Source organism: Mercurialis annua, linkage group LG5 (genome assembly GCF_937616625.2).
Source record: "Mercurialis annua linkage group LG5, ddMerAnnu1.2, whole genome shotgun sequence".
Classification (NCBI taxonomy): Eukaryota; Viridiplantae; Streptophyta; class Magnoliopsida; order Malpighiales; family Euphorbiaceae; genus Mercurialis; species Mercurialis annua.
The window spans coordinates 25,337,653-25,626,010 of NC_065574.1; positions in this window are offsets into that span (position 1 = coordinate 25,337,653).

Below are 288,358 nucleotides of genomic sequence, written 5' to 3' on the forward strand. Positions count from 1 at the left end.
TGCATAAAATGAACATCGTATAGTCCGATTCAACAGACACTTAAACTTAGACATTTATAGTTAACATCCTAATGTTTCTGTATCAACAAATGGAACTTGATTTGGACTTATAGAACCCGGGATATTGCTCACGCAACATCGCTGTTCTGCAGAGACAGTTTCTGCAAAAACGTCTAACTAGTTTCCGTCGAACTAACCCCTATTATAACTAACTAAACAAAATTCGATTCGGTGCTGACTTAACATCGAAAACACGAATTCCCCAAGGTCCGAGAGAAGCGAAAACAGACCTTAAAGGGCTGTTTAGCTCGGCTCATTATGAGCAACTCCAAAACAGAATTTTGCCTACGGTAGAATTTCGTTTGGCCGAGCCCGAGCAGAATTCTGCTCCTACGGAGCAAAATTCATGGCTCACATGGTCAAGGGAGGGGATGGACAGAGCATAAACGGGGCCTAAGACAATAACACACACAAATTCACGATAACAATTCTCAAACTCACCAACAATCACACATACTCAAAAACAATCATCAAACTATCAATATCAAAACTTCACACCAAAACCGAACCCTAAGGTCACCAATTTTATTCAATTTTACCAATTCAAGACCTAATAAAATCATAATATTACCTTATCTTGGAGACACCTCATGGCCGAAGCCTCAAGTGCTCAAAAGCACCATTAAAATACTCCAATTCAAGCTTATAAACACCTAACAATATCAATTAAACACTAACTTCATTAAACCTAAAAATTCCGAAATTCACAGCTTAAACCTCGACCATATTTTGATTTTCTTACCTAAAATTGAAGCTATATATCTGTAGATAATTGTTTCCTCGTTCCGTGACCGCTTAATCACTAATTTTCGTCAAGAAACAAAGAAGTTATGGCATTTGTAAGATTTGGGTTAAAAATGGAGAAGAGTTTCGGGATTCTTCTCTTCTTTGCTGAAAATCCTCTTTTGAAAGAATGATTATTCATTCAGAAATGATGATAATAAGTGGATTAAAATTCCACTTAGGTCCTTGAAGTTTCCACCTCCTTAACCTTCACTTTCTAACTTTTCATTCGTCCGATTTAGTCCACTAATCTTTTAATCATTCGATTCTCGATAAATTCCGTATTATTTATTTCCTAAATAAATAAAATTAGTCTCATACCTTATAATATCACTTTCCAATAATGTATTTTGGCAGTTTTGGCCAAAAACGCTCAAATTTCCATTTTGTGCTAGCTTGCACTTTTTCTCACTTTTTCGTCAAATTTTCATTTTAATGACTATCGATAGCAACTTTATCGGTATTATTTTCTTATCTTGAGAAAATAGAGTAAAACGCAACTTCCTCCGAAAGTTTGTGGTTAAAAGTCCACTTTAGTCCTTAAAGTGGCTAATTTGTATTTAACTCAACTTCTCTATTAATTGACATGCTTAACTAAACAATGTCCGAAAGTTATAAAACTTTTTCCATAAGTTCTTAAAAATATTTCACGGATCTTGGCGTGAATATAATTAGTTCGGGCTTTCCGACTTATTTTATTTTATTCCCTTCAGTCCCGATTAAATCCAGTTTATCACATAATAATTTTACATTTGAATTATTATTCTACGATAATTCTAATAGACCCGCTTCGGTCTAAGTTCTTATTATTCAATCCTAATCTGATTTTTTCGTTCTTAATCCTTACGATTATACCTCGTGGCACTACACGTAATTCCTCATAAATTTAGGTTATTACAATCTTCCCCCCTTACAAAAATTCGTCCTCGAATTTTCATAATCTTCTGATATCACTTAACCAATCCTTAATCAAACCTTATCATTCTTTTCCTTCCACACTTCTGTTGTGGTACTCTGATTAGTTATTCACTAACTGTTGACTTTACAGTTAGGTTTATACAGTCTTTCATCTAATACTATTCTTGGGTGGAAATACCTCGATATACTTATCGAGTAACTTCTTATGCTGACAATCCTAACCATCTTATTACTGCTTGATTCATAATCATTATCAATCAATTTCTTTTCTTCGATCTTCTCGAATAATATTTGTTTGTACATAGGGTTTATATCCCAAGACGTAACTAACTCCGATGTTCTACTTCCTCATTCTAGAGGGAAAACATTATTGTAGTTTAAAATTAGTCGCTATTACTTTAAAACATGTAAAGTAGCGTTGTTGATCTTTTATTTAATCATATAAGACTACTTTAGAGATTTGCAATTCAAATCTCGATACGTTTCATATCGCTTTGTACTATTTGTCGTTCTATATATGTATGTTCTTATATAGGCCTAACAAGATGATCAGTCTTGTTCTATGCCTCCATTTACAGAGTCCCTGTCTGAGCTTCCTTACGTTTGAAAACTTCTCTGTTTAAAACCACGATACTTTTCATTTCTCAAATCATGTCATAATTGTGCACCAGTGTGATGACTTCTCTCATCACAAGAGTTGCAATGACACTCCTCTTTTGTTTTTAGACATACACAATGTATATGATGCATGTCCTATTAGTGAATGCAATATGGGTGTAGTGATGCAATTCTACTCGTGTCAATGCGATGTTGTAATGAATCGTGTCCGGGCACAATTATGTCTTTTCAAAACATTTCGTTTCGATTAAATACTTTTATTTTTATAAAACGGGTTTTACATAAGTTTCTTTCGACATCGGACTCTGTATTTCTACTCGTTCTTATCGTTTGTCGTTCTTCCGTTCGCAATCTATATACATATTTTGCACATGAAAAGATGTGGTACTACTCGTCTCGTTCAAACGTCGTTTGAAGAGTACGTTCTAAATGTTCGTGTCTATACTAGACTAGCTCAAAAGGTCTGGTTGCTATTGAGCTTCTTATGTTCGGACTTCATGATGTTTGCTTCGACTACACAGTCTATCTGGTTGTATTTAACCAGAACACTTCGCGAGAACTATGTCTTTTAGGAGATAGTTGATTCGTGTCATCTATGGTATTCCAAACACGGAATGCGAGTATTATTTATCATAGTGACCTTGTTGTCCACACCAACTGTATACATCTATTATAGCTTGACCTTTACCTAAGTGACTTCTGCCGCATTGCGGGCATATGAGATTTGCAAGGTTGGAAATTCTTTGTTCCAAAGACGGACGAATAGTTTCTAGCATCCTTGGCTACTTTCCCTTGTCTATCGTTCTTATGAGTCCGGCTGCATCGCCTTTCGGTCTTTTCACTTTTATTGTTATTTTCGATTATCTCCTATTATATTCCTCGTATTAACCTTCATCATATCTTCTGGTCTATGTGATACACTTTGTTTATTCATTCCCGATGAGTTTCTCGATTTACTCAACCTTTCTTACCATATGCTGCCTTTAGCAGTTTCATTACTTCCATTCCTGTTACTTATCTCGCTTATCGACTTTCGGGTATGTTAACCTACTCACTTCAATTGATTCGAGTCTATCTCCTTATCCTTGCGGGGAGCTTTGTTAATTCCTATGGAACTTGTTAACCTCCCTTGCAATCTTTACGATATCCTGATCCTTGGGATCACTATCGCGCTTGAATTTTCCTTGCCACCATATTGGCACCTCATAACCTTTTTGCATAAGTCTTCTTTAAACTTTGCTTCCCTTCTCACAACTATGATTCTACTTCTCTTCTTGTATCGACTCCAATTCCTGTCATCAGGTCTAGGGCAATCTATTTAATTAATCAGACTTGACGATTTATCGTTGAACCGATTTGTCTCTTCGGTCTAATTGCCTTGATCTTTCTCGATTATTTGACCCATCACTACTATAATTTCTTTCCAAAACCAATCATGGGTTGGACCTTTCATCGACATCTTGATCAACAATACCGTTTGTCCTTCATTCGCTAGACGTGTACGAGCATCTTACTTTACTTCTCCTAAAGGATCTAGCATACCGCTTGATCCGTCAAACTCTTTTAGTCTTAACTTATGTATGCCAATATCAAACCTCTATATGTGTTCCTTTCTTCACGTTGATACTGTCTTTGTATTCATCGTCATATTATTGGCATACAATTCCTTATATCAGTTACTTCTACTGCTAACTGATTCATATTGACGTTGGGTTGTTGTGGCACTCCCGGTGCCTGTACATTCCCATTTTGTCTTGCTAGGTTCCCATTGACCTTCATTTCGTTCATGGCCTCTACTAGCCAAATGGTTTGGGTTGCGTTCGCCGTCGTTACTTCGATCTTCTTCTCGCGCCTCAGGCACTTGCTGTGCAACGGAACGCATTCGAGTAGTCCTTTGTTCATAGTATGGCGAGTATATAAAGGAATCCTGATGAATTCCTTAAAATATAGCACATACTAGTCATAACAACTAACAATTATCCACGTAAATTGGACCTTAGGAACATCTCCTTCCTTTAGGCCTTCTACGATTACGTCTCGTGTTGCAAGTCTTCTGAGTGTTCTTACTCATTGTGGACTTAGCAAATCATGAAAACATATACTCGTGTTGTATATGTTCTACCCATATTACTATCGTGGCTATAAGCATTTATGTTGACCGAGTTCAAAAAAAATCCATGTCTCCTAGACTTTCCTTGGTTACGCATCGTATCTTAAGTCCTGCGAGCATTCGGCTCACATAGACTTAACCAAACATCAAGAATATCTAAGCATAACGTACATGTCCTATTCGTATTCTATGCATATCTATAAACAATCCATGTTAATCAAATCCAAAGAAAATCGGTGTCCCCTAGATTTTCTTCGGCTATGTCGCATATCTTAACTCTTGCGAGCATTTCGCTCAACATAGACTTAGCAAACTTTGCAACGTTTAATCATAAGGCATAATTCCTATTCATAACAATCAATCACAATATATACATTTCATATATCGTATAAATTATCACAGGCTTACATACCTGTGAGCATATCACTCTCATGAGTGATCGCGTTTTACAGCGCATCACATATCTAATTGATCATATACTTTCCAATCAATCAATTCAATCATAGTCCATAACAATATTCTTTTATCATATGAGTCTCGAGAATATATAACTCTTCGCAGATTATAGATACTCGAAAGCGTATTGCTTACTCGAGTAAACACAAAACATAATTTTTGCTCATGCACACTCCTAACTCGACTCTTAATAGCACATATAGGAGGGGACATCTTTGTAAAACTTTTGTATAATCGATGAAAAAGATGTAACATTCAAAAGACATGACTTGAAATTCCTATAATCCGCAGTAGTTCCTAGGAAGTAAGTGACTCTTTCATATACTCGAATCACAAGAGAACAATGGCCTAGGAACACTAAACCATTGCTCTGATACCACCTTTGTCACGATCCAAATTTATGAGTCGCGACCGGCGCTAGGGAATGGGAGTGGTAGCTCCGAAACCCGTAGCAAGCCTAAAACCCTGTGTAAATTTTTCGCAAATCAAATCATGTTTCATATATCAAAATACATGTGACCTCATTTTATAAAAAACATCAGAGTTAAAATGCGTTATACAAATACATAGACAAAAATATCTAGACTAATGCGAACCGCTAGAATGAAAACCTTCTTTCACTTCTTATGAAAATAACTTCCGAGAATTAAAACTTCGGAAGCTTGACTTTCCAAATCATATCATGCTATTCCTGAAAATGGGAGAAGCAACGGGGTCAGTATAAAACTGAGTGAGATCACCAAAATTACACGCAATATCACATAAAGGGTTACAACCATTGAAAACTCGTCTTTATATAGAAAATATTCTTTTCAAATCCTACTATGTATATTCTTAATTTAATTTCATTCTTTATAAATGTTTCATAGTATCTCTATCTTTGTTTTTTTATTATAATTTGATGTTTTTCTTTTCTCGTTTTATTGCATTAGTTTTCGACCTAATCTTAAATTTTAGTTTATATCATCATGATTCTAAGTCGAATTAAATCATTGGAAAGTCTCTTGTGACTTGATCCTTATGGTTGGATCTCGAGATAGTTCAACCGAGTTACCCATAACCATGTGGCACAATCCCAAGATAGTTCGACTGAGTTACTCATGCCACTGCTTAATCCCAAGTTGTGAGTCCCGAGATAGTTCAACCGAGTTACTCACCAGACACAGGTCCCGAGATAGTTCAACCGAGTTCAACCTCGTGTTTGTATTCAGACTCTGCACCCTGCAAGTCTTTTGAACTTAACTGTTGATTCATATAATTCCTATTGACATTTAATAGGAATGTTTGTTCCCATTGTGTCTCAATCTTGTTTCGTATTGATTCTCGATGTATCATACTTACTTTTTATTTCGTATGAGTCCCGAGGACTATCATGGAGAATGGATGAGATACAGGTCCTTGGATAATTCTACCAAATTCCACCTTGTATCTCAGTTCTTATTATTGAATATGTTACAGTACACTTTTCTTATCTCATGTATTTATCATGTTGATGATTTCTGTTGGGTTTTCTTGATCCTTTATGGACCATGACATGCACAATACAATCTAAGAGCATACATTTATAACACACGCACAATAGGGTATTGATTATGTTTAATAGTACGTATAGGAACATACTATGTTCTTTTATAAATATTCGAATAATAGTACAAATAGGAATGTACTATATTTTGCTTATTCGTATTTGGTTCAATACTTGTATTTTATTCAATATTCGATTCATATAACATTACTTTATACCCTTTCCCGGTCTTTAAGCATATATATTCTTTTCATTTATTCATGTTATTGTCAAAATAGCACAGTACGATAAAACATCATTTTCGAAACATACATACGTATACATTTTAAAAACATACATTTCAAATATATAAATATTCATATAGCCTTTCGTATTAAAATACGTGGCTTTATGAATATTGACGAGTAATTTAAAGTGTACTCACCACTTGCTATCCAAATTCTTCAAATAAGCATGACGATATCTCGATCCATTCGCCTCAAATCTTGTCGATAATCGCTCGTCCGATCTACGCAAATATAATAATAGCAAGAATTAATAAAATTCTAGCTATTATTAACATAACCAACATTATATTTCTAGCAAACTTCGGCTATCGAAACTACTTATTTAAAATAGTCTGACCCCTAAAAAAAATTGATATTCTTAAATTTTAGAACGTCTCCTAGGTCTCGGACCATAAAACGCACCCGAACGTGTCGAAAACTAGCTTGGAAGTTAAGACCTTGAGCTGTCCCAAAACAGCAGGGCAGATTACGCACCAAAATATTCTGCATAAAATGAACATCATAGAGTCCGATTCAACAGAAACACAAACTTAGACAATTATAGTTAACATCCTAAAGTTTCCGTATCAACAAACGGAACTTGATTTGGAGTAATAGAACCCGGGATATTACTCATGCAACATCGCTGTTCTGCAGAGATAGTTTCTGCAAAAATGTCTATCTAGTTTCCGTCGAACTAACGCCTATTATAACTAACTAAACAAATTCGATTAGGGGCTGACTTAACATCGAAAACACGATTGTCCGAGGTCTGAGAGCAGCCAAAACAGACCTCAAAAGGCTGTTTAGCTCGGCTCATTACGAGCAACTCCAAAACAGAATTTTGCCTACGGCAGAATTCCGTTTGGCCGAGCCCGAGCAGAATTCTGCTCTTATGGAGAAACATTCATGGCTCACAGGGTCAAGAGAGGGGCTGGACAGAGCCTAAACGGGGCCTAAGACTATAACACAAACAAATTCACAATCACAACTCTCAAACTCACCAACAATCACACATACTCAACTACAATCATCAAACTATCAATATCAAAACTTCACACCAAAGCCGAACCCTAAGGTCACCAATTTAATTCAATTTTACCAATTCAAGACCTAATCAAATCAGAATATTACCTTATCTTGGAGATACCTCATGGGCGAAGCCTCAGGTCCACAAAATCACCATCAAAATACTCCAATTCAAGCTTATAAACACCTAACAACATCAATTAAACACTAACTTCATTAAACCTAAAAATTTCGAAATTCACAGCTTAAACCTCGACCATATTTTGATTTTCGTACCTCAAATTGAATCCATATTAGTTTCCTCATTTCGTGGCCGCAAGAATCGCTAAATTTCGTTGACAAACGAAGAAGTTATGGCATTTGCAAGATTTGGGTTAAAAATGGAGAAGAGTTTCGGGATTCTTCTGTTCTTTGCTGAAAATCCTCTTTTTAATGAATGATTATTCATTCATAAATGATGATAATAAGTGGGTTAAAAGTCCACTTAGGTCCTTGAAGTTTTCACCTCCTTAACCTTCACTTTATAACTTTTCTTTCGTCCGATTTAGTCAACTAATCCTTTAATCATTCGATTCTCGATAAATTCCGTAATTTTTATTTTCCAAATAAATAACATTAGTCTCATACCTTATAATATCATTTTCCAATAATGTATTTTGGAAGTTTTGGCCAAAAACGCTCAAATTTCCATGTTGAGCTGACTTGCACTATTTCTCGCTTTTTCGTCAAATTTTCATTTTAATGACTATCGATAACAAATTTATCGATATTATTTTCTTATCTTGAGAAAATAGAGTAAAATGCAACTTCCTCCGGAAGTTTGTGGTTAAAAGTTCACTTCAACTTCTCTATTAATTGACATGCTTAACTAAACAATGTCTGAAAGTTATATAACTTTTTCCATAAGTTCTTAAAAATATTTCACGGATCTTGGCGTGAATATTATTAGTTCGGGCTTTCCGACTTATTTTATTTTATTCCCTTTAGTCCGGCTTAAATCCAATTTATCGCATAATAATTTTTTATTTAAATTATTATTCTACGATAATTCCAATACACCCGGTTCAGTCTAAGTTCTTATTATTCAATCCAAATCTTATATTCTTGTTCTTAATCTTTACAATTATGCCTCGTGGCACTACACATAATTCCTCATAAATTCAGGTTATTACAATAATGTTACAAAATAAATCCAAATGTTTCCCCTTTTTAGCGATTTAAGCCAAACGTTTACAAACATTACGAAAAAAATCAAAACATTTCACCTTATTAACAATTTAAACAAAATATTTAAAACTTTACGAAACCGATTTCAAAATCTCAAATTTTCATCGGAGGCAGTAGCATTTCGCTGGCGTGACATGCATGAATCACGGGCGCGATTCATGTATTGCGGGCGCGAAGGAAGTGTAGCGGGCGCGACGCATGCACTGTTCAGTTCGCTGATTTCTATTTAAACTCACCTAATTCGACCTAATTTGATTTTACACTTTATCTAAAACCCTAAAACGGTTGTAGCATTTATCTTAGTCATTTTCTATCATTCCTAAGCCTATTTCCATCGATTGTAAGTATTTCTAATCCTCTCCTTATGGTTTAATCCATTATTTATCATTGCTATCGATTATAAATTCATTAGCAATCGTATGGGTTGATTGTAGGCTGATTTTGGATCTATATTTTCTGAGTTTCTCTTGATTGTTTTTCTTAATCCATCTCAAGAGGTTAGTGGCTTAAATCCCTTGTTTTGATTTGTAGAGATTGTTATATACTAAATTGTTTCGATACCTTGGGTGATTTAATTATATTTTCTGTTTTGTATTAATCTAAAATCTGTAAACAATCTTGCTATGTCATTTTTAGTTTGTGTTTGGTGTTTGTTTCTTGGGTGGATGGGCGTAATCGTTATAATTAAAAGACTAATCAAATTATGGGATTTGTGATGGAGTATTATGTTTTTATGATTAAACTAAAATCTGGAAATTTCAAATATATGGATCATAGGGTATTAGATGATAAACAATACATTGGGTGGCGTTGGGAAATTGTTTAAATGGAATAGTGTATAGTTTGGTTAACATTTTTGAATCTAAATTCTGTTTTGAACTTATTACTAAAAGCTGGAATTGTTCTTTGATAGTAAAAAGGGTTGTTAGGTAACAACTCCTACCTTAGGTGATTTGAGATAAATTGACCAAACCTAAATCATAGATTAATTAAGGTTTTACAAAGGTTAAATTAGCTGTTTTGAATAAGTAACTTTGCTGGAAACTATTTTTAAAATGGTTTAAAAGTTGTTAAAGGAATGCTAATTCATATTAGGTTGTGGTTTAATGTAAATTGAGTAATATAAGACATACAAGGTGTTATATGTCATGTAGGGTTTCGGTTGAAATATTTGAGCTTCAAGTTAATACTTGAAAGGTGTTGAATCTTATTGATTCTATTTGAGGTGACATAATTAAATGTACTTGGGGTGCTACTTGCCAAGTGTTAGAAATCTTAATTGTTTATGGAATTATCAAGTTACGGTGTGAGTTCTTATTTTAAATAACTTTAATTTCATTTAAGGTTTGATTAAAGACTTTGGTTTTAAACTTGGTTATGGATGGGTCGGGTTAGACGTGGTCTCCCGACATGTTGTATTGAGCTATACTGCAGTAAGGCTAACACACTACTTTAGGAACTGTAACTGTTTTGTAAAGACTATTTAAGTATTTAAGTACTTTGGTTTCGTTTTATAAGATAAGAACTCACCTAAGCTTAACTTGCCTTATTTGTAAATTAGTTGTATGGATACTTGGTGGTATTTTAATTACCTTGTTTGAATCTTTGGTTGTGTTGTGAAATGCTAGTCCTATGTGGAGTCTAGAATTCTTAGAGTTAGGGGTTGTTCGGATTTTGACTTATATAATGTTTTAGACCCGTCGACTTCTCGTGCTTCGGAGTCTACCCAGGGTTAGCTATTTGCCAAGATTCATGTGGACAAGCAAGCAGTGAGTTTATAGTGTTATTTACTGCTTTATTAAGTACCGCAAGTTATTTTAGTATATCAAATGTTTGTGAACTGTTTTAAGGATTATGGATTTGGATTGAAATGAGCTACTCGATAGGCTTGTATCGAGACTGTGTGCACCGGTAAGTACTTTGGGATTGGCTGACCAATGTCTGGCCTACTTTGGGAATCGATGTGGATTTGTTCCGATCTACTTTGGGTTAAATACTTTGGGATTTCATTTCAATACTGTTTTCCATAATTAAGTATATATATTAGTACAAAGTATTTGTTTTAAGGGTTTTAAACTTAATAAATGTAAATAACATTATGAACTCATCTCAGTATATCTGACCTCGTTGTTTTCCAAACTTTCCAGGTTTATGATTTTGAGAGCGTTGGTCATCTCCTATCTTTTGATTCCTCGGAGGTCTTTTTATGTTATCAGACTAGTTTACTGTTTTACTTCTTAGACCGCAGTAGAACTAGTTGTCTCTATTATTGTACTTTGGTTTGTCGTAGTGGTACGACTTTTATATTATTATACATTGGGATGTTACATTGAATTATTTATAAATGAGGTATGTTTCATAGTTTCGAATTTCTATCAAGTAATTATATTAGAACTGCTGTATAAGTTGTTAGACTTAGGCTGAAGTCTCGGTTGCCCCAGAGCATTGGTTTTCTTGCAGGTTTATATTGAATATAAGGTTTTCCGCGAGGCTTGCTACGGGTTTTGGTACGACCATACCCATACCCTAGCGCCGGTCGGGATCCACAAAATTGGGTCGTGACAAAGTTGGTATCAGAGCTTTAGTTTCGAACTAAGGCCAAATTTTTGCATGTTATGTGTTTATCGCTTTAAGGCATGTTAAGTGTTACTGTTGTGTTATAGGATCTACTGCAGAATTAGGATTCAAGTCTTGTTTTTTGAAACGTCATCATTTGTTTTCAAAACTTTCTACCTTCACCTTTAGGGATGTTAGAGTTGGTCTTATGTGTTACTAATGTTTACTTTGCGAAGTTTATGCTTACTTTGGAATGTGATTGTTGTTACGTTGGTTAAATTGTGGATTTTTTAGCTATCTAAATTTACTTTGGGTTTTGCCTTGAGGGCTTTGTTTTGAGAATCATTTGTTTCATTCTTAGGAATGAATACTCGTAGGGGTGCTGCAGCTCAGGCTGAGGCTGAAGCTGTTGACGCTATGTCGATTGAGGTTGACCAACATGAACCAGGGGTTCAAGTTGGCAGGGGACGTGCAGGCGGAGTTCAGGCTGGTAGAGGCCGAGCTGGCAGAGGACGGGGTGGTAGAGGACAGGCTGCTGGAGGCAGAGGTAGGAGACGTGGTGGTGCAGGCTTTCAGGCACCAGGTGTACCACAAGCTCCTATAGATCCATTTGACTTCACGACGTTTCTAGCCGGGATCACTGCACTCCAGAACAATCAAGTGCAACTGCAGGCAGGACAGATCGCCATGTAGAACCAGTATTCTATGCTGCGACAGATTGTACAACAACAGGTGCCACAGGCTGGTGGTGTTGCAGTTGGTGGTGGCAGAACCACTGAAAAAGATTTGGTGTTGGCTTATGCAAGACTAAAGTCGACTGAGTTTTCGGGCGACGGCGATGCCCTAGACTTTCTGGAGGAAGTTGAGCGGAATGCTCAGAGATTACAGGCTACTGAGAGGCAAACTGTTATGTTAGTGGAAATGTCCTTGAAGGGTTCTGCAAGTGATTGGTTTCGTAGTGCCATTCGTGCTGAAATGGCTACTATTACTTCGGAGGATTTTGTGACTCGATTCAAGAACTTTTACTTGCCTTTTTCAGTGACCGAAGGTCATAGAGACAAATTGCTGGTTTTAAAAAGGGGAGACAGGTCGGTGAACGAGTACAATAACGAGTTTGTGAGGCTGTGTCGTTTTGCCACAAATCTGCAGACCGAGCAGCAAAGGGTGAACGACAGGTATGTGAAAGGTTTAGGCTCAGATTTTATCAATCTTCTGACTGAGACGAGCAAGGAATTTCCGGTTCTAGTGGATAGTGCCCGTCGGATGGAGGCAAATTTACTACACTATGGGAAAATGACTGAGACCAAGAAGGCGGGCAGTGTTGTTATGAGTAGTGGGCAGCAGAGTGGTAGAAGTAGCTATCAGTTCAAGTCTTTCTAGTACAAGAGTAAGAAAGGGGGTGAACGAAGGGGATATCAGCCGTATTCCCACAGTTCTAGTTACAGCAGTGGTAGCCGTAGTTTTGGACAGGGTAGCAGTACTGGAGCATCCAGTGTTCCTTTTTGTCAGAACTACAGACGCAGGCACTTTGGAGTTTGTACGGTAGCACCGGGTAGCTGCTATGCTTGTGGCCAACCAGGCCATTTTGCGAGAGAGTGTCCGACATCTGGGCAGCAGGTGTCGTCGGCTAGTGTTGCTCAGCCGTCTTTTCAGCAGCAGAGAACTGCTTTTACTCCTTCGGCGGGCTATTCTCAACCCGCCGCTTTGTTTGGTTGCCAGCGGGGCCGTGGTTCAGGAGGACGGGGTTTAGGTGGCCTTGGTAACGGTGGTAGAGGTTCGGGTAGTTTCAGTTCTGCTCAGGCACCGCAGCAGGGACAGGGTCAGGCTAGAGTGTTTGCTTTGACTCCTCAGGATGCTCGTGCATCAAACGCCGTGGTGCAAGGTACTATTCCGATTTCTTTTGTAGATGCAGTGGTTTTGTTTGATGCGGGTGCAACTCACTCTTTTGTTTCTTCGAGTTTTGCTGCTAATTTGAGTGAGACACCATCTAGGTTGCTAGAGCCTTTATCTGTATCTACACCTTTGTCTGGCTGTGTGGTGGTGGACGTGGTTTATCCGTCTTGTTCTGTGGTTATTCATGTTAGATATCTTAGGGCTGATTTGATTATACTTGATGTGTTATCTTTTAATGTTATCTTGGGGATGGATTGGCTTTCACGCCATTTTGCTTCTATCGACTGTCGAGGGAAGTCGGTTGTGTTTGGGGTTCCTGGTGATGTACCGTTTTCTTTCCATGGGAAGAAGGTAGAGACACCAAAGAATCTTATTTCAGCGATCAAGGCCAAGCGCATGATGGGCAAGGGTTTCCAGGGTTTCTTAGCGGTGTTTCGTGACTTAGAGGCTGTCAGTGGTAATGTGCATAGTGTCTCGATAGTGAATGAGTTCACTGATGTGTTTCCAGAAGAGTTACCTGGATTACCACCTGACCGTGATATTGAGTTCTGTATCGATGTTGTTCCTGGAACAACTCCTATTTCGATACCTCCGTATCGGATGGCTCCTGCAGAGCTGAAAGAGTTGAAGGAGTAGTTACAGGAATTGTTGGATAGTGGTTTTATCAGACCGAGTACTTCTCCGTGGGGTGCTCTTGTGTTGTTTGTCAAAGAAGAAGGATGGTTCTTTTCGGCTATGTATTGACTACAGACAGCTGAATAAAGTTACTATCAAGAACATGTATCCTCTTTCTCGTATTGATGATTTGTTCGATCAGTTAGAGGGTACTAAGTGTTTTTCGAAGATTGACTTGAGTTCCGGGTATCATCAACTTCGGATCCGAGACGTCGATGTGCCTAAGACTGCTTTCAGAACGCGTTATGGGCATTTCGAGTTTCTGGTCATGTCTTTTGGGTTAACGAACGCACCAGCAGCATTTATGGATATGATGAACCGGGTGTTCAAGCCCTTTCTGGATCAGTTCGTTATTGTGTTAATTGATGACATACTGATTTACTCTTGGAGTGAGGAGGAACATGCTTTCCACTTGAGGACAATACTGCAGACTAAAAATGTTTCAAAACAAACCCAAACGTTTAAAACGTCATGAAAAAATCTAAACGTTTAACCTTTTTAGCGATTTAAGCCAAACGTTTACAAACGTTACGAAACAAATCCAAATGTTTCACCTTTTTAGCGATTTAAGCCAAACGTTTAAAAAGTTATGAAACCAATCAAAACATTTTACCTTTTTATCAATTTAAGCCAAACGTTTACAAACGTTACGAAATAAATCCTAATGTTTCCCCTTTTTAGCGATTTAAGCCAAACGTTTACAAACGTTACGAAACAAATCCAAACGTTTCCCCTTTTTCGGGATTTAAGCCAACCGTTTACAAATGTTATGAAACAAATCCGAACGTTTAAAACGTCAAAAAACAAATCTGAACGTTTAAAACGTTACGACAACAATCAAAACGTTAAAAACGATATGAAATAAATCCAAACGTTTCACCCTTTTAGTGATTTAAGCATACGTTTACAAACGTTACAAAAAATCCAAATGTATCACCTTTTTAGCGATTTAGGCCAAACGTTTACAAATTTTACGAAACAAATCCAAAAGTTTCACCTTTTTAATGATTTAGGCCAAACGTTTACAAACGTTACGTAAGAAATTTGCATGTTTAAAACATTACGAAACAAATACAACGTTTCACCCTTTTAGCCATTTATGCCAAACGATTCCAAACGTTACGAAACAAATCTAAACGTTTCACCTTTTAAGTGATTTAAGCCAAACGTTTACAAACGTTACGAAATAAATATAAACGGTTCACCTATTTAGTGATTTAAGCAAAATGTTTACAAACGTTACGAAACAAATCTAAACCTTTCACCTTTTTAGCGATATAAGCCAAACATTTACAAACGTTTCCCCTTTTTGTCGATTTAAGCCAAAAGATTAAAACATTACGAAACAAATCCAAACGTTTAAAACAAATCCAAACATTTCTCCTTTTTAGCGATTTAAACCAAACGTTTACAAATGTTATGAAACCAATCTAAACGTTTGACCTTTTTAACGATTTAAGCCAAACGTTTACAAACGTTACGAAACAAATCCAAATGTTTCACCTTTCTAGCAATTTAAGCCAAACATTTACAAACGTTACGAAACAAATCCAAATGTTTCACCTTTTTAGCGATTTAAGCCAAAAGTTTACAAACGTTACGAAACAAATCCAAACGTTTAAAACATTACGAAACAAATACAAACGTTTAAAACGTAACGAAACCAATCCAAACGTTTAAAACGATACGAAACAAATCCAAACGTTTCACCTTTTTAGCAATTTAAGCAAACGTTTATTAATGTTGCAAAACAAATCCAAACGTTTCACCTTTTTAGCGATTTAAGCCAACCGTTTACAAACGTTACAAAACCAATCCAAACGTTTCACCTTTTTAACGAATTAAGCCAAATGTTTAAAAACATTTCAAAGCAACTTTTTAGCGATTTAAGCCAAATGTTTACAAACGTTACGAAACAAATCCAAACGTTTCACCTTTTTAGCAGTTTAAGCCAAACGATTACAAACTCTACGAAACAAATCCAAACGTTACGAAACAAATCGAAACGTTTCACCTTGTTAGCGATTTAAGCCAAACATTTACAAACGTTACGAAACAAATTTAAAAGGTTCACATTTTTAGCGATTTAAGTCAAACGTTTACAAACATTACGAAACAAATCCAAACGTTTTCCCTTTTTCGCGATTTAAACCAAACATTTAGAAACGTTAAGAAACCAAACCAAACGTTTCACCTTTTTATCGATTTAAGCCAAACGTTTACAAACGTTACGAAACAAATCTAAAAGGTTCTCATTTTTAGCGATTTAAGCCAAACGTTTACAAACGTTACGAAATAAATCTAAAAGGTTCTCATTTTTAGCGATTTAAGCCAAACGTTTACAAACCTTACGAAACAAATCCAAACGTTTCACTTTTTTCGCAATTTAAGCTAAACGTTTACAAACGTTATGAAACCAATCCAAACGTTTCACCTTTCTAGCGATTTAAGCCAAACGTTTACAAACATTATAAAATGAATCCAAACATTTCACCTTTTTAACGATTTAAGCCAAATGTTTAAAAATGTTTCCAAACAAATCAAAACGTTTAAAACATCACGAAAAAAATCCAAACGTTTTCCCTTTTCAGCGATTTAAGCCAAACGTTTAAAACTTTATGAAACCAATCATTTCTCCTTTTTAGCAATTTAACCCAAACGTTTACAAACGTTACGAAATAAATCCAAACGTTTCACCTTTTTAGCGATTTAAGCGAAACGTTTAAAAAGTTACTAAACCAATACAAACGTTTCACGTTTTTAGCAATTAAAGCCAAATGTTTACAAACATTTCGAAACAAATCCAAACGTTTCACCTTTTTAGCGATTTCAGCCAAACGTTCACAAACGTTACGAAACAAATCCAAACGTTTCACCTTTTTAGGGATTTAAGCCAAACGTTTACAAACATTATGAAACAAATCCAAACGTTTAAAACGTTATGAAACAAATCCAAACGTTTAAAATGTTAGGAAATCAATCCAAACGTCTAAAACGATACGAAATAAATCCAAACGTTTCACCTTTTTAGCAATTTTAGCAAACGTTTACAAACGTTACAAAACAAATACAAATTTTTCACCTTTTTAGCGATTTATGCCAAACTTTTACAAATGTTACGAAACAAATCCAAATGTTTCACCTTTCTAATGATTTAAGCCAAACGTTTATAAACGTCACGAAACAAATCCAAATGTTTAAAACGTTACAAAACAAATCCAACATTTCCCCTTTTTAGCGATTTAAGCCAAATGTTTACAAACGTTACGAAACAAATCCAAACATTTAACCTTTTTAGCGATTTAAGCCAAACGTTTACAAACGTTACTAAACAAATCCAAACGGTTCACCTTATTAGCGATTTAAGCCAAACGTTTACAAACGTTACGAAATAAATCTAAACGTTTAACCTTTTTAGCGATTTAAGCCAAACCTTTAAAACGTCAAGAAACAAATCAAAACATTTAGAACGTTACGAAACAAATCCAAACGTTAAAAAAATTACAAAACAAATCCAAACGTTTCTCCTGTTTTGCAATTTAACCCAAACGTTTACAAACATTACGAAATATATCCAAACGTTTCATTTTTTTTGCGATTAAAGCGAATCATTTAAAACGTTACAAAACCAATCCAAACGTTTCACCTTTTTAGCAATTTAAGCTAAATGTTTACCAAAATTACGAAACAAATCCAAACGTTTCACCTTTTTTGATTTAAGCCAAACGTTTACAAACGTTACGAAACAAATCCAAACGTTTCACCTTTTTAGCGATTTAACTCAAACGTTTAAAACGTTACGAAACCAATCCAAATGTGTCACCTTTTTAGCAATTAAAGACAAACGTTTACAAACGTTACGAAACAAATTCAAATGTTTCACCTTTTTAGCGATTTAAGACAAACTTTTAGAAACGTTACGAAACAAATCCAAACTTTTCACCTTTTTAGCGATATAAGCATGTTCGCTTGGAAATAATCCGGACTCAAATCTTTGAATTCATTATCGGGATCGCTTTGAGGTTTGATACTTTAACGAACCTATGTAGATATTCACAGGGTTTCTTTGGTTAAAAACACTTAGCCGCGTGATCTAAGTAGTAATAATCTGGGAGTTATGAACTCAGGCGAGATTAATACCGAAAACTACTCCTAAATTAAAACAATCCGGGGATTGCGGGATAGAAAGCACCGGGCTTGGTTTTTGATTGATTCATTTGTTGATACAAAAATAATGAAGCTCTAAGCTATTTATAGTTCTACAAAATCAAGATTCCTAATTTAACTAGAACTAATATTCCTAAAAAGAAATACTCCTAATGAGTTGCAAACTCTAGAAAACTAATCTAAGAAAGGCTTTTCTTGTGCTCAACTCCCTTGATTAGCCCATCCGATGTCTTGATCCATACCATTTTTGGGTCGGTGCAAACAATGCCTCCAACAAGCCTGAAACACTCGTTTTGGGCTTGTTCCCCTCTTAGGCCCATCTCCGACACTTCTCATCCCGGTAACACAGCCCAATCTCAAACATGCAGAGATTAAAGGGGTGCGCATCTATTGACGGTTTGGTACCCCTTCATGTGCCATGTCACTGCCAACTATATCCCACTATGCCACGCAGTAATGAGATAAACCCTTCGGCTTCCACCAATTTTGCACTTTTAAGAAAAATACCAAGCTATTCTTTCATACCTACTTTCTCTACAAATCTCAAGGCTTTATCTCTCCTCAACAATCTCAAACTTTCTGAATTTCACCAGGTAAGCACTCGCCTCTCTATTTTCTTGCTCGCCCTTTTCTTTTTATTTCGCCTAAAACAGGGTGCGTTTCTTATTTGCAATTTCCATGGCTGCTCCTAATGACACCATCGCTACCCAAGTTACTGAGAAGATCACCGAAATCCGCGCCGCTGCTCCAACAACTAACTTCCAGGTAATAGTTAAAACCAACGACGATCAAGAATGTGTCGGTCCCATCCTTGTTTCGCCCAGTCACCTATGTGAGATTTCTACTCCGTTTCACGAAGAAGTTCCACCACGCTTTTTGCTCCCTCATCAATCCTTAATTTGGGTTAACACCATAGAAACTGGCCGACCAAACACAAAGGGTATCAAGACTGGGTGAATAGATTAAAGCCCCATTTTGGTCAACTGTGGAAGGACGCCGGTATATACGATAGCGAAGCATTACATCATGGGTGCCTCACTCTTCTGGTCAACCGCTGTCAACTGTTTCTGTTTCAAGTTCGGCATGACGACCATTACCCTTCTGGACATGGTGGTTATTCTCAACATCTCGGTTATCGGCGAACGCATTTCGCCCAATCTGGACGCAGATACCCCAACTTTTAAGTCGACGAAAGCACAAAGGAGCTATGGTCCATTCGTCAAGCTTTTTATGGGCGAAGAATATTACAAACCTGACACCAGAGAGCACATCGCCTTCCTCGCCTTCTTTGTGGCGAAATTTGTTCTTCGTACTCCTTTCTTCAGAGTCACCACTGACTGCTTCACACTCGCCGCCGCTCTTGCAGAAGGGCGAAAATGCAATCTCGGGGAGTTTATGCTTGCTCACTTGTATAGGGAATTGAACGAGATTGCTCCTCATGCTGAAACTCGGGTCTTTTAGTGCCCCAGCGGTCCCCTATGGGTTCTACAGTTATGGCTCGCTCTTTATTTCCCCGAGCTCTTTGAAGTCGGCCCTCAAATCAAGGCCGAACTATGTGGTTACCAACTTATCGACGCCGGTACTCGCCTACCCCATGTATTTGATGTTTTAGAGGTGTTTACAAACTCCGTCAGGGCCTCGGAGTTACTTTGTCCGATTTAAAATCTGAAATATCCCCCCTCATGGCTATACCTCGCCTGGGATAGTGACGATTTGAAAGAGGCAAAGGCCGATCCCAAACTGAGACTTGGCAGCCAATACTGGGGGAGCTCTCTGAAGTCTCGAAGTCTGATCGCCGGTTTGGAGTACAATCGCAGTAGTATAGAGGCATACTGCCCTAACTATGTTGTCTGTCAATTCGGCTATGATCAAGGAATTCCCTATCCTTTATTAATATCTGTCAATAACCGCGGGACCTATAGACCCTCCGTAGAAAATTATTCGGACCTCCAGTTCATTACTCGACTAAACCGAGCCTATCTTCCCCATATCTCAGAAATCTCTCGCCCTTCTATATCCCCAAAATGTACCTCTGAATATGAAAGTTTGTGGCTTTCAGTCGTAGAGTCTTCTTTCGACCTTTCTCCAAAAGAAATCATCTCTTCATAATTTTTCGTTACCTCGTTTATCAAGAAACCTCGTAGAGTCGTAGATCTATTTCTTTTGCAAGCACCGAAACGTTCCAAATTTGAAGGTAACCTTTTCCATCTTTTTGAAATTTCTAAATTCGAACGTTTTTACAAATTCAAATATGATACGCTTGATCGGCCTGGTCTGAATCTCACAATGCAGCGTCATAGGCGAATAGCTAGAACTAAGTATAATGAAAAAATGAAAAAGGTTTGAAGGGAAAAGTATGAAAAAACTTATTCTAACGAGTTCCACTTAGCACATATTCGCCCTAAATTCAAATATAAGAGTCCACCAGTCCCTAAGTGCAATATGTCCACCCAAACTACAATAAAAATGCCTAAAAACCGAATTAAGAAATCACAGCCGATCATAACTAGTGAAGGAGTAATTTATGCCGGCATCAGATGCCCTTCTGATGTCGAGGCGATAAACGAATTAGTCAAAATCGGCTACACTAGAAGACCAGGTAAAGGAGGAAACTTTTTGCCTTCAAAGTTTTTTACGATGATTTCCTGCTAACTTTCTTTTTTTTCAGTTGGTGTACCGATGTAGAGCAAGGGTGATGTATACGATACTGACGGTGATGAGAAACCAGAGGCCAAAAAGGCGAGGCGAAAGCGCCAAGCATCCAAGAAGTCGTCCAAGAAAGAACCAAAAACCAAAAAGGCTAAGGTTGAATTATCTGGGTCTTGCCTGTTCGATACCACACCATCTGATCCTGAAATATTTCACCTTTTTAGATATTTAAGCCAAACGTTTAAAACGTTATGAAAATAATCCAAAGGTTTCACCTTTTTAGCGATTTAAGCAAAACGTTTACTAACGTTACAAAATAAATCCAAATGTTTCACCTTTTTAGCAATTTAAGCCAAACGATTAAAACGTTATGAAACCAATCCAAACATTTAAAATGTTACGAAACAAATCCAAACGTTTCATCTTTTTAGCGATTCAAGCCAAACATTTACAAACGTTACGAAACATGTCCAAACGTTAATCCTTTTTAGTGATTTAAACCAAACGTTTACAAAATTTAAGAAACAAATCTAAACGTTTCGCCTTTTTAACGATTTAAGCCAAACGTTTACAAACGTTACAAAACAAATCCAAATGTTTCACCTTTTTAGAGATTTAAGCCAAACATATACAAATGTTACCAAACAAATCCAAACGTTTCACCTTTTTAGCGATTTAAGCCAAACGTTTACAAACGTTACGAAACAAATCCAAACATTTCACCTGTTTAGCGATTTAAGTCAAACGTTTAAAAATAACAAAACCAATCCAAACGTTTCGCCTTTTTAGCTATTTAAGCCAACCGTTTACAAATGTTACGGAACCAATCCAAACGTTAAAAAAGTTACGAAACAAATCCTAACGTTTTGAACGTTACGAAACCAATCACAACGTTTAAAACGTTATAAAACAAATCCAAATTTTATACCTTTTTAGCAATTTTATGCAAACTTTTAAAATGTTGCGAACCAAATTCAAACGTTTCACCTTTTTAGCGATTTAGGCCAAACGTATACAAACGTTACGAAACAAATCCAAACGACCTATTTAACGATTTAAGCCAAACGTTTACAAATGTTACTAAACTAATCGAAAAGTTTAAAATGTTACGAAACAAATCCAAACTTTTTAAACATTAGGAAACCAATCCATACGTTTAAAACATTGCACAACAAATCCAAAGTGTAACCTTTTTAGCGATTTAAGCAAACGTTTGAAACATTACGAAACAAATCCAAACAATTCACCTTTTTAGCGATTTAAGCCAAACGTTTACAAACGTTACAAAACAAATGCAAACGTTTAAAACGTTACGAAACAAATCCAAATGTTTAAAATGTTAAGAAACCAATCCAAACATTTAAAGCGATACGAAACAAATCCAAATGTTTCACCGTTTAGAAATTTAAGAAAACGTTTAAAACGTTAAAAACAAATCCAAACGATTCACCTTTTTAGCAATTTGAGCCAAACTTTTACAAATGTTACGAAAAAAATCCAAATGTTTAACCTTTTTAGCGATTTAGGCTAAACGTTTACAAACGTTACGACAAATCCAAACGTTTAAAATGTTACGAAAACAATCCAAACGCTTAAAACGATATGAAACAAATCCAAATGTTTTACCTTTTTAGCAGTTTAAGCAAACGTTTACACACGTTACGAAACAAATCCAAATATTTCAACTTTTTAGCGATTTAAGCCAAACATTTACGAACGTTACGAAACAAATCCAAACGTTTCCCCTTTTTAGCAATTTAAGCCAAACGTTTACAAACTTTAAGAAACAAATCAAAACGTTTCCTCTTTCTAGCGATTTAATCCAAACGTTTACAAACCTTACGAAACAAATCCAAACGTTTCTCCTTTTTAGTGATTTAAGTCAAACCTGTACAAACGTTACGAAACAAATCCAAACGTTTCACCTTTTTAACGATTTAAGCCAAATATTTACAAACGTTACGAAGTAAATCCAAACGTTTCACCTTTTTCACGATTTAAGCCAAATGTTTAAAAACGTTACTAAACAAATCCAAACGTTTAAAACATTACGAAAAAAACCCAAACGTTTTACCTATTTAGCAATTTAAGCAAAACGTTTATAAACATTACAAAACAAATCCAAATGTTTCACCTCTTAAGCAATTTAAGCCAAAAGTTTATAAACATTACGAAACAAATCCAAACATTTCACCTTTTTAGCGGTTTAAGGCAAACGTTTAAAACGTTACGAAACAAATCCAAACGTTTAAAACGTTACAAAACAAATCCAAATGTTTCTCCTTTTAAGAGATTTAAGGCAAACTTTAAAACGTTAGAAACCAATCCAATCGTTTTCCCTTTTTAGCAATTTAAGTCAAATGTATAAAACGTTAGAAACCAATCCAAACGTTTACAAACGTTACGAAACAAATCCCACGTTTCACCCTTTTAGCGATTTAAGCCAAACATTTACAAACGTTAAGAAACAAATACACACGTTTCCCCTTTTTAGCTGTTTAAGCCAAACGTTTACAAACATTACAAAACAAATCCTAACGTATAAAACGTTACGAAACAAATCCAAACATTCAAAAAAACATTACGAAACCAATCCAAACGTTTTAAACGATATGAAACAAATCCAAACGTTTCACCTTTTTAGCGATTTAAGCCAAACGTTTACAAACGTCACGAAACAAATCTAAATGTTTTACCTTTTTAACAATATAAGTCAAACGTTAAAAACGTTACAAAACCAATCAAACGTTTCACATTTTTAGCGATTTAATCCAAACGTTTACAAACGTTACAAAACAAATCCAAACGTTTCACCTTTTTAGCGATTTAAGCCAAACATTAAAAACATTATGAAATTAATCGAAACGTCTAAAACGTTACAAAACAAATCCAAATGTTTCACCTTGTTAGCGATTTAAGCTAAACGTTTACAAACGTTACGAAACAAATCCAAGCGTTACGAAACAAATCCAAACGTTTTACATTTTTAGCGATTTAAGCCAAAAGTTTACAAACGTTACGAAATAAATCCAAACGTTTAAAACGATACGAAACAAATCAAAACCTTTAACCTTTTTAGCAATTTCAGCCAAACTTTTACAAACGTTACAAAACAAATCCAAATGTTTCACCATTTTAGCGATATATGCCAAAAGTTTACAAACGTTACAAAACCAATCCAAACGTTTCACATTTTTAGCAATTTACGCCAAACGTTTACAAACGTTTCGAAACAAATCCAAATGTTTCACCTTTTTAGCGATTTAAGCCAAACATTTAAAACGTAATGAAACCAATCCAAACGTTTAAAACGTTACGAAACAAATTCAAACGTTAGCAATTTAAGCCAAGAGTTTACAAACGTTACGAAACAAATCCAAGCGTTTCACCCTTTAAGCGATTTAAGCCAAACGTTACGAAACAAATCCAAATGTTATAACGTTTTAACGATCTAAGCCAAACGTTTTCAAACGTTACGAAACAAATCCAAACGTTTTACCTTTTTAGCGATTTAAGCCAAACGTTTACAAACGTTACGAAATAAATCCAAACTTTTAAAACGTTACGAAACAAATCAAAACGTTTAAAACGTTAGGAAACCAATCCAAACGTTTAAAATGATACCTAACAAATGCAAACGTTTCACCTTTTTAGCGATTTAAGCAAACCTTACAAAACAAATCCAAACGTTTCACCTATTTAGCGATTTAAGCCAAACATTTAAAACGTTACGAAACCAATCTAAACATTTAAAACATTACGAAACAAATCCAAACGTTTTTGCTTTTTAACGATTTAAGCCAAACGTTTACAAACGTTACAAAACAAATCCAAACGTTTCCCCTTTTTAACGATTTAAGCCAAACATTTACAAAAGTTACGAACCAAATCCAAACGTTTAAAACATTACGAAACAAATCCAAACGTTTCACCTTTTTAGCGATTTAAGCCAAACGTTTACAAACATTACAAATCAAATCCAAACGTTTAAAACGTTACGAAACAAATCAGAACGTTTAAAACGTTAAGAAACCAAACAAAACTTTTAAAACAATACGAAACAAATGCAAACATTTCACCTTTTTAGCGATTTAATCGAACGTTACGAAACAAATCATAACGTTTTACCTTTTTAGCGATTTAAGCCAAACATTTACAAATGTTACGAAACAAATCCAAACGTTTCACGTTTTTAGCGATTTAAGCCAAACGTGTAAAACGTTACGAAACCAATATAAACGTTTCACTTTTTTAGAGATTTAAACAAAACGTTTACAAACGTTACGAAACAAATCAAAATGTTTCATCTTTTTAGCAATTTAATTGAAACGTTTAAAACGTTACGAAACCAATCAAAACGTTTAAAACGTTACAGCTTTTTAGCGATTTAAGCCAAATGTTTATAAATGTTAAGAAACAAATCCAAACATTTTCCCTTTTTAGAGATTTAAGCGAAACGTTTACAAACGGTATGAAACAAATCCAAACGTTTCACCTTTTTAGCGATTTAAGCCAAACGTTTACAATCGGTACGAAACAAATCTAAACGTTTTCACCTTTTTAGCGATTTAAGCCAAACGATTACAAACGTTATGAAACAAATCCAACGTTTCACATTTTTAGCGATTTAAGCCAAAAGTTTACAAAAGATACGAAATAAATCCAAAAATTTCACCTTTTTAGCGATTTATGCCAAACGTTTACATACGTTACGGAACAAATCCAAATGTTTCACCTTTTTAGCGATATAAGCCAAAAGTTTACAAATGTTACAAAACTAATCCAAATGTTTCACATTTTTAGTGATTTAAGCCAAATATTTACAAACGTTACGAAACAAATCCAAACGTTTCAACTTTTTAGTTATCTAAACCAAACATTTAAAACATTACAAAACCAATCCAAACGTTTAAAACGTTTCGAAACCAATCCAAATATTTCACCTTTTTAGCGATTTAAGCCAAAAGTTTACAAACGTTACGAAACAAATCCAAACGTTTCACCTTTTTAGCGATTTAAGCCAAACGTTTACAAACGTTACGAAAACGTTTTCTAATATACTAAAGAAATCCAAACGTTTCACCTTTTTAGCGATTCAAGCCAAATGTTTACAAATGTTACGAAATAAATCCAAACGTTTAAAACGTTACGAAACAAATCAAAACGTTTAAAACGATAAGAAACCAATCCAAACGTTTAAAATGATACGAAACAAATGCAAACGTTTCACCTTTCTAGCAATTTAAGCAAACGTTTACAAACGTTACGAAACAAATCCAAATGTTTCACCTTTTTAGCGATTTAAGGCAAACGTTTAAAACGTTACGAAACCAATCCAAACGTCTTAGCTTTTTAGCGACTTAAGCCAAACGTTTACAAACGCTACGAAACAAATCCAAACGTTTTACCTTTTTAGCGATTTAAGCCAAACATTTACAAATGTAACGAAACAAATCCAAACGTTTAAATTATTACGAAACAAATCCAAATGTTTCACCCTTTAAGCGATTTATACGTTTTTAATGATATAAGCCAAACGTTTTCTAATGTTACGAAAGAAATCCAAACGTTTCACCTTTTTAGCGATTTAAGTCAAATGTTTAAAAACGTTATGAAATAAATCCAAACGTTTAAAACGTTACGAAACAAATCAGAACGTTTAAAACGTTAAGAAACCAATCCAAACTTTTAAAACGATACGAAAAAAATGCAAACATTTCACCTTTTTTAGAGATTTAAGCAAACTTTACGAAACAAATAATAACGTTTCACCTTTTTATCGATTTAAGCGAAACATTTACAAATGTTACGAAACAAATCCAAACGTTTCACGTTTTTAGCGATTTAAGCTAAACGTTTAAAACGTTATGAAACCAATCTAAACGTTTCCCTTTTTTAGAGATTTAAGCCAAACGCTTACAAACGTTACGAAACAAATCCACACGTTTCACCTTTTTAGCGGTATAAGCGAAACGTTTAAAACGTTACGAAACCAATCCAAACGTTTCAAACGTTACATCTTTTTAGTAATTTAAGCCAAATGTTTACAAATGTTACAAAACAAATACAAACGTTTCCCCTTTTTAGCGATTTAAGCCAAACGTTTACAAACGGTACGAAACAAATCCAAACGTTTCACCTTTTTAGCGATTTAGGCCAAACGTTTACAAACGCTACGAAACAAATCTAAACGTTTCATTTTTTTAGCGATTTAAGCCAAACGATTTCAAACGTTATGAAACAAATCCAACGTTTCACATTTTTAGCGATTTAAGCCAAAAGTTTACAAACGTTACGAAGCAAATCCAAACGTTTAAAACGTTACGAAACAAATCCAAACGTTTCACCTTTTTAGCGATTTATGGCAAACGTTTACAAACGTTGAAAAAAAAATCCAAATGTTTCACCTTTTTAGCGATATAAGCCAAAAGTTTACAAACGTTGCAAAACCAATCAAAATGTTTCACATTTTTAGCGATTTAAGCCAAACATATACAAAGGTTACGAAACAAGTCCAAACGTTTCACCTTTTTAGCGATCTAAACCAAACATTTAAAACATTATAAAACCATCCAAACGTTTAAAACATTACGAAACAAATCCAAACATTTCTCCTTTTTAGCGATTTAAGCCAAAAGTTTACAAACGTTACGAAACAAATCCAAACGTTTCACCTTTTTAGCGATTTAAGCCAAACGTTTACAAACGTTACGAAACAAATGCAAACGTTATACCTTTTTAACGATATAAGCCAAACGTTTTCTAATGTTACGAAAGAAATCCAAACGTTTCACCTTTTTAGCGATTTAAGGCAAATGTTTACAAACGTTACGAAATAAATCCAAACGTTTAAAACATCACGAAATAAATAAAAACGTTTAAAACGATAAGAAACCAATCCAAACGTTTAAAATGATACGAAACAAATGCAAACGTTTCACCTTTTTCGCAGTTTTAGCAAACGTTTACAAACGTTACGAAACAAATCCAAATGTCTCACCTTTTTAGAGATTTAAGGAAAACATTTAAAACATTACGAAACCAATCCAAACGTTTAAAACATTACGAAACAAATCCAAACGTTTTCGCTTATGAGCGATTTAAGCCAAACGTTTACAAACGTTACGAAACAAATCCAAACGTTTCACCTTTTTAGCAATTTAAGCTAGACATTTACAAATGTTACGAAGCAAATCCAAACATTTCACCTTTTTAGTGATTTATACCAAACGTTTACAAACGTTACGAAACAAATCCAAATATTTCACCTTTTTAGCGATTTAAGCCAAACGATTCAAATGTTACGAAACAAATCGAAACATTTAAAACGTTAGGAAACAAATTAGAATGTTTAAAACTTTAAGAAACCAATCCAAACATTTAAAACGATACGAAACATTTCACCTTTTTAGCGATTTAAGCAAGCGTTATGAAACAAATCATAATGTTTCACCTTTTTAGCGATATAAGCCAAACATTTACAAACATTACGAAACAAATCCAAATGTTTCACATTTTAAGTGATTTAAGCCAAACGTTTAAAACGTTACGAAACTGATAACAATATAGATGGTATTACCGCAAATCACCTAAGAGACCAATTTTACTAAAGGGCAACACTGATTACCTAGCATAGATAAGCATAAATACAAAGATGAGTCTCCATATAAATATACATAGAAATTCTATTTCTATCCCACATTGCTAGTTTACAAAGAAACCAACAAAACATGTGTCTATATAAGCCAATACAACACATCAATAGGAGGGTAAGATTTTCACCTCTTTCACATAATACTTTTAATATATTATTTCAAAGACAAATACTGACTTGCTCGTCGGAGTGAACGTCCAGAGACCCTCTCCGGCGTTCTTCTAACTTGTTTGTTCTAAATATCAGGCAGACCTACCTTACTTGAACTCAAGAATGGATCTTAGATCCGGTCACTCGAAGTCGTTGATAATTTCACAATTATCACGAAACTAATCGAAATGTTTCGCTTTTTTAGAGATTTAAGCCAAACGTTTACAAACGTTACGAAACAAATCCAAACGTTTCACCTTTTTAGCGATTTAAGAGAAATGTTTAATACGTTATGAAACCAATCCAAACGTTTAAAACGTTACAGCTTTTTAGCGATTTAAGCCAAATGTTTACAAACGTTACGAAACAAATCCAAACGTTTCACCTTTTTAGCGATTTAAGCCAAACGTTTACAAACGTTACGAAACAAATTCAAACTTTTCACCTTTTTAGCAATTTAAGCCAAACGTTTACAAACGTTACGAAACAAATCCAAATGTTTAAAACGTTACGAAACAAATCCAAACGTTTCCCCTTTTTAGCGATTTAAGCCAAACGTTTACAAACGTTACGAAACAAATCCAAATGTTTCACCTTTTTAGCGATATAAGCCAAAATGTTTAAAACGATACGAAACCAATCCAAATATTTCCCCTTTTTAGCGATTTAAGCCAAACGTTTCCCCTTTTTAGCGATTTAAGCCAAATGTTTCCCCTTTTTAGCGATTTAAGCTAAAATGTTTAAAACGTTACGAAACCAATCCAAACGTTTCACATTTTTAACGATTTAAGCCAAACGTTAACAAACGTTACGAAACAAATCCAAACATTTCACCTTTTTAGCCATTTAAGCCAAACGTTTAAAACATTATGAAACCAATCCAAACGTTTAAAACATTACAAAATAAATCCAAACGTTTCACCTTGTTAGCGATTTAAGCCAAACGTTTGCAAACGTTATGAAACAAATCCAAACGTTTCACCTTTTTGGAGATTTAAGCCAAACGTTTACAAACGTTACGAAATAAATCCAAACGTTTCAGCTTTTTAGAAATTTAAGCCAAACGATTACAAATGTTACGAAACAAATCCAAATGTTTCCCATTTTTAGCGATTTAAGCACACGTTTACAAAAGTTATGAAACAAATCCAAACGATTCACCTTTTAGTGATTTAAGCCAAATGACTAAAATGTTACGAAACCAATCCAAACGCTTCACTTTTATAGCGATTTAGGCCAAACGTTTACAAACTTTACGAAACAAATCCAAAAGTTTCCCCTCTTTGGCGATTTAGGCGAAATGTTTGGATTTGTTTCGTAATGTTTCAACCGTTTGGCTTAAATCGCTAAAAAGGTGAAATGTTTGGATTTGTTTCGTAATGTTTTAAACGTTTGGCTTAAATCGCTAAAAAGGTGAAACGGTTGGATTTGTTTTGTAACATTTGTAAACATTTGTGCTTAAGTCGCTAAAAAGGTGAAACGTTTGTATTTGTTTCGCAACGTTTTTATCGTTTGGATTGGTTTAATAACGTTTTATACGTTTCGCTTAAATCGCTAAGAAGGTAAAATGTTTGGTTTGTTTCGTAACGTTTGTAAAGTTTTGGCTTAAATCGCTAAAAAGGTGAAACGTTTGGATTGGTTTCGTAACGATTTAAATGTTTAGCTTAAATCGCTAAAAAGGTGAAACTTTTTAATACCCCAAAATGTATAATTATCCAATTGGACCACGTGTCCAGTTTAGATTCGCTGGAGTGATGATATCGGAAAGTTTTCCGATAAATAAGTTTTAGCATGACGGTTTTAGAAAAGATTGTTACGGAGAAAATTTATATTATATTTCAATTCTAAAGTTAGAATTGGAACTTAAAGAAAAAATGGCAAGAAAAGTCCAAAATAGGGCACGGGGACCAAAGTGGAAATTTAGCCACTTTGTGTTGAAAATAGAAATATTGGATTTTGACGGAAAAGTGTTATATCGAGTTTTGTATTATTTATCGGATATAAATAATACGTATAAGTCGTAATAAAAGAGTTTAACGATTTAGCTATGGACTAAATCGTACGAAAGAAAAGTTTGAAAAATAAATGGTAACAAGGAAAGAAAGAAAAGATCAAAGTGAGCTTTTAACCTTAACATATAAGGTTTTAGAATTTGAATCAGAAAGAAGGAAGAAGTATCCAGAGAGAGCGAGAGAAATTCATTCGATTACGTCGTTTCGCCGCCGTTTCTCCGTTCAACGTCCGTTTCAAGCGATTTTCGCGGCCATCTCTCCGGAATTCAATCCTCTACTGATCTTGAGCTTTATTTCAAGGTAAATCTTCGGATTTTTGGTGCTAAAAGCAAGTTTATAAGCTGTTTTAATGAGATTGTAATTTTGGGTTGAATTTGACGTTTTCGAGATTAGTATAGCGTTTTTGAAGAAACCGTGATATGGGTATTGAGCGTGGGTATGCTTAGCACGTCGGGGTTGTGGCGAAACCCCGGAAAATCTGATTTCCGGGGCTGTGCACGTGGTGCACGACCGTGCACCACGGGTGCACGAACGTGTACTGGAAGTACACGAACGTGCACCTAGCAAGGTACACGATCGTGTACTGAAGTACACGAACGTGCACCTTTCATGGTGCACGAACGTGTACAGTAAGTACACGAACGTGTAGCCCTGAGGTGCACGAACGTGTACTCAGTTGCACGATCGTGCACCCACCAAAACTCACACCCGTGCACCCCAACTCGCCTCCACACGTATGCAAACCGAAATTGATCTAGGCATTCGACGTTTTGAGTAATTTGACTCTAAAGGACGGGTTTCGGACTTTGAGAATCATTAATCTCGAGATTAGCTCGACGTCTTAGATAAATAACAATAATGGAAAACGTCAAGGACGTTAAGCAATTCTCAATTATGAGAAATAGTATTCGCTAAATCGTTTACATGATTAAAGTTATTGAATACGTAAACAAGTATAAAATGAAACTAAATCATAAAACTTAAAAATATTATACGTATAAGAATGCGAGAATCACGTCTCACTATTAACGATTTATCAGACGTGTCAGCAAGTAGTGAAGTCAATAGAGGCGGACTAGCGAGAGCGTATTATCAGATCGATCATATCATTTCTTGGATTGCGGTCACTGTGAGTTGTACTTTTACTTTCATGTATTATATATATTGAAATTATTTTATGAAATTATATATATTGTTTTCACGCATCGCATTAGATACAATTGATTGGATGTTATATGTTTATTTAATTTCTATACGCGAGAACTAGTATGTGATCCGAAGAAACTAGCTACCTATTGGGTGTCAATAGGCTGTGTGATCACCAGTATCGAGTCAGTCTAGTATGTTTGCATTGAGAAATGACTTGACACAGCTGGGAGCTGTTAATGAATATGAAATTTACGATTGGGTACATGATTTCGATACGAGAGTGAACTCGGCTACGGTGTAGCCTGGAAGTCCCCGTATCTAGTGGCTGGGCCACCAGCGAGTTGGACTCGCAATTGATATTTACGATTGGGTTGAATGATATATGATTATTCGAGAGATGTGTCGCATGCTAGGATATTAGTTTCACACGGATCAAGTACATGTTTATATCTTTTATATTAATATTTTCTTGACATGCGATGCTATGTTTTTATATTAATACTGTTAGTAAATCTCAACTCACTCAGTATTTCCCCAAATACTGACCCCTCACCTTTGATGTCTTTCAGGTGCTTTGCTTGTGGACTTAGCTAGAGGCCAATTTTGAAGTCCAGAAGTCAGTTGTATATGTTAGTTTCTGACTTCTGTGAGTGATGCAGTAGTGGTCCTGTGCCGATAGTATTGTAGCCTAGTCAGTAGTTCATTTTGATTGTACATATCAACTGCTGTCTTTTTTTATATGCTTTTTGATAGGCTACGTACGTTGTATATAATCCACGGCCCCAGATGCCAGTGAGATGTTTGAAATACTAACTGATGTATATAGTACCGCGAGGCCAGTTCGTACAAGGTACGGTAACTAGAGCCCGCGAGGTTTTGAAACAGTTAGTGTATATATTTGGTTATATGTTATATATATGTATATTTGCTTCCGTTGTTTTGTTATTTGTTTAGATTATATTTGCGAAAAATTAATTGTGATTTTAGGCTTGCTACGGGTTCCGGAGCTACCACTCCCGTTCCCTAGCGCCGGTTGCGGCTCAATAGTTTTGGGTAGTGACAATGTTGGTATCAGAGCAGTTTGGTCCAGTTACCACTGCAAGTTTGTTTCAATGCTTGTTTGAGGGCAGTTTGGTCCAGTTACCACTGCAAGTTTGTTTCAATGCTTGTTTGAGAGCAGTTTGGTTCAGATACCACTGCTAGAGTTGTCAGATTGCTTGTTTGACTGGGAGTATTTGTCAGTAAGTATACCTAGGAACTACTGCAGCAAGAGTCAGACCGTGGTTGTCTGTAATTGTGTTATGTGTGCATTAGTAGTACGTGGCATTATGCGCGCAAACCAAGACTATTAAGTTAGTAAGTGAATAGTATGTGTTCATACGGACGACTAGGGCAACTAAGTATTTGTTACTTACGCCAAGAGATAGAAATTGGTTATATATTTACAAATTTCGAACGATTGAGGTAAGTAAGTATTTATTACTTGCGCTGAGGTTATTAAATGGATATCTGTTACGAATTACGTGCGACTGGATTAAATGCTAATTGTTTACAGCATTTATAAGCTGATTTTGGAATTGCGTGTGAAATGGGCTCAGATGGTCGCTTACGTTCGAAATTGTTTCTTTTCAGCATGTATGGGCAAAACGGAGCTCAGTCGCATGCTGATGAAGAACGGGAGGAAGCGCCTCCTATATTTCAAAACGGGTTTCATAATGAAGTGGGCGAACCATCTGGGGTCCATCAGAATGGATTCCACGCAAATAATGGAGCATCGCCAGAAATATATCAAAATGGTTTTATGTCTGTGTCAGAGATAGGTAGTTCTTCTGGAAACCGAGTTAGAATGCATTCACCGGAGATAGAATACAGTGAAGAAGAGGAAGAGGAACCGGAGGAAGATCCGGAAGAGGATCCTGAAGAAGATCCTGAGGAGGATCCTGAGGAGGATCCTGAGGAGGATCCAGAAGAAGAATTAGAAGAAGAAGCAGAAGAGGAAAATCCTCAGGAAGAAGAGTGTGAAGAAGAAGAGTTAGATGAATTAGACGTCGAGGAATACAGAGGTGACTATTTCTGGTCAAGTGTGCGGAGATACCGCAATTTGAGGGAAGATGCGGACATAGCTAACGGTTAGGCGCAAATAGCTTTAAATCAAGTTAGAAGGCAGATGCGTTCTTTTTCTAGAGGGATGTTGACTGTAGGAGCGTATTCTACTGACTTTCTGTGGATGGCTGAAGGAGTCCCTAATCTGAACGAAAGCAATAGAACCATTAATCGTAGATATGTCAGGGGTTTAGGACCTCAGTTTGATGAGCTGTATGAGCACGTGGACGAACATTTCAGTACGCTTACTACAATGGCCCGTAGGATTGAAACAGAGCATGAATGGTCGGGTGATCCGATACGACCTTATTACTTTAGACGTGAGTACCACCCGGATTACGTCAGTACGTCCTCCAGAACTACAACCAACCCTTATTTTGTGCAAAGAGGTGGACGAAACTCAGGTATAACAGTTAGGGGCCGGCATACAGGCATAGTTATTAGGGAACCTAACGTTCCGCGTCAGGCACCTCCAGGTATTAGCAATTTATATGCTTTCAGTAATTGTGTTTATGCGTTTGTATTATTGTGTTTATATAATTGCTGCATTGCATAGTAGGATATCATAATAGGTTTTACCTATAGGATAATACCTCAGAAAGTGAGAACCTATAGGAAGCGTTGTAGTTAAGCACGCGCCTAATTAGAGAACATATAAACATAACTCACGAAAACAATAACATAACATATACTACATAATACATTTGTAGTGAACGTAATTCCTATATTACGTTTTAGAATTTGAAGAAAGAAATGGATTGCTTACAGGAAGTCGATGTGAAACATCGGTATCTGCGTCTGTATATGACGTAGAATAGAATATTGCAGAAGAGGATATGGTGATTACAGTAATAGAGAATTTTGAATTTAATTGAGTTATCGGAGATATGGAGAAAGAAGTGATGTGACAGACGAACAATCTGTAAGTGACAGAAAATGACAGCAATCCAAAAATTTGACAGCAGTACAAAAAAAAATCTGAAATATACTCAATAAATATGAAGAAAGCCGTTAATAGTCGCAGAGCGTATAATCTGGAGTAAGACTTACGATTTTATGAAGATTTTAACAGTTTTTATGATTTTTCAAGGTACAATTGTGCTCAGGCATCGCATGTGACATTGCATAACCACGATAGAAATGCATAAAACAAAATGATTTTCAAAATTTTAGATCATGCATCATATCTTTGTAATGGAAAAAGAAACTGCAATTTTGAGCAACTCTTTGGTGATGAGAGATGTCATCACTCTGAGCAACAATTGTACTAACGATTTTAAGTGATTTATGAAAAGTGGTTTAGAAAGAGCTGCGCAGCCAAAAGAAGTTTTAAAATCGTGTTGTTCAGTAAGTAAACTCGGATGTAAAGCCCTGCGACAAATAATCAAAGATTCTTAACAGATAAGAATAAAAAAAATAAAATTTGTGAAAGAAACTCCAATAAAAGAATAGAGCCATGTTAATAACCATTGCCATAAGGCTAATAGAGCTAGAGAAGAATGTGAATAAGGAATTACCGCCGGAAATGCGCAGATAACCTGCAATGCACTGGCAATACTTAAGGATACAATATTTATCCTTATGATTGAACAAAGGGTGAAATGACAGAGAGTCGTGTTAAAAGAAGAAATATAACGAATACATAAGAGTGATAAGTGTAATGATTATTCTTATGTTGAGATAAACGAAGTAGCAATCCGGAGTCATAATTGGAGGAAAGAGATTAAAAGTGTAAAGAACGAAAAGATGATACTATAAATGATGAAGCAAGTGATTTTGCAAGATATGAAAGTTAAAAAAATTAAATAAATCAAGAAAGATAATGATGCTATATGACTGATATTAGGTGAAGTAACTAATATCAGTATCAAGAATTACAAGTTGCGTTAACAGAAAGGAGAAAGGCACACGTATAGACGTATGTGTCAGAAACTGTAAGAATGGTGGATGATATGAAGAAAAATGTAAAGGTAAAATGCAAATACCTCAAAATTTAGTAAGGTGATTAGAAAAGTGAAAGTTCTAGAGATACGTCATAAGGATTGTCAGAATAGAACAGCAGCAATGGAACTACTATAAACGCAGGAAAGACGTAACGAATATAACAAGTAAAAGACAAGACAAGAGTTGATACTAATACAAAGAGATCAAGTTATTTGGAGACAATTAGAATCATAATATAAGTACTATGGAAACATTTCAAGAAAAAGATGAAAGACAGATTAAGGACAAACTAAGAAATGATTATAATTAGTAGTAAGATGATACCTTAAAGATTCAGAATAAGTTATGAAGCTATTCAAAAGAAAGAGGAAGAAGTTTAAGATGAGAAAGGAAGTTGATTATATAGTAAGAAAGAATGACAGACAAGGAAATAAATAAGTTATTAAGGGTCTAATGAATCTGTTGAGGTTGAAAGTTAAAGATGAAGTTAGTTAAAGGTTAAAGATAAGAAAGAAGTTAAGCGAAAGCTAATTAACGAGAAAAGTTCTCGAAACAGCTAAATGTTAAAGAAACACATGAAATTCTTATGAAGTTATTATAAATAAGGAATTATAACGTAAAGGAAAGACATTCTTGACTGACAAGTCAATTAATGACTCGAGGGGATCTATAAGGACTAATTAGAGAAAGTCAAGAAGATAAAAATACGGATAGTATCGGTTAACGAAGACGATCGTATAAACTATACGGTTAAAGTCAACACAAAGAAAAGTACATATAGCAATGGGGAATGTACGAAGGATCACGATCAATAGAATAACATAAAATTCACAATAGCTTAAACAAAGCAAGGAAAAGTTGAAAGAAGCAAAGGAAGTATCAATCTCAACTACGTTGAGAAATAACAAATATGACAGACAAGATATGAGTTGAGAAAAGATTGATTGATAAAGAACAAAATGTCAGCAATGATAGAAAAGAGTGAGAAATAACAAGAACTAGCCAAGAAAGGAAAGTGATAATTACAGACGATAGGAAAGATCATAACTGCAAGTTATAATTACAAGAGAAAATATTCATAGGAATATGTATAAAGTAAGTACGTTATTAAAGATGGAATCGACACGTCGTAACCATTCACGTATAAAGGAGACGAATAGCAACCTTATGGCTACTAAAGATGAAAGTGATGAAACGAGAAAACATTAGATTATGATTAGTGCCAACTAGGCAGCGATGATGCAATGACTATAATATCAAGACCACGTCCAAGGATCAGGCTAATAATCATCGACGGTCCTCGACTTTTACCCTAAACTTCCCTAAACCCCCTATACTTTCAAAAGCTTCCCTAAACCCCCCAACCTTTGTGGCGGCGCTTATTCACGGTCCTTATAGACAAAAATACCCTTATAAAAAAAAAAATTGGCGGCTGGCGGCGCCACGTCATCTGACATGTCAGAAAAAATTTAAAAGCCCAAAATACCCTGAAATAAATCAATCAAACCAAAACCTAACCAAACTAATAAAACCACGCTCAATTTAATCTAACTATTTTCATTCAAACCAACCACGCTCAACCCGATCAACCGCCAGCCCGCCGCCGCCCGCCGACCGCCGCCGCCCGCCGCCCGCCGGTCATCTTCCCCACTGTTCTTGAGAACAGATCTGTTCTCAAGAACAGAGATCTAGAGTCTGTTCTTGAGACTGTTCTCAAGAACAGACTCTGTTCTTGGGAACAGATCGTTCTCAAGAACAGATTGTTCGTTCTTGAGAACGATCTGTTCTCAAGAAAGAACAATCTGTTCTTGAGAACAGATTCGAAATCTGTTCTTGAGAACAGATTTTGGAGATGATGACCGGTGGGCGGCGGGCGGCGGAGGCGGAGGCGGACGGTTGATCGGAATGGGTTTAATCAAGTGTGGTTGGTTTGAATGAGAATGGTTAGATTTAATTGAGTATGGTTTGATTAGTTTGGTTAGGTTTTGGTTTGATTGGCTTATTTCAGGGGTATTTTAGGCTTTTAAATTTTTTTGAATTTTTTCTGACATGTCAGATGACGTGGCGCCGCCAGCCGCCAAATTTGTTTTTTTTTGTAAGGGTGTTTTCGTCCATAAGGACCGTGAATGGCGCCGCCACAAAGGTTGGGGGTTTAGGGAAGCTTTTGAAAGTATAGGGGGTTTAGGGAAGATTAGGGTAAAAGTCGAGGACCGTCGATGATTATTAGCCCAAGGATCATGCTGTTTCGGGAAAGATAATAGATACGGCGAAGGTACCAGTAAGAGAATTCTCGACGAAGTGATAGCAAGTAATTATACCAAAACAGAAAATTTTGAGAAGAGGGGCAAAAGTTAAAGTACAAGAAGAGATACAACTAATACGTATTAATAGACGCTAAGGAGGCAATAAGGATAAGTTAAGATCCCAACAAGATTTATGAAAATTCGAGGACGAATTTTTATAAGAGGGGAAGAATGTAATACCCCAAAATGTATAATTATCCAATTGGACCACGTGTCCAGTTTAGATTCGCTAGAGTGATGATATCGGAAAGTTTTCCGATAAATAAGTTTTAGCATGACGGTTTTAGAAAAGATTGTTACGGAGAAAATTTATATTATATTTCAATTCTGAAGTTAGAATTGGAACTTAAAGAAAAAATGGCAAGAAAAGTCCAAAATAGGGCACGGGGACCAAAGTGGTAATTTAGCCACTTTGTGTTGAAAATAGAAATATTGGATTTTGACGGAAAAGTGTTATATCGAGTTTTGTATTATTTATCGGATATAAATAATACGTATAAGTCGTAATAAAAGAGTTTAACGATTTAGCTATGGACTAAATCGTACGAAAGAAAAGTTTGAAAAATAAATGGTAACAAGGAAAGAAAGAAAAGATCAAAGTGAGCTTTTAACCTTAACATATAAGGTTTTAGAATTTGAATCAGAAAGAAGGAAGAAGTATCCAGAGAGAGCGAGAGAAATTCATTCGATTACGTCGTTTCGCCGCCGTTTCTCCGTTCGACGTCCGATTCAAGCGATTTTCGCGGCCATCTCTCCGGAATTCAATCCTCTAATGATCTTGAGCTTTATTTCAAGGTAAATCTTCGGATTTTTGGTGCTAAAAGCAAGTTTATAAGCTGTTTTAATGAGATTGTAATTTTGGGTTGAATTTGACGTTTTCGAGATTAGTATAGCGTTTTTGAAGAAACCGTGATATGGGTATTGAGCGTGGGTATGCTTAGCACGTCGGGGTTGTGGCGAAACCCCGGAAAATCTGATTTTCCGGGGCTTTGCACGTGGTTCACGACCGTGCACCACGGGTGCACGAACGTGTACTGGAAGTACACGAATGTGCACCTAGCAAGGTACACGATCGTGTACTGAAGTACACGAACGTGCACCTTTCATGGTGCACGAACGTGTACAATTAGTACACGAACGTGTAGCCCTGAGGTGCACGAACGTGTACTCAGTTGCACGATCGTGCACCCACCAAAACGCACACCCGTGCACCCCAACTCGCCTCCACACGTATGCAAACCGAAATTGATCTAGGCATTCGATGTTTTGAGTAATTTGACTCTAAAGGACGGGTTTCGGACTTTGAGAATCATTAATCTCGAGATTAGCTCGACGTTTTAGATAAATAACAATAATGGAAAACGTCAAGGACGTTAAGCAATTCTCAATTATGAGAAATAGTATTCGCTAAATCGTTTACATGATTAAAGTTATTGAATACGTAAACAAGTATAAAATGAAACTAAATCACAAAACATAAAAATATTATACGTATAAGAATGCGAGAATCACGTCTAATTATTAACGATTTATCAGACGTGTCAGCAAGTAGTGAAGTCAATAGAGGCGGACTAGCGAGAGCGTATTATCAGATCGATCATATCATTTCTTGGATTGCGGTCACTATGAGTTGTACTTTTACTTTCATGTATTATATATATTGAAATTATTTTATGAAATTATATATATTGTTTTCACGCATCGCATTAGATACAATTGATTGGATGTTATATGTTTATTTAATTTCTATACGCGAGAACTAGTATGCGATCCGAAGAAACTAGCTACCTATTGGGTGTCAATAGGCTGTGTGATCACCAGTATCGAGTCAGTCTAGTATGTTTGCATTGAGAAATGACTTGACACAGCTGGGAGCTGTTAATGAATATGAAATTTACGATTGGGTACATGATTTCGATACGAGAGTGAACTCGGCTACGGTGTAGCCTGGAAGTCCCCGTATCTAGTGGCTGGGCCACCAGCGAGTTGGACTCGCAATTGATATTTACGATTGGGTTGAATGATATATGATTATTCGAGATATGTGTCGCATGCTAGGATATTAGTTTCACACGGATCAAGTACATGTTTATATCTTTTATATTAATATTTTCTTGACATGCGATGCTATGTTTTTATATTAATACTGTTAGTAAATGTCAACTCACTCAGTATTTCCCCAAATAATGACCCCTCACCTTTGATGTCTTTCAGGTGCTTAGCTTGTGGACTTAGCTAGAGGCCAATTTTGAAGTCCGGAAGTCAGCTGTATATGTTAGTTTCTGACTTCTGTGAGTGCTGCAGTAGTGGTCCTGTGTCGATAGTATGTAGCCTAGTCAGTAGTTCATTTTGATTGTACATATCAACTACTGTCTTTGTTTATATGCTTTTTGATAGGCTACGTACGTTGTATATAATCCACGGCCCCAGATGCCAGTGAGATGTTTGAAATACTAACTGATGTATATAGTACCGCGAGGCCAGTTCGTACAAGGTACGGTAACTAGAGCCCGCGAGGTTTTGAAACAATTAGTGTATATATTTGGTTATATGTTATATATATGTATATTTACTTCCGTTGTTTTGTTATTTGTTTAGATTATATTTGCGAAAAGTTAATTGTGATTTTAGGCTTGCTACGGGTTCCGGAGCTACCACTCCCGTTCCCTAGCGCCGGTTGCGGCTCAATAGTTTTGGGTCGTGACAAACTTTTTGATTTGTTTCGTAACGTTTGTAAAAGTTTGGCTTAAATCGCTAAAAAGGTGAAACATTTGGATTTGTTTCGTAACGTTTGTAAATGTTTGGCTTAAATCGCTAAAAAGGTGAACCGTTTGTATTAGTTTTGTAACGTTTGTAAACTTTTTGGCTTAAATCGCAAAATAAGAGAAACAGAAAGATTTCTTTTGTATCGTTTATAAACGTTGTCTTAAATCGTTAAAAAGGTGAAACGTTTGGATTTTTTTCGTAATGTTTGTAGACGTTTTTCTGAAATCGCTATAAAGGTGAAACGTTTGGATTTGTTTCGTAACGTTTGTAAACGTTTGGCTTAAATCGCTAAGAAGGTTAAACCTTTGAATTTGTTTGTAAACGTTTGGCTCAAATCGTTAAAAAGGTCAAACGTTTGGATTAGTTTCGTAATCTTTAAACGTTTGGCTTAAATCACTAAAAAGATGAAACGTTTAGATTTTTTTCGTAACGTTTGTAAAAGTTGAACTTAAATCGCTACAAAGGTGAAACGTTTAGATTTGTTTCCAAACGTTTGTAAACATTTGGCTTAAAAATCGCTAAAAATGTCAAACGTTTGGTTTGGTTTCGTAACTTTTAAACGTTTGGCTTAGATCGCTAAAAAGGTGAAACGTATGGATTTGTTTCGTAACGTTTGGAAAAGTTTGTAAGAGTTTGGCTTAATTCGCTAAAAAGGTGAAACGCTTAGATTTGTTTCCTAACGTTTGTAAATGTTTGGCTTAAATCGCACAACAATGAAACGTTTGTATTTGTTTTGTAACGTTTTAAACGTTTGGATATGTTTCGTAACGTTTTAAACGTTTGGCTTAAATTGCTAAAAAGGTGAAACGTTTGGATTTGCTTTGTAACGTTTGGCCAAAATAGTTAAAAAAGGGGAAACGTTTGGATTTGTTTGATAACGTTTGTAGACGCTTGGCTTAAATCACTATAAACGTGAAACATTTGGATTTGTTTCGTAACGTTTGTACACGTTTGGCTTAAATCGCTAAAAAGGTGAAACGTTTGTATTGGTTTCGTAACGTTTTAAACGTTTGGCTTAAATCGCTAAAAAGGTGAAACGTTTGTATTTGTTTCGTAATGTTTATAAACATTTGGCTTAAATCTATAAAAATAAAAAAACGTTTGGATTTATTTTGAAATGTTTTAAACGTTTGGATTTATTTCGTAACGTTTTAAACGTTTGGCTTAAATCGATAAAAAGGGGAAACGTTTGGATTTGTTTCGTAACGTTTATAAATGTTTGGCTTAAATCGCTAAAAAGGAGAAATGTATGGATTTGTTTCGATACGTTTGTAAATGCTTGGCTTAAATCACTAAAAAGGTGAAACGTTTTGATTGGTTTCGTAACGTTTTAAACGTTTGGATTAAATCGCTAAAAAGGTGAAACGTTTGGATTTCTTTCGTAACGTTTGTAAATGTTTGGCTTAAATCGCTAAAATAGAAAATCGTTTGTATTTTTTTTGTAACGTTTTAAACGTTTAGATTTGTTTCATAACATTATAAACGTTTGGCTTAAATGGCTAAAAAGGTGAAACGTTTGGATTTGTTTCGTAATGTCAGTAAAAGTTTAGCTTAAATCGCTAAAAAGGTGAAACGTTTGAATTTGTGTCGTAACGTTTTAAACATATGGCTTAAATCTCTAAAAAGGGGAAACATTTGGATTTGTTTAAAAATATTTTAAACGTTTAACTTCAATCGCTAAAAAGGTGAAACGTTTGGATTGGTTTCGTAACGTTTGCAAACGTTTGGCTTAAATCACTAATACGGAGAAACGTATGGATTTTTTTGTAATGTTTTAAACGTTTGGATTTGTTTAGTAACGTTTTAAACGTTTGGCTTAAATCGCTAGAAAGGTGAAATTTTTGGATTTGTTTCGTAACGTTTGTAAACGTTTGGCTAAAATCGCTAAAAAGGTGAAACGTTTGTATTAGTTTCATACCGTTTTAAACGTTTGGCTTAAATCGCAATAACGGAGAAAGGTTTGGATTTGTTTTGTAAAGTTTCAAACGTTTGGATTTGTTTCACATCGTTTTAAACGTTTGAATTTGTTTGGTAACGTTTTAAATGTTTGGCTTAAATCGCTAAAAAGGTCAAAACGATTGGATTTTTTGTTTGGCCTAAATCGCTAAAAAGGTGAAACGTTTGGATTTGTTTTTTAACGTTTGTAGACGTTTGGCTTAAATCGCTATAAAGGTGAAACGTTTCGATTTGTTTCGTAACGTTTGTAAACGTTTGACTTAAATCACCAAAAAGGGGAAACGTTTGGATTTGTTTTATAACGTCTTAAACGTTTAGATTTGTTTCGTAATATTTTAATTGATTGGCTTAAATGGCTAAAGAGGTGAAACTTTTGGATTTGTTTCGTAATGTTTGTAAAAGTTTAGCTTAAATCACTAAAAAGGTGAAACGTTTGGATTTGTTTCGTAGCGTTTTAAACATTTGGCTTAAATCGCTAAAAAAGGGAAACACTTGGATTTGTTTCGAAACGTTTTAAACATTTATCTTATATCCCTAAAAAGGTGAAACGTTTGGATTGGTTTCGTAACGTTTGTAAACATTTGGTTTAAATCGCTAATACGGAGAAACACTAGGATTTGTTTTGTAACATTTTAAACGTTTGGATTTGTTTCGAAAAGTTTTAAACGTTTGGCTTAAATCGCTAAAAAGGTGAATTTGTTTTGTAACGTTTGGATTTGTTTTGTAACGTTTTAAATGTTTGAATTTTTTCGTAACGTTTTAAACGTTTGAATTTGTTTCGTATCGTTTTAAACGTTTGGCTTAAATCGCTAAAAAGGGGAAACGTTTAGATTTATTTAGTAACGTTTGGCCTAAATCACTAAAAAGGCAAAACGTTTGGATTTGTTTCATAACGTTTGTAGACATTTGGCTTAAATCGTTATAAAGGGGAAACGTTTGGATTTGTTCGTAAAATTTGTAAACGTTTGGATTAAATTACTAAAAAGGTGAAACATTTGGATTTGTTTTGTAACGTTTTAAACGTTTAGATTTGTTTCATAATGTTTTCAATGTTTGGCTTAAACCGCTAAAAAGGGGAAACGTTTGGATTTGTTTCGTAACGTTTTAAACATTTGGCTCAAATCGCTAAATAGGGGAAACGTTTGGATTTGTTTCGAAATGTTTAAAACATTTGGCTTAAATCATTAAAAGGTGAAATGTTTGGATTGGTTTCGTAACGTTTGCAAACGTTTGCCTTAAAACGCTAATACGGAGAAACATTTGGATTTATTTTGCAACGTTTTAAACGTTTGGATTTGTTTCGTAACGTTTTAAACGTTTGGCTTAAATCGCTAAAAAGGTGAAATGTTTGGATTTGTTTCGTAACGTTTGTAAACGTTTGGCTTAAATCGTTAAAAAGGTGAAACGTTTGCATTAGTTTCGTAACGTTTCAAACCTTTGGCTTAAATCGCTAAAAAGGTGAAACGTTTGGATTTGTTTCGCAACGTTTGTAAACATTTGGCTTGAATCGCAAAAATGGAGAAACGTTTGGATTTGTTTAGTAACGTTTTAAACGTTTGAATTTGTTTCGTAACATTTTAAACGTTTGAATTTTTTTCGTAACGTTTTATATGTTTGGCTTGAATCGCTAAAAAAGGGAAACGTTTGGATTTGTTTAGTAACGTTTGGCCTAAATCGCTAAAAAGGTGAAACGTTTAGATTTGTTTCGTAACGTTTGTAGACATTTAGCTTACATCGCTATAAAGGTGAAACGTTTGAATTTGTTTCGTAACGTTTGTAAATGTTTGGTTTAAATCGCTAAAAGGTGAAACATTTGGATTGGTTTCGTAACGTTTTAAACATTTGGCTTAATTAGCTAAAAAGGTAAAACGTTTGGATTTGTTTCGTAACATTTGTAACGTTTGGCTTAAATTGCTAAAAAGGTGAAACATTTGGATTTGTTTCGTAACGTTTGTAAACGTTTGTCTTTAATCGATAAAAAGGGGAACTGTTTGGATTTGTTTTATAACATTTGTAAACGTTTGGCTTAAATCGCTAAAACGGAGAAACGTTTGGATTTGTTTCGTAAGGTTTTAAATGTTTGGATTTGTTTCGTAACATTTTAAACGTTCGGCTAAATCGCTAAAAAGGTGAAACGTTTGGATTTGTTTCGTAACGTTTGTAAATGTTTGCTTCAATCGCTAAAAAGGGGAAACATTTGGATTTGTTTTGTAACGTTTTAAACATTTGGCTGAAATCGCTAAAAAGGTGAAACGTTTGGATTTGTTTTGTAACGTTTGTAAACATTTGGCTTAAATCGCTAAAAAGGTGAAACATTTGGATTTGTTTCGTAACGTTTGTAAACGTTAGACTTAAATCGCTAAAAAGGTGAAAAGTTTGGATTTGTTTCGTAACGTTTCTAAGCGTTTGCTTAAATCGCTAAAAAGGTAAAATGTTTGTATTTGTTTCGTAATGTTTTTAAACGTTTGCTTAAATCGCTAAAAAGGTGAAACGTTTGGATTTGTTTCGTATCGTTTTAAACGTTTCGATTGGTTTCGTAATATTTTAAACGTTTGGATTGGTTTGGTAACATTTTAAACGTTTGGATTTGTTTCGTAACGTTTTAAAGGGTAATTGATTTTGGAGGTCACTGTACTTTTAAAAAGTTTCAAAATGGTGACCGAACTTCAAAACGTAACATTTTAGTTACTATACTATTTGGTTATGTTAAGATAGAAGGATTTTTGGTTACCGAAGAAAATTATTTCAAGTCGATTTTTTGTTGATTGTGTGTATATATGAAATATAAGATATTATTTGTTATAAATAATAAAAATTTGATTACTACGTATGTATAATTTGACCGTAAAACACTAAAAAACCTTCCAAAATCACATATTTGAAAGTTTAGTAACCAATTTGTTACGTTTTGAAGTTCGGTCACCATTTTGCAATTTTTGAAAAGTACAGTGACCCCTAGAATCAATTACCCCGTTTTAAACGTTTAGATTTGTTTCGTAACGTTTGTAAACGTTTGGCTTAAATCACTAAAAAGGTGAAACCTTTGGATTTGTTTTGTAATGTTTGTAAATGTTTGGCTTATATCACTAAAAATGTGAAAGGTTTGGATTTCTTTCGTAACATTTGTAATCGTTTGGCTTAAATCGCTAAAAAGGCGAAACCTTTGTATTTGTTTCATAACGTTTGCAAACGTTTGGCTTAAGTCACTAAAATGGGGAAACGTTTGGATTTGTTCTGTAACATTTGTAAACGTTTGATTTAAATCGCTAAAAAGGTGAAATGTTTGGATTTTTTTCGTAACGTTTGTAAAGGTTTGGCTTAAATCGCTAATAAGGTGAAACGTTTTGATTTTTTTGTGACGTTTTAAACGGTTGACTTAAATCGCTAAAAAGGTGAAACGTTTGTATTTGTTTCGTAATGTTTGTAAACGTTTGGCTTAAATTGCTAAAAAGGAGTATCGTTTGGATTTGTTTTGTAAAGTTTTAAACGTTTGTGTCACGACCCATTTTCATTAGTCGTGACCGGCGCTAGGATATGGGTATGGTTGTAGCAAAACCCATAGTAAGCCTTGCGGATAACCAACTTAAACAGTTAAAACAATGTACCTGCAGAAAACCACATGCTCGGGGGCAACCGAGACTTCAGCCTTGTCTAGCAGTACATATAAACAACATATATTTAAACTACGCTTATCTCAAATAATCTCAACAACATGGTAATATATAAAATACCATAGACACTGTAATCATGCCAAAGCTGATAATATAATAGTTGGACCAATCCAACAAACAATAGTCTAAAATATAAAGTATAAGATTAAGACATAAATACTGATACTACTACTGCGGTGTAAGAGTTTAAAACAGTTCGACTCTTTGTTTCTGAAAATAAAATAAAGAACCTCCGAGAATGAAGAAACTGAGATCGACCAATTCTCAAATCATAAACCTGGAAAATTTTGGAATACAACGGGGTCAGATTTACTAAGTAGAGTTTATATAACCATTAAAATGTATTAAGTTAAAAATCTTTAAAACGTTTAATAAAACATTTTCATCATGGATTATCCATTGTCGTGTCGGTGAGACGTATCTCAATAACCGATCTCCGACTACCACTTAATAAATAGTGAGCCCATGAGACGTATCTTCCACCGGTGCCCTCACTAAGGTGAGTCGTATCCCGAATCTACCTCAATACCATAATCATTACCGGTGCGCACGTAGTCCCGATGATGCCTATCGAGTAGCACGTTCCAAATCAAATCCACAATGTCGAAAAATAGTTCAAAAGCTGTTTATACATATACATATACAAAATATAATATTTGCTTAATAAAGAGGTAAATAGAGATATAAACTCACTGCTTGCTAAATCCACGTGATCCTGACAAGCACCTAACTCTGGTTCGCCTCTGAAGTACGAACAGTCGACGGGTCTAAATAAAATATTAAAATCATAATCAAAATCAGACTCTAACTCTAAAGAGTACTAGACACCACATAGGACTAGTACACACAACAACACATCAACGTATAATCAAACGCATGAGATTACAACGTATAAAAACTATAACCCAAGTTATAGAAATCAACCGTATAAGTTATATATATAAAATTACAATTTGAGTAATTTATTAACCAATTTATTTTAACCCAAGTTAAAATGCATATAAGTGAGTCAGCCGAGTTATTTAAAACTAACAAGTTTCTTCCCACTTGTTGGGCGACCACAGTCTAACCCAAACCAAAACTTTATTAAATTTATAAACCCGAGTTTATAAATTAAATATTTGATAAAATAATTATCCAATTTTTAAAATAGAATTCAATAACTTCAAAATCAGGTAACCCAAGTTACAACTAAAACTTAACCATTAAATTTTATAAAAGTTTAGGGACTAAACTGTAATTTAGCCAATTTGATTTTCGAACTCAAAATTAATTATCCGTTTTCAATTTAATAAATTATAGGATAAACAAAATCCAAAAGTTATCCTATAGGTAAAACTTAACTTGAATAAAATTTTTTAAAACTTTTAGGTGCTAAATTGTAAATTAGTCAAATTGGCATATTAATCAAAATGTAATATAATTACCCGAGTAATTAAAACTTACGTTGTAAAATACTCATCGATTACACTTTACTAGTTTAATAAATCCATTCCTAATTTAAAAGTTCTAATTTAAAACAATAACAATAGATAACACAACTTGAGGGATTCAAATGCTTCAAAGTAAAACACTTAGTGACCATATTGGCCAATTGACCATCTTCCTCATTCAAATAAAAGTTCATCCCCGCCATAAAGAATTCCATGAAACCCAAGTCATCAATTCAATCGATGAATTACCAGGAAACCATCAATTAAACCTAGAAGCATGATTCCTTTAACAATCATAAACACGAACTTGGCAACATCACAATCTAACATGATTAAGAACAAGAACCTATTATAGAAACCATGACCTCTTCATGGAGGCAACAAGCATTCGATAAACAGGCGATCGAAACGGTAGTAACACGACGAACAATTACACTTATTAATTGAATCTCCATTCTACTTATCATAGGTTACAAGAAATTTATCTAAGGCAGCCGAATCAAAACAAAAGAAAACGGCAGTAACAAGCAAACACGTCGAAATTGAACGGCGAAGAAACGGAGTAATCTTTACGTACCTTTTGTGATTCCGAAATATGAGATTCGAAGGGAATGAATAGGATGGACAAAGCAAGAATACCCAACTCAGATAATTACTAGCATGGAGAGAACATACATTTAAGTCGATGAAAACGATTTGGAAACGAAGAACAATGAAAAGAGTTAAACGATTACTTACCGAAACTTGGATCGAATGAAAGGAAAAGATGTTTCGAAAGTTTCTGAAGGTTTTTCTCTAAAAAGGGTCGGCTAGGGTTTCAGAAAATAACGTAGGGTTTCAGAAAATAAACCACGTCTGATGACGGGTCTTTAAATAGACCTGTCAACCCGGAATTTTCTGGCAGTGTGCGGGCGCACACAGCTAGTGTGCGGGCGCACACAGCTAGTGTGCGGGTGCACATTGCTGTATGCAGCAGTGTGCGATCGCACACAATAAGTGTGCGGGCGCACACTGCTGGTATGCGGGCGCACACCAGCTAGCCCGTCTTAGGCCGGGCTAGTTCGATACTAAATCGAACCCTGCCGCACTACGAACCAAGAATCAAGTCCGAAACGAATCCGATCCTCAAGAAAACGAGCCGAAATTAACTTGAAATGACGATTGAAAACACGGGATATTACATTCTCCCCAACTAAATAAAAATTCGCTCTCGAATTTAATCACAAACAAAAATCACAACACACCAAGTGCACAAACAATTAAAATACATAAGAAACGATACACGTACCTCAAGGAAAAAGGAAAGGATAACTCTTTCGCATATCGGACTCCGTCTCCCAAGTGTACTCCTCAACAGAATGATTCCGCCATAGAACTTTGACCATCAGAATCTCCTTGTTCCGTAACCTACGCACTTGCGTATCGACAATCTCTACTGGCTGTTCCTCATAGGAAAGCTCCTGGTCAATCTAAACGCTCTGAGGCACAATCACATGTGAAGGATCTGAGATGCACTTCCTCAGCATAGAAACATGAAATACAGGATGCACTAAAGACATGTCTGGCGGCAGAACCAGACGATAAGCCACATTTCCAATCCTCTCTGAAATCTCATAAGGACCAACGTACCTCGGTGCAAACTTTCCCTTGACACCAAAACAAACCACGCCTTTCATAGGCGAAACCCGAAGAAACACAAAGTCTCCCACTTGAAACTCGATGTCTTTTCTCTTCGGATCAACATAACTCTTATGCCGACTAAAAGCTGTCTCCAACCTCCGTTTTATCAACGGTACCTTCTCTGATGTAACCTGGATAATATCAGTACCAGACAACTTCCTCTCGCCGACGTCTTCCCAGCAGATAGGAGATCAATACTTGCGTCCGTTCAAAGCCTCATAAGGTGCCATCTCAATGCTCGCATGATAACTGTTGTTGTAGGAAAACTCAATCAACGGCAAATGAGTATCCCAGCTACCCTGAAAATCAAGAATGCACATCCTGAGCATATCCTCCAACGTCTGAATAGTCCTCTCAGACTGACCGTCAGTCTGAGGATGAAAAGTTGTACTGAAGTCCAAACGAGAACCCAAAGACTCCTGTAACGCTCTCTAGAACCTCGAAGTGAAAATAGAACCTCTGTCAGAAACAATCGAAACCGGTACACCATGCAAACTGACAATCTTGTCGATGTACAACTTAGCCAACTTTGAAGCAGGATATGAAACCTTGATCGGAAGGAAATGAGCTGACTTGGTCATACGGTCAACTATCACCCAGATGGAGTCGTACCCCTGTTGAGTACGTGGTAAACCAACCACAAAATCCATGGCAATCTGCTCCCAGTTCCACTCTGGAATAGGTAGTGGCTGCAGATAGCCAGAAGGTCTCTGATGTTCCAGCTTCACCTGCTGGCAAATCAGACACTTGGAAATGTACTCTGCAACATCCTTCTTCATTCCGCTCCACCAATACGTACCCTTGAGGTCATGGTACATCTTGGTAGATCCCGGATGAACACTATATGCTGACCTATGCGCCTCCTCCAAAATCTGGTCTCTCAGGCCATCCGAATCCGGAACGCACAGTCTAGAACCAAACCTGAGAACTCCGTCAACAAAAACAAACTCGAAATTCCCATCCAGATGGATCTCATCCATAATCCATTTCAATTGTGGATCCTCAGCTTGTAAAGTTTTAATCCTATCAATCAAAACTGGTTGCACCTGCAGCTATGCCAACAACTACCATTATGAGAAACCTGAAAACCTTAGCCCCAAGCTATCAAACCATGCCACTCTCTAACCATGGGTCTGCGCCCAACCTAAGAAATATGGGCCAAACTGCCCGAAGAATTGCGACTCAATCATCGGCTACCAAATTAGCCTTGCCAGGATTGTACTGAATAGTACAGTCGTAGTCTTTCAGCAACTCTAGCCACCTCCTCTGTCTCAGATTCAACTCTTGCTGATCAAAGATGTACTTCAGACTCTTATTATCAGTGAAGATCTCGCAAGTTGCACCGTACAAGAAGTGCCTCCAGATCTTCAGAGCAAAAACCACAGCCGCTAACTCCAAGTCATGAATAGGGTAATTCACCTCGTGCTTCTTTAGCTGACGAGAAGCATAGGCAATCACCTGTCCATGTTGCATCAACACGCAACCTAAGCCAATTTGAGAAGCATCGCAGTACACATTAAAACCCTCAATGCCAGAAGGCAACGCCAAAACAGGAGCTGTAGTCAGAATCTCCTTCAGCTTCTCGAAACTTGCCTCACACTTGTCGGTCCACTCAAACTTAACACCCTTCTGTGTTAGTTTAGTCAAAGGTGCAGATATTCGAGAGAAATACTGCACGAACCAACGGTAGTAGTCAGCTAACCCAAGAAAACTCTTGATCTCGGTAACTGACCTCGGCCTCTGCCAATCCATAATCGCCTCAATCTTGTTCGGATCAACCTTGATCCCATCCTTCAACACAATGTGTCCTAAGAAGGTAACCTGTTCTAAACAAAACTCGCACTTTGAGAACTTAGTATACAACTGATGCTCTCGCAAGGTCTGTAGTATAGTCCTCAAGTGATAAGCATGCTCCTCCTCACTCCGAGAATAAATCAGGATGCCGTCAATGAAGACGATTACAAACTGATCTAAAAACGGCTTGAAAACCCGATTCATCATGTCCATAAATGCTGCTGGTGTGTTAGTAAACCCAAACGACATGACCAGAAACTCGAAATGCCCATAACGCCTTTTGAAAGCAGTCTTAGGTACATCGACGTCTCGAATCCAAAGTTGATGATACCCGGATCTCAATATAATCTTGGAAAAGCACTTCGCACCCTGCAACTGATCAAACAAGTCGATACAAAGCTAAAAGAACCGTCCTTCTTCTTAACAAACAGAACTAGAGCACCCCAAGGAGAAGTACTCGGTCTGATGAAACCACTGTCTAACAGTTCTTGCAACTGCTCTTTTAACTCCTTCAGCTCAGCAGGAGCCATCCGATATGGCGGTATCGAAATAGGTTCAGTTCCAAGAACAACGTCAATGCAGAACTCGATTTCTCGATCAGGTGGTAATCCAGGCAACTCCTTTGGAAAAACGTCAGTGAACTCATTCACTATAGGGACAGTGTTCATACTGCCCACCTCACCATCCACATCTCAAACCACAGCTAAGAAAGCTTGACAACCCTTACTCATCATTCGTTTTGCCTTGATCGCAGAAATCAGATTTTTCAGTGTCTCTGCCTTCTCCCATTGGAAAGAAAAGGCAGATCACCTGGAATCCGAAACTCAACTGACTTTCCTAGATAGTCGATCGAAGCATAATGGCGTGCCAGCCAATCCATCCCCAAAATCACGTCAAATGATAGTACATCCAACACAACCAAATCAGCATGCAAGTCTCTTCCATGGATAACCACGGAATACGATGGATACACAACGTCCACCACCACACAGTCAGACAAGGGAGTAGAAACAGATAAAGGTTCACACAAACTTGTTGGTGTTACACCCAACTTAGCAGCAAAATAAGTAGACACAAAGGATTGGGTTGCACCCGCATCAAATAAAACAAGAGCATCTACAAAAGCAATCTGAATAGTACCTTGCACCACTGCGTTAGATGCAAAAGCATCCTGAGGAGTCAAGGCGAAAACTCTGACCTGACCCTGACTCTGCTGCTGAGAACTCTGTTCAGTACCATAGTTGCTAGAACCTCTACCGCCGTTTCCACGGCCTCCAAAACCACGCCATCCAGAACCTCGGCCCCGCTGGCCACAGAAAGAAGCGGCAGGTTGAGAAAACCCTGCAGGTGCACAGAACCCTGGTCTCTGACTCTGATAGAATGGCTGAGCAACACTAGTTGCCGACACCTGCTGCCCAGATGCCTGACACTCTCTGGCAAAGTGACCCGGCCTGCCACAAGTAAAACAACCCCCTGGTGCTAAACGATACTCGCCTGGATGTCGACGTCTACAATTTTGGAAAAAAGGAAAACTAGCACCTCCACTGTTACCGCGCCCAACACTACGCTGGTACCGCTGTTGCCGGAATTGTAGGTGTAACGCTGATAACTCTTCTTGACACCCCTCTTCTTGTTCTTGTACTGAGAAGGTGTCGATTGGTAGCTACAACCACCACTCTGCTGTCCAGGGCTAAAAGACTTCTTAGTCTGAGAAGAACCAGAAATCTCCCCAAACTGCACCAATGAGCTCTCCAGACGACAAGCACTCTCCACTACGTCTGTAAAGTCTCTGCGTGTCTCAGTCAGCAAACTCACAAAATCGCGCCTTAAGCCCTTTACATATATGTCGTTCACTCTTTGCAAATCTGTCTGCAAGTCTGGAGCGAACCGTCCCAACGTCATGAATTCCGTCGTGTACTCAGATACCGTCATATCATCCCTAGCGAGCGTAAGAAATCTGTCTCTATGACCCTCTGTCACAGAAAACGGAAAGAAGAAAGCTCTGAACCTCTCCACAAATTGAGCCCAAGAGATAGTAGCCATGTCTGCATGAACAGATCTATGAAACCAGTCCCCAAGCTGAACCCTTCATACACATCTCGACTAGAACGACGGTCTGACGCTCAGTAGCCTGTAGTCGCCGAGCATTCTGCTCAACCTTCGCGAGAAAGTCCAACGTGTCTCCAGAATTGTCAAACTCAGTTGGCTTCAGCCTCATATAAGCCAAAACCAAATCCCTGTCAGTGGTTCCGACACCACCAACTGCTGCACCACCAGCCCGTGGTTGCTGCTACTGAACTATCTGACCCAAAACCGCTTAATGATCCTGCATAGCGACCTGACCCGCTTGCAGCTGAACCTGGTTGAGTTGTAAAGCAGCAACTCCAGCCAAAAACGTGTTGAAGTCAAAATCGTCCAACTAAGGTTGTGCCGCACCTGGTGCTTGTGTTAGTAGTATATGCCCTAGGGCCATTTTGTATTTATACTTGTATAAACAAATCCCATTGGCAATGATATATATGTTTTATTTGAACTAAGTGCCTCATCAACTAAGTGTTTATTTATTGCATATTCTCCTTATCACATTGTGATAGAATCTATTCTTAAGGCGTTGAGAATATGAGTGACAGATTCTATTATTCAAGTGATCTAACTAACCATTCACGATCGATGGGGTCCTACGAATAAGGGCATTGCATTATCCCGGAAAGATCGTCACCTCTATTTATTCTCCTGATTAATAAAGAGTTACTAATTATAGGAAGCAGTGAGTCTCATACTACTTGATGGGGATCAGAATAAACATATGGACACTCAAAGGGTTTGAGTGTGTCGAACAAATTAATGACGCTAGATTACTTATACATGGTATTTCATCAAAGTCAATTTAATGTCATCTATTTCATAATTGTACATATGTCCTTTGACTTGCGGTGACACTATCTTGTATATAGGTGATTAGAGTTTGATACTGTTAGTGATATGCACTAGGTCAATCATGTTTGACCATGTTTTGACTTTATCATTTTATTATTTATTGATTGGCAGTTTTTATCATTTTATATTAATGATTAAAATACTTGAATGGTTAATTCTTTCTAAGGTCATCGAGTATGTGACTTGATAGTAGAACCCTTAGGTTTAATAAAAGAATTATATACCATCTATCCCTAGTCTTAATAGAACATTGAGACTAGTATGATGTTGACTGATGATTATATTTTACTAATCATGTATATGAGATATTAAGTCAAATCATAGGTGCTATTTGAGAAATAAGGCACTGGATGACCCACTGTGAGAATACTACATAGATCACTGTCATAAGTAATTCTCATTACAGTTCTATTAGTATAATCCTTTGACCTTGAAATCATCATGGATTTCTACATAGTTATTTCATATTTTGATACAGTCTTACATTATCTTTAACAGGATAATGGAATAGACTGTCATTGGATATGAAAGTAACTATGTGAGAAATGTGAGTGACTGAGAAGGAATTTGTCCCTCATTTATTTGAGTAAGATATCTATGGGCCCCTTGAAGAAGATAGACTGAAGAAAATGCATGGCCATGCTAATTGATAAGAAGTTATCATTTTCAGTCTACTTAGAGTCAAGAAACTAATGATTGAATGTTATAAGGATGACATAACTATGTCTTATATTCAATCTGGATATCGAGAGACAAAGGGATTAAAATATTATTGTAAATGGTTAAATCGGATTATCGATATTCATATAACTTGGGTAGTCATAATGTCTTGCTAGAGGCCACTTATGACTTGTGGGCTGAAATAGGGATTTCGAGCCTACTGTCAACGTTATATGAACCTACAGGGTCGCACACTAAGAACAGGCCCAAAACAGTTATGGGTTGTACAAGCCCAATGTGATTAATTATATATATATATATATATATATATATATATATATATATATATATATATAATTCGTAATATATATATATTAATAAATATATATATTAATTCGAAATTTAAGGATAAGTGTTTTCCTTAATTTATTATTTTTGGAAGATAATAAATATAGTAATTAATATATATATGGATAATTATCAAAAAGGAGTTTTTGATAAACATAAACTTGTAGAATTGCAATGAGATTGAAATTCGAATTTGTCTCAAACCCTAGTGTTATTTATCACTATAAATACTCATTAAGCAATTGGTTTGAGAATCACGAAATTCATTATTCACTAAATCACTAAAATTCGAAATTGCTTGTGAAGCAATAGTGCTAGCACACAAGCACTAGTTTTGGCTAAGGTCTGTTCGTGTGGATACTCGTAGAGGACGCGTTCTTTTGGAGGCGTTTCTGATCCGAGGCCAGGTATCACCAAAGTGAACCACCTCCTTCCTTCCTACATTGCTGTTGAATTCGACATACAAGTAAGTAATTATTCTGTTAATTCAAATTACATGGATCTTGGTTTGGGTTTTTAGATAAATTTTTGAAATTCCGCTGCGTTATGAACCTATAAAACCCAACAGTGGTATCGGAGCTGCTTGTAATTTGATTAATTAGATTCTGAGTATATATGTGATATATGCTTATTGTATGTTCTGTTTTGAAAAAGGGGTTGTTTTTCGAAATTGTTTTTGAAGGAATTATAATTCGTTGTAATTATAAATAAAACGTTTATGTGATTAATTGTATGAAAAATAGTATAAAGAATTAATTTGATTAATCGTTTAATGTGATTAAAACTTCGAATATACTGTTCTAAATTAATATTACGTTTTAATTTGATTAAAGGTTTCGTAGTGTTAATGTTCATACGAATTGATAAGAAAAGGGGAAACAAAATAATAAAACTGTTTTTGAATAAGGATTAGTAAACTGTTTATGAAACTGTTCTAATTCTATTAGGAAAACTGTTTTTGAATAGGATTAGTAAACTGTTTGTGAAACTGGTTTTAATTCTATTAGTAATTCTGTTTTGAATAGGATTAGTAAACTGTTTGTGAAACTGTTTTAATTCTATTAGTAATTCTGTTTTGAATAGGATTAGTAAACTGTTTGTGAAAGTGTTTTGATTCTATTAGTAATTCTGTTTTAAATAGGATCAGTAAACTGTTTGTGAAACTGTTTTAATTCTATTGAGAAAACTGTGTTTAATTATGTTATGAACATAATTTATAAAACTGTATTTAATTCTGCTATGAGCCGAATTAATGAAACTGTTGTTATTTAAGTGTTAAATAAATTGTTTCTGAACAGTTTTTAAGATGCAGTAATTAGGGTTTTGGGGTTATTTTAATCTGTTTTGAACATATTAAAATAAACCGTAATCAGTTAAGATTATTGATTTCGGATAAAGAAATTTTAATTCTGTTTTGAACATATTAAAAAAAACCGACTAACGGGACCACCGCCGGGGGCTCTGCCCCCGGGCTCCGCCAGGGGCGCTGCCCCTTGGACCCCGTTGGGGGCGCTGCCCCCAGACCCCGCCAAGGGGCCGCGCCCCTTGGACCCCGCTGATACACCCCATTAAGGACCGTTATCCTTTTAAGTCGGCGTGTTTTTGTCATGTATTTTATTTTAATACTTTAATGATAAATTTTAAATATGATTTAAATTTTCATGAATAACATATTTATATGATTGTTGTTAAATATGATTTAAAATAGTAAAATAATATGTTTTTAATGTTTATCTTATTGGTTATATGCTTTGCATGATTATTTTACATGTGATAAGATAGGATAACTAAATAGGATAAATAACAAACCCTTATTTAATATTAAGTCTTCAATATACCTCCCATTGTAATAACACTTATCAAGACTTAGATTGCTATGTATAGGCTATGCCAAAGCATGATGTATAAAGTCATCTAAGTAAGATAAGTTGGATAAAAGTGATATCCATATGTTTGATTTGGTTAGACTTAACTAGGTTATCAAAATAGTTTTGAACCTAGGGTATAAGATAGAATATCAAGACTACATGTGATGTTAATATTCTATGTTCAAGAATTGCATGAGATGTAATTGGTAAAGTGTTACCTACCTAAATAAACCACACTTAAAGTGATAAGCCAAAGCTTACTTGAAGTAGGGTGAAATATGGATCTTGTCCCACTATTATTTTTCAATTGTTGAAATTAACATTAAGGGTTTTTATATGAATTATGGATATATGTTGTGGGAATTTTATTGTGCCTTTTATTAAATGCTACTTGTATATTTATTGTTGTAGAGATGGCTACAAACACTACACCTACTTCATCAGTGCGATCAATCCTTGAGAAGGATAAGCTCAATGGCACTAACTTTCTGGACTGGTACAGAAAACTAAGAATTGTTCTTAGGCAAGAAAGAAAGGAATATATCCTTGATCAACCCCTCCCTGAGGAGCCAGCTCCTGCTGCTACTAGAGCTCAAAGAGATGCTTATACGAAGCATCTCAATGACTCTACTGATGTCACTTGCATTATGCTTGGATGCATGGAGAATGAACTCCAAAAGCAAATGATGGAATTGGATGCAAACACCATGATTACTGATCTCATGGAAATGTTCCAAGAGAGAGCAAGAATTGAAAGGTTCAATACCATCAAGGATTTGCTTTCTTGCAAGTTGACTACTAGCGGCTCAGTTAGTCCTCATGTTTTGAAGATGAAGGGTCATCTTGAACATTTGGACAGGCTCGGTCTCCCAATTGCCCAAGAGTTGGCTACAGACATTATTCTCCAATCTTTGCCTGAGGCTTATGATGGTTTCATCATGAACTTCAATATGCATAATATGGAGAAGACCACCACAGAGTTGCATGGGATGCTTCAAACTGCTGAAAAGAACATCAAGAATGAGATTAAGGATGTTCTTATGGTCAACAAGGGAAGGGGTATGAAAAGGTCTGGTAAGGGCAAGGGAAAGGCTTTCAAGAAGTCTAAACCCAAGTCCAAGCCCAAGACCAAGGATGAACCCAAAGCAAAACCGCCAAAGGAAGGAACTTGCTTTTTCTGCAAGGAACCTGGACATTGGAAAAGGAATTGCAAGAAATATCTGGATGATCTGAAGAAGAACAAGGGTAGTGAGACTACCACTTCAAGTATTCATGTTATAGAAATTAATCTTTCTACTTCTGATTCATGGGTATTAGATACTGGATCTGGAACTCACATTTGTACTAATGTGCAGGGTCTCAAAAGGAGTAGAAGTTTGACAAAAGGCGAAGTGGACCTACGAGTTGGCAATGGAGCAAGAGTTGCTGCTTTAGCTGTAGGGACTTATGAATTATCTTTGCCTAGTGGACTTATTTTATCTTTGAACAATTGTTATTATGTACCTACCATGTGTAGGAATATTATTTCTGTTTCTTGTTTGGACAAGGATGGTTTTGAATTTATTATTAGGAATAATAAATGCAGTATTTCGCATAATAACATTCTTTATGGATATGCTCCACGCAGTAGTGGTCTTTATATTTTAAATGTTGAAGACACTAATGAAAAATCAATCTATAACATCAATGCTAAGAAGTTTAAGTCAAATGATTTAAACTCTACTTATCTCTGGCATTTTCGTTTAGGCCATATAAATGAGAAACGCATATCAAAACTTCAAAGAGATGGACTTTTGAATTCATTTGATTATGAATCATTTGAAACATGTGAATCTTGTCTAATGGGCAAAATGACAAAAACACCTTTTATTGGACAAGGTGAAAGAGCTAAAAACTTATTGTGCCTTATACATACAGATGTATGTGGTCCATTAAGTACAAATGCTAGAGGTGGATTTCAGTACTTCATTACTTTTACTGATGATCTCAGTAGATATGGTTATGTTTATCTGATGAAACATAAATCTGAATCTTTTGAAAAGTTCAAAATATTTAAGAATGAAGTACAAAATCAACTTGGTAAAAATATTAAAACACTAAGATCTGATCGAGGTGGTGAATATTTAAGCCAAGAATTTATAGATCATCTAAGAGATTGTGGGATCGTTTCTCAATTGACTCCACCTGGAACACCACAATGGAATGGTGTGTCTGAACGGAGAAATCGAACTCTATTGGATATGGTTCGATCAATGATGAGTCAAACTGATCTTCCAATCTCATTTTGGGGTTATGCTTTAGAAACCGCTGCATTCATTTTGAATAGAGTTCCATCAAAGGCAGTTGAAAAGACACCATATGAGATATGGACTGGAAAAACTTCTAGTTTGTCTTTTCTTAAGATTTGGGGATGTCAAGCTTATGTGAAGCGACTAATTTCAGATAAATTAGCACCCAAATCTGACAAATGCCTTTTTTTAGGATATCCTAAAGAAACTAAAGGATATTACTTCTACAATGCTTATGAGAACAAAGTGTTTGTTGCTCGAAATGGTATCTTTTTGGAAAAAGAATTTATTTCCAAAGGAACCAGTGGGAGTACAGTACAACTTGAAGAAATTCAAGAACCACAAAATAGCATTGTACCATGTTTGGAACCTCAAAAGAATCAACAAACAATTGCTGAACCAGTACAAGTACCACAAGGCCAAAGGAGGTCTGATAGGACACGTCATAATCCTATGAGATATGGATTTCTCATTACTGAGAACAATGATATGATGATTGTGGATCAAGAAGAACCCACATCCTATCAAGAGGCCATAAATAGTCCTGACTCTGAAAAATGGCTCGAAGCCATGAGATCTGAAATGCAATCCATGTATGATAATCAAGTTTGGACCTTGATTGACCCAACGGATGGTGTAAAAACCATTGGGTGCAAATGGGTCTTCAAAATGAAGACTGACATGGATGGCAATGTGCATACCTATAAAGCAAGACTAGTTGCAAAAGGTTTCAGACAAATACATGGTATAGACTATGATGAAACCTTTTCACCAGTTGCTATGCTCAAATCCATTCGAATTCTCCTTGCCATAGCTGCATATTATGACTATGAGATATGGCAAATGGATGTCAAAACAACGTTTCTTAATGGAAACTTACTTGAGGATGTGTACATGACACAACCTGAGGGTTTTGCCAGTCCAGAGAATTCTGGAAAGGTTTGCAAGCTTCAAAAATCCATTTATGGATTAAAGCAAGCTTCTCGGAGTTGGAATCTTCGTTTTGATGAAGCAATCAAAGAGTTTGGATTCATCAAGAATGAAGATGAACCTTGTGTATACAAGAAGGTTAGTGGGAGCGCGATTGTTTTCTTAGTGCTTTATGTTGATGACATACTACTCATTGGAAACGACATTCCCATACTGCAAAATGTTAAATCATGGTTAGGGAAGTGTTTTTCAATGAAAGACTTAGGCGATGCTGCTTATATATTAGGCATCAAGATCTATAGAGATAGATCTATAAGACTCATTGGCCTAAGTCAAAGCACTTATGTTGATAAGGTATTAAACAGGTTTAGTATGCAAGACTCCAAGAGAGGATTCTTGCCAATGTCACATGGCATCAGTCTCAGCAAGACTCAGTGTCCTAAGACACAGGATGAGCGAGACCGCATGAGTAAGATTCCATATGCTTCTGCTATTGGATCTATCATGTATGCAATGTTGTGCACTCGACCTGATGTCTCGTATGCTTTGAGTACAACGAGCAGATACCAGTCAAATCCAGGAGAAAGTCACTGGGCAGCAGTTAAGAACATCCTTAAGTACTTGAGATGAACCAAGGATGCATTCTTGCTATATGGTGGTCAGGAAGATGAGCTGATTGTAAAGGGTTACACAGACGCTAGCTTCCAAACTGACATTGATGATTATAAATCACAGTCAGGATATGTGTTTTGTTTGAATGGAGGTGCTTTCAGCTGGAAGAGCTCGAAGCAGGACACCGTTGCTGATTCTACAACAGAAGATGAGTATATAGCTGCTTCAGACGCAGCTAAGGAGGCTGTTTGGATCAAAAAGTTCATAACTGGATTAGTAGTTGTTCCTAGTATATCCGATCCAGTGAACTTGTTATGTGATAACAATGGGGCCATAGCACAAGCAAAGGAGCCCAGATCACATCAGCGATCCAAACACATACTTAGACGTTATCATCTCATTCGAGAAATCATTGAGAGAGGAGACGTGAAGATATGCAGAGTTTCGACAAATGATAATGTTGCTGATCCGCTAACTAAGGCTCTTCCACAGCCTAAGCATGAGAGTCATACTAGGTCCATGGGAATTAGATTTAATGTAGATTGGGCCTAGTGCAAGTGGGAGATTGTTAGTGATATGCACTAGGTCAATCATGTTTGACCATGTTTTGACTTTATCATTTTATTATTTATTGATTGGCAGTTTTTATCATTTTATATTAATGATTAAAATACTTGAATGGTTAATTCTTTCTAAGGTCATCGAGTATGTGACATGATAGTAGAACCCTTAGGTTTAATAAAAGAATTATATACCATCTATCCCTAGTCTTAATAGAACATTGACACTAGTATGATGTTGACTGATGATTATGTTTTACTAATCATGTATATGAGATATTAAGTCAAATCATAGGTGCTATTTGAGAAATAAGGCACTGGATGACCCACTGTGAGAATACTACATAGATCACTGTCATAAGTAATTCTCATTACAGTTCTATTAGTATAATCCTTTGACCTTGAAATCATCATGGATTTCTGCATAGCTATTTCATATTTTGATACAGTCTTACATTATCTTTAACAGGATAATGGAATAGACTGTCATTGGATATGAAAGTAACTATGTGAGAAATGTGAGTGACTGAGAAGGAATTTGTCCCTCATTTATTTGAGTAAGATATCTATGGGACCCTTGAAGAAGATAGACTGAAGAAAATGCATGGCCATGCTAATTGATAAGAAGTTATCATTTTCAGTCTACTTAGAGTCAAGAAACTAATGATTGAATGTTATAAGGATGACATAACTATGCCTTATATTCAATCTGGATATCGAGAGACAAAGGGATTAAAATATTATTGTAAATGGTTAAATCGGATTATCGATATTCATATAACTTGGGTAGTCATAATGTCTTGCTAGAGGCCACTTATGACTTGTGGGCTGAAATAGGGATTTCGAGCCTACTGTCAACGTTATATGAACCTACAGGGTCGCACACTAAGAACAGGCCCAAAACAGTTATGGGTTGTACAAGCCCAATGTGATTAAGTGATTAATTATATATATATATATATATATATATATATATATATAATTCGTGATATATATATTAATAAATATATATATTAATTCGAAATTTAAGGATAAGTGTTTTCCTTAATTTATTATTTTTGGAAGATAATAAATATAGTAATTAATATATATATGGATAATTATCAAAAATGAGTTTTTGATAAACATAAACTTGTAGAATTGCAATGAGATTGACATTCGAATTTGTCTCAAACCCTAGTGTTATTTATCACTATAAATACTCATTAAGCAATTGGTTTGAGAATCACGAAATTCAATATTCACTAAATCACTAAAATTCGAAATTGCTTGTGAAGCAATAGTGCTAGCACTCAAGCACTAGTTTTGGCTAAGGTCTGTTCGTGTGGATACTCGTAGAGGACGCGTTCTTTTGGAGGCGTTTCTGATCCGAGGCCAGGTATCACCAAAGTGAACCACCTCCTTCCTTCCTACATTGCTGTTGAATTCGACATACAAGTAAGTAATTATTCTGTTAATTCGAATTACATGGATCTTGGTTTGGGTTTTTAGATAAATTTTTGAAATTCCGCTGCGTTATGAACCTATAAAACCCAACAGATACTCCTTATCCCTAGATCTTTCATGAGCTAGGGTCGTAGGATGTGTTGGCTCTAGTTAGTTGTATATGGAGATAGGGGTTTAACCAAGAGAGGATTTATCACTCCGGATGAATGGAGAAAAGATTCTATGCTATCTCAAATTGTTCTTGATGGATGATAAAACCTGTGCAGGTGTATATGACTTACTTAGAAAGTTGTTTCTAGTGGAAGTCATATTTATCAAGAATAAGAACTGCGATGAGGTCATATGATCAAGACAAACAGTGTTTGACTTAACCGTGACACTAGTCGAGATCAGAATCTTAGATGAAGGGAATTTTGAGTGTATGGTAATTATGAACATTGGTTCATAAGGAATGCATCGAATTATTCATATCTATTTGGGGGTCGTGATATGTTGCTAGACGTCACTCACGATCTACGAGAATTAATAATTAATGGGATTTAATTATTTAATATAAGAAAGGCGTTTCTTATGACTCTCGTTGCCATATAGATGTGAACCTAGTTAGTCACGCACAATAGGGTGTGCAACCGATTGAGTTTACGAGAGATCGATTTCATATAGATACTAGCATATCTCGGAAATTAATCTAAGATAAAACAAACAAATGCAATTCGGGAATAATTTGTACGAGTTATAAATTAGTAGGCACCAAATTGTATTTTATCCAAGTTAATGTGATGATGTCATATGATGATGTCACGATGATGTCATGTGATGATGTCATGTGATGATGTCATATGATGATGTCACGATGATGTCATGTGATGATGTCATGATGATGTCATGTTAAGATGTCACGATGATGTCATACGATGATGTCACGTGATGATGTCATGTATGTCTTTGTGTGTGACACCTAGCATCCGTCGTGTCAGAAGGTGGCAACACCTATGCTTGATGTGTGACACCTACCATATGATGTGTCAGATGGTGGCAACACCTATGCTTGATGTGTGACACCTGGCATCCGACGTGTCAGAAGGTGGCAACACCTTTGCTTGGTGTGTGACACCTAGCATGTGAGGTGTTGCATTCTTAAGAAAAGCTCTACCCTATAAATAGAGGTTGCCTTTGCTCATTCTAAACACACCACACTTAAGAGAGCATATTTGAAGGATTCAAGTAGTCATCAATCACAGAAAAGCTTGGAAAATTTTTTTCATACATCCCAGTAAAGACGTAATCGAGGCGAGAGTTTGAGCTTAGGGTTGCTCGGCAAGAGGAACTCTTGCAGATTACTTCAAGGTGAGGATTCAATCGGACGCATACTCGTGTGGACGAGCTTGAGGTTGCCGTACTATCGGGACTACAAGAATCGTTGGAGAATCGACATAGGTATTCTTCTTACGGTTTCTAAATGCGTGTTTTAATTACTAGATGATACGACGATCCATTTGTTATTGATATGATCAATTTCTGGATCCGAATTGTTGGAATTCCAATTTTGAATTGAAATATACGATTCGGACCCTCACGTCCCGCTGCACCAACAGTGTTATCAGAGCCACCGTATCAGCAAGTATTAAAGCTTTACGATTGAATGCATGTATTAATAATCATGGACTTAGGAATTATTAATTGGCATGTAATTTATATTTCCAAGGGCTTAGGTCTTGTTTGCAAAAACGAACAAACGGTATTGTGACATTAATTACATTTGATTAAATTCTGTGTAGGAGAATGGTACTTAAGTGGTCCGCTCGTGACCCTCCAATCTATCTTGGGTATTTTTCTAATGTGATTATTTAACACAATGCGTGACTCGCTTGTGCATTATATTGTCATCAACAAAACATGTGGAACAAGTAATAGTTTGCTCATTCTTTTGTGGCTAAAGAATGAGACCTAGAAAGTCCATGATCATACATGTGTGATTGCATGATTCATTTTAGCTTTAATATGTATGAGATGCATGCTAAAATGTGTTGTTTGCTTAGTGAGACCGGAATAACTGAAAACTCTAAGAAATCTTCCTAAAAGTTAAAAGATTAAGTTTATATTGATTAATCATTAAATTGATTTATCAATGGCTCTCCATTGGAGCAATAAAATAACACGCTTTGAGTAATCATCTTGTCGGCTATGGATACATAGGGGTGAGATGATATCGTCAAGAGGCTGTTGTTGAGTTTATTGTTAAACATGAGATGTTACGGGTGTATCGATATAGTACACGGCAATAACGACAATTAGGCGTACCTGAGTCGTGTATTATTCAAACTGATACATCTTAGTTGATTCAATGGGTTAAACTTAACTAATGCTGAAACCCAATAACGACAATGGGTATCTGAGGTTGAATACATTAGGAGCTTGTAATGATTGAACCTCATATGAGATAAGATGAACAAATGTTGTTCACTTGTAGTGCATTGTGATCCCAATAACGGCAATTAGGCGTACCTGAGGGAAAGAACAATGACCATAAGAATTCAATCACTCGCTTGAAATCTTTTCCAACAAAGATTTATGTTTCCTATTTTGGAAGTGTAGGATTCGAAAAAGATAGTGGGAGGCCATTTTGATAAAGACCAAATCATCATGGTTTAAATATATAAGACAATAATACTAATTAAAGATCTTTGCTATCTATAGGTTGATAAGATAAGATGAAATCGAATCCGTTAAGTAGCATTCTCGACAATAATCGCTTAGTGGGTCCTAACTTTGTTGATTGGTTAAGAAATCTCAAATAGTTCTTGCAAGTGAACATATAGCATATGTTCTTGAGACAAATGTTCCGGGACCATTGCCAATTTAGGCACCTCCCGAGGAACATGAGGCATTGCGCAAGTGGAAGTTAGATGACGAACAAGGCAAGTGCTATATGTTGGCATCTATGAATAACGAGTTGCAAAAGCAACACGAGAAATATCCGAGAGCTCGCGAAATATTGTTTCACTTACAAGAGTTGTATGGTGAATCAAGTCGTTTTGCTAGATATGAGATATCTAAGCAATTATTTCGGGCGAAGCATTCTGAGGGAAAGGGTATTGGAGAACATGTGAACATGATGATTCGATGTATCGAATGGCTAGAGGGTCTAGACTTCATCATGGACTTCAATCTCCAAACGGATATGATCCTTCAATCCCTTCCGGAGTCGTATGGTAATTTCATCAAGAATTACTATATGAATCGGATAGAATGTATACTTGCTGAGTTATCAAATATGTTGATAACTGCTGAAAAGAATAATGTTAAGTGAAAGGAAGTTTCTCTTGTGGTTGCTTCTTCTAATAAGACTAAGAAGAAGAAAACTAAGAAGAATCTTTTGAAGGCCCAAAAGGCCATTGCAAAAAAGAAGGGCACCTCGGAGAACAAAGGAAAGTGTTGCTTTTGTGAAGGCGAGAGACATTGGAAACAAAATTTCCCCAAGTATATGGAATCCAAGGGCAAGAACAAGAAGAATGAAAATCCCGGTAAGGGTGTGTCAATTTCTTGTTATTTCCATTCCGATAACGATAGCTCGTCCAAAGCTTGGGTATTAGATATCGGAGCTAGTTCTCACATTTGTTCATTCTTACAGGATCTAGCAAATGAGAGGAAGTTGGACAAGGACGAAGTCATCTTGAAGCTTGTAAATAACGCAAACGTTGCGGCTAAAGCTATAGGATCATCTTCTATTTTGTTGTATAAACATGTTTTGTATTTGAACAATATTTTGTACTTACCAAACGCTTATAGAAATATCATGTCCATTTCTTGTATGACAAGATTAGGATATGATTTCCTATTTACAAAGGATGTTTGTAAAATTATCTATAATAATGAAATCCTTGGTTATGGTTATGTAAAAAATGGTCTTTATTACTTAAATGAAGTTGTTCACAATACAAATAATGTTTAAGAAATTAATATCGTCAGTGATCGAACCTCGAAACAACTTTGACACTTACGATTAGGACATATTGCGGAAGATAGACTTAACAAGTTGGATAAGATATGAATCTTGAGTAATCTTGATTCCGCATCAATTTAAACTTGTGAGTCATGTCTTAAAGGCAAGATGACCCGATCACCCTTTGTGGGACAAAGTGGTAGAGCCAAAGATGTTTTGGAAATCATACATAGTGATGTATGTGGTCCATTTAAAGAAATGGCACGAGGTGGTTATTCATACTTCATTACCTTCACTGATGATTTATAACGGTATGGGTATGTTGTTCTTATGAAGAACAAGAGTGAAGCTTTTGAAAAATTTAAAGACTTCAAAAATGAAGTAGAAAACCAAATTGGAAAAAGTATTAAAATTCTTCGATCTGATCGAGGAGGTGAATACTTGAGTACAGAATTTGGTACATTCTTAAAAGAATGCGGTATTATTTCCCAATTGACTCCTCCTGGAACACCATAGTTGAATGGTGTATCGGAACGGAGGAATCGTACATTGTTAGACATGGTACGATCAATGATGTGCTATACTGATTTACCAATATCATTATGGGGTCATGCACTTCTTAGTGCAAATTATATTCTTAATCGAGTACAAACTAAATCTGCTCCGAGAATACCTTATGCGATATGGTATGGTAAGGAACCAAGTCTTAAGCATATTAAGATTTGGGGATGTTCGGCATATATCAAAAAATTGATAACCGACAAGTTGGAATCAAGATCAATCATGGGAAGATTCGTTGGTTATCCTAAAGACAATTTAGGATATTATTTCTATATTCCATCCGAACAAACAATTGTTGTTAGTCGGGATGCAGTCTTTCTTGAAAAACAATTTATTCAAGAAGGGGGCAAAGGAAGAAATATAGAATTAGATGAGGAGTCGTATAAAGACCAGCAAAATGATACAATGGAGATTGATCAAACCCATAGTGAACCGGAATTAGTAAAATCTACAGAAACACCTCGAAGATCAAGTAGAGTATCTCATCAACCAGAAAGATATGGTTTTCTTCATGATATACAAGAGTTGTTTATTCATGGAGAAAATGATCAAATTGTTTATCCCTCTACTTATGAGGAAGCCATATGTGATATAGATTCTTCAAGATGGCTTGAAGCTATGAAATCCGAAATAGATTCCATGTACAGTAACCAGGTTTGGGAGCTAGTCGATCCACCCGATGGTATTATACCAATAGGGAACAAATGGATCCTCAAGCGTAAAATTGGTGCTGATGGAAAAGTTGAGACTTTTAAAGCTAGGCTGATTGCGAAAGGGTTTCGCCAAAAGCAAGGAGTCGATTATGAAGAGACTTTCTCACCTGTAGCCATGCTTAAGTCCATTCAAATTCTTCTTGCCATAGCTGCAGATTTAGATTATGAGGTTTGGCAAATAGATGTCAAGACCGCATTCCTTAATGGATATATTGAGGAGGAAATCTATATGGAACAACCTAAGGGTTTTGAATCCGACGAAGGTTCCAAGGTGTGTAAGCTTAAACGATCCATATATGGATTGAAGCAAGCTTCGAGAAGCTGGAATCGTCGTTTTGATGAAGTCATAAAGAGTTACGAGTTTATCAAAAACGAAGATGAACCATGTGTTTACAAGAAGGTTAGTGGGAGCGCAATCACGTTCCTAGTCTTGTACGTAGATGATATTTTATTAATAGGAAATGATGTCGGTATGTTAACCTATGTAAAGCTTTGGTTATCCAAAACTTTCTCCATGTAAGACCTCGGAGAAGCAACTTACATTCTCGGTATTAGACTCTATAGAGATAGATCTAAGAGAATAATAGGTCTCTCCCAAAGGCTCTACTTAGAAAAGATATTGAAGAAGTTCAATATGGAAAATTCTAAGAAAGGACTGATTCCCGTTTGGAATGGAATTCACCTTTCAAAGGATATGTCTCCAAAGACATCTGAGGAAAGAGATGAAATGGCAAAGATACCATATACTTTGGAAATTGGTAGTCTTATGTACGCTATGTTGTGTACTAGGCCGTATATTGCCTATGCGGTTAGTTTGACTAGCCGATATCAATCCAATCCAGGTTCGGAACACTGGATGACAGTTGAGAATATATTTAAGTACTTGAGAAGACTAAAGATATGATCTTAACATATGGAGGAGGTGATCTACAAATAGACGGCTTTACAGATTCTGATTTTCCATCAGATATAGACGATCGTAAGTCTATATCCGGATTCGAATTCACATGTAATGGAGGAGCAGTGAGTTGGAAGAGTTCCAAACAAGAAACCACTGCAGATTCCACCACAGAAGCCGAGTATATTGCGGCATCAGATGCTGCAAAGGAAGCTGTTTGGATTAAGAAGTTTGTTTCTGAACTTGGTGTGGTTCCTACCATTGAGTCGGCGGTTCCTCTTTTCTGCGACAACAATGGTGCTATAGCCCAGGCAAAGGAACCCCGGTCTCACCAGAAATTCAAACACATAGAAAGGCGCTATCATATCATCCGAGAGATTGTTGGAAAGGGAGATGTGTCTCTCCAAAAGATAGCATCAGCCGATAACACGGCTGACCCACTGACCCATGACCCAGAGTTAATTAGATTTACATCTTGAGAAGATGGGGCTTAGATATAGTAGCTAATGGCACTAGTGCAAGTGGGAGATTATTAGTAGTATATGCCCTAGGGCCATTTTGTATTTATACTTGTATAAAAAAATCCCATTGGAAATGATATATATGTTTTATTTGAGCTAAATGCCTCATCAACTAAGTGTTTATTTATTGCATATTGTCCTTATCACATTGTGATAGAATCTATTCTTAAGGCGTTGAGAATATGAGTGACAGATTCTATTATACAAGTGATCTAAATAATCGTTCACGACTGGGGTCCTACGAATAAGGGCATCGCATTATCCCGGAAAGATCGTCACCTCTGTTTATTCTCCTGATTAGTAAAGAGTTACTAATTATAGGAATCAGTGAGTCTCATACTACTTGATGGGGATCAGAATAAACATATGGACACTCAAAGGGTTTGAGTGAGTCGAACAAGTGACGCTAGATGACTTATACATGGTATTTCATCAAGGTCAATTTAATGTCATCTATTTCATAATTGTACATATGTCCTTTGACTTGCGGTGACACTATCTTGTATATAGGTGATTAGAGTTTGATACTCCTTATCCGTAGATCTTTCATGAGCTAGGGTTGCATGATGTGTTGGCTCTAGTTAGTTGTATATGGAGATAGGGGTTTAACCAAGAGACGATTTATCACTCCGGATGAACGAAGAAAAGATTCTATGCTATCTCAAATTGTTCTTGATGGATGATAAAACCTGCGTAGATGTATATGACTTACTTAGAAAGTTGTTTCTAGTGGAAGTCATATTTATCAAGAATAAGAACTGAGATGAGGTCATATGATCAAGACAAACAGTGTTTGACTTAACCGTGACACTAGTCGAGATCAGAATCTTAGATGAAGGGAATTTTGAGTGTACGGTAATTATGAACATTGGTTCATAAAGAAGCATCGAAACATTCATATCTATTTGGGGGTCGTGATATGTTGCTAGACGTCATTCACGATCTACGAGAATTAATAATTAATGGGATTTAATTATTTAATATAAGAAAGGCGTTTCTGATGACTCTCGTTGCCATATAGATGTGAACCTAGTTCGTCACACACAATAGGGTGTGCAACCGATTGAGTTTACAAGAGATCAATTTCATATAGATGCTAGCATATCTAGGAAACTAATCTAAGATAAAACAAACAAATACAATTCAGGAATAATTTGTAAGAGTTATAAATTAGTAGGCACCTAATTGTATTTTATCCAAGTTAATGTGATGATGTCATGTGATGATGTCATGATGATGTCATGTGATGATGTCACGATGATGTCATATGATGATGTCACGTGATGATGTCACGATGATGTCACGTGATGATGTCATGTATGTCTCTGTGTGTGACACCTAGCATCCGACGTGTCAGAAGGTGGAAACACCTATACTTGATGTGTGACACCTAGCATATGATGTGTAAGATGGTGGCAACACATATGCTTGATGTGTGACACCTAGCATCCGACGTGTCAGAAGGTGGCAACACCTTTGCTTGGTGTGTGACACCTAGCATGTGAGGTGCTGCATTCTTAAGCAAAGCTCTACCCTATAAATAGAGGTTGCCTTTGCTCATTCTAAACACACCACACTTAAGAGAGCATATTTGAAGGAGTTCAAGTAGTCATCAATCACAGAAAAGGTTGGAGAAAGTTTTTTCATACATCCCAGCAAAGACGTAATCGAGGTGAGAGTTTGAGCTTAGGGTTGCTCGGAAAGAGGAACTCTTGCAGATTACTTCAAGGCGAGGATTCAATTAGACGCATACTCGTGTGGACGAGCTTGAGGTCGCCGTACTATCGGGACTACAAGAATCGTTGGAGAATCGACATAGGTATTTTTCTTACGGTTTCTAAATGCGTGCTTTTAATTACTAGATGATACGATGATCCATTTGTTATTGATATGATCAATTTCTAGATCCGAATTGTTAGAATTCCAATTTTGAATTGAAATATACGATTCGGACCCTCACGTCCCGCTGCACCAACAGCTTGAGCACCCACTGCAGCACCACGTCCTACGCCTCTGCCAGCTTGACCTCGGCCACCTCGACCTCGGCCAGCTTGACCCCGACCTGCTAGGCCTCTGCCTGCTAGTCCTCTACCAGCTTTTACCTCTGGTTCATTCTGGTCAACCTCCATAGAGATCGCGTCATCAGCCTGAGCATTTTGCTGAGCCGCAACACGAGTTCGAGTATTCATTCCTAAGAATGAAACAAAAATTCTCAATACAAACAAAATTTAACCAAATAAACACAACATGGCAAATCAGCCAACAAGTAATCACCCAAGTGAAAACAACCATATAATAAGAAATACATCAATTAAATTCACACGACTGACTCACGACATTCCTATTGGAGTAGGTAGAAAGTTTTGAAAACAAAAGATGACGTTTCAGAGACAAACCTTAAATCCTAATTCCGCAGTAGTTCCTAGGACAATTTAACAACTTAAGATGCCAACCAATTAAACATTTAACATTTAAAAGGCCTTGTTTTGAAACCAAAGCTCTTATACCAAGTTTGTCACGACCCATTTTCATGAGTCGTGACCGGTGCTAGGGTATGGATATGGTTGTACCAAAACCCGTAGCAAGCCTTGCGGATAACCAACTTAAACAGTTAAAACAATGTACCTGCAGAAAACCACATGCTCGGGGGCAACCGAGACTTCATCCTAGTCTTGCAGTACATATAAAGAACATATATTTAAAGTACGCTTATCTCAAATAATCTCAACAGCATGGTAATATATAAAATACCATAAATACTGTAATCATGCCAAATCTGATAATATAATAGTTGGACCAATCCAACAAACAATAGTCTAAAATATAAAGTATAAGATTAAGACATAAATACTGATACTACTACTGCGGTCTAAGAGTTTAAAACAGTTCAACTCTTTTATTCTGAAAAAAAAATAAAGAACCTCCGAGAATGAAGAAAGGGAAATAGACCAATACTCAAATCATAAACCTGGAAAATTTGGGATAACAGCCGGATCAGATTTACTGAGTAGAGTTTATATAACCATTTACATTTATCAAGTTAAAAACCTTTAAAACGTTTAATAAAACATTTTCATTATGGATTATCAATGAAACCCTAAACCACAATTCTAAATCTATTGTCGTGTCGGTGAGACGTATCTCAATAACCGATCCCCGACTACCACTTAATAAGTAGTGAGCCCAGGAGACGTATCCGGAACCTACCTCAATACCATAATAATTACCGGTGCGCACGCAGTCCCGATGATGCCCATCGAGTAGCACGTTCCAAATCAAATCCACAATGCCGAAAAACAGTTCAAAAGCTGTTTATACATATACATATATAAAATATAATATTTGCTTAATAAAGAGGTAAATATAGATATAAACTCACTGCTTGCTAAATCCACGTGATCCTGACAAGCACCTAACTCTGGTTCGCCTCTGAAGTACGAACAGTCGACGGGTCTAATTAAAATATTAAAATCATAATTAAAATTAGACTCTAACTCTAAAGAGTACTAGACACCACATAGGACTAGTACACACAACAACACGTCAACGTATAATCAAACACATGAGACTAAAACGTATAAAAACTATAACCCAAGTTATAGAAATCAACCATACAAGTTATATATATTAAATTACAATTTGAGTAATTTATTAACCAATTTATTTTAACCTAAGTTAAAATCCATATCAGTGAGTCAGCCGAGTTATTTAAAACTACCAACCTTCTTCCCACTTGTTGGGCGACCACAGTCTAACCCAAACCAAAACTTTATTAAATTTATAAACCCGAATTTACAAATTAAATATTTGATAAAATAATATCCTATTTTTAAAATAGAATTTAATAACTTCAAAATCAAGTAACCCAAGTTACAACTAAAACTTAACCATTTAATTTTATAAAAGTTTAGGGACTAAACTGTAATTTAGCCAATTTGATTTTCGAACTCAAAATTAATTATTCGTTTTCAATTTAATAAATTATAGGATAAAAAAAATCCAAAAGTTATCCTATAGGTAAAACTTAACTTGAATAAATTTTTTTAAAAATTTAGGGGCTAAATTGTAAACTAGCCAAATTGGCATATTAATCAAAATGTTATATAATTACCCGAGTAATTATAACTTAAGTTATAAAATACTCATCGATTACACTTTACTAGTTTAATAAATCCATTCCTAATTTAAAAGTTCAAATTTAAAACAATAACAATAGATAACACAACTTGAGGGATTCAAATGATTCAAAGTAAAACACTTAGTGACCATATTGGCCAATTGACCATCTTCCTCATTCAAATAAATGTTCATCCCCGCCATAAAGAATTCCATGAAACCCAAGTTATCAATTCAATCGATGAATTACCAGGAAACCATCAATTAAACCTAGAAGCATGATTCCTTTAACAAACATAAACATGAACTTGGCAATATCACAATCTAACATGGTTAAGAACAAAAACCTATCATAGAAACCATGACCTCTTCACGGCGGCAACAAGCATTCGATAAAAGGAGGATCGAAATGGTAGTAACACGACGAACAATTACACTTATTAATTGAATCTCCATTCTACTTATCATAGGTTACAAGAAATTTATCTAAGGCAGCCGAATCAAAACCAAAGAAAACGGCAGTAACAAGGAAGACACGTCGAAATCGAACGGCGAAGAAACGGAGTAATCTTTACGTACCTTTTGTGATTCCGAAACGTGAGATTCGAAGGAAATGAATAGGATGGACGAAGCAAGAATACCCAACTCAGATAATTACTAGCATGGAGAGAAACATACATTTAAGTCGATGAAAGCGATTTCGAAACGAAGAACAATGAAAAGAGTTAAACGATTACTTACCGAAACTTGGATCGAATGGAAATAAAAGATGTTTTGAAAATTTATGAAGGTTTTTCTCTAAAAAGGGTCGGCTAGGGTTTCAGAAAATAACGTAGGGTTTCAGAAAATAAACCACATCTGATGACAGGTCTTTAAATAGACCTGTCAGCTTGGAATTTCCGACAGTGTGCGGGCGCACACTGCTTCTATGCGGGCGCACACCAGCTAGCCCGGCTTAGGCCGGGCTGGTTCGATACTAAATCGAACCCCGCCGCACTAAGAACCAAGAATCAAGTCTGAAACGAATCCGGTCCTCAAGAAAACGAGCCGAAATTAACTTGAAATGGCGATTGAAAACACGGGATATTACATTCTCCCCAACTAAATAAAAATTCGCTCTCGAATTTAATCACAAACCAAAATCACAACACACCAAGTGCACAAACAATTAAAACACATAAGCAACGATACACGTACCTCAAGGAAAAAGGAAAGGATAACTTTTCCGCATATCGGACTCCGTCTCCCAAGTGCACTCCTCAACATATTGATTCCGCCAAATAACTTTGACCATCGGAATCTCCTTGTTCCGTAACCTACGCACTTGCGTATCGACAATCTCTACTGGCTGTTCCTCATAGGACAGCTCCTGCTCAATCTAGACGCTCTGAGGCACAATCACATGTGAAGGATCTGAGATGCACTTCCTCAGCATAGAAACATGAAATACAGGATACACTAAAGACATGTCTGGCGGCATAACCAGACGATAAGCCACATTTCCAATCCTCTCTGAAATCTCATAAGGACCAACGTACCTCGGTGCCAACTTTCCCTTGACAACAAAACGAACCACACCTTTCATAGGCGAAACCCGAAGAAACACAAAGTCTCCCACTTGAAACTCGATGTCTTTTCTCTTCGGATCAGCATAACTCTTATGCTGACTAAAAGCTGTCTCCAACCTCTGTTTTATCAACGGTACCTTCTCTGAGGTAACCTGAATAATCTTAGCACCAGACAACTTCCTCTCGCCGACCTCTTCCCAGCAGATAGGAGATCAACACTTGCGTCCATACAAAGCCTCATAAGGTGCCATCTCAATGCTCGCATGATAACTGTTGTTGTAGGAAAATTCAATCAACGACAAATGAGTATCCCAGCTACTCTGAAAATCAAGAATGCACATCCTGAGCATATCCTCCAACGTCTGAATAGTCCTCTCAGACTGACCGTCAATCTGAGGATGAAAAGCTGTACTGAAGTCCAAACGAGAACCCAAAGACTCCTGTAACGCTCTCCAAAACCTTGAAGTGAAAACAGAACCTCTGTCAGATATAATAGAAACCGGTACACCATGCAAATTGACAATCTTATCGATGTACAACTGAGCCAACTTCGAAGCAGGATACGGAACCTTGAACGGAGGGAAATGCGCTGACTTGGTCATACGGTCAACTATCACTCAGATGGAGTCGTACCCCTGTCGAGCACGTGGTAAACCAACCACAAAATTCATGGCAATCTGCTCTCAGTTCCACACTGGAATAGGTAGTGGTTGCAGATAGCCTGAAGGTCTCTGATGTTCCAGCTTCACCTGCTGGCAAATCAGACACTTGGAAACGTACTATGCAATATCCTTCTTCATTCCGCTCCACCAATACATACCCTTGAGGTCATGGTACATCTTGGTAGATCCCGGATGAACACTATAAGCTGACCTATGCGCCTCTTCCAAAATCTGGTCTCTCAGGCCATCCGAATCCGGAAAGCACAGTCTAGGACCAAACCTGAGAACTCCGTCAACAAAAACAAACTCGAAATTCCCATCCAGATGGATCTCATCCATAATCCATTTCAATTGTGGATCCTCAGCTTGTAAAGCTTTAATCCTATCAATCAAAACTGGTTGCACCTGCAGCTATGCCAACAAACTACCATTATGAGAAACCTGAAAACCGTAGCCCGAAGCTATCAAACCATGCCACTCTCTAACCATGGGTCTGCGCCCAACCTCTGAAATATGGGCCAAACTGCCCGAAGACTTGCGACTCAACGCATCGGCTACCACATTAGCCTTGCCAAGATGGTACTGAATAGTACAGTCGTAGTCTTTCAGTAACTCTAGCCACCTCCTTTGTCTTAGATTCAACTCTCGCTGATCAAAGATGTACTTCAAACTCTTATGATCAGTGAAGATCTCGCAAGTCGCACCGTACAAGTAGTGCCTCCATATCTTCAGAGCAAAAACCACAGCCGCTAACTCCAAGTGATGAGTAGGGTAATTCACCTCATGCTTCTTTAGCTGACGAGAATCATAGGCGATCACCTGTCCATGTTGCATCAACACGCAACCTAAGCCAATCCGAGAAGCATCGAAGTACACATTAAAACCCGCAATGCCAGAAGGCAACGCCAAAACAGGAGCTGTAGTCGGAATCTCCTTCAGCTTCTCGAAACTTGCCGCACACTAGTCGGTCCACTCAAACTTAAGACCCTTCTGTATTATCTTAGTCAAAGGTGCAGATATTCGAGAGAAATCCTGCATGAACCGACGGCAGTAGCCAGCTAACCCAAGAAAACTCCTGATCTCGGTAACTGACCTCGGCCTCTGCCAATCCATAACCGCCTCAATCTTCTTCGTATCAACCTTGATCCCATCCTTCGACACCACGTGTCCTAAGAAGGTAAGCTGTTCCAGCCAAAACTCGCACTTTGAGAACTTAGTATGCAACTGATGCTCTCGCAAGGTCTGCAGTATAGTCCTCAAGTGATAAGCATGCTCCTCCTCACTCCGAGAATAAATCAGGATGCCATCAATGAAGACGATAACAAACTAATCTAAAAACGGCTTGAAAACCCGATTCATCATGTCCATAAACGCTACTGGTGCGTTAGTCAACCCAAACGACATGACCGGAAACTCGAAATGCCCATAACGCGTTCTGAAAGCAGTCTTAGGCACATCGCCGTCCCGAATCCGAAGTTGATGATACCCGGATCTCAATATAATCTCGGAAAAGCACTTTGCACCCTGCAACTGATCAAACAAGTCGTCGATGCGAGGAAGAGGATATATGTTCTTTATAGTATCCGTATTCAACTGCATGTAGTCGATACAAAGCGGAAAGGAGCCATCCTTCTTCTTAACAAACAGAACTGGAGCACCCCACAGAGAAGTACCCTGTCTTATAAAACCACTACCTAACAGTTCTTGCAACTGCTCCTTTAACTCCTTCAGCTCGGCAGGAGCCATCCGATATGGCGGTATCGAAATAGGACCAGTTCCAGGAACAACGTCAATGCATAACTCGATATCCCGATCAGGTGGTAATCCAGGCAAATCCTCTGGAAAAACGTCAGTGAACTCATTCACTATAGGGACAGTGTTCAGACTGCCCACCTCAGCATCCACATCTCGAACCATAGCTAAGAAAGCTTGACAACCCTTACTCATCATCCGTTTTGCCTTGATCGTAGAAATCAGATTTTTTGGTGTCTCTGCCTTCTCCCATTGGAAAGAAAAGGGTAGATCACCTAGAATCCGAAACTTAACTGACTTCCCTAGGCAGTCGATCGAAGAATAATGGCGTGCCAGCCAATCCATCCCCAAAATCACGTCAAATGACAGTACATTCAACACAACCAAATCAGCACGCAAGTCTCTTCCATGGATAACCACGGAAAACGATGAATACAGAACGTCCACCACCACACAGTCAGACAAGGGAGTAGAAACAGATTAAGGTTTACACAAACTTGTTGGTGTTACACCAAACTTAGCAGCAAAACAAGTAGACACAAAGGACTGGTTTGCACCCGCATCAAATAAAACAAGAGCATCTACAAAAGAAATTTGAATAGTACCTTGCACCACTGCGTTAGATGCGAGAGCATCCTGAGGAGTCAAGGCGAAAACTCTGGTCTGACCCTGACTCTGCTGCTGAGAACTCTGTCCAGCACCATAGCTGCTAGAACCTCTACCGCCGTTTCCACGGCCTCCAAAACCACGCCCTCCAGAACTTCGGCCCCGCTGGCCACCAAAAGAAGCGGCAGGTTGAGAAAACCCTGCCGGTGCAGACAACGCTGGTCTGTGACTCTGATAGAATGGCTGAGCAACACTAGCTGCCGACACCTGCTGCCCAGATGCCTGACACTCTCTGGAAAAGTGACTCGGCTGGCCATAAGTAAAACAACCCCCTGGTGCTAAACGACACTCGCCTGGATGTCGACGTCTGCAATTCTGGCAGAAAGGAAAACTAGCACCTCCACTATTACCGCGTCCAAAACTGCGGCTGCTACCGATGTTGCCGGAACTGTAGGTGTAAGGCCGATAACTCTTCTTGATACCCCTCTTCTTGTTCTTGTACTGAGAAGGTGTCGATTGGTAGCTACAACCACTACTCTGCTGTCCAGGGCCAAAAGACTTCTTAGTCTGAGAAGAACCAGAAATCTCACCAAACTGCACCAATGAGCTCTCCAGACGACAAGCACTCTCCACTAAGTCTGTAAAGTCTCTGCGTGTCTCTGTCAGAAAACTCACAAAATCGCGCCCTAAGCCCTTTACATATCTGTCATTCACTCTTTGCAAATCTATCTGCAAGTCCGGAGCGAACCGTCCCAATCTCATGAACTCCGTCGTGTACTCAGATACCGACCTGTGATTCCTAGCGAGCGTAAGCAATCTGTCTCTATGACCCTCTGTCACAGAAAACGGCAAGACGAAAGCTCTGAACCTCTCCACAAATTGAGCCCAAGAGATAGTAGCCATGTCAGCATGAACATATCTACGAAACCAGTCCCCAGCTGAACCCTTCATAGACATCTTGACTAGAACGACGGTCTGACGCTCAGTAGCCTGTAGTTGTTGAGCATTCTACTCAACCTCTTCGAGAAAGTCCAACGCGTCTCCAGAACTATCAAACTCAGTTGGCTTCAGACTCATATAAGCCAAAACCAAATCCCTGTCAGTGGTTCCGAAACCACCAACTGCTACACCACCAGCCCATGGTTGCTGGTGCTGAACTATCTTACCCAAAACCGCGTACTGATCCTGCATAGCGACCTGACCCGCTTGCAGCTGAACCTTGTTTAGTTGTAAAGCAGCAACTCTAGCCAAAATCGTGTTGAAGTCAAAATCGTCTAACTCAGGTTGTGCAGCACCTGGTGCTTGAGCACCCCTTGCATTACCACGTCCTACGCCTCTGCCTCTATCTCTGCCAGCTTGACCTCGGCCACCTCGACCTCGGCCACCTCGACCTCGACCAGCTCGACCCTGACCTGCTGGGCCTCTGCCTGCTAGTCCTCTACCAGCTTTAACCTCTAGTTCATTCTAGTCCACCTCCATAGAGATCGCGTCATCAGCCTCAACATTTTGCTGAGTCGCAGCACGAGTACGAGTATTCATTCCTAAGAATGAAACAAAAATTCTCAATACAAACAAAATTTAACCAAATAAACACAACATGGCAAATCAGCCAACAAGTAATCACCCAAGTGAAAACAACCATATAATAAGAAATACATCAATTAAATTCACACGACTGACTCACGACATTCCTATAGGAGTAGGCAAAAAGTTTTGAAAACAAAAGATGACGATTCAAAGACAAACCTCAAATCCTAATTCCGCAGTAGTTCCTAGGACAATTTAACAACTTAACATGCCAATCAATTAAACATTTAACAGTTAGAAGGCCTTGTTTTGAAACCAAAGCTCTTATACCAAGTTTGTCACGACCCATTTTCTTGAGTCGTGACTGGCGCTAGGGTATGGGTATGGTTGTACCAAAACCCGTAGCAAGCCTTGCGGATAACCAACTTAAACAGTTAAAACAATGTATCTGCAGAAAACCACATGCTCGGGGGCAAGCGAGACTTCAGCCTAGTCTAGCAGTACATATAAACAACATATATTTAAAGTACGCTTATCTCAAATAATCTTAACAACATGGTAATATATAAAATACCATAAATACTATAATCATGCCAAAGTTGATAATATAATAGTTGGACCAATCCAACAAACAATAGTCTAAAATATAAAGTATAAGATCAAGACATAAATATTGATACTACTACTGCAGTCTAAGAGTTTAAAACAGTTCAACTCTTTTATTCTGAAAATAAAATAAGGAACCTCCGAGAATGAAGAAACGGAGATCGACCAATGCTCAATTCATAAACCTGGAAAATTTGGGAAAACACCCGGGTCAGATTTACTGAATAGAGTTTATATAACCATTTACATTTATTAAGTTAAAAATCTTTAAAACATTTAATAAAACATTTTCATTATGGATTATCAATGAAACCCTAAACCACAATTCTAAATCCATTGTCGTGTCGGTGAGATGTATCTCAATAACTGATCCCCGACTACCACTTAATAAATAGTGAGCCCATGAGACGTATCTTCCACCGGTGCTCTCAATAAGGTGAGACGTATCTCGAACCTACCTCAATACCATAATCATTACCGGTGCGCATGCTGTCCCGATGATGCCCATCGAGTAGCACGTTCCAAATCAAATCCACAATGCCGAAAAACTGTTCAATAGCTGTTTACATATATACATATACAAAATATAATATTTGCTTAGTAAAGAGGTAAATAGAGATATAAACTCACTGCTTGCTAAATCCACGTGATCTTGAAAAACACCTAACTCTGGTTCGCCTCTGAAGTATGAACAGTCGACGGGTCTAAATAAAATATTAAAATCATAATTAAAATCAGACCCTAACTCTAAAGAGTACTAGACACCACATAGGACTAGTACACACAACAACACGCCAACGTATAATCAAACACATAAGATTAAAACGTATAAAAACTATAACCCAAGTTATAGAAATCAACCATGTAAGTTATATATATTAAACTAAAATTTGAGTAATTTAGTAACCAATTTATTTTAACCCAAGTTAAAATCCATATCAGTGAGTCAGCCGAGTTATTTAAAACTACCAACCTTCTTCCCACTTGTTGGGCGACCACAGTCTAATCCAAACCAAAACTTTATTAAATTTATAAACCGAGTTTATAAATTAAATATTTTATAAAATAATTATCCTATTTTTAAAATAGAATTCAATAACTTCAAAATCAAGTAACCTAAGTTGCAACTAAAACTTAATCATTTAATTTTATAAAAGTTTAGGGACTAAATTGTAGTTTAGCCAATTTGATTTTCGAACTCAAAATTAATTATTCGTTTTCAATTTAATAAATTATAGGATAAATAAAATCCAAAAGTTATCCTATAGGTAAAACTTAACTTGAATAAACTTATTTAAAAAATTTAGGGGCTAAATTATAAATTAGCCAAATTGGCATATTAATGAAAATCTAATATAATTATCCAAGTAATTATAACTTAAGTTGTAAAATACTCATCGATTACACTTTACTAGTAATCCATTCCTAATTTAAAAGTTCAAATTTAAAACAATAACAATAGATAATACAACTTGAGGGATTCAAATGATTCAAAGTAAAACACTTAGTGACCATATTGGCCAATTGACCATCTTCCTCATTCAAATAAAAATTCATCCCCGCCATAAAGAATTCCATGAAACCCAAGTTATCAATTCAATCGATGAATTACCAGGAAACCATCAATTAAACCTAGAAGCATGATTCCTTTAACAAACATAAACATGAACTTGGCAACATCACAATCTAACATGATTAAGAATAAGAACCTATCACAGAAACCATGACCTCTTCACGGTGGCAACAAGCATTCGATAAACGGAGGATCAAAACGGTAGTAACATGACGAACAATTATATTTATTAATTGAATCTTCATTCTACTTATCATAGGTTACAAGGAATTTATCTAAGGCAGCCGAATCAAAACCAAAGAAAACGGCAGTAACAAGAAAAACACGTCAAAATCGAAAGGCGAAGAAACGGAGTAATCTTTACGTACCTTTTGTGATTACGAAAAGTGAGATTCGAAGGGAATGAATAGGATGGACGAAGAAAGAATACCCAACTCAGATAATTACTAGCATGGAGAGAAACATACGTTTAAGTCGACGAAAGTGATTTCAAAACGAAGAACAATGAAAAGAGTTAAATGATTACTTACCGAAACTTGGATTGAATGGAAGTAAAAGATGTTTCGAAAGTTTCTGAAGGTTTTTCTCTAAAAAGGGTCGTCTAGGGTTTCAGAAAATAACGTAGGGTTTCAGAAAATAAACCACGTCTGATGATATGTCTTTAAATAGACCTGTCAGCCCGGAATTTCCGGCAGTATGCGGGCGCACACTGCTGGTGTGCAGGCGCACACCAGCTAGCCCGGCTTAGGCCGGGCTGGTTTGATACTAAATCGAACCCCGCTGCACTACGAACCAAGAATCAAGTCCGAAACAAATCCGAACCTCAAGAAAACGAGCCGAAATTAACTTGAAATGACGATCGAAAACACGGGATATTACAGTTTGGATTTGTTTCGTAACGGTTGAAACGTTTGGCTTATCACTCTAAAAAAGGTGAAATATTTGGATTTGTTTCGTAACGTTTGTAAACGTTTGCCTTAAATTGCTAAAAACGTGAAATGTTTGGATTGGTTTCTGTAATAACCCGTAAAATTTTATTTATTTTATCGTTGGTTTCCGGTAGCAATCTAGGTTCGTTTGCGTTTTTCGTGATTCGATTCGAAGTTTGGTTTGATTTAAGTCCAAGTTTGGATCTTTGTTTAACCAAAGGTCTCAAACGAGACCTGTTTGTCGTTCGGTCTCGAACTACACCTGCAAGTCTCGTTCGAGACCTGCATCTTTTCTGCAGGTCTTGTTCGAGACCAATAGGTCTCAGACGAGACCGGCTTCCCAACTGTGAGGAGGCAGTTTCCTCCCTGATTTCACGCGATTTCTACCTTAATTCACTCGCTATAAATATCACGTTATGAACCCTAATATCCCCTCTGCTTTTTGATCAAACCCTAGCCATAACTTTTGCTCTGAAAATCCTCAGAAATCAATCATCCTCACCCTTCGCAGCAATTAAGTGTAAGCTTCTCTTATTTATTGTTTTTGCTGAAAATGATGTCTCATTATTCTTAATCATTCTCTTTCGCTATAACGTTATTTTCAGTTCCATTTCGTCCCAACGATTGTAGACTCACGCCTCTACAAATCCCAACTTTTGTTTCGCAAAACGGTACGTTATCTTTTTCGTTATAGTCGCCGCCGTTTCACCGTTTTCAAGTTATATTTGGTTTTGTCTCTAAAACGATACTTTCGTTTTTAAATCGATTTGCAACCGTTTTTAGATAGATTTTAGTTCCGTCTCTTCCCCGTGAAAGTAGACTCATTCATCTACAACTTTGCTTTTCAAATTTTGTCAAACGGTATGTAAATCTATTCGCTAGAGTCGCTGCCATCTCACCGTTTTATATAGTTCTTAATTGTGAATGTTTGAAATTGTTTATGCTGGATCCTTTGGTTATGATTGCTAACATTTGTTGAATTATACCTATTGTCATGTTAGCTATATCTGAATCGCAATTGTTGCGTTTGATCTCATTGTCCGTGGTGTTACGTCTTTGATTTGGATCCGTTGTTGATGTTGATATTGTGGCTGCCATATTTGTTAGTTTAGGTTTATATTATTGCGTTTGGTTGTTAATTTGGAACTTGTTTAGTTTGATTGTTTAAGAATCATAAAAGCTTATTGTTTGGAAAGCTTTGAATTCATTAAGTTTGAGATTTGAGTTTCTGTAATTGAAGTTGGTGTTTGGCGGGTTGGTCTCATGAATATGGATATAAGATGATGAGGTGTCAATGTGTGTTTGGCTTATCTTGGATTATTTTGGCTAATGGGATGTTTTGATCACTGAATTATTATGAGTTCATTGAATGAGTTATTTTGGTTAATTGTTAACTAATTATATTTGATTTTTATTAGTTTGTTTTGATTTTAATCTACGGATTTAGTTTCGACTTATTATTTTGGCAATTTAATTATTTATAGTTTTAAATTACTTTGGTAATATTATTTTTTCAAATCTAGAAATAATAATAATCCAATTATAATTTAAATTATTTATTTGATTTATTATAAAGGGGAATTTGATATTTTTATTTAATATCTAAATTCTAGAGAATTTGGCTTAGCGTGCCAATTTATAAATTTAGCCTTTAATTATTTATTGATTTATTTATTGAGATATTTTGCCGGTAATTTTTGATTACTTGGGTTTCAAGCTATTGAGTTCCATTTTGATATTAATTAATATTTTATTTAATTATAATTATTAACTGTGGTTTATAATTCTGGATTTATGGTTGGGTCGGGTTAGACTTAAGTCGCCCGACATGTGGGGTTTAGCTTGGTAAATTTAGGAACTCGGATAACCCACTATTTGAGGAATTTATTTTAAGTTATCATTTTAATATTATTTTAATAATATTTTGGGATTGGATTTTAAGTGTGAACTCAATAGTCTTGAATTATTTACGGCATTATAAATTATTTGAGAATTGTGTTTCTGTGATTTTATCTGACTTGTTAATTGTGCTAGTCCTACGTGGTGTCTAGTATTCTTAGAGTTAGGGGTTGGAGTGATTTTAACATATGATTTATTTTTAGACTCTTCGACTATTCGCACTCCGGAGTCGAATCAGGGTTAGCTACTTGTCAAAGTTTCACGTGGATAAGCAAGCAGTGAGTTTGTGGTGCTATTTACCGCTTTATTAAGTACGGCAACTTATTTTAATATTTTAAATGTTTTTGAACAGTTTTAAGTGATTATGGATCTGGATTGAAACGAGCTACTCGATAGGCTTGTATCGAGACTGTGTACACCGGTATGTACTCTGGGATAAACATACTAATGTCTTGCTTACGCTATATCATATTTACGCTGGTACTATTTCAATACTATTATTCCATAATCATATTATATTAGTATAAAATGTTTTGATTTAAGGGTTTTAAACTTAATAAATGTAAATAGTATTGCGAACTCATTTCAGTATATCTGACCCCGTTGTTTTCCCAATTTTTCCAGGATGATGATTTGAAAGCTTGGTCATCTCAAATTCTTGATTCTTGGAGGTTTTTATGTCTATAAAACTAGTCTATTGTTTTAAACTCTTAGATCGCAGTAGAACTAGTATTTATTTTGATTATCGTACTTTGGATTGTCAGATTGGTCTGATTGTTATATTATTACCTTTGGCATGTATGCTTTGGATTTATCTCGTTATATACAAGGCATGCTGTGTAGACTCGGTTAAGCTGAGCATTTCAGATATTTAAGTTGTTTACATTAGAGCTGTAAAATAAATTGCAAGACTTAGGTTGGAGTCTCGGTTGCCCCCGAGCATTGTTTCTGCAGGTTTATATGTTTGATTGATTTATGCGAGTCTTGCTACGGGTTTTGGTACGACCATACCCATACCCTAGCGCCGGTCGCAATCCATGAAATTGGGTCGTGACAGTTTCGTAACGTTTTAAACGTTTGGCTCAAATCGCTAAAAAGGTGAAACGTTAGGATTTTTTCGTAATGTTTATAAACATTTGACTTAAATCGTTAAAATGGAGAAACGTTTTGATTCGTTTTGTAACATTTTAAACGTTTGGATTTGTTTAGTAACATTTATAAACATTTAGCTTAAATCGCTAAAAAGGTGAAATGTTTGGATTTGTTTCTTAACGTTTGTAAATGTTTGGCTTAAATCTCTAAAAAGGTGAAACATTTAGATTGGTTTTGTAACATTTTAATCGTGTGGCTTAAATCGCTAAAAAGGTGAAACGTTTGGATTTGTTTAGTAACATTTGTAAACGTTTGGCTTAAATCCCTAAAACAGAGAAAGGTTTGGATTTGTTTTGTAATGTTATAAACGTTTAGATTTGTTTGGAAACATTTTAAACGTTTGGCTTAAATTGCTAAAAAGGTGAAACGTTTGGATTTGTTTCGTAACGTTTGTTAACGTTTAGCTTAAATCGCTAAAAAGGAGAAACATTTGGATTGCTTTCGTAACGTTTTAAACTTTTGGCTTAAATCGCTAAAAAGGTGAAATGTTTGGATTTGTTTTGTAACGTTTGCAAACGTTTGGCTTAAATTGCTAAAACAGAGAAACGTTTGGATTTGTTTTGTAACGTATTAAAAGTTTGGAGTTGTTTCGTAACGTTTTAAACGTTTAACTTAAATCGCTAAAAAAGTGAAACGTTTGGATTTGTTTTGTAACATTCATAAACGTTTGGCTTAAATCGCTAAAAAGATGAAACGTTTGGACTGGTTTCGTAACGTTTTAACGTTTGGCTTAAATCGCTAAAAAAGTGAAATGTTTGGATTTGTTTCGTAACGTTTGTAAATGTTTAGCTTAAAACGCGAAAAAGTTGAAACGTTTGGATTTGTTTTGTAACGTTTTAAGCGTTTGGATTTTTTTCATAAACTTTTAAACATTTGACTAAAATCGCTAAAAAGGTGAAACATTTGGATTTGTTTCGTAACGTTTGGCCTAACTCACTAAGAAGGGGAAACGTTTGGATTTGTTTCGTAACGTTTGTAAACATTTTGCTTAAATCGCTAATAAGGTGAAACGTTTGGATATGTTTCGTATCATTTTTAAACGTTTGGCTTAAATCGCTAACAAGGGGAAACGTTTGGATTTGTTTCGCAACGTTTGTAAACGTTTGGCTAAAATCGCAAAAACGGAGAAACGTTTGGATTTGTTTCGTAACGCTTTTAACATTAGGATTTGTTTTATAACGTTTTAAACGTTTGGTTTAAATCGCTAAAAAGGGGAAACGTTTGTATTTGTTTCGTAACATTTGGCCTAAATCGTTAAAAAGGTGAAACATTTGGATTTTTTTCGTAACGTTTTGTAATACCCCAAAAGATTTAATTATTTATTTGGACCACGTGTCCAGTTTTGACTCGCCAGAGTGGCGATGTCAGAAGAATTTCCGAAAAGATTAAGTAAATAAAATCTTGCAGGTCGGTTTCGGGGAAATAATTGTGCGGAAATTAACGTTATATTTCAATTCTAAAGTTATAATTGGAATTAAAAGGGAAGATGTCAAGAAAAGTCCCAAAATAAAGTATAGGGACTAAAGTGGTAATTTAGCCACTATGTGTCGAAAATGGAAATTTTAGATTTTGACGGGAAAGTACTAATATAGAGCTTCGTATTATTTATTGGATATAAATAATACGTATAAGTCGTATTAAAAGAATTTATTGATTTAGTTATGGACTAAATCGTACGAAAGAAAAGTTTAAAAGATAAATGATAACAAACAAAAAGAATAAGGACCAAAGTGAGCTTTGAACCTTAATATATAAGGTTTTGAAATATGAATAAGAGAAAGGAGAAGAATGATCGAGAGAGTTTGAGAGAAATCAATCGATACCGTCGTTTCGCCGCCGTTTCTCCGTTCGACGTCCGATTCAAGTGATTCAAGCGGTGATCTCTTTAGAATCGAGAGCTCTTTCATCTATGAGCATCAAATCAAGGTAAGAAGTCAGGTTTTGGTATGAAAATGATGGGTCTGTTGGCTGTATTAAGGGAAATAGTGTATTGGTATTGAAATTTGATGTTTATGGATCGTTAATAACATTTAAGTAAAAAACCGAGATATGGGTTTTGGAGGGGGAAGTGTTTTTGGCATGTCGGGATGAACGGAGAGCCCCGGAAATCGATTTTCCACGGGCTGCACTCGGTGTGCGGACGCACACTCAAGTGTGCGAACGCACCCTACACTATGCGGACGCAGAGTGCTTGTGTGCACCCGCACAGTGGGTCCACGGGGACCAAATTGGGCTTTTTTCTCTAATTGAGCGGGATTTCAGTATTTTCGAATATTAGACCCTAAGGACGATTAAGGACCCTGATAATTTAAAAAGTAAAGTTTTAGTTCGACGTCTTCGATAATTAACGAAACGAGAAACGTTAAGGATATTATACGTTTCTCGAATATGAGAAGCAGAGTTCGAGTTCAAGGATAACACCAAGAATGAAACTAAACCCTAGAATTGGAAAGAATTACACGTGTAAATATACGAGATTAATATCTAACTATTAAACGTTAAATTATTATGTATTAGACGTACGAGAGAACATTGAGGGCATTAGACGAGGACTAGCATGAGTATACTATGAGATCGACCACATCATTACTTGGATAGCGGTCACTGTGAGTTGCACTTTACTTTCGTGTATTATATATTAAAGTTATTTAATATTATATTTTATATATACATGGTTTGTTTAAATGCATCGTATTATATATGATTTGAATAAATGTTATATGTTTCTTTTGAGTATATATACGAGAACCAGTATGCGATCCGAAGAAACTAGCTACCTATTGGGTGTCAATAGGCTGTGTGATCACCAGTATCGAGTCAGTCTAGTGTGTTTGCATATAATACATGATTAATACACGCATGATATGAAATGACACGATATGAATATGAATTTCGAAGTTGGACAATGAATTTGATACGAGTGAGCACTCGGCTACGGTGTAGTCTAGAGTCCACGTATCTAGTGAGTTGGACTAACACTTTGGGAATAAGAGATAGGTCGCGATCGACGAGGCAGAGTGTGAACACTCCCGGGTCGGTCTATCTAGATCAGTATGATTTGATTATTCGAAAGTTGTGTCGCATGCTAGGATATTAGTTTCGTACGGATCAAATACCTGTTTATATGATTATTTTATATTATCGTTCCTTGAAATGCGATGTTATTTGTTTCTAATAATACCGTTAGTAAATGCAAACTCACTCAGTATTTTCCCAAATACTGACCCCTCACTTTTTATGTCTTTCATGTGCTTAGTGTGTGGACTTAGCTAGAAGCCAGTTTTGAAGTCCAGAACTCAGCTGTGTATGTATAGTTTCGGACTTCTGTGAGTACTGCAGTAGTGGTCCCACGTTGACAAAGTTGTAGCCTAGACAACAGTACATTTTGAGTGTACATATTATTTGTTGTCCTATTTATATGTTTTTGATAGGATACAAGTAGTATGTTTTGTTCATGGCCCCAGATGCTGGTGATATGTGTTATTACACTAACTTTTGTATATAGTACCGCGAGGCCAGTTCGTACAGGGTACGTAAACTAGAGCCCGCGAGGTTAACAGAACAGTTAGTGTAAATATTAGTGTATATATGATATGTATATTTGCTTCTGTTGTGTTATGTTATTTGTTTACTATTTGCGAAAAGTTTATGGTGATTTGAGGCTTGCTACGGGCTTCGGAGCTACCACTCCTGTTCCCTAGCGCCGGTTGCGGCTCAATAATTTGGGTCATGACACTTTTGTAAACGTTTGGCTTAAATCGCTATAAGGTGAAACGTTTGGATTAATTTCGTAACGTTTGTAAACATTTGGCTTAAATCACTAAAAAGGTGAAACGTTTGGATTTGTTTTGTAACGTTTTAAACGTATAGATTTGTTTCGTAATGTTTTCAAAGTTTGGCTTAAATGACTAAAAAGGTGAAACATTGGGATTTGTTTCGTAACGTCTGTAAAAGTTTAGCTTAAATCGTTAAAAAGGTGAAACGTTTGGATTTGTTACGTAACGATTTAAACATTTGGCTTAAATCGCTAAAAAGGGGAAACGTTTGGTTTTGTTTCGAAATGGTTTAAACATTTGGCTTAAATCGCTAAAAAGGGGAAACGTTTGGATTTGTTTTGTAACGTTTGGCCTAAATCGTTAAAAAGGTGAAACGTTTGGATTTGTTTCGAAACATTTGTAGACGTTTGGCTTAATTCGCTATAAGGAGAAATCTTTGGATTTGTTCGTAACGTTCATAAACAATACGCTTAAATCGCTAAAAGGGTGAAACATTTGGATTTGTTTCGTAACGTTTGTAAACATTTTGGCTTAAATCGCTAAAAAGGTGAAACGTTTGGATTTGTTTCGTAACGTTTATAAATGTTTGGCTTCGCTAAAAAGGTGAAACATTTGAATTTGTTTCGTTATGTTTTAAACGTTTAGATTTGTTTCGTAACGTTTATAAACGTTTGGCTTAAATTGTTAGAAAGGGAAACGTTTGGATTTGTTTCGTAAAGTTTGTAAACGTTTGCCTTAAATCGCTAAAAAGGTGAAACATTTGGATTTGTTTTGTAACGTTTGGGTTAAATCGCTAAAAAGGTGAAACGTTTGGATTGGATTCGCAACGTTTTAAACGTATTGTTTGGTTTCGTAACATTTTAAATGTTTGACTTAAATCGCTAAGAAGGTGAAATGTTGGATTTGTTTCGTAAGGTTCGTAAACGTTTAGATTAAATCGCTAAAAAGGTGAAACGCTTGGATTGGTTTCGCAACGTTTTAAACGTTTTGCTTAAATCACTAAAAAGGTGGAACGTTTGGATTTGTTTCGTAACGTTTGTAAAAGTTTGGCATAAATCGCTAAAAAGGGGAAACGTTTTCATTTGTTCCGTAACGTTTGTAACTGTTTAGTTTAAACCGCTAAAAAGGTGAACTGTTTGTATTAGTTTCGTAACGTTTTAAACGTTTGTCTTAAATCGCTAAAAAGGTGAAACGTTTGGATTTTTTTCATAACGTTTGTAAACGTTCGGCTTAAATCGCAAAAACAGAGAAACGTTTGGATTTGTTTCGTAAAGTTTTAAACTTTTGGCAGAAATCGCTAAAAAGTTGAAACATTTGGATTTGTTTCGTAACGTTTGTAAATGTTTGGCTTAAAACGCTAAAAAGGTGAAACATTTGGATTTGATTCGTAACGTTTGTAAACGTTTGGCTTAAATCGATAAAAAGGGGAAACGTTTGGACTGATTTCGTAATATTCTAACGTTTGGCTTAAATCGCTAAAAAGGTGAAACGTTTGGATTTGTTTCGTAACATTTGTAAATGTTTGGCTTAAATCGCTAAAATGGAGAAACGTTTGGTTTTGTTTTGTAACGTTTTAAACGTTTGGATTTGTTTTGTAAAGTTTTAAACAATTGGTTTAAATCGCTAAAAAGGTGAAACATTTGGATTTGTTTCGTAACGTTTGTAAACCTTTGGCCTAAATTGCTAAAAAGGGGAAACGTTTGGATTTGTTTGGTAACGTCTGTAAACATTTTGCCTAAATCGCTAATAAGGTGAAATGTTTGGATATGTTTGGTATCGTTTTAAATGTTTGGCTTAAATCGCTAAAAAGGTGAAACGTTTGGATTTGTTTCGCAACGTTTGTAAATGTTTGGCTTACTTTGCAAAAACGGAGAAACGTTTGGATTTGTTTCAAAATATTTTAAACGTCTGGAGTTGCTTCGTAACATTTTAAACGTTTGATTTAAAATCGCTAAAAAGGTGAAACGTTTGGATTTGTTTCGTAACGTTTGGCCTAAATTGTTATAAAGATGAAACGTTTGGATTTGATTCGTAATGTTTGTAGATGTTTGGCTTAAATCGCTATAAGGTGAAACGTTTGGATTTGTTTCGTAACATTTGTAAGCATTTCGCTTAAATCGCTAAAATGGTGAAACATTTGGATTTGTTTCATAACGTTTGTAAACATTTTGGTTTAAATCGCTAAAAAGGTGAAACATTTGGATTTGTTTAGTAACGTTTATAAACGTTTGGCTTAAATCGCTAATAAGGTGAAACGTTTGAATTTGTTTCGTAACGTTTTAATCGTTTGGATTTTTTTGGTACGTTTGTAAACGTTTGGCTTAAATTGTTAAAAAGGGAAATGTTTGGATTTGTTTCGTAAAGTTTGTAAAATTTTGCCTTAAATCGCTAAAAAAATGAAACATTTGGATTTGTTTTGTAGCGTTTGTAAACGTTTGGGTTAAATCGCTAAAAAGGTGAAATGTTTGGATTGGTTTCGCAACGTTATAAACGTTTGGATTGGTTTCGTAACGTTTTAAACTTTTGGCTTATATCGCTTAGAAGGTGAAATGTTTGGATTTATTTCGTAACGTTCGTAAACGTTTGGTTTAAATCACTAAAAAGGTGAAACGTTTGGATTGCTTTCGTAACGTTTTAAATGTTCTTCTTAAATAGCTGAAAAGGTGAAACATTTGAATTTGTTTCGTAACATTTTAAACGTTTAGATTTGTTTCGTAACATTTATAAACGTTTGGCTTAAATTGTTAGAAAGGGAAACGTTTGAATTTGTTTCGTAAAGTTTGTAAACGTTTGCCTTAAATCGCTAAAAAGGTGAAACATCTGGATTTGTTTTGTAACGTTTGTAAACGTTTGGGTTAAATCGCTAAAAAGGTGAAATGTTTGGATTGGATTCGCAACGTTTTAAACGTTTGGTTTGGTTTCGTAACGTTTGGCTTAAATCGCTAAGAAGGTTCAATGTCGGATTTGTTTCGTTGCGTTCGTAAACGTTTGGCTTAAATCGCTAAAAAGGTGAAACGCTTGGATTGGTTTCGTAACGTTTTAAACGTTTTACTTAAATCACTAAAAAGGTGGACGTTTGGATTTATTTCGTAACGTTTGTAAAAGTTTGGCTTAAATCGCTAAAAAGGGGAAACATTTTGATTTGTTTCGTAACGTTTATAACTGTTTGGCTTAAATCCCTAAAAAGGTGAACCGTTTGTATTAATTTCATAACGTTTTAAATGTTTTGCTTAAATTGCTATAAAGGTGAAACGTTTGGATTTTTTTTGTAATGTTTGTAAATGTTTGGCTTTAATCGCTAAAATGGTGAAACGTTTTGGATTTGTTTTGTAACTTTTGTAAACGTTTTGCTTAATTCGCTAAAAAGGTAAACCGTTTGTATTAGTTTCGTTACGATTTAAACATTTGGCTTCAATCGCTAAAATGGTGAAACGTTTGGATTTGTTTCGTAACGTTTGTAAACGTTCGGCTTAAATAGCAAAAAAAGATGAATTTGTTTCGTAAAGTTTTAAACGTTTAGCTTAAATCTCTAAAAAGGTGAAACGTTTGGATTTGTTTCGTAACGTTCGTAAACGTTTGGATTGGTTTCGTAACGTTTTAAACTTTTGGCTTATATCGCTTAGAAGGTGAAATGTTTGGATTTATTTCGTAACGTTCGTAAACGTTTGGTTTAAATCGCTAAAAAGGGGAAACGTTTTCATTTGTTTCGTAACGTTTGTAACTGTTTAGTTTAAACCGCTAAAAAGGTGAACCGTTTGTATTAGTTTCGTAACGTTTTAAACGTTTGGCTTAAATCGCTAAAAAGGTGAAACGTTTGGATTTGTTTCGTAACGTTTGTAAATGTTTGGCTTAAATCGCTAAAAAGGTGAAACATTTGGATTTGTTTCTTAACGTTTGTAAACGTTTGGCCTAAATCGCTAAAAAGGGGAAACGTTTGGACTGATTTCGTAATATTCTAACGTTTGGCTTAAATCGCTAAAAAAGTGAAACGTTTGGATTTGTTTCGTAACGTTTGTAAATGTTTGGCTTAAATCGCTAAAACGGAGAAACGTTTGGATTTGTTTTGTAACGTTTTAAAAGTTTGGATTTGTTTCGTAATGTTATAAAATTTTGGCTTAAATTGCTTAAAAGGTGAAACGTTTCGATTTGTTTGGTAACGTTTGTAAACGTTGGACTTAAATCGCTAAAAATGTGAAACGTTTGGATTTGTTTCGTAACGTTTGTAAACGTTTGGCTAAAATCGCTAAAAAGGGGAAACGTTTGGATTTGTTTCTTAACGTTTGTAAACGCTTGGCTTAAATTGCTAAAAAGGTGAAACGTTTGGATTTGTTTCGTAACGTTTGTAAACGTTTGGTTTAAATCGCTAAAAAGGTGAAACTGTTGAATTTATTTTGTAATGTTTGTAAACATTTGACTTAAATCGCTAAAACGGAGAAATGTTTGGATTTGTTTTGCAACATTTTAAACGTTGGGATTTATTTCGTAACATTTTGAACGTTCAGCTTAAATCACTAAAAAGGTGAAACGTTTGTATTGGTTTCGTAACGTTTGTAAGCGTTTAGTTTAAATCGCTAAAAAGGTGAAACGTTTGTATTGGTTTCGTAACGTTTTAAACGTTTGGCTAAAGTCCCTAAAAAGGTGAAACGTTTGGATTTCTTTCGTAACATTTGTAGACGTTTGTATTTGTTTCCTAACATTTTAAACGTTTGGATTTGTTTCGTAACATTTGTAAACGTTTGGCTTAAATCGCTAAAAAGGTGAAACATTTGTTTCGTAACGTTTGTTAACGTTGGGCTTAAATCGCTAAAAAGGTGAAATGTTTGGATTTTGTTCGTAACAGTTTGTAAACATTTGGCTTAAATCGCTAAAAATGTAAAACGTTAGGATTTGTTTCGTAATGTTTGTAATCGTATGGCTTAAATCGCTAAAAAGGTGAAACGTTTGGATTGGTTTCGTAACATATTAAACGTTTGGCTTAAATCGCTATAAATGGGAAATGTTTGGATTTATTTCGTAATGTTTATAAACGTTTGACTTACTTCGCTAAAAATGTAAAACGTTTATAATCGTTTGGCATAAATCGCTAAAAAGGTAAAACGTTTGGATTTGTTTCTTAATGTCTGTAAACATTAGGTTTAAATCACTAAAAAGAGGAAACGTTTGGATTGGTTTCGTAACGTTTTAAAAGTTTGGTTTAAATCGCTAAAAAGGTGAAACATTTGGATTTATTTCGTAACGTTTGTAAACGTTTAGCTTAAATCGCTAAAAATGTGAAACGTTTAGCTTTGTTTCGTAACGTTTCTAATCGTTCGGCCTAAATCACTAAAAAGGGGAAACGTTTGGATTGGTTTTGTAACGTTTGTAAACGTTTTGCTGAAATCCCTAAAAAGGTGAAACTTTTGGATTGGTTTCGTAATGTTTTAAATCTTTCGCTTAAATCCCTAAGAAGGTGAAAAGTATGGATTTGTTTCGTAACGTTTGTATACGTTTGGCTTAAATCGCTAAAAAGGTGAAATGTTTGGATTGGTTTTGTAACATTTTAAATGTTTGGCTTAAATCGCTAAAAAGGGGAAACGTTTGGAATTGTTTCGTGACGTTTGGCTTAAATCGCTAAAAAGGTGAAACGTTTTGATTTCTTTCGCAACGTTTATCTACGTTTGGATTAAATTGTAAAAAAGGGGAAACGATTGGATTCGTTTCGTAATGTTTTAATCGTTTGGCTTAATTCGCTAAAAAGGTGAAACATTTGGATTTATTTTGTAACGTTTGTAAACATTTGGCTTAAATCGCTAAAAATGTGAAACGTTTGTATATGTTTCGTAATGTTTGTAATCGTTTGGCTTAAATCGCTAAAAAAGTGAAACGTTTGGATTTGTTTCGTAACGTTTCTAAACATTTGACTTAAATCGCTAAAAAGGTGAAACGTTTGGATTGGTTTCGTAACGCTTGTAAACGTTTGGTTTGAATCGCGTAGAAGGTGAAAAGTTTTAGATTTGTTTCATAACGTTTGTAAACGTTTGGCTTAAATCGCTAAAAAGGTGAAACATTTGGATTTGTTTAGGAACGTTTGTAAACGTTTGGCTTAAATCAGTAAAAAGGTGAAACATTTGGATTGGTTTCGTAACATTTTAAACATTTTGCTTAAATCGCTAAAAAGGGGTAACATTTTGATTTGTTTCGTAACGTTTGTAAACGTTTCGCTTAAATCGCTAAAACGGAGAAATGTTTGGATTTGTTTTGTAACGTTTTAAACGATTGGATTTGTTTCGTAATGTTATAAACGTTTGGCTTAAATTGCTTAAAAGGTGAAACGTTTCAATTTGTTTTGTAACGTTTGTAAACGTTTGGCTTAAATCGCTAAAAATGTGAAACGTTTGGATTTGTTTCGTAACGTTTGTAAACGTTTGGCTAAAATCGCTAAAAAGGGGAAACGTTTGGATTTGTTTCTTAACGTTTGTAAACGCTTGGCTTAAATTGCTAAAAAGGTGAAACGTTTGGATTTGTTTCGTAACGTTTGTAAACGTTTGGTTTAAATCGCTAAAAAGGTGAAACTTTTGAATTTATTTTGTAATGTTTGTAAACATTTGACTTAAATCGCTAAAACGGAGAAATGTTTGGATTTGTTTTGTAACATATTAAACGTTGGGATTTATTTCGTAACATTTTGAACGTTCAGCTTAAATCACTAAAAAGGTGAAACGTTTCGATTTGTTTCTTAACGTTTGTAAGCGTTTAGTTTAAATCGCTAAAAAGGTGAAACGTTTGTATTGGTTTCGTAACGTTTTAAACGTTTGGATTGGTTACGTAACGTTTATAAACATTTCCTTAAATCGCTAAAAAAGTGAAACTTTTGGATTTGTTTCGTAAAATTCTAAACGTTTGTATTTGTTTCCTAACATTTTAAACGTTTGGATTTGTTTCGTAACATTTGTAAACGTTTGTATTTGTTTCCTAACATTTTAAACGTTTGGATTTGTTTCGTAACATTTGTAAACGTTTGGCTCAAATCGCTAAAAAGGTGAAATGTTTGGATTTCTTTCGTAACAGTTTGTAAACGTTTGGCTTAAATCGCTAAAAATGTAAAACGTTTGGATTGGTTTCGTAACGTTAGTGAATAATACGCTTAAATCGCTAAAAGGGTGAAACATTTAGATTTGTTTCGTAACGTTTGTAAACATTTTGGTTTAAATCGCTAAAAAGATGAAACGTTTGGATTTGTTTCGTGACGTTTATAAACGTTTGGCTTAAATCGCGAAAAAGGTGAAACAATTGAATTTAATTCGTAACGTTTTAAACGATTAGGATTTGTTTCGTAACGTTTGTCCTAAATTATTAAAAAGGTGAAACGTTTGGATTTGATTCTTAACGTTTGTAGACGTTTTGCTGAAATCGCTATAAGGTGAAACGTTTGGATTTGTTTCGTAACGTTTGTAAACATTTTGGTTTAAATCGCTAAAAAGGTGAAACATTTGGATTTGTTTAGTAACGTTTATAAACGTTTGGCTTAAATCGCTAAAAAGGTGAAACGTTTGAATTTGTTTCGTAACATTTTAATCGTTTGGATTTGTTTCGTATGTTTGTAAACGTTTGGCTTAAATCGTTAAAAAGGGAAATGTTTGGATTTGTTTCGTAAAGTTTGTAAACGTTTGCCCTAAATCGCTAAAAATATGAAACGTTTGGATTTGTTTTGTAATGTTTGTAAAACGTTTGGGTTAAATCGCTAAAAATGTGAAATGTTTGGATTGGTTTCGCAACGTTTTAAACGTTTGGATTGGTTTCCTAACGTTTTAAACTTTTGGCTTAAATCGCTAAGAAGGTGAAATGTTTGGATTTGTTTCGTAACGTTCGTAAACGTTTGGTTTAAATCGCTAAAAAGGTGAAACGTTTGGATTGCTTTCGTAACGTTTTTAACGTTTTGCTTAAATCGCTAAAAAGAAGAAACGTTTGGATTTGTTTCGTAACGTTTGTTAATGTTTGGCTTAAATCGCTAAAATGGTGAAATGTTTTGGATTTGTTTCGTAACTTTTGTAAATGTTTGGCTTAAATCGCCAAAGGTGAACATTTTGTATTAGTTTCGTAACGATTTAAACGTTTGGCTTCAATCGCTAAAAAGGTCAAACGTTAGGATTTGTTTCGTAACGTTTGTAAACGTTCGACTTAAATCGCAAAAATGGAGAAATGTTTGGATTTGTTTTGTAACGTTTTAAACGTTTGGATTTGTTTCGTAAAGTTTTAAACGTTTGGCTTAAATCGCTAAAAAGTTGAAACATTTGGATTTGTTTCGTAACGTTTGGCTTAAATTGCTAAAGGTGAAACATTTGGATTTGTTTAGTAACGTCTCTAAACGTTTGGCTTAAATTGCTAAAAAGGTGAAACGTTTGGATTAGTTTCGTAACGTTTTAAACATTTTGCTTAAATCTCTAAAAAGGGGAAAAGTTTGGATTTGTTTCGTAACGTTTGTAAACGTTTCGCTTAAATCGCTAAAACGGAGAAACGCTTGGATTTGTTTTGTAATGTTTTAAACGTTTGGATTTGTTTCTTAATACTATAAACGTTTGTCTTAAATTGTTTAAAAGGTGAAACGTTTGGAATTCTTTTGTAACGTTTGTAAACGTTTGGCTTAAATCGCTAAAAATGCGCAATGTTTGGATTTGTTTCGTAACGTTTGTAAACGTTTGGCTAAAATCGCTAAAAAGGTGAAACTTTTGGATTTGTTTCTTAACGTTTGTAAACGCTTGGCTTAAATCGCTAAAAAGGTGAAACGTTTGGATTTGTTTCGTAACGTTTGTAAACGTTTGGTTTAAATCGCTAAAAAGGCGAAACGTTTGAATTTATTTTGTAACGTTTGTAAACATTTGACTTAAATCGCTAAAACGGAGAAATGTTCGGATTTGTTTTGTAACATTTTAAACGTTTGGATTTATTTCGTAACATTTTGAACGTTCAGCTTAAATAACTAAAAAGGTGAATCGTTTGGATTTGTTTCGTAACGTTTGTAAACGTTTAGTTTAAATCGCTAAAAAGGTGAAATATTGGTATTGGTTTCGTAACCTTTTAAATGTTTGGCTTAAATCGCTAAAAAGGTGAAACGTTTGGATTTGTTACGTAACGTTTGTAAACGTTTCCTTAAATCGCTAAAAAAGTGAAACTTTTGGATTTGCTTCATATCGTTTTAAATGTTTGGATTGGTTTCGTAACATTTTAAACGTTTGTATTTGTTTCCTAACATTTTAAACGTTTGGATTTGTTTCGTAACGTTTGTAAACGTTTTGCATAAATTGCTAAAAAGGTGAAACGTTTGGATTTGTTTCGTAACGTTTGTAAATGTTTAGCTTAAATTGCTAAAAAGGTGAAATGTTTCGATTTCTTTCGTAACAGTTTGTAAACGTTTGGCTTAGTCGCTAAAAATGTATAGCGTTTGGATTTGTTTCGTAACGTTTGTAATCGTTTGGCTTAAATCGCGAAAAAGGTTAAACGTTTGGATTGGTTTCGTAACATTTTAAATTTTTGGCTTAAATCGCTAAAAAGAGGAAACGTTTGGATTTATTTCGTAACGTTTGTAAACGTTTGGCTTAGTTCGCTAAAAATGTGAAACATTTGTAATCGTTTGGCATAAATCGCCAAAAAGGTGAAACATTTGGATTTGTTTCTTAACGTCTGTAAACGTTTGTTTTAAATCGCTAAAAAGGGGAAACGTTTGGATTGGTTTCGTAACGTTCTAAACGTTTCGTTTAAATTGCTAAAAAGGTGAAACGTTCACATTTATTTCGTAACGTTTGTAATCGTTTGGCCTAAATCACTAAAAAGGGGAAACGTTTGGATTTCTTTCGAAACGTTGGTCTACGTTTGGATTAAATTGATAAAAAGGTGAAACGTTTGGATTCGTTTCGTAATGTTTTAAACGTTTGTCTTAATTCGCTAAAAAGGTGAACGTTTGGATTTATTTCGTAACGTTTGTAAACGCTTGGCTTAAATCGCTAAAAGTGTGAAACGTTTGGATTTGTATCGTAAAGTTTGTAATCGTTTGGCTTAAATCGCTAAAAAGGTGAAACGTTTGGATTTGTTTCGTAACGTTTGTAAACATTTGACTTAAATCGCTAAAAAGGTGAAACGTTTGGATTGGTTTCGTAATGCTTGTAAACGTTTGGTTTAAATCGCTTAGAAGGTGAAATTTTTTAGATTTGTTTCGTAATGTTTGTAAACGTTTGGCTTAAATCGTTAAAAAGGTGAAACGTTTGGATTGGTTTCGTAACGTTTTAAATGTTTGGCTTAAATCGCTAAAAAGCTAAAAAGTATGGATTTATTTTGTAACGTTTGTAAACTTTTGGATTAAATCGCTAAAAATGTGAAACATTTAGATTGGTTTTGTAACGTTTTAAACGTTTGGCGTTAATCGCTAAAAAGGTGAAACGTTTGGATTTGTTTTGTGACGTTTGTAAACGTTTTGCTTAAATCGCTAAAAATGGGAAACGTTTGGATTTGTTTCGTAACGCTTTTAAATGTTTGGCTTAAATCGCTAAAAAGGTAAAACGTTTGGCTTAAATCGCTAAAAAGGTGAAACGTTTGGATTTGTTTCGTCACGTTTTAAACGTTTTGATTAGTTTCGTAATGTTTAAAATGTTTGGCTTAAATCAATGAAAAGGTGAAACGTTTGGATTTGTTTCGTAATATTTGTACAAATTTGGCTTATATCGCTAAAATGGGAAACGTTTGGATTAGCTTCGTAACGTTTGTAAACGTTTGGCCTAAATCGCTAAAAAGGGGAAACGTTTGGATTTGTTTTGTAACGTTTGTAAATGTTTATCGCTAAAAAGGAGAAACGTTTGGATTGGTTTCGTAACGTTCTAAACGTTTCATTTAAATTGCTAAAAAGGTGAAACGTTCACATTTATTTCGTAACGTTTGTAATCGTTTGGCCTAAATAACTAAAAAGGGGAAACGTTTGGATTTCTTTCGAAATGTTGGTCTACGTTTGGATTAAATTGATAAAAAGGTGAAACGTTTGGATTCGTTTCGTAACGTTTTAAACGTTTGGCTTAATTCGCTAAAAAGGTGAAACGTTTGGATTTATTTCGTAACGTTTGTAAACGCTTGGCTTAAATCGCTAAAAATGTGAAACGTTTGGATTTGTATCGTAAAGTTTGTAATCGTTTGGCTTAAATCGCTAAAAAGGTGAAACGTTTGGATTTGTTTCGTAACTTTTGTAAACATTTAACTTAAATCGCTAAAAAGGTGAAACGTTTGGATTGGTTTCGTAATGCTTGTAAACGTTTGGTTTAAATCGCTTAGAAGGTGACAATTTTTAGATTTGTTTCGTAATGTTTGTAAACGTTTGGCTTAAATCGTTAAAAAGGTGAAACGTTTGGATTGGTTTCGTAACGTTTTAAATGTTTGGCTTAAATCGCTAAAAAGCTAAAAAGTATGGATTTATTTTGTAAAGTTTGTAAACGTTTGGATTAAATCGCTAAAAATGTGAAACATTTAGATTGGTTTTGTAACGTTTTAAACGTTTGGCGTTAATCGCTAAAAAGGTGAAACGTTTGGATTTGTTTTGTGACGTTTGTAAATGTTTTGCTTAAATCGCTAAAAATGGGAAACGTTTGGATTTGTTTCGTGACGTTTGTAAATGTTTTGCTTAAATCGCTAAAAATGGGAAACGTTTGGATTTGTTTCGTAACGCTTTTAAACGTTTGGCTTAAATCGCTAAAAAGGTGAAACGTTTGAATTTGTTTCTTAACGTTTGTAAACGTTTGGCTTAAATCGCTAAAAAGGTGAAACGTTTGGATTTGTTTCGTCATGTTTTAAACGTTTTGATTAGTTTCGTAATGTTTATAATGTTTGGCTGAAATCAATGAAAAGGGGAAACGTTTGGATTTGTTTCGTAATATTTGTATAAATTTGGCTTATATCGCTAAAATGGGAAACGTTTGGATTAGCTTCGTAACGTTTGTAAACGTTTGGCCTAAATCGCTAAAAAGGGGAAACGTTTGGATTTGTCTTGTAACGTTTGTAAACGTTTATCGCTAAAAAGGAGAAACGTTTGGATTTGTTTCGTAATATTTATAAACGTTTTGCTTAAATCGCTAAAAAGGAGAAACGTTTGGATTTGTTTTGTTACGTTTTAAATGTTAGGATTTACTTCGTAACGTTTTAAACGTTTGGCTTAAAAATAAATGAAACGTTGTCATTTGTTTCGTAATGTTTGTAAACGTTGGGCTTAAATCGCTAAAAAGGTGAAACATTTGGATTTGTTTCGTAACGTTTGTAAATGTTTTGCTTAAATCGCTAAAAAGGTGAAACATTTGGATTGATTTCGTAACGTTTTAAACGTTTTGTTAAAATCACTAAAAAGGTGGAACGTTTGGATTTATTTCGTAACATTTGTAAAAATTTGGCATAAATCGCTAAAAAGGGGAAACGTTTTTGATTTGTTTCGTATCGTTTGTAATTGTTTGGCTTAAATCGCTAAAAAGGTGAACCGTTTGTATTTGTTTCGTAACGTTTAAACGTTTGGCTTAAATTGCTAAAAAGGTGAAACGTTTGGATTTATTTCGTAAAGTTTGTAAACGTTCGGCTTAAATAGCTAAAAAAACGGAGAACACTTGTGTTGTAACGTTTGTAACTGTTTGACTTAAATCGCTAAAAAAGTGAACCGTTTGTATTAGTTTAACGTTTTAAACGTTTGGCTTAAATCACTAGAGAGGAGAAACGTTTGGGTTTGTTTCGTAACGTTTGTAAACGTTCGTCTTAAATCGCAAAAACGGAGAAACGTTTGGATTTGTTTTTTAAAGTTTTAAATGTTTGGATTTGTTTCGTAAATATTTAAACGTTTGGCTTAAATCGCTAAAAAGTTGAAACATTTGGATTTGTTTCGTAATGTTTGGCTTAAATCGCAAAAAAGGTGAAACGTTTGGATTTGTTTCGTAATGTTTGTAAACGTTTGGCTTAAATCGCTAAAAAGGTGAAACGTTTGGACTGGTTTTGTAAATGTTTGGCTTAAATCCCTAAATCGGAGAAACTTTTGGTTTTATTTTGTAACGTTTTAAACGTTTGGATTTGTTTCGTAAAGTTTTAAACATTTGGCTTAAATCGTTAAAAAGGTGAAACATTTGGATTTGTTTCGTAACGTTTGTAAACCTTTGGCCTAAATCGCTAAGAAGGGGAAACGTTTGGATTTGTTTCGTAACATCTGTAAACATTTTGCTTAAATAGCTAATAAGGTGAAACGTTTGGATATGTTTTGTGTCGTTTTTAAACATTTGGCTTAAATCGCTAAAAAGGTGAAACGTTTGGATTTGTTCTGCAACGTTTGTAAATGTTTGGCTTAAATTGCCAAAATGGAGAAACGTTTGGGTTTCTTTCCAAATGTTTTAAACGTTTTGAGTTTCTTCGTAACATTTTAAACGTTTGGTTGAAATCGCTAAAAAGGGGAAACATTTGGATTTGTTTCGTAACGTTTGGCCTAAATTGTTAAAATGGCGAAACGTTTGGATTTGATTCGTAACGTTTGTAGACGTTTGGCCTAAATCGCTCTAAGGTGAAACGTTTTGATTTGTTTCGTAACCTTTGTAAACGTTTCGCTTAAATCGCTAAAAAGGTGAAACATTTGGATTTGTTTAGTAACGTTTATAAACATTTGGCTTAAACCGTTAAAAAGGTGAAATGTTTGAATTTCTTTCGTAACGTTTTAATCGTTTGGATTTGTTTCGTACGTTTGTAAATGTTTGGCTTGAATCATTAAAAAGGGAAATGTTTGGATTCGTTTCGTAAAGCTTGTAAACGTTTGCCTTAGATCGCTAAAAAAATGAAACGTTTGGATTGATTTCGTAACGTTTTAAACGTTTGGATTGGTTTAGTAACGTTTTAAACTTTTGACTTAAATCTCTTAGAAGGTCAAATGTTTGGATTTGTTTCGTAACGTTCGTAAACGTTTTGTTTAAATCGCTAAAAAGGTGAAACATTTGGATTGGTTTCGTAACGTTTTAAACGTTTTGCTTAAATCACTAAAAAGTTGAAATGTTCGGATTTGTTTCGTAACTTTTGTAAATGTTTGGCTTAATTTGCTAAAATGGTGAAACGTTTTGGATTTGTTTCGTAACTTTTGTAAATGTTTGGCTTAAATCGCTAAAAAGGTGAACCGTTTTTATTAATTTCGTAACGATTTAAACGTTTGGCTTCATTCGCTAAAAAAGGTGAAACGTTTGTAAACATTCGGCTTAAATCGCAAAAACAGATAAACGTTTGGATTTGCTTTGTAACGTTTTAAAGGATTGGCTTAAATCGCTAAAAAGTTAAATCATTTGGATTTTTTTCGTAACGTTTGTAAACGTTTGTCTTAAATCGCTAAAAAGGTGAAACATTTGGATTTGTTTCGTAACGTTTGTAAAAGTTTGGCTTAAATCGCTAAAAAGGGGAAACGTTTTTGATTTGTTTCGTAACGTTTGTAACTGTTTGGCTTAAATCGGAAGAAAGGTGAACCGTTTGTATTAGTTTCGTAAAGTTTGAAACGTTTGGCTTAAATCACTAAAAAGGAGAAACGTTTGGATTTGTTGCGTAACGTTTGTTAACGTTCGACTTAAATCGCAAAAACAGAGAAACGTTTGGATTTGTTTTGTAACGTTTTAAACGTTTTGATTTGTTTCCTAAAGTTTTAAACGTTTGGCTTAAATCGGTAAAAAGATGAAACGTTTGGATATGTTTCGTAATGTTTGGCTTAAATCGCTAAAAAGGTGAAAGGTTTGGATTTGTTTCGTAGCGTTTGTAAACGTTTGGCTTAAATCGCTAATAAGGTGAAACGTTTGGACTGGTTTTGTAATGTTCTAACGTTTGGCTTAAATCGCTAAAAAAGTGAAATGTTTGAATTTTTTTCGTAACGTTTGTAAATGTTTAGCTTAAATTGCTAAAACGGAGAAACATTTTGTTTTGTTTTGTAACTTTTTAAACGTTTGGATTTGTTTTGTAACGATTTAAAAGTTTGGCTTAAATCGCTAAAAAGGTGAAACATTTGGATTTGTTTCGTAACATTTTTAAACGTTCGGCTTAAATCGCAAAAACGGAGAAACTTTTGGATTTGTTTTGTAACATTTTAAATGTTTGGATTTTTTCGTAAAGTTTTAAACGTTTGGCTTAAATCGCTAAAAAGTTGAAAGATTTGGATTGGTTTCGTAATGTTTGTAAACGTTTGGCTTAAATCGCTAAAAAGGTGAAACGTTTGGATTTGTTTCGTAATGTTTGTAAACGTTTGGCTTATATCGCTAAAAAGGTGAAACGTTTGGATTGGTTTCTTAATGTTTTAAACATTTTGCTTAAATCTCTAAAAAGGGGAAACGTTTGGATTTGTTTGGTAATGTTTGTAAACATTTCGCTTTTAAATCGCTAAAACGGAGAAACGTTTGGATTTGTTTTGTAACGTTTATAAATGTTTGGCTAAAATCGCTAAAATGGTGAAACGTTTGGATTTGTTTCTTAACGTTTGTAAACTCTTGGCTTAAATCGCTAAAAAGGTGAAACGTTTGGATTTGTTTCTTAACGTTTGTAAACGCTTGGCTTAAATCGCTAAAAAGGTGAAATTTTTTGGATTTGTTTCGTAACGTTTGTAAACGTTTGGGGTACATTGCTAAAAAGGTGAAACGTTTGAATTTATTTTGTAACGTTTGTAAACATTTGACTTAAATCGCTAAAACGGAGAAACGTTTGGATTTGTTTTGTAACATTTTAAACATTTGGATTTATTTCATAACATTTTGAACGTTCAGCTTAAATCACTAAAAAGGTGAAACATTTGGATTTGTTTCGTAACGTTTGTAAACGTTTAGTTTAAATCGCTGAATTGGTTTCGTAACGTTTTAAACATTTGGCTTAAATCGCTAAAAAGATGAAATGTTTGGATTTGTTACGTAACGTTTGTAAACGTTTCCTTAAATTGCTAAAAAAGTGAAACTTTTGAATTTGTTTCGTATCGTTTTAAGAGTTTGGATTGGTTACGTAACATTTTAAACGTTTGTATTTGTTTCCTGGCTTTTTAAACGTTTGGATTTGTTTCATAACCTTTGTAAACATTTGGCTTAAATCGCTAAAAAGGTGAAACGTTTGGATTTGTTTCGTAACGTTTGTAACTGTTTGGCTTAAATCGCTAAAAAGGTGAAACGTTTGGACTGGTTTCGTAATGTTCTAACGTTTGGCTTAAATCACTAAAAAAGTGAAACATTTGGATTTGTTTCGTAACGTTTGTAAATGTTTGCCTTAAATCACTAAAACGGAGAAACTTTTGGTTTTATTTTGTAACGTTTTAAACGTTTGGATTTGTTTCGTAACGATTTAAACGTTTGGCTTAAATCGCTAAAAAGGTGAAACATTTGGATTTGTTTCGTAAAGTTTGTAAACGTTCGGCTTAAATCGCAAAAACGAAGAAACGTTTCGATTTGTTTTGTAACGTTTTAAACGTGTGGATTTGTTTCGTAAAGTTTTAAACGTTTGGCTGAAATCGCTAAAAAGTTGAAACATTTGGATTTGTTTCGTAATATTTGTAAACAATTGGCTTAAATCGCTAAAAGGGGAAACGTTTGGATTTGTTTCGTAACGTTTGTAAACGTTTGGCTTATATCGCTAAAAAGGTGAAACATTTGGATTGGTTTCGTAACGTTTTAAACATTTTGCTTAAATCTCTAAAGAGGGGAAACGTTTGGATTTGTTTCGTAACGTTTGTAAACATTTCGCTTAAATCGCTAAAACGGAGAAACGTTTGGATTTGTTTTGTAACGTTTATAAATGTTTGGCTAAAATAGCTAAAAAGGTGAAACGTTTGAATTTGTTTCTTAACGTTTGTAAACTCTTGGCTTAAATCGCTAAAAAGGTGAAACGTTTGGATTTGTTTCATAATGTTTGTAAACGCTTGGCTTAAATCGCTAAAGAGGTGAAACGTTTGGATTTGTTTCGTAGCTTTTGTTAACGTTTGGGGTAAATAGCTAAAAAGGTGAAACGTTTGAATTTATTTTGTAACATTTGTAAACATTTGACCTAAATCGCTAAAACGGAGAAATGTTTGGATTTGTTTTGTAACATTTTAAACGTTTGGATTTATTTCGTAACATTTTGAACATTCAGCTTAAATCACTAAAAAGGTGAAACATTTAGATTTGTTTCGTAACATTTGTAACCGTTTAGTTTAAATCGCTGAATTGGTTTCGTAACGTTTTAAACGTTTGGCTTAAATCGCTAAAAGGGTGAAACGTTTGGATTTGTTTCTTAATGTTTGTAAACGCTTGGCATAAATCGCTAAAAAGGTGAAACGTTTGTAAACGTTTGGGGTAAATCGCTAAAAAGGGTGAAACTTTTGGATTTCTTTCGTAATGTTTGTAAACGTTTTGCTTAAATCGATAAAAAGGAGAAACGTTTGGATTTGTTTTGTAACGTTTATACGTTTGGATTTACTTCGTAACGTCTTAATCGTTCGGCTTAAATCGTTACAAAGGTGAAACGTTGTCATTTGTTTCATAAAGTTTCTAAACGGTTGGTTTAAATTTCTAAAAAGGTGAAACGTTTGGATTTGTTTCGTAACGTTTTAAACGTTTCGCTTTAATCGCTAAAAAGGTGAAACGTTTTGGATTTGCTTCTTAACGTTTCGCTTAAATCGCAAAAATAGAAAAACGTTTGGATTTGTTTTGTAACATTTTAAACGTGTGGATTTGTTTCGCAACGTTTTAAACGTTTGGCTTAAATTGCTAAAAAGGAGAAACATTTGGATTTGTTACATAACTTTTGTAAACGTTTGGATTTGTTTCGTAAAGTTTATAAATGTTTGGCTTAAATAGCTAAAAAGATGAAATGTTTGGATTTGTTTCATAATGTTTGTAAACGTTGGCTTAAATCGCTAAAAAGGTGAAACGTTTGGATTTATTTCGTAACGTTTATAAACATTTGGCTGAAATCGCCTAAACGCAGAAATGTTTGGATTTGTTTTATAACATTGTAAATCTTTGGATTTATTTCGTAACGTTTTAAACGTTTGGCTTAAGTCGCTAAAAAGGTGAAACGTTTGGATTTTTTTTGTAACGTCTATAAACGTTTGGTTTAAATCGTTAAAATGGTGAAACGTTTTGATCGGTTTCGTAACGTTTTAAACGTTTGGCTTAAATCGGTAAAATGGAGAAACGTTTGGATTTGTTTTGTAAGTTTGTAAATGTTTGCTTAAATCGCTAAAAAGGTTAACCATTTGGGTTTGTTTCATATCGTTTTTAACGTTTGGATTGGTTCGCAACGCTTGAAACGTTTGAATTGGTTTTATAACGTTTTAAACGTTTAGATTTGTTTGGTAACGTTTTAAACTTTTGGATTTGTTTCGTATCGTTTGTAAACGTTTGGCTTAAATCGCTAAAAAGGTGAAACACTTGGATTTGTTTTGTAATGTTTGTAAACGTTTGTCTTAAATCGCTAAAAATATGAAGCGTTTAGATTTCTTTTGTAACGTTTTTATACGTTTGGCTTTAATTCCTAAAATGGAGAAACGTTTCGATTTGTTTTTTAAGTTTTAAACGTTTGGATTTCTTTCGTAACGTTTTAAACGTTTGACTTAAATTGCTAAAAAGGTGGAACGTTTGGATTTGTTTCGTAATGTTTTAAACGTTTAGCTTAAATCGCTAAAAAGGCAAAACGTTTGGATTTATTTCGTAACTTTTGTAAATGTTAGACATAAATCGCTAAAAAGGTGAAACGTTTGGATTTGTTTCGTAATGTTTGTAAACGTATTCTTAAATCGCTAAAAAGGTGAAATGTTTGGATTTGTTTCGCAACGTTTGTAAAAGTCTGGTTTAAATTGCTAAAAAGGTGAAAAGTTTGGATTTGTTTTGTAAAGGTTTAAACATTTGGCTTAAATCGCTAAAAAGGGGAAACGTTTGGATTCGTTTCGTAACGTTTGTAAACGTTTGGCTTAATTCGCTAAAAATGGGAAACGTTTGGATTGGTTTTGTAACATATTAAACGTCTGGCTTAAATCGCTAAAAAGGTGAAACGTTTGGATTTGTTTCGTAACATTTGTAAACGTTAGGCTTTAATCGCTAAAAACGTGAAACGTTTGGATTTGTTTCGTAACGTTTGTAAACTTTTGCTTAAATCGCTAAAAAGGTGAAACCTTTGAATTTGTTTCATAACGTTTGTAAAGGTTGGGCTTAAATCGCTAAAAAGGTGAAATGTTTGGATTTATTTCATAACGTTTGTAAAGGTTTGGCTTAAATCACTTACAAGGTGAAACGTATTGTTTGTAAACGTTTGGCTTAAATAGCTAAAAAGTTGAAAGTTTGGATTTAGTTCATAACGTTTGTAAATGTTTGGTTTGAATCGCTAGAAACGTGAAACGTTTCGATTTATTTCGTAACGTTTGGCTTAATCGCAAAAACGGAGAAATGTTTGGATTTTTTTGTAACATTTTAAACGTTTGGCTCCAATAGCTAAAAAGGTGAAACATTTGGATTTGTTTCCTAACGTTTGTAATCATTTCGTTTAAATCGCTCAAAAGGTGAAAAGTTTGGATTCGTTTCGTAACGTTTGTGAAAGTTTGTCTTAAATCGCTAAAAAGGTGAAACATTTAGATTTGTTTCTTAACGTTTGTAAACGTTTGGCTTAAATCGCTAAAAAGGGGAAACGTTTGGATTGGTTTCATAAAGTTTTAATCGCTTGGCTTAAATTGCTAAAATGGTCAAACGTTTGGATATGTTTCGTAACGTTTGTAAACATTCGGTTTAAATCGCTAAAAAGGTAAAAAGTTTGGATTTGTTTCGTAACATTTGTACACGTTCGACTTAAATCGCTAAAACGGAGAAACTTCTGGATTTGTTTTATAACGTTTTAAACGTTTTGATTTGTTTCGTAACGTTTTAAACATTTGGCTTTAATCGCTAAAAAGGTGAAACGTTTGGATTTGTTTCATAAGGTTTTTAAAGGTTTGGCTTAAATCGCTAAAAAGGTGAAATGTTTGGATTTATTTCGTAACGTTTGTAAAGGTTTGGCTTAAATCACTTAAAAGGGGAAACGTTTGGATTTGTTTCGTGATGTTTGTAAACGTTTGGCTTAAATCGCTAAAAAGGTGAAACATTTGGATTTGTTTCTTAACGTTTGTAAAGGTTTGGTTTGAATCGCTAAAAACGTGAAACGTTTCGATTTGTTTCGTAACGTTTGGCTTAATCGCTAAAACGGAGAAATGTTTGGATTTTTTTGTAACGTTTTAAACGTTTGGCTTAAATCGCTAAAAAGGTGAAACATTTGGATTTTTTTTGTAACGTTTGTAATCATTTTGTTTAAATCGCTAAAAAGGTGAAAAGTTTGGATTCGTTTCATAAAGTTTGTAAACGTTTGGCTTAAATCGTTAAAACGTTTAGATTTGTTTCGTAACGTTTGTAAACGTTTGGCTTAAAACGCTAAAAAGGGGAAACGTTTGGATTGGATTCGTAACGTTTTATTCGTTTGGTTTAAATCGCTAAAATGGTGAAACATTTGGATATGTTTCGTAGTGTTTGTAAACATTTGGTTTAAATCACTAAAAAGGAAAAAAGTTTGGATTTGTTTCGTAACGTTTGTAAACGCTTGACTTAAATCGCTAAAACGGAGAAACGTCTGGATTTGTTTTATAACATTTTAAACATTTTGATTCGTTTTGTAACGTTTTAAACATTTGGCTTAAATAGCTAAAAAGCGGAAACATTTGGATTGGTTTTGTAACGTTTTAAACGTTTGGCTTAAATTGCAATAAAGGTGAAACGTTTGGATTTGTTTCGAAACATTTGTAAACGTTAGGCTTTTATCGCTAAAAAGGTAAAACGTTTGGATTTGTTTTGTAACGTTTGTAAATGTTTGCTTAAATCGCTAAAAAGGTGAAACGTTTGGATTGGTTTCGTAACGTTTTCAACGTTTGGATTGGTTCCGTAACGTTTTAAACGTTTGGATTTGTTTCGTAACGTATTAAACGTTTGGATTAGTTTGGAAACGTTTGTAAACGTTTGGCTTAAATTGATAGGTGTAACGTTTGTAAACGTTTGGATAAAATTGCTAAAAAATATGGAACATTTGGATTTATTTCGTAACGTTTCTAAACATTTGGCTTAAATCGCTAAAACAAAGAAATGTTTGGATTAATTTTGTAAAAGTTTAAAGGTTTGGATTTATTTCGTAACGTTTTAAACCTTTGGCTTAAATCGCTAAAAAGGTGAAACCTTTGGATTTGTTTAGAAACGTTTGTAAACGTTTGGTTTAAATAGCTAAAAAGGTGAAACATTTGGATTGTGTTCGTAACGTATTAAACGTTGGCTTAAATCGCTAAAATGGTGAAACGTTTGGATTTGTTTCGTATCGTTTTAAACGTTTGGATTTGTTTCCTAACGTTTTAAATGTTTGGATTTGTTTCATAACGTTTGTAAACGTTTGGATTACATCGCTAAAAAGGTGAAACGTTTGGATTTGTTTTGCAACGTTTGTAAACGTTTGGTTTAAATCGTTATAAAGTTAAATCGTTTGGATTTCTTTCGTAAAGTTTGTATACGTTTGGCTTAAATTGCTAAAAAGGTGAAACATTTAGACTGGTTTCGTAACGTTTTAAACGTTTGGCATCTCTAAAAAGGAGAAACGTTTGGATTTGTTTCGTAACGTTTTCAAACGTTTGGCTTGAATCGCTAAAAATGTGAAACGTTTGGATTTGTTTCATAACTTTTGTAAACGTTTGGTTTAAATCGCTAAAAAGGTTTAGATTTATTACGTAACTTTTGTAAACGTTTAAATTTGTTTCCTAACATTTTAAACGTTTGGGTTAAATTGCTAAAAAGGTGAAAAATATATTGTTTTGTAACGTTTTAAACATTTGGCTTAAATCGCTAAAAAGGTGAAACGTTTGGATTGGTTTCGTAATGTTTTAAACATTTGGCTTAAATCGCTAAAAAGGTGAAATGTTTGGATTTGTTTCGTAACGTGTGTAATGGCTTAAATCCCTAAAAAGGTGAAAAGTATGGATTTATTTTGTAACGTTTGTAAACGTTTGGCTTAAATCGATAAAAAGGTGAAACGTTTGGATTGGTTTCGTAATGTTTTAAACATTTGGCTTAAATCGCTAAAAAGGTGAAATGTTTGGATTTGTTTCGTAGCGTGTGTAAAAGAAATTGGCTTAAATCGCTAAAAAAGTGAAACGTTTGGATTTGTTTCGTAACGTTTGTAAACATTTGTTTTGAATCGCTTAAAAGGTGAAAAGTTTGGATTTGTTTCGTAACGTTTGTAAACGTTTGGCTTAAATTGCAAAAAAGGTGAAACGTTTGGACTGGTTTCATAACGTTTTAACGTTTGGCTTAGATCGCTAAAACGTGAAATGTTTGGATTTGTTTCGTAACGTTTGTTAATGTTTGGCTTAAACCGCTAAAACGGAGAAACGTTTGGTTTTGTTTTGTAAATTTTTAAACGTCTAGATTTGTTTCATAATGTTTTAAACGTTTAGCTTAAATCAATAAAAAGGTGAAAAATTTGGATTTGTTTCGTAACGTTTGTAAACGTTTGGTTTGAATCGCTAAAAACGTGAAATGTTTGGATTTATTTCGTAACGTTTGTAAACATTTGGCTTCAATAGCAAAAATGGGGAGGATTTTGGTTTTATTTTGTAACATTTTAAACGTTTGGATTTATTTCGTAAAGTTTTAAACGTTTGGCATAAATCGCTAAAAAGGTGAAACTTTTGGATTTGTTTCGTAACGTTTTTAAATGTTTGGCTTAAATCGCAAAAAAGGTGAAACATTTGTATTGTATTCGGAACGTTTTAAACGTTTGGCTTAAATCGCTAAAAAGGCGAAACATTTGGATTAGTTTCGTAACGTTTGTAAACGTTTGCTTAAATCGCTAAAAAGGTGAAACATTTGGATTGTTTTGTAACGTTTTAAACGTTTGGCTTAAATCGCTAAAAAGAGGAAACGTTTGGATTTTTTTCGTAATGTTTGCAAACATTTGGCTTAAATCGCTAAAAAGATGAAACGTTGTTTCTTAGCGTTTGTAAACGTTTCGCTTAAATCGCTAAAAAGGGGAAACGTTTGGATTTGTTTCGTAACGTTTGTAAACGTTTGTCTTAAATCGCTAAAAAGGTGGAATGTTTAGGTTGGTTTTGTAACGTTTGTAAACGTTTGATTTTGTTTCGTAACGTTTGTAAACGTTTGGCTTCATTCACAAAAAACGGTGAAACGTTACAAAACAAATCCAAACGTTTCACCTTTTTAGCTATTGGAGCCAAACGTTTACAAAAGTTACGAAACAAAACGAAACGTTTGTAAACGTTTGGCGCAAATTGCTAAAAAGGGGAAACGTTCGGATTTGTTTTGTAACGTTTGTAAACGTTTGGCTCAAATTGCTAAAAAGGCAAAACGTTTGGATTTGTTCTGAAAGTTTGGCTTAAATCGCTAAAAAAAGGAAACGTTTGGATTTGTTTCGTAACGTTTGTAATCGTTTGGCTTAAATCGCTAAAAAGGTGAAACGTTTGGATTTGTTTTGTAACGTTTGTAAACGTTTTTCTTATATCGCTAAAAAGGTGAAACGTTTGGATTAAATAGCTAAAAGGGTGAAATGTTTGGATTTGTAATGTAACATTTTAAACTTTTACAAACGTTTCACCTTTTTAGAAATTTAAGCCAAACGTTTACAAAACAAATTAAAACGTTTCCCCTTTTTTAGCTGTTTGAGCCAAACGTTTACAAACGTTTGGTTTTGTTTCGTAGCGTTTGTAAACGTTTGGCTTAAATTGCTAAAAAAGGGAAAGGTTTGGATTTGTTTCGTAACGTTTGTAAACGTTTGGTTTTGTTTCGTAACGTTTGTAAATGTTTGGCTTCGATCACTAAAAATGGGGAAACGTTACAAAACAAATCCAAACTATACGAAACAAAACCAAACGTTTGTAAACGTTTGGCGCAAATTACTAAAAAGGGGAAATGTTTGGATTTGTTTTGTAATGTTTGTAAACGTTTGGCTCAAATTGCTAAAAAGGCGAAACGTTTGGATTTGTTTTGTAACGTTTGTAAACGTTTGGATTTGTTACGTAACGTTTGTAAACGTTTCCTTAAATCGCTAAAAAAAGTGAAACTTTTGAATTTGTTTCGTATCGTTTTAAGAGTTTGGATTGGTTTCGTAACATTTTAAAACGTTTGTATTTGTTTCCTAACGTTTTAAACGTTTGGATTTGTTTCGTAACGTTTGTAAACGTTTGGATTAAATCGCTAAAAAGGGGAAACGTTTGGATTTGTTTCATAACGTTTGTAATCGTTTGGCTTAAATCGCTAAGAAGGTGAAACGTTTGGATTTGTTTCGTAACGTTTGTAAACATTTGGCTTATATCGCTAAAAAGGTGAAACGTTTGGCTTTCTTTTGTAACATTTCAAACTTTTACAAACGTTTGACCTTTTTAGCAATTTAGGCCAAACGTTTACAAACGTTACAAAACAAATCAAAACGTTTCACCTTTTTAGCAATTTGAGCCAAATGTTTACAAACATTTTGTTTTGTTTCGTATCGTTTGTAAACGTTTGGCTCCAATTGCTAAAAAGGTGAAACATATGGATTTGTTTCGTAACGTTTTAAACGTTTAGATTTGTTTCATAACATTTCTAAACGTTTAGCTTAAATCGCTAAAAAGGTGAAACGCTTGGATTTGTTTCGTAACGTTTGTAAACGTTTGGCTTAAATCGCTAAAAAGGTGAAACGTTTGTTTACAAACGTTACGAAACAAAACCGAACATTTCGCCTTTTTAGCAATTTAAGCCAAACGTTTACAAACACTAAGAATTCAAAAGTTTCCCCTTTTTGCGATTTAAGCCAAAATTTACAAACGTTACGAAACAAATCCAAATGTTTCCCCTTTTTAGCGATTTAGGCCAAACGTTTACAAACGTTACGAAACAAATCCAAACGTTTCCCCTTTTAAGCGATTTAAGCCAAACGTATACAAACGTTACAAAACAAATCCAAACGTTTCACCTTTTTAGCGATTTAAGGCAAACGTTTGGCCTTGTTTTATAACGTTTGTAAACGTTTGGCTTAATTTGCTAAAAAGGCGAAACAATTGGATTTGTTTCGTAAACATTTGGCTTTTTTTTGCAACATTTGTAAATGTTTAGCTTAATACAAACTTTATAACGTTACTAAACAAATCCAAACGTTTCACCTTTTTAACATTTTAAGCCAGACGTTTGCAAACGTTACAAAACAAATCCAAACGTTTAAAACGGTGAAACGTTTGGATTTGTTTCGTAACATTTTAAATGTTTGGAATCGTTTCGTAACATTTTAAACGTTTGGCTTAAATCGCTAAAAAGGTGAAACGTTTGGATTTATTTCGTAACGTTTGTAAACATTTGGCTTAAATCTCTAAAAATGTGAAACGTTTGTAATCGTTTGGCTTAAATCGCTAAAAAGGTGAAACATTTGGATTTGTTTCTTAACGTCTGTAATCGTTTGGTTTAATCCCTAAAAGGATGAAATGTTTGGATTGGTTTCGTAACGTTTTAAACGTTTGATTTAAATCGCTAAAAAGGTGAAACGTTTGGATTTATTTCGTATCGTTTGTAAACATTTGTTTTAAATCGCTAAAAATATGAAACGTTTAGATTTGTTTCGTAACTTTTGTAATCGTTTGGCCTAAATCACTAAAAAGGTGAAACGTTTCGATTTGTTTCGTAACGTTTGTAAACGTTTGGCTTAAATCGCTAAAAAGGTGAAACATTTGGATTGGTTTCCTAACGTTTGTAAACGTTTTGCTTGAATCGCTAAAATTGTGAAACGTTTGGATTGGTTTCCTTACGTTTTAAATGTTTGGCTTAAATAGCTAAAAAGGTGAAAAGTATTGATTTGTTTCGTAACGTTTGTAAACGTTTTTCTTAATTCGCTAAAAAGGTGAAATGTTTGGATTGGTTTCATAACGTTTTAAACGTTTGGCTTAAATCGCTAAAAAGGTGAAACGTTTTGATTTGTTTTGTAACGTTTCTAAACGTTTGACTTAAATAGCTAAAAAGGTGAAAACGTTTGGATTTCTTTCGTAACGTTTGTCCACGTTTGGATTAAATTGCTAAAAAGGCGAAAGGTTTGTATTCATTTCGTAACGTTTTAAACGTTTGGCTTAATTTGCTATAAATGGAAAACGTTTGAATTTATTTCGTAACGTTTGTAAACGTTTGGCTTAAATCGCTAAAAATGTGAAACGTTTGGATTTGTTTCATAAAGTTTGAAACGTTTGGCTTAAATCGCTAAAAATGTGAAACATTTGGATTTGTTTCGTAACGTTTGTAATCGTTTGGCTAAAATTGCTAAAAAGGTGGAACGTTTGGATTTGTTTCGTAACGTTAGTAAACGTTCGACTTAAATCTTTAAAAAGGTGAAACGTTTGGATTGGTTTCGTAACGCTTGTAAACATTTTTTTAAATCGCTAAAAAGGTGAAAAGTTTTGGATTTATTTCGTAACGTTTGTAAATGTTTGGCTTAAATCGCTAAAAAGGTGAAACGTTTGGATTGGTTTCATAACGTTTTAAATGTTTGGCTTAATTCGCTAATTAGCTAAAAAGTATGGATTTGTTCCGTAACGTTTGTAAACGTTTGGCTTGAATCGCTAAAAAGGTGAAAAATTTAGATCGGTTTTGTAACGTTTTAAACGTTTGGCTTAAATCGCTAAAAAGGTGAAACATTTTGATTTGTATTGTAACGTTTGTAAACGTTTTGCTTAAATCGCTAATAAAGGGAAACATTAGGATTTGTTTCGTAATGTTTTGAAATGTTTGGCTTAATTTGCTAAAAAGGTGAAACGTTTGAGTTTGTTTCTTAACGTTTGTAAACGTTTGGCTTAAACTTCCAAAAAGGCGAAACGTTAGGATTTGTTTCGTAATGTTTTAAAAGTTTGGATTGGTTTCGTAACGTTTAAAACGTTTGGCTTAAATCACTAAAAAGGTGAAACGTTTGGATTTGTTTCGTAATATTTGTAAACATTTGGCTTATATCGCTTAAAATGGGAAACGTTTGGATTTGTTTCGTAACGTTTGTAAACGTTTGGCTTAAATCGCTAAAAAGGGGAAAGATTTGGATTTACTTCGTAATGTTTGTAAACGTTTGGCTTAAATCGCTAAAATTGTGAAACGTTTGGATTGGTTTCCTAACGTTTTAAATGTTTGGCTTAAATAGCTAAAAAGGTGAAAAGTATTGATTTGTTTCGTAACGTTTGTAAACGTTTTTCTTAAATCGCTAAAAAGGTGAAATGTTTGGATTGGTTTCATAACGTTTTAAACGTTTGGCTTAATCGCTAAAAAGGTGAAACGTTTTGATTTGTTTTGTAACGTTTCTAAACGTTTGGCTTAAATAGCTAAAAAGGTGAAAACGTTTGGATTTCTTTCGTAGCGTTTGTCCACGTTTGGATTAAATTGCTAAAAAGGGGAAACATTTGTATTCATTTCGTAACGTTTTAAACGTTTGGCTTAATTTGCTAAAAATGGAAAACGTTTGAATTTATTTCGTAACGTTTGTAAACGTTTGGCTTAAATCGCTAAAAATGTGAAACTTTTGGATTTGTTTCATAAAGTTTGTAATCGTTTGGCTTAAATCGCTAAAAAGGTGGAATGTTTGGATTTGTTTTGTAACGTTTGTAAACGTTTGACTGAAATCGCTAAAAAGGTGAAACGTTTTGATTGGTTTCGTAACACTTGTAAACGTTTGTTTTAAATCGCTAAAAAGGTGAAAAGTTTTGGATTTGTTTCGTAACGTTTGTAAATGTTTGGCTTATATCGCTAAAAAGGTGAAACGTTTGGATTGGTTTCATAATGTTTTAAACGTTTGGCTTAAATCGCTAAAAAGGTGAAACGTTTGGATTTGTTTCGTAACGTTTCTAAACGTTTGGCTTCAATCGCTAAAAAGGTGAAACGTTTGGATTTCTTTCGTAACGTTTGTCCACGTTTGGATTAAATTGCTAAAAAGCTGAAACGTTTGTATTCGTTTCGTAACGTTTTAAACGTTTTGCTTAATTTGCTAAAAATTTGAAACGTTTAAATTTATTTCGTAACGTTTGAAACGTTTGGCTTAAATCGCTAAAAATGTGAAACATTTGGATTTGTTTCGTAACGTTTGTAATCGTTTGGCTTAAATCGCTAAAAAGGTGGAACGTTTGGATTTGTTTCGTAACGTTAGTAAACGTTTGACTTAAATCTTTAAAAAGGTGAAACGTTTGGATTGGTTTCGTAACGCTTGTAAAGTTTTTTTAAATCGCTAAAAAGGTGAAAAGTTTTGGATTTATTTCTTAACGTTTGTAAATGTTTGGCTTAAATCGCTAAAAAGGTGAAACGTTTGGATTGGTTTCATAACATTTTAAATGTTTGGCTTAATTCGCTAATTAGCTAAAAAGTATGGATTTGTTCCGTAACGTTTGTAAACGTTTGGCTTGAATCGCTAAAAAGGTGAAAAATTTAGATCGGTTTTGTAACGTTTTAAACGTTTGGCTTAAATCGCTAAAAAGGTAAAACATTTTGATTGTATTGTAACGTTTGTAAACGTTTTGCTTAAATCGCTAATAAAGGGAAACATTTGGATTTTTTTCGTAATGTTTTGAAAAGTTTGGCTTAATTTGCTAAAAAGGTGAAACGTTTGAGTTTGTTTCTTAACGTTTGTAAACGTTTGGCTTAAACATCCAAAAAGAGGAAACGTTAGGATTTGTTTCGTAATGTTTTAAAAGTTTGGATTGGTTTCGTAACGTTTAAAACGTTTGGCTTAAATCACTAAAAAGGTGAAACGTTTGGATTTGTTTCGTAATATTTGTAAACATTTGGCTTATATCGCTTAAAATGGGAAACGTTTGGATTTGTTTCGTAACGTTTGTAAACGTTTGGCTTAAATCGCTAAAAAGGGGAAAGATTTGGATTTACTTCGTAATGTTTGTAAACGTTTGGCTTAAATCGCTAAAATTGTGAAACGTTTGGATTGGTTTCCTAACGTTTTAAATGTTTGGCTTAAATAGCTAAAAAGGTGAAAAGTATTGATTTGTTTCGTAACGTTTGTAAACGTTTTTTTTAAATCTCTAAAAAGGTGAAATGTTTGGATTGGTTTCATAACGTTTTAAACGTTTGGCTTAATCGCTAAAAAGGTGAAACGTTTTGATTTGTTTTGTAACGTTTCTAAACGTTTGGCTTAAATAGCTAAAAAGGTGAAAACGTTTGGATTTCTTTCGTAACGTTTGTCCACGTTTGGATTAAATTGCTAAAAAGGGGAAACATTTGTATTCATTTCGTAACGTTTTAAACGTTTGGCTTAATTTGCTAAAAATGGAAAACGTTTGAATTTATTTCGTAACGTTTGTAAACGTTTGGCTTAAATCGCTAAAAATGTGAAACTTTTGGATTTGTTTCATAAAGTTTGTAATCGTTTGGCTTAAATCGCTAAAAAGGTGGAATGTTTGGATTTGTTTTGTAACGTTTGTAAACGTTTGACTGAAATCGCTAAAAAGGTGAAACGTTTTGATTGGTTTCGTAACACTTGTAAACGTTTGTTTTAAATCGCTAAAAAGGTGAAAAGTTTTGGATTTGTTTCGTAACGTTTGTAAATGTTTGGCTTATATCGCTAAAAAGGTGAAACGTTTGGATTGATTTCATAATGTTTTAAACGTTTGGCTTAAATCGCTAAAAAGGTGAAACGTTTGGATTTGTTTCGTAACGTTTCTAAACGTTTGGCTTCAATCGCTAAAAAGGTGAAACGTTTGGATTTCTTTCGTAACGTTTGTCCACGTTTGGATTAAATTGCTAAAAAGCTGAAACGTTTGTATTCGTTTCGTAACGTTTTAAACGTTTTGCTTAATTTGCTAAAAATTTGAAACGTTTAAATTTATTTCGTAACGTTTGAAACGTTTGGCTTAAATCGCTAAAAATGTGAAACATTTGGATTTGTTTCATAACGTTTGTAATCGTTTGGCTTAAATCGCTAAAAAGGTGGAACGTTTGGATTTGTTTCGTAACGTTAGTAAACGTTTGACTTAAATCTTTAAAAAGGTGAAACGTTTGGATTGGTTTCGTAACGCTTGTAAAGTTTTTTTAAATCGCTAAAAAGGTGAAAAGTTTTGGATTTATTTCTTAACGTTTGTAAATGTTTGGCTTAAATCGCTAAAAAGGTGAAACGTTTGGATTGGTTTCATAACATTTTAAATGTTTGGCTTAATTCGCTAATTAGCTAAAAAGTATGGATTTGTTCCGTAACGTTTGTAAACGTTTGGCTTGAATCGCTAAAAAGGTGAAAAATTTAGATCGGTTTTGTAACGTTTTAAACGTTTGGCTTAAATCGCTAAAAAGGTAAAACATTTTGATTTGTATTGTAACGTTTGTAAACGTTTTGCTTAAATCGCTAATAAAGGGAAACATTTGGATTTTTTTCGTAATGTTTTGAAACGTTTGGCTTAATTTGCTAAAAAGGTGAAACGTTTGAATTTGTTTCTTAACGTTTGTAAACGTTTGGCTTAAACTTCCAAAAAGGTGAAACGTTAGGATTTGTTTCGTAATGTTTTAAAAGTTTGGATTGGTTTCGTAACGTTTAAAACGTTTGGCTTAAATCACTAAAAAGGTGAAACGTTTGGATTTGTTTCGTAATATTTGTAAACATTTGGCTTATATTGCTTAAAATGGGAAACGTTTGGATTTGTTTCGTAACGTTTGTAAACGTTTGGCTTAAATCGCTAAAAAGGGGAAAGATTTGGATTTATTTCGTAACGTTTGTAAACGTTTGGCTTAAATCGCTAAAAAGGTGAAACTTTTGGATTTGTTTCGTAATGTTTGTAAACGTTTTGCTTAAATCGCTAAAAAGGAGAAACGATTGGATTTGTTTTGTAACGTTTTAAACATTTGGCTTAAATCGCTAAAAAGGTGAAACGTTTGAATCTGATTCTTAACGTTTATAAACGTTTCGGTTAAATCGCTAAAATGGAAAAACGTTTGGATTTGTTTTGTAACATTTTAAACATTTGGATTTGTTTCGCAACGTTTTAAACGTTTGGCTTAAATTGCTAAAAAGGAGAAACATTTGGATTTGTTACATAACTTTTCTAAACGTTTGGTTTAATTCGCTAAAAATGTGAAACGTTTGGATTTGTTTCGTAACGTTTGTAAATGTTTGGCTTAAATAGCTAAAAAGATGAAACGTTTGGATTTGTTTCACAACGTTTGTAAACGTTGACATAAATTGCTAAAAAGGTAAAACGCTTGGATTTGTTTCGTAACGTTTGTAAACGTTTGGTTTAAATCGCTTAAAACGTGAAACGTTTGAATTTATTTTGTAACGTTTGTAAACATTTGGCTTAAATCGCTAAAATGGAGAAATGTTTGGATTTGTTTTATAACATTTTAAACGTTTGGATTTATTTCGTAACGTTTTAAACGTTTGGCTTAAATCGCTAAAAAGGGGAAATGTTTGGATTTGTTTCGTAATGTCTGTAAACTTCTGGTTTAAATCGTTAAAATGGTGAAACGTTTCGATTGATTTCGTAACGTTTTAAACGTTTTGCTTAAATCGCTAAAACGGAGAAACGTTTGGATTTGTTTTGTAAGATTGTAAATGTTTGCTTATATCGCTAAAAAGGTTAAACGTTTGTATTTGTTTCATATCGTTTTTAACGTTTGGATTGGTTTCGAAACGTTTGAGACGTTTGGATTGGTTTCGTAAAGTTTTAATTGTTTAGATTTGTCTAGTAACGTCTTAAACTTTTATATTTGTATCGTAACTTTTGTAAATGTTTGACTTAAATCGCTAAAAAGGTGAAACGCTTGGATTTGTTTCGTAATGTTTGTAAATGTTTGGCTTAAATCGATAAAAAGATGAAGCGTTTGGATTTCTTTCGTAACGTTTGTATACGTTTGGCTTAAATTGCTAAAATGGAGAAACGTTTGGATTTGTTTTGTAAGTTTTAAACGTTTGGATTTGTTTCGTAGCATTTTAAACGTTTGGCTTAAATTGCTAAAATGATGGAACGTTTGGATTTGATTTGTAACATTTTATACGTTTGGCTTAAATCGTTAAAAAGGCAAAATGTTTGGATTTATTTTGAATCGTTTGTAAATGTTAGACATAAATCGCTAAAAAGTTGAAACGTTTGGATTCGTTCTGAAACGTTTGTTAACGTTTTCTTAAATCTCTAAAAAGGTGAAATGTTTGGATTTGTTTCGTAACGTTTGTAAACGTTTGACTTAATTCGCTAAAAAGGTGGAACGTTTGGATTTGTTTCGTAACGTTTGTAAACGTTTGACTTAAATCGCTAAAAAGGTGAAAAGTTTTGATTGGTTTCGTAACGCTTGTAAACGTTTGTTTTAAATCGCTAAAAAGGTGAAAAGTTTTGGATTTGTTTCATAACGTTTGTAAACGTTTGGCTTAAATCGCTAAAAAGGGGAAAGATTTGGATTTATTTCGTAACGTTTGTAAACGTTTGGCTTAAATCACTAAAAAGGTGAAACTTTTGGATTTGTTTCGTAATGTTTGTAAACGTTTTGCTTAAATCGATAAAAAGGACAAACGTTTGGATTTGTTTTGTAACGTTTTAAACATTTGGCTTAAATCGCTAAAAAGGTGAAACGTTTGAATCTGATTCTTAATGTTTATAAACGTTTCGGTTAAATCGCTAAAATGGAAAAACGTTTGGATTTGTTTTGTAACATTTTAAACGTTTGGATTTGTTTCGCAACGTTTTAAACGTTTGGCTTAAATTGCTAAAAAGGAGAAACATTTGGATTTGTTACATAACTTTTCTAAACGTTTGGCTTAATTCGCTAAAAATGGGAAACGTTTGGATTCGTTTCGTAACGTTTGTAAATGTTTGGCTTAAATAGCCAAAAAGAAGAAACGTTTGGATTTGTTTCACAACGTTTGTAAACGTTGGCATAAATCGCTAAAAAGGTAAAACGCTTGGATTTGTTTCGTAACGTTTGTAAACGTTTGGTTTAAATCGCTTAAAACGTGAAACGTTTGGATTTATTTTGTAACGTTTGTAAACATTTGGCTTAAATCGCTAAAATGGAGAAATGTTTGGATTTGTTTTATAACATTTTAAATGTTTGGATTTATTTCGTAACGTTTTAAACGTTTGGCTTAAATCGCTAAAAAGGGGAAATGTTTGGATTTGTTTCGTAATGTCTGTAAACTTCTGGTTTATATCGTTAAAATGGTGAAACGTTTCGATTGGTTTCGTAACGTTTTAAACGTTTTGCTTAAATCGCTAAAACGGAGAAACGTTTGGATTTGTTTTGTAAGATTGTAAACTTTTGCTTATATCGCTAAAAAGGTTAAACGTTTGGATTTGTTTCATATCGTTTTTAACGTTTGGATTGGTTTCGAAACGTTTGAGACGTTTGGATTGGTTTCGTAAAGTTTTAATTGTTTAGATTTGTCTAGTAACGTCTTAAACTTTTATATTTGTATCGTAACTTTTGTAAATGTTTGACTTAAATCGCTAAAAAGGTGAAACGCTTGGATTTGTTTCGTAATGTTTGTAAATGTTTGGCTTAAATCGATAAAAAGATGAAGCGTTTGGATTTCTTTCGTAACGTTTGTATACGTTTGGCTTAAATTGCTAAAATGGAGAAACGTTTGGATTTGTTTTGTAAGTTTTAAACGTTTGGATTTGTTTCGTAGCATTTTAAACGTTTGGCTTAAATTGCTAAAATGGTGGAACGTTTGGATTTGATTTGTAACGTTTTATACGTTTGGCATAAATCGTTAAAAAGGCAAAATGTTTGGATTTATTTTGTATCGTTTGTAAATGTTAGACATAAATCGCTAAAAAGTTGAAACGTTTGGATTTGTTCTGAAACGTTTGTAAACGTTTTCTTAAATCGCTAAAAAGGTGAAATGTTTGGATTTGTTTCGTAACGTTTGTAAACGTTTGACTTAATTCGCTAAAAAGGTGGAACGTTTGGATTTGTTTCGTAACGTTTGTAAACGTTTGACTTAAATCGCTAAAAAGGTGAAAAGTTTTGATTGGTTTAGTAACGCTTGTAAACGTTTGTTTTAAATCGCTAAAAAGGTGAAAAGTTTTGGATTTGTTTCATAACGTTTGTAAACGTTTGGCTTAAATCGCTAAAAAGGGGAAAGATTTGGATTTATTTTGTAACGTTTGTAAACGTTTGGCTTAAATTGCTAAAAAGGTGAAACTTTTGGATTTGTTTCGTAATGTTTGTAAACATTTTGCTTAAATCGATAAAAAGGACAAACGTTTGGATTTGTTTTGTAACGTTTTAAACATTTGGCTTAAATCGCTAAAAAGGTGAAACGTTTGAATCTGATTCTTAATGTTTATAAACGTTTCGGTTAAATCGCTAAAATGGAAAAACGTTTGGATTTGTTTTGTAACATTTTAAACGTTTGGATTTGTTTCGCAACGTTTTAAACGTTTGGCTTAAATTGCTAAAAAGGAGAAACATTTGGATTTGTTACATAACTTTTCTAAACGTTTGGCTTAATTCGCTAAAAATGGGAAACGTTTGGATTCGTTTCGTAACGTTTGTAAATGTTTGGCTTAAATAGCCAAAAAGAAGAAACGTTTGGATTTGTTTCACAATGTTTGTAAACGTTGGCATAAATCGCTAAAAAGGTAAAACGCTTGGATTTGTTTCGTAACGTTTGTAAACGTTTGGTTTAAATCGCTTAAAACGTGAAACGTTTGGATTTATTTTGTAACGTTTGTAAACATTTGGCTTAAATCGCTAAAATGGAGAAATGTTTGGATTTGTTTTATAACATTTTAAATGTTTGGATTTATTTCGTAACGTTTTAAACGTTTGGCTTAAATCGCTAAAAAGGGGAAATGTTTGGATTTGTTTCGTAATGTATGTAAACTTCTGGTTTAAATCGTTAAAATGGTGAAACGTTTCGATTGGTTTCGTAACGTTTTAAACGTTTTGCTTAAATCGCTAAAACGGAGAAACGTTTGGATTTGTTTTGTAAGATTGTAAACTTTTGCTTATATCGCTAAAAAGGTTAAACGTTTGGATTTGTTTCATATCGTTTTTAACGTTTGGATTGGTTTCGAAACGTTTGAGACGTTTGGATTGGTTTCGTAAAGTTTTAATTGTTTAGATTTGTCTAGTAACGTCTTAAACTTTTATATTTGTATCGTAACTTTTGTAAATGTTTGACTTAAATCGCTAAAAAGGTGGATTTGTTTCGTAATGTTTGTAAATGTTTGGCTTAAATCAATAAAAAGATGAAGCGTTTGGATTTCTTTCATAACGTTTGTATACGTTTGGCTTAAATTGCTAAAATGGAGAAACGTTTGGATTTGTTTTGTAAGTTTTAAACGTTTGGATTTGTTTCGTAGCATTTTAAACGTTTGGCTTAAATTGCTAAAATGGTGGAACGTTTGGATTTGATTTGTAACGTTTTATACGTTTGGCATAAATCGTTAAAAAGGCAAAATGTTTGGATTTATTTTGTATCGTTTGTAAATGTTAGACATAAATCGCTAAAAAGTTGAAACGTTTGGATTTGTTCTGAAACGTTTGTAAACGTTTTCTTAAATCGCTAAAAAGGTGAAATGTTTGGATTTGTTTCGTAACGTTTGTAAACGTTTGACTTAATTCGCTAAAAAGGTGGAACGTTTGGATTTGTTTCGTAACGTTTGTAAACGTTTGACTTAAATCGCTAAAAAGGTGAAAAGTTTTGATTGGTTTAGTAACGCTTGTAAACGTTTGTTTTAAATCGCTAAAAAGGTGAAAAGTTTTGGATTTGTTTCATAACGTTTGTAAACGTTTGGCTTAAATCGCTAAAAAGGGGAAAGATTTGGATTTATTTTGAAACGTTTGTAAACGTTTGGCTTAAATTGCTAAAAAGGTGAAACTTTTGGATTTGTTTCGTAATGTTTGTAAACATTTTGCTTAAATCGATAAAAAGGACAAACGTTTGGATTTGTTTTGTAACGTTTTAAACATTTGGCTTAAATCGCTAAAAAGGTGAAACGTTTGAATCTGATTCTTAATGTTTATAAACGTTTCGGTTAAATCGCTAAAATGGAAAAACGTTTGGATTTGTTTTGTAACATTTTAAACGTTTGGATTTGTTTCGCAACGTTTTAAACGTTTGGCTTAAATTGCTAAAAAGGAGAAACATTTGGATTTGTTACATAACTTTTCTAAACGTTTGGCTTAATTCGCTAAAAATGGGAAACGTTTGGATTCGTTTCGTAACGTTTGTAAATGTTTGGCTTAAATAGCCAAAAAGAAGAAACGTTTGGATTTGTTTCACAACGTTTGTAAACGTTGGCATAAATCGCTAAAAAGGTAAAACGCTTGGATTTGTTTCGTAACGTTTGTAAACGTTTGGTTTAAATCGCTTAAAACGTGAAACGTTTGGATTTATTTTGTAACGTTTGTAAACATTTGGCTTAAATCGCTAAAATGGAGAAATGTTTGGATTTGTTTTATAACATTTTAAATGTTTGGATTTATTTTGTAACGTTTTAAACGTTTGGCTTAAATCGCTAAAAAGGGGAAATGTTTGGATTTGTTTCGTAATGTCTGTAAACTTCTGGTTTAAATCGTTAAAATGGTGAAACGTTTCGATTGGTTTCGTAACGTTTTAAACGTTTTGCTTAAATCGCTAAAACGGAGAAACGTTTGGATTTGTTTTGTAAGATTGTAAACTTTTGCTTATATCGCTAAAAAGGTTAAACGTTTGGATTTGTTTCATATCGTTTTTAACGTTTGGATTGGTTTCGAAACGTTTGAGACGTTTGGATTGGTTTCGTAAAGTTTTAATTGTTTAGATTTGTCTAGTAACGTCTTAAACTTTTATATTTGTATCGTAACTTTTGTAAATGTTTGACTTAAATCGCTAAAAAGGTGAAACGCTTGGATTTGTTTCGTAATGTTTGTAAATGTTTGGCTTAAATCGATAAAAAGATGAAGCGTTTGGATTTCTTTCGTAACGTTTGTATACGTTTGGCTTAAATTGCTAAAATGGAGAAACGTTTGGATTTGTTTTGTAAGTTTTAAACGTTTGGATTTATTTCGTAGCATTTTAAACGTTTGGCTTAAATTGCTAAAATGGTGGAACGTTTGGATTTGATTTGTAACGTTTTATACGTTTGGCATAAATCGTTAAAAAGGCAAAATGTTTGGATTTATTTTGTATCGTTTGTAAATGTTAGACATAAATCGCTAAAAAGTTGAAACGTTTGGATTTGTTCTAAAACGTTTGTAAACGTTTTCTTAAATCGCTAAAAAGGTGAAATGTTTGGATTTGTTTCGTAACGTTTGTAAACGTTTGACTTAATTCGCTAAAAAGGTGGAACGTTTGGATTTGTTTCGTAATGTTTGTAAACGTTTGACTTAAATCGCTAAAAAGGTGAAAAGTTTTGATTGGTTTAGTAACGCTTGTAAACGTTTGTTTTAAATCGCTAAAAAGGTGAAAAGTTTTGGATTTGTTTCATAACGTTTGTAAACGTTTGGCTTAAATCGCTAAAAAGGGGAAAGATTTGGATTTATTTTGTAACGTTTGTAAACGTTTGGCTTAAATCGCTAAAAAGGTGAAACTTTTGGATTTGTTTCGTAATGTTTGTAAACATTTTGCTTAAATCGATAAAAAGGACAAACGTTTGGATTTGTTTTGTAACGTTTTAAACATTTGGCTTAAATCGCTAAAAAGGTGAAACGTTTGAATCTGATTCTTAATGTTTATAAACGTTTCGGTTAAATCGCTAAAATGGAAAAACGTTTGGATTTGTTTTGTAACATTTTAAACGTTTGGATTTGTTTCGCAACGTTTTAAACGTTTGGCTTAAATTGCTAAAAAGGAGAAACATTTGGATTTGTTACATAACTTTTCTAAACGTTTGGCTTAATTCGCTAAAAATGGGAAACGTTTGGATTCGTTTCGTAACGTTTGTAAATGTTTGGCTTAAATAGCCAAAAAGAAGAAACGTTTGGATTTGTTTCACAACGTTTGTAAACGTTGGCATAAATCGCTAAAAAGGTAAAACGCTTGGATTTGTTTCGTAACGTTTGTAAACGTTTGGTTTAAATCGCTTAAAACGTGAAACGTTTGGATTTATTTTGTAACGTTTGTAAACATTTGGCTTAAATCGCTAAAATGGAGAAATGTTTGGATTTGTTTTATAACATTTTAAATGTTTGGATTTATTTCGTAACGTTTTAAACGTTTGGCTTAAATCGCTAAAAAGGGGAAATGTTTGGATTTGTTTCGTAATGTCTGTAAACTTCTGGTTTAAATCGTTAAAATGGTGAAACGTTTCGATTGGTTTCGTAACGTTTTAAACGTTTTGCTTAAATCGCTAAAACGGAGAAACGTTTGGATTTGTTTTGTAAGATTGTAAACTTTTGCTTATATCGCTAAAAAGGTTAAACGTTTGGATTTGTTTCATATCGTTTTTAACGTTTGGATTGGTTTCGAAACGTTTGAGACGTTTGGATTGGTTTCGTAAAGTTTTAATTGTTTAGATTTGTCTAGTAACGTCTTAAACTTTTATATTTGTATCGTAACTTTTGTAAATGTTTGACTTAAATCGCTAAAAAGGTGAAACGCTTGGATTTGTTTCGTAATGTTTGTAAATGTTTGGCTTAAATCGATAAAAAGATGAAGCGTTTGGATTTCTTTCGTAACGTTTGTATACGTTTGGCTTAAATTGCTAAAATGGAGAAACGTTTGGATTTGTTTTGTAAGTTTTAAACGTTTGGATTTATTTCGTAGCATTTTAAACGTTTGGCTTAAATTGCTAAAATGGTGGAACGTTTGGATTTGATTTGTAACGTTTTATACGTTTGGCATAAATCGTTAAAAAGGCAAAATGTTTGGATTTATTTTGTATCGTTTGTAAATGTTAGACATAAATCGCTAAAAAGTTGAAACGTTTGGATTTGTTCTGAAACGTTTGTAAACGTTTTCTTAAATCGCTAAAAAGGTGAAATGTTTGGATTTGTTTCGTAACGTTTGTAAACGTTTGACTTAATTCGCTAAAAAGGTGGAACGTTTGGATTTGTTTCGTAACGTTTGTAAACGTTTGACTTAAATCGCTAAAAAGGTGAAAAGTTTTGATTGGTTTAGTAACGCTTGTAAACGTTTGTTTTAAATCGCTAAAAAGGTGAAAAGTTTTGGATTTGTTTCATAACGTTTGTAAACGTTTGGCTTAAATCGCTAAAAAGGGGAAAGATTTGGATTTATTTTGTAACGTTTGTAAACGTTTGGCTTAAATCGCTAAAAAGGTGAAACTTTTGGATTTGTTTCGTAATGTTTGTAAACATTTTGCTTAAATCGATAAAAAGGACAAACGTTTGGATTTGTTTTATAACGTTTTAAACATTTGGCTTAAATCGCTAAAAAGGTGAAACGTTTGAATCTGATTCTTAATGTTTATAAACGTTTCGGTTAAATCGCTAAAATGGAAAAACGTTTGGATTTGTTTTGTAACATTTTAAACGTTTGGATTTGTTTCGCAACGTTTTAAACGTTTGGCTTAAATTGCTAAAAAGGAGAAACATTTGGATTTGTTACATAACTTTTCTAAACGTTTGGCTTAATTCGCTAAAAATGGGAAACGTTTGGATTCGTTTCGTAACGTTTGTAAATGTTTGGCTTAAATAGCCAAAAAGAAGAAACGTTTGGATTTGTTTCACAACGTTTGTAAACGTTGGCATAAATCGCTAAAAAGGTAAAACGCTTGGATTTGTTTCGTAACGTTTGTAAACGTTTGGTTTAAATCGTTTAAAACGTGAAACGTTTGGATTTATTTTGTAACGTTTGTAAACATTTGGCTTAAATCGCTAAAATGGAGAAATGTTCGGATTTGTTTTATAACATTTTAAATGTTTGGATTTATTTCGTAACGTTTTAAACGTTTGGCTTAAATCGCTAAAAAGGGGAAATGTTTGGATTTGTTTCGTAATGTCTGTAAACTTCTGGTTTAAATCGTTAAAATGGTGAAACGTTTCGATTGGTTTCGTAACGTTTTAAACGTTTTGCTTAAATCGCTAAAACGGAGAAACGTTTGGATTTGTTTTGTAAGATTGTAAACTTTTGCTTATATCGCTAAAAAGGTTAAACGTTTGGATTTGTTTCATATCGTTTTTAACGTTTGGATTGGTTTCGAAACGTTTGAGACGTTTGGATTGGTTTCGTAAAGTTTTAATTGTTTAGATTTGTCTAGTAACGTCTTAAACTTTTATATTTGTATCGTAACTTTTGTAAATGTTTGACTTAAATCGCTAAAAAGGTGGATTTGTTTCGTAATGTTTGTAAATGTTTGGCTTAAATCAATAAAAAGATGAAGCGTTTGGATTTCTTTCGTAACGTTTGTATACGTTTGGCTTAAATTGCTAAAATGGAGAAACGTTTGGATTTGTTTTGTAAGTTTTAAACGTTTGGATTTGTTTCGTAGCATTTTAAACGTTTGGCTTAAATTGCTAAAATGGTGGAACGTTTGGATTTGATTTGTAACGTTTTATACGTTTGGCATAAATCGTTAAAAAGGCAAAATGTTTGGATTTATTTTGTATCGTTTGTAAATGTTAGACATAAATCGCTAAAAAGTTGAAACGTTTGGATTTGTTCTGAAACGTTTGTAAACGTTTTCTTAAATCGCTAAAAAGGTGAAATGTTTGGATTTGTTTCGTAACGTTTGTAAACGTTTGACTTAATTCGCTAAAAAGGTGGAACGTTTGGATTTGTTTCGTAACGTTTGTAAACGTTTGACTTAAATCGCTAAAAAGGTGAAAAGTTTTGATTGGTTTAGTAACGCTTGTAAACGTTTGTTTTAAATCGCTAAAAAGGTGAAAAGTTTTGGATTTGTTTCATAACGTTTGTAAACGTTTGGCTTAAATCGCTAAAAAGGGGAAAGATTTGGATTTATTTTGTAACGTTTGTAAACGTTTGGCTTAAATCGCTAAAAAGGTGAAACTTTTGGATTTGTTTCGTAATGTTTGTAAACATTTTGCTTAAATCGATAAAAAGGACAAACGTTTGGATTTGTTTTGTAACGTTTTAAACATTTGGCTTAAATCGCTAAAAAGGTGAAACGTTTGAATCTGATTCTTAATGTTTATAAACGTTTCGGTTAAATCGCTGAAATGGAAAAACGTTTGGATTTGTTTTGTAACATTTTAAACGTTTGGATTTGTTTCGCAACGTTTTAAACGTTTGGCTTAAATTGCTAAAAAGGAGAAACATTTGGATTTGTTATATAACTTTTCTAAACGTTTGGCTTAATTCGCTAAAAATGGGAAACGTTTGGATTCGTTTCGTAACGTTTGTAAATGTTTGGCTTAAATAGCCAAAAAGAAGAAACGTTTGGATTTGTTTCACAACGTTTGTAAACGTTGGCATAAATCGCTAAAAAGGTAAAACGCTTGGATTTGTTTCGTAACGTTTGTAAACATTTGGTTTAAATCGCTTAAAACGTGAAACGTTTGGATTTATTTTGTAACGTTTGTAAACATTTGGCTTAAATCGCTAAAATGGAGAAATGTTTGGATTTGTTTTATAACATTTTAAATGTTTGGATTTATTTCGTAACGTTTTAAACGTTTGGCTTAAATCGCTAAAAAGGGGAAATGTTTTGATTTGTTTCGTAATGTCTGTAAACTTCTGGTTTAAATCGTTAAAATGGTGAAACGTTTCGATTGGTTTCGTAACGTTTTAAACGTTTTGCTTAAATCGCTAAAACGGAGAAACGTTTGGATTTGTTTTGTAAGATTGTAAACTTTTGCTTATATCGCTAAAAAGGTTAAACGTTTGGATTTGTTTCATATCGTTTTTAACGTTTGGATTGGTTTCTAAACGTTTGAGACGTTTGGATTGGTTTCGTAAAGTTTTAATTGTTTAGATTTGTCTAGTAACGTCTTAAACTTTTATATTTGTATCGTAACTTTTGTAAATGTTTGACTTAAATCGCTAAAAAGGTGAAACGCTTGGATTTGTTTCGTAATGTTTGTAAATGTTTGGCTTAAATCGATAAAAAGATGAAGCGTTTGGATTTCTTTCGTAACGTTTGTATACGTTTGGCTTAAATTGCTAAAATGGAGAAACGTTTGGATTTGTTTTGTCAGTTTTAAACGTTTGGATTTGTTTCGTAGCATTTTAAACGTTTGGCTTAAATTGCTAAAATGGTGGAACGTTTGGATTTGATTTGTAACGTTTTATACGTTTGGCATAAATCGTTAAAAAGGCAAAATGTTTGGATTTATTTTGTATCGTTTGTAAATGTTAGACATAAATCGCTAAAAAGTTGAAACGTTTGGATTTGTTCAGAAACGTTTGTAAACGTTTTCTTAAATCGCTAAAAAGGTGAAATGTTTGGATTTGTTTCGTAACGTTTGTAAACGTTTGACTTAATTCGCTAAAAAGGTGGAACGTTTGGATTTGTTTCGTAACGTTTGTAAACGTTTGACTTAAATCGCTAAAAAGGTGAAAAGTTTTGATTGGTTTAGTAACGCTTGTAAACGTTTGTTTTAAATCGCTAAAAAGGTGAAAAGTTTTAGATTTGTTTCATAACGTTTGTAAACGTTTGGCTTAAATCGCTAAAAAGGGGAAAGATTTGGATTTATTTTGTAACGTTTGTAAACGTTTGGCTTAAATCGCTAAAAAGGTGAAACTTTTGGATTTGTTTCGTAATGTTTGTAAACATTTTGCTTAAATCGATAAAAAGGACAAACGTTTGGATTTGTTTTGTAACGTTTTAAATATTTGGCTTAAATCGCTAAAAAGGTGAAACGTTAGAATCTGATTCTTAATGTTTGTAAACGTTTCGGTTAAATCGCTAAAATGGAAAAACGTTTGGATTTGTTTTGTAACATTTTAAACGTTTGGATTTGTTTCGCAACGTTTTAAACGTTTGGCTTAAATTGCTAAAAAGGAGAAACATTTGGATTTGTTACATAACTTTTCTAAACGTTTGGCTTAATTCGCAAAAAATGGGAAACGTTTGGATTTGTTTCGTAACTTTTGTAAATGTTTGGCTTAAATAGCCAAAAAGAAGAAACGTTTGGATTTGTTTCACAACGTTTGTAAACGTTGGCATAAATCGCTAAAAAGGTAAAACGCTTGGATTTGTTTCGTAACGTTTGTAAACGTTTGGTTTAAATCGCTTAAAACGTGAAACGTTTGGATTTATTTTGTAACGTTTGTAAACATTTGGCTTAAATCGCTAAAATGGAGAAATGTTTGGATTTGTTTTATAACATTTTAAATGTTTGGATTTATTTCGTAACGTTTTAAACGTTTGGCTTAAATCGCTAAAAAGGGGAAATGTTTTGATTTGTTTCGTAATGTCTGTAAACTTCTGGTTTAAATCGTTAAAATGGTGAAACGTTTCGATTGGTTTCGTAACGTTTTAAACGTTTTGCTTAAATCGCTAAAACGGAGAAACGTTTGGATTTGTTTTGTAAGATTGTAAACTTTTGCTTATATCGCTAAAAAGGTTAAACGTTTGGATTTGTTTCATATCGTTTTTAACGTTTGGATTGGTTTCGAAACGTTTGAGACGTTTGGATTGGTTTCGTAAAGTTTTAATTGTTTAGATTGTCTAGTAACGTCTTAAACTTTTATATTTGTATCGTAACTTTTGTAAATGTTTGACTTAAATCTCTAAAAAGGTGAAACGCTTGGATTTGTTTCGTAATGTTTGTAAATGTTTGGCTTAAATCTATAAAAAGATGAAGCGTTTGGATTTCTTTCGTAACGTTTGTATACGTTTGGCTTAAATTGCTAAAATGGAGAAACGTTTGGATTTGTTTTGTAAGTTTTAAACGTTTGGATTTGTTTCGTAGCATTTTAAACGTTTGGCTTAAATTGCTAAAATGGTGGAACGTTTGGATTTGATTTGTAACGTTTTATACGTTTGGCTTAAATCGTTAAAAAGGCAAAATGTTTGGATTTATTTTGTATCGTTTGTAAATGTTAGACATAAATCGCTAAAAAGTTGAAACGTTTGGATTTGTTCTGAAACGTTTGTAAACGTTTTCTTAAATCGCTAAAAAGGTGAAATGTTTGGATTTGTTTCGTAACGTTTGTAAACGTTTGACTTAATTCGCTAAAAAGGTGGAACGTTTGGATTTGTTTCGTAACGTTTGTAAACGTTTGACTTAAATCGCTAAAAAGGTGAAAAGTTTTGATTGGTTTAGTAACGCTTGTAAACGTTTGTTTTAAATCGCTAAAAAGGTGAAAAGTTTTAGATTTGTTTCATAACGTTTGTAAACGTTTGGCTTAAATCGCTAAAAAGGGGAAAGATTTGGATTTATTTTGTAACGTTTGTAAACGTTTGGCTTAAATCGCTAAAAAGGTGAAACTTTTGGATTTGTTTCGTAATGTTTGTAAACATTTTGCTTAAATCGATAAAAAGGACAAACGTTTGGATTTGTTTTGTAACATTTTAAACATTTGGCTTAAATCGCTAAAAAGGTGAAACGTTAGAATCTGATTCTTAATGTTTGTAAACGTTTCGGTTAAATCGCTAAAATGGAAAAACGTTTGGATTTGTTTTGTAACATTTTAAACGTTTGGATTTGTTTCGCAACGTTTTAAACGTTTGGCTTAAATTGCTAAAAAGGAGAAACATTTGGATTTGTTACATAACTTTTCTAAACGTTTGGCTTAATTCGCAAAAAATGGGAAACGTTTGGATTTGTTTCGTAACTTTTGTAAATGTTTGGCTTAAATAGCCAAAAAGAAGAAACGTTTGGATTTGTTTCACAACGTTTGTAAACGTTGGCATAAATCGCTAAAAAGGTAAAACGCTTGGATTTGTTTCGTAACGTTTGTAAACGTTTGGTTTAAATCGCTTAAAACGTGAAACGTTTGGATTTATTTTGTAACGTTTGTAAACATTTGGCTTAAATCGCTAAAATGGAGAAATGTTTGGATTTGTTTTATAACATTTTAAATGTTTGGATTTATTTCGTAACGTTTTAAACGTTTGGCTTAAATCGCTAAAAAGGGGAAATGTTTTGATTTGTTTCGTAATGTCTGTAAACTTCTGGTTTAAATCGTTAAAATGGTGAAACGTTTGGATTTGTTCTGAAACGTTTGTAAACGTTTTCTTAAATCGCTAAAAAGGTGAAATGTTTGGATTTGTTTCGTAACGTTTGTAAACGTTTGACTTAATTCGCTAAAAAGGTGGAACGTTTGGATTTGTTTCGTAACGTTTGTAAACGTTTGACTTAAATCGCTAAAAAGGTGAAAAGTTTTGATTGGTTTAGTAACGCTTGTAAACGTTTGTTTTAAATCGCTAAAAAGGTGAAAAGTTTTGGATTTGTTTCATAACGTTTGTAAACGTTTGGCTTAAATCGCTAAAAAGGGGAAAGATTTGGATTTATTTCGTAACGTTCGTAAACGTTTGGCTAAAATCGCTAAAAAGGTGAAACTTTTGGATTTGTTTCGTAATGTTTGTAAACGTTTTGCTTAAATCGCTTAAAATGGGAAACGTTTGGATTTGTTTCGTAACGTTTGTAAACGTTTGGCTTAAATCGCTAAAAAGGGGAAAGATTTGGATTTGTTTCGTAACGTTTGTAAACGTTTGGCTAAAATCGCTAAAAAGGTGAAACTTTTGGATTTGTTTCGTAATGTTTGTAAACGTTTTGCTTAAATCGCTGAAAAGGACAAACGTTTGGATTTGTTTTGTAACGTTTTAAACGTTTGGCTTAAATCGCTAAAAAGGTGAAACGTTTGGATTTGTTTCGTAATATTTGTAAACATTTGGCTTATATCGCTTAAAATGGGAAACGCTTGGATTTGTTTCGTAACGTTTGTAAACGTTTGGCTTAAATCGCTAAAAAGGGGAAAGATTTGGATTTATTTCATAACGTTCGTAAACGTTAGCTAAAATCGCTAAAAAGGTGAAACTTTTGGATTTGTTTCGTAATGTTTGTAAACGTTTTGCTTAAATCGCTAAAAAGGACAAACGTTTGGATTTGTTTTGTAACGTTTTAAACGTTTGGCTTAAATCGCTAAAAAGGTGAAACGTTTGAATCTGATTCTTAACTTTGTAAACGTTTCGGTTAAATCGCTAAAATGGAAAAACATTTGGATTTGTTTTGTAACATTTCAAACGTTTGGATATGTTTCGCAACGTTTTAAACGTTTGGCCTAATTTGCTAAAAAGGAGAAACATTTGGATTTGTTACATAACTTTTCTAAACGTTTGGCTTAATTCGCTAAAAATGTGAAACGTTTGGATTTGTTTCGTAACGTTTGTAAATGTTTGGCTTAAATAGCTAAAAAGATGAAACGTTTGGATTTGTTTCATAACGTTTGTAAACGTTGCCATAAATCGCTAAAAAGGTAAAATGCTTGGATTTGTTTCGTAACGTTTGTAAACGTTTGGTTTAAATCGCTTAAAACGTGAAACGTTTGGATTTATTTTGTAACGTTTGTAAACATTTGGCTTAAATCGCTAAAATGGAGAAATGTTTGGATTTGTTTTATAACATTTTAAATGTTTGGATTTATTTCGTAACGTTTTAAACGTTTGGCTTAAATCGCTAAAAAGGAAAAATGTTTGGATTTGTTTCGTAATGTCTGTAAACGTTTAGTTTAAATCGTTAAAATGGTGAAACGTTTCGATTGGTTTCGTAACGTTTTAAACGTTTTGCTTAAATCGCTAAAACGGAGAAACGTTTGGATTTGTTTTGTAAGATTGTAAACGTTTGCTTAAATCGCTAAAAAGGTTAAACGTTTGGATTTGTTTCATATCGTTTTTAACGTTTGGATTGGTTTCGAAAAGTTTGAGACGTTTGGATTGGTTTCGTAAAGTTTTAATTATTTAGATTTGTCTGGTAACGTTTTAAACTTTTATATTTGTATCGTAACTTTTGTAAATGTTTGACTTAAATCGCTAAAAAGGTGAAACGCTTGGATTTGTTTCGTAATGTTTGTAAATGTTTAGCTTAAATCGATAAAAAGATGAAACGTTTGGATTGGTTTCATAACGTTTTAAACGTTTGGCTTAAATCGCTAAAAAGGTGAAACGTTTATATTTGTTTCGTAACGTTTCTAAATGTTTGGCTTCAATCGCTAAAAAGGGGAAACATTTGGATTTCTTTCGTAACGTTTGTCCACATTTGGATTAAATTGCTAAAAAGCTGAAACGTTTGTATTCGTTTCGTAACGTTTTAAACGTTTGGCTTAATTTGCTAAAAATTGGAAACGTTTGAATTTATTTCGTAACATTTGTAAACGTTTGGCTTAAATCGCTAAAAATGTGAAACGTTTGGATTTGTTTCGTAACGTTTGTAATCGTTTGGCTTAAATCGCTAAAAAGGTGGAACGTTTGGATTTGTTTCGTAATGTTTGTAAACGTTTGACTTAAATCGCTAAAAAGGTGAAACGTTTGGATTGGTTTCGTAACGCTTGTAAACGTTTCTTTTAAATCGCTAAAAAGGTGAAAAGTTTTGGATTTATTTCGTAACGTTTGTAAATGTTTGGCTTAAATCGCTAAAAAGGTGAAACGTTTGGATTGGTTTCATAACGTTTTAAATGTTTGGCTTAAATCGCTAATTAGCTAAAAAGTATGGATTTGTTTCGTAACGTTTGTAAACGTTTGGGTTAAATCGATAAAAAGGTGAAAAATTTAGATTGGTTTTGTAACGTTTTAAACGTTTGGCTTAAATCGCTAAAAAGGTGAAACATTTGGATTTGTATTGTAACGTTTGCAAACGTTTTGCTTAAAATGCTAATAAAGGGAAACGTTTGGATTTGTTTCGTAACGTTTTGAAACGTTTGGCTTAATTCGCTAAAAAGGTGAAACGTTTGAATTTATTTCTTATCCTTTGTAAAAGTTTGGCTTAAACTTCCAAAAAGGCGAAACGTTAGGATTTGTTTCGTAATGTTTTAAAAGTTTGGATTGGTTTCGTAACGTTTAAAATGTTTGGCTTAAATCACTAAAAAGGTGAAACGTTTGGATTTGTTTCGTAATATTTGTAAACATTTGGCTTATATCGCTTAAAATGGGAAACGTTTGGATTTGTTTCGTAACGTTTGTAAACGTTTGGCTTAAATCGCTAAAAAGGGGAAAGATTTGGATTTATTTCGTAACGTTCGTAAACGTTTGGCTAAAATCGCTAAAAAGGTGAAACTTTTGGATTTGTTTCGTAATGTTTGTAAACGTTTTGCTTAAATCGCTAAAAAGGACAAACGTTTGGATTTGTTTTGTAACGTTTTAAACGTTTGGCATAAATCGCTAAAAAGGTGAAACGTTTGAATCTGATTCTTAACTTTGTAAACGTTTCGGTTAAATCGCTAAAATGGAAAAACATTTGGATTTGTTTTGTAGCATTTCAAACGTTTGGATATGTTTCGCAACGTTTTAAACGTTTGGCTTAATTTGCTAAAAAGGAGAAACATTTGGATTTGTTACATAACTTTTCTAAACGTTTGGCTTAATTCGCTAAAAATGTGAAACGTTTGGATTTGTTTCGTAACGTTTGTAAATGTTTGGCTTAAATAGCTAAAAAGATGAAACGTTTGGATTTGTTTCATAACGTTTGTAAACGTTGCCATAAATCGCTAAAAAGGTAAAATGCTTGGATTTGTTTCGTAACGTTGGTAAACGTTTGGTTTAAATCGCTTAAAACGTGAAACGTTTGGATTTATTTTGTAACGTTTGTAAACATTTGGCTTAAATCGCTAAAAAGGGGAAATGTTTAGATTTGTTTCGTAATGTCTGTAAACGTTTGGTTTAAATCGTTAAAATGGTGAAACGTTTCGATTGGTTTCGTAACGTTTTAAACGTTTTGCTTAAATCGCTAAAACGGAGGAACGTTTGGATTTGTTTTGTAAGTTTGTAAACGTTTGCTTAAATCGCTAAAAAGATTAAACGTTTGGATTTGTTTGATATCGTTTTTAACGTTTGGATTGGTTTCGAAACGTTTGAGACGTTTGGTTTGGTTTTGTAACGTTTTAATTGTTTAGATTTGTCTGGTAACGTTTTAAACTTTTATATTTGTACCGTAACATTTGTAAATGTTTGACTTAAATCGCTAAAAAGGTGAAACGCTTGGATTTGTTTCGTAATATTTGTAAATGTTTAGCTTAAATCGCTAAAAAGATGAAGCGTTTGGATTTCTTTCGTAACGTTTGTATACGTTTGGCTTAAATTGCTAAAATGGAGAAACGTTGGGATTTGTTTTGTAAGTTTTAAACGTTTGGATTTGTTTTGTACCATTTTAAACGTTTGGCTTAAATTGCTAAAATGGTGGGACGTTTGGATTTGTTTTGTAACATTTTATACGTTTGGCTTAAATCGTTAAAAAGGCAAAATGTTTGGATTTATTTTGTATCGTTAGTAAATGTTAGACATAAATCGCTAAAAAGTTGATACGTTTGGATTTGTTCCGAAATGTTCGTAAACGTTTTCTTAAATCGCTAAAAAGATGAAATGTTTGGATTTGTTTCGTAACGTTTGTAAAAGTCTAGTTTAAATCGCTAAAAAGGTCAAAATTTTGGATTTGTTTCGTAACATTTGTAAACGTTTGACTTAAATCGCTAAAATGGAGAAACGTCTAGATTTGTTTTATAACGTTTTAAACGTTTGGATTTGTTTCGTAACGGTTTAGGCTTAAATCGCTAAAAAGGTGAAACGTTTGGATTTGTTTCGTAGCGTTTGTAAACGTTTAGCTTAAATCGCTAAAAAGGGGAAACGTTTGGATTGGTTTTGTAACGTATTAAACGTCTGTCTTAAATTGCTAAAAAGGTGAAACATTTGGATTTGTTTCGTAACATTTGTAAACGTTAGGCTTTAATCGCTAAAAAGGTGAAACGTTTGGATTTGTTTCGTAACCTTTGCTTAAATCCCTAAAAAGATGAAATGTTTGGATTTATTTCGTAACGTTTGTAAAAGTTTGGCTTAAATCGCTTAAAAGTTGAAACGTTTGGATTTGTTACATAACGTTTGTAAACGTTTGGCTTAAATCGCTAAATAGGTGAAATGTTTGGATTTAATTCATAACGTTTGTAAATGTTTGGTTTGAATCGTTAAAAACACGAAAAATTTCGATTTGTTTCGTAACGTTTGTATACGTTTGGCTTAATCGCTAAAACGGAGAAATGTTTGGATTTTTTTGTAACGTTTTAAACGTTTGGCTTAAATCGCTAAAAAGGTGAAACATTTGAATTTGTTTCGTAACATTTGTAAACATTTGGTTTACATCGCTAAAAAGTTGAAAAGTTTGGATTTGTTTCGTAACATTTGTAAACGTTTGACTTAAATCGCTAAAACAGAGAAACGTCTGGATTTAGTTTACAACGTTTTAAACGTTTGGATTCGTTTCGTAACGTTTGTAAACGTTTGGCTTAAATCGCTAAAAAGGTGAAACGTTTAGATTTGTTTCGTAACGTTTGTAAAAGTTTGGCTTATATCGCTCAAAAGGGGAAACGTTTGGATTGGTTTCGTAATGTTTTAATCGTTTGGCTTAAATCGCTAAAAAGGTGAAACGTTTAGATATATTTCGTAACGTTTGTAAACATTTGGTTTAAATTGCTAAATAGGTGAAAAGTTTGAATTTGTTTCGAAACGTTTGTAAACGTTTGACTTAAATCGCTAAAACATAGAAACGTCTAGATTTGTTTTATAACGTTTTAAACGTTTGGATTTGTGTCGTAACGGTTTAGGCTTAAATCGCTAAAAAGGTGAAACGTTTGAATTTGTTTCGTAGCGTTTGTAAACGTTTAGCTTAAATCGCTAAAAAGGGGAAACGTTTGTATTGGTTTTGTAACGTATTAAACATCTGTCTTAAATTGCTAAAAAGGTGAAACGTTTGGATTTGTTTCGTAATATTTGTAAACGTTAGGGTTTAATCGCTAAAAAGGTGAAACGTTTGGATTTGTTTCGTAACCTTTGCTTAAATCCCTAAAAAGATGAAATGTTTGGATTTATTTCGTAACGTTTGTAAAAGTTTGGCTTAAATCGCTTAAAAGTTGAAACGTTTGGATTTGTTACATAACGTTTGTAAACGTTTGGCTTAAATCGCTAAAAAGGTGAAATGTTTGGATTTAATTCATAACGTTTGTAAATGTTTGGTTTGAATCGCTAAAAACATGAAAAATTTCGATTTGTTTCGTAACGTTTGTAAACGTTTGGCTTAATCGCTAAAACGGAGAAATGTTTGGATTTTTTTGTAACGTTTTAAACGTTTGGCTTAAATCGCTAAAAAGGTGAAACATTTGAATTTGTTTCGTAACATTTGTAAACATTTGGTTTACATCGCTAAAAAGTTGAAAAGTTTGGATTTGTTTCGTAACATTTGTAAACGTTTGAATTAAATCGCTAAAACAGAGAAACGTCTGGATTTAGTTTACAACGTTTTAAACGTTTGGATTCGTTTCGTAACGTTTGTAAACGTTTGGCTTAAATCGCTAAAAAGGTGAAACGTTTAGATTTGTTTCGTAACGTTTGTAAAAGTTTGGCTTATATCGCTCAAAAGGGGAAACGTTTGGATTGGTTTCGTAATGTTTTAATCGTTTGGCTTAAATCGCTAAAAAGGTGAAACGTTTAGATATATTTCGTAACGTTTGTAAACATTTGTTTTAAATTGCTAAATAGGTGAAAAGTTTGAATTTCTTTCGGAACGTTTGTAAACGTTTGACTTAAATCGCTAAAACAGAGAAACGTCTAGATTTGTTTTATAACGTTTTAAACGTTTGGATTTGTGTCGTAACGGTTTAGGCTTAAATCGCTAAAAAGGTGAAACGTTTTAATTTGTTTCGTAGCGTTTGTAAACGTTTAGCTTAAATCGCTAAAAAGGGGAAACATTTGTATTGGTTTTGTAACGTATTAAACGTCTGTCTTAAATTGCTAAAAAGGTGAATGGTTTGGATTTGTTTCGTAATATTTGTAAACGTTAGGCTTTAATCGCTAAAAAGGTGAAACGTTTGGATTTGTTTCGTAACCTTTGCTTAAATCCCTAAAAAGATGAAATGTTTGGATTTATTTCGTACCGTTTGTAAAAGTTTGGCTTAAATCGCTTAAAAGTTGAAACGTTTGGATTTGTTTCATAACGTTTGTAAACGTTTGGCTTAAATCGCTGAAAAGGTGAAATGTTTCGATTTGTTTCATAAAGTTTGTAAATGTTTGGTTTGAATCGCTAAAAACATGAAAATTTTTGATTTGTTTCGTAACGTTTGTAAACGTTTGGCTTAATCGTTAAAACGGAGAAATGTTTGGATTTTTTTGTAACGTTTTAAATGTTTGGCTTAAATCACTAAAAAGGTGAAACATTTGGATTTGTTTCGTAACATTTGTAAACATTTGGTTTAAATCGCTAAAAAGGTGAAAAGTTTGGATTTGTTTCGTAACATTTGTAAACGTTTGACTTAAATCGCTAAAACAGAGAAATGTCTGGATTTGGTCTACAACGTTTTAAACGTTTGGATTCGTTTCGTAACGTTTGTAAACGTTTGGCTTAAATTGCTAAAAAGGTGAAACGTTTAGATTTGTTTCGTAACGTTTGTAAAAGTTTGGCTTAAATCGCTAAAATGGGGAAACGTTTGGATTGGTTTCGTAACGTTTTAATTGTTTGGCTTAAATCGCTAAAAAGGTGAAACGTTTGGATATATTTCGTAACGTTTGTAAACATTTTGTTTAAATTGCTAAAAAGGTGAAAAGTTTGGATTTGTTTCGGAACGTTTGACTTAAATCGCTACAACGGAGAAACGTCTAACGTTTTAAACGTTTTGATTCGTTTCGTAACGTTTTAAACATTTGGCTTAAATCGCTAAAAAGGTGAAACGTTTGGATTTATTTCCTAATGTTTGGCTTAAATCGCTAAAAAGGGGGAAACGTTTGGATTGGTTTCGTAACGTTTTAAACGTTTGGCTTAAATTGCTAAAAAGGTTAAACGTTTGGATTTGTTTTGAAACATTTGTATACGTTAGGCTTTTATCGCTAAAAAGGTGAAACATTTGGATTTGTTTTGTAACGTTTGTAAATGTTTGCTTAAATCGCTTAAAAGGTGAACCATTTGGATTGGTTTCGTAACGTTTGGTTTGGTTCTGTAACGTTTTAAACGTTTGGATTTGTTTCATAACGTATTAAACGTTTGGATTTGTTTGGCAACGTTTGTAAACGTTTGGTTTAAATTTCTAAAAAGGTGTAACGTTTGGATTTGTTTCGTAACGTTTGTAAACGTTTGGATTTATTTCGTAACGTTTCTAAACATTTGGCTTAAATCGCTAAAACGGAGAAATATTTGGATTGGTTTTGTAAAATTTTGAATGTTTGGATTTATTTCGTAACGTTTTAAACGTTTGGCTTAAATCGCTAAAAAGGGGAAACGTTTGGATTTGTTTCGTAACGTTTGTAAACGTTCGGTTTATATAGCTAAAAAGGTGAAAAGTTTGGACTGTATTCGTAACGTTTTAAACGTTGGCTTAAATCGCTAAAAAGGTGAAACATTTAGATTTGTTTCGTATCGTTTTAAACGTTTGGATTGGTTTCGTAACATTTTAAACGTTTGGATTTGTTTCATAACGTTTTAAACGTTTGGATTTGTTTCGTAACGTTTTTAAATGTTTAGCTTACATAGCTAAAAAGGCAAAACGTTTGGATTTGTTTCGTAACTTTTGTAAACTTTTAGATTTGTTTCGTAACATTTTAAACGTTGGGCTTAAATCGATAAAAAGGTGAAAAGTATGGATTTGCATTGTAACGTTTGAAAACGTTTGGCTTAAATCGCTAAAAAGGTGAAACATTTGGATTGGTTTCGTAACGTTTTAAACATTTGGCTTAAATCGCTAAAAAGGTGAAATGTTTGGATTTGTTTCGTAACGTTTGTAAAGAATTGGCTTAAATCGCTAAAAGGGTGAAACATTTGGATTTGTTTCGTAACGTTTGAAAACGTTTGTTTTGAATCGCTAAAAAGGTGAAAAGTTTGGATTTGTTTCGTAACTTTTGTAAACGTTTGGCTTAAATTGCAAAAAAGGTGAAACGTTTGGACTGGTTTCGTAACATTTTAATGTTTGGCTTAAATCGCTAAAAAAGTGAAATGTGTGGATTTGTTTTGTAACGTTTGTAAATGTTTGGCTTAAATGGCTAAAACGGGGAAACGTTGGTTTTGTTTTGTAACATTTTAAACGTTTGGATTTATTTCGTAACGTTTTTAACGTTTGGCATAAATCGCTAAAAAGGTGAAACTTTTGGATTTGTTCCATAACGTTTGTAAACGTTTGGCTTCAATCGCTAAAAAGGTGAAACATTTGTATTGTATTCGCAACATTTTAAACGTTTGGCTTAAATCGCTAAAAAGGTGAAACGTTTGGATTTGTTTCGTAACATTTGTAAACGTTTGACTTAACTCGCTAAAACAGAGAAACGTCTGGATTTGGTTTACAACGTTTTAAACGTTTGGATTCGTTTCGTAACGTTTGTGAATGTTTAGCTTAAATCGCTTAAAAGGTGAAACGTTTATATTTGTTTCGTAACGTTTGTAAAAGTTTGGCTTAAATCGCTAAAAAGGGGAAACATTTGGATTGGTTTCGTAACGTTTTAATCGTTTGGCTTAAATCGCTAAAAAGGTGAAACGTTTGGATATATTTCGTAACGTTTGTAAAAATTTAGTTTAAATTGCTAAAAAGGTGAAAAGTTTGGATTTGTTTCGGAACGTTTATAAACGTTTGACTTAAATCGCTACAACGGAGAAACGTCTAACGCTTTAAACGTTTTGATTCGTTTCGTAACGTTTTAAACATTTGGCTTAAATCGCTAAAAAGGTGAAACGTTTGGATTTGTTTCCTAATGTTTGGCTTAAATCGCTAAAAAGGGGAAACGTTTGGATTGGTTTCATAACGTTTTAAACGTTTGGCTTAAAATGCTAAAAAGGTGAAACGTTTGGATTTATTTTAAAACATTTGTATACGTTAGGCTTTTATCGCTAAAAAGGTGAAACGTTTGGATTTGTTTTCTAACGTTTGTAAATGTTTGCTTATATCGCTAAAAAGGTGAAACGTTTGGATTGGTTTCGTAACGTTTGGTTTGGTTCCTTAACGTTTTAAACGTTTGGATTTGTTTCATAACGTATTAAACGTTTGGATTTGTTTGGCAACGGTTGTAAACGTTTGGCTTAAATTTCTAAAAAGGTGTAACGTTTGGATTTGTTTCGTAACGTTTGTAAACGTTTAGATTTATTTCGTAATGTTTCTAAACATTTGGCTTAAATCGCTAAAACGGAGAAATATTTGGATTGGTTTTGTAAAATTTTGAAGGTTTGGATTTATTTCGTAACGTTTTAAACGTTTGGCTTAAATCGCTTAAAAGGGGAAACGTTTGGATTTGTTTCGTAACGTTTGTAAACGTTTGTTTTAAATAGCTAAAAAGGTGAAACGTTTGGACTGTATTCGTAACGTTTTAAACGTTGGCTTAAATCGCTTAAAAGGTGAAACGTTTGGATTTGTTTCATATCGTTTTAAACGTTTGGATTGGTTTCGTAACATTTTAAACGTTTGGATTTGTTTCATAACGTTTTAAACGTTTGGATTTGTTTCATAACGTTTTAAACGTTTGGATTTGTTTCGTAACGTTTTTAAATGTTTAGCTTACATAGCTAAAAGGGCAAAACGTTTGGATTTGTTTCGTAACTTTTGTAAACGTTTAGATTTGTTTCGTAACATTTTAAACGTTGGGCTTAAATCGCTAAAAAGGTGAAAACATTTGGATTGGTTTCGTAATGTTTTAAACATTTGGCTTAAATCACTAAAAAGGTGAAATTTTTGGATTTGTTTCGTAATGTTTGTAAAGAATTGGCTTAAATCGCTAAAAGGGTGAAACATTTGGATTTGTTTCGTAACGTTTGAAAACGTTTGTTTTGAATCGCTAAAAAGGTGAAAAGTTTGCATTTGTTTCGTAACGTTTGTAAACGTTTGGCTTAAATTGCAAAAAAGGTGAAACGTTTGGACTGGTTTCGTAACATTTTAACGTTTGGCTTAAATCTCTAAAAAAGTGAAATGTTTGGATTTATTTTGTAACGTTTGTAAATGTTTGGCTTAAATCACTAAAACGGGGAAACATTTGGTTTTGTTTTGTAACATTTTAAACGTTTGGATTTATTTCGCAACGTTTTAAATGTTTGGCATAAATCGCTAAAAAGGTGAAACTTTTGGATTTGTTTCGTAATATTTGTAAACGTTTGGCTTAAATCGCTAAAAAGGTGAAACATTTGTATTGTATTCGTAACATTTTAAACGTTTGGCTTAAATCGCTAAAAAGGTGAAACGTTTGGATTAGTTTCGTATCACCTTTTTAGCTATTGGATCCTAACGTTTACAAATGTTACGAAACAAAACGAAACATTTGTAAACGTTTGGCGCAAATTGCTAGAAAGGGGAAATGTTTGGATTTGTTTTGTAACGTTTGTAAATGTTTGGCTCAAATTTTTAAAAAGGCGAAACGTTTGGATTTATTTTGTAACATTTGTAAACGTTTGGCTTAAATCGCTAACAAGAGGAAACGTTTTGATTTTTTTCGTAACGTTTGTAATCGTTTGGCTTAAATCGCTAAAAAGGAGAAACGTTTGGATTTTTTTTGTAACGTTTGTAAACGTTTGGCTTATATCGCTAAAAAAGTGAAACGTTTGGATTAAATAGCTAAAAAGGTGAAACGTTTTGATTTGTATTGTAAAATTTCAAACTTTTACAAACGTTTCACCTTTTTAGCGATTTAAGACAAATGTTTACAAAACAAATCAAAACGTTTCACCTTTATAGCAATTAGAGCCAAACGTTTACAAGCGTTTGGTTTTGTTTCGTAACGTTTGTAAACGTTTGGCTTAAATCGCTAAAAAGGAGAAAGGTTTGGATTTGTTTCGTAACGTTTTTAAATTTTTAGCTTACATAGCTAAGAAGGCAAAACGTTTGGATTTGTTTCGTAACTTTTGTAAACTTTTTGATTTGTTTCGTAACATTTTAAACGTTGGGCTTAAATCTCTGAAAAGGTGAAAAGTATGGATTTGCATTGTAACGTTTGAAAACGTTTGGCTTAAATCGCTAAAAAGGTGAAACATTTGGATTGGTTTCGTAACATTTTAAACATTTGGCTTATATCGCTAAAAAGGTGAAATGTTTGGATTTGTTTCGTAACGTTTGTAAAGAATTGGCTTAAATCGCTAAAAGGGTGTAACATTTGGATTTGTTTCGTAACGTTTGAAAACGTTTGTTTTGAATCGCTAAAAAGGTGAAAAGTTTGGATTTGTTTCGTAACGTTTGTAAACGTTTGGCTTAAATTGCAAAAAAGGTGAAACGTTTTGACTGGTTTCGTAACATTTTAACGTTTGGCTTAAATCGCTAAAAAAGTGAAATGTTTGGATTTGTTTTGTAACGTTTGTAAATGTTTGGCTTAAATCGCTAAAACGGGGAAACGTTTGTTTTTTTTGTAACATTTTAAACGTTTGGATTTATTTCGTAACGTTTTAAACGTTTGGCATAAATCGCTAAAAAGGTGAAACTTTTGGATTTGTTTCGTAACGTTTGTAAACGTTTGGCTTAAATCGCTAAAAAGGTGAAACATTTGTATTGTATTCATAACATTTTACAAGATTGGCTTAAATCGCTAAAAAGGTGAAACCTTTGGATTTGTTTCGTAACGTTTGTAAACGTTTGACTTAAATCGCTAAAATATAGAAACGTCTGGATTTGGTTTACAACGTTTTAAACGTTTGGAATCGTTTCGCAACGTTTGTAAACGTTTGGCTTAAATCGCTAAAAAGGTGAAATGTTTAGGTTTGTTTCGTAATGTTTGTAAAAGTTTGGCTTAAATCGCTAAAAAGGGGAAACGTTTGGATTGGTTTCGTAACGTTTTAATCGTTTGGCTTAAATCGCTAAAAAGGTGAAACATTTGGATATATTTCGTAACGTTTGTAAACATTTGGTTTAAATTGCTAAAAAGGTGAAAAGTTTGGATTTGTTTCGGAACGTTTGTAAACATTTGACTTAAATCGCTACAACGGAGAAACGTCTAACGTTTTATACGTTTTGATTCGTTTCATAACGTTTTAAACATTTGGCTTAAATCGCTAAAAAGGTGAAACGTTTGGATTTGTTTCCTAATGTTTGGCTTAAATCGCTAAAGAGGGGAAACATTTGGATATGTTTCGTAACGTTTTAAACGTTTGGCTTAAATTGCTAAAAAAGTGAAACGTTTGGATTTGTTTTGAAACATTTGTATACGTTAGGCTTTTATCGCTAAAAAGGTGAAACGTTTGGATTTGTTTTGTAACGTTTGTAAATGTTTGCTTAAATCCCTAAAAAGGTGAAACGTTTGGATTGGTTTCGTAACGTTTGGTTTGGTTTCGTAACATTTTAAACGTTTGGATTTTGTTTCATAACGTATTAAACGTTTGGATTTGTTTGGCAACGTTTATAAATGTTTGGCTTAAATTTCTAAAAAGGTGTAACGTTTGGATTTGTTTCGTAATGTTTGTAAACGTTTGGATTTATTTCGTGACGTTTCTAAACATTTGGCTTAAATCGCTAAAACGGAGAAATATTTGGATTTGTTTTGTAAAATTTTGAAGGTTTGGATTTATTTTGTAACGTTTTAAACGTTTGGCTTAAATCGCTAAAAAGGGGAAACGTTTGGATTTGTTTCGTAACGTTTGTAAACGTTTGGTTTAAATAGCGAAAAAGGTGAAACGTTTGGACTGTATTCGTAACGTTTTAAACGTTGGCTTAAATCGCTAAAAAGGTGAAACGTTTGGATTTGTTTCGTATCGTTTTAAACGTTTGGATTGGTTTCGTAACATTTTAAACGTTTGGATTTGTTTCATAACGTTTTAAACGTTTGGATTTGTTTCGTAACGTTTTTAAATGTTTAGCTTACATAGCTAAAAAGGCAAAACGTTTGGATTTATTTCGTAACTTTTGTAAACGTTTAGATTTGTTTCGTAACATTGTAAACGTTGGGCTTAAATCGCTAAAAAGGTGAAAAGTATGGATTTGCATTGTAACATTTGAAAACGTTTGGCTTAATTTGCTAAAAAGGTGAAACATTTGGATTGTTTTCGTAACGTTTTAAACATTTGACTTAAATCGCTAAAAGGTGAAATGTTTGGATTTGTTTCGTAACGTTTGTAAAGAATTAGCTTAAATCGCCAAAATGGTGAAACATTTGGATTTGTTTCGTAACGTTTGAAAACGTTTGTTTTGAATCGCTAAAAAGGTGAAAAGTTTGGATTTGTTTCGTAACGTTTGTAAACGTTTGGCTTAAATTGCATAAAAGGTGAAACGTTTGGACTGGTTTCGTAACATTTTAACGTTTGGCTTAAATCGCTAAAAAAGTGAAATGTTTGGATTTGTTTTGTAACGTTTGTAAATGTTTGGCTTAAATCGCTAAAACGGGGAAACGTTTGGTTTTGTTTTGTTACATTTTAAACGTTTGGACTTATTTCGTAACGTTTTAAACGTTTGGCATAAATCGCTAAAAAGGTGAAACTTTTGGATTTGTTTCGTAACGTTTGTAAACGTTTGGCTTAATTCGCTAAAAAGGTGAAACATTTGTATTGTATTCGTAACATTTTAAACGTTTGGCTTAAATCGCTAAAAAGGTGAAACGTTTGGATTAGTTTCGTATCACCTTTTTAGCTATTGGATCCTAACGTTTACAAACGTTACGAAACAAAACGAAACATTGGTAAACGTTTGGCGCAAATTGCTAAAAAGGGGAAATGTTTGGATTTGTTTTGTAACGTTTGTAAATGTTTCGCTCAAATTTCTAAAAAGGCGAAACGTTTGGATTTATTTTGTAACATTTGTAAACGTTTGGCTTAAATCGCTAAGAAGAGGAAATGTTTGGATTTTTTTTCGTAACGTTTTTGGCTTAAATCGCTAAAAAAGTGAAATGTTTGGATTTGTTTTGTAACGTTTGTAAACGTTTGGCTTATACCGCTAAAAAAGTGAAACGTTTGGATTAAATAGCTAAAAAGGTGAAACATTTTGATTTGTATTGTAAAATTTCAAACTTTTACAAACGTTTCACCTTTTTAGCGATTTATGACAAACGTTTACAAACGTTACAAAACAAATCAAAACGTTTCACCTTTATAGCAATTAGAGCCAAACGTTGACAATCATTTGGTTTTGTTTCGTAACGTTTGTAAACGTTTGGCTTAAATCGCTAAAAAGGAGAAAGGTTTGGATTTGTTTCGTAACGTTTGTAAACTATTGTCTTATATCGCTAGAAAGGTGAAACATTTGGATTAAATAGCTAAAAAGCTGAAATGTTTGGATTACAAACGTTACGAAACAAAACCGAACATTTCGCATTTTTTAGCAATTTAAGCCAATGTTTACAAACGCTACGAATTCAAAAGTTTCCCCTTTTTTCGATTTCAGCCAAACATTTACAAACTCTATGAAACAAATCCAAACGTTTCACCTTTTTAGCGATTTAAGCGAAATGTTTGCAAACGTTACGAAACAAATCAAAACCTTTCACCTTTTAAGCGATTTAAGCCAAACGTTTACAAACGTTACAAAACAAATCCAAACGTTTCACCTTTTTAGAGATTTAAGGCAAACGTTTGGCTTTCTTTTGTAACGTTTGTAAACGTTTGGCTTAATTTGCTAAAAAGGTGAAACGATTGGATTTGTTTCGTAAACGTTTGGCTTAAATCGCTAAAAAGGTGAAACGTTTGGATTTTGTTGTAACGTTTGTAAACGTTTGGCTTAAAACGTTTAAAAAGTTAATAAACGAATCCAAACGTTTCACCTTTTTTAGCGATTTAAGCCAGACGTTTGAAAACATTACAAAAAAATCCAAACGTTTAAAACGGTGAAACGGTTGGATTTGTTTTGTAACGTTTGTAAACGTTTGGCACAAATCGCTAAAAAGGTGAAACGTTTGGAGTTTTTTCGTAACGTTTTAAACGCTTGGATTTGTTTCGTAACGTTTGTAAATGTTACGAAACTTTTTTATCAATTTTAGCCAAACGTTTACAAACGTTACGAAACAAAGGTGAAACATTTGGATTTGTTTCGTAACGTTTCTAAACGTTTGGCTTAAATCTCTAAAAAGGTGAAAACTTTGTATTGTCTTCGTAACGTTTTAAACGTTTGGCTTAAATCGCTAAAAAGGTGAAACGTTTGTATTGTTTTCTTAACGTTTTAAACGTTTGGCTTAAATCGCTGAAAAGGAGAAACATTTGGATTAATTTCGTAATGTTTGTAAACGTTTGCTTAAATCGCTAAAAAGGTGAACCGTTTGGAATTATTTCGTAACGTTTTAACTATTTGGCTTAAATCACTAAAAAGGGGAAACGTTTGGATTTGTTTTGTAACGTTTGTAAACGTTTGGCTGAAATGGATAAAAAGATGAAACGTTTGGATTTGTTTCGTAACGTTTGTAAATGATTGGCTTAAATCGCTAAAAAGGGGGAACGTTTTGATTTGTTTCGTAACGTTTGTAGTTTTAATTGGTTTTGTAATGTTTGTAAACGTTTTGATTTGTTTCGTATCGTTTTAAACGTTTGGATTGGTTTCCTAACGTTTTAAACGTTTGTATTTTTTTCGTAACTTATTAACGTTTGGATTTGTTACGTAAAGTTTGTAAACGTTTGGCTTAAATCGCAAAAAAGAGGAAACATTTGGATTTGTTTCATAACATTGGTAAATGTTTGGTTTAAATTGCTAAAAACATGAAACGTTTGGATTTATTTCGTAACGTTTGTAAACATTTGGCTTAAATCGCTAAAACGGAGAAATGTTTGGATTTGTTTTGTAACATTTCAAACGTTTGGATTTATTTTATAACGTTTTAAACGTTTGGCTTAAATCGCTAAAAAGGTGAAATTTTTGGATTTGTTTCGTAACGTTTGTAAACGTTTGGCTTAAATAGCTAAAAAGGTGAAACGTTTGTATTGTTTTTGTAACGTTTTAAACGTTTGGCTTAAATCACTAAAAAGGAGAAACGTTTGGATTAGTTTTGTAACGTTTGTAAACGTTTGCTTAAATTGCTAAAAAGGTGAACCGTTTGGATTTGTTTCGTAACGTTTTAAATGTTTGGCTTAAATCACTAAAAAGGTGAAACATTTGGATTTGTTTCGTAACGTTTGTAAACGTTTGGCTTAAATGGATAAAAAGATGAAACGTTTGGATTTGTTTCGTAACGTTTGTATATGTCTGGCTTAAATCGCTAAAAAGGGGAAACGTTTGGATTTGTTTCGTAACGTTTGTCTTCAATCACTAAAAAGGTGAAATATTTGGATTGAGTTTGTAACGTTTTTAAACGTTTTAATTTGTTTCGTATCGTTTTAAAAGTTTGGATTGGTTTCCTAACGTTTTAAACGTTTGGATTTTTTTTCATAACTTATTAAACGTTTGGATTTGTTACGTAAAGTTTGTAAACGTTTGGCTTAAATCGCAAAAAAGGGGAAACGTTTGGATTTGTTTCGTAACTTTAGTAAACGTTTGGATTAAATTACTAAAAACGTGAATATTTGGATTTATTTCATAACGTTTGTAAACATTTGGCTTAAATCGCTAAAACGGAGAAATGTTTGGATTTGTTTTGTAACATTTTAAACGTTTGGATTTTTTTCATAACGTTTTAAACGTTTGGCTTAAATCGCCAAAAAGGTGAAACGTTTGGATTTGTTTCGTAACCTTTGTAAACGTTTGGCTTAAATCGCTAAAAAGGTGAAACGTTTGGATTTATTTTATAACGTTTGTAAACGTTTGGCTTAAATCGCTAAAAATGTGAAACGTTTGTATTGTTTTGGTAACGTTTTAAACGTTTGGCTTAAATCGCTAAAAAGGAGAAACGTTTGGATTAGTTTCGTAACGTTTGTAAACGTTTGCTTAAATCGCTAAAAAGGTGAACCGTTTGGGTTTGTTTCGTAACGTTTTAAATGTTTGGCTTAAATCACTAAAAAGGTGAAACGTTTGGATTTGTTTCGTAACGTTTGTAAACGTTTGGCTTGAATGGCCAAAAAGATGAAACCTTTAGATTTGTTTCGTAACGTTTGTATATGTTTGGCTTAAATCGCTAAAAAGGGGAAACGTTTGGATTTGTTTCGTAACGTTTGTAAATGTTTGTCTTAAATCGCTAAAAAGGTGAAATGTTTGGATTTGTTTTGTAACGTTTGTAAACGTTTTGATTTGTTTGTATCGTTTTAAACGTTTGGATTGGTTTCCTAACTATTTAAACGTTTGGATTTTTTTCGTAACTTAATAAACGTTTGGATTTGTTACTTAACATTTGTAAACGTTTGGCTGAAATCGCAAAAAAGGTGAAACGTTTGGATTTGTTTCGTAACGTTTGTAAACGTTTGGTTTAAATTGCTAAAAACGTGAAACGTTTAGATTTATTTCGTAACACTTGTAAACATTTGGCTTAAATCGCTAAAACGGAGAAACGTTTGGATTTGTTTCGTAACATTTCAAACGTTTGGATTTATTTTATAACGTTTTAAACGTTTGGCTTAAATCGCTAAAAAGGTGAAATTTTTGGATTTGTTTCGTAACGTTTGTAAACGTTTGGCTTAAATCGCTAAAAAGGTGAAACGTTTGGATTTGTTTTGTAACGTTTGTAAATGTTTGGCTAAAATCGCTAAAAAGGTGAAACGTTTATATTGTTTTTGTAACGTTTTAAACGTTTGGCTTAAATCACTAAAAAGGAGAAACGTTTGGATTAGTTCCGTAACGTTTGTAAACATTTGCTTAAATTGCTAAAAAGGTGAACCGTTTGGATTTGTTTCGTAACGTTTTAAATGTTTGGCTTAAATCACTAAAAAGGGGAAACGTTTGGATTTGTTTCGTAACGTTTGGCTTAAATGGATAAAAAGATGAAACGTTTGGATTTGTTTCGTAATGTTTGTATATGTTTGGCTTAAATCGCTAAAAAAGGGAAACGTTTGGATTTGTTTCGTAACGTTTGTCTTCAATCTCTAAAAAGGTGAAATGTTTGGATTGGTTTTGTAACGTTTTTAAACGTTTTAATTTGTTTCGTATCGTTTTAAAAGTTTGGATTGGTTTCCTAACGTTTTAAACATTTGGATTTTTTTCATAACTTATTAAACGTTTGGATTTGTTACGTAAAGTTTGTAAACGTTTGGCTTAAATCGCAAAAAAGGGGAAACGTTTGGATTTGTTTCGTAATTTTGGTAAACGTTTGGCTTAAATTACTAAAAACGTGAATATTTGGATTTATTTCGTAACGTTTGTAAACATTTGGCTTAAATCGCTAAAACGGAGAAATGTTTGGATTTGTTTTGTAACATTTTAAACGTTTGGATTTATTTCATAACGTTTTAAACGTTTGGATTAAATCGCTGAAAAGGTGAAACGTTTGGATTCGTTTCCTAGAGTTTGTAAACATTTGGCTTAAATCGCTAAAAATATGAAACGTTTGGATTTGTTTTGTAACGTTTGTTAACGTTGGCTTAAATTGCTAAAAAGGGGAAACATTTGGATTGGTTTCGTAACATTTTAAACATTTTAAACGTTTGGTTTCGTAACATTTTAAACGTTGGCTAAAATCGGTAAAAAGGTGAAACGTTTGGATTTGTTTCGTATGTTTTTAAATGTTTGGATTGGTTTTGTATCGTTTTAAACGTTTGGATTGGTTTAGTAATGCTTTAAACATTTGGATTTGTTTAGTGACGTTTTAAATGTTTAGATTTCTTTCGATACGTTTGTAAATGATTGGCTTAAATCGTTAAATAGGTGAAACGTTTGGATTTGTTTCGTAACATTTGTAAGCGTTTGGTTTAAATCGCTAAAAACGTGGAACGCTTGGTTTAAATCGCTAAAAACGTGAAATGCTTGGATTTATTTCTTAACGTTTGTAAACATTTGGCTTAAATTGCTAAAACGTAGATATGTTTGGATTTGTTTTAAAACATTTTAAACGTTTGGATTTATTTGGTAACGTTTTAAACGTTTGGCTTAAATCGCTAAAAAGGGGAAACGTTTGGATTTATATCGTAAAGTTTTAAACGTTTGACTTAAATCGCTAAAAAGGGGAAACGCTTGGATATGTTTCGCAACGTTTGTAAACGTTTGGCTTAAATCGTTAAAAAGGTGAAACGTTTGGATTTGTTTCGTAACGTTTGTAAACTTTAGGCTTAAATCGCTAAAAAGAGGAAACCTTTGGATTTGTTTCGTAATGTTTGTAAACGTTTGGCTTAATTCGCTAAAAAGATGAAACGTTTGGATTTGTTTCGTAACGTTTTAAAACGTTTGGCTTAAATCGCTAAAAAGGTGAAACGTTTGGATTGGTTTCGTACCGTTTTAAACGTTTGGCTTAAATCGATAAAAAGGTGAAAAGTATGGATTTGTTTTGTAACGTTTGTAAACGTTTGGCTTACGTCGCTAAAAAGGTGAAACGTTTGGATTAGTTTTAGACGTTTGGCTTATATCACTGAAAAGGTAAAACATTTGGATTTGTTTCGTAACGTTTTTTAACGTTTGGCTTAAATCGCTAAAAAGGTAAAACATTTGGATTTGTTTCGTAATGTTTGAAACGTTTGGCTTAAATCGCTAAAAAGGTGAAACGTTTGGATTTGTTTCGCAACGTTTGTAAACGTCTGGCTTTAATCGCTAAAAAGGTGAAACATTTGGATTTGTTTCGTAACGTTTTAAACGTTTGGATTGGTTTCGAAACGTTTTAAACGTTTGGCTTAAATCGCTAAAAAGAGGAAACGTTTGGATTTTTTTCGTAAAGTTTGTAAACGTTTGGCTTAAATCGCTAAAAATGGGAAACGTTTGGATTTGTTTTGTAACGTTTGTAAACATTTTGCTTAAATCGCTAAAAAGGGGAAACGTTTGGATTTGTTTCGTAATGTTTGTAAACGTTTGGTTTAAATCGCTAAAAAGTGAAACGTTTGGTAACGTTAGTGATCATTTGGCTTAAATCGCTAAAACAGATAAATATATGGATTTGTTTTGTAACATTTTCAGCGTTTGGATTTATCCGTAACGTTTTAAACGTTTGGCTTAAATCGCTAAAAAGGTGAAACGTTTGGATTTGTTTCGTAACGTTTGTAAACGTTTGGTTTAAATCGCTAAAAACGTGAAACGTTTGGATTTATTTCGTAACGTTTGTAAACATTAGGCTTAAATTGCTAAAACGGAGAAATGTTTGGATTTGTTTTCTAACATTATAAACATTTTGATTTATTTCGTAATGTTTTAAACGTTTTACTTAAATCGCTAAAAAGGGGAAACGTTTGGATTTGTTTCGTAACGTTTGTAAACGTTTGGCTTAAATGGCTAAAAAGGCGAAACGTTTGTTTTGTTTTCGTAACGTTTTAAACGTTTGGCTTAAATCGCTAAAATGGTGAAACGTTTGGATTAGTTTTGTATTGTTTGTAAACGTTTGCTTAAATCGCTAAAAAGGTGAAACGTATGGATTTATTTCGTAACGTTTTAAACGTTTGGCTTAAATCGCTAAAAAGAGGAAACGTTTGTATTTGTTTCGTAACATTTGTAAACGTTTGGCTTAAATCGCCAAAAAGTTGAAACGTTTGGATTTGTTTTGTAACGTTTCTAAAAGTTTGGCTTAAATCGCTAAAAAGGTGAAATGTTTGGATTAGTTTGTAACGTTTTAAACGTTTGGTTTAAATCGCTAAAAAGGTGAAACGTTTGGATTTAATTCGTATAACGTTTGTATACTTTAGGCTTAAATTGCTAAACAAAGGAAACGTTTGGATTTATCTCGTAACGTTTGTAAACGTTTGGCTTAAATCGCTAAAAAGATGAAATGTTTGGATTTGTTTTGTAACGTTTCTAAACGTTTGGCTTAAATCGCTAAAAAGGCGAAACGTTTGTTTTGTTTTCGGAACGTTTTAAACGTTTGGCTTTAGTCGATAAAAAGGTTAAAAGTATGGATTTGTTTTGTAACGTTTGTAAACCTTTAGCTTACGTCGCTAAAAATGTGAAACCTTTGGATTGGTTTCCTAACATTTTAACGTTTGGCTTAAATCGCTAAAAAGAGGAAACGTTTGGATTTGTTTCGTAACGTTTGTAAACGTTTGGCTTAAATCGCAAAAAAGATGAAACGTTTGGATTTGTTTTGAAACGTTTCTAAACGTTTGGCTTAAATTGCTAAAAAGGTGAAATGTTTGGATTTGTTTCGTAAAGTTTTTAAACGTTTGTCTTAGATCGCTAAAAAGGTAAAACGTTTTAAACGTTTGGCTTAAATCGCTAAAAAGGTGAAACATTTGGATTTGTTTCGCAACGTTTGGCTTAAATCGCCAAAATGGTGAAACGTTTGGATTGGTTTCGTAAGGTTTTAAACGTTTGGATTAAATCGATAAAAAGGTGAAAAGCATGGATTTGTTTTGTAACGTTTGTAAATGTTTAGCTTACATCGCTAAAAAGGCGAAACGTTTGGATTGGTTTCGTTACATTTTAAACGTTTGGCTTATATCGCTAAAAAGGTGAAACGTTTGGATTTGTTTCGTAACGTTTTTAAACGTTTGGCTTAAATCGCTAAAACGGTAAAACGTTTAGATTTGTTTCGTAACGTTTGTAAACGTATGGCTTAGATCGCTAAAAGGATGAAACGTTTGGATTTGTTTCGTAACGTTTTAAACATTTGGATTGGATTCCAAACGTTGTAAATGTTTGGATTGGTTTCGCAACGTTTTAAACGTTTGGCTTAAATCGCTAAAAGGGGAAACGTTTGGATTTATTTCGTAAAGCTTGTAAACGTTTGGCTTAAATCGCTAAAAATGGGAAATGTTTGAATTTGTTTCGTAAAGTTTGTAAACGTTTGGCTTAAATCGCTAAAAAGTGGAAACGTTTGGATCTGTTTCCTAACGTTTGTAAACGTTTGGTTTAAATCGCTAAAAAAGTGAAACTTTTGGATTTATTTCGTAATGTTAGTAAACATTTGGCATAAATCGCTCAAACAGAAAAATATATGGATTTGTTTTGTAACATTTTTAACATTTGGATTTATCCGTAACATTTTTAACGTTTGGCTTAAATCGCTAAAAAGGTGAAACGTTTGGATTTGTTTCGTAATGTTTGTAAACGTTTGGTTTAAATCGCTAAAAACGTGAAACGTTTGGATTTATTTCGTAACGTTTGTAAACATTTGGCTTAAATTGCTAAAACGGAGAAATGTTTAGATTTGTTTTGTAACATATTAAACATTTGGATTTATTTCGTAATGTTTTAAACGTTTGACTTAAATCGCTAAAAACGGGAAGCGTTTGTATTTGTTTCGTAACGTTTGTAAACGTTTGGCTTAAATTGCTAAAAAGGCGAAACATTTGTTTTGTTTTCGTAACGTTTTAAACATTTGGCTTAATTCGCTAATATGGTGAAATGTTTGGATTAGTTTCATACTGTTTGTAAAAGCTTGCTTAAATCGCTAAAAAGGTGAAACGTATGGATTTATTTCGTAACGTTTTAAACGTTTGGCTTAAATCGCTAAAAAGAGGAAACATTTGTATTTGTTTCATAACGTTTGTAAACGTTTGGCTTAAATCGCTAAAAAGTTGAAACGTTTGGATTTGTTTTGTAACGTTTCTAAAAGTTTGGCTTAAATCGCTAAAAAGGTGAAATGTTTGGATTTGTTTCGTAACGTTTGTAAACGTTTGTCTTAAATCGCTAAAAAGGTAAAATGTTTGGATTGGTTTTGTAACATTTTAAACGTTTGGCTTAAATCGCTAAAAAGGTGAAACGTTTGGATTTAATTCGTAACGTTTGTAAACTTTAGGCTTAGATCGCTAAAAAGAGGAAACGTTTGGATTTGTTTCGTAACGTTTGAAAAACGTTTTGCTTAAATCGCTAAAAGGATGATTAGATTTGTTTTGTAACGTTTCTAAACGTTTGGCTTAAATTGCTAAAAAGGTGAAACGTTTGGATTGGTTTCATAACGTCTTAAACGTTTGGCTTAAATCGATAAAAAGGTGAAACATATGGATTTGTTTTGTAACGTTTGTAAACGTTTAACTTACGTCGCTAAAAAGGTGAAACCTTTGGATTGGTTTTGTAACATTTTAAATGTTTGGCTTATATTGCTAAAAAGGTGAAACGTTTGGATTTGTTTCGTAAAGTTTTTAAACGTTTTGCTTAAATTGCTAAAAAGGGAAAACGTTTGGATTTGATTCCTAACGTTTGTAAACGTTTAACTTAAATAGCTAAAAAGGTGAAACGTTTGGATTTGTTTCATAACGTTTTAAACATCTGGCTTAAATTGCTAAACGGTGAATAGTTTGGATTTGTTTCGTAACGTTTTAAATGTTTGGATTGGTTTCGAAACGTTTTAAACGTTTGGCTTAAATCGCTAAAAAGGGGAAACGTTTGGATTTGTTTCGTAAAGTTGGTAAACGTTTGTCTTAAATCGCTAAAAAGGTAAAACGTTTGGATTGGTTTCGTAGCGTTTGTAAACGTTTGGCTTAAATCGCTAAAAATGGGAAATGTTTGGATTTGTTTCGTACCGTTTGTAAACATTTGGCTTAAATCGCTAAAAATGGGAAATGTTTGGATTTGTTTCGTAATGTTTGTAAACGTTTGGCTTAAATCGCTAAAAAGGTGAAACGTTTGGATTTGTTTCGTAATGTTTGTAAAAGTTTGGTTTAAATCGCTAAAAACGTGAAACGTTTGGATTTTTTCGTAACGTTTGTAAACATTTGGCTTAAATTGCTAAAACGGAGAAATGTTTAGATTTGTTTTGTAACATAATAAACATTTTGATTTATTTCGTAATGTTTTAAACGTTTGACTTAAATCGCTAAAAACAGGAAACATTTGTATTTGTTTCGTAACGTTTGTAAACATTTGGCTTAAATCGTTAAAAAGGCGAAACATTTATTTTGTTTTCGTAACGTTTTAAACGTTTGGCTTAAATCTCTAAAATGGTGAAACGTTTGGATTAGTTTCGTACTGTTTGTAAACGTTTGCTTAAATCGCTAAAAAGGTGAAACGTATGGATTTATTTCGTAACGTTTTAAACGTTTGGCTTAAATCACTAAAAAGAGGAAACGAAACGTATTTGTTTCGTAACATTTGTAAACGTTTGGCTTAAATCGCTAAAAAGTTGAAATGTTTGGATTTGTTTTGTAACGTTTCTAAAAGTTTGGCTTAAATCGCTAAAAAGGTGAAATGTTTGGATTTGTTTCGTAACGTTTGTAAACGTTTGTCTTAAATTGCTAAAAAGGTAAAACGTTTGGATTGGTTTTGTAACGTTTTAAACGTTTGGCTTCAATCGCTAAAAAGGTGAAATGTTTGGATTTAATTCGTAACGTTTGTAAACTTAAGGCTTAAATCGCTAAAAAGAGGAAACGTTTAAATTTGTTTCGTAACGTTTGTAAACATTTGGCTTAAATCTCTAAAAAGATGAAATGTTTGGATTTGTTTCGTAACGTTTGACGTTTGGCTAATATCGCTAAAAAGGTGAAACGTTTGGATTTGTTTCGTAACGTTTGGCTTAAATCGCTAAAAAGGTAAAACGTTTGGATTTGTTTCGTAACGTTTGTAAACGTTTGGCTTAAATCGCTAAAAAGGTGAAACGTTAGGATTAGTTTCATAATGTTTGTAAACGTCTGGCTGAAATCGTTAAAAAGGTGAATAGTTTGGATTTGTTTCGTAACGTTTTAAACGTTTGGATTGGTTTCGAAACATTTTAAATGTTTGGCTTAAATCGCTAAAAAGGGGAAACGTTGGCATTTGTTTCGTAAAGATTGTAAACGTTTGGCTTAAATCGCTAAAAATGGGAAATGTTTGGATTTGTTTTGTAACGTTTGTAAACACTTGGCTTAAATCGCTAAAAAGGGGAAACGTTTGGATTTGTTTTATAACATTTGGTTTAAATCGCTAAAAAGTGAAACGTTTGAATTTATTTCGTAACGTTAGTAAACATTTGGCTTAAATCTCTAAAACAGAGAAATATATGGATTTGTTTTGTAATATTTTCAACGTTTGGATTTATCCGTAACATTTTTAACGTTTGGCTTAAATCGCTAAAAAGGGGAAACGTTTGGATTTGTTTCGTGACGTTTGTAAACGTTTGGTTTAAATTGCAAAAAACGTGAAACATTTGGATTTATTTCGTAACGTTTGTAAACATTTGTCTTAAACTTCTAAAACGAAGAAATGTTTGGATTTGTTTTGTAACATTTTAAACAATTTGATTTATTTCGTAATGATTTAAACGTTTGACTTAAATTGCTAAAAAGTGGATACGTTTGGATTTGTTTCGGAACATTTGTAAACGTTTGGCTTAAATCGCTAAAAAGGCGAAACGTTTGTTTTGTTTTCGTAACGATTTAAACGTTTGGCCTAAATCGCTAAAATGGTGAAACGTTTGGATTAGTTTCGTACTGTTTGTAAACGTTTGCTTAAATCGCTAAAAAGATGAAACATATGGATTTGTTTCCTAACGTTTTAAACATTTGGCCTAAATCGCTAAATAGAGGAAACATTTGGATTTGTTTCGTAACATTTGTAAACGTTTGGCTTAAATCGCTAAAAAGATGAAACGTTTGGATTTGTTTTGTAACGTTTCTAAACGTTTGGCTGAAATCGCTAAAAAGATGAAACGTTTGGATTTGTTTCGTAAAGTTTATAAACTTTAGGCTTACATCGCTGAAAAGAGGAATCGTTTGGATTTGTTTCGTAACGTTTGTATATGTTTGTCTTAAATCGCTAAAAAGGTAAAACATTTGGATTTGGTTTCGTAACGTTTTAAACGTTTGGCTTAAATCGATAAAAAGGTGAAAAGTATGGATTTGTTTTGTAACGTTTGTAAACGTTTGGCTTACGTCTCTAAAAAGGTGAAACGTTTGGATTGGCTTCGTAACATTTTAAACGTTTGGCTTATATCGTTAAAAAGGTGAAACGTTTGGATTTGTTTCGTAACGTTTTTAAACGTTTGGCTTAAATCGCTAAAAAGGTAAAACGTTTGGATTTGTTTCGTTACGTTTGTAAACGTTTGGCTTATATCGCTAAAAAGGTGAAACGTTTGCATTTGTTTCTTAATGTTTGTAAACGTTTGGTTTAAATCGCTAAAAAGTGAAACGTTTGGATTTATTTCGTAACGTTTGTAAACATTTGGCTTAAATCTCTAAAACAGAGAAATATATGGATTTGTTTTGTAATATTTTCAACGTTTGGATTTATCCGTAACATTTTTAACGTTTGGCTTAAATCGCTAAAAAGGGGAAACGTTTGGATTTGTTTCGTAACGTTTGAAAACGTTTGTTTTAAATTGCAAAAAAGTGAAACATTTGGATTTATTTCGTAACGTTTGTAAACATTTGGCTTAAACTTCTAAAACGGAGAAATGTTTGGATTTGTTTTGTAACATTTTAAACATTTTGATTTATTTCGTAATGATTTAAACGTTTGACTTAAATTGCTAAAAAGGGGATACGTTTGGATTTGTTTCGGAACGTTTGTAAACGTTTGGTTTAAATCGCTAAAAAGGCGAAACGTTTGTTTTGTTTTCGTAACGATTTAAACGTTTGGCCTAAATCGCTAAAATGGTGAAACATTTGGATTATTTTCGTACTGTTTGTAAACGTTTGCTTAAATCGCTAAAAAGATGAAACGTATGGATTTGTTTCCTAACGTTTTATACATTTGGCCTAAATCGCTAAATAGAGGAAACATTTGGATTTGTTTCGTAATGTTTGTAAACGTTTGGCTTAAATCGCTAAAAAGATGAAACGTTTGTATTTGTTTTGTAACGTTTCTAAACGTTTGGCTTAAATCGCTAAAAAGGTGAAACGTTTGGATTTGTTTCGTAACGTTTGTAAACTTTAGGCTTACATCGCTGAAAAGAGGAAACGTTTGGATTTGTTTCGTAACGTTTGTAAATGTTTGTCTTAAATCGCTAAAAAGGTAAAACATTTGGATTTGGTTTCGTAACGTTTTAAACGTTTGGCTTAAATCGATAAAAAGGTGAAAAGTATGGATTTGTTTTGTAACGTTTGTAAACGTTTGGCTTACGTCGCTTAAAAGGCGAAACGTTTGGATTGGCTTCGTAACATTTTAAACGTTTGGCTTATATCGTTAAAAAGGTAAAACGTTTGGATTTGCTTCGTAACATTTTTAAACGTTTGGCTTAAAACGCTAAAAGGGTAAAACGTTTGGATTTGTTTCGTTACGTTTGTAAACGTTTGGCTTATCGCTAAAATGGTGAAACGTTTCCATTTGTTTCTTAACGTTTGTAAACGTCTGCTTTAATCGCTAAAAAGGTGAAACGTTTGGATTTGTTTCGTAACATTTTAACGTTTGGATTGGTTTCGAAATGTTTTAAACGTTTTGGCTTACATCGCTAAAAAAGGGTAAATGTTTGGATTTGTTTCGTAAAGTTTGTAAACATTTGGCATAAATCGCTAAAAATGGGAAACGTTTGGATTTGTTTCGTAACGTTTGTAAACGTTTGGCTTAAATCGCTAAAAAGGGGAAACGTTTGAATTTGTTTCGTAATGTTTGTAAACGTTTGGTTTAAATTGCTAAAAAAGTGAAACGTTTGGATTTATTTCGTAACGTTAGTAAACATTTGGCTTAAATCACTAAAACAGGTAAATATATGGATTTGTTTTGTAACATTTTCAACGTTTGGATTTATCCGTAACGTTTTAAACGTTTGGCTTAAATCGCTAAAAAGGTGAAACGTTTGGATTTTTTTCGTAACGTTTGTAAACGTTGGTTTAAATCGCTAAAAACGTGAAATGTTTGGATTTATTTCGTAACGTTTGTAAACATTTGGCTTAAATTGCTAAAATGGAGAATGTTTGGATTTGTTTTGTAACATTTTAAACATTTGGCTTAAATCGCTGAAAAGGTGAAAGGTTTGGATTTGTTTCGTAACGTTTGTTAACGTTTGGCTTAGATCGCTAATAAGGCGAAACGTTTGTTTTGTTTTCGGAACGTTTTAAACGTTTGGCTTAAATCGCTAAAATGGGGAAACGTTTGGATTAGTTTCGTACTGTTTGTAAACGTATGCTTAAATCGCTAAAAAGGTGAAACGTATGGATTTGTTTCGCAATGTTTTAAACGTTTGGCTTAAAATCGCTAAAAAGAGGAAACATTTGGATTTGTTTCGTAACGTTTGTAAACGTTTGGCTCAAATTGCTAAAAAGATGAAACATTTGGATTTGTTTTGTAACGTTTCTAAACGTTTGGCTTAAATCGCTAAAAAGGTGAAATGTTTGGATTTGTTTCGTAACGTTTGTAAACGTTTATCTTAAATTGCTAAAAAGGAAAAACGTTTGGATTGGTTTTGTAACGTTGTAAACGTTTGGCTTAAATCGCTAAAAATGTGAAACGTTTGGATTTGTTTCGTAACGTTTGTTAACTTTAGGCTTAAATCGCTAAAACGAGGAAACATTTGGATTTGTTTCGTAACGTTTGTAAACGTTTGTCTTAAATCGCTAAAAAGGTAAAACGTTTAGATTGGTTTTATAACGTTTTAAACGTTTGGCTTAAATCTCTAAAAAGGTAAAACGTTTGGATTTGTTTCGTAACGTTTGTAAACTTTAGGATTAAATCGCTAAAAAGAGGAAACTTTTAGATTTGTTTCGTAACGTTTGTAAACGTTTGGCTTAAATCGCTAAAAATATGAAACGTTTGGATTTGTTTTGTAACGTTTCTAAACATTTGGCTTAAATCGCTAATAAGGTGAAACGTTTGGATTGATTTCGTAACATTTTAAACGTTTGACTTAAATTGATAAAAAGGTGAAAAGTATGGATTTGTTTTATAATGTTTGTAAACGTTTAGCTTACATCACTAAAAAGGTGAAACGTTTAGATTGGTTTCGTAACATTTTAAACTTTTAGCTTATATTGCTAAAAAGGGGAAAGGTTTGGATTTCTTTCGTAACGTTTTTAAACGTTTGGCTTAAATCGCTAAAAAGGTAAAACGTTTGGATTTGTTTCGTAACGTTTGTAAACGTTTGGTTTAAATCGCTAAAAAGGTGAAACGTTTGGATTTGTTTCATAACATTTGTAAACGTCTTGTTTAAATCGCTAAAAAGGTGAAACGTTTGGATTTGTTTCGTAACGTTTTAAACGTTTGGATTGGTTTCGAAACGTTTTAAACGTTTGGCTTAAATCGCTAAAAAGGGGAATCGTTTGGATTTGTTTCGTAAAGTGTGTAAATGTTTGGCTTAAATCGCTAAAAATGGGAAACGTTTGGATTTGTTTCGTAACGTTTGTAAACGTTTGGCTTAAATCGCTAAAAAGGGGAAACGTTTGGATTTGTTTCGTAACGTTTGTAAACGTTTGGTTTAAATCACTAAAAGGGAAACGTTTGGATTTATTTCGTAATGTTAGTAAACATTTGGCTTAAATCGCTAAAATAGAAAAATATATGGATTTATTTTGTAACATTTTCAACGTTTGAATTTATCCGCAACGTTTTAAACGTTTGGCTTAAATCGCTAAAAAGGTGAAACGTTTGGATTTGTTTCGTAACGTTTGGTTTAAATCGCTAAAAACGTGAAACGTATGGATTTATTTCGTAACATTTGTAAACATTTGGCTTAAATTGCTAAAATAGAGAAATGTTTGGATTTGTTTTATAACATTTTAAACATTTGGATTTATTTCGTAATGTTTTAAACGTTTGACTTAAATCGCTAAAAAGGTGAAACGTTTGGATTTGTTTCGTAACGTTTGTAAACGTTTGGATTAAATCGCTAAAAAGGCAAAACGTTTGTTTTGTTTTCGTAACGTTTTATACGTTTGGCTTAAATCGCTAAAATGGTGAAACGTTTGGATTAGTTTCGTACTATTTGTAAACGTTTGCTTAAATCGCTAAAAAGGTGAAACGTATGGATTTGTTTCATAACGCTCTAAACGTTTGGCTTAAATTTTTAAAAAGAGGAAATGTTTGGATTTGTTTCGTAACGTTTGTAAACGTTTGGCTTATATCACTAAAAAGATGAAACGTTTGGATTTGTTTTGTAACGTTTCTAAACGTTTGGCTTAAATCGCTAAAAAGGTGAAATGTTTGGATTTGTTTCGTAACGTTTGTAAACGTTTATGTTAAATTGATAAAGAGGAAAAACGTTTGGATTGGTTTTGTAACGTTTTAAACGTTTGGCTTAAATCGCTTAAAATGTGAAACGTTTGGATTTGTTTCGTAACGTTTGTTAACTTTAGGCTTAAATCGCTAAAAAGAGGAAACGTTTGGATTTGTTTCGTAACGTTTGTAAACGTTTGGCTTAAATCGCTAAAAACGCGAAACATTTGTTTTGTTTTCGTAACGTTTTAAACGTTTGGCTTAAATCGCTAAAATGGTGAAACGTTTGGATTAGTTTCGTACTGTTTGTAAACGTTTGCTTAAATCGCTAAAAAGGTGAAACATATGGATTTATTTCTTAACGTTTTAAACGTTTGGCTTAAATCGCTAAAAAGAGGAAACGTTTGTATTTGATTCGTAACATTTGTAAACATATGGCTTAAATCGCTAAAAAGTTAAAACGTTTGGATTTGTTTTGTAACATTTCTAAAAGTTTGGCTTAAATCGCTAAAAAAGTGAAATGTTTGGATTTGTTTCGTAACGTTTGTAAACGTTTGTCTTAAATCACTAAAAAGGTAGAACGTTTGGATTGGTTTTGTAACGTTTTAAACGTTTGGCTTAAATCGCTAAAAAGGTGAAACGTTTGGATTTAATTCGTAAAGTTTGTAAACTTTAGGCTTAAATCGCTAAAAAGAGGAAACGTTTGGATTTGTTTCGTAACGTTTGTAAACGTTTGGCTTGAATCGCTAAAAAGATGAAATGTTTGGATTTATTTCGTAACGTTTGACGTTTGGCTAATATCGCTAAAAAGTTGAAACGTTTGGATTTTTTTCGTAACGTTTTGCTTAAATCGCTAATAAGGTAAAACGTTTGGATTTGTTTCGTAACGTTTGTAAACGTTTGGCTTAAATCGCTAAAAAGGTGAAACGTTAGGATTAGTTTCATAACGTTTGTAAACGTCTGGCTTAATTCGCTAAAAAGGTGAATAGTTTGGATTTGTTTCGTAACGTTTTAAACGTTTGGATTGGTTTCGAAACGTTTTAAACGTTTGGCTTAAATCGCTAAAAAGGGGAAACGTTGGCATTTGTTTCGTAAAGATTGTAAACGTTTGGCTTAAATCGCTAAAAATGGGAAATGTTTGGATTTGTTTCGTAACGTTTGTAAACGTTTGGATTAAATCGCTAAAAAGGGGAAACGTTTGGATTTGTTTCGTAACTGTAAACGTTTGGTTTAAATCGCTAAAAAAGTGAAACGTTTGGATTTATTTCGTAGCGTTAGTAAACATTTGGCTTAAATCTCTAAAACAGAGAAATATATGGATTTGTTTTGTAATATTTTCAACGTTTGGATATATCCGTAACATTTTTAACGTTTGGCTTAAATCGCTAAAAAGGGGAAACGTTTGGATTTGTTTTGTAACATTTGTAAACGTTTGGTTTAAATTGCAAAAAACGTGACACGTTTGGATTTATTTCGTAACGTTTGTAAACATTTGGCTTAAACTTCTAAAACGGAGAAATGTTTGGATTTGTTTTTTAACATTTTAAACATTTTGATTTATTTCGTCATGTTTTAAACGTTTGACTTAAATCGCTAAAAAGGGGAAACATTTGGATTTGTTTCGTAACGTTTGTAAACGTTTGGCTTAAATCGCTAAAAAGGCGAAACGTTTGTTTTGTTTTTGTAACGTTTTAAACGTTTGGCCTAAATCGCTAAAATGGTGAAACGTTTGGATTAGTTTTGTACTGTTTGTAAACGTTTGCTTAAATCGCTAAAAAGGTGAAACGTATGGATTTGTTTCGTAACGTTTTAAACGTTTAGCTTAAATCGCTAAATAGAGGAAACGTTTGGATTTGTTTCGTAACGTTTGTAAACGTTTGGCTTAAATCGCTAGAAGATGAAACGTTTGGATTTGTTTTGTAACGTTTCTAAACGTTTGGCTTAAATTGCTAAAAAGGTGAACGTTTAGATTTGTTTCGTAACATTTGTAAATGTTTGGCTTAAATTGCTAAAAAGTTGAAACGTTTGGCTTGTTTTTGTAATGTTTTAAATGTTTTGCTTAAATCGCTAAAAAGGTGAAACGTTTGGATTTGTTTCGTAAAGTGTGTAAATGTTTGACGATTAAAACGTCAAAAATGTGAAACGTTTGGATTTGTTTTGTGACATTAGAAATGTTTTGGCTTAAATCGCCAAAAAGGTGAAACGTTTGGATTTGTTTTGTAACAAAACGTTTCGCCTTTTTATCGATTCAAATCCAAACGTTTAAAATGTTTTGAAACAAATCCAAAAGTTTCTCCTTTTTAGCGTTTGAAGCCAAACGTTTAACAAATTCAAACGTTTCTCCTTTTTTGCGATTTAAGTCAAACGTTTATAAACGTTACGAAACAAAACCAAACGTTTCACCTTTTTAACGATTTAAGCCAAACGTTTAAAACGTTACGAAACAAATCCAAACGTTTCACCTTTTTTGCGATTTAAGCCAAACGTTTTCAAACGTTACAAAACCAATCCAAACGTTTAAAACGTTAAGAAAATAATCCAAAAGTTTCACCTTTTTTAGCAATATAAGCCAAACGTATACAAATGTTACGAAAAAAATCCAAACGTGTCACCTTTTTAGCGATTTAAACCAAACGAGTAAAACATTACGAAACAAATCCAAACGTTTCACCTTTTTAGCAATCTAAGCTAAATGTTTACAAACGTTACGAAACAAATCCAAACGTTTCCCCTTTTTAGCAATTTAAGCCAAACGTTTACAAACGTTACGAAACAAAACCAAACGTTTCACCTTTTTAGCGATTTAAGCCAAATATTTAAAACGTTACGAAACCAATCCAAACGTTAAAAAGTTATGAAATAAATCCAAACGTTTCACCTCTTTGGCGATAAAGCCAAACGCATACAAACGTTACGAAAAAAATACAAACGTTTCACCTTTTTGCGATTTAAGCCAAACGTTTACAAACGTTTAAAAACGTTATGAAACAAATCCAAACCTTTTTAGCGATTTAATCCAAACATTTACAAACGTTACGAAACAAATCCACACATTTCACATTATTAGCGATTTAACCCAAACGTTTACAAACGTTACGAAACAAATGCCAACGTTTCTCCTATTTAACGATTTAAGCCAAAAGATGAAAACGTCATGAAACCAATCCACACATTTAAAAAGTTATTAAACAAATCCAAACGATTAAAACATTACGAAACAAATCCAAACGATTCACCTTTTTAGCGATTTACAAACGTTACGAAAAAAATCCAAACTTTTAACGTTTTTAGCGATTTAAGCCAAACGTTTAAAACGTTACGAAACCAATCCAAACTTTTAAAACGTTATGAAACAAATACAAATGTTCGCCTTTTTAGCGATTGAAACCTAACGTTTAACAAATTCAAACGTTTCCCCTTTTTGGCGATTTATGTCAAACGTTTACAAACGTTACGAAACAAAACCAAACGTTTCACCTTTTTAGCGATTTAAGCCAAACGTTTAAAACGTTACGATACAAATCCAAACGTTTCACCTTTTTTGTGAATTAAGCCAAACGTTTACAAACGTTACAAAACCAATCTAAACGTTTAAAACGTTAGGGAACCAATCCAAAAGTTTAACATTTTTAGCAATATAAGCCAAACGTTTACAAACGTTACGAAACAAATCCAAACGTTTCACCTTTTTAGCGATTTAAGCCAAATGTTTACAAACGATACAACCAATCCATACATTTAAAAATGTTATGAAACAAATCCAAACATTTCACGTTTTTAGCGATTTAAGCCAAACGTTTATAAACGTTACGAAAAAAATCCAAACTTTTAACCTTTTTAGCGATTTAAGATAAACGTTTAAAACGTTACGAAATCAATCCAAACGTTTAAAACATTATGAAACAAATCCAAATGTTCGCCTTTTTAGCGATTGAAGCCAAACGTTTAACAAATTCAAACGTTTCACCTTTTTGGCGATTTATGTCAAACGTTTTTAAACGTTACGAAACAAAACCAAACGTTTCACCTTTTTAGCGATTTAAGCCTAACGTTTAAAACGTTACGAAACAAACCCAAACATTTCACCTTTTTTGTGAATTAAGCCAAACGTTTACAAACGTTACAAAACCAATCCAAACGTTTAAAACGTTAGGAAACGAATCCAAAAATTTCACATTTTTAGCAATATAAGCCAAACGTTTACAAACGTTACGAAACATATCCAAATGTTACACCTTTTTAGCGATTTACGCAAAATATTTAAAACGTTATGAAACAAATTCAAACTTTCACCTTTTTAGCAAGTTAAGCCAAACGTTTACAAACGTTACGAAACAAATCCAAACGTTTCCCCTTTTTAGCAATTTAAGCCAAACGTTTACAAACATTACGAAAAAAGACCAAACGTTTCCCCTTTTTAGCGATTTAAGCCAAACATTTTAAAATTTACGAAACCAATGCAAACGTATAAAACGTTACGAAACAAATCCAAACGTTTCGCCTTTTTGGGGATTAAGCCAAACGTTTACAAACGTTACGAAACAAATCCAAACGTTTCACCTTTTTAGCGATTTAAGCCAAACGTTTACAAACGTTAAGAAACAAATCCAAACGTTTCAAAATGTTACGTAACAAATCCAAACCTTTTTAGCGATTTATGCCAAACGTTTACAAACGTTACGAAACAAATCCAAACGTTTCATATTATTAGCGATTTAAGCCAAACGTTTACAAACATTACGAAACAAATCCAAATGTTTCTCCTATTTAGCGATTTAAGCCAAACGATTAAAACGTTATGAAACTAATCCACACGTTTAAAGCGTTACATAACAAATCCAAACGTTTAAAACGTTACGAAACAAATCCAAAGGTTTCCCCTTTTTAGCGATTTTAGCCAAACCTTTAAAAACGTTACAATTCAAATCCAGACGTTTCACCTTTTTTGCTATTTAAGCCAGAAGATTAAAACGTTACAAAACCAATCCAAAAGTTTAAAACTTTACGAAACAAATCCAAACATTTCACCTTTAAAGCGATTTAAGCTAAACGATTAAAACGTTACAAAACCAATCCAAACGTTTAAAACATTACGAAACCAATCCAAACGTTTAAAATGTTACAAAACAAATCCAAACGTTTCACCTTTTTGGCGACTAAAGCCAAAACATTTCTAATGTTACAAAACAAATTCAAACGTTTCAAGTTTTTGGCGATTTAAGCCAAACATTTATAATGTTACAAAACAAATTTAAATGTTTCACTTTTTTAGCGATTTAAGCAAAACATTTAAAACATTACAAAAACAAGCCAAACATTTCAACTCTTTAGCAATTTAAGCCAAACGTTTACAAACGCTACGAAACAAATCTAAACGTTCACCTTTTTAGCAATTTAAGCCAGTCGTTTACAATTATTACGAAACAAATCCAAACGCTTTCCCTTTTTAACGATTTAAGCCAAACGTTTACAAACGTTACGAAAAAAATCCAAACGTTTCACCTTTTTAGGGATATAAGCCAAACGCTTAAAAATTTACGAAATCAATCCAATGTTTTCCCTTTTTAGGAATTTAAGCCAAACATTTACAAACATTACGAAACAAATCAAAACGTTTCACCTTTTTAGAAATTTAAGCCAAACGTTTACAAACGTAACGAAACAAATCCAAATGTTTCACCTTTTTGGCGATTTAAGCCAAACGTTTACAAACGTTACGAAACAAATCCAAACGTTTCATATTTTTAGCGATTTAAGCCAAACGTTTACAAACTTTACGAAACAAATCCAAACGGTTTACCTATTTTGCGATTTAAGCCAAACGTTTACAAACGTTACGAAACAAATCCAAACGTTTCACCTTTTTAGTGATTTAAGCCAAACTTTTAAAACGTTACGAAACCAATCCAAACATTTAAAACGTTACGAAACAAATCCAAACGTTTCCTCTTTTTAGCGATTGAAGCCAAACGTTTACAAATGTTACAAAACAAATCCAAACGTTTCACCTTTTTAGCGAATTAAGTCAAACGTTTAAAAACGTTACAAAACCAAACTTTTCACTTTTTTTGCGAATTAAGCCAAACATTTCCAAAGGTGCGAAAAAATCCAAATGTTTCACGTTTGTAGCGATTTAAGCCAAACGTTTACAAACGTTACAAAACCAATCCATACATTAAAAATCTTACGAAACAAATCCAAACATTTCACATTTTTAGCGATTTAAGCCAAACGTTTACAAACGTTACAAAAAAACCAAACGTTTCACCTTTTTAGCGAATTAAGTCAAACATTTAAAACGTTACGAAAACAATCCAAACGTTTAAAACGTTATGAAACAAATCCAAACGTTTCGCCTCTTTAGCGATTGAAGCCAAACGTTTAACAAATTCAAACGTTTCCCCTTTTTGGCGATTTAAGTCAAACGTTTCCAAACGTTACAAAACAAAACCAAACGTTTCACCTTTTTGTGAATTAAGCCAAACGTTTACAAACGTTACAAAACCAATCGAAACGTTTAAAACGTTAGGAAACAAATCCAAAAGTTTCACATTTTTAGCAATATAAGCCAAATGTTTACAAACATTATGAAACAAATCCAAACGTTTCACCTTTTTAGCGATTTAAGCCAAACGTTGAAAACGTTATGAAACAATTCCAAACTTTCACCTTTTTAGCAACTTAAGCCAAACGTTTACAAACGTAACGAAACAAATCCAAACGTTTCCCCTTTTTACCAATTTAAGCCAAACGTTTACAAACATTACGAAAAAAGACCAAACGTTTCACCTTTTAAGCGATTTAAGCCAAACATTTAAAACTTTACGAGACCAATCCAAAGGTATAAAACGTTATGAAACATATCCAAACGTTTCACATTTTTGGCAAGTAAGCCAAACGTTTACAAATCCAAACGTTTCAGAATCCAAACGTTTCAGAATTTTTGCGATTTAAGCCGAACGTTTACAAACATTACGAAACCAAAAATATTACGAAACTAATCCAAACGTTTCACATTATTAGCGATTTAAGCCAAACGTTTACAAACGTTTCGAAACAAATCCAAACGTTTCTCCTATTTAGCGATTTAAGCCAAACGATTAAAACGTTATGAAACTAATCCACATGTTTAAAACGATACATAACAAATCCAAACGTTTAAAACGTTACGAAACAAATCCAAAGGTTTCACCTTTTTAGCGATTTTAGCCAAACCTTTACAAACGTTACAATTCAAATCCAAACGTTTCACCTTTTTAGGGATTTAAGCCAGAAGTTTAAAGCCTTACAAAACTAATCCAAAAGTTTAAAACTTTACGAAACAAATCCAAACATTTCACCTTTAAAGCGATTTAAGCTAAACGATTAAAACGTTACGAAACCAATCAAAACGTTTAAAACATTACTAAACCAATCCAAACGTTTAAAATGTTACGAAACAAATCAAAACGTTTCACCTTTATGACGATTTAAGTCAAACATTTATAATGTTACAAAACAAATCCAAATGTTTCACCTTTTTGGCGATTTAAGCCAAACATTTATAATTTTACAAAACAAACCGAAACGTTTCAACGTTTTAGCAATTTAAGCCAAACATTAACAAACGTTACGAAACAAATCGAAATGTTTGCCTTTTTAGCAATGTAAGCCAATCGTTTACAATCGTTACGAAACAATTCCAAACGTTTCCCCTTTTTAACTATTTAAGCCAAACGTTTACAAATTTTACGATACAGATCCAAACGTTTAACCTTTTTAGGGATATAAGCCAAACGCTTAAAAATTTACGAAACCAATCCAAACATTTCCCTTGTTAGCGATTTAAGCCAAACGTTTACAAAAGTTACAAAACAAATCCTAACGTTTCACATTTGGAGCGATTTAAACCAAACGTTTACAAATGTTACGAAACAAATCCAAACGTTTCACCTTTTTAGCGATTTAAGCCAAAAGTTTCCAATATTACAAAACCAATCCAAATGTTTAAAACATAACGGAACAAATCCAAATGTGAAACGTACGGAGCAATTTAAGACAAACGTTAACGAACATTACAAAACAAATCCAAAAGTTTCACCTTTTTAGGAATTAAAGCCAAAAGTTTAAAACATTACAAAACTAATCCAAACTTTTAAAACGGTACGAAACAAATCCAAACGTTTCACCTTTTTAGCAATTTAGGCCAAACGTTACAAAACAAATCCAAAGATTTCACCCTGTTAGCAATTTAAGCCAAACGTTTGCAAACATTACAAAACAAATCCAAACGTTTAAAACGTTACGAAACAAATCCAAACGTTTAAAATGTTACGAAACAAATCCAAACGTTTCACATTTTTGACGATTTAATCCAAACGTTTACAAACGTTGTGAAACAAATCCAAACGTTTCACCCTTTTAGTGATTTAAGCCAAAAGTTTATAAACGTTTAAGAAACAAATCTTAACGTTTCCCCTTTTTAGCTATTTAAGCCAAACTATTACAAACGTTATGAAACAAATACAAACGTTTACGAAAGCAATCCAAACGTTTCACATTTTTAGCGATTTAAGCGAAACGTTTACAAACGTTACAAAACAAAACCAAACGTTTAAAACATAAAGAAACAAATCCAAACCTTTCCCCTTTTTAGCAATTTAAGCCAAATGTTTACAAACGTTACGATACAAAACCAAAGGTTTCACCTTTTCAACGATCTAAGCCAAACGTTTACGAAAGTTACGGAAAAAAATCCAAATGTTTCACATTTTTAGCGATATAAGACAAACCTTTACAAACTTTACGAAACAAATCCAAACGTTTCACCTTTTTAGTGATTGAAACAAAATGTTTACAAATTTACGAAACAAATCCAAATGTTTCCCCTTTTTAGCGATTTAAGCAAAACGTTTAAAACATTATGAAACCAATCGAAACGCTTTAAACGTTACAAAACAAATCCAAATGTTTTACCTTTTTAGCGATTTAAGGCACACGTTTACAAACGTTATGAATTAAATCCAAACGGTTCACATTTTTAGTTATTTTAGTCAAATTTTTACAAACGTTACGAAAGAAATCCAAACGTTACGAAAGAAATCCAAACGTTTAACCTTTTTAGCGATTGAAGCCAAACGTTTACAAACGTTGCGAAACAAATCCGAACGTTTCACATTTTTAGCGATTTAAGCCGAACGTTTACAAACTTTAAGAAACAAATCCAAACGTTTTACCTCTTTAGCGATTTAAGACAAACGTTTACAAACGTTACAAAGCAAATCCAAACGTTTCACCTTTTTAGCGATTTAACCGAAACTTTTAAAACGTTACGAAACCAATGCAAACGTTTAAAACGTTACGAAACGAATCCGAACGTTTCCTCTTTTTAGCGATTGAAGCCAAACGTTTACAAATGTTACAAAACAAATCCAACTGTTTCACCTTTTTAGCGAATTAAGTCAAACGTTACAAAACAAAACCAAACTTTTCACCTTTTTTGCGAATTAAGAAAAACATTTCTAAACGTTATGAAACAAATCCAAATGTTTCACGTTTTTAGCGATTTAAGCCAAACGTTTACAAAATTTTCAAAACCAATCCGTACATTTATAAATGTTATGAAACAAATCCAAACATTTCACGTTTTTAGCGATTTAAGCCAAACGTTTACAAAATTTTCAAAACCAATCCGTACATTTATAAATGTTATGAAACAAATCCAAACATTTCACGTTTTTAGCGATTTAAGCCAAACGTTTACAAACTTAACAATTCAAATCCAAACGTTTCACCTTTTTAGGGATTTAAGCCAGAAGTTTAAAACGTTACAAAACCAATCCAAAAGTTTAATACTTTACGAAACAAATCCAAACATTTCACCTTTAAAGCGATTTAAGCTAAACGATTAAAACGTTACGAAACCAATTCAAAGCTTTAAAACATTACTAAACCGATCCAAACGTTTAAAATGTTACGAAACAAATCCAAACGTTCACCATTTTGGCTATTTAAGCCAAACATTTATAATGTTACAAAACAAATCCAAACGTTTCACCTTTTTGGCGATTGAAGCCAAACATTTATAATGTTACAAAACAAATCGAAACGTTTCCCCTGTTTAGTGATTTAAGCAAAACATTTAAAACGTTAAAAAAATAAGCCAAACGTTTCAACTTTTTAGCAATTTAAGCCAAACGTTTACAAACGTTACAAAAAAATCTAATCGTTCACCTTTTTGGAAATTTAAGCCAATCGTTTACAGTCATTACGAAATAAATCCAAATGTTTCCTCTTTTTAATGATTTAAGCCAAACGTTTAAAAACGTTACGAAATAAATCCAAATGTTTGAAAACATTACGAAACAAATCCAAACGTTTCACCTTTTTAGCGATTTAAGCCAAACGTTTACAAACGTTCGAAACCAAAAACGTTACGAGACAAATCGAAACGTTTCATATTATTAGCGATTTAAGCCAAACGTTTACAAACGTTACGAAACAAATCCAAACGTTTCTCCTATTTAGCGATTTAAGCCAAACGATTAAAACGTTATGAAACTAATCCACACGTTTAAAACGTTACATAACAAATCCAAACGTTTAAAACGTTACGAAACAAATCCAAAGGTTTCACCTTTTTACCGATTTTTGCCAAACCTTTACGAACGTTACAATTCAAATCCAAACGTTTCACCTTTTTTGCGATTTAAGCCAGAAGTTTAAAACGTTACAAAACCAATCCAAAGTTTAAAATTTTACGAAACAAATCCAAACATTTCACCTTTAAAGCGATTTAAGCTAAACAATTAAAACATTACGAAACCAATCCAAACGTTTAAAACATTTCGAAACCAATCCAAACGTTTAGAATGTTACAAACAAATCCAAACATTTCACCTTTTTGGCGATTTAAGACAAAACATTTAAAATGTTACAAAACAAATCCAAACGTTTTACCTTTTTTGCGATTTAAGCCAAACATTTATAATGTTACAAAACAAATTTAAACGTTTCACCTTTTTAGCGATTTAAGCAAAACATTTAAAACGTTTCGAAACCAATCTAAACGTTCACCTTTTTAGCAATTTAAGCCAATCGTTTACAGTCATTACGAAACAAATCCAAACGATTCCCCTATTTATCGATTTAAGTCAAACTTTTACAAACGTTACAGAACAAATTCAAACGTTTCATCTTTTTAGGGATATAGGCCAAACGCTTAAAAATTTACGAAAACAATCCAAATGTTTTCCCTTTTTAGGAATTTAAGCCAAACATATACAAACATTACGAAACAAATCCAAACGTTTCAACTTTTTAGAAATTTAAGCTAAACGTTTACAAACGTTACAAAACAAATCCAAATGTTTCACCTTTTTGGCGATTTAAGCCAAACATTTACAAACGTTACGAAACAAATCCAAACGTTTACAAACTTTACGAAACAAATCCAAATGTTTTACCTTTTTAGCGATTTAAGCCAAACGTTTACAAACGTTACGAAACAGATCCAAACGTTTCACCTTTTTAGCGATTTAAGGCAAACTTTTAAAACGTTGCGAAACCAATCCAAATGTTTAAAACGTTACGAAAAAAATCCAAACGTTTCCTCTATTTAGCGATTGAAGCCAAACGTTTACAAACTTTACGAAACAAATCCAAACGTTTCCCCTTTTTTGCGATTTAAGTTAAACTTTTAAAACGTTACGAAACCAATCCAAACGTTTAAAACGTTACGAAACAAATCCAACTCTTTTTACTGATTGAAGACAAACGTTTACAAATGTTACAAAACAGATCCAATCGTTTCACCTTTTTAGAAAATTAAGTCAAACGTTTAAAAACGTTACAAAACAAAACCAAACTTTTCACCTTTTTTGCGAATTAAGCCAAAAATTTCCAAAGTTACGAAAAAGCCAAATGTTTCACGTTTTTAGCGATTTAAGCCAAACGTTTACAAACGTTACAATACCAATCCATACATTTAAAAATGTTACGAAACAAATCCAAAAATTTCACGTTGTTAGCGATTTAAGCCAAACGTTTACGAACGTTACAAAAAAAAAATCCAAACGTTTCACCTTTTTAGCGATTTAAGTCAAACGTTTAAAACGTTACGAAAACAATCCAAACGTTTAAAACGTTATGAAACAAATCCAAACGTATCTCCTTTTTAGCGATTGAAGCCAAGCGTTATACAAATTCAAACGTTTTACCTTTTTGGCGATTTAAGTCAAACGTTTACAAAGGTTACGAAACAAAACCAAGTGTTTCACTTTTTTAGGGATTTAAGCCAAACGTTTAAAATGTTGAAACAAATCCAAACGTTTCACCTTTTTTGTGAATTATGCGAAACGTTTTCAAACATTACATAGCCAATCCAAACGTTTAAAACGTTAGGAAACAAATCCAAAAGTTTCACATTTTTAGCAATATAAGCCAAACGTTTACAAACATTACGAAACAAATCCAAACGTTTCACCTTTTTAGCGATTTAAGCCAAACGTTTAAAATGTTACGAAACAAATCCAAACTTTCACCTTTTTAGCAACTTAAGCCAAACGTTTACAAACGTTATGAAACAAATCCAAATGTTTCCCCTTTTTAGCAATTTAAGCCAAACGTTTACAAATGTAACGAATAAAGACCAAATGTTTCTCCTTATAAGCGATTTAAGCCAAACATTTAGAACTTTACGAAAACAATCCAAACGTATAAAACGTTACGAAACATATCCAAACCTTTCACCTATTTGGCGATTAAGCCAAACATTTACAAACGTTACGAAACTAATTCAAACGTTTCACCTTTTTACCGATTTAAGCCAAACGTTTACAAATGTTACGAAACCAAAAACATTACGAAACAAATCCAAACGTTTCACATTATTAATGATTAAAGCAAACGTTTACAAACGTTACGAAACAAATCCAAACGTTTCTCATACTTAGCGATTTAAGCCAAACGATTAAAATGTTATAAAACTAATCCACACGTTTAAAACGTTACATAACAAATTCAAACGTTTAAACGTTATGAAACAAATCCGAACGTTTCACCTTTTTAGCGATTTAAACCAAACGTTTACAAACGTAACAATTCAAATCCAAACGTTTCACCTTTTTAGGGATTTAAGCCAGAAGTTTAAAACTTTACAAAACAAATCCAAAAGTTTAATACTTTACTAAACAAATCCAAACATTTCACCTTTAAAGCTATTTAAGCTACACGATTAAAACATTATGAAACCAATTCAAACGTTTAAAACAATACTAAACCAATCCAAACGTTTAAAATGTTACGAAACAAATCCAAACGTTTCACCTTTTTGGCGATTTAAGCCAAACATTTTTAATGTTACAAAATAAATCCAAATGTTTCACCTTTTTGGCGATTTAAGCCAAGCATTTATAATGTTACAAAACAAATCGAAACGTTTCACCTTTTTAGCGATTTCAGCAAAACATTTAAAACATTACAAAAACAAGCCAAACAGTCACACCCTCTTAATTAAAATATTATTTACTCATAATGTTATAACAAACACAACATAATCCATTTCATACATTTCATGTTACGACACAATAGTTTTAAATTATTGCATAACCGTAACATTCAAAATATCTCACATCAAACACTTATACATAACAATATACAATAACTCTTAGTACAAAAGTTTTGATATCTATCTTAACACATAAACACTTCAAAACATATGCACGTGCAATGAACTCTCCATTGGCCCACCTGAAACCTTTATCAGATGTAAATGTCGACTCAATGCAACTCTTTATATCCTGAAAAAAAAAATAACGCAGAAGGGTGAGCCTGCAACTCAATAAGCAAATAGATATATGCATACTAAATATACACACTCATAAACATTCCAAGTAGCAAAAATATAACTCAAGCGATTATCCATTCAACATAAGCAATAACCATAACAAACATAGTAATCCAATGTTCAATTCAACCCATACATATTCTCACATTTCCAATCAACATCAAGCTTACAGAAGGATATTCAATCATGCGCATAAATTTCATGTTGGCCCAAATCGCCATATAGGCAACCAACATATGTTATTGGCCCAAATCGCCCTTTAGGCAACCAATAACGCAATCTCGCGTCGTTGGCCCGAATCGCCAATTAGGCAACCAACGACTATCTCAATTCTCATTGAATATCCAAACATAAGCATGACATTATTCTCAAAACCAAAACATGACTCGCACAAACAATTCAACCATAATTCACAAGCGCATTTATGTCTCAAATCAATACACACTTTCAATTGCAAACAAACGAATATACCAAGTATAGCACTATCTATTCACTTACTCAATTCACCGAGTCTCAAACCCGTGAAGTTCCAGGCTTGTCCGTCGTATTACCTTCTGGTCTATAAGTACCTATTCACATATACAAATCTCAATTCATTCATAAATTACGTGTAATGACTTCAAATTGGTATTTACATAAAGAAATAAACTAGTAACCATAACCAGATTTTCTAGGCAGATTACGTGTAATGACTTCAAATAGGTACTACTCCTAACTCAAACATCATTTATACAAAATATTGATATGAGTCCTGTAAATTTGAGTCTAGTTTCATTTCCAATTGGAAGCACATCAATTGGATTTATATAAATCAGATTATGCACATTACAACACAACTAGGTTAAATTGTCTAGACAGATTATACAATTAAATGTTTCTTCCTTATTCACAATCCAAATGACGGAATTAGTCTTTTCTCAAAACTAAAAGGTTTTATTTAACATTCTAATGCATCCACAGAAACAAGAATGGAATCAATTGGACATGTATAACGCACTTTATCAATTTCACAAGTAGCTAATGTTGCAGCCATAGTTTTACAAAGTAGGCAGAACATATACCCAGTATTGAAATTGATCCACAGATCAATATAAACATAATTTGGCAAAACCCTTCGGTGAAGTTATAGTTATATGTGTCTAGAAAAGATACCAAAAAGAATCAACTCAATTAGATCTTTATACAATAACTTATACAAGTTTTGGTGATACCCTATCAGGCTGTATAGGCAGACCCAGCTACAAAATGTTATGGAATATTAGGCTATAGTTTTCATATAATCAAGAATCAATCAATTTGGAGTTGTATAACTCGGTTTATGATATAAACAACAGAGATAAAATTTTCGGATATGTGCAGATTGCTTTCAAAAAGATAATGAACTCTAACCTAATCAACCAAAACACTTAAATTACTTACCAAAAATCTCATTTTCTTGATCCAAGCTTTAATTAAGGTGTAATTGATGTTGTTGCTGGAGTTAGGTTTAGGTTTTCATCACATTTTTACTCTACTTCTCTAATTCTCTTTTGATATATGATAAATGAAAGTGAAGAGGTGGTTTTTATCATTTAGCTAGGGCTTATTCATGCAATAATAAGAATGGGTTTATGGAATCATTCATAAATACTAATATCTCATTTAATCCTTGAAATATTTTATATGTTCAATTCTAACCCCAAACTTAATTTTATTTCGAACCACTCAAATCAACCTAATTTACCGACGTACTTTCACTCCAATTTAGTTCTGATATATTTGTTGGTCGTTATACTACCTATTATTCATTTTGAATAGTTACATCATTCATCAAACCCCCATCATTTTCATTTAATTAACATAAATCATTAATTTAAATACTCACGTATATGCAAATGAACGACGCTTACTCTTGACCATCGAAATGCATGAATGTCTGAGCATATGACTATATGCAATTTAAATGTGGGTGTTACAACTCTCCCCACCTTAGAAAATTTCGTCTCGAAATATAAGAACTTACCACCATCATGAAAAAGATAAGGATATTTCATTCTCATGTGTTCTTCCACCTCCCATGTAGCTTCCTTTGGAGAATGACGACTCCATCTTACTTTAACCATCGGTATCTCTTTATTTTTTAATTTCTTTACCTCTGCTCCTAGTATTTCTATAGGTTCCTCTGTGTATACCAATTTCTCTGTGAGTTCTACCTCTGGTTCTTGTATCACATGACTAGGATCAGATCTATATCTTCGTAACATGGAAACATGAAACACGTCATGAATTTGTGATAACTCTCCCGGTAATGCTAGTCGATAAGCCAGTGGTCCAATTCTCTCAATGATTTCATATGGTCCAATATATCTTGGACTAAGCTTTCCCTGCTTGCCAAATCTCAAAATTCCTTTCCATGGAGATACTTTCAAGAATACTTTCTCACCCACTTCTTATTCCATTTCCCTACGATGTCTATCAGTGTAACTCTTTTGCCGATCTTGTGATGCTTTCAAACACTGTTTGACTGTTTGTATCTTATCCACAGTTTCTTGAACTATTTCAGGACCTTCAAGTTGTCGCATTCCTTCAATATCCCAAGACACTGGACTTCGACACTTTCTTCCGTACAGTGCTTCATATGGAGCCATACCTATACTAGAATGAAAACTATTATTGTAAGCGAATTCCATCAAAGGTAAATGATCATCCCAGTTCCTTTTGAACTCTAGTGCACAAGCTCTCATCATGTCCTCTAAAGTTTGAATAGTTCTTTCTGATTGCCCATCTGTCTGCGGATGAAATGCTGTACTGAAATGAAACTTAGTACTCATGGCATTTTGTAAACTACCCCAAAAGTGTGAAGTAAACCGTGGATCTCTATCAGACACAATTGAATTAGGCACACCATGCAATCTAACAATCTCAGAAACATATAATGTAGCCAATTTATCTAGGGAATCAGTTTTTTGAACAGGTATGAAATGAGCAGATTTAGTGAGTCTATCAACAATAACCCAAATAGAATCATGCTTTCTGAATGTACGTGGCAACCCAACAACAAAATCTATAGTTATTTTCTCCCATTTCCACTCTGGTATAGCTAAAGAATGAAGTTTACCTGCAGGTGCCTGATGTTCTGCTTTCACTTGTTGACATGTTAAGCATTTAGCCACAAATTCTGACACATCTTTCTTCATTGTTGGCCACCAATAAAAAGGCTTCATATTTATGTACATTTTAGTACTTCCAGGGTGCATACTATAGGGTGCATTATGAGCTTCTTCTAATATATCCTCCCACAAGTTTTCCACATTTGGAACACAAACACGACTGCCATTTAACAAAAGACCATCATCTCTCAGAACAAATTGATCATGTTTTCCTTGTTCAACCTTTCTTCTCATCTTCTGTAAATAAGAATCTTCAAATTGAGTTTCTTTAATTTTATCTTCTATAGAAGGCTTCACTTGTAAGGTGGCTAATAAGATATCATCATGTGTGTCCAACCAAGTATTCATACCTCTAAGTGCAATTAAGTAGTCAACATCATAAGAAGGCATACCTGCCATACGATCCACAACCTTTCGACTCAAAGCATCTGCAACAACATTGGCTTTTCCAGGATGGTAATCAATAGTACAATCATAATCTTTCAGTAACTCAATCCATCTTCTTTGCCTTAAATTCAACTCTTTCTGTGTAGGAATATATTTCAAGCTTTTATGATCTGTGAAAACTTGAAATGTCTCACCATATAAGTAATGTCTCCATGTCTTCAACGCATGCACAATAGCACCAAGTTTTAGATCATGTGTAGGATAATTCACTTCATGAGGTCGTAGTTGTCTAGAAGCATATGCAATAACCTTTCCATGTTGCATTAATACATATCCAAAGCCTTGCTTTGATGCATCAGTGTAAACCACATAACCTCCATTTTCAGATGGTAAGGAAAGTATTGGTGCTGAAGTAAGCCTTTTCTTTAATTCCACAAAGCTTTTCTCACATGTGTCCATCCACTTGAAAGCTGCATTCTTTTTAGCAAATTTGTCAACGGTTTTGCAATAACAGAAAAGTCTTTAACAAATCTTTTGTAATACCCTGCTAAACCCAGAAAACTACGAACTTCTGTAACATTCTTTGGTGACTCCCATTCAAGAATAGCTTTAATCTTTGATGGATCTGGCTGTACACCATGTTTAGAAATAATATGTCCCAAAAAGGCTATTTCTACCAACCAGAATTCACATTTACTAAACTTGGCATAAAGTTGTTTGTCTTTTAAAACTTGTAAGACAATTCTCAAATGTTGTTCATGGCTTCGAGAATATATCAGAATATCATCAATAAACACAATCACAAACTTATCCAAATACTGTTGAAATGTTTTGTTCATTAATGACATAAAAGCAGCTGGAGCATTCGTCAATCCAAATGGCATCACAATAAACTCATAATGGCCATACCTAGTTCTAAATGCAGTTTTAGGAATGGACTTCTCATCAACTCAAAGTTGCCAATATCCTGACCGCAAATTAATTTTAGAAAATACCATGGCACCTCTCAGTTGATCAAGTAAATCATCGATTCTTGGCAATGGATATTTATTCTTCACAGTAATTCTATTCAATTGCCTATAATCAATGCATAATCGCATACTACCATCTTTCTTCTTCACAAATAGCACAGGTGCGCCCCAGGGAGAAATACTTGGCTTGATGAATCCCTTATCAAGCAGTTCTTCTAACTGTTTCTTCAATTCTTTCAATTCTAGTGGAGCTATTCTATTTGGTGCTATAGAAATAGGAGCTGACCCAGGTATAGTTTCAATTTCAAAATCAACCTCCCTATGTGGTGGAAAACCAGGCAATTCATCAAGAAACACATCTGGAAAGTCTCTCACTACTCGAATTTCTGAAATCCCCGGACTAACTTTAGTCAAATCTATTACACTAGCCAAATATGCTTGACATCCATCTTTAATCAAATGAAATGCAGTAACAGCAGAGATTAAACAATTAGGCATTGTTTTCCTTTCCCCAACAATCATCGTTTTCATTTGCCCTTGAATTTCCATAACTACTTCTTTAGTTTGACAATCAACAATGGCATGATGTTTTGACAACCAATCCATACCCAATATAACATCAAACTCTCTCAAATTAATAACCACCAAATCAGCTTGTAAAGTCATACCATCCACAATCATAGGACAAGATTTTATCATAGTATTTACAATAATAACACCCCCAGCAGGCATAGAAACATATATATCATGTCCCAATGGTTCTAATATGCCATGCACACGTAATGCAAACTCATGTGATATGAATGAACATGTAGATCCAGGATCAATTAACACATGTGCATCACAATTACAGATAGAAAATCTACCAGTAATCACATCAGGTGCAGTAGGTGCATCTTGCCTCGTCACTGCAAATACTCTGGCTTGGGTATGAAATTTGCCTGTATATCCAGACTGTATAGCTGAAGATGTTCCTCCTCCTCTACTACCTCTCCCTCTTCCCCGGCCTACACCCACATGGTGCATATTTTCATCCACACTACTCTGACCCATAGCTTGAGATTCTTCAAGTAAACCTCTCCTGAGTGGACAATTTCTAACAATATGGCCAGGTTGACGACAATTATAACACACAATAGGGTTTCTTCCCCAACACTCCCCTGAATGTACTCTACCACAATTTGCACACACTGGAGTGGATCCTACACTAACTGACCTTGTTGGTCGTTGTCTATTATCAAACCCAGTAGATATATATTCACCTCTGCCAGATGAAATTGAGGATGGCCTACTCGACTGACCTCTTGCCTTTCCTCTATAGCCACTAGTACTTGAACTTGATCCTCTAAAAGAAAAAGAACTACCATGTCTTGAAGGAACATTAAAATTCCCAGTCATTTTCTTCTTTTTAGACTCTATCTCGCTCCTTTCAACTAGTATTTCTTCAGCCCTCAAAGCGGCTTCAATCAATGCACTATAAGTAGGAGTCTTAACAGCAATTTTCTCTCGAATATCAATGTTCAAACCCCTTTCAAATTTACTTCTTTTCCTTTCCTTTGTAGTTATTTCGTCAGGTGCATACTTTGATAATCTGACAAATTGAAGTTCATATTCAGCCACTGATAACTCATTCTGCTTTAGTTCCATGAATTCAATTTTCTTTTTATCACGATATACTGGTGGCATGTATTTCTCACCAAATTCTATGAGGAAATCATCCCAGGTTAAAGTCAATGGCCTATTTCCGCTTCCTGAAACTGTTTCCCACCAATCCAAAGCATCCTTCTCAAACAGTGACACTGCATATTTCAGCTTCTACTGAGGAGCGCATTCAATTCTATCTAAAATCCTCTCTGTATTTCTCAACCATTCTTCAGCTTCTGCAGGATCTGTAGTACCTCCAAATTTCTTTGCCCCTTGTTTCCTAACTCTCTCATAGTTTTTGTCAATTTCTGGTTCCTGTGCTCGATGGTGCGGAGGTGCTGCTATTCTTTGCAACATTTCAATAAACTGTCGCAGAAAAGGATTTTCATCTTGCGGTGGAGCATTATCCTCAGACTGTTCGTGTTCATTAAAAGATGCATTTCCAGGACCATGCACAGACTCTACAGACATTTATGGGCCAATGGGATCATCTCCATGCTCATCCATCCTATAGAAGATGTACTATATCAATTAGATGTATCTCATGTTATGCATATTATGCATGTTATGCCAATATGCATCACAACTCTACGCCCTAGGAAATCTAATCCCTGCTCTGATACCACTTAATGTGACACCCTCTTGATTAAAATATTATTTACTCATAATGTTATAACAAACACAACATAATCCATTTCATACATTTCATGTTACGACACAATAGTTTTAACTTATTGCATAACCGTAACATTCAAAATATCTCACATCAAACACTTATACATAACTTTATACAATAACTCTTAGTACAAAAGTTTTGATATCTATCTTATACACATAAACACTTCAAAACATATGCACGTGCAATGAACTCTCCATTGGCTCACCTGAAACCTCTATCAGATGTAAATGTCGACTCAATGCAACTCTTTATATCCTGAAAAAAAAAATAACGCAGAGGGGTGAGCCTGCAACTCAATAAGCAAATAGATATATGCATACTAAATATACACATTCATAAACATTCCAAGTAGCTAAAATATAACTCAAGCGATTATCCATTCAACATAAGCAATAACCATAACAATAGTAATCCAATGTTCAATTCAACCCATACATATTCTCACATTTCCAATCAACATCAAGCTTACAGAAGGATATTCAATCATGCGCATAAATTTCATGTTGGCCCAAATCGCCATATAGGCATCCAACATATGTTATTGGCCCAAATCTCCCTTTAGGCAACCAATAACGCAATCTCACGTTGTTGGCCCGAATCGCCAATTAGGCAACCAACGACTATCTCAATTCTCATTGAATATCCAAACATAAGCATGACATTATTCTCAAAACCAAAACATGACTCGCACAAACAATTCAACCATAATTCACAAGCGCATTTACGTCTCAAATCAATACACACTTTCAATTGCAGACAAACGTATATACCAAGTATAACACTATCTATTCACTTACTCAATTCACCGAGTCTCAAACCCGTGAAGTTCCAGGCTTGTCCGTCGTATTACCTTCTGGTCTATAAGTACCTATTCACATATACAAATCTCAATTCATTCACAAATTACGTGTAATGACTTCAAACGTTTAAAACGTTACGAAACAAATCTAAAGGTTTCACCTTTTTAGCGATTTTAGCCTAACCTCTACAAACGTTACAATTCAAATCCAAACGTTTCATCTTTTTTTGAGATTTAAGCCAGAAGTTTAAAACGTTACAAAACCAGTCCAAAAGTTTAAAACTTTACGAAACAAATCCAAATGTTTAAAATGTTACAAAACAAATCCAAACGTTTCACCTTTTTGGCGATTTAAGCCAAAACATTTAAAATGTTACAAAACAAATCCAAAAGTTTCACCTTTTTGGCGATTTAAGCCAAACATTTATAATATTACAAAACAAATTCAAACGTTTCACATTTTCAGCGATTTAAGCAAAACATTTAAAACATTACAAAAATAAGCCAAACATTTCAACTTTTTAGCAATTTAAGCCAAACGTTTACAAACGTTACGAAACAAATCTAAACGTTCACGTTTTTAGCAATTTAAGCCAATCGTTTACAGTCATTACGAAACAAATCTAAACGTTTCCCCTTTTTAACGATTTATTCCAAACGTTTACAAACGTTACGAAACAAATCCAAACGTTTCACCTTTGTAGGGATATAAGCCAAACACTTAAAATTTTACGAAACCAATCCAAATGTTTTCCCTTTTTAGGAATTTAAGCCAAACATTTACAAACATTAAGAAACAAATCCAAATGTTTCACCTTTATTAGAAATTTAAGCCAAACGTTTACAAATGTAACGAAACAAATCCAAATGTTTCACCTTTTTGGCGATTTAAGCCAAACATTTACAAACGTTACGAAAAAAATCCAAACGTTTCACATTTTTAGCGATTTAAGCCAAACGTTTACAATCTTTACGAAACAAATCCAAACGTTTTACCTTTTAAGCGATTTAAGCCAAAAGTTTACAAACGTTACGAAACAAATCCAAATGTGTCGACTTTTTAGCGATTTAAGCCAAACTTTTAAAACGTTACGAAACCAATCCAAACGTTTAAAACGTTACGAAAGAAATCCTAACGTTTCCTCTTTTTAGCGATTGAAGCCAAACGTTTACAAATGTTACAAAAAAAATCCAAACGTTTCCCCTTTTTAGCGAATTAAGTCAAAAGTTTAAAAACGTTACAAATCAAAACCAAAATTTTCACCTTTTTTGCGAATTAAGCCAAACATTTCCAAACGTTACGAAAAAATCCAAATGTTTCACGTTTTTAGCGATTTAAGCCAAACGTTTACAAACGTTACAAAACCAATCCATAAATTTAATAATTTTATGAAACAAATCCAAACATTTCAAGTTTTTAGCGATTTAAGCCAAACGTTTACAAACGTTACAAAAAAAATCCAAACGTTTCCCCTTTTTAGCAATTTAAGTCAAACGTTTAAAAGGTTACGAAAACAATACAAACGTTTAAAACGTTATGAAACAAATCCAAACGTTTCGCCTTTTTAGCGATTGAAGCCAAACGTTTCACCTTTTTGGCAAATTAAGTCAAACTTTTACAAACGTTACGAAACATAACCAAACGTATCAATTTTTTAGCGATTTAAGCAAAACGTTTAAAACGTTACGAACCAACTCCAAACGTTTCACATTTTTTGTGAATTAAGCCAAACATTTACAAACGTTACAAAATCAATCCAAACGTTTAAAACGTTAGGGAACAAATCCATAAGTTTCACATATTTAGAAATATAAGCCAAACGTTTACAAACGTTACGAAACTAATCCAAACGTTTCACCTTTTTTAGCGATTTAAGCCAAATGTTTAAAACGTTACGAAACAAATCCAAACTTTCACCTTTTTAGCAACTTAAGCCAAACGTTTACAAACGTTACGAAACAAATCCAAACGTTTCCCCTTTTTAGCAATTTAAGCCAAACGTTTACAAACGTTACGAAAAAAGACCGAACGTTTCACCTTTTTAGTGATTTAAACCAAACATTAAAAACTTTAGGAAACCAATCCAAACGTATAAAACGTTACGAAACAAATCCAAACGTTTCACCTTTTTGGCGATTAAGCCAAACGTTTACAAACGTTACGAAACAAATCCAAACATTTCACCTTTTTAGCGATTTAAGCCAAACGTTTACAAACATTACGAAACCAAAAACATTACGAAACAAATCCAAACGTTTCACATTATTAACGATTTAAGCCAAACGTTTACAAACGTTACGAAACAAATCCAAACGTTTCTCCTATTTAGCGATTTAAGCCAAACGATTAAAACGTTATGAAACTAATCCACACGTTAAAAACGTTATATAACAAATTCAAACGTTTAAAACGTTATGAAACAAATCTAAAAATTTCACCTTTTTAGCGATTTAAGCCAAACCTTTACAAACGTAACAATTCAAATCCAAACGTTTCACCTTTTTAGCTGTTTAAGCTAGAAGTTTAAAACGTTACAAAACCAATCAAAAAGTTTAATACTTTACGAAACAAATCCAAACATTTCACCTTTAAAGGGATTTAAGCTAAACGATTAAAAAGTTACGAAACCAATCCAAACATTTAAAACATTACTAAACCAATCCAAACGTTTAAAATGTTACGAAACAAATCCAAACGTTTCACCTTTTCGGCGATTTAAGCCAAACATTTATAATGTTACAAAACAAATCCAAACGTTTCACCTTTTTGGCGATTTAAGCCAAACATTTATATTGTTACAAAACAAATCGAAACGTTTCACCTTTTTAGCGATTTAAGCAAAACATTTAAAACGTTACAAAAACAAGCCAAACGTTTCAACTTTTTAGCAATTTAAGCCAAACGTTTACAAACGTTACGAAACAAATCGAAACGTTCACCTTTTTGGAAATTTAAGCCAATCGTTTACAATCGTTACGAAATAAATCCAAATGTTTCACCTTTTTAACGATTTAAGTCAAACGTTTACAAACTTTACGAAACAAATCCAAATGTTTCACATTTTTAGCAATTTAAGCCAAACGTTAACGAACATTACAAAACAAATCCAAATGTTTCACCTTTTAGCAATTAAAGCCAAAAGTTTAATACATTACAAAACCAATCCAAACTTTTAAAACATTATGAAACAAATCCAAACGCTTCACCATTTTAGCAATTTAAGACAAATGTTTACAAACGTTACAAAACAAATCCAAAGGTTTCACACTGTTAGCAATTTAAGCCAAACGTTTACAAACGTTACAAAACAAATCCAAAGGTTTCACACTGTTAGCAATTTAAGCCAAACGTTTACAAACATTACAAAACAAATCCAATCGTTTAAAACGTTACGAAACAAATCCAAACGTTTAACATTTTTGACGATTTAAGCCAAACGTTTACAAACATTGTGAAACAAATCCAAACGTTTCACCCTTTTAGTGATTTAAGCCAAAAGTTTACAAACGTTACGAAACAAATGCAAACGTTTCACCTTTTTAGCAATTTAAACTAAATGTTTAAAATATTACGAAAGCAAGCCAAACGTTTCCCATTTTTAGCGATTTAAGCGAAACGTTTACAAACGTTACAAAACAAAACCAAACGTTTCACATTTTTAGCGATTTAAGCCAAACATTTAAAACATTAAGAAAGAAATCCAAACCTTTCCCCTTTTTAGCAATTTAACTCAAATGTTTACAAACATTACAATACAAAACCAAAGGTTTCACCTTTTTAACGATCTAAGCCAAACGCTTACAAAAGTTACGAAACAAATCCAAATGTTTCACATTTTTAGCGATTTAAGCCAAACGTTTACAAACGTTACGAAACAAATCCAAACGTTTCACCTTTTTAGCGATTGAAACCAAATGTTTACAAAGTTACGAAACAAATCCAAACGTTTCCCCTTTTTAGCGATTCAAGCAAAACGTTTAAAACATTACGAAACCAATCGAAACTCTTTAAACGTTACGAAGCAAATCCAAATGTTTCACCTTTTTTGCGATTTAAGCCAAACGTTTACAAATGTTATGAATTAAATCCAAACGGTTCACATTTTCAGTGATTTTAGTCAAAATTTTACAAACGTTATGAAACAAATCCAAACGTTTAACCTTTTTAGCGATTGAAGCAAAACGTTTACAAACGTTGCGAAACAAATCCGAACGTTTCACATTTTTAGCGATTTAAGCCGAACGTTTACAAATTTTACGAAACGAATCTAAACGTTTTTCTTTTTTAGCGATTTAAGCCAAACGTTTCACCTTTTTAGCGATTTAAGCCAAACTTTTAAAACGTTACGAAACCAATCCAAACGTTTAAAATGTTACGAAACAAATCCAAATGTTTCCTCTTTTTAGCGATTGAAGCCAAACGTTTACAAATGTTACAAAACAAATCCAACCGTTTCACCTTTTTAGCGAATTAAGTCAAACGTTTAAAAACGTTACAAAAAAAGCAAAACTTTTCACCTTTTTTGCGAATTGAGCCAAACATTTCTAAACGTTATGAAACAAATCCAAATGTTTCACGTTTTTAGCGATTTAAGCCAAACGTTTATAAACGTTACAAAACCAATCCATATATTTAAATATGTTACAAAACAAATCCAAATATTGCACGTTTTTTGCTATTTAAGCCAAATGTTTACAAACGTTACGAAAAAATCCAAACGTTTCACCTTTTTAGCGATTTAAGCCAAACGTTTAAAACGTTGTGAAACCAATCCAAACGTTTAAAACATTATGAAACAAATCCAAATGTTTCGCCTTTTTAGCGATTGAAGCCAAACTTTTCACCTTTTTGGCGATTTAAGTCAAACGTTTACAAACGTAACGAAACAAAACCAAGCGTTTCACCTTTTTTAGCGATTCAAGCCAAACGTTTAAAACGTTACAAAACAAATCAAAACGTTTAACCTTTTTTGTGAATTAAGCCAAATGTTTACAAACGTTACAAAACCAACCCAAACATTTAAAATGTTAGGGAACAAATCCAAAAGTTTCACATTTTTAGCAATATAAGCCAAACGTTTACAAACTTTACGAAACAAATCCAAACTTTTCACCTTTTCAACTATTTAAGCCAAACGTTTAAAACGTTACGAAACAAATCCAAACTTTCACCTTTTTAGCAAGTTAAGCCAAACGTTTACAAACGTTACGAAACAAATCCGAACGTTTCCCATTATTAGCTATTTAAGCCAAACGTTTACAAACGATACGAAAAAAGACCAAACGTTTCACCTTTTTAGAGATTTAAGCCCAACATTTAAAACTTTACGAAACCAATCCAAACTTATAAAACGTTACGAAACAAATCCAAACGTTTCACCTTTTTGGTGATTAAGCCAAATTTTTACAAACGTTACGAAACAAATCCAAATGTTTCACCTTTTTAGCGATTTAAGCCAAACGTTTACAAACGTTAAGAAACAAATCCAAACGTATAAAAACGTTACGAAACAAATCCAAACCTTTTTACCGATTTAAGTCAAACGTTTACAAACGTTACGAAACCAAAACCGTTACGAAACAAATCCAAATTTTCACATTATTAGCGATTTAAGTCAAACGTTTACAAACGTTACGAAACAAATCCAAACGTTTCTCCTTTTTCGCGATTTAAGCCAAACGATTAAAACGTTATGAAACTAATCCACACGTTTAAAAAGTTACATAACAAATCCAAACGTTTAAAACTTTACGAAACAAATCCAAAGGTTTCACCTTTTTAGCGATTTAAGCCAAACCTTTACAAACTTTACAATTCAAATCCAAACGTTTCACCTTTTTAGCGATTTAAGCTAAAAGTTTAAAACGTTACAAAACCAATTCAAAAAATTAAAACTTTACGAAACAAATCCAAACATTTCACCTTTAAAGCGATTTAAGCTAAATGATTAAAACGTTACGAAACTAATCCAAACGTTTAAAACATTACGAAACCAATCCAAACGTTTAAAATGTTACGAAACAAATCCAAACGTTTCACCTTTTTGGCGTTTTAAGCCAAAACATTTATAATGTTACAAAACATATCCAAACGTTTCACCTTTTTGGCGATTTAAGCCAAACATTTATAATGTTACAAAACAAATCCAAACGTTTCACCTTTTTAGCGATTTAAGCAAAACATTTAAAACGTTACAAAAACATGCCAAACGTTTCAACTTTTTAGAAATTTAAGCCAAACGTTTACAAACGTTACGAAACAAATTTAAACGTTCACCTTTTTAGCAATTTAAGCCAATCGTTTACAGTCATTACGAAACAAATCCAAACGTTTTCCCTTTTTACTGATTTAAGCCAAACATTTACAAACGTTACGAAACAAATCCAAATGTTTTCCCTTTTTATAAATTTAAGCCAAACGTTTACAAACGTAACGAGACAAATTCAAATGTTTCACCTTTTTGGCGATTTAAGCCAAACATTTACAAACGTTACGACACAAATCCAAACGTTTCACATTTTTAGCGATTTAAGCCAAACATTTACAAACTTTACGAAACAAATACAAACGTTTTACCTTTTTAGCGATTTAAGCCAAACGTTTACAAACGTTACGAAACAAATCCAAACGTTTCGACTTTTTAGCGATTTAAGCCAAACTTTTAAAACGTTACGAAACCAATCCAAACGTTTAAAATATTACGAAACAAATCCAAACGTTTCCTCTTTTTAGCGATTCAAGCCAAACGTTTACAAATGTTACAAAAAAATCCAAACGTTTCACCTTTTTAAGGATTAAGTCAAACTTTTAAAAACGTTACAAAACAAAACCAAACTTTTCACATTTTTTGCGAATTAAGCCAAACATTTCCAAACGTTACGAAAAAATCCAAATGTTTCACGTTTTTAGCGAATTAAGCCAAACGTTTACAAACGTTACAAAACCAATCCATAAATTTAAAAATGTTACGAAACAAATCCAAACATTTCACGTTTTTAGTAATTTAAGCCAAAAGTTTACAAACATTACAAAAAAATCCAAACGTTTCACCTTTTTAGCGATTTAAGTCAAACATTCAAAACGTTACGAAAACAATCCAAACGTTTTAAACGTTATGAAACAAATCCAAGCTTTTCGCCTTTTTAGCGATTGAAGCCAAACGTTTAACAAATTCAAACGTTTCACCTTTTTGGCAATTTCAGTCAAACGTTTACAAATGTTACGAAACAAAACCAAATGTTTCACCTTTTTAGCGATTTAAGCCAAACGTTTAAAACGTTACGAAATAAATCCAAACATTTCACCTTTTTTGTGAATTAAGCCAAACGTTTACAAACGTTACAAAATCAATCCAAACGTTTAAAATGTTAGGAAACAAATCCAAAAGTTTCACATTTTTACCTATATAAGCCAAACGATTACAAACGTTACGAAACAAATCCAAACGTTTCCCCTTTTTTTTAGCAATTTAAGCCAAACGTTTAAAACGTTAGGCAAATCCAAACTTTCACCTTTTTAGCAACTTAAGCCAAACGTTTATAAACGTTACAAAACAAATCCAAACGTTTCCCCTTTTTAGCAATTTAAGCCAAACGTTTACAAACGTTATGAAAAAAGATAAAACATTTCACCTTTTTAACGATTTATGCCAAACATTTACAACTTTACGAAACCAATTCAAACGTATGAAACGTTACGAAACAAATCCAAACGTTTCACCTTTTTAGCGATTTAAGCCAAACATTTACAAACATTACGAAACCAAAAACATTACGAAACAAATCCAAACGTTTCACATTATTAGCGATTTAAGCCACACGTTTACAAACGTTACGAAATAAATCCAAACTTTTCCCCTATTTAGTGATTTAAGCCAAACGATTAAAACGTTAAGAAACTAATCCACACGTTTAAAACGTTATATAATAAATTCAAACGTTTAAAACATTATGAAACAAATCTAAACATTTCACCTTTTTAGCGATTTAAGCCAAACCTTTACAAACCTAACAATTCAAATCCAAACGTTTCACCTTTTTAGGGATTTAAGCCAGAAGTTTAAAACGTTAAAAAACCAATCTAAAAGTTTAATACTTTACGAAACAAATCCAAACAATTCACCTTTAAAGTGATTTAAGCTAAACGATTAAAACGTTACGAAACCAATCCAAACGTTTAAAACATTACTAAACCAATCCAAATGTTTAAAATATTACGAAACAAATCCAAAGGTTTCACCTTTTTGGCGATTTAAGCCAAACATTTATAATTTTACAAAACAAATCCAAACGTTTCCCCTTTTTGGCGATTTAAGTCAAACATTTATAATGTTACAAAACAAATCGAAACGTTTCACCTTTTTTGCGATTTTAGCAAAACATTTAAAACGTTACAAAAACAAGCCAAACGTTTCAACTTTTTAGCAATTTAAGCCAAACGTTTACAAACGTTACGACACAAATCGAAATGTTCAACTTTTTAGCAATTTAAGCCTATCGTTTACAATCGTTACGAAACAAATCCAAACGTTTCACCTTTTTAACGATTTAAGCCAAACGTTTACAAACTTTACGAAACAAATCCAAACGTTTCACCTTTTTAGGGATATAAGCCAAACGCTTAAAAATTTACGAAATCAATCCAAACGTTTCCCCTTGTTATCAATTTAAGCCAAACGTTTACAAAAGTTACAAAACAAATCCTAACGTTTCACTTTTAGAGCGATTTAAACCAAACGTTTACAAACGTTACGAAACAAATCCAAACGTTTCACATTTTGAGCGATTTAAGCCAAAAGTTTCCAATATTACAAAACCAATCCAAATGTTAAAAACATTACGAAACAAATCCAAATGTTTCGCATTTTTAGCAATTTAAGCCAAATGTTAACGAACATTACAAAACAAATACAAAAGTTTCACCTTTTTAGCAATTAAAGCCAAAAGTTTAAAACATTACAAAACCAATCCAAACTTTTAAAACGTTATGAAACAAATCCAAACGTTTCAGATTTTTAGCAATTTAAACCAAATGTTTACAAACGTTACAAAACAAATCCAAAGGTTTCACCCTGTTAGCAATTTAAGCCAAATGTTTACAAACATGACAAAACAAATCCAATCGTTTAAAACTTTACGAAACAAATCCAAACGTTTCACATTTTTGACGAATTAAGCCAAACGTTTACAAACATTGCGAAACAAATTCAAACGTTTCACCCTTTTAGTGATTTAAGACAAACGTTTACAAAAGTTTAAGAAACAAAACCTAGCATTTCCCTTTTTTAGCTATTTAAGCCAAAAGTTTACAAACATTAGTTTACAAATGTTACGAAACAAATCCAAACATTTCACCTTTTTAGCAATTTAAACTATATGTTTAAAATGTTACGAAAGCAAACCAAACGTTTCCCATTTTTAGCGATTTAAGCGAAACGTTTACAAACGTTACAAAACAAAACCAAACATTTCCCATTTTTAGCGATTTAAGCCAAACATTTAAAACATTAAGAAAGAAATCCAAACCTTTCCCCTTTTTAGCAATTTAAGCCAAATGTTTACAAACATGACAAAACAAATCCAATCGTTTAAAACGTTACGAAATAAATCCAAACGTTTAAAACGTTACGAAACAAATCCAAACGTTTCACATTTTTGAAGATTTAAGTCAAACGTTTACAAACGTTGCGAAACAAATTCAAACGTTTCACCTTTTTAGTGATTTAAGCCAAACGTTTACAAACGTCTAAGAAACAAAACCTAACATTTCTCCTTTTTAGCTATTTAAGCCAAAAGTTTACAAACGTTAGTTTACAAATGTTACGAAACAAATCCAAACATTTCACCTTTTTAGCAATTTAAACTAAATGTTTGAAATGTTACGAAAGCAAGCCAAACATTTCCCATTTTTAGTGATTTAAGCGAAACGTTTACAAACGTTACAAAACAAAACCAAACATTTCCCATTTTTAGCGATTTAAGCCAAACGTTTAAAACATTAAGAAACAAATCCAAACCTTTCCCCTTTTTAGCAATTTAAGCCAAATGTTTACAAACGTTACGATTAAAAACTAAAGGTTTCACCTTTTTAACGATCTAAGCCAAACGTTTACAAATGTTACGAAACAAATCTAAATGTTTCACTTTTTTAGCGATTTAAGCCAAACGTTTACAAACGTTACGAAACAAATCCAAACGTTTCACCTTTTTAGCGATTGAAACAAAATGTTTACAAAGTTACGAAACAAATCCAAACGTTTCCCCTTTTTAGCAATTCAAGCAAAACGTTTAAAACATTATGAAACCAATCGAAACGCTTTAAACGTTACGAAACAAATCCAAATGTTTCACCTTTTTTGCGATTTAAGCCTAACGTTTACAAACGTTATGAATTAAATCCAAATGGTTCACATTTTTAGTGATTTTAGTCAAATTTTTACAAACGTTACGAAACAAATCCAAACGTTTAACGTTTTTAGCGATTGAAGCCAAACGTTTACAAACGTTGCGAAACAAATCCGAACGTGTCACATTTTTAGCGATTTAAGCCGAACGTTTACAAACTTTACGAAACAAATCTAAACGTTTTCCCTTTTTAGCGATTTAAGCCAAAAGTTTACAAATGTTACAAAACAAATCCAAACGTTTCACCTTTTTATCGATTTAAGCCAAACTTTTAAAACGTTACGAAACCAATCCAAACGTTAAAACTTTACGAAACAAATCCAAACGTTTCCTCTTTTTAGCGAATGAAGCCAAACGTTTACAAAGGTTACAAAACAAATCCAACCATTTCACCTTTTTAGCGAATTAAGTCAAACGTTTAAAAACGTTACAAAAAAACCAAACTTTTCACCTTTTTTGCGAATTGAGCCAAACATTTCTAAACATTATGAAACAAATCCAAATGTATCACGTTTTTAGCGATTTAAGCCAATCGTTTACAAATATTACAAAACTAATCCATACATTTAAAGATGTTATGAAACAAATCCAAACATTTCACGTTTTTAGCGATTTAAGCCAAACGTTTACAAACGTTAGGAAAAAAATCCAAACGTTTCCTCTTTTTAGCGATTTAAGCCAAACGTTTAAAACGTTGTGAAACCAATCCAAACGTTTAAAACATTATGAAACAAATCCAAATGTTATGCCTTTTTAGCGATTGAAGCCAAACGTTTAACAAATTCAAACGTTTCACCTTTTTGGCGATTTAAGTCAAACGTTTACTAACGTTACGAAACAAAACCAAACGTTTCACCTTTTTTAGCGATTTAAGCCAAACGTTTAAAACGTTACGAAACAAATCCAAACGTTTAACCTTTTTTATGAATTAAGCAAAACGTTTACAAATGTTACAAAACCAATCCAAACGTTTAAAACGTTAGGGAACAAATCCAAAAGTTTCACATTTTTAGCAATATAAGCCAAACGTTTACAAACGTTACGAAACAAATCCAAACGTTTCACCTTTTTAGCAATTTAAGCCAAATGTTTAAAACGTTACGAAACAAATCCAAACTTTCACCTATTTAGCAAGTTAAGCCAAACGTTTACAAACGTTACGAAACAAATCAAAACGTTTCCCATTTTTAGCAATTTAAGCCAAAAGTTTATAAACGTTACGAAAAAAAGACCAAACGTTTCACCTTTTTAGAGATTTAAGCCAAACATTTAAAATTTTACTATACTAATCCAAACGTATAAAACGTTACAAAACAAATCCAAACGTTTCACCTTTTTGGTGATTAAGCCAAACGTTTACAAACGTTACGGAACAAATCCAAACGTTTCACCTTTTTAGCGATTTAAGCCAAACGTTAAGAAACAAATCCAAACGTTACGAAACAAATCCAAATCTTTTTAGCGATTTAAGCCAAACGTTTACAAACGTTACGAAACCAAAAACGTTACGAAATAAATCCAAAAGTTTCACATTATTAGCGATTTAAGCCACACGTTTACAAACATTATGAAACAAATCCAAAGGTTTCACATTTTTAGCGATTTAAGTCAAACATTTACAAACTTTACGAAACAAATCCAAACGTTTTACCTTTTTAGCGATTTAAGCCAAACGTTTGCAAATGTTACGAAATAAAGCCAAACGTTTCGACTGTTTAGCGATCTAAGCCAAACTTTTAAAACGTTACGAAACCAATCCAAACGTTTAAAACGTTACGAAACAAATCCAAACTTTCACCTTTCTAGCAAGTTAAGCCAAACGTTTACAAACGTTACGAAACAAATCCGAACGTTTCCCATTTTTTACAATTTAAGCCAAACGTTTACAAACGTTACGAAAAAAGACCAAACGTTTCACCTTTTTAGAGATTTAAGCCAAATATTTAAAACTTTACGAAACCAATCCAAACGTACAAAACGTTACGAAACAAATCCAAACGTACAAAACGTTACGAAACAAATTCAAACGTTTCACCTTTTTGGTGATTAAGCCAAACGTTTACAAACGTTACGAAACAAATCTAAACGTTTCACCGTTTTAGCGATTTAAGCCAAACGTTTACAAACGTTAAGAAACAAATCCAAACGTATAAAAACGTTACGAAACAAATCCAAACCTTTTTACCGATTTAAGCCAAACGTTTACAAACGTTACGAAACCAAAAACATTACGAAACAAATCCAAACGTTTCACATTATTAGCGATTTAAGTCAAACGTTTACAAACGTTACGAAACAAATCCAAACGTTTCTCCTATTTAGCGATTTAAGCCAAACGATTAAAACGTTATGAAACTAATCCACACGTTTAAAAAGTTACATAACAAATCCAAACGATTAAAACATTACGAAACAAATCCAAAGGTTTCACCTTTTTAGCGATTTAAGCCAAACCTTTACAAAGGTTACAATTCAAATCCAAACGTTTCACCTTTTTAGCGATTTAAGCCAGAAGTTCAAAACGTTACAAAACCAATTCAAAAGACTAAAACTTTACGAAACGAATCCAAACATTTCACCTTTAAAGCGATTTAAGAAAAACGATTAAAACGTTACGAAACTAATCCAAACGTTTAAAACATTACGAAACCAATCCAAACGTGTAAAATGTTACGAAACAAATCCAAAAGTTTCACCTTTTTGGCGATTTAAGCCAAAACATTTATAATATTACAAAATAAATCCAAACGTTTCACCTTTTTGGCGATTTAAGCGAAACATTTATAATGTTACAAAACAAATCCAAAGGTTTCACCTTTTTAGCGTTTTAAGCAAAACATTTAAAACGTTATAAAAACAAGCCAAACGTTTCAACTTTTTAGCAATTTAAGCCAAACATTTACAAACGTTACGAAACAAATTTAAACGTTCACCTTTTTAACAATTTAAGCCAATCGTTTACAGTCATTACAAAACAAATCCAAACGTTTCCCCTTTTTACCGATTTAAACCAAACGTTTACAAACGTTACGAAACAAATCCAAACGTTTCATCTTTTTAGAAATATAAGCCAAACGCTTAAAAAATTACGAAACCAATCCAAATGTTTTCCCTTTTTAGAAATTTAAGCCAAATGTTTACAAACGTAACGAAACAAATCCAAATGTTTCACCTTTTGTGCGATTTAAGCCAAACATTTACAAACGTTACAAAACAAATCCAAACGTTTCACATTTTTAGCGATTTAAGCCAAACATTTAAAAACTTGGCGAAACAAATCCAAACTTATACCTTTTTAGCGATTTAAGCCAAACGTTTACAAACGTTACGAAACAAATTCAAACGTTTCGACTTTTTAGTGATTTAAGCCAAACTTTTAAAACGTTATGAAACCAATCCAAACGTTTAAAACTTTACGAAACAAATCCAAACGTTTCCTCTTTTTTAGCGATTGAAGCCAAACGTTTAGAAATGTTACAAAAAAATCCAAACGTTTCACCTTTCTAGAGAATTAAGTCAAACGTTTAAAAACGTTACAAAACAAAACCAAATTTTTCACCTTTTTTTGCGAATAAAGCCAAACATTTTCAAACGTTACGAAAAAATCCAAATGTTTCAAGTTTTTAGCGATTTAATCCAAACGTTTACAAACGTTACAAAACCGATCCATGCATTTAAAAATGTTACGAAACAAATCCAAACATTTCACGTTTTTTGCGATTTAAGCCAAAAGTTTACAAACATTACAAAAAAATCCAAACGTTTCACCTTTTTAGCGATTTAAGTCAAACGTTCAAAACGTTACGAAAACAATCCAAACGTTTAAAACGTTATGAAACAAATCCAAACTTTTTGCCTTTTTAGCGATTGAAGCCAAATGTTTAACAAATTCAAATGTTTCACCTTTTTGGCAATTTAAGTCAAACGTTTACAAATGTTACGAAACCAAACCAAACGTTTCACCTTTTTAGCGATTTAAGCCAAACGTTTAAAACGTTACGAAACAAACCCAAACATTTCACCTTTTTTGTGAATTAAGCCAAATGTTTACAAACGTTACAAAATCAATCCAAACGTTTAAAATGTTAGGAAACAAATCCAAAAGTTTCACATTTTTAGCAATATAAGCCAAACGTTTACAAACGTTACGAAACAAATCCAAACGTTTCCCCCTTTTTTAGCGATTTAAGCCAAATGATTAAAACGTTACGAAACAAATCCAAACTTTCACCTTTTTAGCAACTTAAGCCAAACGTTTATAAACGTTACGAAACAAATCCAAACGTTTCCCCTTTTTAGCAATTTAAGCCAAACGTTTACAAACATTATGAAAAAAGACCAAACGTTTCCCCTTTTTAACGATTTAAACCAAACATTTAAAACTTTACGAAACCAATCCAAACGTAAAAAACGTTACGAAACAAATCTAAACGTTTCACCTTTTTGGCGATTAAGCAAAACGTTTACAAACGTTACGAAACAAATCCAAATGTTTCACCTTTTTAGCGATTTAAGCCAAACGTTTACAAACGTTACGAAACCAAAAACATTACGAAACAAATCCAAACGTTTCACATTATTAGCGATTTAAGCCAAACGTTTACAAACGTTACGAAACAAATCCAAACTTTTCTCCTATTTAGCGATTTAAGCCAAACGATTAAAACGTTATGAAACTAATCCACACGTTTAAAACGTTATATAGAAAATTCAAACGTTTAAAACGTTATGAAACAAATCCAAACATTTCACCTTTTTAGCGATTTAAGCCAAACCTTTACGAACGTAACAATTCAAATCCAAACATTTCACCTTTTTAGGGATTTAAGCCAGAAGTTTAAAACGTTACAAAACCAATCCAAAAGTTTAATACTTTACGAAACAAATCCAAACGTTTCACCTTTAAAGGGATTTAAGCTAAACGATTAAAACGTTACGAAGCCAATCCAGACGTTTAAAACATTACTAAACCAATCCAAACGTTTAAAATGTTACAAAACAAATCCAAACGTTTCACCTTTTTGGCGATTTAAGCCAAACATTTATAATGTTACAAAACAAATCCAAACGTTTCACCTTTTTGGCGATTTAAGCCAAACATTTATAATGTTACAAAACAAATCGAAACGTTTCACCTTTTTAGCGATTTAAGCAAAACATTTACAACGTTAAAAAAACAAGCCAAACGTTTCAACTTTTTAGCAATTTAAGCCAAACGTTTACAAACGTTACGAAATAAATCGAAATGTTCACCTTTTTAACAATTTAAGCCAATTGTTTACAATCGTTACGAAACAAATCCAAACGTTTCACCTTTTTAACGATTTAAGCCAAACGTTTGCAAAATTTACGAAATAAATCCAAACGTTTCACCTTTTTAGGGATATAAGCGAAACGCTTAAAAATTTACGAAACCAATCCAAACATTTCCCCTTGTTAGCGATTTAAGCCAAACGTTTACAAAAGTTACAAAATAAATCGTAACGTTTCACATTTGGAGCGATTTAAACCAAACGTTTACAAACGTTACGAAACAAATCCAAACGTTTCACCTTTTTAGCGATTTAAGCCAAAAGTTTCCAATATTACAAAACCAGTCCAAATGTTTAAAACATTACAAAACAAAACAAATGTTTCACATTTTTAGCAATTTAAGCCAAACGTTAACGAAACTTACAAAACAAATTCAAAAGTTTCACCTTTTTAGCAATTAAAGCCAAAAGTTTAAAACATTACAAAACCAATCCAAAGTATTAAAACGGTACGAAACAAATCCAAACGTTTCACCTTTTTAACAATTTAAGCCAAACGTTTACAAATGTTACAAAACAAATCCAAAGGTTTCACCCTGTTAGCAATTTAAGCCAAAACGTTTACAAACATTACAAAATAAATCCAATCATTTAAAACGTTATGAAACAAATCCAAACGTTTAAAACGTTACGAAACAAATCCAAACGTTTCACATTTTTGACGATTTAAGCCAAACGTTTACAAACGTTGCGAAACAAATCCAAACGTTTCGCCCTTTTAGTGATTTAAGTCAAACGTTTACAAATGTTTAAGAAACAAATCCTAACATTTCCCCTTTTTAGCTATTAAGCCAAACCTTTACAAACGTAACAATTCAAATCCAAACGTTTCACCTTTTTAGGGATTTAAGCCAGAAGTTTAAGAAGTTACAAAAGCAATCCAAAAGTTTAATACTTTACGAAATAAATCCAAACATTTCACCTTTAAAACGATTTAAGCTAAACGATTAAAACGTTACGAAACCAATCCAAACGTTTAATACATTAATAAACCAATCCAAACGTTTAAAATGTTACAAAACAAATCCAAATGTTTCACCTTTTTGGCGATTTAAGCAAAACATTTACAACGTTAAAAAAACAAGCCAAACGTTTCAACTTTTTAGCAATTTAAGCCAAACGTTTACAAACGTTACGAAACAAATCGAAATGTTCACCTTTTTAGCAATTTAAGCCAATTGTTTATAATCGTTACGAAACAAATCCAAACGTTTCACCTTTTTAACGATTTAAGCCAAACGTTTGCAAAATTTACGAAATAAATCCAAACGTTTCACCTTTTTAGGGATATAAGCGAAACGCTTAAAAATTTACGAAACAAATCCAAACATTTTCCCTTTTTAGCGATTTAAGACAAACGTTTACAAAAGTTACAAAATAAATCGTAACGTTTCACATTTGGAGCGATTTAAACCAAACGTTTACAAACGTTACGAAACAAATCCAAACGTTTCACCTTTTTAGCGATTTAAGCCGAATGTTTCCAATATTACAAAACCAGTCCAAATGTTTAAAACATTACAAAACAAATCAAATGTTTCACATTTTTAGCAATTTAAGTCAAACGTTAACGAAACTTACAAAACAAATTCAAAAGTTTCACCTTTTTAGCAATTAAAGCCAAAAGTTTAAAACATTACAAAACCAATCCAAAGTTTTAAAACGTTACGAAACAAATCCAAACGTTTCACCTTTTTAACAATTTAAGCCAAACGTTTACAAATGTTACAAAACAAATCCAAAGGTTTCACCCTGTTAGCAATATAAGCCAAAACGTTTACAAACATTACAAAATAAATCCAATCATTTAAAACTTTATGAAACAAATCCAAACGTTTAAAACGTTACGAAACAAATCCAAACGTTTCACATTTTTGACGATTTAAGCCAAACGTTTACAAACGTTGCGAAACAAATCCAAACGTTTCGCCCTTTTAGTGATTTAAGTCAAACGTTTACAAACGTTTAAAAAATAAATCCTAACATTTCCCCTTTTTAGCTATTAAGCCAAACCTTTACAAACGTAACAATTCAAATCCAAACGTTTCACCTTTTTAGGGATTTAAGCCAGAAGTTTAAGAAGTTACAAAACCAATCCAAAAGTTTAATACTTTACGAAATAAATCCAAACATTTCACCTTTAAAACGATTTTAGCTAAACGATTAAAACGTTACGAAACCAATCAAAACGTTTAAAACATTAATAAACCAATCCAAACGTTTAAAATGTTACAAAACAAATCCAAACGTTTCACCTTTTTGGCGATTTAAGCCAAACATTTATAATGTTACAAAACAAATCCAAACGTTTCACCTTTTTGGCGATTTAAGCCAAACATTTATAATGTTGCAAAACAAATCGAAACGTTTCACCTTTTTAGCGATTTAAGCAAAACATTTACAACGTTAAAAAAACAAGCCAAACGTTTCAACTTTTTAGCAATTTAAGCCAAACGTTTACAAACGTTACGAAACAAATCGAAATGTTCACCTTTTTAGCAATTTAAGCCAATCGTTTACAATCGTTACGAAATAAATCCAAACGTTTCACCTTTTTAACGATTTAAGCCAAACGTTTGCAAACTTTACGAAATAAATCCAAACGTTTCACCTTTTTAGGGATATAAGCGAAACGCTTAAAAATTTACGAAACAAATCCAAACGTTTCCCCTTGTTAGCGATTTAAGCTAAACGTTTGCAAAAGTTACAAAATAAATCTTAACGTTTCACATTTGGAGCGATTTAAACCAAACGTTTACAAACGTTACGAAACAAATCCAAACGTTTCACCTTTTTAGCGATTTAAGCCAAAAGTTTCCAATATTACAAAACCACTCCAAATGTTTAAAACATTACAAAACAAATCCAAATGTTTCACATTTTTAGCAATTTAAGCCAAACGTTAACAAAACTTACAAAACAAATTCAAAAGTTTCACCTTTTTAGCAATTAAAGCCAAAAGTTTAAAACATTACAAAACCAATCCAAAATTTTAAAACGTTACGAAACAAATCCAAACGTTTCACCCAAAACAAATCCAAAGGTTTCACCCTGTTAGCAATTTAAGCAAAAACGTTTACAAACATTACAAAATAAATCCATTCGTTTAAAACGTTATGAAACAAATCCAAACGTTTAAAATGTTACGAAACAAATCCAAACGTTTCGCATTTTTGACGATTTAAGCCAAACGTTTACAAACGTTGCGAAACAAATCCAAACGTTTCGCCCTTTTAGTGATTTAAGTCAAACGTTTACAAACGTTTAAGAAACAAATCCTAACATTTCCCCTTTTTAGCTATTAAGCCAAACCTTTACAAACGTAACAATTCAAATCCAAACGTTTCACCTTTTTAGGGATTTAAGCCAGAAGTTTAAGAAGTTACAAAACCAATCCAAAAGTTTAATACTTTACGAAACAAATCCAAACATTTCACCTTTAAAACGATTTAAGCTAAACGATTAAAACGTTACGAAACCAATCCAAACGTTTAAAACATTACTAAACCAATCCAAATGTTTAAAATGTTACTAAACAAATCCAAACGTTTCACCTTTTTGGCGATTTAAGCCAAACATTTATAATGTTACAAAACAAATCCAAACGTTTGACCTTTTTGGCGATTTAAGCCAAACATTTATAATGTTACAAAACAAATCGAAACATTTCACCTTTTTAGCGATTTAAGCAAAACATTTAAAACGTTACAAAAACAAGCCAAACGTTTCAACTTTTTAGCAATTTAAGCCAAACGTTTACAAACGTTACGAAACAAATCGAAATGTTCACCTTTTTAGCAATTTAAGCCAATCGTTTACAATTGTTATAAATCAAATCCAAATGTTTCAACTTTTTAATGATTTAAGCCAACCATTTACAAATTTTACGAAACAAATCCAAACGTTTCACCTTTTTAGGGATATAAGCCAAATGCTTAAAAATTTACGAAACCATTCCAAACGATTCCCCTTGTTAGCGATTTCAGCCAAACGTTTACAAAAGTTACAAAACAAATCCTAACGTTTCACATTTGGAGCGATTTAGACCAAACGTTTACAAACGTTACGAAACAAATACAAACGTTTCACCTTTTTAGCCATTTAAGCCAAAAGTTTCCAATCTTACTAAACTGATCCAAACGTTAAAAACATTACGAAACAAATCCAAATGTTTTACGTTTTTAGCAGTTTAAGCCAAACATTAACGAACTTTACAAAACAAATCAAAAAGTTTCACCTTTTAGCAATTAATGCCAAAAGTATAAACATTATAAAACCAATCCAAACTTTTAAAACATTACGAAACAAATCCAAACGTTTCACCTTTTTAGCAATTTAAGCCAAACGTTTACAAACGTTACAAAACAAATCCAAAGGTTTCACCTTGTGACCAATTTAAGTCAAACGTTTACAAACGTTACAAAACAAATCCAAACGTTTTAAACGTAACAAAACAAATCCAAACGTTTTACATTTTTGAGGATTTAAGCCAAACGTTAGGAAACAAATCCAAGCGTTCACCCTTTTAGTAATTTAAGCCAAATGTTTAAGAAACAAATCCTAACGTTTCCCTTTTTTAGCAATTTAAACTAAATGTTTACAATGTTACGAAAGCAATCCAAACGTCTCACATTTTTAGCGATTTAAGTGAAACGTTTGCAAACGTTACACAACAAAACAAAACGTTTCACATTTTTAGCGATTTAAGCCAAACGCTTAAAACATTAAAAAAACAAATCCAAACATTTCCCCTTTTTAGCAATTTAAGCCAAATGTTTACAAACGTTACGATACAAACCCAAAGGTTTCACCTTTTTAACGATCTAAGCCAAACGTTTTCAAAAGTTACGAAATAAATCCAAATGTTTCACATTTTTAGCGATTTAAGCCAAATGTTTACAAACGTTGTGAAACAAATCCAAACGTTTCACCTTTTTAGCGATTGAAACCAAATGTTTACAAAGTTACGAAACAAATCCAAATGTTTCCCCTTTTCAGCGATTTAAGCAAAACGTTTAAAACATTACGAAACCAATCGAAACGCTTTAAACGTTACGAAACAAATCCAAATGTTTCACCTTTTTAGCGATTTAAACCAAAAGTTTACAAACATTACGAAAAAAGACCAAACGTTTCACCTTCTTAGCGATTTAAGCTAAACATTTAAAACTTTATGAAACCAATCAAAACGTATAAAACTTTACGAAACAAATCCAAACGTTTCACCTTTTTGGCGATTAAGCCAAACGTTTACAAACGTTACGAAACAAATCCAAACGTTTCACCTTTTTAGCGATTTAAGCTAAACGTTTAAAAACGTTACGAAACCAAAAACATTACGAAACAAATCCAAACGTTTCAGATTATTAGCGATTTAAGCCAAACGTTTACAAACGTTACGAAACAAATCCAAACGTTTCTCCTATTTAGCGATTTACGCCAAATGATTAAAACGTTATTAAACTAATCCACACGTTTAAAACATTATATAACAAATTCAAACGTTTAAAACGTTATGAAATAAATCCAAACGTTTCACCTTTTTAGCGATTTAAGCCAAACCTTTACAAACGTAACAATTAAAATCCAAACGTTTCACCTTTTTTGGGATTGAAACCAAATGTTTACAAAGTTACGAAACAAATCCAAATGTTTCCCCTTTTCAGCGATTTAAGCAAAACGTTTAAAACATTACGAAACCAATCGAAACGCTTTAAACGTTACGAAACAAATCCAAATGTTTCACCTTAAACTCCTGACAACAAAATTTTTCCATCATCCAATTTTTTTTCAATCATTATGACCTCGAATCCTACAAAAGATTAATTAGATCAAAATCAAAATTAGTCGGTTCATTGGTTATGCTCAAAACAAACTTTTTAGAAAAACAATTTCCGCTTACACGAAATATTATATAATAATATCATCCACTTTTATTTAAAAGTCATAGCATCTCAAGTTTCATTTTATTTTGAAAACGAAAATAAATAATTTGTTGGAAAGTACTCCAGTTTCGTAAACGCATCGATGTATTAAAACACTCTCATTTTGAATTCACACCTGAACATCACTTTCAAAATAAATTCACAATTTTTATAAAATCGTTCAATTAGAAAAATCTTAATATCCTCTTTCAAATCAAACCTGATAAAATTTCATCACTTTCTCAAAAAAAAATTGCAAATAAGAACCTCTTTGTTTACGAAATAATTTCCATACTAGTACCAAAATGTTTTTTTTGTAACAGAAGTCGAATCTGTAAAAATAAAATTTCTTTTAAGTCTTTCAGTGTAAATAAACACGTAGAGTATAACTAATTTCCTTAAATCAAGAATCCTCAAATTATATACTCAAAGCTGACACAATCCTTTAATCCGAACTTAATATTTTTTCCGCACTTACCACAACTAAACCTCGAGTGCTACCTTATAACCATATCTCATATTTACCAAACACTGATACTCCAACAATATAGAATAAATCCTTACAATGTACCTCTTAAATCACCACCGTCATCACAGAGTAATTATCTAGATACCAACCAAAATTTCAAAACCGTTTAAAAATTTATCAATTTTTTAAGCATCATTTTCAAAACGTATCTTGCGAGTTTATAACAAAATATTTTTCTTGAAAAAACCTTACTGATAAAATTTTATTTACATAATTGTGCGCCAGGGTGACGACAGCTCTCATCCGCAATGAGTTGCATTCAACCCTAATCATTTAATGTCGTGATGAATGTACTAAATGCATGTATCAATTATTTATTTCTCTTTTAATTAGTGATCATACTCAATGCTCGATGCATATTCCTGTTAGTGGCATTTCAAATGCATGCTCATGACATGTCTGGGCACAATTACGTGATAAAGAATCTCAATTACTTTAACAAGTTGATATTTGAAATCAATTTCCCCTTCGAAACATTTACTAGACATTACACTCTGTGAGACGTGCACTCGTCCATCTTTATATATTTTCCCATCTCCATTATTCTAGTCCACCAATTTGAATCATCACTAATGAAATAACCCAAATCAACAATGAAACTACAATTTTCTTAAAAACGAGTTCCACCTCAAATCAAATTGAAAATTTTCCAAAGACAACACTGCAACACGACAGCCTTCATAGCTCCACCATCAGTTTAGGTATTTCACCGATCTACCTGATGTGAACACCTGTGTATTACTACACTGATCAACCTCAATTCAAAGATTTCATATCTATTTCTAGAATGCCAAAAGCCAGAAATTTTGATACTTTAATTTATCACAAACAAGCCCGACCTAGAAACGCATAGCGCTTAAAATTCCACTCACGAGTAGAATTATTCCACCGATGCTGAGTAATAACACTCAAATCACCTTTCGCTGACATAGACAAATTTGTAATTCGAATATACTAAAAGCTCTTAAGATCGCTCCTCAAATTCCTTGATACCAATATTAATCACCTAAATTTCCTGAGTTCAAACGTTAGATCCGGTTAAACTAATTAGAGCATCTAAATTAATCACAGGGTCAAAATAAAGGTTCAAAACACACATCGACACCAACGCAAAACGTAAGCCAAAGAAAACTAGCGAGAAGTACCCTCACATGATTGTCACGACCCATTTTCATGAATCGCGACCGCCGCTAGGGTATGGGTAATGTAGTACCAAAACTCGTAGCTAGCCTTTCAATTAACATACAAACACATAAACCTGCAAAAAACCAATGCTCGGGGGCAACCGAGACTTCAACCTAAATCTCGCAGTTATAATATTCCCCAGTGCCATCAAAAGAAGTCGGAGTCAACTTCGTGTAGGTCATCACCACCTCTCTGTCTGTCGGGATGTGATCAACACCAGCAAGTCCACCCATACCAGCTACAGCACCAGCCTGAGGTTGTTGTTGCTGCGCTAACTGACCCAATACAGTACACTGATTCTGCAGAAGAGTCTGGTTGTTCTGCATCTCGACAATGCCAGCCAAGAAAGTAGTGAAGTCAAACGCCTGCACGTTTGGTGCCTGTTGCACCTCCGGTTCCTGCTGCACATTTGGTGCCTGAACACCTGCTGCACCACGTCCTCTAGCTCCACCTCTACCAGCACCAGCTCCTCTGCCTCTACCAGCACCTCTACCTCTGCCAGCACCTCTACCTCTACCACGTCCAGCATTTGCCTGAAATGGTGGTACGTTCTGATCGACTTCCATTGAAATCGCATCATCAACCTCAGCTTCTTTCTCTGCCGCAGCACGAGCACGAGTACGAACAACGTTGTCCATATCCTAAGGATTGAACAAAAACAATTTAAAAAACACATAATTCATACCCAAGTATGAAAAAAAACAAGTAACAATTAGGATTTCCCGAGAAATCAACAGCAATAAAGTATTCACCCAAGTGAAATAAAATTAACAATTAACATCATCAAATCAGCATATAATGACTGACTCGACGTATTCCTACTGGTGTAGGCAGAATATTTTAAAATCAAAAGATGACGTTTTTAAAGACATGACAGAAACCTATATCCGCAGTAGTTCCTAAGACACAATCATACTTAACAGAGTAAACACATAGCAAGCAAATGGCCTTGGTTTGAAACAAAAGCTCTGATACCAAGTTTGTCACGATCCATTTTCATGAATCGCGACCGGTGTTAGGGTATGGGTAATGTAGTACCAAAACCCGTAGCTAGCCTTTCAATTAACATACAAACACATAAACCTGCAGAAAACCAATGCTCGGGGGCAACCGAGACTTCAACCTAAATCTAGCAGTTATAATATTCAGCAATTAAAATAACATGCTTTCCAATAATGATATTAAATCGGCTTAACATAAATAAGCCGGAATAATCATATAACATGCGAGAGCAATAAATAGTCAGTCAGACCAATCTGACAACAATTAGAATAAAATAAAGACGTCTAGGTACTACTACGGTCTAAGAATAAAACAGTTGGAACCTCTGCCACCGTTACCACGGCCACCAAAACCTTTGCAACCAGAACCTCGGCCCCGCTGGCCATCAAAAGATGCTGCAGGTTGAGAATACCCCACAGACTGTGTAAACGCAGGTCTCTGCTGCTGGTAAGACGACTGCGCCACAGTGGAGTTAGACATCTTCTGCCCAGATGTCGGACACTCCCTGGAGAAATGACCCGGCTGGCCACAAGAGAAACAACCTTCAGGAGCTAACTGGCACTGTCCATAGTGCATGCGTCTGCAATTCTGGCAGAACGGAATGTTCGATCCACCATTGTACCCGCGTCCTGAACCACGGTTACTCCCACTGCTACTAGAACTGTACGGAGCACTCCTAGTACTATGCCTCCCCTTGTTGTGCGTACGACGACTCCCCCTATTGGCCTGAGAAGAGCCACTGTAGTAGTTTCCACTACCATGCTGCGCTGGGGCCTGTTGCCCGCCACTAGGAAGATCACTCTTTCCCTTCTGATTCTAGAAAAGGTCAGAGATCGTCCCAAACTGAATGAATGAATTCTCCATCCGACGAGCATTATCCACTACTCGAGCGAACTCCATGTCTGTCCCTATTAGCAAAGGAAGAAATTCCGAGCCTAAGCCTCTAACATAGCGGTCGTTAACTCGCCCTCGATCACCATGTAGATTTGTAGCAAACCGCCCCAACCGGACAAACTCTGTAGTGTAGTCTATCACTAATCTGTCCCCTTTCTTCAAATTTAGCAGCTTTTCTCTGAAATTCTCAGTAACAGAAAAGGATAGATAGTAACCTCTGAACCTGTTCACAAACTCAGCCCAAGTCAATGTAGCCATCTCTGGCCTGATGTTATCGCGAAACCAGTCCATAGCTGGACCCTTCAGCGACATCTCTACAAGCATCACTGATTGGCGATCAGTAGCCTGAATTCTCTGGCTGTTGTACTCAAACTCTTCCAAGAAATCAAGGGCATCCCCAGTGCCATCAAAACAAGTCGGAGTCAACTTCGTGTAGGTCATCACCACGTCTCTGTCTGTCGGGATGTGATCAACACCAGCAAGTCCACCCATACCAGCTACAGCACCAGCCTGAGGTTGTTGTTGCTGCGCTAACTGACCCAATACAGTACACTGATTCTGCAGAAGAGTCTAGTTGTTTTGCATCTCGACAATGCCAGCCAAGAAAGTAGTGAAGTCAAACGCCTGCACGTTTGGTGCCTGTTGCACCTCCGGTTCCTGCTCCACATTTGGTGCCTGAACACCTGCTGCACCACGTCCTCTAGCTCCACCTCTACCAGCACCAGCTCCTCTGCCTCTACCAGCACCTCTACCTCTGCCAGCACCTCTACCACGTCCAGCATTTGCCTGAAATGGTGGTACGTTCTGATCGACTTCCATGGAGATCGCATCATCAACCTCAGCTTCTTTCTCTGCCGCAGCACGAGCACGAGTACGAACAACGTTGTCCATATCCTAAGGATTGAACAAAAACAATTTAAAAAACACATAATTCATACCCAAGTATGAAACAAAACAAGTAACAATTAGGATTTCTCGAGAAATCAACAGCAATAAAGTATTCACCCAAGTGAAATAAAATTAACAATTAACATCATCAAATCAGCATATAATGACTGACTCGACGCAATCCTATTGGTGTAGGCAGAATATTTTAAAATCAAAAGATGACGTTTTTAAAGACATGACAGAAACCTATATCCGCAGTAGTTCCTAAGACACAATCATACTTAACAGAGTAAACACATAGCAAGCAAATGGCCTTGGTTTGAAACAAAAGCTCTGATACCAAGTTTGTCACAATCCATTTTCATGAATCGCGACCGGCGTTAGGGTATGGGTAATGTAGTACCAAAACCCGTAGCTAGCCTTTCAATTGACATACAAACACATAAACCTGCAGAAAACCAATGCTCGGGGGCAACCGAGACTTCAACCTAAATCTAGCAGTTATAATATTCAGCAATTAAAATAACATGCTTTCCAATAATGATATCAAATCGGCTTAATATAAATAATCCGGAATAATCATATAACATGCCAGAGCAATAAATAGTCAGTCAGACCAATCTGACAATAATTAGAATAAAATAAAGACGTCTAGTTACTACAGCGGTCTAAGAATAAAACAGTTTTACAATTTATCAAAAATAAATGGAACCTCCAAGGAAAGGTAAATGCGGAGATCACCAGACTCTCTCAGATCATAACCCTGAGAAAAATTGGGAAAATAACGGGGTCTGATATACTGAGATGAGTTTATACCACTATCTACATTTATTAAGTTGAAAACCTTTGAAACCGTTTAAAACATTTAATAACGATATTACGAATAATAGTTGGAACCCTAATCCACAATTCTAAATAAATAACATAATCCAATAGGCCTTGTCCCGAGAGCTAAACTACACCGAGTTACCACTGACCACACTTTACCATATCCGGAGTCCCGAGAGCTGTGCTACACCAATGTAATACCCCATGTTTTCCGTTTATGTTTCCGATAGTTTCTCGTTCGTTTTATCGTCCGTATCTCGCGTGTTTGGGCTCGAATAGTCCATTTTAGAAGTTCGGAATCGATTTCGTTTCGTCGTCGGGTTCGGGCCCAATTTCGGGCCCGTTTGTAAATTCTGCCTGCAGGGCGCGACGGAAGGCGCGATAGGTCTGGCGCGCCTCGCGTCGCGCCCTGTCTTGAATTTTGTTAGAGGGCGCAATGGCCCGTCGCGCCCCGCGACGCGCCTGCCATCGCGCCCTGCGAGAAAAAAATCGATGTGGGGTCTATAAATAGACCCCTTAACCTAACCTGATCATTTTTTCACTTCTACTAAAACCCTAGCCGTCACTCTTCCTTTGCAATCCTGAAACTTCATCAATCATCATCCTTTCAATTGTTCAAGCCGGTAAGTCTTTAACGTATACTGTTCTTGGTTATATTTCAATATCGTATTATACGGAATTTGATTCCTCTCGTTTGTTCTAGCTATAAACCGAGAACTTCTTTGACGATTGTTCATTATTCATCGACTCCTTCGATTCTGACGTGTTATAATCGTGAACGGTACGTGAAATTTCTTCGTTTATCGCCGTTCGGTTCATCGCCATTTCCTTTGTATTTGATACTGCGGCTGTTCTTTTGATTTGAATGTTGCCTTACTCTTTTCTGAAATCCCTTATGGCTTAGGTATGTAAATCTGCATATTGAACAATGATTGTTATTTGACATTGTGTTGTTTCGACTCACCGTTGCCGGAATTTCTTGTTGCCGCGGCTAACGATGCCTTGCTTAGGATAGTCTCTGAACATAAATCCTTAAGAGTGATGTTTGATATGATTAATGTATCACTCAAGTTGTTTCAGTGATGATCAAAGCAATGAGATCCTTTACGTATAAAATGGTTGAAATCATTAGCTAGGTTCCTGTTAATGTGAAACTGATGTTATATTAAAGAAGATGACTTATTAGCCACTTTGATTATTAAATTGTTTTGGCTAAATCAATTAGATCCTTCTAGTTTTTTTTACCTATTGATTTTGGTTAAATAATAACTTTCGAATCTCGCTCTAAGTTTTTAATACGTGGATTGTGAACGATAATACTTTACAAGTTATGTTAATATAATTACTCGGGTAATTATATTTGATTTCGAATATCTAAGTGGCAAAATTACAATTTAGCCCTTGAACGTTTTTATAACTTATTTAAGTGAGTTTTTGGTTAGTAACTTTATATATTGTTTTAATTACAAATAAAAGTAATTAAAATTGATTTCGATATCAAATTGGCTAAAGTACATTTTAATCCTTAATTGGCTAAAGTACAGTTTAGTCCCTAATTGGCTAAAGTACAGTTTAATCCCTAAACTTTTATAAACTTAAAATGGTTATGTTTTGGTTGTAGCTCGGGTTACTTGAAATTGAAGTTGTTGAGTTCCGCTTTTAAAATGGATTATTATTTTATCGAATTATTTTATAAATATAAACTCGGGTTTATATTTGATAACGTTTGAGTCGGGTTAGACTTGGGACACCCGACAAGTGAGGTTAGCTTGGTAGTTATTGGTAACTCGGCTAACCCATATTTGGAAATTATTTATTATTTAAAGTATTAAATAATATCTATAAAATGGATTTAAAAGCGAGAACTCAATAGACTTGTATTAATTGAGCGTTTCGACCTATTGGGTAACTTTGTGTTGTTCTGGATTGTTTTATTCCGACATGTTATTTGTGCTAGTCCTATGTGGTGTCTAGTACTCTCTAGAGTTAGGGTCTGTTTTTAATATTGGTTTATATTTGTTTAGACTCGTCGAGCTGTTCGTGCTTTTGAGGCGAACCGAGTTTAGGTTGCTTGCCGGGAGTTATCACGTGGATTAGCAAGCAGTGAGTTTGTACTTACTATTTACCGCTTTATTATGTAAATTGTTATTTTAATATCTATATATATTGTATACGTAAAATTGCGAACTGTTTTTCCATTATGGCTCTTAGTTGGAACATGCTACCTAATGGGCATCATTAGGACTGCGTGCGCACCGTTATTGATCTAGATAAGGTATGTGATATGTGGTGGTAACTCGGTGTGAGCATAGCTCTCGGGACCAGTAGAGTAACTCGGTGTAGCTCAACTCTCGGGACTCTGGTTATGGATTAAGAATGGTCGGTGGTAACTCGGTGTAGCTCAGCTCTCGGGACAAGGCCTATCAGATTATGGTTATATTTAGTATTGTGGATTAGGGTTCCAACTATTATACGTAATGTTTATATTACATGTTTTAAAAAGTTTTAAAGGTTTTCCACTTGATAAATGTAAATAGTGGTATGAACTCATCTCATTATATCTGACCCCGTTGTTTTCCCAATTTTTCCAGGGTTATGATTTGAGCAAGTCAGCCGCTCTCCGATTCTTAATTTCCTCGGAGGTTTTACTTTATTTAATAAAGTTATTAAAACTGATTTTATTCTTAGACCGCAGTAGTAATTAAAAGTCTTATATGTCTAATACTTGTTATAAACTTATTTAATGGATTATTGCTGTATTGGTATTCTTTAATTGACTTGGGTTAATATGTACTTTTGCCATGTTTAAGACTCAGAGTTGGTTGAGCACTTATTAATAAATGTTCTGTATTATGAACTGCTAGAACTAGGATGAAGTCTCGGTTGCCCCTGAGCATTGGTTTTCTTGCAGGTTTATGTATTTGTTGGTTATCCGCAAAGCTAACTACGGGTTTTGGTACAGCCATACTCATACCCTAGCGCCGGTCGCGATTCATGAAAATGGGTCGTGACAAACTTGGTATCAGAGCTCTGGTTTCAAACCAAGGCCTTATGCATGTTATGTGTTTATTAGTTTGGCATGATAAGTTGATGTCGTGTCATAGGAACTACTGCAGAATTAGGATTCATGTCTTGTCTTTTAAAACGTCATCTTTTGTTTTTAAACTTTCAGCCTACAAACTATAGGTGATGTCTGTCAGTCTCTATTTAGTATTGATGCTATGTCTGACAATTAATTTCACTTGGATTTTACTTGCTGTGTTTTATCATGTTGAGGTTATTTCACTTGGGTGATTTTAATTTCTTCTGATTTCTCGGGAAATCTTAGGCTGGTAATTTTTTTTCTAAAACTCATACTTGGGTATGATGTTGTTTGATAAACCTTGGCGTTTGTGCCTGATACAATTTTGAGTATATAGTATGGTTACAGCTATTTTACATGATGCGTTTAATTGCTTTTGCCTTATTTATAAAGTACATCTTGGCTTTGGCCTCGATTGTTGATTTAAATGTGATCGTATGTTGGACGTTAGCCTTATTTTTCTGTTGAAGAGATTTTGGGTTAAACTTTAAAACGTGTTTTATGGTCATATATGGTTTGACCACATGTTGCTTTAAGAGTATTTATTAAGAAAAGTGGTTTTGTTTTAATTTGTGTTTTGACACAGAATCAAAAGAGAAGTTTGAGTTTAATTCTTTAAAAGTTTTATTTTTGGTTAAGTTGCTTGTAAAAAACAATTTTCTTGTGTTTTAAATTTTTAGAGTTACGGAAATGGCTGTTTGAGATTAAGGATTTCCCACTTGAGTTTTTAAATTGCCGTTTAGCGGTTGGGTTAAGTTGAGCTCTCAATTTTGAAAGGACGGAAATTTTTATCCAAATATTTTTCCGGATTTACAAATGTTTTGATTACTTTTTATAAACAGTTGTATTAGGTTCGACTTGGGTCACCCAAATTTAGGAGTTGAGCTTGGTAGTTGTAATGACTCGGCTAGCTCGATGATTTTATGGTTTGAGATACTTGGGTACCTGTTTTAAAGCAATTGATTAATAAGAAGATACTTTTACAGAAAGTGATTTTGTTTTAACAGAGGGGCTCAACAAAATTTGGAAGTTTTCGTATTTGACTTTTAAATTTCAAAATGAATTTAAAGCGCATTCTTAAAAGATGATATAGTTATAAGATAATTTTGGTACGAAAATTCAAGCTGGTTACAGCATGTCTTGATTTTGTCTCAAAGTATATTTGGGTTAATTTTGTTCAATGGCATGCTTACGTGATCTATGGGTTGTAAAAATTGTAATATTTTTGGTTTTGTATTGCGTTGTATAATTCGCTTACTTGTTGGACTAAGCTGATTGTTTTGTTTCGTCTCCTCGTACGAAGTGGCACGTGGGATGATTTATTTCATGCGGTTATGGTAAATACCTGATGTTTGGTTTGTTTGTGAGTCCAACTTTTGATCAGGCCCTGTTTTGATATAGTATCAACTGGGATAAGCTGGGTTTGCTATATTGTTGTTATGGATTGAAATATTTGGATTTCGATATCGAGGAAGACGAGGAAAGTATTCCCTTGAAATGGTTGAAGATTTCTGATTATCTTAGAAAGGATATTGGAAATTCTGACCCGAGAAGATAGATCGGTGTATTAATACACTGGTGTTTACATCAATTAATGATGTGATGCGGGAGCTGGCGATAAGTTTTGTAGGAACGTATTGATGTGTTATTCTTTGGGAATAAGTTTCAGTTTGTGTTGAGATTAGTTGTATACTTCATGTGATAAAGTTTTAGTGAAGTTATCAGGTTAAGTGGTTATAAAGCATCGAATGTTGCTAGGTTGCAAGTAAGGAATTTGAGAAATATGTTGAGGCTATCGAGTGCACATCTTACAGAGTGTAACGTCTAGCAAATATTTTATTGAGAAGTTGTTTTCAATGGTTGAATTGTTAAAATATTTGAAATATTTTCAAACGTAATTGTGCCCAGACATATCATGAACATGCATTTGAATGTCACGAAAATGATTGCATTGAGCACTGAGTATTTTCATTAAGTAAAAGATAAACAAAAAAATTGATGCATGCATAATAGTACATTCATCACGTGTATAGAAATGAGTAGGATTGGATGCAACTCTTTGGGGATGAGAGATGTCATCACCCTGGTGCACAATTATATAAAATGGATTTTATCGATAAAGTGTTTTGAAAAACATATTTTGAGACGAGCTCGCGAGTCACATTGTGATAATTTATTTATAAAGTTGTTGGATTTCAAATGATTTTGAAACTTTCACCGAAAGGTAGCTAGACAAGTACTATTGATGATGGTGGTAAATTTTGGACGATTACGTTGAAATGGATCAGTCTAAATTTTCAGAATCGTGTGTTTCATGGGACATGAAATTGAATTTGAGGTTGCGCTCGAGATATAGTTGTGCCAAGTGTGGCGTATGGTTCGATTCAGATTAGGAAGTTTTCGTGATAATTTCATATTAGTGATTTAAGGATTAGTGGATTAAGGATATTGGTTATGCTCATATGTGTGTATACACTACGTTTTAAAATAAACTTTATCTTTTCAGATTCGATTTTGTCCAAGTATTTTTTGTATATTGATATATAGGTATTTTCACAAAACAGATAGATTTGAATTGCTAAACTTTACCTTTCTAAGGAAAGGAAGAAATTTTGTCAAATTTGATTCATAAGAAAAAAAAATTTCTTTCGGTTAAACGATTTCTTCAAATTGTGTTTTTGTTTGAGAGTAAGATTTGGAAGCGACTTAAATTTTGATGTTTGAAACATCAATGGGTATTTTGAATATGGAGTATTTTGTCACAGTTTGATTATTTACGAGAAAAGTATAAATTATTTTAGCAAGATTGATTTATAGATAACATAAATTTTGTCAGGTGAACTGTTTCTCAAATTTGCAAACGTATTTAAAAGTAAGGGGAATTTGCGGATTCAAAGTGCGAATATTTTGAAAATTTTCAGGGGTTTACAAAACTGATGGTTTTTAAACGGTAAATGCACTTCGATTTTAATATATAAGGAGGTGTAAGACGTAAAGTCTTTTAAGCAGGGTGGAAAATTTTGTATATAAATATTTCGTATTAAAAGATTTTATACCCTCAGGGGTTGGTTTTGAGCATAGCTAATAATCCGGTCGTGGTGATCATTCCTTGTATACGAGGCAATAGTTAATTGATAGAATAATTTGGTGAACTTAATTTGGATATATGAGTTAGCTAATTCGAGAATCGGGAATCGCGGTTAATAGGTTTCGACAACCATTAGTTGATTGATGGTGTTATCGTAATGTTTAAATATCGTTCAGGTAAGTGGTTGAACCCTTGGTGTGGGCGATAACAATTTTGAGTTGTGAGATTCAGTCGATGTCCAGTTTAGTTGTGGCGTTATGTTCTGAATGATTGGAAGAATCATTATGATTGATATTGTGTATCAATGATCTAGAGATTTTTGTATCATGAGAGAAGTTCGCTTTCTTTAAATTGCGATATCTTTGTGTTTTATGATTCACAAGATAATGGTATTATCGAGTTGGTACTAATCGTTGGAATTAGATTATTATTAATGTTTGTTCTGGAACCGAAATATTATCTGAGTTTACTGGGTTTTGTTATCGATAATTTTAATGTAGAGATGCTATAAGTGGAAGTAAGTAAGTGTTTTAGAACGATAGATTTTATCAGCTATGTTTGCAGTATCCTTGTTTTGTTTGAGGCAAAAGAGTTTGGAATTATAGAACTATAGTTGAGTTAAGAGCTTGATCTTTATTTTGATAATTGAGGATTTTATAAATTTTAATATGTGAGATGGTTTTGGAAGCCACTCCGGTAAATTGTATTTGTGACTATTAGTTAGGAAATTTTGGATTATTCAATTGTGTTGATCGATTTAATCTTTAGAGCAACGAGTTATCGGAATCAGAAAATTTGCGCATTTGTGTGTCGTGATGGTTATAGTGCGAATTAGTTCAGTTTGAAATTCGAGGTCGAATTTTTCATAGGTTGGGGAGAATGTAATACCCCATATGTTTTCGGCGTGTTTTGTTCTTGTGTTGACCTTCTCTGGATGGAAGTTTTGTTTAGAGTTATAATTGAAAGAAATTCGAGGTTTCGTTCTTGATTATCCTAAGTATTTCAGTTGATCTTTGTGTGGGAGAGTTGGTATTCCTTCGTTTGGTTTCACCTATAAATGGCGTTATCATTTTATATTAAGTGGAAACTAGTGTTGATATTGTTTGTGATCATTTGAGATTGTTCGGTTTATGAAAGTGGTGGTTTGGAGTTATCGTTCGAGGAACAACCTTGTGAGTTTTTGCTTACGCAAGTGCTTAGGTCGTTAAGAACGGAATTCCTATGATTACACTTTAGGTTGGTTACTTGGTTGAGGAGTGTTCCTACGAAACAAAGTTCGTTTTACAGAGTTGTTAAAAATTGCATTCCTTGATTACTTTAGGTGTCATATTTATGTGTTTACGTTGGCTATATGCGTTTTCGTTCGGACATCATATAGTTCTATGAAATGTTATTACGCGGGTTGTATTGTTTTAAATTCGAGGACGAATTTTATATAAGTTGGGGAGAATGTAATACCCCGTGTTTTCCGTTTATGTTTCTGATAGTTTCTCGTTCGTTTTATCGTCCGTATCTCGCGTGTTTGGGCTCGAATAGTCCATTTTAGAAGTTCGGAATCGGTTTCGTTTTGTCGTCGGGTTCGGGCCCAATTTCGGGCCCGTTTGTAAATTCTGCCTGCAGGGCGCGACGGAAGGCGCGACAGGTCTGGCGCGCCTCCCGTCGCGCCCTGTCTTGAATTTTGTTAGAGGGCGCGATGGCCCGTCGCGCCTCGCGACGCGCCTGCCATCGCGCCATGCGAGAAAAAAATCGATGTGGGGTCTATAAATAGACCCCTTAACCTAACCTGATCATTTTTTCACTTCTACTAAAACCCTAGCCGACACTCTTCCTTTGCAATCTTGAAACTTCATCAATCATCATCCTTTCAATTGTTCAAGCCGGTAAGTCTTTAACGTATATTGTTCTTGGTTATATTTCAATATCGTATTATACGGCATTTGATTCCTCTCGTTTGTTCTAGCTATAAACCGAGAACTTCTTTGACGATTGTTCATTCTTCATCGACTCATTCGATTCTGACGTGTTATAATCGTGAACGGTACGTGAAATTTCTTCGTTTATCGCCGTTCGGTTCATCGCCGTTTCCTTTGTATTTGATACTGCGGCTGTTCTTTTGATTTGAATGTTGCCTTACTCTTTTCTGAAATCCCTTAGGGCTTAGGTATGTAAATCTACATATTGAACAATGATTGTTATTTGACATTGTGTTGTTTCGACTCACCGTTGCCGGAATTTCTTGTTGCTGTGTCTTGGAATGGTGGCTAACGATGCCTTGCTTAGGATAGTCTCTGAACATAAATCCTTAAGAGTAATGTTTGATATGATTAATGTATCACTCAAGTTGTTTCAGTGATCATCAAAGCAATGAAATCCTTTACGTATAAAATGGTTGAAATCATTAGCTAGGTTCCTATTAATGTTAAACTGATGTTATATTAAAGAAGATGACTTATTAGCCACTTTGATTATTAAATTGTTTTGGCTAAATCAATTAGATCCTTCTAGTTTTTTTTTTACCTATTGATTTTGGTTAGATAATAACTTTCGAATCTCGCTCTAAGTTTTAAATACGTGGATTGTGAACAATAATACTTTACAAGTTATGTTAATATAATTACTCGGGTAATTATATTTGATTTCGAATATCTAAGTGGCAAAATTACAATTTAGCCCTTGAACGTTTTTATAACTTATTTAAGTGAGTTTTTGGTTAGTAACTTTATATATTGTTTTAATTATAAATAAAAGTAATTAAAATTGATTTCGATATCAAATTGGCTAAAGTACATTTTAATCCTTAATTGGCTAAAGTACAGTTTAGTCCCTAATTGGCTAAAGTACAGTTTAGTCCCTAAACTTTTATAAACTTAAAATGGTTAAGTTTTGGTTGTAGCTCGGGTTACCTGAAATTGAAGTTGTTGAGTTCCGCTTTTAAAATGGATTATTATTTTATCGAATTATTTTATAAATATAAACTCGGGTTTATATTTGATAACGTTTGAGTCGGGTTAGACTTGGATCACCCGACAAGTGAGGTTAGCTTGGTAGTTATTGGTAACTCGGCTAACCCGTATTTGGAAACTATTTATTATTTAAAGTATTAAATAATATATATAAAATGGATTTTAAAGCGAGAACTCAATAGACTTGTATTAATTGAGCGTTTCGACCTATTGGGTAACTTTGTGTTGTTCTGGATTGTTTTATTCCGATAAGTTATTTGTGCTAGTCCTATGTGATGTCTAGTACTCTCTAGAGTTAGGGTCTGTTTTTAATATTGGTTTATATTTGTTTAGGCTCGTCGAGCTGTTCGTGCTTTTGAGGCGAACCGAGTTTAGGTTGCTTGCCAGGAGTTATCACGTGGATTAGCAAGCAGTTGTACTTACTATTTACGGTTTTATTAAGTAAATTGTTATTTTAATATCTATATATATTGTATACGTACAATTGCGAACTGTTTTTCCAATATGGCTCTTAGTTGGAACATGCTACCTAATGGGCATCATTAGGACTGCGTGCGCACTGGTATTGATCTAGATAAGGTATGTGATATGTGGTGGTAACTCGGTGTGAGCATAGCTCTCGGGACTAGTAGAGTAACTCGGTGTATCTCAGCTCTCGGGACTCTGGTTATGGATTAAAAATGGTTGGTGGTAACTCGGTGTAGCTCAGCTCTCGGGACCAAGCCTATCAGATTATGGTTATATTTAGTATTGTGGATTAGGGTTCCAACTATTATACGTAATGTTTATATTAAATGTTTTAAACGGTTTTAAAGGTTTTCCACTTGATAAATGTAAATAGTGGTATGAACTCATCTCAGTATATCTGACCCCGTTGTTTTTCCAATTTTTCCAGGGTTATGATTTGAGCAAGTCAGCCGCTCTCCGATTCTTAATTTCCTCGGAGGTTTTACTTTATTTAATAAAGTTATTAAAACTGATTTTATTCTTAGACCGCAGTAGTAATTAAAAGTCTTATATGTCTAATACTTGTTATAAACTTATTTAATGGATTATTGCTGTATTGGTATTCTTTAATTGACTTGGGTTAATATGTACTTTTTCCATGTTTAAAACTCAGAGTTGGCTGAGCACTTATTAATAAATGTTCTGTATTATGAACTGCTAGAACTAGGATGAAGTCTCGGTTGCCCTTGAGCATTGGTTTTCTTGCAGGTTTATGTATTTGTTGGTTATCCGCAAGGCTAGCTACGGGTTTTGGTACAACCATACCCATACCCTATCGCTGGTCGCGATTCATGAAAATGGGTCGTGACAACCGAGTTACTCTATTTGGTCCCGAGAGCTACGCTCACACCGAGTTACCACCTTTCCATATTTACCTTACCCAGATCATTACCGGTGCGCACGCAGTCCTAATGATGCCCATTAGGTAGCATGTTCCAACTAAGAGCCATAATATAAAAACAGTTCGCAATATACGTACAATATATATATTTAATATTAAAATAACAATTTACTTAATAAAGCGGTAAATAGTAAGTACAAACTCAATGCATGCTAATCCACGTGATAACCGGCAAGCAACTAATCCTGGTTCGCCTTTGAAGCACGAACAGTAGTCGGGTCTAGACAAATAAAATAATTATTAAAAACAGACTCTAACTTTATAGAGTACTAGACACCATATAGGACTAGAACAAATAACACGTCGGAATAAACAATCCAGAGCAGCACAAAATACCCAATAGGTAGAAACGCCCAATTAATACAAGTCTATTGAGTTCTTATTTTAAAATCCAATTTATAAATATTATTTAATAAACTATAAATAATAAATAATTTCCAAATAGTGGGTTAGCCGAATTACCAATAACTACCAAGTTAATCTCACTTGCCGGGTGACCCAAGTCTAACCCGACTCAAAACGTTTATCAAATATAAAACCGAATTTATATTTATAAAAATAATTTGATAAAACAACGAACCATTAAAACAGAACTCAATAACTTTGAAATCAAGTAACCCGAGTTACAAACCAAAAATTTAATTAATTAATTAAGTTTAAAAACGTTTAAGGGTTAAATTTTAATTTAGCCCATTTCATGCCAAATTGACACGTCAAGCCAAAGTTTAAATTAAACAATAATTACCCAAGTGATTATATGAATTTAGGCTATATAGTGATAATTGTTTTTATAGAGTATAATTATTAATACCAAACCAATTATACATAAAATAACACTATTATTCAGATTAAAATAGTGTTAACAATTAACAATTTAGCAATTAAAATGGTATTGGGAAATTCATTTTTTTTTTAAAAATTGATATCTAACCATAATCATAATCTAAGACTTAAATTGAATATTTAACAAATACCAAGAGTTGATAAAGAAATCAATTTACCAAAACAATTAGTAACCAACCAATTACAATAGGGAAATTTAAATAGCCATAACAAATTTGAAATGACACTCAGGATAACAAAAATCAAATTCTATGAAAGCATTATAACTTAAATTGCCAAAAATATAAGAGATATGGACATTCACCACGTGAATATTCATACTGCTAAGAACAAGACCCAACAACAAAACATAACCCATAACATTTCTTTTTAACCAAAATCACAATCAAAGTAACGAACAAAAGCCGTCAATTTCAAACTTAATAAATCATATTCTCAAATCAATCATAACCATGCACAGAGATAACATGGAATTCTTGGCCAAGGAAGCAAAACGATTCACAGAACCAACACAAGGCAATCTCAATTAATTACTTATCAGTTAGTCTTAGGATAACATAAATAACATCAGAATCTATGAAACCTTCGGCAGTAAAATGAACAAGAAACGACAACCATCTATCGGCGAGAAAAACGAATCCAAACAACGTAAAGAAAAAAAACAAGAGATTCGAGCAACCTAAAAACGATTCAGTCCTTACTTGCAACACATGAGATTATAATCTCAAGAACAATAGCAATGATAATGAATCAATTAGTCAGCATTAACAGGTTCAAGAGAAACACATCCAAAGCACAAAAGCGATGAATCGTACGGCGTTTAAACGGAGAGATCGAACGTACCAAATTGAGATTTAACGCCTTAGGATTGAAGAGGACAATGAGGACTAAAGCGTTGACGAATAAAATCTCAGATCGATGCTATAAACGATGAGATATTGATAAGGAACGAGACGAGACGATTATCGAAACTAAAACTGAAAAGGAATGAGAAAGCTACAAGCAGTGAAGGGGAGATAAAATAGTAAGTTTCAGTGTTTTAATGTCCAAGAAAAGACGGCTAGGGTTGAAAAGAAACTTAGAAGAGATTAAGGTTAAATATAACCTATTTATCAAAGGAAGAAATAACACGCAGTATGAAGAAAAAGGGTTCTGGTTGAACCGAAGTTGTCACGACCCATTTTCATGAATCGTGACCGGCGCTAGAGCATGGGTAATGTAGTAGAAACACCCGTAGCTAGCCTTCCTTAGATCGTACAATTCAATTAAACCTGCAGAAAACCAATGCTCGGGGACAACCGAGACTTCAGCCTAATTCTAGCAGTTATAATATTCAACAGTTAATATAACATACTTATCCAATTCCGAGTCTAAAATAGGCATAACATAAACCAGTGTAAATAATGTAACATGCCAAAGTAATATAACTAGTCGGACCAATCTGACAACAACTGTAATAATGATAAAGACATCTAGTTACTACTGCGGTCTAAGAATAAAATGGTTTAACAGTTTATCAAAATAAATGGAACCTCCGAGAAAAGTAAAGACGGAGATCACCGGACTCTCTCAAATCATAACCCTGGAAAAATTAGGAAAACAACGGGGTCAGATATACTGAGATGAGTTTATACCACTATTTACATTTATCAAGTGGAAAATCTTTAAAATCGTTTAAATCATTTAATAACGATATTACGAATAATAGTTGGAACCCTAATCCACAATTCTAAATAATATACATAATCCAATTGTAATACCCCGTAAAATTTTACATTTTATTACATTTAAATTCCGACATTTTTCCCGGTCGTTTTGAAGTAATTTCGATATTAGTAATTTGGTTCGAGTTGTTTGGTTTGGGTGTGATTTATTGGTTTAACCAATTATATTTTTTTAAATCAACAAATAAAAAAAAAATAGTTTTCAGCCATTCCCGTTCGGGAATTGAAATTCCCGAACGGGAATCACATTTTTGGGCCTGGTCTCGTTCGAGACCAGGCATTCCCGAACGGGAATCATGGCCTGAAAGGCCATTCCCGTTCGGGAATCTCATCAGCCCATGGACCCTTCCGTGTGGCCCTTTTCGATCTAATTTACGGCTCACTTCCCTACGTTATTTTAAGTCGATTTCTTCATAGAAAACCTAGATCACGCTGCAAGGTAGCCCTAGCCGTTTTCCGTTTGTCCATTCGCTGAGAAACGAAGCCGAAATCATCATCCAAACTCTGCTGTTCCGGTTAGTTTTATAATTCCTCAATCTCAGATTTCTGCCTTGAACGACATTACGTAATTTGGTTCGTTCTCTTTCGTTTCTAGATCGAAATTGATTCCGCTTGATCTCAGACGTTCTAGACTCAATTCCCTACGTCTCCCTATCTCAGTTTCGCTGAACGGTACGCCGTCGATCTCGTTCTAATCAATCCCGTTCCATCGTTTATGTTTGCTATGTGTTTCTGTTTTGCTTAACTAGTTTCTGCCGAAATCCAATACTCTTTTAAGCCATGATTTTGCTAGGTTTATGATTTCAAATCCCTTGGAATGATTAGTCGATAATAGTTTAAGCTTTCGGTTTGTGATTGTTCAATCGTAATTGATGTATCGGTTGAGTTTTGAATTGGGTATTCAACGTGGTCTTTGATTAAGAGCCACTGTTACTATGGTTGGTGATTTGATTTATTGTTAGATTATGGTTAATGATAGGGATTTAGTGTAGTCTTGAGTAATTGGTTAAGTTTTTGGGGTTGAATTCTTGAATTAAAAAGCTTGGCAGTAGCTTAATAATGGAGGTTTTGTCAAGGTGTTATGCTTGGCGGGGATGAGTTTCTTTCAAACTAAAGAGATGGCCAAGTTGCCATTTTGGTCATCAAATTATTTTGTTAAAATCAAATAAATCCTTAATGTTAAACTTTAACTAATAACTCGGATTTTATTTCAATTTATAAATCAAAACGATAGTTATTTATAAATTAAGCTAATATAATTACTCGGGTAATTATAATTAATTTCGAACTTCGATTTGGTATAAATTGGCTAAATTACAATTTAGCCCCTAAATGTTTTTAAAACTTATTTACTTAAGTTTTAACGTTATATTTAGTATTAACTAAAAACAAAAGTAATTAATTTGATTTCGGATATTAATTTGACTAAAGTACAATTTAGTCCCTATTTGGCAAAAGTACAGTTTAGCCCCTAATTGGTTAAAGTACAATTTAGTCCCTGAATTTATATTAACTTTAAATGATTAAGTTTTTGATTTGTAACTTGGGTTACTTAGAATTGAAGTTATTGAGTTCCGCATTTAAAATGGATTATTATTTTGTTAATTTATTTTATAAAAATAAACTTGGGTTTATATTGATAATTGTTTTGAGTCGGGTTAGACTTGGGTCACCCGACCAGTGAGGTTAGCTTGGTAGTTATTGGTAACTCGGCTAACCCACTATTTGGAAATTATTTATTATTTAAAGTTATTAAATAATATTTATAAATTGGATTTTAAGCGAGAACTCAATAGGCTTATTTAAATTGGGCTTTATTACCTAATGGGTATTATTTGTGTGTGCTTTGGATTGTTTATTCCGACATGTTAATTGTGCTAGTCATATGTGGTGTCTAGTACTCCCTAGAGTTAGGGTCTGTTTTTAATAATTATTTTATTTGTCTAGACCCGTCTATTGTTCGTGCTCCAGAGGCGAACCAGGATTAGTTGCTTGCCGGTATTCACGTGGATTAGCAAGCAGTGAGTTTGTACTTACTATTTACCGCTTTGTTAAGTAAATTGTTATTTTAATATTAATTATATATACTGTACGTATATTTCGAACTGTTTTTATATTATGGCTTCTAGTTGGAACATGCTACCTAATGGGCATCATTAGGACTGCGTGCGCACCGGTAATGATCTGGGAAAGGTAATTATGGTAATGTGGTAACTCGGTGTGAGCATAGCTCTCGGGACCAAGTAGAGTAACTCGGTGTAGCTCGGCTCTCGGGACTCTAGTATAAGTGAGGTCAGTGGTAACTCGGTGTAGCTCAGCTCTCGGGACCAGACCTGTTGGATTATGTTTATTATTTAGAATTGTGGATTAAGGTTCCAACTATTATTCGTAATATCGTATTTAAACGTTTTAAACGGTTTTAAAGGTTTTCCACTTAATAAATGTAGATAGTGGTATGAACTCATCTCAGTATATCTGACCCCGTTGTTTTCCCAATTTTCCCCAGGGTTATGATCTGAGAGAGTCTGGTGATCTCCGCATTTACTTTTCCTCGGAGGTTCCATTTATTTTAGTAGAACTGTAAAAAAATGTTTTATTCTTAGACCGCAGTAGTAACTAGACGTCTTTATTATTATTATTTTTTTTGTCGGATTGGTTCGACTGGTAATATTGCTCTGGCATGCTGTATTATTTACATTAATTCATGATGAATCTATTTTAGACTCGGAGTTGATAAAGCATGTTATTTTAACTATTGAATATTATAACTGTTAGTTTTAGGCTGAAGTCTCGGTTGCCCCCGAGCATTGGTTTTCTGCAGGTTTATGTGTTTATGTGATAAATGAAAGGCTAGCTACGGGTTTCGGTACTACATTACCCATACCCTAGCGCCGGTCGCGATTCATGAAAATGGGTCGTGACACCAATAGACCTGGTCCCGAGAGCTGAGCTACACCGAGTTACCACTGACCACACTTATACCATATCCAGAGTCCCGAGAGCTGAGCTACACCGAGTTACTCTATTTGGTCCCGAGAGCTATGCTCACACCGAGTTACCACATTTCCATAAATACCTTATCCAGATCATTACCGGTGCGCACGCAGTCCTAATGATGCCCATAAGGTAGCATATTCCAACTAAGAGCCATAATATAAAATCAGTTCGAAATATACGTACAGTATATATATTTAATATTAAAATAACAATTTACTTAATAAAGCGGTAATTAGTAAGTACAAACTCACTGCTTGCTAATCCACGTGATAACTAGCAAGCAACTACTTTTGGTTCGTCTCCGTAGCACGAACAGTCGACGTGTCTAAACAATATAAATATTTATTAAAAATAGAACCTAACTCTAGAGAATACTAAACACCACATAAGACTAGTACAAACAACACGTCAGAATAAAAAAATCCAGAGCAACACAAAATACCCAATAGGTAATAACGCCCAATCAACATAAGTCTATTGAGTTTCCGCTTTAAAATCTGCTTCGGAAAATTATTATTTAAATTATAAAACAATTAAATTTCCAAAGAGTGGGTTAGCCGAGTTACCGATAACTACCAAGCTACCTCACATGTCGGGCGACCCAAGTCTAACCGGACCCAAATATTTTATCAAAAATATAAACCATAGTTTATAATTCCAAAAAATAATAATTTGATAAAATATTAATCATTAATTAAAACGGAACTCAATAGCTTTAAATAAAAATAACCAGTAGTTACCGATAAATACTTAACTGCAATAAGTTAAGAAAAATAATTTAAAAGCAAATTTGCAATTTTAGCCAAATTGGCACATCAACCCAAAGTTTATTTTAAACAATAATTATCCAAGTAATTATATAAATCTAGGATATAAAATAGTTATCATTTTTAGAGTATAATTATTAATAACAAGCCAACTATAAATAAAGTAACATTATTATTATTTTTCAGATTTAAGAATAATGTAAACAATTATCAATTTATCGATCAACGATAATCGAAAGTCCTGTTTTTAAATTGATATCATACCATATTTATAACCTTGGATTAAAACATGATAAATTATTAAGATTAAAGTAATTAAATAGATAACCAATTGCCAAACAATTTGAATAGTAAAATTGCCGCCCAAAAGCCAATTCATTAAGCAATTTAAACCTCCAATCTTAAAGCTATAAACAAATCATAAAACCCACTAACAATTCCCATATAACTTTCTATAATTTCAAATGAATAACCATTTAGGTTAATTATTAACCAAATAACAAGTTAAATAACCCTTTCCTCAAGAATATAATTAATGCCTATGCAATTAGAAAAGAAACAAAATTAAAACAAAAATTCAACCCCGCTACATGAACCACAGGGATAGCTTAAATTGCGATGTAGGCCTTAAGTTTCTGTTTGTAACATTTTACCATCCATCTCCCCGAGCGAGGACATTCTGACTAGGATATACTTAGTAGTGTCACAAAATGGGTTATATAGTTCATGATATAAATTAAAAGAAATTAGATGACCATTCTGTTTATACTATTCTAATTCAAAATGGAATAACATATCAAGTAAATGGCTCGGCAATGGTTGCTAATTTCTGGTACAACTATGGATTGCATTGGTACTGCGTTGGACGTGAATGTTGACAGTAACTAATGCAGTGGTAAAAGTGACGATGACATTATACGTAAATAACATTAATAATAACCCACAACTTAAACCACAAGCTTGATGAACAACAAGAATTAATGAACGACAAGGTAATTCGAAACCGACCATGAATCAAAACCATTGCAGCCAAATACATCATAAATAACTTGATCTACCATAACCCAATAACTCCATATATCATCAACAATATAATCACCAAGCAAAACCTAGAAGAACAGCAGCAACAATAATAAAAGAACGGCAGCACTACATGAAAAGAAAATGATGAACCGTCACAGCGAAAGAGGAACATACCGTTATGAGAACCAACACGTGAGGACAATCGAGGATGACAATGATCGATGAATGGAAGGAATATGTTCAGATTAAAGCTAGAATAAAAGAGTTATGTATCAAGAACCGTTATTGACGATATCGTAATTGAATAACGAATGAAACAATTTACTTACTGAATCACGTGTGAAGGAAAGGAATGAAAATTGCAATGTTATTAGAGTGATTTTTCTCAGAATGGGTCGGCTAGGGTTAGTATTGATCGTTTGGTGAATAAAGAACAATAGGTTACGTATTTATATAGGATGGAAAGAAAACACAAAGTTGCAGTATGCAACTAAATATATAAACAAGGCAAAACACTTTCATGGGCTTCATGAAAAAACAAATGGGCCATAAACAAAACAATAAAATTGCATGTGCTTTATATTTTTATTATGATACTTTATTTTATTTTATTATTATTATTATTATTATTATTATTATTATTATTATTATTATTATTATTATTATTATTACTACACAACAAATGCTGAACTTGTTAAATAAGGCCCATAAAAACACGAGTCTGCAAACGACTAATACCGGAAATTCATCGGAAAAGCCAAACAAAAATTACGGGATGTTACATTCTCCCAAACTTATTAAAAATTCGTCCTCGAATTTAACAAAATCTAAAATAATATAAAATCAATTATAGCAAGTATAAAATCACACATAACTCGAAAAAAATACGGAGCAACGCGTCGTTAACGGAACGAAAGAGAAAACTACGCATATTAATTCCGATTCCCAAATTCACTTTACGACCATGTGATAACTCAACACAAACGAAATTAAAACCGCCTAAATCCACCTAAGCAAACACAACCGCAAATTCAATAGAATAAACCAAAATCTTATCTAAGGTAATTCTACCATAAAGACAACTGAAAAGAGTCAAGCGAAACGAAACATAATTTAAACCGAAAGACACGCTGAAGATAAAAGGGGTGTTACATTCTCCTCAACTTAAAAAAATGATCAAAATTAAAACTGATTTGAAAATTCAAAAGATCACCACACGCATACGCGACAACTTCTGAGTTCAACAATCTGGTACCTCAAACGACTTCTCGGACACAACGTGCGAATTAAAAAAAAAATTGCTTCCAACCGGGAATAACCAACACGTAATACGAGGAAAAGCCTTAAATTACAAACCAAAAACCTATAGACACTCTCAACTGGAAAATAATCTTACATTCCTAACGCCTACGTACTATATCGCTTATTGTGCTCACAACACCAAATACATCATATGAGAAAACTTAAAACGCCCGTTAACAAGCATACAAGCAATTAAAAATGTCATTTTGCTTATATATGCTCTCACAAAAATAACGGCTGAAAACTAAATACGACTAGAATCGTCTCGGTTCAACCAACTAAGATCAGCTCGACAATACCATCAACTTTTTGAACCAAGACATAAGAAAGCACACCAATTTCTAAGGAATACATAACTTATACTTCTGACAATAAATTTTTTTCCTCCTCCAATTTTTTTTTCACTCACTATAACCTCGAATCCTACAGAAGACCATTTTGATCAAAACGCAGTTAATTAGTTTACTGGTTATGCTCACAAAACAATTTATAGAAAAACGCTTTCCGCCAACACAAAATATATAATAACACCACCCGCCTTTAATTTGAAATTACTAGTATCTCCAATTTAATTTCATTTTCAACCGAAAGAAAATAATTAACCCGTTAAAAAAATCCTCTAGTTTCATAAACTCATCAACAAAATAAAACTCTCACAATTTGAAATCATAATCGAACCTTACTTTCAAAATAAGTTCATGATTTTATAAAATCATTCATTTAGAAAAATCTTAAAATCTGTTTTTTAAATCAAAACTGATAAAATTTTATCACTTTCTCAAAAAGATAAAGTTTTGCAAATAAAAAGCCCTTCGTTTACGAAATAATTTCCATGCCGGTACCAATTTTTTTTTTAAAAACAAAAATTGAATTTGTATAAACAAAATTTATTTTAAGTTAGTGTAAAAACGCACGTAGAGCATAACCAACTTTTCTTAAATCAACAATCCTCAAATTATAAACTCTAATAAGTTGACACAATTTTCTTTAATCCGAACTCAATATTTTTCCGCACTTACCACAACTAAACCTCGAAAGCAACCTTATAACCATAGCTCCTCTTTACCAAATACAGATACTCCAACAATATCAAATAAATCCTTACAATGCAATTTCTCTTAAATCACCACCGTCATCACAGAGTATTTGTCGAGATACAAACCAGATAAAATTTTCAAAATCGTTTGAAATTTATCGACTGTTTTAACACCATTTTCACAATATAACTCGCGAGTTTATAACAACACATTTTTTTTTCTTGAAAACCCTTACTAATAAAATTTAATTTTACGTAATTGTGCGCCAGGGTGATGACAGCTCTCATCCCCAAAGAGTTGCATTCAACCCTAATCATTTAATGTTGTGATGAATGTACTAAATGCATGTATCATTTTTTTTAATTAGTGATCATATTCAATGCTCAATGCAGTATCCTATTCGTGGCAATTCAAATGCATGATCATGACATGTCTGGGCAAAATTATGTGATAAAAACATTTCAATTACTTTAACAAGTTAACGTATGAAATCAATTTTCCTTCGAAACAATTTTTAGACATTACACTCTGTGAGACGTGCATTCGCCCATCTTGACATATTTTCCCATCTCCATCATCCTAGTCCACCAATTTGAATCGTCATTAACGAAATAACCCAAATCAACAACGTAATCAAAATTTTCCTACGAATTTCACCTCAAATCAAATCAAAATTAATCCCAAAGGAAAATCATACAACACGACCGCCTTCACAACTACACATGTAAACACCAGTGTATTGCTACACTGATCAACCTCGGGTCACAATTTCCACATTCTTTTCCAGAATGCCAAAAGCCGAAAATTTTTGATTCTCCAAATTCCTTACAACGAATCCGATCTAAAAACGCATAATGCTTGAAGCTCAACGCACGAGGAAATACCCACGAGTAGAATTATTCCACCGGTGCTGAGTAATATTAACTCACAACACCATCCTCACACTTAGATAGATTCTTATACAGAATCCTCTAACAGTTCTGAAGAGTCGCTCCTCAAATTCTTCTAATATTAATCCAACATTCTGATTCCCAAAACTCGAACATTAAATTCTGGTTAAATCAATCACATCATTTAAAAGTTATCGCAAGGTCTAAACAAAGGTTTGAATCGTACATCGACACCAACGCTAAGGTTATGCCAAGAAAACAAGCAAGTATTGCCCTCACGTGATACTCTACACAATGAGGCAAAAAAAAAATTAATACAGCATAACTTAACCAAATGCGAGACAAAAAAAAACACAATAAAATAAGTCATGATTTTCACACAACCGAAAACCACCCAAAATTCTTGCAATAAAACAAATCATCATTAGAGTAGGTAAACAACTTAATACCAAATAATTGAGCATGTAACATCTTATTTGATCAACAAATTCCTACCGACATGGCAACCATTCAAACAGCCCAACAATGATTAAAATATTAAATCCTGAATTAACTTCCTCAAAACAAAAAAAAAATCAGATCAAAACGTATTCTGGTATCGATCAGAAGGTACGCATCAAAAATTCATTTCGAATATATAATCAACAAAATAGATTTTGACTTCATGTCGAGCCCTACAGTCTAAAAGTCATTTTTCAGAAACCTCTTTTTATAAAAACAATGGTTAAATTTCACAAACGCCTCAATTTATAAGCCATATGGTTAGCCGAGTAATTACTACTTCCAAATTCAACTCCAAATCTTGGGTGACTCAAGTCAGACCCACAACAATCATTCTCAAAACGTATTCAAAACATTTTCAAATCCGGAAAAATAAATTTTAAACAAAATCTCAATCTTTTCAAAATAGGAAGCTCGACAACACCAAAGTAATAAACATCAAACTCATCACCCAAGTGAGGAAACAAATAAAACTCAAACAATCTTTTCAAAACACATACTACGGCCAATAATAGCATATCAAGTATAAGATCAACAACACCAAAGTGTTGACAAACCACCAAGCGGTAAAATTTCAAAAGTAACTTTAAACTGTTAAAACGGTATCACCTTTCAAAATAATTTTATTTCAAAAACAATCGTTTTGAAACACCAAGCAGGACGTAAAATTTATATTTTTTCAAACATGAGAAATTCATTGTATTTCAAAAGAACGACCCTTTTTGAAATCATTAATCAAGTGTAAAATTTTGAAATACAAGAATTTTATTTAATTGGCAAGGTTCTGAAACTCATAGTCTAGGGTAACATGTTCACACTACCCCTCAATTTTTATTTTTATTTTTTGCGTCAGAACATTAGTCATAACCAAAAAAATAAAAATAAATTCTCAAAAACAATATAAAACCAATACGTGGCCAACAACATAAAAAAACCATAATACATGATAAAAGATTTAACAGCCAAAAATCATTTAATTTTGAAATAAGGACCAAGCCTAACAAAATATCATTATTTACAATCAACGCTCTCGGCCATAGCCAAAAATACGCACAAAATAATCCAGCGTCAACAAAATCATTATCATTAAAGGCATAAAAGCCAAAATTTTATCACACAAGTGAATCGTAATAAATTCAAGATAAGGCAAACAACGTCATACCCAAGTATAAATTAAAGAAAATTACTAACATAAGATTTCCCGAGAAATCAAAAGCAATAAAAGTCACCTAAGTGAAATAACATTCATAAAATAAAATCAGCATCAAATCAAACATAACATGACTGACTCGACACGATCCTATTGGTGTAGGCAGAAGATTTTAAAATCAAAAGATGATGTTTCAAAGACAAGACATGAAACCTATATCCGCAATAGTTCCTAAGACACGACAATACTTAACAGAGTAAACACATAGCATGCAAATGGCCTTGGTTTGAAACCAAAGCTCTGATACCAAGTTTGTCACGACCCATTTTCATGAATCGTGACCGGCGCTAGAGCATGGGTAATATAGTAGAAACACCCGTAGCTAGCCTTCCATATATCGTACAATTCAATTAAACCTGCAGAAAACCAACGCTCGGGGACAACCGAGACTTCAGCCTAATTCTAGCAGTTATAATATTCAACAGTTAATATAACATACTTGTCCAATTCCGAGTCTAAAATAGGCATAACATAAACCAGTGTAAATAATGTAACATGCCAATTCAATTTAACTAGTCGGACCAATCTGACAACAACTGTAATAATGATAAAGACGTCTAGTTACTACTGCGGTCTAAGAATAAAATGGTTTGACAGTTTATCAAAATAAATGGAACCTCCGAGAAAAGTAAAGACGGAGATCACCGGACTCTCTCAGATCATAACCCTGAAAAAATTGGGAAAACAACGGGGTCAGATATACTGAGATGAGTTTATACCACTATTTACATTTATCAAGTGGAAAACCTTTAAAACCGTTTAAATCATTTAATAACGATATTACGAATAATAGTTGGAACCCTAATCCACAATTCTAAATAATATACATAATCCAATAGGCCTGGTCCCGAGAGCTGAGCTACACCGAGTTACCACTGACCACACTTATACCATATCCAGAGTCCCGAGAGCTGAGCTACACCGAGTTACTTTATTTGGTCCCGAGAGCTATGCTCACACCGAGTTACCACATTTCCATAAATACCTTATTCAGATCATTACCGGTGCGCACGCAGTCCTAATGATGCCCATTAGGTAGCATATTCCAACTAAGAGCCATAATATAAAAACAGTTCGAAATATACGTACAATATATATATATTTAATATTAAAATAACAATTTACTTAATAAAGCGGTAAATAGTAAGTACGGACTCACTGCTTGCTAATCCACGTGATAACCGGCAAGCAATTACTCCTGGTTCGTCTCCGTAGCACGAACAGTCGACGAGTCTAGACAATATAAATATTTATTAAAAATAGACCCTAACTCTAGAGAATACTAGACACCACATAAGACTAGTACAAACAACACGTCAGAATAAAAAAATCCAGAGCAACACAAAATACCCAATAGGTAATAACGCCCAATCAATATAAGTTTATTGAGTTTCCGCTTTAAAATCTGCTTCAGAAAATTATTATTTAAATAATTATTAAATAATAAAACAATTAAAATTCCAAAGAGTGGGTTTGCCGAGTTACCGACAACTACCAAGCTACCTCACATGTCGGGCGACCCAAGTCTAACCGGACCCAAATATTTTATCAAAAATATAAACCATAGTTTATAATTCCAAAAAATAATAATTTGATAAAATAATAATTATTAATTAAAACGGAACTCAATTGCTTTAAATAAAAATAACCAGTAGTTACCGATAAATACTTAACTACAATAAATTGAGAAAAATAATTTAAAAGCAAATTTGCAATTTTAGCCAAATTGGCACATCAACCCAAAGTTTATTTTAAACAATAATTACCCAAGTAATTATATAAATCTAGGATATAAAATAGTTATCATTTTTAGAGTATAATTATTAATAACAAGCCAACTATAAATAAAGTAACATTATTATTATTTTTCAGATTTAAGAATAATGTAAACAATTATCAATTTATCGATCAATGATAATCGAAAGTCCGGTTTTTAAATTGATATCATACCATATTTATAACCTTGGATTAAAACATGATAAATTATTAAGATTAAAGTAATTAAATAGATAACCAATTGCCAAACAATTTGAATAGTAAAATTGCCGCCCAAAAGCCAATTCATTAAGCAATTTAAACCTCCAATCTTAAAGCTATAAACAAATCATAAAACCCACTAACAATTCCCATATAACTTTCTATAATTTCAAATGAATAACCATTTAGGTTAATTATTAACCAAATAACAAGTTAAATAACCCTTTCCTCAAGAATATAATTGATGCCTATGCAATTAGAAAAGAAACAAAATTAAAACAAAAATTCAACCCCGCTACATGAACCACAGGGATAGCTTAAATTGCGATGTAGGCCTTAAGTTTCTGTTTGTAACATTTTACCATCCATCTCCCCGAGCGAGGACATTCTGACTAGGATATACTTAGTAGTGTCACAAAATGGGTTATATAGTTCATGATATAAATTAAAAGAAATTAGATGACCATTCTGTTTATACTATTCTAATTCAAAATGGAATAACATATCAAGTAAATGGCTCGGCAATGGTTGCTAATTTCTGGTACAACTATGGATTGCATTGGTACTGCGTTGGACGTGAATGTTGACAGTAACTAATGCAGTGGTAAAAGTGACGATGACATTATACGTAAATAACATTAACAATAACCCACAACTTAAACCACAAGCTTGATGAACAACAAGAATTAATGAACGACAAGGCAATTCGAAATCGATCATGAATCAAAACCATTGCAGCCAAATACATCCTAAATAACTTGATCTACCATAACCCAATAACTCCATGTATCATCAACAATATAATCACCAACCAAAACCCAGAAGAACAGCAGCAACAATAATAAAAGAACGGCAGCACTACATAAAAAGAAAACGATTAACCGTCACAGCGAAGGAGGAACTGTAATGCCCCGCATTTTTTTTTTGGAAAAGCATTTAGTTGGGTTAATTATATTATTTTAGCCAATTGGAACTAAAATAAGGAAATTTCCGTAAATGAGGCGGAAAATAGCATTTTGACGAAGGATTAATTTTAAAAAAGTGGACTATATATTAGATTAAATTAATTGGAATTAAATTTTATCTCGTATTTGGATATCGAGATAAGCATATTGTGATTTAATGGGAAAATTGGAGAAATTCCCGTTAATTAAAATAAATGATTTTAAAATGGATATTTAAATAATATCTGCAAATTTTATTAATTGATTAGTATAAGAGAATCCATAAATAATTGAAATATTATTAAATACGGGTTTAAACACGACAAGTGAATTATACGGTTAAATAATAAAATTTAAAGGAAAAAGGCAACAATTAATATTTTGGATTAGTAAAAGGGACTCCGTATAATTTAAAGTCGTTTGAAAATTGGAATCAAGCTTGACATGGAAACGACCTACTTGATCGATAGATTAATTATGATAAATTTTAATAAAAGAAATAGCTTAATTAAATTAGATTGAATTAATAACTTTATTTAAATAGACCCATTTAAATTAGCAAGCCCAACCCATTATCCATTTAAGCCTATAGTACCATTCCAGAAAACTCAATTTCCCTTAAGCCTAGACAACAAAACAATCCAGAGCATTCCATTGTTGTCATCTTCATCATTTCATTCAAGTGCAAGTCATGGAGAAAGCTTGAGATTTTCAAAGTTTAAGCTCTAATTGATTATCCTCTATCTATTGAAGTCTTCATCTAACATCAATTGGGAGCTTTAAATTAAGGTTAGTAATCTCAAAATTTTGAGTTGATTTTGAATTAGAGAGTTAGGGTTTATGGATATTCAATTGGGTTTTTAGTTGCGTGTGTTAAAAATTAACATTAGATGATTAATTACTAAGTTTAAGGTCAATTAAATTGTGAATTGAGGGCTGTAAATTATGAGTTTAAGCGATGATCTTATGGTTAAACAATTATTGGTAGGGATTAAAGAGTTGGGTTAGATTAAACTAATAAAGATTGAATTGGGATGAGTTTTAATCAATTAGTGTTAGAGAGTTCATGATTTTCAAAAGCTGGAAATTTTTCTAATTGTTACAAAATTATGATTTTTGAAAACTGGAAATTGGAGTCGGTTTTTGGCGGAGGAGCGAAGGCCGGAGGGAAGACCGGTCAGGCCATTTAATGGCCTGACCAGTCTGCTCAGGTTGAGCAGACTACGGTCTGCTCAACCAGAGCAGACCTGCGTCTGCTCAGCCATGAGCAGACCTGCGTCTGCTCAGCCATGAGCAGACCAGCTGGTCTGCTCAATGGGCAGACCAGCCGGTCGCCCCGAACCCGCGCTCCCCGGACAATTTTTCGTTAATTTGGGTGGTTTTCAGAATTTTAAAAAGGTTAATTTAAGTGTTAATGTATAGCTGAAAATGAAAGTTTTAATGAGTTGGATATATAGTTTTCAAATGGAAGTTAAAGGGATTATATCATAAAATAGTTATTAAACTTAAAGCTTTGAAAGTATGAGATTTGTAAATGTTTAAATGAATTTAATTTAAGTAAGAGGGTTTAAAGAATGATTTTAGAATTTGGGAATTTATGTGGATTATAGCTTATATTAAATCTAAGCCTAAATGTTTAAGTATAAGATCAAAATTGTGTAAAGTGGATTTAAAATGATTAATAAGTGAATAAAGGAATTCAACACGACAATATTCGTTTGGATTATAATTATTAAAAATTAAAAGAGTAAGTTAAGTATTTAAAATTTTGGGATTATTAGTGTGAGTTGTGAGATAGTAAATCAAAGTGATCTTAAGAAGGCAAGAATGAATAAAAGGACTTAGAGTTATTCAAGTTCGAATACTTGAAATTTTATTTAAAAAGGGTATAAGCAAATTAGTTTTGAATAGAGTGTTAATTTAGTATTTGTTCATATTATAGATTCTACGCGTTATCGGATTGGGGAAATAGAGAAAATGGAGTTAATCAACGGGCTATTTTATATTTTGCTTTTGGAAAATTTGGATTAAGCGATCGAGGTGAGTTCGTGATTTACTTTCGTTATTATAATTTTTTATATATATAGCTACATGTATTTGATTGAATGTTTTAGTTCAAGGACTTATATATTTATTTATAAAACTAATTCTAGTATTATTAAAACTCCATTAAAGTAATTTGAAAATATGAATTATATCCTTTATTAATAATCTATTTTATGCTATAAACGATTAAAATAAGCTATATTTTGTTAAAGGTCGCATACGAATAAAGTTAAATTATAGAATTTTATATTTTGTTATATCATCGAATTATAATATTCGTTGATTTTATTAAAAGTATCGTGAGGTAAAAATTATTATTGTCATATCGTAGAAACGCCATCGAAATGGTGTGTACCATTTTAAATAGCACAAAGCGTATAATAAAGATGCTTGTTTATTTTAAAAGCTTAAAGCTTATATTTCTAATATAGAAGTTTACAACACTTTAATAAAGTACTTGTTACTTTAATAGTTTTTATTAAATGTATATTTATTACATGAAATTTTATTAGACCCAATAAGTGATCCGTGGGAAACGAGCTACCTATTGGGCGTTAATAGGCTGTGTGATCACCAGTACTGATACAAGTCCAGGCGTCTATGGTCAATGATTTGAATGATAAATTATGATTATCGATCGATTAATGGATTAAGGAGGATAAAAAGGAATGTGATAGACACAAGGTAACTCGGTCGAACTATCTTGGGACCTGTGTCTAGTGGGTAACTCGGTCGAACTATCTCGGGACCCACAACTTGGGATTAAGTAGTGGCATAAGTTACTCGGTTGAACTATCTCGGGACTATGCCACGTGGTAGCGGGTAACTCGGTCGAACTATCTCGGGACCCGGCCACTCAGACGATATGATTCGAAAAACAATTATCGTTGATTATGTCCAATAAGTCCGTAGCACTTGGATTTAGGGTTTCGAACGGATCCGATATTGGAAACTATTAAATTACATCTCATGTTTATTTTTATTTAATAATCGTTTATTATCGAATTATGTTTAATTATAAGTTATTGATTGATCGTAAAGCAAAGAATATTTGATCGTTAATGCGACCTTGTTTTTAACTATAATACCGTTAGTAAATAGTGAACTCACTCAGCTATGTCTGACCCGTTGATTATTAAACTTTTCAGGTATCCAGTAGATAGCGTTCGGGTCGAGCCTCCACTCCTTGTTTCGGAAGGCTCATCACTTTTTGCATGTACAGCTTCTGACTCTCTAGCGCTGCAGTAGTTCAGGCTGATATTTTGTCGAGGTCCTATTAGCGGTTTAGATATATCTTGGTCTGGTAACCGCTTATGGTTATAGCTTTTTGTTAGGCCTCGTTTTTGTTAGTGATATGCACTAGGTCAATCATGTTTGACCATGTTTTGACTTTATCATTTTATTATTTATTGATTGGCAGTTTTTATCATTTTATATTAATGATTAAAATACGTGAATGGTTAATTCTTTCTAAGGTCATCGAGTATGTGACTTGATAGTAGAACCCTTAGGTTTAATAAACGAATTATATACCATCTATCCCTAGTCTTAATAGAACATTGAGACTAGTATGATGTTGATTGATGATTATGTTTTACTAATCATGTATATGAGATATTAAGTCAAATCATAGGTGCTATTTGAGAAATAAGGCACTGGATGACCCACTGTGAGAATACTACATAGATCACTGTTATAAGTAATTCTCATTACAGTTCTATTAGTATAATCCTTTGACCTTGAAATCATCATGGATTTCTACATAGCTATTTCATATTTTGATACAGTCTTACATTATCTTTAACAGGATAATGGAATAGATTGTCATTGGATATGAAAGTAACTATGTGAGAAATGTGAGTGACTGAGAAGGAATTTGTCCCTCATTTATTTGAGTAAGATATCTATGGGCCCCTTGAAGAAGATAGACTGAAGAAAATGCATGGCCATGCTAATTGATAAGAAGTTATCATTTTCAGTCTACTTAGAGTCAAGAAACTAATGATTGAATGTTATAAGGATGACATAACTATGCCTTATATTCAATCTGGATATCGAGAGACAAAGGGATTAAAATATTATTGTAAATGGTTAAATCGGATTATCGATATTCATATAACTTGGGTAGTCATAATGTCTTGCTAGAGGCCACTTATGACTTGTGGGCTGAAATAGGGATTTCGAGCCTACTGCCAACGTTATATGAACCTACAGGGTCGCACACTAAGAACAGGCCCAAAACAGTTATGGGTTGTACAAGCCCAATGTGATTAAGTGATTAATTATATATATATATATATATATATATATATATATATATATATATATATATATATATATATATATATATATATAATTCGTAATATATATATATATATTAATAAATATATATATATATTAATTCGAAATTTAAGGATAAGTGTTTTCCTTAATTTATTATTTTTGGAAAATAATAAATATAGTAATTAATATATATGGATAATTATCAAAAAAGAGTTTTTGATCAACATAAACTTGTAGAATTGCAATGAGATTGAAATTCGAATTTGTCTCAAACCCTAGTGTTATTTATCACTATAAATACTCATTAAGCAGTTGGTTTGAGAATCACGAAATTCATTATTCACTAAATAACTAAAATTCGAAATTGCTTGTGAAGCAATAGTGCTAGCACACAAGCACTAGTTTTGGCTAAGGTCTGTTCGTGTGGATACTCGTAGAGGACGCATTCTTTTGGAGGCGTTTCTGATCCGAGGCCAGGTATCACCAAAGTGAACCACCTCCTTCCTTCCTACATTGCTGTTGAATTCGACATACAAGTAAGTAATTATTCTGTTAATTCGAATTACATGGATCTTGGTTTGGGTTTTTAGATAAATTTTTGAAATTCCGCTGCGTTATGAACCTATAAAACCCAACAGTGGTATCGGAGCTGCTTGTAATTTGATTAATTAGATTCTGAGTATATATGTGATATATGCTTATTGTATGTTCTGTTTTGAAAAAAGGGTTGTTTTTCGAAATTGTTTTTGAAGGAATTATAATTCGTTGTAATTATAAATAAAACGTTTATGTGATTAATTGTATGAAAAATAGTATGAAGAATTAATTTGATTAATTGTTTAATGTGATTAAAACTTCGAATATACTGTTCTAAATTAATATTACGTTTTAATTTGATTAAAGGTTTCGTAGTATTAATGTTCATACGAATTGATAAGAAAAGGGGAAACAGAATAATAAAACTGTTTTTGAATAAGGATTAGTAAACTGTTTATGAGACTGTTTTAATTCTATTAGGAAAACTGTTATGAATAGGATTAGTAAACTGTTTGTGAAACTGTTTTGATTCTATTAGTAATTCTGTTTTAAATAGGATTAGTAAACTGTTTGTGAAACTGTTTTAATTCTATTGATAAAACTGTGTTTAATTATGTTATGAACATAATTTATAAAACTGTATTTAATTCTGCTATGAGCCGAATTAATGAAACTGTTGTTATTTAAGTGTTAAATAAATTGTTTCTGAACAGTTTTTAAGATGCAGTAATTAGGGTTTTGGGGTTATTTTAATCTGTTTTGAACATATTAAAATAAACCGTAATCAGTTAAGATTATTGATTTCGGATAAAGAAATTTTAATTCTGTTTTGAACATATTAAAATAAACCGACTAGCGGGAGTACCGCCGGGGGCTCTGCCCCCGGGCCCCGCCAGGGGCGCTGCCCCCGGGCCCCGCCAGGGGCGCTGCCCCTTGGACCCCGCTGGGGGCGCTGCCCCCAGACCCCGCCAAGGGGCCGCGCCCCTTGGACCCCGCTGATACACCCCATTAAGGACCGTTATCCTTTTAAGCCGGCGTGTTTTTGTCATGTATTTTATTTTAATACTTTAATGATAAATTTTAAATATGATTTAAATTTTCATGAATAACATATTTATATGATTGTTGTTAAATATGATTTAAAATAGTAAAATAATATGTTTTTAATGTTTATCTTATTGGTTATATGCTTTGCATGGTTATTTTACATGTGATAAGATAGGATAACTAAATAGGATAAATAACAAACCCTTATTTAATATTAAGTCTTCAATATACCTCCCATTGTAATAACACTTATCAAGACTTAGATTGTTAGGTATAGGCTATGCCAAATCATGATGTATAAAGTCATCTAAGTAAGATAAGTTGGATAAAAGTGATATCCATATGTTTGATTTGGTTAGACTTAACTAGGTTATCAAAATAGTTTTGAACCTAGGGTATAAGATAGAATATCAAGACTACATGTGATGTTAATATTCTATGTTCAAGAATTGCATGAGATGTAATTGGTAAAGTGTTACCTACCTAAATAAACCACACTTAAAGTGATAAGCCAAAGCTTACTTGAAGTAGGGTGAAATATGGATCTTGTCCCACTATTATTTTCAATTGTTGAAATTAACATTAAGGGTTTTTTATATGAATTATGGATATATGTTGTGGGAATTTTATTGTGCCTTTTATTAAATGCTACTTGTATATTTATTGTTGTAGAGATGGCTACAAACACTACACCTACTTCATCAGTGCGATCAATCCTTGAGAAGGATAAACTCAATGGCACTAACTTTCTGGACTGGTACAGAAAACTAAGAATTGTTCTTAGGCAAGAAAGAAAGGAATATATCCTTGATCAACCCCTCCCTGAGGAACCAGCTCCTGCTGCTACTAGAGCTCAAAGGGATGCTTATACGAAGCATCTCAATGACTCTACTGATGTCACTTGCATTATGCTTGGATGCATGGAGAATGAACTCCAAAAGCAAATGATGGAATTGGATGCTTACACCATGATTACTGATCTCATGGAAATGTTCCAAGAGAGAGCAAGAATTGAAAGGTTCAATACCATCAAGGATTTTCTTTCTTGCAAGTTGACTACTAGCGGCTCAGTTAGTCCTCATGTTTTGAAGATGAAGGGTCATCTTGAACATTTGGACAGGCTCGGTCTCCCAATTGCCCAAGAGTTGGCTACAGACATTATTCTCCAATCTTTGCCTGAGGCTTATGATGGTTTCATCATGAACTTCAATATGCATAATATGGAGAAGACCACCACAGAGTTGCATGGGATGCTTCAAACTGCTGAAAAGAACATCAAGAATGAGATTAAGGATGTTCTTATGGTCAACAAGGGAAAGGGTATGAAAAGGTCTGGTAAGGGCAAGGGAAAGGCTTTCAAGAAGTCTAAACCCAAGTCCAAGCCCAAGACCAAGAATGAACCCAAAGCAAAACCGCCAAAGGAAGGAACTTGCTTTTTCTGCAAGGAACCTGGACATTGGAAAAGGAATTGCAAGAAATATCTGGATGATCTGAAGAAGAACAAGGGTAGTGAGACTACCACTTCAGGTATTCATGTTATAGAATTAATCTTTCTACTTCTGATTCATGGGTATTAGATACTGGATCTGGATCTCACATTTGTACTAATGTGCAGGGTCTCAAAAGGAGTAGAAGTTTGACAAAAGGCGAATTGGACCTACGAGTTGGCAATGGAGCAAGAGTTGCTGCTTTAGCTGTAGGGACTTATGAGTTATCTTTGCCCAATGGACTTATTTTATCTTTGAACAATTGTTATTATGTACCTACCATGTGTAGGAATATTATTTCTGTTTCTTGTTTGGACAAGGATGGTTTTGAATTTATTATTAGGAATGATAAATGCAGTATTTCGCATAATAACATTCTTTATGGATATGCTCCACGCAGTAGTGGTTTTTATATTTTAAATGTTGAGGACACTAATGAAAAATCAATCTATAACATCAATGCTAAGAAGTTTAAGTCAAATGATTTAAACTCTACTTATCTCTGGCATTGTTGTTTAGGCCATATAAATGAGAAACGCATATCAAAACTTCAAAGAGATGGACTTGTGAATTCATTTGATTATGAATCATTTGAAACATGTGAATCTTGTCTAATGGGCAAAATGACAAAAACACCTTTTATTGGACAAGGTGAAAGAGCTAAAAACTTATTGGGCCTTATACATACAGATGTATGTGGTCCATTAAGTACAAATGCTAGAGGTGGATTTCAGTACTTCATTACATTTACTGATGATCTCAGTAGATATGGTTATGTTTATCTGATGAAACATAAATCTGAATCTTTTGAAAAGTTCAAAATATTTAAGAATGAAGTACAAAATCAACTTGGTAAAAATATTAAAACACTAAGATCTGATCGGGGTGGTGAATATTTAAGCCAAGAATTTGTAGATCATCTAAGAGATTGTGGGATCGTTTCTCAATTGACTCCACCTGGAACACCACAATGGAATGGTGTGTCTGAACGGAGAAATCGAACTCTATTGGATATGGTTCGATCAATGATGAGTCAAACTGATCTTCCAATCTCATTTTGGGGTTATGCTTTAGAAACCGCTGCATTCATTTTGAATAGAGTTCCATCAAAGGCAGTTGAAAAGACACCATATGAGATATGGACTGGAAAAACTCCTAGTTTATCTTTTCTTAAGATTTGGGGATGTCAAGCTTATGTGAAGCGACTAATTTCAGATAAATTAGCACCCAAATCTGACAAATGCCTTTTTGTAGGATATCCTAAAGAAACTAAAGGATATTACTTCTACAATGCTTATGAGAACAAAGTGTTTGTTGCTCGAAATGGTATCTTTTTGGAAAAAGAGTTTATTTCCAAAGGAACCAGTGGGAGTACAGTACAACTTGAAGAAATTCAAGAACCACAAAATAGCATTGTACCAAGTATGGAACCTCAAAAGAATCAACAAGCAATTGCTGAACCAGTACAAGTACCACAAGGCCAAAGGAGGTCTGATAGGACACGTCATAATCCTATGAGATATGGATTTCTCATTACTGAGAACAATGATGTGATGATTGTGGATCAAGAAGAACACACATCCTATCAAGAGGCCATAAATAGTCCTGACTCTGAAAAATGGCTCGAAGCCATGAGATCTGAAATGCAATCCATGTATGATAATCAAGTTTGGACCTTGATTGACCCAACGGATGGTGTAAAAACCATTGGGTGCAAATGGGTCTTCAAAATGAAGACTGACATGGATGGCAATGTGCATACCTATAAAGCAAGACTAGTTGCAAAAGGTTTCAGACAAATACATGGTATAGACTATGATGAAACCTTTTCACCAGTTGCTATGCTCAAATCCATTCGAATTCTCCTTGCCATAGCTGCATATTATGACTATGAGATATGGAAAATGGATGTCAAAACAGCGTTTCTTAATGGAAACTTACTTGAGGATGTGTACATGACACAACCTGAGGGTTTTGCCAGTCCAGAGAATTCTGGAAAGGTTTGCAAGCTTCAAAAATCCATTTATGGATTAAAGCAAGCTTCTCGGAGTTGGAATCTTCGTTTTGATGAAGCAATCAAAGAGTTTGGATTCATCAGGAATGAAGATGAACCTTGTGTGTACAAGAAGGTTAGTGGGAGCGCGATTGTTTTCTTAGTGCTTTATGTTGATGACATACTACTCATTGGAAACGACATTCCCATACTGCAAAATGTTAAATCATGGTTAGGGAAGTGTTTTTCAATGAAAGACTTGGGCGATGCTGCTTATATATTAGGCATCAAGATCTATAGAGATAGATCTAGAAGACTCATTGGCCTAAGTCAAAGCACTTATGTTGATAAGGTATTAAACAGGTTTAGTATGCAAGACTCCAAGAGAGGATTCTTGCCAATGTCACATGGCATCAGTCTCAGCAAGACTCAGTGTCCTAAGACACAGGATGAGCGAGACCGCATGAGTAAGATTCCATATGCTTCTGCTATTGGATCTATCATGTATGCAATGTTGTGCACTCGACCTGATGTCTCGTATGCTTTGAGTACAACGAGCAGATACCAGTCAAATCCAGGTGAAATTCACTGGGCAGCAGTTAAGAACATCCTTAAGTACTTGAGAAGAACCAAGGATGCATTCTTGCTATATGGTGGTCAGGAAGATGAGCTGATTGTAAAGGGTTACACAGACGCTAGCTTCCAAACTGACATTGATGATTATAAATCACAGTCAGGATATGTGTTTTGTTTGAATGGAGGTGCTTTTAGCTGGAAGAGCTCGAAGCAGGACACCGTTGCTGATTCTACAACAGAAGCTGAGTATATAGCTGCTTCAGACGCAGCTAAGGAGGCTGTTTGGATCAAAAAGTTCATAACTGGATTAGGAGTTGTTCCTAGTATATCCGATCCAGTGAACTTGTTATGTGATAACAATGGGGCCATAGCACAAGCAAAGGAGCCCAGATCACATCAGCGATCCAAACACATACTTAGACGTTATCATCTCATTCGAGAAATCATTGAGAGAGGAGACGTGAAGATATGCAGAGTTTCGACAAATGATAATGTTGCTGATCCGCTAACTAAGGCTCTTCCACAGCCTAAGCATGAGAGTCATACTAGGTCCATGGGAATTAGATTTAATGTAGATTGGGCCTAGTGCAAGTGGGAGATTGTTAGTGATATGCACTAGGTCAATCATGTTTGACCATGTTTTGACTTTATCATTTTATTATTTATTGATTGGCAGTTTTTATCATTTTATATTAATGATTAAAATACGTGAATGGTTAATTCTTTCTAAGGTCATTGAGTATGTGACTTGATAGTAGAACCCTTAGGTTTAATAAACGAATTATATACCATCTATCCCTAGTCTTAATAGAACATTGAGACTAGTATGATGTTGACTGATGATTATGTTTTACTAATCATGTGTATGAGATATTAAGTCAAATCATAGGTGCTATTTGAGAAATAAGGCACTGGATGACCCACTGTGAGAATACTACATAGATCACTGTCATAAGTAATTCTCATTACAGTTCTATTAGTATAATCCTTTGACCTTGAAATCATCATGGATTTCTACATAGCTATTTCATATTTTGATACAGTCTTACATTATCTTTAACAGGATAATGGAATAGATTGTCATTGGATATGAAAGTAACTATGTGAGAAATGTGAGTGACTGAGAAGGAATTTGTCCCTCATTTATTTGAGTAAGATATCCATGGGCCCCTTGAAGAAGATAGACTGAAGAAAATGCATGGCCATGCTAATTGATAAGAAGTTATCATTTTCAGTCTACTTAGAGTCAAGAAACTAATGATTGAATGTTATAAGGATGACATAACTATGCCTTATATTCAATCTGGATATTGAGAGACAAAGGGATTAAAATATTATTGTAAATGGTTAAATCGGATTATCGATATTCATATAACTTGGGTAGTCATAATGTCTTGCTAGAGGCCACTTATGAATTGTGGGCTGAAATAGGGATTTCGAGCCTACTGCCAACGTTATATGAACCTACAGGGTCGCACACTAAGAACAGGCCCAAAACAGTTATGGGTTGTACAAGCCCAATGTGATTAAGTGATTAATTATATTATATATATATATATATATATATATATATATATATAATTCGTAATATATATATATATTAATAAATATATATATTAATTCGAAATTTAAGGATAAGTGTTTTCCTTAATTAATTATTTTTGGAAAATAATAAATATAGTAATTAATATATATGGATAATTATCAAAAAAGAGTTTTTGATAAACATAAACTTGTAGAATTGCAATGAGATTGAAATTCGAATTTGTCTCAAACCCTAGTGTTATTTATCACTATAAATACTCATTAAGCAGTTGGTTTGTGAATCACGAAATTCATTATTCACTAAATCACTAAAATTTGAAATTGCTTGTGAAGCAATAGTGCTAGCACACAAGCACTAGTTTTGGCTAAGGTCTGTTCGTGTGGATACTCGTAGAGGACGCATTCTTTTGGAGGCGTTTCTGATCCGAGGCCAGGTATCACCAAAGTGAACCACCTCCTTCCTTCCTACATTGCTGTTGAATTCGACATATAAGTAAGTAATTATTCTGTTAATTCGAATTACATGGATCTTGGTTTGGGTTTTTAGATAAATTTTTGAAATTCCGCTGCGTTATGAACCTATAAAACCCAACAGTTTTCTGATTAACAAACAAACATTAGAGGTAGTTATAGTTTAACTACTTAATATGTAAATTTTGTAAATGCATAGAATGGTACTTGGCAGTATATGTATGGTTGCATAAAGTTTATCGTGCAGGGTGGTTTGAGATTTAACAGGTGTTGGTTAGTTAAAATTACAGCCGTTATATTTGCCAAATTTTTGAAAAATGAAATACTTAAGTATTTTAACGATTTTTAAACGCGAAAATTTTTTAGGTAAAATTTAGGCTTGCTACGGGTTTCGGAACCAAAATTCCCATTCCCTAGCGCCGGTCGCGGCTCGAGAAATCGGGTCGTGACAAATGTGGTATCAGAGCAGTTGGTCCCGGATACCACTGCTTTAGGAGAATCTACCTAGGAAACTACTGCAGCATAGGATTTGTATCATGTCTTGTCTTGAAATCGTTATTGTTATAAATTCTTAATGTGTTTTAGGTATGAACTATCAATGTAGACTAAGTGCTAGGTATAACATATTAAATTATGCATATTGCGTGTGAATAATAATTGAACGTGTCTATAGTGCCTTATCTTGAAATTGTTTATATTGTAGTATGCCTGGATATAGGAGAGCACGAGTTTATGCAATGTCTGATGAGGAGGAAGCGCCTCCTGCTCAACAAGTTAGGCTAGGCAATGGTGGGCCACCTGAAGTCCATCAAAATGGGTTCTTAGCTAATGGCGAAGGATCGCCAGAAATCCATCAGAATGGGGTTATAAATAATGGAAATGGAAGGGTTGAAGCTCCTGAAGAGTTACTTGAAGAGGAGGAAGAAGATCCTAGTGAGGAAAGTGAGCCAGAAGAGGATCCATCGGAAGATCCTTCTGAAGATTCTGACATTGAAGTGTTTAGGAGAGGTCAGTTTTGGTCCGAGACTCATAGGTACCGTGATCATAGGGAAGTAGCGGTTTTGAGGGCGAATCAGGCGGAGGCAAGTCTGAATAGCCTCAGAGCGATGTTGAACACATATTCTAGGGGTGTGCTCTCTATAGAAACCTACACTAATGAGTTTCTTCGTATGATGCAAGCGGTCCCGAAAACAGGTAGGGATAATGAAGAAGTGAACCGCCGCTATGTCAGAGGCTTGGGGCCAGACTTTGCTGAGTTGTTTGATTTCACACATGAGCATATGGGATCATTAGCTAGTAGGGCCGCGGAGATAATAAGCGACCGTGAATGGAATGACAACCCTGTCCAACCTTTTTATTTCCCTCGTGAGAGGCCAGTGTCTCCGGTTCATAGAGATGAAGCTTTTGGATCGGTAGCTAGGGAAGTTAACGCTCCAAGGCGAGCTAGAGGACCTAGGATGAGGGTAGCGGCTCGAAGACGTAGAGCACCTTGTCAACCCGCACCAGGTATTATTTAAATATGTGCACAATTTATGTTTATGATAAATGTTAATAGATATGACAAGTAGGATGATGCGTAGATAGAAAGCGTGAATTGAAAAAAAATTAATTAAGTAGAACCCTTAAGTATGACTTAGAAAAGGAAATTTAGTTATTAGCACGAAATTTAGCATAAGAATGACCAAAGCACATAAGAATCGAAGCATAATTTATCAAATAAAGTATGATCAGGATTATAGTATGAATAATAGATAGTAGAATAAATCATACAAGAATGGCATAGTGAAATTTTCTATAAGATTAAAACGAGAAGAATGAGATGAATTTATAGTCCTACGTTATAAAATAACAAAAGACTAATAATGAGAGTCTAAGAAGCCATAATTTATTGAATTAAATTAAAGGATACCTAGACAACAAAATTGAACAATATAATGCTTAGAAAATAAGTTAAACATAGCTCACTTAGTTGGTTGAAGTTAACAAAAAAATAGGAACGTCACGGAGTTTGAGTCTGAAGGACTTACAAGCATGTGGTTATAAAAGCATTTTACGATTTTAATGGTACAATTGTGCGCAGACCCTGTATGAGGCATGTTAGTCAAATCATCATAAAAGCATATTAACATAAGTATATGTATATATATATATATATTTTCTATATAAAACAATCTTTTAAACGATGAATCATGCATCATATATATGCATTTTCTTAAAAGAAAAGTGATTTGAAATTGCAACTCTTTAGTGATGAGAGGTGTCATCACTCTGTGGCACAATTGTACTAAAGAGTTTTTATATCGAGAAAATGGTTTACGATAGTTTTGAAAGAAACATTGAAAATGCCGGCAAAGAAAAAAGTGTTTGAATTATTTCGAAACGTGTAAGCTAATTCGGACAAAAGACTCTGTGACGATAATCATTATGATTGGTAAATCTAACGGAATAAATATTTAGAATTAAGTAGGAAAGAGCCTCTAAGAGTGAGAAAACAATAAAGTAATTTAGAATAAGAGAAATTTTAAGAAAAAAAAAGTAGAAACAAAGGCAATAATGATTAAATTAGAATAATTGCATATTAAAAATTTGACGGGAGTATTTTTAAAGGATGACGCTTTCAGAAGCAAAGGGTAAACAAATATAGACTATACAATGATACTATGGTTAATAAGGCCACTAATAAGTGAACGAGTAAGTAAGATGTATAATAATATGATTAATATAATACGGTATTTGAATAAAGTATAAGGAAATATTTAGAAATTGAGGTAAAACGAATTATGAATTGTTAAATATTATGAAATGGTTATAAAAGGACAAGTACGGTTAAGTGTATGATTACATGAATTAAAAATTGAACGTAAATAAATACCGTACAACTTGATGAATTTCGAAAAATAAAATTTTAAGTCTATTTTACCCTATAGACAAGATTATTGAGAGTGGGATAAGAGATAAGAGCGATGAAGTTCGAACGATACGAATGAATCGGTTAAGTTATGAAAGTTATAGTAGACGGGGGAAGGTTCAAGAAAAGTTAGGTGCTAAAAGAGGAAAATGCATAGATAATTTCTGACACATCGAATGTGTCGAATTTAAAGTAAGTCAAAAGGAAAATGGAAATAGGGTGATAAAGTGTGTATTTAAAGAACACAGTAAATAATTGGATAATTTCAAGTGATTTATTTAATGGTTTAAATTTACCATTAAATCCTTAAAACTTTTGGAGTATATCGATTTGGATAAGAGTCGTAAAATTAGGACTCCAACAATTCAAGTACCATGAAATTATTTATAGGAAAAGTAGTAATTCGTTCATGTTTAGAACAAAATTTTATTTTGAGAACTGACTAAAGCTAAGGGAGCTATTGAATTCAGAAAGTGAATGGAGAATCAAAATAAGTAATTAAGACTTCTTCTTTGGGAGCGATTTTGAACGTGTTTGCGGAAAATTTTACAAAGATTTTAATGACACGCCAAGAGGGTATGTCGGAAAGGATAACGACAAAGCCGGATCGATCCTAGAAAGTAAAGACCTGCCTTAGGCAAGCGAGCGAACATATACCCTTAAGTAAGCCTATAAATTAAAGGTTAAGTGTATTTTAAAACTCACCTAGGAAGGCTACTTCTGGATCAATTTCCGATCCCAAGAAATGCTATTTTGGACTTGAGACTAAAATGAAAGTTGTAGACGGTGTTATATGGAATGAGTTTCAAGTGATAAATTAAAATTTGGATAGATTTTAAATGTTGGCTTTGTGGCCTGAAGTGGACTAAAAACCTAAATGTTACAAAGTTAAGAAAAAGTGAATTATAGTTAGTTTGGAAAACTGACTACATGATGCATGGATAACATAATACGAAATAAGTATAGGTTTAGAAAATCATAGAATAAAATATTCTATGAGATTGTGCCTTGAGGGAGTGACGAAAGTAGTGAGCACTACCAAAGAAAAAGTCAATATTGAAATAGTTGGACGATAAGCATTATAAGAAAATTCGAGGACGAATTTTTTTTAAGGGGGGAAGAATGTAATGCCCCGCATTTTTTTTTGGAAAAGCATTTAGTTGGGTTAATTATATTATTTTAGCCAATTGGAGTTAAAATAAAGAAATTTCTGTAAATGAGGCGGAAAATAGCGTTTTGACGAAGGATTAATTTTAATAAAGTGGAATATATATTAGATTAAATTAATTGGAATTAAATTTTATCTCGTATTTGGATATCGAGATAAGCATATTGTGATTTAATGGGAAAATTGGAGAAATTCCCGTTAATTAAAATAAATAATTTTAAAATGGATATTTAAATAATATCCGCAAATTTTATTAATTGATCAGTATAAGAGAATCCATAAATAATTGAAATATTATTAAATACGGGTTTAAACACGACAAGTGAATTATACGGTTAAATAAAAAAAATTAAAGGAAAAAGGCAACAATTAATATTTTGGATTAGTAAAAGGGACTCCGTATAATTTAAAGTCGTTTGAAAATTGGAATCAAGCTTGACATGGAGACGACCTACTTGATCGATAGATTAATTATGATAAATTTTAATAAAAGAAATAGCTTAATTAAATTAGATTGAATTAGTACCTTTATTTAAATAGATCCATTTAAATTAGCAAGCCCAACCCATTATCCATTTAATCCTATAGTACCATTCCAGAAAACTCAATTTCCCTTAAGCTTAGACAACAAAACAATCCAGAGCATTCCATTGTTGTCATCTTCATCATTTCATTCAAGTGCAAGTCATGGAGAAAGCTTGAGATTTTCAAAGTTTAAGCTCTAATTGATTATCCTCTATCTATTGAAGTTTTCATCTAGCATCAATTGAGAGCTTTAAATTAAGATTAGTAATCTCAAAATTTTGAGTTGATTTTGAATTAGAGAGTTAGGGTTTATGGATATTCAATTGGGTTTTTAGTTGCATGTGTTAAAAATTAACATTAGATGATTAATTATTAAGTTTGAGGTCAATTAAATTGTGAATTGAGGGCTGTAAATTATGAGTTTAAGTGATGATCTTATGGTTAAACAATTATTGGTAGGGATTAAAGAGTTGGGTTAGATTAAGCTAATAAAGATTAAATTGGCACGAGTTTTAATCAATTAGTGTTAGAGAGTTCATGATTTTCAAAAGCTGGAAATTTTTCTAATTGTTACAAAATTATGATTTTTGAGAACTGGAAATTGGAGTCGGTTTTTGGCGGAGGAGCGAAGGCCGGAGGGAAGACCGGTCAGGCCAAATGGCCTGACCCGTCTGCTCAGGTTGAGCAGACTACGGTCTGCTCAACCAGAGCAGACCACGGTCTGCTCTACTGAGCAGACCTGCGTCTGCTCAGCCATGAGCAGACCAGCCGGTCGCCCCGAACCCGCGCTCCCCGGACAATTTTTCGTTAATTTGGGTGGTTTTCAGAATTTTAAAAAGGTTAATTTAAGTGTTAATGCATAGCTGAAAATGAAAGTTTTAATGAGTTGGATATATAGTTTTCAAATGGAAGTTAAAGGGATTATATCATAAAATAGTTATTAAACTTAAAGGTTTGAAAGTATGAGATTTGTAAATGTTTAAATGAATTTAATTTAAGTAAGAGGCTTTAAAGAATGATTTTAGAATTTGGGAATTTATGTGGATTATGGCTTATATTAAATCTAAGCCTAAATGTTTAAGTATAAGACCAAAATTGTGTAAAGTGGATTTAAAATGATTAATAAGTGAATAAAGGAGTTCAACACGACAATATTCGTTTGGATTAGAATTATTAAAAATTAAAAGAGTAAGTTAAGTATTTAAAATTTTGGGATTATTAGTGTGAGTTGTGAGATAGTAAATCAAAGTGATCTTAAGAAGGCAAGAATGAATAAAAGGACTTAGAGTTATTCAAGTTTGAATACTTGAAATTTTATTCAAAAAGGGTATTAGCAAATTAGTTTTGAATAGAGTGTTAATTTAGTATTTATTCATATTATAGATTCTATGCGTTATCGGATTGGGGAAATAGACAAATTGGAGTTAATCAACGGGCTATTTTATATTTTGCTTTTGGAAAATTTGGATTAAGCGATCGAGGTGAGTTCGCGATTTACTTTCGTTATTATGATTTGTTATATATATAGCTACATATATTTGATTGAATGCTTTAGTTCAAGGACTTATATATTTACTTATAAAACTAATTCTATTGTTATTAAAACTCCATTAAAGTAATTTAAAAATATGAATTATATCCTTTATTAATAATCTATTTTATGCTATAAACGATTAAAATAAGCTATATTTTGTTAAAGGTCGCATACAAATAAAGTTAAATTATAGAATTTTATATTTTGTTATATCATCGAATTATAATGTTCGTTGATTTTATTAAAAGTATCATGAGGTAAAAATTATTATTGTCATATCGTAGAAACGCCATCGAAATGGTGTGTACCATTTTAAATAGCACGAAACGTATTATAAAGATGCTTGTTTATTCTAAAAGCTTAAAGCTTATATGTCTAATATAGAAGTTTACAACACTTTAATAAAGTACTTGTTACTTTAATAGTTTTTATTAAACGTATATTTATTACATCAAATTTTATTAGACCCAGTAAGTGATCCGTGGGAAACGAGCTACCTATTGGGCGTCAATAGGCTGTGTGATCACCAGTACTGATACGAGTTTAGGCGTCTTTGGTCAATGATTTGAAATGATAAATTATGATTATCGATCGATTTATGGATTAAGGAGGATAAAAAGGAATGTGATAGACACAAGGTAACTCGGTCGAACTATCTCGGGACTTGTGTCTAGTGGGTAACTCGGTCGAACTATCTCGGGACCCACAACTTGGGATTAAGTAGTGGCATAAGTAACTCGGTTGAACTATCTCGGGACTATGCCACGTGGTAGCGGGTAACTCGGTCGAACTATCTCGGGACCCGGCCACTCAGACGATAAAATTCGAAAAACAATTATCGTTGATTATGTCCAATAAGTCCGTAGCACTTGGGTTTAGGGTTTCGAACGGATCCGATATTGGAAAATATTAAATTACATCTCATGTTTATTTTTATTTAATAATCGTTTATTATCGAATTATGTTTAATTATAAGTTATTGATTGATCGTAAAGCAAAGAATATTTGATCGTTAATGCGACCTTATTTTTAACTATAATACCGTTAGTAAATAGTGAACTCACTCAGCTATGTTTGACCCGTTGATTATTAAACTTTTCAGGTATCCAGTAGATAGCGTTCGAGTCGAGCCTCCACTCCTTGTTTCGGAAGGCTCATCACTTTTTGCATGTACAGCTTCTGACTCTCTAGCGCTGCAGTAGTTCAGGCTGATATTTTGTCAAGGTCCTATTAGCGGTTTAGGTATATCTTGGTCTGGTAACCGCTTATGTTTATAGCTTTTTGTTAGACCTCGTTTTCTGATTAACAAACAAACATCAGAGGTAGTTATAGTTTAACTACTTAATATGTAAATTTTGTAAATGCTTAAAATGGTACTAGGCAATATATGTATGGTTGCATAAAGTTTATCGTGCAGGGTGGTTTGAGATTTAACAGGTGTTGGTTAGTTAAAATTACAGCCGTTATATTGTCAAATTTTCGAAAAAATTTTAGCTTAAGTATTTTAACGATTTTTAAACGCGAAAATTTTTTAGGTGAAATTTAGGCTTGCTACGGGTTTCGGAACTAAAATTCTCATTCCCTAGCGCCGGTCGCGGCTCGAGAAATCGGATCGTGACAGGAACATACCGTTATGAGAACCAACACGTGAGGACAATCGAGGATGATAATGATTGATGAATGGAAGGTATATGTTCAGATTAAAGCTAGAACAAAAGAGTTATGTATCAAGAACCGTTATTGACGATATCGTAATTGAATAACGAATGAAACAATTTACTTACCGAATCACGAGTGAAGGGAAGGAATGAAAATTGCAATGTTATTAGAGCGATTTTTCTCAAAATGGGTCGGCTAGGGTTAGTATTGATCGTTCGGTGAATATAGAACAATAGGTTACGTATTTATATAGGATGGAAAGAAAACACAAAGTTGCAGTATGCAACTAAATATATAAACAAGGCAAAACACTTTCATGGGCTTCATGAAAAAACAAATGGGCCTTAAACAAAACAAATTGCATGTGCTTTAAATTTTTATTATGATACTTTATTTCTTATTATTATTATTATTATTATTATTATTACACAACAAATGCTGAACTTGTTAAATAAGGCCCATAAAAACACGAATCTGCAAACGACTGAAAATATTACTGGAAATTCATCGGAAAAGCCAAACAAAAATTACGGGATATTACAGAAGTTTGGTTCAACCACATCTTTGTTGAACCATAACTCAAAGCAAACCAAGCATGAATCGAATCACGAATCGAACCATGAATCGAAAACGACTCAAATTATTTCCGAAAACTCATTCGAAAAATTTTAAAAAAATTTCGGGATATTACAGTGATACTCCACACAATGAGACCTACGAGGACAATAACTACCACGACAACTTAACCAAACATGAGAGACAAAAGTAATAACACACTAAAGTAGTTCATGAATTTTTTTCACACGACCGAAAAGCACTTAAACTTCTTGAAGTAAAACAAAATAATACCAAACGGATTGAACATGTAACATCTTATTTGATCATCATGTTTCTACTGACATGACAGATAAAACTTAAGCAACCAAATATGATAACAATATTATATCATATAATAACATACTCAAAACGTCAAATGAGATCAAAATAAATAAAAGTATTGACCGAATATACTTATCAAAGCCCATTTCGAAAGATAAAATTTACACAATAGATTTCGAGTTCATGTCGAGTCCCGCCGTTTTAAAAAAAAAATCTTTTTTCGAAAACTTCTTTTACAAAACAATGGTTATTATTTTTTCAAACGCCTCAATCTATAAATCATTAAGTTAGCGGGGTAATTGCAACTTTCAAAGTCAACTCAAAATTTGGATGACCCAAGTTAAACCCACAATAACCATTTATAAAACGTGTACAACACATTTTCAAATCCGGAAAAACGCATTTTAAAATAAATTCCAATCTTTTCAAAATAGGAAGCTCGACGTCACCCAAAAACAACATCAGACTCATCACCCTAGTGAGAAAACAATTTTTCTTTAACAACCTTTTCAAAAGTTTCAGTTAAAACTAGTAAATCGAGCACAAGACCCACAACACAAAAGTGTTGACAAACCAAAAATATGGTAAAATTACAAGAGTAATATTAAATTGTCAAAACGGTATCGCCTTTAAAAATAATTTTATTTCAAAACAAATATTGTGAAAACACCAAGTTAGATGTAATCATTTTAATTTAATTTTTTTAAATAAGAAAAATTTATTTTTATTTCAAAAGAACAATCCTTTTGCAATCATCAATAATGTAAAAATTTGAAATACATGAATTTCTTGTTATTTGCTAGATACTGAAAATAATATTTTAGGGTGTCGTATACATACTACCCATTTGACTTTTTGCATCAAAACACCAGTTAGGCCAAAAATTAATTTTTTGAAAGCAATTTAAAACTAATACGTGAACAGCAACATAAGCCACAAAACGTGAATAAGATTTTTCGGTCAAAAATCATTTAAACCCGAAACAATGCCAAAGCCTAACAAAATATCATTTTTTTAAGATCAAAGCTCTCGGTCAAAACCAAAGTACTCACCAATAACCCAACGTAAACAAAAATCATTAAAGGTATAACATCCAAAATTTATCACCCGGGTGAAACTCAAAATCATCATGATAATGCAAACAACATCATCCCAAGCATGAATTAAATCAAATTACCAATATAAGATTTTCCGATAAATCAAAATTAATTAAAATCATCCAAGTGAAATAAAAGCAGTAGTATAAAATAATAGCATCGAATAAAAACATAAATATTGACTGACTCGACGTAATCCTATCGGTGTAGGCAGAAAGTTTTTCAAAATTAAAAGATGACGTTTTAAAGACATGACATGATCCTAATTCTGCAGTAGTACCTATGACTCAATAACAACTTAACAGAGTAAACACATAGCATGCAAATTGCCTTGGTTTGAAACCAAAACTCTGATACCAAGTTTGTCACAACCCAATTTCATGGATCGCGACCGGCGCTAGGGTATGGGTATGGTTGTACCAAAACCCGTAGCAAGCCTCGCGGATAACATATAAACACATAAACCTGCAGAAAATCAATGCTCGGGGGCAACCGAGACTCCAACCTTAATCTAGTAGTTTATAATTGTCACGGCCCATTTTCATGAATCGCGACCGGCGTTAGGGTATGGGTAATGCAGTACCAAAACCCGTAGCTAGCCTTTCAGTGAACATACATTTAATATAAACCTGTAAGAAAACCAATGCTCGGGGGAAACCGAGACTTCTGCCTAATTCTAGCAGTTATAATCTCCAATATTTATATAACATGATTTTTCCAACAATGAATCTAAAATAGGAATAACATATACCAGTGTAAGTAATGTAACATGCCAAAGAATTAAATAATCCAGTTGAATCAATCCGACAACAACTAGTATAAAATAAAGACGTCTAGTTACTACTGCGGTCTAAGAATAAATTAGTTTTATAGTTTATCAAAATAAATGAAAACCTCAGAGAAAGTAAAGAACGGAGATCAGCTGACTCTCTCAAATCATAACCCTGAAAAATTGGGAAAACAACGGGGTCAGATATACTGAGATGAATTTATACCACTATTTACATTTATCAAGTGGAAAACCTTTAAAACCATTTAAAACATTTAATAACGATATTACGATTAATAGTTTAAACCCTAATCCACAATTCTAAACATATTCATAATCCAATAGGTCTGGTCCCGAGAGCTAAGCTACACCGAGTTACCACTGATCAAACTTATACCATATCTAGAGTCCCGAGAGCTGAGCTACACCGAGTTGCTCTACCTGGTCCCGAGAGCTATGCTCACACCGAGTTACCACAATTCACAATATACCTTACCCAGATCATTAGCGGTGCGCTCTCAGTCCTAATGATGCCCATTAGGTAGCATGTTCCAACTAAGAGTCATAATATAAAAACAGTTCGAAATATATGTACGTTATATAATTAAATATTAAAATATTAATTTAATTAATAAAGCATTAAATAGTAAGTACAAACTCACAGCTTGCTAATCCACGTGATAACCGGCAAGCAACTAATCCTAGTTCGCCTCTAAAGCACGAACAGTAGTCGGGTCTAGACAAATAAAATAATTATTAAAAACAGACCCTAACTCTAGAGAGTATTAGACACCACATAAGACTAGCACAAATAACACGTCGGAATAACACAATCTAGAGCAACACAAAATACCCAATAGGTAATAAAGCCCAATTAATACAAGTTTATTGAGTTCTTGTTTTAAAATCCATTTTATAAATATTATTTAATGAACTTTAAATAATAAATAATTTCCAAATAGTGGGTTAGCCGAGTTACCAATAACTACCAAGCTAACCTCACTTGTCGGGTGACCCAAGTCTAACCCGACTAAAAACATTTATCAAATATAAACCCGAGTTTATATTTATAAAATAATTTGATAAAATAGTAAACTATTTTAAAAGAAGAACTCAATAACTTCAATTTCGAGTAACCCGAGTTACAACCAAAACTTAGCCATTTTAAGTTTATAAAAAGTTTAGAAACTAAACTGTACTTTAGCCAATTTAATATTCAAAATCAAATTAATTACTTTTTTTTATAATTAAAAACAAAATATAAAGTTACAAACCAACAACTTAATAAAATAAGTTTTAAAAAAAACGTTCAAGGGCTAAATTGTAATTTAGCTTACATGCCAAAATTACATTCAAATATAATTACCCGAGTAATTATATTAACGTAATTTATAAATAATTATCGTTTACAATTTATTAATTTATAAATCAAATGGAACTTCAAAAGTTATTATCACAGCGATATGTGAAGTTTAACTTAAAGAATTTAATTAGTTTAGCAAAACAATTGGGTGATCAGTACGACCATTAAGCCATCCCTTTCGTTTAAACAAGGCATTTCTCTCCTTTGATCAAAGAATTACAGAAACCATTAACTTGAATCCTAAGCCATTAAGATTCATTTTAACCTTAATCATAAACACCGAAAACACTAATTACCTAACCAAATCTAAGAGAAACCGTAGCAAATAGTAGAAGAATACAAAGCTACAACAATGGCTAAAACTCAAAACGAGACAACGATAAACCATAAGGCGATTCACACAACGGAACAACATGGCTCAAACAATTCAGTTAATCAATTCTAACAATCATAGCAGAATTCAAACTATGGTTCAAGAACATCGGCAGAAACATTGAAATAAGAAACATTTTTCATGTAACAAATAGTACGGTTAAACGACGACGATTGAAACGAGATCGTTAGCGTACCGTGTTGCGAAATCAAAGTGTAGAATCATAGAGTATTGAGTCTACAATCTCCGGGATTAAACGGCTCTGAATTTGATCTAGAAACGAAAGAGAACGATCCAAATTACGGAGGTATCGATTTATAAGCCAAAGATGAAATTTCAAAGATGAAAACTTACGATGAACACCAAAGTTTGAGGGCGATGGCAACGCTATTTTGCTGGGATTCTTGAGAGAATTGTGACAGCTAGGTTTTGAATAGATGAGTAGTGAATGAAATTAGGTTTTGAAGCGATATAAATAGGGTGAACGTAAATAACAGGTGCAGAAAAAAAAAAGTAGGGGTATGTGGTGCAGTTGCTGGTTTCTGGTTCTTATATTGAAGCTTAAAAGGAAAAGTGATGGGCTTGTTATGTTAATAAGAAAATGGGCTTAATTATGCTTTAAAAAGGAAAAATGGACAACGTGAATGCATGGAATTATGCATGATTAATATTTCATTTAAATTCTCTTTCCCTTTTTTTTTTTTTTTTTTTTTCTCTTTTAAGGTTTAATAATACCAAGCCAATATGAATCGAACCACGATCGAATCAACGAGCGATTCCAATTAAATTAAATATAAATATTTAATAAAAATAATAATAAATTACCTAAATCTTGACGGAATGTAAAATTAAAATAAAATTTAAAATAATTTAAAAATAATGAAAAAGAAATACGAGATATTACAATAATTATAACAATTAAATAAGAGTAACCAGAGTTAAACAATTATAATGTTAGAGCAATAATAAAATCATTCGAACCAATTTGACAACAAAAGCTAGAATAAATATGACATCTAGTTTACTACTGCGGTCTAAGAATAAAATAATTTGACAGCTATGTTGAAAATAAAGTGGAACCTTCGAGGAATAAAGAATCAGAGATCAGCTAACTCGCTCAAAATAATAAACCTGGAAAATGGGGAAACAACGGGTGTCAGATATACTGAGAGGAGTTCATACCACTATTTACATTTATTAAGTTGAAAAAATTTAAAAACATTAAATACATTTTATATACATATATAGTTCATTACTGATAAGTTTTGAAACCCTAAACCACAAATATATATATACTAATATCCAATGTCGTGTCGTTGAGACGTATCTCCATAAACGATCCCCGACCGTCACTCAACATATAATAACGAGTGAGTCCCAGGAGACGAATCTACCACCGGCGCCCTCACTAAGGCGAGACGTATCTCAAACCATACCTCAATACAATGATCATTACCGGTGCGCACGCAGTCTCGATTATGGCCATCGAGTAGCCCGTTTCAATCCTGATCCATAATGATTTTCGAAAACATTTCGAAAGCTGCAAATAGTTTTATATAGCAAAAATACAATTTTCTTAATAAAGCCGTAAATAGTAAATAAACTCACAGCTTGTTAATCCTCGTGAAAACTTGGCAAGCGACAAAACCCGATTCGACTCCGAAGCACGAGTAATCGACGAGTCTAAGAAGAGGGTAAAACCAATGTTAATATCAACCCATAACTCTACAGAGTACTAGACACCACATAGGAATAGCACAATACCAAGTCAAGAAAAAGCATAGCAAAGCAGAATGGACAATTAATTACATAATGATCCAAGTCAAAAACACGAACAACATCGAGTAAACACAATACTCAAATAAGTAACAAGTCAGCAATAAGTAAAGTCTATTGAGTTCCCGCTTAAAAATCCATTTTAGAAAATATTATTTAAATATAATTTAAATAATAAATTAATTTAAATTCCAAATAACGGGTTGGCCGAGTTACCGATAACTACCAAGCTAACCTCAAATGTCAGGCGACCCAAGTCTAACTCGACCCACACATAATCAAAAATTATAAAACCACAGTTTATAATTTAAAAATAACCATCTGATAAAATAATAAATTAATGTTTAAAACGGAACTCAATAACTTAAACACAAGTAACAAATAGTTACTAACAATTTACCTAATTAACATAAATTAAGAAAACGTTTAAAATTTAAAACGTCAAATTGACACGTCTAGTCAATAATTTCAAAATATAATAAATACCCAAGTAATTATAAATTATTGATTAAAAATATAATCATCATTTTCCGATTATAAAAATAATCTAAATAATAAATAAAAATAACATTATTTTTAGATTTAAAATAATATTGTCAAATTGCGAAATCATAAATCGAAACTAAATTCGAAAGTTAAAATCTAAATCAAATAACAATAGGTATAAGTGATTAATTAGAATTTAACTTAGGGAATCAATTGATTTAAAACAAAACAACTTAAGGACCACTTTAGTCCTAACCATCACTTAAAATCAAAACAAAATAAAACCAATTTGCTCCTGCCATGTCGCAGTACCATCCCGCCAACCAAAATAATAAACAAATTATTAAGAACCCAAGTTTATGACAATTCATAATAAAAACCAACCAAAAAATGATAAACATAAGAAAATAATGTGCACATTTTCATGATTAGGTTACAAATTTTTGCATGGCAATTCTTTAATATGAAAAGTGAGGTGTAAATTATCTTAACTTGTAAAACATAAAGGCGAGGATTGAATTTATGTATAATTTTACTGCTCTGTACCAAAATTAGTCTATTCTGAATTAAAGTTCCACTAAGCAAAAGTTCCACTAATCAACAAATTGTTTTGCTTTATAATTCGGAACAATATCAAATTTCAATAACTCCATAAACAAAAAACGATTAACCTTTTTTTTATTCTAACTGATTAATATATCAATACACAAATAAAATTAATATATGAAATTTAACAAAGGGAATCATACCTTTAAAATAGCAGTAGTATTCCGATGAAACTTTGTCCTTTTAAAATTGTAATCTTTAGAATAGAACGACATTTTTTTGTTTGTTTGTAACCAAAATAAGCTTTCTTTAAAAAGGCTTAAATTAAGATTAGGGTTTTATTTAAAATAGACGAACTTCCAATTTAGCCCTTATCTTATTATTATCCTTATTTTACTATTATTGATATTATTATTTTACTTTATTTTATTGATATTATTATTATTATTATCATCATTATCTTACTTTATTTTATTAATATTAAAATTATTATTATTATTATTTTCCGGATACTACACAACAATTGATGGATTTTGATAAGGCCCACAAGTGACGACGGATCAAGTCCAGAGTTTATTCCACAAGTCAAACGACAGAATTTACAAGAAAAAGAAAAAAACAATACGGGGTATTACATTCTTCCCAACTTATTAAAATTCGTCCTCGAATTTAACACAAAACAAAAGTACTATAAAATCAATTATAGCACGCAAGAAATCATGCATAACTCAAGATACGGAGCAACGCATTCCTCAACGGAACGAAAGAAAACAATAACGCATCACAATTTCTGATCCCTAAAATGACTCACGACCGAGTGACAACTCAACGGAAACGAAATAAAAATCGCATAACTCAATTTAAGCAAAGGAAAACTGTAATCTCAATAGATTAGACCAAACTCTTATCCAACGGTAATTTTACCACAAAGAAGACTAAGTAGCGTCAAACGAAACGAAACATAATATAGTCGAACGCATACTGAAAATATATGGAGTGCCATATCCCCCCCCCCAACATAGAGGAATACAACCTCGAATTTAAAACTGATTTGAAAAGTCGAATGATCACCACATGCATACGCAAAAATTTTGAGTTCAACAATTTGGTACCTCAAACGACTCAATAAACACCACGTCTGAACGAATTAAAATTTTATTTTTTAATCAGGTATAACCGATACGCTATATGAGGAAAATTTCAAAAGAACAAACTCAAACCTCAAAGACTACCAAAGCAACACCACAAGTGTAGGAACAATCACAAAATTCAATCGAAATCTTAATAATCCAAACTTCAATGCTACAAACTGAAACATACAGACACTCTCACTGGAATTAATCTTGCATAACTTAACGCCCAGGCACTATAAAATTTATAGTGGTCACAATACCAATTATCTCATATGAAAAGACTTAATAGTGAATCAAAATGTCATTTTGATCAAATATGCTGTCACAAAAATAACGGCGGAAACTAAATACCACTATAATCGTCTCGGTTCAACTAACTAAGATCAGCTCGACAATATCCTCAACTTTTCGAACTCAGACGTAAAAAAGCACACTAACTTCTAAGGAATACATAACTTAAACTCCTGACAACAAAAATTTTCCATCCTCCAATTTTTTTCAATCATTATGACCTCGAATCTTACAGAAGATTAATTAGATTAAAATCGAAATTAGTCGGTTCATTGGTTATGCTCAATTTACAAATGTTACGAAACAAATAATAATATTTCACCTATTTAGCGATTTAAGCCAAACGTTTACAACATTACGATACCAATCCAAACGTTTAAAACGTTACGAAACAAATCGAAATGTTTCCCATTTTATCAATTTAAGCCTAACTATAATAAACGTTACAAAATAAATACAAACGTTTCACCTTTTTAGCGATCTAAGCCAAAAGTATAAAACGTTACAAAACCAATCCAAACGTTTCACCTTTTAAGCAATTTAAACCAAATGTTTACAAATATTACGAAAACAAATCCAAACGTTTCACCTTTTTAGCGATTTAAGCCAAACTTTTAGAATGTTACGAAACAAATTCAAACGTTTCACCTTTTTAGCGATTTAAGCCAAACTTTAAAACGTTACGAAACCAATCCAAACGTTTAAAACGTTACGAAACCAATCAAAACGTTTCACATTTTCAGCGATTTAATCCAAACGTTTACAAACGTTACAAAACAAATCCAAACGTTTCACATTTTTAGCGATTTAAGCCAAACGTTACGAAACAAAACCAAATGTTCAACCTTTTTAGCAATTTAAGCAAAACTTTTACAAATGTTACGAAAAAAATCCAAACGTTTCACATTTTTAGCGATTTAAGCCAAACGTTTACAAACGCTACGAAACCAATCCAAACGTTTAAAACGCTACGAAACAAATCCAAACGTTTCAGCTTTTTTATTTATTTAAGCCAAACGTTTACAAATGCTAGGAAACAAATCTAAACGTTATTGTAATAACCTGTAAATTTTATTAATAATTTCCGACGAACTTCCGGTGATGTTCGATGCTAAATTAAGATTTAGTAGTTCGTTTCGTGTTGAATTGAGGTTGGGTTAGTTGTGTTTGGGCCCAAATAAACCAAACCAACAAGTTCGGCCCAAGGGAATTGGCTCAAGCCAATTCCCGTTCGTAAAACTTCAGTTCTCGTTCGAGAATCCAAATTCTCGAACGAAACCAAGTTATTTTGGCCAAGGGCCATTCGTTCAACATAGGTCTCGAACGAGACCTGTGTTGAAAAGCCCAGTTCTCGTTCGAGAACTTGGTTCTCGAACGGGAACCAAGGCTTTTTGCTGGTCTCGTTTGAGACCAGCTTTAAACCGACGGAGGGGGTACCTTCGGTCTCCATTATTTTCATTTCCGAAGCCTTTAAAAACCTAACTTTTAACCTAATTTACTCTCCACACTACAAGCAAACCCTAGCCACCTTTAACACTCATTTTCATTAAGATTTGTTGCTGAAATCTCCCCTCAAACCTTGCTGATCCGGTAAGCTTCTTATTCCTTTTGATTTCAGTTTAACGTTTTGAACGGCAGTACGTAATTTGGTTCGTTCTCTCTCGTTTCTAGATCGAAATTGAAACCGTTTGTTTCCCGACGTTCTAGACTCGCGTGCTTTCGATTCCCCACCTCGTTTTCGTTGAACGGTACGTGATCGACCTCGTTTCCATTCTCCGTACGGTTTCCGTTTTAGAGGTGCTTTAACTGTTATTGTTTGGCATGGGTTACTGCCGAATGCTTCCTCTCTTTTGGCCATGTTTTGATTGATGTATGATTACCAATCTCTTGTATATTGGTTGTGAATAATTTGGTCTCCAGTTTGAGATTGCTTCCATCGTCATTTCTCATATAACAAATTGTATATGTTGCCGCCGTGTTGTTCTTCGTATTGTTCTTTTTGGTTCTGTTCTTGAAACGTTGATTATGGGTTTGTTAGCTTATGTTGTAAGAATCATGAGATGTGTTCTATGTCTAACTTGATGGTAAGAAATTGTATGAGTTTTAGCTATGGTTTTTAATTATTTCAATTTGAAATAGACGGCAGTATCATGTTCTGCTTAAGTTTGGAGAAGATGGCATAAGGGCCACTTTGGTCACCAATTGTTTTTGTTTGTATTTAATTAGTCCTTTAAGTTACTTTTATTTTGTTAATAACTTAAAGTTAATTATAAATTACATTTGGCATGTTATAAACGATATTTTTATAATTTTAGTCAATATAATTATTCGGGTAATTATATTAAATTCGAATTTCAATTTGGCACGAAATTGGCTAAATTACAATTTAGCCCCTAAATGTTTTAAAAAAAAACTTATTTAATTAAGTTTTGGTTAGTAACTTTATATTTTGTTTTTAATTATAAACAAAATCAATTAAATTGATTTTGGATATCAAATTGGCTAATATTCAATTTAGTCCCTAATTGGCTAAAGTGCAATTTAGTCCCTAAACATTTATAAACTTAAAATGGCTAGATTTTGGGTTGTAACTTGGGTTACTTGATTTTGAAGTTATTGAGTTCCGCTTTTAAAATGGACTATTGTTTTACGAATTTATTTTTATTAATATAAACTCGGGTTTATATTTGATAAACGTTTTGAGTCGGGTTAGGCTTGGGTCACCTGACAAGTGAGGTTAGCTTGGTAGTTAATGATAACTCGGCTAACCCACTATTTGGAAAATTAATTATTATTTAAAGATTATTAAATAATATTTACAAATTGGTTTTAAGCGAGAACTCAATAGACTTATATTAATTGGGCTTTATTACCTAATGGGTATTTTTGGTGTGTTCTGGCTTGTTTATTTCCGACGTGTTAATTGTGCTAGTCCTATGTGGTGTCTAGTACTCTCTAGAGTTAGGGTCTGTTTTTAATAATTATTTTATTTGTCTAGACCCGTCTATTGTTCGTGCTCCGGAGGCGAACCAGGATTAGTTGCTTGCCGGTATTCACGTGGATTAGCAAGCAGTGAGTTTGTACTTACTATTTACCGCTTTATTAAGTAAATTGTTATTTTAATATTAAATATATATACTGTACGTATATTTCGAACTGTTTTTATATTATGGCTTCTAGTTGGAACATGCTACCTAATGGGCATCATTAGGACTGCGTGCGCACCGGTAATGATCTGGGAAAGGTAATTATGGTAATGTGGTAACTCGGTGTGAGCATAGCTCTCGGGACCAAGTAGAGTAACTCGGTGTAGCTCGGCTCTCGGGACTCTAGTATAAGTGTGGTCAGTGGTAACTCGGTGTAGCTCAGCTCTCGGGACCAGACCTGTTGGATTATGTTTATTATTTAGAATTGTGGATTAGGGTTCCAACTATTATTCGTAATATCGTATTTAAACGTTTTAAACGGTTTTAAAGGTTTTCCACTTAATAAATGTAGATAGTGGTATAAACTCATCTCAGTATATCTGACCCCGTTGTTTTCCCAATTTTCCCCAGGGTTATGATCTGAGAGAGTCTGGTGATCTCCGCATTTACTTTTCCTCGGAGGTTCCTTTTATTTTAATAAACTGTAAAACTGTTTTATTCTTAGACCGCAGTAGTTGACTAGACGTCTTTGTTATTATTACAGTTGTTTGTCGGATTGGTCTGACTAGTTATATTGCTCTGGCATGTTATATAATTATTTCGGATTATTTATGTTATGCCTATTTTTAGACTCAGAAGTGGATAAGCATGTTATATTAATTAATGAATATTATAACTGCTAGATTTAGGCTGAAGTCTCGGTTGCCCCCGAGCATTGGTTTTCTGCAGGTTTATATGTTTATGTATTAAATGAATGGCTAGCTACGGGTTTTGGTACTACATTACCCATACCCTAGCGCCGGTCGCGATTCATGAAAATGGGTCGTGACAGTTATGAAACCAATCCAAACGTTTAAAACGTTATAAAACAAATCATATGGTTTCACCTTTTTTGCGATTTAAGCTAAACATTTAATACGTTACAAAATAAATCTAAACGTTTAAAACGTTACGAAACAAATCCAAACGTTTAAGACGTTACGAAACAAATCCAAACATTTCCCATTTTTAGTGGTTTAAGCCAAACGTTTACAAACAATATGAAACAAATCCAAACATTTCCCCACCTTTCACCTTTTTAGCAATTTAAGCCAAATGTTTACAACCGTTACGAAACAAATCCAATCGTTTCACCTTTTTAGTGATTTAAGCTAAATGTTTACAAACGTTACGAAACAAATCTAAGCGTTTCACATTTTTAGCGATTTAAGCCAAAAGTTTAAAACGTTACAAAACCAATCCAAACGTTTACAAAAGTTACGGAAACAAAACCAAACGTTTCATCTTTCAGCGATTGAAGCCAAACGTTACGAAACAAAACCAAACGTTTAACCTTTTTAGCAATTTAAGCCAAACGTTTACAAACATTAAGAAATAAATCCAAAGGTTTTACATTTTTAGCAACATAAGCCAAATGTTTACAAATGCTACGAAAGAAATCCAAACATTTAAAACATTGACAAATCAAAACGTTTCCCCATTTTAGCGATTTAAGCCAAACGTTTACAAACGTTAAGAAAGAAATCGAAACGTTTAAAACGTTACGAAACCAATACAAACGTTTAAAACGTTACAAAAAAAATCCTAACATTTCAGCCTTTCAGCGATTTAAGCCAAACGTTTAGAACATTACGAAACAAATCCAAACGTCTAAAACGTTACGAAAAAAATCCAAACGTTTAAAACGTTATGAAACAAATCCAAACGTTTCACTTTTTAGCGAATTAAGCCAAACATTTCAAACATTACGAAACAAATCCAAACGCTCCACCACGTTTCACCTTTTTCGAAATTTAAACCAAACGTTTACAAACGTTATGCAACAAATCCAACACTTTCACCTTTTTAGCGATTTAAGCCAAACGTGTACAAACGTTACGAAACAAAACCAAACGTTTCACCTTTTTATCGATTAAAGCCAAACGTTTAAAACGTTACGAAACAAATCCAAACGTTTAAAACATTATAAAAAAATCCAAACGTTACGAAACAAATCCAAACGATTCACGTTTTTAGCGATTTAAGCCAAACGTTTACAAACGTTACGAAATAAATCTAAACGTTTCACCTTTTTTGAATTTTAAGCCAAACGTTTACAAACGTTACGAAACCAATCCAAACGCTTCACCTTTTTAGTAAATTAAGCCAAACGTTTACAAACGTTACGAAACAAATCCAAACGATTCACCTTTTTAGCGATTTAAGCCAAAAGTTTACACACGTTACGAAACAAATGCAAATGTTTCACCTTTTTAGCGATTTAAGCAAAACGTTAACAAACGTTACGAAGTGAAACCAAATATTGCACCTTTTTAGCGATTAAAGACAAAAGTTTACAAACGTTAAGAAACAAATCCAAATGTTTCACATTTTTAGCGATTTAAGCCAAACCTTTACAACGTAACGAAACCAATCCAAACGTTTAAAACTCTACGAAACCAATCCAAACGTTTAAAACGTTACAAAACCAATCCAAACAATTAAAACATTACGAAACCAATCCAAACGTTTCATCTTTTTAACGATTTAAGCCAAACCTTTACAAACATTACGAAACAAATCCAAACATTGCACCATTTTAGCGATTTAAGCCAAACGTTTAAAACATTATGAAACCAATTCAAATGTTTAAAATGTTATGAAACAAATCCAAACGTTTCACCTTTTAGCGATTTAACCCAAATGTTTAAAAAGTTCCAAAACCAATCCAAGCGTTTACAAACTTTACGAAACAAAACCAAACGTTTCCCCCGATTTAAGCCAAACGTTTAAAAAGTTACGAGACAAATCAAAATGTTTCAACTTATCAGCGATTTAAGCCAAGCTTTCCCATTTTTAGCGATTTAAGCCAAACGTTTACAAACATTTCGAAACAAAACCAAACGTTTCACCTTCTGAGCAATTTAAGCCAAGCGTTTACAAACGTTACGAAACAAATCAAAACGTTTCACATTTTTAGTGATTTATGCCAAACGTTTTAAACGTTACGAAACAAAACCAAACGTTTCCCCTTTTTAGCGATTTAAGCCAAACGTTTACAAATGTTATGAAAGCAAATCCAAACATTTCACCTTTTTAGAAATTTAAGCCAAATGTTTACAAACCTTAAGAAACAAAACAAAATGTTTGACCTTTTTAGCGATTTAAGCCAAACGTTTACAAACATTTCAAAACAAATCCACACGTTTCACATTTTTAGCGATTTAAGCCAAACCTTTAAAACGGTATGAAACCAATCCAAACATTAATAACGTTAATAAACCAATCCAAATAATTAAAACGCTACGAAACCAATCTGAACATTTAAAACATTACGAAACCAATCCAAATGTTTCACCTTTTTAGCAATTTAATCGAAACGTTTACAAACGTAACGAAACAAATCCAAACGTTGCACCTTTTTAGCGATATAAGTCAAACGTTTAAAACATTACAAAACCAATCCAAACGTTTAAAACGTTGCGAAACAAATCCAAACATTTCACCTTTTTAGCAATTTTATCCAAACGTTTACAAACGTTGCGAAACAAATCCAAGCGTTTCACCGTTTTGCGATTTAAGCCAAAAGTTTAAAACGTTACAAAACCAATTCAAACGTTTACAAACGTTACGAAACAAAACCAAATGTTTCCCTTTTTTAGCGAATTAAGCCAAACATATAAAACGTTACGAAACAAATCCAAACGTTTAACCTTTTAAGCGATTTAAGCCAAACGTTCACATTTTTTGCGAATTAAGCCAAACATTTGCAAACGTTAGAAACAAAACCAAACGTTTCACCTTTTTAGTAATTTTAGTCAAACGTTTACAAATGTTACGAAACAAATCTAAACGTTTCACATTTTTAACGATTTAAGCCAAACGTTTACAAACGTCACGAAACAAAATCAAACGTTTCACCTTTTTAGCGATTTAAGCCAATCGTTTACAAACGGTACGAAAGCAAATCAAAACTTTTCACCTTTTTAGCGATTTAAGCCAAACGTTTACAAACGTTACAAAACAAATCCGAACATTTCACCTTTTTAGGGATATAAGCCAAAAGTTTACAAAAGTTACGAAACTAATCCCAACGTTTCACATTTTTAGCGATTTAAGCTAAATGTTTACAAAAGTTACGAAACAAATCCAAACGTTTAAAGCGTTATGAAACAAATCCAAACTTTTCACCTTATTAGCGATTTAAGCAAAACGTTTACAAACGTTATGAAATGAAACCAAAAATTGCACCTTTTTAGCGATTTAAGCAAAAAATTTACAAACGTTAAGAAAAAAATCCAAACGTTCCACATTTTTAGCTATTTAAGCTAAACCTCTAAAACGTAACGAAACTAATCCAAACGTTTAAAACGCTATGAAACCTATCCAAACGTTTAAAACATTACAAAACCAATCCAAACATTTAAAACGTTACGAAACCAATCCAAACGTTTCACCTTATTAGAGATTTAAGCCAAAAGTTTACAATTACGAAACAAATCCAAACGTTGCAGTTTTTTAGCGATTTAAGCCAAACGTTTATAACATTATGAAACCAATTCAAATGTTTAAAACATTACAAATCAAATCCAAACGTTTTACCTTTTAGCAATTTAACCCAAATGTTTAAAAAGTTCCAAAACCAATCCAAACGTTAATAAATGTTACGAAACTAAACCAAACGTTTCACCGTTTTAGCGATTTAAGCAAAACGTTTAAAAAGTTACGATACAAATTCAAACGTTTCAATTTTTCAGCGATTTAAGCCAAGCTTTCCCATTTTGAGCGATTTAAGCTAAACGTTTACAAACGTTTCGATACAAAACCAAACATATCACCTTCGGAGCAATTTAAGCCAAACGTTTACAAATGTTACGAAACAAATCAAAACGTTTCACATTTTTAGCGATTTAATCCAAACATTTACAAACTTTACGAAACAAAAACAAACGTTTCACCTTTTTAGCAATTTAAGCCAAACATTTATAAATGTTACGAAAGCAAATCCAAATGTTTCACCTTTTTAGCAATTTAAGCCAAAATGTTTACAAACCTTACGAAACAAAATAAAACGTTTCACCTTTTTAGCGATTTAAGACAAACGTTTACAAACATTACAAAACAAATCCACACGTTTCACATTTTTAGCAATTTATGCCAAACCTTTAAAACATTATGAAACCAATCCAAACATTAATAAGGTTACGAAACCAATCCAAACATTTAAAACGTTACGAAACCAACCAAACATTTAAAATGTTACGAAACCAATCCAAATGTTTCACCTTTTTAGCAATTTAAGCGAAACGTTTACAAACGTAACGAAACAAATCCAAACGTTGCACCTTTTTAGCGATTTAAGCCTAACGTTTAAAATTTTACAAAACCAATCCAAACGTTTGAAACGTTACGAAACAAATCCAAACATTTCACCTTTTTAGCAATTTTATCCAAATGTTTACAAACGTTGCGAAACAAATCCAAGCATTTCACCTTTTTGCGATTTAAGCCAAAAGTAAAAAACGTGACAAAACCAATTCAACCGTTTACAAATGTTACGAAACAAAACCAAACGTTTCCCCTTTTTAGAGAACTAAGCCAAACGTTTAAAACATTACGAAACAAATCCAAACGTATAACCTTTTCAGCGATTTAAGCCAAACGTTCACATTTTTTGCGAATTATGCCAAACGTATAACCTTTTCAGCGATTTAAGCCAAACGTTCAAAGTTTTTGCGAATTAAGCCAAACGTTTACAAACGTTAGAAACAAAATCAAACGTTTCACCTTTTTAGCAATTTAAGCCAAACGTTTACAAATGTTACGAAACAAATCTAAACGTTTCACATTTTTAACGATTTAAGCCAAACGTTTACAAACGTTACAAAACAAAATCAAACGTTTCACCTTTTTAGCGATTTAAGCCAATCTTTTACAAACGTTACGAAAGCAAATCCAAACATTTGACCTTTATAGCAATTTATGCCAAACGTTTACAAACGTAAGACGTTAAGAAACCAATCAAAACGTTTAAAATGTTAAAAAACAAATCCTAATGTTTCACCTTTTTAGCGATTTAAGCCAAACATTTAAAACGCTACGAAACAAATCAAAACTCCTAAAACATTACGAAACAAATCCATACATTTAAAACGTTACGAAACAAATCCAAACGTGTCACATTTTAAGTGATTTAAGCAAAACGTTTACAAACATTACGAAAAAATCCAAACGTTTCACCACGTTTCATTTTTTTAGCAATTTAAACCAAACGTTTACAAACGTTACAAAAGAAAACCAAACGTTTTACCTTTTTAGCTATTTAAGCCAAACGTTAGAAATGTGATGAAACCAATCCAGATGTTTAAAACGTTATGAAAAAAATCCAAAAATTATAAACGTTACGAAACAAATCCAAATGTTTCACATTTTTAGCGATTTAAGCCAAACGTTTACAAATGTTACGAAACAAATCTAAACGTTCATCTTATTAGCAATTTGAGCCAAACGTTTACAAACGTTACGAAAACATCCAAACGTTTCACCTTTATAGCGATTTAAGCCAAACGTTTACACATGTTATAGAAAATCCAAACTTTTCACCTTTTTAGTGATTTAAGCCAAACGTTTACAAACGTTACAAAACAAAACCAAACGTTTCACCTTTTTAGTGATTTATGCCAAACTTGTAAAATATAACGAAACCAATCAAAATGTTTAAAACGTTACAAAACCAATCCAAAATTTTAAAATGTAACGAAACCAATCCAAACGTTTCACCTTTTTAGCGATTTAAGCCAAACATTTACAAACGTTACAAAAGAAATCCAAACGTTGCATCGTTTTAGCGATTTAAGCCAAACGTTCAAAACGTTAAGAAATTAATCCAAAATGTTTCCATCGTTACAAAACAAATCCAAACGTTTCACCTTTTTAGCAATTTAAACCAAACGTTTACAAACGTTGCGAAGCAAATCCAAATGTTTCACCATTAGCGATTTAGGCCAATATTTTAAGACATTTCCAAATTAATCGAAGCGTTTACAAATGTTACGAAACAAAACCAAATGTTTCACCTTTTTAGTGATTTATGTCAAACGTTTAAAACATTACAAAATGAAACCAAACGTTTAAAACGTTAAGAAACCAATCCACATTTTTAAAACGTTACGAATCAATCCAAACGTTTCACCTTTTTAGCGATTTAAGCCAAACATTTACAAATGATACGAAACAAATCCAAACGTTGCATCTTTTTTGCAAATTAAGCTAAACATTTAAACCGTTACGAAACCAATCCAATTGTTTCCAACGTTACGAAACAAATCCAAACGTTTAATCTTTTTAGCAATTTAAGCCAAACGTTTAAAAACGTTGCGAAATAAATCCAAATGTTTCACCTTTTAGCGATTTAAGCCAAATGTTTAAAACTATACAAAACCAACTCAAACGTTTACAAACATTACAAAACAAAACCAAATGTTTCCGCTTTTTAGCGATTTATGCCAAACGTTTAAAATGTTACGAAACAAATCCAAACGTTTCACCTTTTTAGGGATTGAAGCCAAACGTTTATGAACGTTACAAAACCAAACGTTTCACCTTTTTAGCAATTTAAGCCAAACGTTACAAATGTTACGAAATAAATCCAAATGTTTCACCTTTTTAGCAATTTAAGCCAAACGTTGACAAACGTTACGAAACAAAATCAAACGTTTCAAACGTTACAAAACAAATCCAAACGTTTCCCATTTTTAACGATTTAAGCCAGACCCTTACAAACGTTACGAAACAAAACCAAGCGTTTTACCTTTTTAGCAATTTAAGCCAAACGTTACGAAACAAATCCAAGCGTTTCACTATTTTTGCAATATAGACCAAACGTTACCAAACGTTCCGAAACAAATTCAAGTGTTTCACCTTTTTAGCAATATAAGCCAAACATTTACAAACATTACGAAACAAATCCAAGTGTTTCACCTTTTTAGCAATTTAAGCCAAACGTTTGTAAACGTTACGATACAAATCCAAGCGTTTCACATTTTTGGCAATTTAAGGAAAACGTTTACAAACGTTACGAAACAAATCCAAACGTTTCATCTTTTTAGTGATTTAAGCCAAACGTTTACAAAGGTTATGAAACAAATCCAAATGTTTCACCTTTTTAGAAATTTAAGCCAAACGTTTACAAACGTTACGAAACAAATCCAAGCATTTCACCTTTTTAACAATTTAAGACAAACGTTTAAAAACCTTACGATTCAAATCCAAGAGTTTTACCTTTTTAGCAATTTAAGCCAAACGTTTACAAACCTTACGAAACAAATCCAAGAGTTTCACCCTTTTTGCAAATTAAGCCAAACATTTACAAACTTTACGAAACAAATCCAAACGTTTCATATTTTTACCAATTTAAGCCATATGTTTACAAACGCTACGAAACAAATTCACATGTTTCACCTTTATAGCAATTTAAGCCAAACGTTTACAAACGTTACGACAATTCCAAACGTTTCACCTTTAAAGCAATTTGAGCCAAACGTTTACAAACGTTACAAAACAAATCCAATCTATTCACATTTTTAGCGATTTAAGCCAAACATTTACAAACGTTACGAAACAAATCCAAACGTTTCCCCTTTTTAGCGATTGAAGCCAAACGTTTACAAACGTTACGAAACTAATCCAAACGTTTCCCCTTTTTAGCGAATTAGGCCGAACGTTTACAAACGTTGCGAAACAAATCCAAATGTTTCATCTTTTTCGCTAATCAAGCAAAACGTTACGAAAGAAAACCAAACATTTCACCTTTTGAGCGATTTAAGCCAAACGTTTACAAACGTTACGAAACAAATCCAAATGTTTCACCTTTTTAGCGATTTAAGCCAAACGTTTAAGACGTTACGAAACCAATCTAAACATTGAAAAGGCTACGAAACTAATCCAATCGTTTAAAATGTTACAAACAAATCCAAACGTTTCACCTTTTTAGCGATTTAAGCCAAACATTTACAAACATTACGAAACAAATTCAAACGTTTCACGTTTTTTGAGATTCAAGCCAAACGTTTAAAACGTTACGAAACTAATCAAACGTTTCACATTTTTAGCGATTGAAGCAAAATGTTTGCAAACGTTATGAAACAAAACCAAACGTTTCACCTTTTTAGCGATTTAAGCAAAACATTTACAAACGTTTCGAAAGCAACCAAAACGTTTCACCTTTTTAGAGACTTAAGCCAAACATTTACCAACGTTACAAAACAAATCAAAACTTGTCATATGTTTACCGATTTAAGCCAAACGTTTACAAATATTACGAAACAAATCCAAAAGTTTCTCATTTTTAGTGATTTAAGCCAAACGTTTCCAAACGTTTAAAACTGTAATATCCTATATTTTTTCGTCATGGTTTTGTTGTGTTTCCGACTTAGTTTCGTATTATTAATGGTGGACTTAGCAAGTGTGAAACTTTAATTTGGTAGGAGTTGTTTCTTGTATGTGTCGTGTGAGTTTCCGATAGCAATTTGATTTGTTTCCGAATTATAATTGAAGTTGTGTTCATGTGCCTTCTAAATCTGACATGTTTTTATAAAACATCCATATCTCCCAATTGCACCGTTGGATCGGGCTCATTTTTGGATATGTTGTGCACGACAAAACGTTGTCTGTTGGATCAAAATTTAAGACGCATTGAAGTAGTTTGCGAGTGTGCGAACGCACACTCTTTAATCAAGCAGTGTGCGAACGCACACTTCGGGTGTGCGATCGCACACCTGTTTCTACGGGCAGTAACAGGTCTATAAATAGACCAATTACATCACGTTTTTTTTTTTGGAAACCCTAAACTAAACATAATACCCTAGCCGACTCCAAAATCTCTCAAAACACATTAACCCTTCATTACGTATTCCATTCGTTTGAGATTCAGCGAGTAATCGTTTCATTTGTTATTTCGTTCGATATCGTCTCGTCCCGTTCCTAACTTGTTCTTCGCTGTTTTAGAACCGTTTGAGTTGTTTTTCATCACAACTTCAGTGTATACCGTCCTCTTCAATCCTCAAGTGTTAAATGCCAAATTGGTACGTTGAATTACTTCGTTCTACGCCGTACGGTTCATCGTCGTTTTGTTTTGATACTGCCGTATTTCTTCTTATTGTTGCTGTTTATTTTCTTGGCTGCCATGACTACGTTTTTTCTTTTACTTCATGGGTTTCTAGGGTTTAATCCTAACTGAATTGTTATTGTGCGTGGTTTCATTGTCTGTAGTTCTTCGTTCTCGATTTCGATCGGATCCGTCGTTTTGATTTAATATTCTCGACTGCCAGTTAATGAGACTTTGTTTCTTGTTCAAATATTAATATCATATTTATGATCTTGTTGTTGGATGATTTAAGAATTATGAAAGTTTGTTTATTGAAAGTTGGTTTTCATGTCTTTTGTATATTGAAGTTTTTATTATGAGATTTGAGTTTGGGAAAGATGATGAGTTGGCGGGCTTGTTCCCTTTTAAAATGAGATTGTTGGCAAAAAGGGCCAATTTGGTGATTCATTATAATTGGTTTTGTTAATTTGATTCCTTAGGTTAAATTCTAATTCATCAACTTTTGTCTATTGAGTGATTTGATTATAACTTTCAAATTTAGTTTCAATTTATGTTTTGCCATTTTGGCAACATTATTTTAAATTTAAAAAATAATGTTAGTTTCATTTATTATTTAATTTATTCTATTTTGATTATTACGGAAAGTGATAATTATATTCTAATCATTAATTTATAATTACTCGGGTAATTATTATATTTTGGAATTATTGACTCGGCGTGTCAATTTGATGGCTTTAAATTTTAAACGTTTTCTTAATTTATTTTAGTTAAATAAATTGTTAGTAACTTGGGTTACTTGAAGTTAAAGCTATTGGGTTCCATTTTAATTTTAATTATTATTTTACCAAAGTGGTTTCTAAAATTATAAACTATTATAATTGGATATAATTATAATTATTTTATTAAAATATTTTTTGGGAATTATAAATTTTGGTTTATATAATTGATAAAATATTTGGGTCGGGTTAGACTTGGGTCACCCGACATGTGAGGTAGCTTGGTAGTTATCGGTAACTCGGCTAACCATATCGGAAATTGATTTATTTTACTATTTAAATAATATTTATGAAATGGATTTTAAAGTTAGAACTCAATGAACTTGTATTAATTGGCCATTATTACCTATTGGGTATTTTGTGTCGCTCTGGAGTGTTTTATTCCGACGTGTTATTTGTGCTAGTCCTATGTGGTGTCTAGTACTCTCTAGAGTTAGGGTCTATTTTTAATAATGATTTATATTTGTTTAGACTCGTCGATCGTTCGTGCTTTTAAGGCGAACCAAGTTTAGGTTGCTTGATAGGAGTTTTCACGTGGATTAGCAAGCAGTGAGTTTGTACTTACTATTTACCACTTTATTTATTAATTTGTTATTTTAATAATATATATATTGTATACGTACAATTGCGTACTGTTTTTTTATTATGGCTATTAGTTGGAACATGTTATCTAATGGGTATCATTAGGACTGCGTGCGCACCAATATTGATCTAGACAAGGTATGTGATATGTGGTGGTAATTCGGAGTGAGCATCGCTCTCGGGACCATTAGAGTAACTCGGTATAGCTCAGCTATTGGGACTAGGCCTATTGGATTATGGTTATATTTAGTATTGTGGATTAGGGTTCCAACTATTATACGTAATGCTGTTATTAAATGTTTTAAACGGTTATAAAGGTTTTCCACTTGATAAATGTAAATAGTGGTATAAACTCATCTCAGTATATCTGACCTCGTTGTTTTCCCAATTTTTCCAGGGTTATGATATGAGCGAGTCAGCTGTTCTTCGATTCTTTATTTCCTCGGAGATTTTACTTTATTTTATAAAGTTTATTAAACTGATTTCATTATTAGACCGCAGTAGTAATTAGAAGTCATATTTGTCAAATACTTGTTATCATAATTATTCTACTGATTTAATTGTTTTGGCTTTAATATAATAACTTTGGTTATTAAATATTTTTGCTATGCTGGAGACTAGGAATTGATCGAGCAATTTTTATATAAATGTTGTATTTTATGAACTGCTAAAATTAGGCTGAAGTATCGGCTGCCCCGAGCATTGGTATCTTGCAGGTTTATGTATTTGTTGGTTATCCGCAATGCTAGCTACGGGCTTTGATACCACCATACCCATACCCTAGCGCAGGTCGCGATTCATGAAAATGTGTCGTGACAAAAATGTTACGAAACAAATCCAAACGTTTCACCTTTTTAGCGAGTTAAGCAAAATGTTTACAAACATTACGAAACAAATCCAAACGTTTCCCCTTTTTAGCGATTGAAGCCAAACATTTACAAACGTTACGAAACTAATCCGAACGTTTCCTATTTTTAGCGATTTAAGATGAACGTTTACAAACGTCACGAAACAAATCCAAAAGTTTCCCCTTTTAGCAATTTAAGCCAAACGTTTGCAAATGTTATGAAACCAATCCAAACGTTTGAAACGTTACGAAACAAATCCAAACCTTTCACCTTTTTAACGCTTAAGACAAAAGTTTAAAACGTTACAAAACCAATCCAATTGTTTAAAACATTACAAAACAAATGCAAACGTTTCACCTTTTTAGTGATTTAAGCCGTTACGGAACAAATCCAAACAATTAAATTTATTATCGATTTAAGCCAAACATTTAGAAAGCAATGAAACCAAGCCAAACGTTTCACATTTTTAGCGATTTAAGCCAAACGTTTACAAACGTTACGAAACAAATTAAAATATTTCACCTATTTAGAGATTTAAGCCAAAAGTTTAAAACATTACAAAACCAATCCAAACTACGAAACAAATCCAGACGTTTCACCTCTTTAACTATTTAAGCCAAACTTTTACAAACGTTACGAAACCAAAAACGTTAAGAAACAAATCCAAACGTTTCACCTTTTTAGAAATTTAAGTCAAACGTTTACAAACGTCATGAAACAAATTAAAACGTTTCACCTTTTTAGCAATTTAAGCCAAACGTTTAAAACGTTATGAAACCAATCCATACGTATTAAACTTTATGAAACAAAACAAAACGTCTGAAATGTTACGAAAGAAATTCAAACGTTTAACATTTTTAGCGTTTCAAGCCAAACATTTACAAAGGTTACGAAACAAAACCAAATGTTCCACCTTTTTAACGATTTATGCCAAATGTTTACAAACGTTACGAAACAAATTCTAACGTATCAAATTTTTAGCTACTTATGCCAAACGTTTACAAACATTACGAAACAAATCCAAACGTTTTATCTTTTTAGCAATTTAATCCAAATGTTTACAATCTTTACGAAACAAATCCAAACGTTTAAAACGTTACGAACAAAATCTAAACGTTCCACCTTTTTAGGGATTTAAGCCAAACATTTATAAACGTTACAAAACCAATCCAAATGTTGAAAACGTTATGAAACAAACCCAAACGTTTCACCTTTTTAGCGATTCAAGCCAAACATTTACAAATATTACGAAACTAATCCAAACGTTTAAAACATTACGAAACAAATCCAAACGTTTCACCTATTTAGCGATTTAAGCCAAAAGTTTACAAACATTACAAAACAAGGTGAAACATTTATAAATCGCTAAAAAGGTGAAACGTTTGGATTGGTTTCGTAACTTTTTAAACGTTTGTCTTAAATCGCAAAAAAGGAGAAACGTTTGGTTTTGTTTCGTAACATTTTAAACGTTTGGATTTGTTTCGTAACATTTTAGACGTTTGGATTTATTTCATAACGTTTTAAACGTTTGGATTTTTTCGTTACGTTTTAAACGTTTGGATTTGTTTTGTAACGTTTGGCTTCAATCGCTAAACAAGTGAAACGTTTAGTTTTGTTTTGTAGCATTTGTAAATGTTTGGCTTAAATCGCTAAAAAGGTGAAACGTTTGGATTTGTTTCATAACGTTTTAAACGTTTGGATTTGTTTCCTAACGTTTTAAATTTTTGGCTTAAATTGCTAAAAAGGTGAAACGTTTGGATTTGTTTCATAACTTTTGTAAATGATTGGCTTAAATCGCTAAAAAGGAGAAACGTTTAGTTTTTTCTCGTAGCGTTTGTAAACGATTGGCTTAAATCACTAAAAACATGAAATGTATGGATTTGTTTCGTAACGTTTGTAAACGTTGGGCTTGAATCGCTAAAAGGGGAAACGTTTGGATTTGTTTCGTAACGTTTGTAAACGTTTGGCTTAAATCGTTAAAAAGGTGAAACGTTTGGTTTTATTTCGTAACGTTTGTAAACGTTTGGCTTAAATTGCTAAAGAGGTGAAACGTTTGGTTTTGTTTCTTAACGATTGTAAATGACGTTGGTAAACGTTTGGCTTGAATTGCTAATCATGGGAAACGCTTGGATTTGTTTCGTAACGTTTGTAAACGTTTGGATTCAATCGCGAAAAAGGTGAAACGATTGGATTTGTTTCGTAACGTTTGGCTTAAATCGCTAAAAAGGCGAAACGTTTGGATTGGTTTTGTGATGTTTTAATCTTTTGGCTTTAATCGCTAAAAAGATGAAAAGTTTGGTTTTGTTTCGTAAGGTTTGTAAATGTTTGGCTTAAATCGCTGAAAATGTGAAACGCACATTTAGAACGTCACGAGACAAATCTAAACGTTTAAAATATTTGGCTTAAGTCGCTAAAAAGGTGAAACGTTTGGTTTTGTTTCGTAACGTTTGTAAACGTTTGGCTTAAATGCTAAAAAGGTTAAACGTTCTGATTTGTTTCGTAAAGTTTTAAACGTTTGGAATTGTTTTGTAATGTTTTAAACATTTGGCTTATATAGCTAAAAAGGTAAAACATAAAACGTTACGAAAAAAATCCAAACATTTCACCTTTTTAGCGATTTAAGGTAGACGTTTAAAATGTTACAAAACCAATCCAAGCGTTTACAAACGTAACGAAACAAATCCAAACAATTCACATTTTTAGCAATTTATGCCAAATCCAAACGTTTCACCTTTTTAGCGATTGAATCAAAACATAACACATTACGAAACAAATCCAAACCTTTAAAACGTTACGAAACCAATCCAAACGTTTCCCCATTTCAGAGATTTAAGCCAAATGATTATAAATGTTACGAAACAAATCCAAATGTTTCACCTTTTTAGCGAATTAAGCCAAACGTTTACAAACGTTAAAAAACATATCCAAATATTTCACCTTTTTAGCGATATAAGCGAAACTTATACAAACGTTACGAAACAAAACCGAACGTTTCACCTTTTTACCGATTGAAACCAAACATTTACAAATGTTACGAAACAAAAATCCAATCGTTTGGCTTAAATTGCTAAAAAGGTGAAATGTTTCGATTTGTTTCGTAACGTTTGTAACGTGGCTTAAATCGCTAAAAAGGTGAGCTGTTAGGATTGGTTTCGTAACGTTTTAAACGTTTGGCTTAAATATTTAAAAAAGTGAAACGTTTGGATTGGTTTCGTAACGTTTTAAATATTTGTCTTAAATCGCTAAAACGTGAAACGTTTCAATTTATTTCGTAACGTTTAAAATGTTTGGATTTGTTTCGTAACGTTTCAGACGTTCGGATTAAATCGCTAAACGTTTCAATTCAATCGCTAAAAACGTGAAACGTTTGGATTTGTTCGTAACGTTTTTAAACGTTTCTCTTAAATCGCTAAAAAGGTGAAACGTTTGGACTTGTTTCGTAGCGTTTTAAAGGTTTGGATTTATTTCGTAAAGTTTGTAAACCTTTGGCTTCAGTCGCTAAAAAGGTGAAACGTTTGGATTTGTTTCGTAACGTTTTAAACATTTGGATTCGTTTCATAAAGAAACCCAACATTTCACCTTTTTAGCGATTTAAGCAAACCGTTTTGCCTCGTTACGAAACCAATTCAAACGTTTAAAACGTTACGAAAAAATCCAAACGTTTCCCCTTTTTAGCGATTTAACCCAAACAGTTAAAATGTTACGAAACAAATTCAAACGTTTCACATTATTAGCAATTTAGGCGAAATGTTTACAAACGTTATGAAACAAATCCAAACATTTCACATTTTTAGCAATTTAAGCCAAACGTTTACAAACATTACAAAACAAATCAAAACGTTTCACCTTTCTAGCGATATAAGCCAAACATTTAAAACGTTACAAAACCAATCCAAACGTTTAAAACGTTACGAAAACAATCCAAACGTTTACAAACATTTCGAAATCAATCCAAATATTTCACCTTATTAGCAATTTAAGCCGAACGTTTACAAATACGAAACAAATCGAAACGTTTCACCTTTTTAGCGATTTAAGCCAAACGTTTACAAACGTTACGAAACAAATCCAAACGTTTTACCTTTTTAGCAATTTAAGCTAAAAGTTTAAAACGTTACAAAATCAATCCAAACGTTTAAAACATTACGAAATAAATCTATACGTTTAGATTTGTTTCGTAACGTTTATAAAAGTTTGACTTAAATCGCTAAAAATGTGAAACGTTTGGATTTGTTTCGTAACGTTTGTAAAAGTTTGGCTTAAATCGTTAAAAAGGCGAAAATGTGGTTTTGTTTCGTAACGTTTGTGAATGTTTGGCATAAATCACTAAAAATGTGAAACATTTGGATTTGT